At 37.7% G+C, this 232,730-nt stretch overlaps 5 protein-coding genes and 4 pseudogenes across 10 annotated transcripts; 4 read left to right on the top strand and 5 right to left on the bottom strand.

Annotated features, from left to right (window-relative positions):
- The first annotated feature begins 22,187 nt into the window (after positions 1-22,187).
- Positions 22,188-86,537, top strand: SLC35A3 (solute carrier family 35 member A3). 3 transcript variants are annotated; one of them, XM_045897112.3, is made up of 8 exons: positions 22,188-22,674; positions 49,691-49,895; positions 55,102-55,256; positions 55,333-55,455; positions 58,689-58,860; positions 64,488-64,606; positions 66,482-66,615; positions 72,824-76,611. In XM_045897112.3, exons 2-8 carry the CDS (start codon positions 49,709-49,711, stop codon positions 72,912-72,914), a joined length of 981 nt encoding a protein of 326 aa, XP_045753068.1. In that variant the 5' UTR covers positions 22,188-22,674; positions 49,691-49,708; the 3' UTR covers positions 72,915-76,611. The 3 variants fall into 3 exon arrangements, with proteins under 3 accessions (XP_045753068.1, XP_064444834.1, XP_045753066.1); XM_064588764.1 differs by lacking the exons at positions 22,188-22,674; positions 72,824-76,611 and adding exons at positions 22,854-23,148; positions 86,431-86,537; XM_045897110.3 differs by lacking the exon at positions 22,188-22,674 and adding an exon at positions 22,855-23,148.
- On the bottom strand, positions 26,716-26,844 carry LOC123860573 (U4 spliceosomal RNA; annotated as a pseudogene).
- Positions 62,332-62,409, top strand: LOC123860765 (U2 spliceosomal RNA; annotated as a pseudogene).
- On the bottom strand, positions 78,844-79,246 carry LOC123859345 (phosphatidylinositol N-acetylglucosaminyltransferase subunit P-like; annotated as a pseudogene).
- A 372-nt stretch (positions 86,538-86,909) lies between the features above and the next one.
- MFSD14A (major facilitator superfamily domain containing 14A) lies at positions 86,910-129,367 on the top strand. Its single transcript, XM_045897109.3, has 12 exons — positions 86,910-87,170; positions 100,354-100,449; positions 109,954-110,016; positions 110,802-110,929; positions 112,600-112,714; positions 116,329-116,547; positions 116,828-116,941; positions 117,660-117,731; positions 124,359-124,471; positions 125,769-125,866; positions 126,833-126,996; positions 128,049-129,367. Exons 1-12 carry the CDS (start codon positions 87,087-87,089, stop codon positions 128,253-128,255), a joined length of 1,473 nt encoding a protein of 490 aa, XP_045753065.1. The 5' UTR covers positions 86,910-87,086; the 3' UTR covers positions 128,256-129,367.
- Positions 129,368-129,613: 246 nt separating this feature from the next.
- Positions 129,614-183,467, bottom strand: SASS6 (SAS-6 centriolar assembly protein). 2 transcript variants are annotated; one of them, XM_045897107.3, is made up of 17 exons: positions 183,161-183,467; positions 177,078-177,138; positions 175,170-175,249; positions 174,676-174,780; positions 173,596-173,767; positions 172,841-172,906; positions 171,860-171,979; positions 162,246-162,437; positions 159,121-159,315; positions 158,922-159,011; positions 158,668-158,847; positions 158,219-158,300; positions 156,944-157,080; positions 154,253-154,381; positions 133,942-134,039; positions 131,328-131,422; positions 129,614-131,223 (listed from the first exon to the last, which is right to left on the bottom strand). In XM_045897107.3, the coding sequence occupies exons 1-17, from the start codon at positions 183,223-183,225 to the stop codon at positions 131,117-131,119; spliced, it is 1,974 nt and encodes a 657-aa protein (XP_045753063.1). In that variant the 5' UTR covers positions 183,226-183,467; the 3' UTR covers positions 129,614-131,116. The 2 variants fall into 2 exon arrangements, with proteins under 2 accessions (XP_045753063.1, XP_045753064.1); XM_045897108.3 differs by lacking the exon at positions 133,942-134,039.
- Positions 183,465-211,617, top strand: TRMT13 (tRNA methyltransferase 13 homolog). Of its 2 annotated transcripts, XM_045897103.3 has the most exons (11): positions 183,465-183,713; positions 186,503-186,549; positions 186,638-186,704; positions 191,684-191,746; positions 191,937-192,006; positions 192,161-192,267; positions 192,611-192,778; positions 194,691-194,763; positions 200,062-200,136; positions 203,443-203,875; positions 204,176-211,617. In XM_045897103.3, the coding sequence occupies exons 1-11, from the start codon at positions 183,567-183,569 to the stop codon at positions 204,369-204,371; spliced, it is 1,446 nt and encodes a 481-aa protein (XP_045753059.1). In that variant the 5' UTR covers positions 183,465-183,566; the 3' UTR covers positions 204,372-211,617. The 2 variants fall into 2 exon arrangements, with proteins under 2 accessions (XP_045753059.1, XP_045753060.1); XM_045897104.3 differs by lacking the exon at positions 204,176-211,617 and having other exon boundaries at positions 203,642-203,833.
- Positions 204,002-224,547, bottom strand: LRRC39 (leucine rich repeat containing 39). Of its 2 annotated transcripts, none has more exons than XM_045897106.3 (9): positions 224,418-224,547; positions 220,359-220,551; positions 214,565-214,670; positions 213,365-213,521; positions 212,691-212,827; positions 209,520-209,665; positions 208,654-208,806; positions 207,655-207,794; positions 204,002-204,652 (listed from the first exon to the last, which is right to left on the bottom strand). In XM_045897106.3, exons 2-9 carry the CDS (start codon positions 220,469-220,471, stop codon positions 204,597-204,599), a joined length of 1,008 nt encoding a protein of 335 aa, XP_045753062.1. In that variant the 5' UTR covers positions 220,472-220,551; positions 224,418-224,547; the 3' UTR covers positions 204,002-204,596. The 2 variants fall into 2 exon arrangements, with proteins under 2 accessions (XP_045753062.1, XP_045753061.1); XM_045897105.3 differs by lacking the exon at positions 204,002-204,652 and adding an exon at positions 204,761-204,869 and having other exon boundaries at positions 224,418-224,537.
- Positions 224,548-227,469: 2,922 nt separating this feature from the next.
- LOC123860303 (ragulator complex protein LAMTOR5-like) lies at positions 227,470-228,228 on the bottom strand (annotated as a pseudogene).
- Between the last annotated feature and the right edge of the window lie 4,502 nt (positions 228,229-232,730).

Genomic DNA, 232,730 nt, shown 5'->3' with positions numbered 1-232,730 from the left:
AGTAGGCTCCATGCGCAACATGGGGCTTGAACTCATGACCCTGAGATAAAGACCTGAGATCAAGAGTCGGATGCTCCACCGACTGAGCCACTCAGGTGCCCCAATAATCTCCCTGTCTTAACATCAACTGATTAGAGACCCTAAATATATCTACAAAATCTCTTTTGCTATTGTCAAAGACAAAAACTGGACAGGGAAGGACATTAATGTTATTCAGGCTATTGCAATAGAGAGAGCATTCCAGATTCAAAGATCAGAGTATTTCAGCAGGTGGTTTTGCCTTAGAGTTTTTCTTTTCTTTTTTTAAGATTTTATTTATTTATTTGACAGAGAGAAAGAGCACAAGCAGAGGGAGCAGCAGAAGAAGCAGACTCCCCGCTGAGTAGGGAGCCGGATTCGAGGCTCGATCCCAGGGCCCTAAGATTACGACCTAAGCCGAAGGCAGATGCTTAACCGACTGAGCCACCCAGGCTCCCCTGCCTTAGAGTTTAATAAAGAGGAGTAAACAAGTTGTAGATGGAGTGATTTATGGTTAAACTTGTCTTGCAATCAGGGAAAGTCTCAGTCGGATAGCTGAACGGGATATTTTATTTCCCTATGAGTAGCTAGTGTATTAGTCAGTGCTCTCCAGAGAAACAGAACCAATACCACTCACACACACACACACACACACAGAGAGAGAGAGAGAGAGAGAGAGAGAGAGAGAGAGAGAAATAAGAGAATAAGAGGCGATTCATTATAGGAATTGGCTCACACTGGGGCGCCTGGGTGGCTCAGTCAGTAAGCCTCTGCCTTCAGCTCAGGTCGTGATCCCAGAGTCCTGTGATCAAGCCCTGCAGCATCAGCATTGGGCTCCCTGCTCAGCGGGGAGCCTGCTTCTCCATCTCCCTCTGCTGCTGTCCCTGTTTGTGCTCTCTCGCTCTCTCTGTCAAATAAATAAAATCTTAAAAAAAAAAAAAAAAAGAATTGGCTCACACAGTTATGGAGGCCAAGAAGACCCATAGTCTGCCATCTGCAAATCTGAAGAACCAGGAAAGCTGGTGATATAATTCAGTCTGAGTCCAAAGATTTTAGAACCAAGGAGATGTAAAAACTGACCTGAGTCCAAAAGCCTGTGAGAATCAGGAGTTGTGGAGGTCTGAGGACAGAAGGAGATGGATCTCTCAACTCAAGCAGAGAGCTAATTCACTCTTCTTTCTCCTTTTTGTTTTATTGTGCCCTCAAAGGATTAGGTGACTCCCACTGACCCAGCCCACCCACTGTTTTACTCAGTTCACCAATTCAAACGCTGATTTTTCTGGAACCACTCTCACAGATAAACAGAAATGTTTTACAAGCTATCTGAGCATTTTAGCCCAGTCAGGGGGACACCTGAAATTCACCAGCACAGCTAGTTTCAGGGGGAAACAATTCAAATCTCAACGAATCAATCATGAGACAAGATATAGGAAGGTCTAGTTTGGCTTTCTCAGTAGGCTCATGAAAAAAAGGGAAAGGTATGAATTTGGCCTTGTCACAGATAAACAGTAGAGTTGTACTCAAGTCTTATAGGGGTCTTGAGAAAGTGTGGACAGTGAGTCTTATCTAAGTCATATGGAAAAGGGTATTTCTTTGCCATAGCCCTTTCCTGGAACACAAAAGATTGGTGTAGGGTGGGGGGCGGAGGAAGGGCAGTCTAAACTCTTGCTGTTCTCTAAGGGCACAAGGCTCAGGTGAAATTCCACACGTCAGTCTTTTGTTCAAGATGAATGAGTATCAGTTTTTGCTCAACAACTCAGAAGTGTGAAGAAATTCCTAAGTGGGGCCAAGTAGGGTCCAAGAAATGATCTCTTAAAATCTCTATTTGGTAGTGTTTCTATAAAATCAGTTGAACCATCAATGGAGAGGTCATGGAAAAGGTCAGTTGTTTTAAAGTCCTGGACATCAGATATCTTTTAAAAGAGGAATGCTTGGAATGAAAAAGGGAAACATTAATGTGAAAGCCTGTACTAAACTAAATAGCCTCAGGAGTTAGACCCGAGGGTGGAGGAGTCCAGTGGATTCTGAGAAGTTGGTGGAGCACCACTTCCTGAGTTCCTTGAAGCTAAGGTGTTGATAATCCTGATGATGTTGTGCACAGTTTTGATTACCTCTCATGTAAGGGCAGGCGTAACTCAGTATCTTGCCAAGCTTCCTTATTGGCCCAGACAGTGGCTTGTCCAGGGAAAAATCCAACCCTGCATGGTCTATTATGGTGATAAGTCCTTGAGCCCTTCACGGTTTAAAGGAAGTCACTTAGGCTTCCGCTCATAGGGCTTCTTTGGATCCTGGAGGGAAAGGCCTTTGCAGCACATAAAAGGGGTATGGGCGGTCAGGTTTTAGTTTTGAATACACTGAGTCGAGCAGGAGGCATAAAATTTTGAAAACTTTGTTTAGAGAGTCTTAGCCAGATACTGAAGGCATCTGGTAAGTGTCAATCATCTCTGCGCAAACAGGATCCGTCCAATCCAAGTTGCAGGTACGTACCCAAAATCGTTTTTCCATAAGCAGGGAGAATTCATTTAAATCTCCACCAGAGGGGCGCCTGGGTGGCTCAGTCGTTAAGCGTCTGCCTTCGGCTCAGGTCATGGTCCCAGGGTCCTGGGATCGAGCCCCGCATCGGGCTCCCTGCTCCGCGGGAAGCCTGCTTCTCCCTCTCCCACTCCCCCTACTGGTGTTCCCTCTCTCGCTGTGTCTCTTTCTGTCAAAAAATAAATAAAATCTTTAAAAAAAAATAATAATAATAAATAATAAAATAAATAAATCTCCACCAGAGAAGACAATCTGCATATCTATCAATTACATGCAGTTTACGAAGTGTGCCAACAGTGTAAAGACAATGAACAGGGCTAGAGTCTGATAACTCCAAATATCGCTAACTTGGGATTAGAGTTGGAAGAGTGTGCTATAGTTTTCCACTAACCCAAAATTTCACTCTACAATCACTCTCCTTTTAGTCAAAGATAATCACAAAGAGGGTTGCCTGGATGGCTCAGTCGGTTAAGCAGCTGCCTTCGGCTCAGGTCATGATCCCAGGGTCCTGGGATGGAGCCACGCATTGGGATCCCTGCTCAGTGGGGAGTCTGCTTCTCCCTCTCCCTCTGCCCCTCCCCCTGCTCCTGTGCTCTCTCTCCCTCCCTCTCTTTCTCTCTCTCTCTCTCAAAAACAAATAAAATTTTTAAAAAATCTTTTTTAAAAATAAATAAAAGCCTCTTGAGCCAAGCCAAGAACTCACCATCAGATTTTATCTGTGGTAACTGTAAATTCAGGTAAACTTCTCAGATTCCCTAAAATATCCTAATGTTCCTAAGCCTGCAAGGAAGTGACATTCATTACTCACCCTGTAATACCAGTCTAGTTTTCCTAAGCATGCTTTGTAAGCATTAGTGTCATAAAATTAACCATAGTTCCTTAAAAGGGGTCATATCTGATTAAATGTTCATTATTCTCAAATAGGACATTCCAGACAAGGCCTTGGTTGCATCACTGATGTTTTCCATTAAGTCCTATTAATGAAGAGGACAAACCCTTTTTGAAATTGTGCAAATACTATATTGTCATGAAAATAAGAATACACAATAAGACCCCTCAAATTCTGGAGGGGTCAGGCAGGGAAAAAAAGATGAATGTTTCTGTTTACAAAAGCAGGGTTTACTAAATTATTTTGAGTTATAGTTAGCTTAACAGCAAAAAGAAAAGGGTTCCTTATACCCAGAAAATATAACATTAATATCAACAATATTCCAAACAAAACCCACAATTACCCTTCATTAGTTTATTCAGTCCCAATTTTCTTGTACCACTCCATCTTGGGTTAACAGTCTCAGGAACCCCCTCGTTTCTAGGCTGGAGTTCTGGAAATCCTAACTCAACCCACTGGTATGGACTTATGTTTAAGCAAACCCATCAGAAGCCTGTCCCAAGAGTACCTGGGCAGAGAGCTCTGAGACTGTCCATCTTTGGTGATGCACTCTGGCCTATGGCCTGGGAAGCATCAGAGCAAAACAAAAAACTATCCCTAGATTGATGTAGGAAAGACATTAGGGTTCGAAGCTGACGGCCAAAGAAGTATTCTTGAGACATCATTAGTGCAAAAAGTGGTCTTATTTTTTAAGATTTTATTTATTTATTTATTTGACAAAGAGAGGCAGAGAGAGAGAGAAAGCACAAGCAGGGGGAGTGGGAGAGGGAGAAGCAGGCTTCCCGCTGTGCAGGGAGCCCTATGTGGGCTCGATCCCAGGACACTGGGATCACGACCTGAGTCACCCAGGCGCCCCCAACATGTATCTTGGGGGGTAGAGATAAAGGAAGTTTCCAAAGGAATTTTTATATGTTAAAGACAACTTATAGGATCCTGGGTCTGGATAATGTTAAGCTAAGATTGCCTTTTGCCCTTAGCAAAGTATCAACATCCAGGCAGCTGAGTCCCTTGAGGAATGTCACTCTGCCTGTTTCAAGGACTTGTCAGTGGGCTGAAGGTAATAAGGAAATTTAATCATTTTTCTTCTGCCTTTGTTTCCTACATCATAGATAGATAACAAAAGATTAAAAATGGCTACAGTTAACTTATTACTGACAGTTTTCAGAAGGAAAAGATCTGATGAGCTCATTATAAGAATAATCAAACTTGGGGCACCTGGGTGGCTCAGTCGTTAAGCGTCTGCCTTGGGCTCAGGTCATGATCCCAGGGTCCTGGAATCCAGCCCGGCATAGGGCTCCCTGCTCCGCGGGAAGCCTGCTTCTCCCTCTCCCTCTGCCCCCGCTTGTGTTCCCTCTCTCAATATCTCTCTCTGTCAAATAAATAAATAAAATATTTTTTAAAAAAAGAATAATCAAACTGGCAAAGAAGGTTGTTTCTGTGACACGCAAAACAACATAAAGTCAACCCAAAAAAGGTTTCGGGGTGCCGGGGGAGGGGCTCAATCAGTTTAGCGTCTGCCTTCGGCTCAGGTCATGGTTCCAGGGTCCTAGGATCGAGCCCCGCATCGGGTTCCTTGCTTAGTGGGGAGCCTGCTTCTCCTTCTCCCCGTTTGTACTCTATCACTCTCTCTGTTAAATAAATAAATAAAATCTAAAAAAATAAAAATAAAAAAACAAAAAACGTTTAGACAAAATATCTATAAACATGATGATTAATTTCATTTTCAAGAAGCGTGTGGGGCACCCAGCTGGCCTCGTTGGAAGAGCATAGGATTCTTGATCTCAGGGTCATGAGTTCAAGCCCCATATTGGATATAGAGATTACCCAAAAAATAAATAAATAACCTTAAAAAAAAAGAGCGAATATTACATTTACTTTAGGAAAATGAATGAAAATAATCTTTATGAAGAAAAAAAATTCTTCAGATTTAACATATAATAATCCTGAGACATAATATAACCAAGTATATAGTTAGACTATACATACCAAGTATATAGTTAGTATATACCAAGAATATATCAAATTTGTCAAGTAAAGAAGTTTAGTAAGAATGCAGTAAGTCCTAAAAAAATAAAGAATGCAGTAAGTCCTAAAAAAATAAAGAATGCAGTAAGTCCTAAACATTTATATAATCATAAAACTCCATAGGTAAGTGATACGAATCCCAGATTAAAACTTCTGGACCAGGGGCACCTGGGTGGCTCAGTCGTTAAGCGTCTGCCTTCGGCTCAGGTCATGATTCCAGCGTCCTGGGATCGAGTCCCACATCGGGTTCCCTGCTCAGCGGGGAATCTGCATTCTCCCTATGCCTGCCACTCCCCCTACTGTGCTCTCTCTCTCTCTCTGACAAATAAATAAACAAAAATCTTAAAAAAAAAAAAAAAGGATTTGATATTGGGAAGGCAAAAATATCAAAAGTTGTCAGGAGCTTTTAACACTTGTTTAAATAGGATCATACATTACTGGGAAATGCTTGGCTACCTATCTAACCAAAACGGCAATAAAAGATTTTAAAAAATATACACAGGAGGTAATTATGATTGTAACAAACCTTAGCACTTTCAAAAGTGGGAGGACTTTGTTCTCTTAAATAATCTTTTTTAAGATTTTATTTATTTATTCATGAGAGACAGAGAGAGAGAGAAGCAGGCTCCCTACTGGGCAGGGAGCCCGATGCGGACTCGATTCCAGGACCCTGGGATCATGACCTGAGCTGAAGGCAGACGCTTAACCATCTGAGCCACCCAGGCGCCCTGTTCTCTTAAATAATTAAGAACATGATAAAATCAACATACAGCACAGGAAAAAATTCTAGTAAGATATAGAATCTTTGTTAGATAGGCAAAGTACTCAGAAAGTAAAGAAAAATCTCTTACAATCTCTTACTAAATAAATCAGGCAAATAATACAAGAAGACTGTCATTTCAACACAGAAAACTAACTTCTAGTTTTACATCAGTGTATTTGTTACTAAAACTCTTAATCTTTTTTTTTTAAAGATTTTATTTATTTGTTTGAGAGAGACGGAGAGAGCACAAGCAGGGGTAGGGGCGGAGGGACAAGCAGACTCCCTGCAACACAGCACTCCACATGGGCTCAACTCGGGGCTCAATCCCAGGACCCTGATATCATGACCTAAGCTGAAGTCAGACACCCAATCGACTGAGCCACCCAGGTGCCCATGATAATCTTGTAAATAAAGCTGTTAAGCTTTATCCAGGTTTGACCACCACAATTAAAACTTCCTTTCAGGGGGCGCCTGGGTGGCTCAGTTGTTAAGCGTCTGCCTTCGGCTCAGGTCATGATCCCAGGGTCCTGGGATTGAGCCCCGCATCGGGCTCCCTGCTCTGCGGGAAGCCTGCTTCTCCCTCTCCCACTCCCCCTGCTTGTGTTCCCTCTCTCGCTGTCTCTCTCTCTGTCAAATAAATAAATAAATAATCTTTAAAAACGAAAAACAAAAGAACTTCCTTTCGGAGAACCTTCTACAACTTTCTATATTCATTCACATTTTTTCCTACACTTTCTTCCTTCTCATTATGGTACAGTCATATTACCTTGGCACAAAACTACTCTCTTTTTGCTTAACAAAAACCCATCCTGCAAGCCTTATATACAAAGTTGTTCTTCTCTGTCACTATTGCTGAATACAGACTCATTCACATATATTGATTATAACTTTAAACCACAGTCACTTCTATTTTACAGAGAAAACAAAGAGGTTAGATAATTTTGACTGGAATACATTAGCATTTTTAACAGGCCCAACACAGCTTATGAATATCCATCTCATAACTTTTTATAGCCATACACATCCCAAAGCTGCAAAAATGAACACATTCATTAACAGATCCAAATATATGGCCTCTCTGTATCATATAAAAATGGGAGGCAAAAAGTACATAAAAATTACATAAGCTAAAAATTATGCTTTGCAATGAATGTTTCAGTATCCTATCCTACTTAGAAATGATCTAGGCATCTAATGAATATCCATTATCTCAATTTAGCATCAGTCCAAGAGTTTAAGTTACCTAAAGATCTTGGAAATTATTTTCAAGCTGACATACTACAAACCTTAAAACTGTTGAAATAAAGTGTCCCAGAATGATGACTCTATTTGGTTAAACACAATTTGCAGTTTTTATGATCTTAAACATCTAGCAGATGTAACGCTAGCTTATTTGATCAGTAAACCTGCACAAGTCTAGGAAAAGCATACCTAATTAGATAAAAGTATATGCTTGTCTTATACTTAATGCTAAGAACTCAAAAGATATAGGTGTTTTTATTAAAGCAACAATACTAAACTAGCCTCATTTGCCAAAAATTTACCTAAGTAATATGAACTCAAATTTTTAAGCCATTTGAGTTAGTATATACTACATTGAAATTATTAAAGGATCAATTTCCTTAATTTCTGGGAATTCTAAAAATTATATAAGGCTTACTCATCTCTAAATCAATCCAAAAAGCACTCTTCTTAGAAATTTTATAATCTAATTTGGTAATACCATGAAGGAAAGAAAATGTTACAACTCACAGACACATAAATATACATACAGACCCAAATAAAGAGGTAGTAGCTTCAATTTAAAAACCGCATCCAGGGAGTGCCTGGGTGGCTCAGTCGTTAAGCGTCTGCCTTCGGCTCAGGTCATGATCCCAGGGTCCTGGGATCGAGCCCCACATCGGGCTCCCTGCTCGGCGGGAAGCCTGCTTCTCCCTCTCCCACTCCCCCTGCTTGTGTTCCCTCTCTCGATGGCTCTCTGTCAAAATAAATAAATAAAAACTCTTTAAAAAGTTAAAAAAAATTTATTTCTTTTTCTTTTTATTATTATTATTTTTTAAAGATTTTATTTATTTGACAGAGAGAGACACAGCGAGAGAAGGAACACAAGCAGGGGGAGTGGGAGAGGGAGAAGCAGGCTTCCCGCCGAGCAGGGAGCCCGATGTGGGGCTCGATCCCAGGACCCTGGGATCATGACCTGAGCCGAAGGCAGACGCTTAACGACTGAGCCACCCAGGTGCCCTTTAAAAAAAATTTTAAAATAAAAAAATAAAAACTGCATCCAGGGGCGCCTGGGTGGCTCAGTTGGTTGGGTGTCCACCTCTTGATTTGGGCTCAAGTCATGATCCCAGGGTCCTGGGGCTGGCCCCTGTCAGGCCCCCCATATTGGGCCCCATGTCCGGTTCCATGCTGGGCACAGAGTGGGCTTGAGATTCCCTCTGCCCCTCACCCTGCTCATGCACATGCTCTCTCTTTCTCTCAAATAAATAAATAAAATATTTTTTAAAAATTGCATCCAATTTTGTATTTCAGCTGAGCAGAAATACAAAACTCACTGGCTCATAAAAAAGAGGGGTTCTGTTCCCATTGGGCACAAATCCTTAACTGATCTGAGTTTAAAATAGACAAAATAGATACGGAAAAGTGTAATAAACCAGATTCTCTGCTATTTTTCACCCACAGAGGTGAGATTTCCATAAATCATTTAAATCACTTATGGAGCTCATCAAAAGATCAGACCATAAAACCAAAAGTAGCCTGCGCCAGAAATCAAGCTAGTATTCAAAAAGAATACAAATCAAATCCTTACTGTGCCACCCTGAAGGACAGGGGTCTGCAACATGGGACCAAGAGTTGGACTTGCTGTCCGATCCCTGGACTGCTGGTCAAGAGTGGAGTGATCACAAACGGCTTGAGGAGTCCTCCTTGCCTGGGTGGAGCAAAGAGGGATTGAAGGTGAGGCCCAATCCTATCTGATTCATTGCACCACCCCATCAAAATCAAACACTGGACAGGTAAGGATATTGATTTTATTCAAGGAAAATAAAATGAGGGAGAATATTAGGAAGAACCTTGAAGATCCAAAGATCAGAGTATCTGAGGAGGTGGTTTTGGCTTAAAGTTTCACAGAGAGGTGCTATGGCCTGAATGTTTCTGTACCCTCCCACCCCCAAATTCATATGTTGAAATCCTAATGTCCAAAGTGATGATATTGAGGTGGGGCCTTTGGAAGGTGCTTAGGTCATGAGAATGGAGTCCATATGCATGGGATGAGGGCTCTTACCAAAAAGACTCTTAAAAAAAGACTTGCCACGTGAGGATAGAGCTAGAAGGTGCAATCTATGAATCAAAAAGCAGGCTCTCAAAAGACACCGAATCTGCCAGCTCTTTGACCTTGTACTTCCCAGCCTCCAGAACTGTGAGTAATAAATTTCTCTTGTTTGTTTTTTTTTAAAGATTTTATTTATTTGAGAGAGAGAATGAGAGAGAGCACATGAGAGGGGGGAGGGTCAGAGGGAGAAGCAGGCTCCCTGCCGAGCAGGGAGCCCAATGCGGGACTCGATCCAGGGACTCCAGGATCATGACCTGAGCTGAAGGCAGTTGCTTAACCAACTGAGCCACTCAGGCACCCCAAATTTCTCTTGTTTATAAGCCACCCAGGCTATGGTATTTTGTCATAGCAACCTGAACTGATTAAAACAATAAGGTTAAACAAGTAGCATATGGAGTGCTTTATAGTTGGAGTTGTTTTGCAAGCAGGGGGAAGTCTCACTTGCTTAACTGAACAGGAAATGTTTTTCTCTGTGGACAGCTAGTTTCAGGCAGACAAATACTTCTAATCGCAGCTAATCAACCATGAGACAGAGAATGGAAATTAGATGCTCTGAGTCTGCCCACATCATCAGATTCATGTAAAAGGGGCTTGTTACAGATAAACAATGGAGACATCTGTGAGTCTTAAGAGAACCATGAACAAGTTGGACAGCAAATCTTATGTAAGTCGGAAAAAGTGGTTCTCTATGGCAAACTATTTCTCAGAACATAAAAGAGTAAAGGAATTTTGGAAAACAGAAGGTTGGGGGATTTCTTAAGCATCACTATTTTCCAGGTTTAAGTAAAGTTTGATGTTGTTGCTATATAACATAACCTAATCATGGGCATGACACCAAGGGTAGAGATCATGGCGGCCTTCTTAGAATTCTGCTTACCACAGGGGTAGTGCAAGAAGCTGACAAAGGTACCGAGAAAGTTCTCTAATAACTTCAGTTTTCTCTTTCAGGTGTGTGTGTGAGGGGAAGGGTTGACAGAAGAGCGGGGAGGTAGAGATTTGTGAAGGTTGGAGGTGACTATTGTGAGAAATAAAGAGACAATAAAACTCATTTCTTAAAAAAGGTGTCCTCTTCTGTTTATTTTAACAAATGTATAGATTTGTGTAATTACCATTGCAATTAGGACACAGACCAGCTCCAGCTTCCCTCAAAATTTCCGTATGCTGCTCCCTTGTAGTCAAAATTTCTCTCCACCCAAATGAAAATTGGTACAGCCACTCTGAAAAACAGTATGGAGTTTCCTCAAAAAGTTAAAAATAGAACTACCCTAGGACCAAGCAAATACACTACTAGGTATTTATCCAAAGGATACAAAAATAGTGAATCGAAGGGGCACATGCACCCTGATGTTTATAGCACCAATGTCCACCATAATCAAACTATGGAAAGGGCCCAGATATCTATCAATGGATGAATGGATAAAGAAGATGTGGTTCACATATACAATTGAATATTATTCAGCCATCAAAAAGAGTGAAATTTTACCATTTTCAAAGACATGGATGGAACTAGAGTATATTGTGTTAAGTAAAATAAGTCGGTCAGAGAAAGACAAATACCATGATTTCACTCATAATTGGAATTTAAGAAACAAAACTGATGAACATAGGTGAAGGGAAGGAAAAAATAAAATAAGAAAAAAACAGAGAGGGAGACAAACCATAAGAGACTCTTAACTATAGAAAACAAACTGAGGGTTGCTGGAGGAGACAGGGGTGGGGGGATGGGGTAACTGGATGATGGGCATTAAGGAGGGCACATAATGTAATGAGCACTGGGTGTTATATGAAACTGATGAATCTCTGAACTACCTCTGAAACTAATAATACACTATATGTTAATTAATTGAATTTAAATAAAAATAAAAGGAGGGCATTTGTGATGAACACTGAGTGTTCTATGCAACTGATTAATCACTAAATTCTACTCGGAAATTAATAATACACTATATGTTAACTATTTTGAATTTAAATAAAACCAAAGAAATCTGTCAAAAAAAAATTCTCCACACCTCTAACCTTTGACAACTACTAGTTCCTACTACTTGGTCCCTATAATTTTGCCTTTTCCTGGATGTCCTATAATAGGATCATATAGTATTCCATCATATGGATGTACCCTTTCAAAAACATTTGGATCGTTTCTAGTTTTGAGCAATTATGAATCATGTTGCTGTAAACATTCATGCACAGGATTTTGTGTGAACATAATCTTTCAATTCTCTTGAGTAAATAAATACCTAGGAGCCAGAATGCTGGGTTGTATATGTTTAACTTTATAAGAAACTGCAAAACTGTTTTCCAGAGTAGCTCTATGATACTGTATTCCCACCAACAATGTATGATAGTTTGCTGCTTTGTGTCCTTGTCAGCACTAGTTATTTTCTGTTTGTTCGTTTACCATTCTCATAGGTACATACTGGTATCTTAATTGTGATTTTATTTTTTTAAAGATTTTGTTTTTAAGTAATCTCTACACCCAACGTGAGGCTTAAACTTAACAACTTGACATCAAGAGTCACGTGCTCTACAGACTAAACCAGCCAGATGCCCTTGTATCCTGGATGTTGTAATTGCTATGTTAAATTGTTGTTAATTGCTATGACTCAGCCCTGTCAAAATCCACTGGAGAATGTTAGGTTTCTCTTTGTTTTGTTTTAACAGCTAGTTGTCCCAGTTAAGTTCAGGCAAAAAGTCTTAGCCTGCCTTCTGTGGGCCATGGGTATATATATATATATATATATATATAATTTCAGTTTTCAGACCCTGGCAGTAATGTTTGGCTCTGGTCTATGTGTGTTTTCTCAGGAGCTAAAGGGGCCTGGGTGGTGGTCTACACCATAGAGTAGTGTTCAAAACCTTTGGTCTTCTATGACAGGTTAGTTTCACACATGAGTGTCTCAGGGTGATCCTAGAACTTCAAACACAAATCTATAAAATTCCCTTCCTGAGCTCTCTCCCATCCAAAATCTCCACAACACTCTCTGGCTCCCAGTGTTCCTTTTCCTGATCCTCCTGCCAAGAATGCCTGGCTTTCGGTCTTCCTACGCTGTCAGATGTCTCCCACAACTGGATCTCCCTTCAAGGCACGTCGGGAAGCTCAGCTGCTCATGCAGCCAACTGCTCACGGAGAGTGCAGCTTTGGAACTGGAGCCCTGCAAAGCCAGTGGAAGAAAAGAAAAACAAGATGTTTCCCCTATTCTCTGTGTTCTTCGGGGGTACTTCTTCTCCTTCCTCTTATTAGACAGATTTTCTCTTGGCTGTGCCCACTGCAATGTTCCAGAATTTGGGATGCCTTGAGATGAAACCAAGGGATGATGGGAGGAAAAAAATATGAGACTCACCATTTGTTGGTCTTTGAGTATGGATTTCCTCCCATATTTGTCCACTATTATTTATTTTTCAGAGTCCTCAGTTGGTTGCTTTACATATACTCTCCAGAGTTTTTATTGAAAGAAGAAATAGTGTAGAGTATGCTCATGCCATTTAGCCAGAGCTGGACCCTAAACCTTTTGTAATAGTTCAAGAAACTTTGATATGTTGGTGTAACCTATTGAGATATACTTCCACAAGTTTTGTGCTCCACAGGCTGTATTCTTATAAACATATTTGAATCAGAATTTACCTAATTTGAAAGTAAATATCTTTTGTGTTAACGGGCAATTTCATTTTTACAAGTCTTATTAAAAACTGCTTAGCCTTGAGGCGCCTGGGTGGCTTAGTCGGTTAAATGTCTGCCTTCAGCTCAGGTCATGATCCTGGGGTCCTGGGATCAAGCCCCTCATCAGGCTCCCTGCTCAACGGGGAGGCTGTTTCTCCCTCTCCCCTCTGCCTGCCTTCCGCACCCACTTATGCTCTCTCTCTCGCTCGCTCTCTCTCTCTCTATCTCAAACAAATAAATAAAATCTTAAAAAAAAAAAAAAAGAATGGGCGAAGGACATTTCTTCCAAGAAGATATACAAATGTCCAATGAACACATGAAAGGATGCTCAATATCATTAGTCATTAGGGAAATGCAAATCCAAAGCCTAATGAGATACCACTTCCCACCTAGTAGAATGGCTATAATAAATAACAGAAAAAAAGTGAGATGAGAATGTGCAGAAATTGCAACTCTTCTACATTGCTGGTAAGAATGTAAAATGGTGCAGTTATTTTGGTAACAGTTTCTCAGTTCCTCGAGAAGTTAAACATAGTATTACCATATGATCCAGCAATTTCACTGCTAGGTATCTACTCAAAAGAATTGAGAACAGGGTGCCTGGGTGGCTCAGTTGGTTAAGCGACTGCCTTCGGCTCAGGTCATGATCCTGGAGTCCCTGGATCGAGTCCCGCATCGGGCTCCCTGCTCGGCAGGGAGTCTGCTTCTCCCTCTGACCCTCCCCCCTCTCATGTGCTCTCTCTCATTCTCTCTCTCTCAAATAAATAAATAAAATCTTTAAAAAAAAGAATTGAGAACAGAGACTCAAACAGATACTTGTACATGAATGTTCACATCAGTGTTATTCACAATAGCCAAAAGGTAGAAATAACCCAAATGTCTTTTAATAGATGAATGGATAAATAAAATAAAAAGGAATGAAGTTCTTATGCATACTACAACATGGATGACCTTTGAAAACATCATGCTAAGTGAAATAAGCCAAATAAAAAAGGGCAAATATTGTATAACATTTTTTGAAGTATCTAGAAAAGGCAAATTTATAGAGAACAGGAAGTACCTTAGGAGTGGGGGCTGGGTGGGGAGGGGTAGGGAGTTATTAGAAAAAAAAGAGTTGGGGGAGGAGGACCAGTGGAAATATAGAGCTGACACTGGTCCATAGCAAGAATGTTGTGAAGTCCTGCCACCATGGGTATAGGGAATATTTCTTGAATTGATGCTAATTCTGCTAAGAGTGGCTGTCTAATTCATTGTTTTCTATGTCCCTTGACATACGGGGGGTCCTTTCTTTTCTATTATCTTCCTTGGTTGTATATGAAGAAGTCTTTAGAGAGCATGCACTCTTTGGAGGCTGAGCAGTGTTTTGAACTCATTTCTTGTCTATAGAAGGTTGGAGGCCAAAGAGGTATTTTTTTTTCTTAAAGACTTATTTATTCCTTTTAGAGAGCAGGGGGAGGGGGAGAGGGACAGAAAGAGAGAATCTCAAGTAGATCCCCTCCTGAGTGGGGAGCTGACGCGGGATCCATCTCATGGCCCTGAGATCATGACCGGAGCCAGTATCAAGAGTCAGACGCTTAACTGACTGAGCCACCCAGGCGCGCCTCTCCCACCCAAAGAGGTATTTGGAGTCTTGTCCAGGCTCTTGGTTGCTTTGGCAGCACAGTGATTTCATCAACACAACTGGCTTCTTTTCTACTTGATTCCTGTGTGTTTTTTTGCTAATAGTCATACCCACAGTTCTTTTCTTGACACATCTCCATTTGTTTATCTATTTAATTCTCGGTTCTTTGTACCCGTCAAGTTTAGTGGGAGAGCAACACCTTTACTCCCTTCTTCCTCAGCCATGTCGCCCATTGAAAGGATGTACTGAGTGACATTCCAATCCATTCAGAAATTTTAAAGATGGGTATGACAGAGATATGCTTACTTTTATCCTTGCCTATAGGCCTAGTTTTGATGGCTTTTTTGGGTTGTTGTTTAAAAGCCTACTCAAGGAACGTAACAATAAAAAATTAAAAAAAAAGAAAGAAAGAAAAAAAGCCTACTCAGGGAACACCTGGGTGGGTCAGCTGGCTGGGCGTCTGCCTTCGGCTCAGGTCATGATCCCGGGATCAAGGTCCGCCTAGGGCCCCCCGGGGAGCCTGCTTCTTCCTCTACCTGCCACTCCCCCTACTTGTGCTCTCTCCTCTCTCTCTCTCTCTCCCTCTCTCTGACAAATAAATAAAATCTTTTTTTTTTTTTTAATATTTTATTTATTTGACAGAGAGAGACACAGCGAGAGAGGGAACACAAGCAGGGGGAGTGGGAGAGGGAGAAGCAGGCTTCCCGCTGAGCAGGGAGCCTGATGCGGGGCTCGATCCCAGGACCCTGGGATCATGACCTGAGCCGAAGGCAGACGCTTAACGACTGAGCCACCCAGGCGCCCCAAATAAATAAAATCTTTAAAAAAAAAAAAGCCTACTCAATTTTATAGTTCACCCGTTGGAGATGAAAGACATTTACCACTCCCAACACAGCAAGTTCCCAAACGTTTGTGTTCTCTTTATTCCTTTCCATTTCTGCTTATAAATTAATCAATTATTTTTTGAGTACTTCTCTTTCATGAAGTATCTTGTCAAACGCCGCCAACATTAACCAACACATGCTATTAACATTTGTTTTCTAGTTTCTTCCAGAGCTATAAGCATGCAAGGTTCATTATTTACCTATCAAGTTCTTGTAGGTGACAGTTTTATCAAATATTCCAGTGCATAGCAAAGATTGTCATTCCTCTAGCTTCTAAAATAAGCTTAATAAAGTAATGTTGCAAAAGTCTGGTTTTTGTTAACATATGCCACACTCCATCTCTGGGCAACAATATCTGTATCAATCAATGTATGCTAGGTTTTGTTGAAATCTTAATAATATAATATAATGTAATAATATAATAATAATATAATGTAATATATAATGTAATATATAATGTAATATAATGTAATATAATAATAATATAATATAATATATAATCTTAATATAATAACAAAGATTTATTTCTTGTGTTTGCTCTGGGTCTACTGCAGGTTGCTGGGGCTTTCACTTTTCATCTATTCATTCTAGGATGCAGACATGAACATTGCCAGACTCAAAAGCTGAGAGAAAGAAGGTTTTGGACGGTCACAAATTGGCAGTTCAGTGCTATGGCCCTGAATGACACACATAATATGCTTATAACTAATTGACCAGACTACTCATGTAGTCTCACACAACCACGAGAAAGCCAGGAAGTGCAACTTATCATGTGCCCTGAAGGTAGAGAGCAGGAAATATTTGGCGAACAGCATAATCCAACTGCATATGAATTATATAATCAATGTACTCAAAGACTGCTCAATAGAGGCCCGACTTAACAAGAGTTGCGACCCCTCACCCATTTCCAGACTTAAGAGGCTCCTGACCAGCTTTAATAGCACAAGTACAAGTGCATACCATGCCCCTTTCCTCCACAAAGGAATCCGGTGATTTTGTGAGGTAATTATGCCAGGTAAAGGGGAATCCCCAAAACTTCTATTTACAATTGACCCTGACTCTGAGATAAAACCAACTCTTTTTTTTTTTTTTTAATTTTATTTATTTATTTGAGACAGAGAGAATGAGAGACAGAGAGCATGAGAGGGAGGAGGGTCAGAGGGAGAAGCAGACTCCCTGCCGAGCAGGGAGCCCGATGCGGGACTCGATCCAGGGACTCCAGGATCATGACCTGAGCCGAAGGCAGTCGCTTAACCAACTGAGCCACCCAGGCGCCCTAAAACCAACTCTTTGATGGCCAGACCACCATGTTTTCCACCAAACAGGAGCTTAAGAGCGTCAGGTCATAATTGAAGCTTTGGCCTGAGTTAATAATGGGGCAGCAATCCAAGGTAATTTCTCCAGTGTTTAAATGTATAGGTAAGGCAGATGGCCGGCCCTTCTTCCATGAAACCATCCCCTGACCCACTGACTCAAAGATTAAGTCTAGTATAATAGGAAAAGCAAAGCAGAAGCCAGTGGAGAACTCCTCCTGGCTAAAGGAAGACACGGGAATTAAATTCATTTCAAACCGGTCTAACAGATGTTCTATAAAGCATTAAACTCTAGAGATCCACCTCAAAGCAAAAGGATCACATGTCCATTGAGCTATTAATGATATGGAAGTGACCTCCTTCAGCTTCTCTTTGAGGTAAATGATGGACAAGTAAATAATCTTTGGCTATCCTCTCCAGCTTTCTTTACATATAGGTTCTTCGACCTGAAGAACTAAGAACATGCCAGATTCAACTAATTTGACAACTTGAATGAACTAGTTTTTCCTGTTCGTGAGCTGTAATTTCAATTCAATAATTTTAAGAGCTATAATAGCATAAGAACAAACTGTAAGTGACACCTGGAAACCTGAGGTTTATCTCTAAGCACGGAAATGTTTTGTATTTTAACTGTTAGGACAGATATCCATTAAAAACATATATCACCATAATCTTTGTTCTTTCTTTCTTATTTGTTGTCTTTCCTTTCCTTTTTTTCCTACTGAGTCGTAGGCCATCAAGGTGCCTTGCTAGCTCAGTGGGAAGAGCACATGACTCTTGATCTTAGGGTCATGAGTTTGAGCCCCACAGTGGGTATAGAAATTACTAAAAAAAGTAAATAGGGGCACCTGGGTGGCTCAGTTGGTTAAGTGTCTGCCTTCGGCTCAGGTCATGATCCCCAGCAGGGAGCCTGCTTCTCCCTCTCCTGCTCACCCTGCTTGTGCTCTCTCTCTGTCAAATAAATAAATAAAATCTTAAAATAAATACATAAATGAATTTAAAAAGAAAAAAAGTCCCTACACTACCAGCTCTGCCTAAAGATACTGATCTGGGGAATGTCACTTTGTGTTCATAAAGCTTGCAGTGTCAACAGCACCAAATATAATTTGATTTGGTCTTAATTTTTGTGGGGCATCACTGGAAACCACTCATGTTTTCAATCAGATTCTTAGATTTAGCAAAAAAAACATAGGATACCCAGTTAAATTTGAACTTCTGATAGACCAATGATTTTTTTTTAGTATAAGTATATCCCAAATATTGCATATATTCAATAATTATTCATTGTTTATTTGAAATTCAAATTTAACTAGGTGTCCTGTATTTTATTTGGCAACTCTAATCAAGTCCTGTTGAGATACTTAGTCCTGTTTGACCCTGGCTATCCTCAGGCCCATATGTTGTTCAACTTTACCTGTCTTTAAGTAGCCAAAATATTGCCTCTCAGAGCTGTTATTATAGGGAGGCCAAAGCTAGTCCTCCGCCCCAGTGTTCCCAGATTGCTGTTTTTCTCCCTTCCTCATGGCCATCTCTGTTCTTCACTGACACTTTTTTTTTTCTAATATTTTTATTTATTTGTCAGAGAGAGGGAGAGAGAGAGGCTGAGGGGAAAGCAGGCTCCCTACTGAGCAAGGAGCCCAATGTGGGACTCCATTCCAGGATGCCGGGATCATGACCTGAGCTGAAGGCAGACACTTAACCGACTGAGCCACCCTGGTGTCCCGTCACTGACACTTCTTAACTCTATTGCCACTTTTGCTGTCTGCCACCTTTTTTCTATTCTGGCTCATTCTTTTCCTATGCCATTTTTTCTTTCTTTCTTTCTTTTCTTTCTTTCTTTCTTTCTTTCTTTCTTTCTTTCTTTCTTTCTTTCTTTCTTTTCTTTCTTTCTTTCTTTCTTTTTTTTTTTTTTTTAAGATTTTGTTTATTTAATTGCCAGAGAGAGACACAGCAAGAGAAGGAACACAAGCAGGGGGAGTGGGAGAGGGAAAAGCAGGCTTCCCGCCGAGCAGGGAGCCCGATGCGGGCCTGGAGCCCGATGCGGGGCTCGATCCCAGGACCCTGGGATCATTGACCTGAGCCGAAGGCAGACGCTTAACGACTGAGCCACCCAGGCGCCACAGCCATTTTTTCTTTCTATAACAGCTAAATGTAGTGTTTTAGAGCATGAACTTTAAAAGCAGACAAATTGGGATTTGAATCCCAGTTTATCTTTCAGTAAGTCTGGGAACTTCAGTAAATTACTGAATGTCACTTAGCCTCAGTTTCTCTTTCTGTAAAACACAGACACTAATGCCTACTTTACAGGGCTGTTCTGAAGGTTAGATGAGATGATATAGGTGAGCTACTCAAGGGACAATCCTTATTAAATTGATGTTATTAGAAGAGTTTCAGATGTTGGGTACTGACTTAACTTTTTTGAATGTGTTGGGTGCCTAGACTTGCAGTTCAGGCTCTGCTCACATTCTTCCCTGGCAAGCTTTTGTACTGTCTGGCTTGTCTTTGACATCATTACCAACAGCTCAGTTCAGGAAATACGTATTGAATTTCTACCATGTGCTAACCAGGGTGCTAAAAGCTGTAGATCCAGAGATAAATGAGATAGCACTGATCTCAAGGAAAGTGTTAGAAAGAATTGATATGAAACAGATCACAATACAATGAAGTAAAATTATCTAGGTAGGCACAGGGTGCCTCACAACACTATGAGACCACAGAGAAGGAGATCAGACCCCTGGGAGGAAGGAGGCTAGAAAAGGCTTCAAGTTTGTGATAACATCTGGGCAGAGAATTAAAAGTGGAATGGGCTAGCTATAAAAAATATGCGGGAGCAGTGGAAACATATTCTACACTTAGTGAACAGCATGAGAAATAGGAAAAGGTCCTATGGATGGTATATACAGGGAAGCTCAAAGCAGTTCAGTAGGTATTATGAGTATAAATTGTAAAGCCAGGAAGGGCTAATGAAAGTATTACTTTCGGGGCGCCTGGGTGGCTCAGTTGGTTGAACGACTGCCTTCGGCTCAGGTCATGATCCTGGAGTCCCTGGATCGAGTCCCGCATCGGGCTCCCTGCTCAGCGGGAAGCCTGCTTCTCCCTCTGCTTGTGCTCTCTCTCTCTGACAAATAAGTAAATAAAACCTTAAAAAAATTAAAAAAAAAAAGAAAGTATTACTTTCTTTTGGTCATCAGTGCTAGGGCACATAACTTTACAGCAGTTGTGAGTTTCATATATTTGGCCCTCTATTTTCTTAAAAATATATATATATATTGGCCCTCTATTTTCATCATCCCTTTTGTTTGTATAGAGTTTTGGTCATTTTTAATTTCATGCCTGTCCCAGATGTCAAAACACATGTTACTGTTTCATAATTATAACTGCTTCCACTTCTCATTTTTCTCATTTTAAAGCTTTCTGAGCTGAAAGGTCTGTCTTTAATCTAAAAAATGTATTCGTGGGGCACCTGGGTGGCTCAGTCGTTAAGGTCTGCCTTCTGCTCAGGTCATGATCCCAGGGTCCTGGGATCGAGCCCCGCATCAGGCTCCCTGCTCAGCGGGAAGCCTGCTTCCCTCTCCCACTCCCCCTGCTTGTGTTCCCTCTCTCGCTGTCTCTCGCTCTCTGTCAAATAAATAAATAAAATCTTTAAAAAATAAATAAAAAGAATAAAAATAAATTAAAAATGTATTTGTGGCTTAAGGTATATTTTTCTGCTGGTGTATTTTTATTTTTTTTAAGATTTTATGTATTTGAGAGAGAGAGAATGAGAGACAGAGAGCATGAGAGGGAGGAGGGTCAGAGGGAGAAGCAGACTCAGCAGGGAGCCCGATGAGGGACTCATCCTGGGACTCCAGGTTCATGACCTGAGCCAAAGGCAGTCGCTTAACCAACTGACCTCTGCTGGTGTATTTTCAAAACATTTATCTCTCTCTTTCCCCTTACAACCACACATATTTACTGAGTACCATTTTTTGAATTAAAAAAATATAGGTAGATAGATATGTTAGAATAGTGCCTAGCTATTACTGTTTTGTACCAGCCATGTTTTGTTTCCAAAATATTTGGATAAACATTAAGATCTAATATAAAGTTCCACATTCAGGGATTTTCTCAAGGTCATAACACAGAAAATTTTAAAGCCAGTTATTTTTCTAACACAGTTAATTTTATTTTCCTGCTCTGTCTCTACAGAGGTAGTTTTAATCATGTGCAATATAAACAGATGTAGGCTTCATTTACAGTGGCATTGTGTTAAGAGGAAAGAGATAGGGGCGCCTGGGTGGCTCAGTTTGTTAAGCAGCTGCCTTGGGCTTGGGTCATGATCCCCAGGTCCTGGAATCGAGTCCTGCATCCGGCTGCCAGCTCAGTGGAGAGCCTGCTTCTCCCTCTCCCTCTGCCTGCTGCTCTGCCTACTTGTGCCCTCTCTCTATCCCTCTGTCAAATAAATAAATAAAATCTTTAAAAAAAAAAAAAGAGGAAAGGGATAATCCTGCCCTACAATTTGATGATCAAACTGGACCTAGAATATTAATTTTAGCTTGTCCATCATCAGAATGGGCTGCGGTGGTTGGAGAGTTTCCAACAAAGATATCAGAAGGCCTCCAAAAGGTAGTGTTGTGGGGCGCCTGGGTGGCTCAGTGGTTAAGCGTCCGCTTTCGGCTCAGGTCATGATCCCCGGGTCCTGGGATCGAGCCCCATATCGGCCTCCCTGCTCCATGGGAAGCCTGCTTCTCCCTCTCCCACTCCCCCTGCTTGTGTTCCCTCTCTCGCTGTGTCTCTCTCTGTCAAATAAATAAATAAAATCTTAAAAAAAAAAAAAAAGGTAGTATTGTGTAAGGGATCCATGAAGCCAGGAAGGGGGTTAGTCTCTTAGGACTCCGGGATCCTCTGGCCCCATTTTTTTTTTTTTTTTTTCCTGTTGTTGTTTCTTCCCCTCTCCTGGTCAATAGCACTAAGAGAGCTTTGGGCTCTCCTCACACTCAAGGTCTTGGCCAGGACGGGAGAAGGGGTCCTTTCCAACTCCACAAGCCTTCTTCTGGACTCCTGGGGGGCAGCCCACGCCAGGCTAATCTCGTTGTTTTCAGGGACAGTAACAGCTATCGCTAGCAGTGGGGTTGTTTGTTTCTTGGATCAGCCTCTTCACCCCCTCTCAGGGTCCTTTGCCCAAAGGACTTTGCCTTTCCTTGCGCAGGCGGACGCCCTGGCACCCTGCACAGCCGGACAGCCCCGCAGAAGCCCGGGGCCGGAGCCACTCCTTCTAACTCCTCCACCCCGGACACATCTAGCAGGAGGCAGTGCCCGGGGCGGCGACGCGACGGGGAAGCCTACCCCCGGGGCTGCCGGCCGAGCCGCCGAGGTGCCTCGCCTTCGGGACAGAGCTGGCAAGCGCCAGGCTGGGGCCGCCACAGCCGAGCCGGGAACGGCCTTTGCCCGGGCCGAGGCGGAAGCCGGAGCGTTTGGGGGACGGGACCGCGGGAACCCGGAAACGCCTGGGCCGCACCAGGCTCGCGGCGGCGAAGGCAGCTGGAGCGGCGGCTCAGCGCGTCCGGGCTCGTGGGGGACCCAGCGGGCTGGACAGCCTGGGCGCCGGGCGGAGCTGAGTCGCCGCCCGGGGTGCAGGCAGCCTGTCGAGCTGCGCGGGAGGTGAGCGTGGAGCGCCCCTGGGGGGAGGCGGGCGTAGGGCAGCAGGCTGCTGCGGCGGCCGGCCGGAGCGCTAGAGGCTGCCGGGGGGGTGGTCCGGGGCCGCCCCGGGAGGCGGAGGCGGAGGCGGAGGAAAAGGTGTGCGGGGGCCGGATGGAAAGTCCGTCAGAGTGAAGGGGCCGGTGTCCAGCCAAGCACGGGTGGGAGCGGATCAAGTGACACGTTGTACCTCCGAGGGACGACGTGCGGAATGTGCTGGGTGGAGGAGGAAAAGGGCCCGAGGAAAGGGGTGTGTCAAGCCAAGGAAAACGGCACCGTGTGCCTCAGAGCCTGGGGCGTGCGGAGCTCGCTGCTCGGTGGGGAGCGTCCCTTGAGCTCCGGCTCCGAGTGCAGCCTGTGGTAGGCGCCGATCCACCAGACGAGGACCCTGCGCTCAAGAAGCCGCAGGGACTTCAAGCGATGGAAGGGCTGTCCCTGGTAAGGCTAGTACGTAGGCACGGGCTGTCCGAAGCTAGGTGAGATTCCTGTCAGAACAGGTGTGTGCGCGCGCGCGCGTGTATGCTGGGGGGAGGGTTCTGGGTGTTGAGGAAGGGAGGATTTTAATAGCATTTATTTACCAACTAACCACCTTTCAGGAACGCTGGTTCAAATGAACTATAAAGAGTGATACTGGGGCGCCTGGGTGGCTCAGTTGGTTAAGCGACTGCCTTCGGCTCAGGTCATGATCCCGGAGTCCCGGGATCGAGTCCCGCATCGGGCTCCCTGCTCGGCGGGGAGTCTGCTTCTCCCTCTGACCCTCCTCCCTCTCATGCTCTCTGTCTCTCTCTCAAATAAATAAAATCTTTAAAAAAAAAAAGAGTGATACTGAATGTTGAAATGGGCCTTGCTTAGCCAACCACTTACATTTCATTACTTGAGTAGAAAGACTGAATCTTTTATTATGTTTTATTACACGCAGGATTTGAAAATGGAATCAGAGTTTTTGGTTTTCAATCAACATTCAACTTTGATCGTAAAAGATGAAATTTGGTACAGTTTCTCACTTGGTGCTCTTAGGTTCATTGGTAAACTCCGGTTGTTTCCTTTAAGGGAGTGACTTAAGTTTACGTCAATGGTCCTAACATTTCCTACCTAACACTTCTCCTACGTGTAGAGTCTACTTTTTCAGCGTCTCAGTTTACTTCTCCCCTTTTTCTTTCCCTCTACCTCCGCGCTAAATGTGGTGTTTCTCTTCTCTTATTTGCAGTAGAGCAATGGCTTCCAAACTGGACCTGCTTCCCTCAATTTGTCCCCCTTCCAGTCACTCCCCTCCATACTGCTTCTTAAAGTTAGAGAGCTTATGCAGTCCCTGGTTACTCTTCCCTCAGAAATACTCAGTGACCCTCTATTGGATCCAAAATACATTTAAAATTATTTAGGATGGCATTCAAAACCTTTCAAAATTGCAGCTGTCCATAGCTCCAATCAGATCAATATGTCCCTTTCATTTTTTTAAATTAACTTTATCCCACATAATCCTGGTTTTTGTTTTTTTTTTTAGCTAAACTGCAGTAGTTACTTGGAAATGTTATTTCTGAACACACTTTATGCCTACCTGCCTTGGTCTTTGCTTGCATCCTTTCTTCTACAAGGATCTTCCTTACCATCTTTGTAGAGATTCTACTTAGTCTTTTTTTGTTTTTTTAAGATTTTATTTATTTATTTGACAGAGACAGAGATAGGGGGAGAGAGAGAGAGAGATCGAGAGAGGGCACACAAGCAGGGGGAGCAGCAGGCAGAGGGAGAGGGAGAAGCAGGCTCCCAGCTGAGCAAGGAGCCTACATGGGGTTCTATCCCAGGACCCCCGGGATCATGGCCTGAGTCGAAGGCAGACGCTTAACCCTCTGAGCCACCCAGGCGCCCCAATTCTACTTATTCTTTAATGCCTTATATGGCACCTTCTTTTTAAAAATACTTCTTAAGATATAATTGACATATGACATCATATGAGTTTCAGGTGTACAACATGTTTCGGTATTTGTATATATTGCAGAATGAGCGCCACAATAAGTCTAGTTAAAGTTCATCACCACACATAGTTAAGATATTTTTTTCTTCTGATGAGAACTTTTAAGATCTACTCTCTTAGTAACTTTCAAATATATAATATGGTATTATTAACAATAGTCACTATGCTATACAGTATCCCTAGGACTTATTTTATTTATAACTAGAAGTTGACACCTTACAAAGCTTTCTGAAGTCTACCATTAGTCCAAGATATTCTTTTTTCTCTTGTGTGCTGAGCCCTATAATTTTATAATATTTGTTAATTTGCATTTTACTATGGTTATTTGAGGAATTTTTTTTTTTTAAGATTTTATTTATTTGCGAGAGACAGAATGAGAGACAGAGAGCATGAGAGGGAGGAGGGTCAGAGGGAGAGGCAGACTCCCTGCTGAGCAGGGAGCCCGATGTGGGACTCCATCCCGGGACTCCAGGATCATGACCTGAGCAGAAGGCAGTCGCTTAACCAACTGAGCCACCCAGGCGCCCTATTTGAGGAATTTATACTACCTCAAAGATTTCTTACTAGGATCAAACATGGAACAGAAAGGCAAATTCAAATATAAGATTATTAATAAAAATCTGAAACAAGGTTACACCACCACACAAGAATTAATCCTTGTCTCCAGGATCACGTGTATCACAACTTGTATCCAATTGTCCAGCTTCAGCTTACAGGGCTTTAGCAAAAGGGCAGTTTTTGTTCTTAGTGATTCCAAGTCGGAAGGGTGGGAGAAAGTTGGACATGTTAGTTTGGACAGTCTTAGTGAGATATTGGAGAAAACTAGAGGAATTCAGGAGCCAGTCCAGTTTATAGGTAGATAACAAAACCTCAAAGACAATAAACAGGTCTAGAATCTGATATCCACAATAGTGTGCTACTGAAACATAATTTTTTTTCTCTACAGTCATCTCCATTTCTACCAAAGATAAACGAGTATGACTACCTTGTGTGTAAAATCAGTCTAGTTTCATAAAACTTGGTTTGATTACTTATGTAAGAATAGTGATTAACCATATAGGCTCTTTTAAAGTCTGCCTTGCTGGAACTTTTCAGAAGGAATCTCCGAGTGGACTTTCAAAAGCTCCTCAAGGCTAGGAAGCCAAGCCAAGGATTCACCATCAGACTTTGCCTGTACTACTTTTAATTTCTTTTTTTAAGATTTTATTTATTTATTTGACAGAGCGAGAGAGACCCTGAGAGAGGGAACACAAACAGGGGGAGTGGGAGAGGGAGAAGCAGGCGCCTCGCCAAGCAGAGAGCCTGATATGATACGGGGCTCCATCCCAGGAGCCTGGGATCATGACCCGAGCTGAAGGCAGCCGCTTAACTGACTGAGCCACCCAGGCGCCCCCCCTGCAATATCTTTAGATTTGGGTGAATTCCTCTCTTCTCTCTTCTAGAGGTCCCTAAGAGATCCTGAGTTTCTTGGGCCTGCCGGGAATTGACCTTCCTTACCCCGCTGATAAGACTGAGAACCCTGAAAGCCAGATACTAATTGGGTTTTTTTTGAAGGGGCTTTATTGGCTCTATAAAGTCAATCTTAGTTGCTTAAAGTTGTCTGGTCATATCTGATACTATACCCATCCTTCTCAAATGTGACATTCCAGTCAAAACTTAGGCAGTATAGCCAGTGTTTCCAATTGTGTCTTGTTACAGGGAGAACAGATTCATATTGAACTTATACAAATAACTACATTGCCATGAAACTAAAAATACTAAGGGTTTCTGAATTCTGGAGGAATTAGGTAAGGAGAAAAAGATAAATATTTCAATTCTGTTTACAAAGGTACCGTTTACCAAATTGTTGTAAGTTAAAGAAAGCTTAAGAGAAAAGGCTTTCTTAAATCTTTAATTAAAAACAAATTTTTAAAAAAAGATTTTAGGTATTTATTTGACACAGAGAGAGCAGGAGCAGGGGCGGGGAAGAGGAAGAAGCAGGCTCCCGGTTGAGCGGGGAGCCTGACTTGGGGCTCTATCCCAGGACCCCGAGATCACGGCCTGAGCTGAAGGCAGATGCTTAACCGACTGAGCCACCCAGGCGCCCCTTCCTTAAATCTTTTAATTAGCAATAATCACACCTCGGATAAACCTCATTGGCTATGATACTGCCACTGCGCAAAGCTTCCTTAAATCTTTTAAACAAAATGTTAAAGAACCAGCAGTGTTTCAAACAAAAACTCAGAAATTATAATCATCCTCATCAGTTTATTCAGTCCCATTTAATTCTTGTTTTGCTTGATCTTGGGTTAGTAGTTTTATGAATCCTTCAGTTTTTTCTATGGAATTCTGAAAATTCTTACCCAATTCAATGGTATGATCTTAAAGTTGTCAGAAAGCTGTTTTCTAGAGTACTGGTCAGGATTATTTCCATGAATCTTTTTGAAGACAAGCATTTTTGGATCATAGCAGCTTGGAAAAGCTTTCATGAAAGCATCAGCATAAAAAAATAACTATCTGTAAATGACAAAAGACTTAAAATGGCCATGTTTAAAGATCTGATGAGAATTCATTTCTAATGCAGTTGACAAGGATATATGGTTATTTCTGTGACACATACTTTAAGATGATCACTGGAATTATGACTGATGACATAATATGATATTATGCCAGGCTATATCAGATTTTAAGAAATTTTATACAATTTCTGGAACACATATTAATAACATCCATCCATACAGATATAACCTAAGAAGGTTAAACATCACTTCTTATTTAGAAGGCTATAATCTGACATATCAAATAAACCTCATTAGTTTGACATCTCCTTTTTTATAAGGAGAGAGAACAAATCTTTTGAGATGTTTCAGGGACCCTGTGGAACAAATCAAAGTTCCAGGTCCAAAAGACTTCGTTTAGGATTTGATTTTGGGGAATTTTGCCAAACATATTAAAAGGGTTTAAAACACATAATTAAATAGGATCATAGGTCCTGTGAAACAATCCCTTTAACTAAGGTGACAAAAACATTGAAGGCAAATACTGAAAGTTACATAGTTATATATATATATATATATATAATATATATTATATAATATATAAATACCAGCTTCCAATTAGACTAACTTGACCATAGAGTTCCTATATATATATAGTTATATATATAACATATGATATATAAATACCAGCTTCCAATTAGACTAACTTGACCATAGAGTTCCTATATATATATAGTTATATATATAACATATGATATATAAATACCAGCTTCCAATTAGACTAACTTGACGATAGAGTTCCTATATATATATACATATATATACATATATATGTATATATATATAACTTTAGCTCTTTTAATAGAGAAGACTCCATTTTTTTTTTAAGATTTTATTTATTTATTTGAGAGAGAGAATGAGATAGAGAGAGCACATGAGAGGGGGGAGGGTCAGAGGGAGAAGCAGACCCCCTGCCGAGCAAGGAGCCCGATATGGGACTCGATCCCGGGACTCCAGGATCATGACCTGAGCCGCTTAACCAACTGAGCCACCCAGGCGCCCAAGACTCCATTTTCTTAAGTAATCAAAGACCTGATAAAGAAAATGGGAAGCACAGGAAGTTATTTTGATGAAACACAGGATCTTTATTTTCTAAGCAGTTTACTTAAAAGGTAAAGGAAAACCTTTCACAATCTTATCAAGAGTGGACCCATAGTCCAAGAAAACTTTGTTCTTTTTTTTTTTAAGATTTTATTTATTCATCCGAGACACAAGAGAGAGAGAGGGCATGAGCAGGGGGAGAGGTAGAGGGAGAGGGAGAAGCAGGCTCCCTGCCGAGCCAGGAACCAGACCTGGGGCTTGATCCCAGGACCCTGGGATCATGACCTGAGCCGAAGGCAGACGCCCAATCATCTGAGCCACCCAGGCGCCCTGAAAACTTTGTTCTTTAAGGAGAAACAAGACTCAATTCTACGGTGCCTGGGTGACTCAGTCAGTTAAGCGTCTGCCTTCCGGGGAGGTCATGATCCTGGGGTCCTGGGATTGAGTCCTGTGTCAGGCTCCCTGCTCAGCGGGGAGTCTGCTTCTCCCTCTCCCTCTGCTTCTCTCTCTCTCTCTCTGTGTCAAATAAATAAATAAAATCTTTTTTTAAAAAAGACTCAATTCTGGTTTTACATCAATGTACTTTTGATATTAAGGCTTGATTTTATAGCCCTTATAATTAATGCATTCAATTTTAGCCACTTGACCACTCAAAATAAATTTCTTCTCTCTCTCCCCAGCTTTCCATGTCTATTTAGTTTTTGTCTTTTATTTTGCTCTTTTTCATTCTGGAACAACCAATTATTCTACTTTAGGACAAAATTACTCTTTTTTTTTCCCTTGACAAAAACATATCTCCATATCCCCTAGTTTTTTATACCAAAACACATTTACTTTCCTTGTATACAGAGTTCCCCCCTTATTTCTAGTATTTTTTTTTATAAAGATTTTATTTATTATTTGACAGAGAGAGAATGAGAGAGAGAGAGCATGAGAGGGAGGAGGGTCAGAGGGAGAAACAGACTCCCTGCCGAGCAGGGAGCCCGATGCGGGACTCGATCCCGGGACTCCAGGATCATGACCTGAGCCGAAGGCAGTCGCTTAACCAACTGAGCCACCCAGGCGCCCTATTTCTAGTATTTTAATTACATATATTAATTAGAATTCTTAACTCTTAGAATCCTTATTTCTAGTGAAAACTAGGAAGCAAGTAATTTTGAAATGTTTTCATACACCAACATTCTGGTTAACTCAGAACGTGCACTACAACCACCCCCCTTTTTTTTTTTTTTTTTTACATATTCACTGAGTATCCGTCATTTAACTTGACTTCGCAAAACTCTAAAGACATAAGTTACCAAAAAGATTTGGGAAACTATTTCAAGCAGACATATAAAAAATAATTATTGTTGAAAAGTTCATTTATGAATTTTTATATTTTTAAATTTTTTTACATTTAAACTTTTACATTTATTTAATTCACTTGTTTCAAACAAATATGTTTCAATTACTCATGAAAATTTCATGAGACATTAAGCAGCTTACTGTTTTTTCTTGCTGACAGATTTTGTAACATAGAGATAACGTGTGCTTATTTGACTTGTAAACCCAGGTAGAAAAGCTTTATGTCTGCATTATATTTAATGCTGACAACTTTGGAGATACATCCATTTTGTTTGTTTGTTTTTATTATTGTTGTTGTTTCAGCTAAACCAACAATATTCTTTTTTTTTTTTTAAAGATTTTATTTATTTATTTGACAGAGAGAGACACAGCGAGAGAGGGAACACAAGCAGGGGGAGTGGGAGAGGGAGAAGCAGGCTTCCCATGGAGCAGGGAGCCTGATGCGGGGCTCGATCCCAGGACCCTGGGATCGTGACCTGAGCCGAAGGCAGACGCTTAACGACTGAGCCACCCAGGCTCCCCTAAACCAACAACATTCTTATTTGCCAAAGATTACCTGAGTCATGTGAACTTAAAAACATTTGTGTTAGTTTCTGTATTCCTCTCAGAGAATTTTAAATTAATATAGTACTCCTTTTTCCATAATTTAAATTGAGCTCTTTTACAGACTACTTTTGGCAAGACCATCTAGAGGTAGAAAAATATCACACATCTAAAACATACAGACAAACAGAAATGAGATCTTACAGCTTTTCTTTTAAATTCTTAGCCATATGTCAGGTACAATAATAGAAAACTCACTAGTTTTTTTTTTGTTTGTTTGTTTTTTTAAAAGATTTTATTTATTTATTTGACAGAGAGAGACACAGTGAGAGAGGGAACACAAGCAGGGGGAGTGGGAGAGGGAGAAGCAGGCTTCCCGCCAAGCAGGGAGCCCGATGCGGGGCTCGATCCCAGGACCCTGAGATCATGACTTGAGCTGAAGGCAGACACTTAATGACTGAGCCACCCAGGCGCCCCGAAAACTCACTAGTTTATATAAAAGAACAGTTGGATCCAAATTGTGTTTCTGGCAGATGGAATAAGATAAAGTTACCTGTTCAGATGGCTAAAGTTTTTTACTAATATTTGTTGAAAAGACTTTTTTCACCCTAAGTTTATTTAAGTAATCTCTACACCCAACGTGGGCCTTGAACTCATGACCCTGAGATCAAGAGTCACACACTTCTCTGACTGAGCCAGCCAGGTGCCCTGAGAAGACTTTTTAAGCTTGTTGTTCATTTGCCCAGTATCCAAATAGCTCCCTTTCCCTTTTCAGCATCAGGGTAGTTGTCTCTAACTCTCTTAGGGCGCCTGATGGAGGATAGGGGGCTTAAAGTTCAAGTGACTGTAGGCATCTGAGGGCTAAAGTGGGAAGGAAGAAGTCTTGCAGGGGTGGACAGAGGGATGGAGGAGACGGGGCCTGAAGGATTCAAGGGAACTGAATGGAAGATTGAAGTTGGCTAAAGGAGGAAAAAGGAACAGAAGCAATGGGAAGGGAGAGAGGTCTTAGAGGAGCCAGTTTGGGAAGATCTTAGGTTTCCCAAAGAAGCCAGTGCAGGCCCAGCTTATCCTCAGCAAAATCATGCCAATAAGAAGGAGGTAGACAGAGTTGCAGAGCATATAGCTAACAGGCGTTCAAGAGGAGGATTTCGGTGGACTGAAAAGTTCTCATGGGAGGAATAGGATGAAATAGAACAGAGAGGCCTTAACAAATAACTCTCCAAATACAAGCTTCCAATTAGACTAACCTGACCATAGAGTTCCTTTAAAAATTCCTTTCAAACATCTTATTATCAGGTTTCAGCTGGGACAAACAATAAATATTCCTGGCAGTACTGAACTCCTTTTTAAAAATATTTTTTTCAAAAAATGTTTTTTTAAAACCAAAGGTAAATCTATCAAGTGATTCAAAACCAAACCAATAAGCCTTTTATGACTTAACTGTGATGCAAGAGATATCCCCAGAGAAGGTAAAAAAGATGCAGCCCTCCCAAGCCCTAGAACCACTACTAAAGATAGCCAAAAGAAAGAGACATGTCCACATTTCACCCCCCCCCGCAACTGGCAACAGTCAGTAGGATGCTAGCTTCCAATGGGGTGCAACCCACATTTCTGTCCAGCTCCTGTTCTATATTCTGTATTCTTATATTTTCTTACTCTTGTATATTCTTATGACTCCTAACCTGATGGTTGAGCCACTTGCACACCCAAGAACCGATAACCTGCATGCACCAGGCAGGCAGAAAGCCAAGCCAAATTTTTAAGGCACAAAATGAGACAAATAGGGAAGTAGTAGCTGTACTTTGGGAGGCAAGGATCGGTAACCAGCGGGTACCCCAAAACCAAATTCCCAAGAATCTTAATTCAGAGAACTAATATTTACAAATGCTTTTCTTCTGCTAATCTGATTTTGGAAAGGAAGGGACCATATGAAATTTTACCATGTTCTCTTGACTGTCTGGGCATTACAGACAGATCAAGGAGAGCTGATTTGGTAAGAATTCTTACCCATCTCTGGCTTCTGCCAGTTCTTCCAGGGTCCCATCTGTGAGCTCTGGGGTCCCATCTGTGAGCTCTATGTAGGTATCTGAGAATCCCATCCTTTGTCACCAGAAACTGTAGGGGAAGAAAATAATTTTTTTTCTGATCTTCTGAGTTCCTAGCCAAGACCCTTATAGTAAAAGACAGATTAACAAGAGAAAAACAGAGACTTATTAACATATGTTCTCCATATATACAAGGTATACACTCAGGGAAAGTGAGTAACTCAAAGGAGTAGCTTTAGAATTCAGAATTAAATACCATTCTGAGAGGGAAAAGGGAAGGGAGATGTAGGCCTCTTAGGGGAAAGTAAGCAATTTTTAGGAAAGATGAATGGACCCTTAGAAGAATAGGTAAGAGGTAAGATAGTTTGTGGCAAGGTTTGTCTGGGTATAGTACTAACTTTTAATCTTCTCTTCTGTAGTGAGTCAGTCCTTGGTTGATGAAACTCCTTTGGGGAGGGGATTTATGACAACTGAGTTCCTTATGGAGGATTTGTTTTTAGGCAGAACAGGGAGGTTTGGGAAAAGCCTCCCTGCATTTGCTGTTTTTTAAGTACCTACAGCTCGAAATAACCAATATGCTAAAGTGGCATATTTTACGGGTAGCATATTCAATTTCCTTTCACCCCTATTTTAAAGGTGAGAATATTAAAGGTCATGCAGGTCAAATAACTGGCCCTAAGTTCTGCAAACACTCTTTACGCTGCTTGTTATATTTGATATGGATATAATTTGTATCCTTAGATGTGTCTTTTTTTTTTTTTTAAGGTTTTATTTATTTATTTGAGAGAGAGAGAGCACGAATTGGGGAGGGGGGCAGCAAGATGCAGAGGGAGAGGAAGAAGCGGACTCCTCATTGAACAAGGAGCCTGATGCAGGGTTTGATCCCAGGACCTGGAGATCATGACCTGAGCTGAATGAAGGCAGACGCTTAACTGACAGCGCAGATGTGTCTTTCACATAGTAGGAACTCAATATGATGAATGAATGACTTGATACACATTAGAATCAACTGAAATAACCTCAGTTAAAGCCCAGTCTTACCATTCAGTAGCTGTGAAGTATAACTTTTGAGCCTTTTTCCTTCTCCTGAAAGTTTTAGAGAGAGAACTTTCTATTTGATATTAATCCGCTGTGGAATTTTTGTGTGTATGAAACTGCAAAAAAATTAAGAGTAAATCGTAGACCTATCGGTAACTGAAATCAAACCAGCAGTTAATAATGTCATTGAACATCATCATTTGAACATCACTAAACCAGCAGTTAATATTGTTATTCATGTGTATGAATTATTAAAGTTCAGATCAATATCAATTGGTAGCTAAACATTAGATGTTGACCCTCTAAAAAGCAAGTCAATCCTAAGTACATTCAACTTAATTGTCTGCTTTAATGAAGGAGTGTAGTGCTGTGATTATATATTTTTAATGAATTTTTAAATGTCTTCTGCTATGTAGATTTGAGAGTGTTTGGTATATAAATATGAGAGTTTTTACTTTATAAGCTTGAATGTTACTCAGCTTCTCTATCTAAATTGGCTGCCCGGAATTCTTACTAGTTTATCATTCATATGGGAGATACACTCAAAAACCAAAGAACCAGTTGCTGTCTGGAGATAAGTGTTTTGGTTGAAAAAGTATGCTAGATCAGGAAATACAGTAGAAATTAGAGTTAAGATGAAGCTGAAACTTTTAAGTCACAACAGGTAAAATGCTAAAAAAGATCATTCCAATAAGAGAGTGTCTAAATACATTATACTTGCTCTGCTTACTTTTTCTGTAAAAGTTGGATATGAAGTTTTTTCTAAATTCATATGTTCTCTAAAGCCACATTTAAACAACATTTCTAGGGGTGCCTGGGCGGCTCAGTCGTTAAGTGTCTGCCTTGGGCTCAGGTTATGATCTCAGGGTCCTGGGATCAAGTCCCGCATCGGGCTCCCTGCTTGGCGGGAAGCCTGCTTCTCCCTCTCCCACTCCCCCTGCTTGTGTTCCCTCTCTCGCTGTGTCTTTCTCTGTCAAATAAATAAATAAAATCTTTAAAAAAAACCCAAACATTTCTAGTAGCATTTTCTAACATGAGTAAGTCTTATAAAGGTATTCAGTGAATATTCAGATAAAGCACTGTAGTATTATAACCACTTCTTCTGACTGATATCTTTTAATCAACCATTGTGTGAGGTACATACTATTTCCCCCCTCCCCTCCCCTGCCATTATAGATGAGGGAAAGGAGGGACAGAGAGGTTAAATAGAATGCATTATTTATCAAGTGGTGGGGACAGAATGTGAAATTAGGTGGTCTGAGTCCAAAGGCATACTCTAATATACTATGCTGACTGGCCGTCTAAAACGTAGACATTTTTAAACACTTAGCCTTTACTGCAAAGACCATGCAAAAGACTTATTGGAAAAATTCATAAGCCATGAATTGATAGCTTTGACTGAGAGAAGTCTTGCTTTATATCTGAGCTCTGACATGTTATGCAAGGTAAATTATATACTTAATATCTCAGAACCTACAGATTTTTTAAATCTGTAAAATGAGTGATTCCTTCTTTTACAGATTAAATTAGATTTAAATGGGATAATGCCTATAAAGCACCTAGCACAATGTCTGATATGCTGTAGGTGTTCAGTAAATGTTCTTTTATTAATTTAATAAATTATAACTTCTGAAGTTACAATTATTAGGAAACATTTAATGAGAACCAGTTTTGGCAAGGGTGCCTGTATCTTTTATGTATTATACAGAGAGACTTATTTTTTGAGGATCATTTTTCCTTTCTGAGAATTTACATATTGTAGAGTTTATTTATTCTTTTATAAATTCAACATAGAGTACCTGACTGTTATGTGACATATCCTCGTAAGGAGATGCAGGAAATACAATGATGAATAAAACACAGATATGCATATATGTCAACAAATTAGATTGATAAAATTTATAAGTGGTATTATAAAATATAAGTATGAAATCATATTGGAATATAGTAGAGGGGAGGCTTTAGTCTGCTTGAAACTTAGGAAAACTTCACTGAGAGTAGATTTGTATTTTGATACAAGATGAGAAATAGCTAAAGAAGAAGAAAGAAAATTTATAATTAAAAAAAAAATTTTTTTTCAAGTAGGCTCCACACCCAGCACAGAGCTTGAACTCATCACTCTGAGATCAAGACCTGAGCTGAGATCAAGAGTTGGATGTTTAACCAACAGCCTTAAAGGTGTCCCAAGGAAAGAGTATTTTTAAAAAAGGGATATTTATTCAAAGAATGCATGAAGAAAAAGTGTTTGACACAGGTCATAGTTTATGGCAGAGAATTTAGGTGGGGGCCAGATTGTGAGGGACTGTTTTGTGTGAGTTTGTACTGTATCTTCTCTTGGTAGGGAGTTAGTTAAACTTTTACAAAAAGAGAAGGAATGTGATCAGATCAACATTTTAGTAAGGTATCAGCTATATGGAGGTTGGAGTTGTTAGAGTCTGAAGGCTGTCCCATCAGTTGGGAGGCAGAGTGACATGAGACTTGAACAGTAAATACTCAACAGGCATAATTGAAATGTACTCAAGAGTTTTTAAACCCATGGTATATATAAACTCCTAAGACTGTAGGTTTACCTGGGAGTGGTGGCAATTTCCTGTTTAGAAAGGGTGGTGGTTAAAAACAACAACCACCACCACCACCACACAGCATTTGAATTCTAATAGTGGAATTTTGTCCTTAGGGGAGGGTGGTATTCTCCCATTAATTACCTAAGCACAGTTAATAGCTAGAGTTCAAAATATGTTTTGTCCTTGACAACTTGCCAAACCATAAATCCATAAATACCAGCTAATTCCATATGTTCTATTAAGTTTCAGTTAAATTATTTTAAACATTTTTCTAAAATTTTTACCATTTGTGAGTGCTACAAAGAAAAACATCTTGGGACGCCTGGGTGGCTCAGTCAGTTGAGTGTCTGCCTTCTGCTCAGGTCATGATCCTAGGGTCCTGGGATCGAGTCCAGCATCGGGCTCCTTGCTCAGCGGGGAGTCTGCTACTCCCTCTGCCTGCCGCTCCCCCTGCTTGTGCTGGCTCGCTCGCGCTCTCTCTGACAGATAAATAAAAACCTTAAAAAAAAAAAAAAAAAGAAAGAGAAACATCTTAAAGCCCCTGATCTTTCAGATTTATCCTCAGGCTGAATTAAATAAATAGCTGAACATTATTCTTAATTATCCTGGTATATTTTAATTCTTAAGCATTTGAAAAAATGCTAGAACCTTGTTATTAATGTTAGTACTTGGGGAACAACACTGTCTTATAGAATGATTATATTATGTTTGACTTTCTGCATATAGATAGGTATATTTTAGATGGCATGTTTTGACACACATAGTATACTTCAAACTGGGCAATAAATCATGTTTAAAGGATTTAATTTGGGGCGCCTGGGTTGCTCAGCCAGTTAAATGTCTCCCTTCAGCTCAAGTCATGAACCCAGGGTCCTGCTTATCCCTCTCCTTCTGCCTGCCACTCCTCCTTCTTGTACATGCTCTCTCTCTCTCTCTGTCAAGTGAATAAATAAAATCTTATAAAAAAAATAAAGGAGTCAATTTGAGAATAGTGTGAACAGAAAATTTAAAATTGGAAATTGTTTTCTAGATTATAAACTCTGATTACTGCTATTACTTTTTTAGGTTATAAAAACAAAGACATGAATAAAAATAGTGATGATCTGTACTTTCTTTTACCTTTTATGTTCTTTAAAATGGCAAAGAAATTGATATTTTCTAAAGTAAGCATTAGTAGAATTACTTTGTAATACTGGTCAAGTTCTTACCTTCCCTCTAGAAATGTTATTATTAACCATTTAGTTTTGTGAACCAAGTGGATGGGCTTCACATTTTCCATGACAGAACATCACTAGAGTAATATCTCAGTTATTTGGTATCCTTGATTTTTTTTACTGAGTCTGGCATTTATTTTAAATAATATTTATTAAGCACAGCACAAGCTATGTGAGAGGAACTGTTGTATGCACTCTTCAGTGTAAGCCAGTTTTCCTGGTAACTGATTAATTCTTTTGAGTACTGAAAACTTAATTGTAACTGTCTTCCTCCTAGGAATGATTTCTGCCTAAGTAGACATAGAATGGAGAACAATTAAGTTTTAAAAATACAGATACTTGTATTGATTTCCTGTGGCTGCTGTAACAAATTATCCCAGATGGGTTGCTTAAATTAAGAGAAATATATTCTCCCAGAGTTCTGGAGTCCAGAAATCCAAAATCAGTATCACTAGGCTGATAATCAAGAGTGTCAGCAGGACTACCTATCCTCTCTCTGGAGGCTCTAAGGAAAAATCCATCCTTTTCTCTTGCAGCTTCTGGTGGTTGCCAGTCTTCCTTGGTTTGTGGCTGTATCACTAGTCTGCAAGGCCAGCATCTTCAAATCTCTCTCTGGATCCATCTTCACACTGTCTTCTCCTCTTGAGTATTTGTGTTCTCCTTTTCTGTCTTTTATAAGGACATTTGTGTTGGTGTTTAGGGCTCATTTAGCTAATCCAGGATAATTTTCCCATCTCAAGATCCTTAATTTCATTTGCAAAATCCTCTTTCCCAAGTAAGGTAACGTTTACAGGTTCTAGGGATTAGAACCTATATATTTGGGGGCCATTATTCAGCCTACTACAATCCTCAGGCATATTTTACTGTCTGGACATGTGCTAGGATATAGAGATTGTAAAAATGTGTAGAGCATAGGATTCTGGGACCCTGCGAAATTGTAAACTCAATTTGCTTTTTTTTTTTTTTTTTTTAAGATTTTATTCATTTATATGAGAGAGAGCATGAGCAGGAGGAGAGGCAGAGGGAGAAGCAGACTCTCCGCTGAGCGGGGAGCCCAATGCAGGGCTCAATCCCAGGACCCCGGGATCATGACTTGAGCCAAAGGCAGACACTTAACCAACTGAGCCACGTAGGCACCCTTCAGTTTGCTTTTTATTTCAAGCCCATGACAGGATCAGACTTTGGATTTGTTTTTCAGAAATACTGACTTTGTAGCTAAAAGAGATAAGTTGTTTTTAGGCTGTGACAGAAACTTTCTGATACTTTACCTGGACCATGGGCTGTGAATTTAGGGTCTCAAGTTCATTATTTTCTTTCTCCAAGTTTTCTAGTTATTTTAGAAGCAAGAAATGAACACCATTATATGCCAATTTCCAGTAAAATGTTTGTGGCAGCACTACTTGATCACCCAAAACCTAATGTTGATTATAGGTATTTACAGGTGATAGTTTAAGTAATTTTTGCCTTGGCAGATGAACAACTACAACTGTCTCCTTTACCACTGGTAATAGGGTCCTTAATGGCCTTAAATCTAGTCGGATCAGAAAACTGATTCCAAATTATTATCATTGTGGATCTGTTACCCTAGAACCACGTTTGGTACCAAACACTGTATCAGGGTTCAATAGAGAAACAGAACCCTTCACTATTATAGAATAAGGGATTTGTGATAGGAATAAGACCTTTCTCAATTATGGGAAAAGCAGGGGAAGTAAAGGTCTAAAAAAGAGAGTGTTGGGGGGAAAAATAGTGTTGGAGGATTACTGAAAAGTCAGTAAAAGCAGCCCTCCTGAAACACTAGTGTGGGTACACAAGTCAGCTTTCAAAGGAATCTAGGGAGCGAGGCATGTCCTATAAGCCAGAATAGGATCATGTAATGGAGCTGGTGGAAAGGTGTATAGAAAGCTGTCCTCTCTGTGTAGCTGTCTTTTTCCGTCCGCAGTCAAGAGTCTGGTGGAGAGCATGAGCCCACTTTTGTGCAGTAGGATCAGCAGTTGTGAGGAAGAGCTGACCTAGCGCAGGGAAGAGTGAGGATAACTAGAACCTAATTCTCTGCTTCTGTTTTACCACATTTAACCCTGAGTATTTTTTGTGAGTAATGCTCTTGTGTCACCCTGTCTCCCAAGTTTTGTGCAGACTTTATGTTTAGCCAGTTCTAACCTAGCACCATACAGAGAAAGGGACTTTGGGAAATACGTTTGAGTTTAACTAAGTGGACATAAGGTATCATCATTTTCCTATGATATTTTTCTCTTGCACCCTGTCATAGGAGTTTACATACTTAATACTATTTCTTGAGTTGTTTGAATAATGTATCTTCCAAGCTAGAGGATAAACTTCATGAAGAAAAAGACTATATTTGTCTTGTTCATCATTGTGTACCTAATGCCGAGCATTGTATGTATTAAATATTGATGGCAAGTTGAGGAGAGTTGGAGGATACCTTTATTTTTCCCTTCTGCCCCCAGTCTCCTTGAACATTTACTAATGGTCTTGAACATTTACTAATGGTTAGTGCCTGTGGACCAACCTGGCTTTTACACTAGTCTCTATTCTTTTTAGAATAGCTTTATTTTTTTTTTTTAAGAATATCTTTAACTTCTGCCTTTAGCTGTAAGTGGAGGAAATGGCCATAGCAGAAAGTGGTAGAGCAGAATAGCACAGAGATGGAGAAATGGGAGAGTGAAGCACAACACATTCAAAGGGGATCTTAGAGCTATACTTATTAGATCATTATGTTTTCCAAATTGCTGACATTATATAAAGAGTACAATAATACTGAACAATTTTTAATCTAAAAATTAGAATGCAAATAGGTTTTATTTGTATAGTTGAAGAAATATTTGAGTATTATCGATTTAACTGAATGTAAGAATGGAAATTCTACAGTAGTGAAAGAACAAGTTAAAAATTGGCAGTACTGTAATTTACATACAGGTGATATTTGCCTTATGTAAACAGACACCTGACACATTGAGGAAGAAAGGGAAGGAGAAACAATGAGAAGTTGTTTTACTTAGAATGTAATAGGAACCTTAGTAAAGAGTTGATTATTAAGTGTGACTGAGCAGGATTGTGCTTTGCACTTAAAAGTGAACTAAGTTAGTGGAAGTTATTATTTCTATCATAGAAACAGTTGATTATACAGATAGTATAAATTATCTTTGACTCATTCTTCTTTCACTTTTATAAAACATAAAATGTTTTGATTTTCCACAAGATTATTAACAAGTATGACGTATTTTTGCTACTTTTAGGAAATGCTGTGGCTACTTCTGAGGTAGTTTGAAAGGAAGATATATAAATGCCAGTGTCAGAAGTAAAGGCAGTTGTGATGAATTTTATTTGTCATTATTTAGCATACAGTTATAGGTTGCAGTTTTAAAGTTTGGCATCATGGAAGACAGTGGACAAAAAATTGCAACTGAGGTCAGTATTTTTGTATGTATTTATTTACTTTTTCTGTTCATTTACTTGGGAAAATCTTAAAAGATCTGTTTTTACCAGTAACTGTTTCTGAATAGCATATAATGTGAACTGCTATTTGCTTATTAGCACTTTATAATTTGTGTGTTTTCATATGTACTCTATTATGTCATTAACCTTTAGTAGATTATTTTATTGTACTTAGGGAGTATATTTCAGAACCAGTGTTTAGAAAATGTAAATATAGCTTACTCTAAAAACCATAAGTTAAGAAATTTAGACTTTTATTTTTACAATTGAAGGAAAATTGATATGCAGAATTTCTTAGGTACTTAGTAGTCTTCAAGAATCTATGTAAATTTTATTACAGTTTAAAACATTGACTATACATTTGGTCTTTTAGGACTTTTAGTAGCTGGAGACATATCAGCGAAGTACAGATAGTCTTGTTTCAGTAGAAATAATGGGCTTCATATTATAGTCCTGAAGATTATGCATATACTTTGATAAGCTATTGGAATAAGTCTATAGCCAGACTGATATTCAGATTTACCTACAAGGACCTATCTGTGTCTGAAAAGATGAGTAAAAATTATTAGTATATAATGTTTTGAATATTTCAAAATTTAGTTAATGCATATCTAATGCACTTAGATGTGGTATACACAACTCATTTCTCACTAATCCTGATTAATTTGGGGGTAGAGGTGGTAGCAGTAGTGTACATTAATGATACATATACTTCATGTAATGGATATTTTTTAAACATTTTAAGCCTTTAAAATATTTAAGCCTTTAAACTCAGAATTGACATTGTAAAGCAAGAATCTTTGGAAGCCAATTTTTTTTTTGAAAGATTTTATTTATTTGAGAGAGAGAGAGAGAGCACGAGCAGAGGGGAGGGGCAGAGGCAGAAGCAGACTCCCCATTAAGTAGGGAGCCCAACGTGAGGCTTGATCCCAGGACCCTGGGATCATGACCTGAGCTGAAGGCAGATGCTTAACCGACTGAGCCACCCAGGCAACCCAGGAAATTTTTAAATTTTTAAATTTAAATTTTTAAAAGGAAAATGATGCTAAATGTTTATCAGTAGGAGATTCGGTAAATAAAAGGTTCACTCATTTGATGGAACTTTAGAACTGTCAAAAGCAATGAGCTAGGTCTGTATATCAGCATAGATGGCAATACAATACTGAATAGAATAAGGAGAATGCCAAATAATGGATACAGTTTGATGCCATGTTAATGTAATTATGGCTTATGATTATATTATATATGTATGAAAAAAATTTTAATAATAGACGAGAAATATATACTTTAAACTTGTAACAGATTCCTACTGGGGAGGGGGAAAGGAATAGGACTTAGAGTGGTGGCTTAAAGGGGACTTTGACTTTAGTTGTAATATTTTATTCCTTTACAAAAGGAAAGGTAAACAAATGTGACAAAATTGAGACATCAGTTCTGGGTGATGGAATCATGGATGTTTGTTATGTTCTTGGTACTTCACTGAATTTTAAAATTCCATTTTTTTCCCGTCAAGAAAGATCTATCTATTAGGAAAAGGTGGAACTTTGTGATTACAAGACTCTGTTTTCCATGTAACTAAGAAACCCAAAAGGTTGTTGAAAACTTTTAAGTGGAAATATGAAATGGTCTAGGTACTCTATTTCACCTTTGCTACTAAAGTCCTGGGGTTTAGGGATTTCAAAAAAAACTGAAATAAGAAAAATTATTGACAAAATCTATACCAAAATATCATTAGATGTTTTTGGATAGTTGATTATGGTTCAAATTTTTACCAATTAAAATAAGTTTTCTGCATTTTTCTAAGAATATACTGCTTTTTAAAATAATTAAAGTAATAAATGCTATTTTTAAAAAACAGAATAAAACAAAGAAGAGCCATCAGAATGAAATAGTGTTCTTTACTCTAGTAATCAAGAAGAGTGCATTTTTCAGGTTTTAGCTATTAAGTAAAAGTGGAACATCTAAGCATCCTTACTCCTCTGATCCTGCTATAAATCTGAGAGCCTCACTGAACCCAAAGTGAGTTCAGGGAGCTTAGTAACCAGGGACCTTAAAAAAACATGGGCAGTAATTTGTTGACTGGGTTGTAAGGCTTTTGGTAGTAAATCGAAAAAAGCTACATTTTGGGGGCGCCTGGGTGGCTCAGTCGTTAAGGGTCTGCCTTCGGCTCAGATCATGATCCCAGGGTCCTGGGACCGAGCCCCCGCATCTGGCTCCCTGCTCGGCGGGAAGCCTGCTTCTCCTTCTCCCACTCCCCCTGCTGTGTTCCCTCTCTCGCTGTGTCTCTCTCTGTCAAATAAATAAATAAAATCTTTAAAAAAAAGAAAAAAGTTACATTTTTGAGAGAATTTAGCATAGTTTCTTGTTGATTATTGGTTTGTAAGTTTCTTAGATAGGAGATTTTAATGAAACAAAGAATAATATGGAAACTAGAGGATTAGCACTACCTGAAAGTATAAAAAAAGGGGAATTAGGTGGCAAGAGAAGAAAATGTAGGGAGGACTAAAATTAAATCTTAAACGTAAGATTGTTTAGAGTTTGTGTTCAATGGTAATGAGAAAATATTGTACACTTTAAAATGAAGAAACAATATTAATCTTATAAATTATAGAAGTGGAGTATAGTCTTTGTTTTGATAGATTTCATATTTATGGATTTGCTGTGAATTTATGGTCTGTATTAAATGAACATATTTAATTTTACCTGTATTATATTCCAAAACCAAGTTATGTATTTGTATAATCTTAGAAATACTCATATTTTTACTTTCCTTAGGCAGAATTGTGAATTAAATTGTAATTCTTTACAGTTGATCTAGTACAAATGATCATTTGTTTGTATATATTTTACTTTTCAACTTTATATTAGAAAAACAATCCAGTTCTTTCCTCCTGTGTGTCTCCTTTACTCCTCATACAGAACACTTCACTTCTAACATTGCAGGTCACCAAATGTTGGGGAAGAGGTATGGTTTCCTCACACCAAGCAATTCTCTGTGACACCAGCTGGGTATCCTACAATTTAACTCAATTAGGACACTATATACCTGCAGATAGTGTCAGATCCCACGGGTTAGGAACTCAGTCCCATAAGAATGCTCCCACCCTATTTAAGATCCAGTTGCAAGTAGTAGGTCACCAAATTACCCACAACTCTGTCCAGTTTGGCTACAAATCAGAGGTTCCCACCATCTCCTCCACAAGTTGGATTAATTCGCTAGAGTGCCTCATAGAACTCAGAAAAACACTTTCTTAAACCAGTTTATTACTGGATATGATGAAGGATACAAATGAACAATTAGATGAAGAGCTATATAAGCACAGGGCCTGGGAGGGTCCTGAGTGCAGGAGCTTCTGTCCCTGTGGAGTTGGGATGTGTTATCCTCACGGTGTGTATAGCTTGTTATCCTGAAAGCTCTCTGAACCTCATACTAGTGGAATTTTTATGGAGTTCTCATCACAGAGGCATGATCAGTTGATCACCCAGGAAATTATAAGCGTTTCAGGAGCCCTGTGTCAGGACGTAGGGCAGAGACCAATATATATTTTTTCTATTATCTCACATACTTTAAAAAAATGCATTGTAAGAGACTGTTAACTGTATTAATAATTAAGAATGGAATTATCACAGTGAATGTGTTGATGTTGTATATGCTTGGAAATGGAAAAGCAAAATAGTAAAAATAGTATATCCTGGTTTAGAATCTGACCTTTAAAATTTCATTTGAAAAGAAGGTAGAGCTTTGCTGTTATAACAGGTACATTATGGTCTTAGCTGTACAGAATAAACAAAAGACTTCCTTGAATAGATTTTCCAGGAGAATCGGGTGCCTATGCCAAATGTAGATTACTGGCAACTTGCTCTCCTTCCATACGGAGATAAAGACCACTAGCATGTCCTCTGAAATTCTACAGTAGCATGTAGTGAGAGCTAGCGAACCTGATATTTAACTATGTATTTCCAATTAGTAGTTAAATGACCTTGAACAAGTAATCTAACTTCTCTGTTTATTATTTTCTTCATTTTATTTTATTTTTTTTAAAGATTATATATTTATTTATTTGACAGAGACAGACACAGAGAGAGCACAAGCAGGGGGAGCAGCAGAGGGAGAGGGAGAAGCAGGCTCCCCACTGAGCAGGGAGCCCGATGTGAGGCTCGATCCCAGGACCCTGAGATCATGACCTGAGCCGAAGGCAGACGCTTAACGACTGAGCCACCCAGGCGCCCCTATTTTCTTCATTTAAAAATGAAGATATTTATACTAGATGATTTCTAAAGCATCTTCTACCTCTAAAATGCTGTAATTTTATTTCACATTAGGACTCTTGCTAATGCAGATTTACAAAAGTGAGATGGTTGATACATAAATTGATGTGTTCTTTCCTCTAAGCTTGATCCTTTATATGTGACAAAAAAGACATATATTATTCAGATTTTCTCTCTGAAATTCAGATGAAGTACTTAAGGTAATTTTTTTCAATCATTCTTTTTCGGCACTAAAAATTTTATCCTCATATTGATGGTGTTACATTGTTTGATTCTGGAGCATATTCAGTCAGAGAATTGCTAAATTTAATGAGCTAGACTTTGTGCCTTCAAGGATAGGCTGTCACTGTAACCATGGCACTTGGCCTAGTATAGGCACCAAATAATGACTGTTGAATGTTTGAATATATTACATGCTATTTTAATAATTATGAGGTAAGGGAAGATAGAGGATCATTTATCTAGAACTGTAAATGGTGGCTTGGTTGTGAGAGCTATAAAGAGATATACAATAAAGAGGGTCAATATTAACAAAACTTAGGATGGAAGATGGAATCATGGAAAGGATAGAGTTGGGCTGAAGAACAGACTAACAGAACACCACTGGTATTAATCCAAAGAAATTAGAGCTAGAATCAAAGCTATGAGGAAAGCCTGCTGAGGAATGCTACTACTTAGTATGTCCTCTATCTTTAATCAACTTTGTTAAGCTGTAGTTTACACACAATAAGATGTACCCATTTATATGTTTAGTTCATGAGTTACAATAAGTGAATACAATTGTATAACCACCACATAATCAAGATACAGAATATTTCCATCACCACCCAAAATTTCTTGCTATCCCTTTGCAGTCAATCCCCAACCTCAATCCCTGGCCACAGTCAACCATAAATTTGCATTACTGCAAATTACTTTTGCCCTTTTTAGAATTTCATATAAATGGATCATATAGTATATACTGTTTTGTCTGTAAACTTTTTTGCTGTTGCAAAATGTTTGCATTGATGTTTTAACTTGTATCAGTGTTTCATTTCTTTTTATTGCTGAGTAGTATTCCATCATAAGGATGTACCACTGTATGTTTAGTAATTTACCCGTTAATGGGCATTTGGGTTATTTCCAATTTCTGGCTGTTACAAATAAAACTTCCATGAATAATCATACACAAGTATTATGGATAAATGCTTTCAGATCTTTTGGGTATACACCTAAGAGTAGAATTTCTAGGTTATATGAAAAGATTATTATTTTTTTTTAGAATAAACTATCAAACTGTTACTTAAAGTGGTTGTATCACTTAATATTCTCACTAGCAATGTTAAGAGCTCTATTTGCTCAAAATCTTCTCCATCGCTTGGTAGTATCAATTTTTACAATTTTAGCCATTCTAATAGGTATATAATGGTATCTCATTGTGGTTTTAATTTGTATTTCTCTAATGACTATGATGTTGAATGTCTTTTCATGTGCCTATTAGCTAGTCGTTTGTCTTTTTTGGTGAAATGTCTATTGAGATCTTTTATTCATGGATTGTCTTGTATTTATTATGTTGTAAGAGTTCTATATATATTCTGGATACAAAGCCATTGTCAGATACACGTATTGAGAATATTTTCTCCCATGATGTGGTTTGCCTTTTATTATTTTTATAGTATCTTGAGATGAACAGTTTTAAATTTTGATGATATGCAATTTATCCATATTTTTCTTTTATGGTTTGAGCTTTTTGTAAGAAATCTTTGCATGTCCCGTCTGGATGGCTCAGTCGGTTAAGCTTTTGACTCTTGGTTTCAGCTCAGGTCATGATCTCAGGGTGCTGAGGTTGAGCCCGGAGTCTGCTTCTCTCCTTTCTATCTCCCTCTGTCCCTCTCCCTGCTTGTGCTCTTTCTCTCTCTCAAATAAGTTTTATTTGAGAGAGAGAGAGAATGGGGGAAGGGGCAGAAGGAGATGGAGAAAGAATCTCAAAAGGGAGATGGAGAGAGAGAATCTCAAGCAGACTCCCCACTGAGTGCGGAGCCCCATGTTGGGCTCATCCTCACTACCCTGAGATCATGACCTGAGCTGAAATCAAGAGTCAGAGGCTTAAATGACTGAGCCACCCAGGCACCCCAATAAATAAATCTTTAAAATACAAAAAAGAAATCTTTGCCTATCCCTACATGGCTATATTTTTCTCCTGTTTTCTTCTTGAATATTTATAGCTTTAGCTTTTATGACAGATCTGTGATCCTTTTCTAGTGTGAGGTAGATAAGGGTAGAGATTCACTTAAAAAGAATGCAGGTGTCTTGTTCTAGAATTATTTTTTTGTTACCATTGTCAAAGTCATTTGACCAAATACGAATGGATTTACTTCTGGACTGTCTTCTGTTCCATTGATCTATACTTCTGTCCTGTCCTATGTCAATACCAGTTTTAATTACTAGAGCTTTATAGTAAGTATGGAATTTCAGGAGTTTAACTTCTTTTTTTTTTTTTAAGTTTATTATTTGAGAGAGGAAGAGCATGCATGCACACGAGCGGGGCTGTAGGGGCAGAGGTAGTAGGAGAAAGAGAATCTCAAGTAGACTCCCACTGAGCTTGGAGCCCAAAGCTGGGCTCAGTCTCACGACCCTGAGATCATGACCTGAGCCGAAATCAAGAGTCAGACACTTAACCAACTGAGCCACCCAGCCACCCCTCAAGAGTTTAACTTATTTATTTATATTTTTATTTTTTTAAAGATTTTATTAATTTGACAGAGAGAGACACAGTGAGAGAGGGAACACAAGCAGGGGGAGTGGGAGAGGGAGAAGCAGGCTTCCCGCAGAGCAGGGAGCCCGATGCGGGGCTTGAAGGCAGACGCTTAATGACTGAGACACCCAGGCGCCCCGGGAGTTTAACTTATTTAACACTGTTTTTCCTTTTCAAAATTGTTTTGGTTTTCTATGTCCTTTGTATTTCCATATAAATTTTAAAGTCAGCTTATCTGTTCCTACCAAAAAAGCATGTAGGGATTCTGCTTGAGATTGAATTCAATTTTTAGATCAGTTGGAAGCAAAGGGTGTGACCTTGGGTGGAAAGGCAGTTAATTGACCACACACACTGCATTAAGTCCTTCCTTGAAAGAGGCTCTTAGTGGAACATCTCCATGTTTTTGACAGTTATAGTGGTTGATAGTGTTGTTCAGATCTTCTGTATTCATACTGGGGGGTTTGGTATATATGTGTGTGTATTCTTGTAATTACTGAGAAAAGTGGGTTAAAATCTCACATTATGACTTATGGATTTACTTGCTTTTTCCTTTTAATTCTGTTAGGTTTTGCTTCGTGTATTTTGAAGCTAGTTATTAGGCACAATATTCATCTATAATGGTTATATCTTACTGATGTATTGACTTTTATCATTATGAAGTGTCATTCTTTAATTCTAGAAATAATTCTTATATAATTTATTTTTCCTGATACTAATCTGGCCTCTCCAGCTTTCTCATAGTTATTTCTCTCATGGCATATCTTTTTCCATTCTTTTACTTTTTAACCTATTTGTATCTTCATATTTAAAGTGAGCTTCTTAGAGTCAATTCTGAATTACTTTAGGGAAACTATAGGAACTTTGCAACTCTTATCTTTGGGGAAAGCTGGGTGAAGAGTACACAAGAACTCTTGTACTATTTTTTATTCTATGTGAATCTAAAATTATTTCAAGAGTGTTTATAATTGCTTGTTGTTCATGCATTGTTACAGTAGTTTCTTTTAAATTCTTCTCTGGGGGCACCTGGGTGGCTTAGTCGGTTAAGCGTCTGCCTTCAGCTCAGCTCATGATCCCAGGGTCCTGGGATTGAGCCCCACGTTGGGCTCCCTGCTTAGTGGGGAGTCTGCTTCTGCCTCTGACCCTCCCCTCTGCTCATGCTCTCTCTCTCTTAAATAAATAAAATCTCTCTTAAATAAATAAAATCTTTAAAACAATAAATTCTTGTTTGGAGGTCAGTGGGATGCCTGGGTGGCTCAGTGGGTTAAGCATCCAACTCTTGATTTCGGTTCACATCAGGATCGCAGGGTTGTGAGATTGAGCCCCACACTGGACATGGAGACTTTAAGATTCTCTCTCTCCCTTTTCCTCTACTCCTCTCCACCTCTCCCTTTAAAAAACAAGAACAACAAAAAACAACAACAAATTAAAATTCTGGTAATTCTGACATCTGTGTCAACTCTGTATTGTTGTCTGTTGATTGTCCTTTCTCATCCTAGTTGAGATTTTTCCTGGTTTTTGTTGTTGTTTGGTATGAGGAATATACTCCTTTTGGATTGTATCAAGGACATTTTGGGTATTATGAGACCTTGGTTCCTACTTAAATCTTCTTTATTAGTAGGGAGGAAGGGTGCTGCCTCTTGGCTGACAGTCACCTTGCTTAGGGCAGGAGTGGTTCATAGGGCTCAGCCTCAACAGTCTTGGTAGCTGTAGCCCTGGGTGGTAGGGAAGAGGGCCACTGTCTCCGCCTTCATTAATGCAGGGTAGAGATGGTCAGCGAGTCTCTGTTTCACACATTACATAGCATCCAGTTAGTAGGGCTCCATCCTGCAGAGCTGCTGTCTTCCTATTCCTTTGGTTGGAGACAGTGGGTTTTTCTTAGGACTTCTGTTTGTTGTTGCTCTCCACCTGTTGTGGTTCCAGGTTGTGAATTGTTATGGCAGCCAGGCTGAGATACATAGGTGGCAGAAGTCTCCAGGGAATTCACTATTGGGTTATCACTCAGGATCTGGGGTCTCTAGCCAGTTTGTCTTATTTTCTTCACCTTCCAGAGTCTTATAGTAGTTAGCTTTTTTCTTTGGTCCAGGGTTTATAGTTGTAATTAGCAGGAAGAAAAGGGTGGAATGCACTTAACTCTATTTTATCTGGAATGAGAAGTCTCATACTGATTTTTAATATGTTTCTGTATTTTCTAATTTTGTTTATTTGCCCTGCTTATTTATTTTTCAGGCAAATGAAGATAAAACAATGTCTGCCAACCTAAAATACCTTTCCTTGGGAATTTTAGTCTTTCAGACTACCAGTTTGGTTCTAACGATGCGTTATTCTAGGACTTTAAAAGAGGAGGGACCTCGTTATCTATCTTCTACAGCAGTGGTTGTTGCTGAACTTTTGAAAATAATAGCCTGCATTTTATTAGTCTACAAAGACAGCAGTAAGTTTTTTGGTTTTCTGTTTAAGTCACTGCAATTTATTCGATTGTTTTTGTGTGATTTACATATGATACATACATAAATGTATATTGGTAACTACACATTTAAACACTATTGCTTTATTATCTAATGTATTAAAAACATTTCAATATTCTTCATTTTCTTTTTTTTAAGATTTTATTTATTTGAGAGAGAGAGTGTGAGTGCATATGCACAAGCGGGGGGTACGGAGGGGCAGAGGGAGAGGAAGCAGACTCCTCGCCGAGCAGGGAGCCCCATGTGGGTTTTGATCCCAGGACCGTGAGATCATGACCTGAGCCAAAGGCAGCTGCTTAACCGGCTGAGCCACCCAGGTGCCCCCAATAGTTTTCATTTTCTTAGGATGGTTTTAGTCTAGTAACAAACATATTTTATTCTGATCTATATCATGATTCATGTCTTCTGGTTAATGCTAGAATTGTGAAATGTAGTTTCTTGCATTTATAATTGAGATTAAGAGTAAATTCTATACTTCTATAACTTTTAGAAATTTAGAGAAGTCGTAATTAAAGTCAATGCTTTTTATTTTATTTGCTGCATTGATTAGTCCAGCAGTGACTAATTTGATATAGTTTTTTTTTTAACAGTTTTATTGAGATATATTCATGTACCATACAAGTCAGATTTTGAAGTGTACAATTCTGTGTTTTTGGGTATTTTACATTATTAATTATTTGAAGTTGTAGTAAAATACACTTTTACACATACATGTATATCATAAATTGTATAAATTTAACCATTTTTAAATATAATTCATTGGCATGAATTATATTCACAGTGTTGTGCAACCATCAGCACTATCTATTTCTAAAACTTCATCACACCAAACAAACTCTATAACCATTAAGCAATAACTCCCATTCTCCTTTACCTTCAGCACTTGGAAACCTCTAATCTACTTTCTGTCTCTATGAATTGGCCTCTTCTAAATATTCCATCTAAGTAGAATCATACAGTGTTTCTCCTTCTATGTCTGGCTTATTTAACTTAATGTTTTTAAGGTTTATCCACGTTGTAACATGTATCAGAACTTTATTCCTTTTTATGACTAAATAATATTTCATTGTATGTAAATGTATGTGTGTGTATATATAACGTTTTAGTCATTAATGTATTCATGGGCACTTTAGTTTTTTCTACCTTTTGGTTATTGTGAATAATGCTGTAATGAACACTGAATAATACTGCAATAGAGGTATAAGTCTCTGCTTAACTCCCTGCTTTGATATGTTTTGAGTATATACTTTGGAGTGGAATTGCTTGGTCACATGATAATTCTGTGTTTAACTTTTTGAAGAGCCACCAGACTTTTCCACAGCAACTGCACCATTTTATATTCCCACCAGCACTGTCCAAGGATTCAGATTTCTCTACATCCTCACCAACACTTGTTATTTTCTGTTTGTTTTTTTAAATTATAGCACATCTTCACCAACACTTGTTATTTTCCATTTAAAAAAAATCGTATAGCCATTCTAGTAGGTGTGCTATCTTATTGTGGTTTTGATTTGATTTTCCCTAATGAGTAACGATGTTGAGCATCTTTCCATGTGCTTATTGACTGTTGGTGTATCTTTAGAGAAATATCTGTTCAAGTCTGCTGCCCACTTTTTAATTAAGTTGTTTGTAAATTTGATATACTTTTGAAAGTATCATGGTGGCCAGTGTGGCTGTAGCATATTGATCTGGGAGCAAAATGGAACAAAGAGAAATTGAATTGGCATTCAGTAAAAAGACAATGTAAGATAGCTTTGTAGGCTACAAATTTCACCATAAAAATGAAAAGAAATAATTGAAATGTTTAAAATATGTCCCATTTTACACATGGAAAGACCAATGCAGTGACCATATTGACAGCAGAGGAGATGCAAGAATAGGTTCAGAAAGTCATGTTTGGAAGCTGTTGCACTAGTCCAGGCAAGAAGATGATAGTGTCTTTGATTACATTGCTAGAGAAGAAATGATGTTTATGAGATGTTGTAATGTGAATGGGAGGTATATGCAAAACAACTTCCAAAGCTGAAGGAGCTCTGAGACTAAAGAAAAAGGCCGACAAATGCAGCTTGACAAGGGTGTTGTGGGCAGCTGCAAGAGGAGTAGATCTCTGCAGTACCACCTCCCTTAAGACCTGCTTTTATAGTCCCTAGAGGCTGGAGAGTACATGTTGAGGGACCATCCAAGAGGAAAATGTTTTGTTTTGTTTTTTTAAGATTTTATTTATTTGAGGGAGAGAGAGAGTGCACAAGCAGGGGGAGCAGCAGAGGCAGAGGGCGAAGCAGACACCCTGCTGAGCAGGGAGCCCGATGTGATGCAGGGCTCGATCCCAGGACCCTGAGATCATGACCTGAGCCGAAGGCAGACACTTGACCGACAGCTACCCAGGCACCCCCAAGAGGAAAATGTTTAAGAAAAGCTGTGGGTCAGTCATATCTCCAAGACAGATCATGGATGTTATATCCCAAGGGTGTACTTAAGGATGTGGTTAAACAAAAGGAAAGTGTGTGTGTGTGTGTGTGTGTGTTTGGGTGGGGGGTGAAATCTATGTTCCAGAATGCTTCATATCACAGAATGGTCATCATAGCAGAGTTGTCCAAGATGGTGTTGTTTTGGTTCACAAATCAACATCTCTTAAAAAAGATGTCTTTTTAAGCTACAGCTCACGTGACTTGCTAGTAGATTAGGTGTGTAATGGTCAAGGAAATGGGGAATCCAGTCTGAGAAATAATTCCTAGGTTTTTAGGTTAAATTACTGGGTGAGTGGGTACTGCAGTGAATGATATATGGAAGATAAGTTAAGGGGTAATTAAGGTTTCTCTTGGGCCATGTTAAATTTGAGATGCCCATAAGGCATTCAAATGGAAATATTAAATAGTATGATATATGAATATGGAGCTCAAGGATTTGTCATCTTGTATATTGCTTTAAAGTCAAGGATTGGATGAAGTAATTTAGTATATACTGAGAAAAGAAGGCCAAAGACTAAGCTCTGTAACATTCCTAACATTTAGAGGTCAGATTGAGAAGAAGAACCAACAAAAGACTGAGTCAGGGGCGCCTAGGTGGCTCAGTTGGTTAAACATCAGTCTTTTGATTTCGGCTCGGGTCATAATCTCATGGGTTGTGAGATCAAGCCCAGCATCCGGCTCTGCTCTAAGTGTGGAGTCTGCTTGTCCCTCTCCCTCTGCTCCTTACACCGACCCCCAAAATAAATAAATAAATCTTAAAAAAAAAAAAAATTTCACCTGTAAAATGGTCTAGATCTGGTGGTTTAAAAAAAAGAAGACTGAGTCACCAGTAAGGTAGAATAAAATTCACATAAATGTGGGGCACCTGGATGGCTCAGTGGGTTAAGCATCTGCCTTCAGCTCAGGTCATGATTCTGGGGTCTTGGGATCAGCCCCAGGGAGGGCTTGCCACTCAGCGGGGAGCCTGCTTCTCCCTCTCTTCCACCCCTCCCCCTGCTTTTGCTCTCTCTCTCTCAAATAAAATCTTAAAAAAATAAAAGATTTTAAAAAGACAAATATATAAAAATATGTTTATATAAATATATAAAAATATATAAATATAGATCAACCTCACTAGGAATCAGAGAAATCAAATTAGAGCCACAGACTCAATTTCACTACCTTCAGATTGACGAAAATAAAAAGCCTAACAATAACAGGAATTGGAAGGAACATGGAACAAGACCTTCCCTAAACTGCTGGTGAGAAAAATATGTGATAGCATTAATTATTTAAAAGTTTAATTTAATTTAAAAAATTTTTAAAGATTTTATTTATTTGTCAGAGTGAGAGAGCACAAGCAGGGGGAGCGGCAAGCAGAGGGAGAGGGAGAAGCAGGCTCCCGGCCAAGCAGGGAGCCCAATGTGGGACTCAATCACAGGACCCTGGGTTCATGACCTGAGCTGAAGGCTGATGCTTCACCAACTGAGCCACCCAGGCGCCTCTAATTTTAAAAATGTTTAAATGAGCTAATATTTTAGATTTTTTTCTGCTAAATCTAAGAAAAAAATCTTTTGGTAACTTTTAGTTACATCTTATCTTACTATTATTATTTTAGCGTGAGGAAGGGATAAATTTCAGATATTAATCTTTAAACAGTATTTTCATTTTTAAAAAGTTTACATAATGAAACTTTTCAGGTTTTATGTTGGGAGAGAAAATCATCTATGAAGTATCATTGTTGGCAAAGTAGTAGGATTCCTTAGATTTCTCCTGTCTTTGGGGGTTTATGTATCTTTTATTTTTTAGTTTTTTTTATTTTAAGTAGGCTCCATGCCCAGTGTGGGGCTTGAACTCAGGACCATGAGATGGAGAGTCACATGTTGCACCAACTGAGCCAGCCAAGTGCCGTGGGTTTATGTGTTGGTAACCTTCTTTGGACGCTTTTTGTGATTAATACTGTAGGTTGGCTAGTTCAAAGTCCATTCCCAGCCCCTTTCTCCCTTTGTTGTTTCTAATGTGAAGAATATGAAAAAAAACTACATTGCCCAGCTCCCAGCTCCCTTACTGCAATGGGTAGCTGCAACAAAATCCTGGTCTATGAGAGCAATGCCTGCTAGGTCCTCCTGTTCTTTCTTGTTGCCTAAACACAAGAACCAGAAAGAAGTGCAGCAATCATTTGGTGGCTTTGTTGCAATAATCATGTAGACAATAGATGAAAAGCATGAAGGTAAAAAGCCAATATATATGGAGAGAGACCTTAGGTCCTGATATCATCACTGAGCTGCTGTAGCAGCTTTGGATCTGGACCTGGACCTGTGGGGATGAGACAGATCCCTTTGAAGTTCAGCTGATGATAAAATGGAATGCACAAAATACAAGTTTTTATAATGTTGCTACTATAGAGTAAGAATACTCAGCTGAAAAATTAATACTTGCTCTGAGCTTTTGGTTATCATAAATATATGTGTGTGTGTACATATATAATCAATTTGCTTGTGTTCCCTAATGAAAGAATATAAGGAGAATGCTCTTCTTAATGTGCTATATTATAATATTTAACTTTGAAAAATTAGTATCATTAAAGGTATACTTTAGACCTAAAGGTATCTTAACATGTAGGACTGTTTCTGTTTTTTTATAAGTGAGAAAACAGGCCTTGAGAGAGTGTATGTAACTTACTCAGAGTTACTTAATGATTTTGCCCATTTCATGTTTTTACTAGAATGTAGTCTAAGAACACTGAATCGAATACTACATGATGAAATACTTAATAAACCTATGGAAACGCTTAAACTTGCTATTCCATCAGGGATATATACTCTTCAGAATAATTTACTCTATGTGGCCCTGTCAAATCTGGATGCAGCTACTTATCAGGTACTTAAAACATATTTTAGTAGTTCTTTTAAGAAACAAACAAACAAACAATAATATTAACTGTTTTCTTTTTCAGGTCACATATCAGTTGAAAATTCTTACAACAGCGTTATTTTCCGTGTCTATGCTTAGTAAAAAATTAGGTGTGTACCAGTGGCTCTCGCTAGTAATTTTGATGACAGGAGTTGCTTTTGTACAGGTAACTATTCAAGATAAGTATACCTTTCTTTTTTTTTTTTTTTAAAGATTTTATTTATTTGCGAGAGAGAGAATGAGAGACAGAGAGCATGAGAGGGAGGAGGGTCAGAGGGAGAAGCAGACTCCCCGCCGAGCAGGGAGCCCTATGCGGGACTCGATCCAGGGACTCCAGGATCATCACCTGAGCCGAAGGCTTAACCAACTGCGCCACCCAGGCGCCCGTATACCTTTCATTTTTATCACAGTTTCAGAACTTTAGTTACTGTGTATGGAGAATATAGTTCTATTAATCGTTGAAGCAAATGAATGCTTGTTCTCACAACTGACATTTTTTGAAGGCTTCCTTTGAGCAATACTATATTGGGGCTGCAACTGATAAATAAAAATCTGACTGATTTCACTTAGCCTTATACTCTCTACATCCATCTATGTTGTTAGAAATGGCAAGATTTCATTCTTTTTTTATGCTTGAGTAATATTCTACTATATATATATATATATATATATATATATATATATATATATACACACCATATGATTTTACTCATATGTGGCATTTAAGAAACAAACGAACAAAGAAAGAAAGAGATAAACCAAGAAACAGACTCTTAACTCTACAGAACAAACTGATGGTTACCAGAGAGGAGGTGGGGGGGAGATAGGGGAAATAGGTGAAGGAAATTAAGAGTACACTTACCTTGAGCCCTGAGTAATATACGGAATTGTTAAATTACTATATTGTACACCTGAAACTAATATAGTACTGTATGTTAACTATTGGAATTTAAACAAGGAAATGAATGAAAGAAAGGAAGGAAGAAAATTTTAAAATTAAAATAAATAAAAATCAAATTATCTGACGTAAAGAAATAAACAATCTAGTTAGGAAAATAAGATACTGCATATAAAACAAATCTGATTTTTACTGGATGTCTGAGCATTTGAGATTATTAATCACTTCCTTCTTATTGTCTATCAGCTTCCCTGATACCATTCTTTCCTGGTTCTTCTCATCTTTCTAATAATTCCTTGTTGGGTTCCTTCCTGGATCCTCTTCCTTGATACTTGATATTAGGGTTGTTGGTAGGCTTGTTCTTTTCCTTAAATTATATCTTTATTTTTGGAGACATCATCCATTCTGTAGGTTTTTATTATCACTTAAATGTCCATGGTTCCTTGGTCTGTGTCATCACCTGTAATTTCAGATTTGTATATCTAAAAACCTATTGGACATCTTAACTTGGTTATTCAGTAGACCTTATAAACTGAGCATATCCAAAACTTTACCTTTTCTTCCACCAAACCTGTTCTTGTTTCTATTTTTTCCTCATTATTTACTCCACCTAGGAGTTGGCCTAGACTCTTCCTGATGACTGTGCATCTAATCAGTCACTAAGACTTTGCTGATTCTGCTTTTCTTTTTTTTTTTTAAGATTTTATTTATTTATTTGAGAGAGAAAGGGCGTGCAGGGGGGAGGGGCAGAGGGGAAAGTAGGCTCCCGACTGAGCAGGGAGCCTGACACAGGACTCGATCCCAGGACCCCAGGATCATGACCTGAGATGAAGGCAGATGTTTAACCAACTGAGCCACCCAGGCGCCCCCTGATTCTGCTTTCTAATGCTTCTTGATTCTGTCCTTATCTGTCTTTATCATCACTTCCCCAGTTCATGTGTTCTTTGTTTCTCACATGATCATTTACCTCCTGATTTTTTTTTTTTTTTACTTCAGTCTTACACATCCCTCAAAACTCAAACTCCACGTAGTCACCGTTTATCTAAGATTTTATTTATTTGTTAGAGCATGCACAAGAAGGGGGAGTGGCAGGCAGAAGGAGAAGCAGACTCCCCACTAAGCAGGGAGCCCCACACATGGCTTGATCCCAGGACTCTGGGATCATGACCGGAGCTGAAGGCAGACACCTTACTGACTGAGCCACTCAGGTGTCCCCACTATGGTTTATCTAAAAACAAATCCAATCATGTCAGTTTCCTGCCATCCAGAGTGTGGTATGTCTGTCACTTTCCGCAGAGTGTGGTATGTCTATCTTGAATAAATATTTTATTTTTAAACAATGCAAGCATTTTTTTTAAGATTTTATTTTTAAGTCATCTCTATACCCAATGTGGGGCTTGAACTTACAAAAACCCGAGAACAAGAGTTGAATGCTCTACCAACTGAGCCAGCTAGGTGCCCCTTGAATAAATATTGCTTTTTTTTTTTTTTTTTAAAGATTTTATTTATTTATTTGAGAGAGAGAGAATGAGAGAGAGCACACGAGAAGGGAGAGGGCCAGAGGGAGAAGCAGACTCCCTGCCGAGCAGGGAGCCCGATGCGGGACTCGATCCCGGGACTCCAGGATCATGACCTGAGCCGAAGGCAGTTGCCCAACCAACTGAGCCACCCAGGTGCCCCCTTGAATAAATATTTCTAATAGTTATTTTTAAATGGGTATTACAAAATTTTAACTGTCATTTCAAACCCTTATTTTCATAGATATTGCTAAGGATAAGTTAAAATAGGTATTACATTTTAAAAAGTGAGGTGTTTTAAATTAAAATATCAAGTAATAAATAGTTCAGGTGGAACACAGATTTGACAAAAACCATGAAGATGATAATTTCTGGAACACTGATCTATAGGATAAAGCCCATAATGGTTAACGTGATACCCTATGGACCTTCCATAATTACCAAAAGCTCCATTCTCATTTTTGCTGCTCCAACAGTTCACACTCTGAACTTCTACAATTTATAGAAGCGGTTTTGTGCATCTGTGCATTTACTCATTCTCTTTCTCTTTTTTAGGGAATTTTTTGAAATTGTAAGTTATAACGGTAATATCACAATGGGAAAATAATAAATAAAACGATTCTTAGTTTTTCTTTCAAAAGCACTCCTCTGCAAATCCCCAAGAATGGTATTGGTTGCATTTTTTTTTTTAAAGATTTTATTTATTTATTTGAGAGAGAGAATGAGAGAGAGCAAGCACATGAGAGGGGGGAGGGTCAGAGGGAGAAGCAGGCTCCCCGCTGAGCAGGGAGTCCGATGTGGGACTCGATCCCGGGACTCCAGGATCATGACCTGAGCCGAAGGCAGCCGCTTAACCGAATGAGCCACCCAGGCGCCCCGGTATTGGTTGCATTTTTATCTTAAGGTCTGAGAGTGGGCTCTAAATATGCACTTTGTAAAATATCATAAGGACTAAACTCCAGTTTTGTTTTTCTTTTTGTTCAGTGGCCCTCAGATTCTCAAGAGCTTGATTCTAAGGAACTTTCAGCTGGTTCTCAGTTTGTAGGCCTCATGGCGGTTCTCACAGCATGTTTTTCAAGTGGCTTTGCTGGGGTTTACTTTGAGAAAATCTTAAAAGAAACCAAACAATCAGTGTGGATAAGAAATATTCAGCTTGGTAAGATAAGTTTTAAGTGCTTTCTAATATTATTTTTTTTAATGATTATATTGTTAGTTTTAAAGATTACTATATATCTTTAAATAAATAAGCCTCCCATAGAATCTGCCATTGGGATTCAAATATCTGGCAGAGTTTTTGCCTTTCAACCATTGTATTTTAAATGAATGCCTTTTATTCAAGAAATGGAATTTTAGGTCTGTGACATAAGGGTGTATGTAGCCGGTTTCGGTCCTCACTATTTGGAGACTTAGGAACTTTATTCTTGGTTGCTACAATTCTCAGAGAAGGTGTTCCAAATGACCTATTTTCCTCCTGGAAAAGGAGATTAAAATACTTGGCAAATTTCAGTTATATAATACATTGTTATTAACTGTTATCACCATGTTGTATATCAAATACTCACAATGTACTCTTTAAATATCTTACAGTTCTGTCAGTTTTACCTCAGTAAAGCTGAAAAAAAAAAAAGATACGTAAATGGAAAAAGTTTGAAATGATGCAATTTTCATCTTTGTTTTAAAATCTTAATACCTTTTTTTATTTCAAAATGTTATGTTTTAGCTTTTAAATACTGTGTCATTTTTCTAATCGAAGATAGTTTAAAACAAAACACACCTCACATATTGAAGGATTGCCTTTGAACAAATTATTTTATTTTATTTTTTTTAAAGATTTTATTTATTTGAGAGAGAGAATGAGAGAGAAAGAGAACATGAGAGGGGGGAGGGTCAGAGGGAGAAGCAGACTCCCTGCCGAGCAGGGAGCCCGATGCGGGACTCGATCCCGGGACTCCAGGATCATGACCCGAGCTGAAGGCAGTCGCTTAACCAACTGAGCCACCCAGGCGCCCCGAACAAATTATTTTTTATTTTTTTATTTTTAAAAATTTTTTTAAAGATTTTCTTTATTTATTTGACAGAGAGAGACACAGCAAGAGAAGGAACACAAGCAGGGGGAGTGGGAGAGGGAGAAGCAGGCTTCCCACTGAGCAGGGAGCCCAATGCGGTGCTCGATCCCAGGACCCTGGGATCATGACCTGAGCCGAAGGCAGACATTTAAAGACTGAGCCACCCAGGTGCTCCTGAACAAATTTTTTTTTAAAGATTTTTTATTTATTTGAGAGAGAGAGGGCAGAGCGAGCAAGAGAGAAAATGAGCGGTCAGAGAGGGGCAGAGGGAGAGGGAGAAGCAGACTCCCCGGGGCTCGATCCCAGGACCCCGGAATCATGACCTGGCAGGTCATGAGCTGAAGGCAGACACCCAACCAACTGAGCCACCCAGGCGCCCCTGAACAAATACTTAAGCTATATATACAGTATTATAACCTTTAATTCCTCATACAAAGATTCCAGCATTTGGTATTCCTGGTATATATTCATTCTGGAAAATGCTGCATGTGAGAGACAGCTCAGTTGCAAATCAACTATTTTGTCTTAAACCTCTGTCCTTGTGATTTTGGAGCTCATCTTTGAAAACATTATTTTTTTCTGTCTACATCAACTTAACAGGTATACCATGTCTGCCTTGGTAGCAGTCAGGCCCTCCACAGTGAATGTGTATACTCCTAATGGCCTATATTTTAAGTCAAACCATCTCAAACAAACCTTCCAAATTTGATTAGTCCATTTTTCCATCTGTTTTCAAATAATGTGATAACAAACTAAACCTTCATTTTTAAATGACCACAGGATTTATTTTAGTTTCTGTGCAAAAACTGTAGAAATGTATCAAGTTGGGTTTTTTTTTTAGAGAATATTCGAAGTAAATACTTTTAAAGATTAAATTAGCTTCTTTTTGTTCGTTTGTCTGGAAGGCAAGTACAGAGGCTTGAAAAGCACCAACCAACTTAATTCACCATTTCAGAAACAGTGTATCGTTAGTATAGTGGATAAGAACACTTGATTTTGTAGTCAGACCAACTCAAATCCTGATTTCATCACTTAACCACCTTTATGGCCTTAGGGATGTTACTTAATCTTCCTCCACTTCACTTTCCTTATTGATAAAATGTACTTAATTATAGTACTAACTCCATATGTTGCTATGAGGATTAAATGAGTTAATACTTGTAGAGTGTTTAGAATAAAGTGCCTTGCATAGTAAGCACTACCGTCAGCTATTTATATAAATATGCAAATATCAGGAAAGAACGAAATATTAAAACATTGTGTGATTGCCCCAAATTTTCTTGAATTATAAGATAAAAATGAAAAGTCAGAATTCATGATTCTGTGGTACATCATGGGTTTCTTATTCTTTAATTTAACCTCATAACACAATCTAGTGAATGGTAAGCTAACTCAAAGTTTTGAAAAGGATACATAAATTAGTTGTAGATAATTTGAGATTACAAAAACAGAAATTAAAACATTATTTTTTAAAGATTTTATTTATTTGAGAGAGAGCAAGAGTGTGCACACCCACATGTATGCACTAGCAGGGGTAGGGGCAGAGGGAGAGGGAGAAGCATATTCCCCACTGAGCGTAGAGCTGATTATATCCCAGGACCTGAACCAATGTCAGACACTTAACCAACTGAGCCACCCAGGTGCCCCCAAATTAAAACATTTTAATCGCATTTATCAAGTATCAAACTGTCAAAGATTAGCAAATTGATAAGATCCAGTGTTAGCCAGAGAGTGGAGAAACAGGAACTCTTATTATCTAGGATTGCCAGGAGTATAGATTAATATAACCTTATTGGATCTCAAATTGGGAATGTTTAACAAAAGTTTATTTATTTATTTATTTTTATTTTTCTTAAAGATTTTATTTACTTATTTGTCAGAGAGAGAGAGAGAGAGATCACAAGCAGGGGGTGGACAGAGGGAGAGGGAGAAGCAGGCTCCCGGCCGAGCAAGGAGCCTGATATGGGGCTCCATCCCAGGACTCTGGGGTCATGACCTGAGCCGAAGGCACTCAGGCGCCCCAGGAATGTTTAACAAAATTTTAAATAAATGTTTTGATGAAAAAATTCTTCTGGATAAGAATTTATCCTACAGATATACTTACACAAGAGCACAAAGATAGATGTTCAAGGTTATTTATTTTAGAATTGGTTATAATTGTAAAAAATAGAAAACGTGTAGAAGATTGCTCAAATAAATTATCGATATGATTAAATAGTGCAGTGGTTAAGATCATGGAGTCCAGAGCCACACTGCCTGGATTCACATCCAGAGTCCATCACTTACCAGCAGTGTGAACTCAGACATGTTTACTTAACTTCTCTGTGTATCAGTTTCTTCATCTATGAAATTGGCATAAGAGTATCTACCTAATAGGGTTGTTGTGAGTTAACATACATAAAGCACTTAGAACAACTTGTGGCACATGATGTTATGTATGTATTTCATATTATTATCCATACAATGAGATATTATACAACTGATAGAATGAAGTAGATCTGTACATACTGACATGTATGTAACCTTCTATACTATATACCTTTTGTCATTATCAAGAGTTAATCGCTTCCCGGCCTTTTGGCTAAGATCAAGTGTATTATCAAGAGTTATTTTTATTTATTTTTTTAAAAAGATTTATTTATTTATTTATTTAGGGCACGAGTGGGGGAGGAGCAGAAGGTGAGGGAGAGAGAACCTCAAGCAGATTTCACACAGAGCACAGAGCCCACAGAGCACAGAGCCCAACATGGGGCTTGATCCCATGACTCTGAGATCATGACCTGAGCCAAAACCAAGAGTCAGCCGCTTAACCAACCACCCAGGCGCCTCTCAAGTGTTATTTTTTATAATTAAAACATAGAAAACTAATACAGTCATAAGTGTTTCTTTTTGTATTTTTTATTTTTCTAGTTTTGTAAGTTTGTATTATTCTCATGTTCAAAATTAGACATCTTTTTTTTTTTTTTAAAGATTTTATTTATTTATTTGAGAGAGAGAGAGAACACATGAGAGGGGATAGGGTCAGAGGACGACGCAGACTCCCTGCCGAGCAGGGAGCCCGATGCGGGACTCGATCCCGGGACTCCAGGATCATGACCTGAGCTGAAGGCAGTCGCTTAACCAACTGAGCCACCCAGGCGCCCCTCAAAATTAGACATCTTAAAATGATTGATGTATACCTGAAACCGATATAACACTGTATGTTAACTGTACTAGAATTAAAATAAAAAACTTAATTAAATTTTGATTGAGTTGGCATAAATAAAATTAAAAGAACATTTCATATCCCTTTTAGTTTGTTTCCCTCATGGAATCTTCAAGTAGTTATGGCTTTATAAAAAAAGTTGCTTCACCCTGCACTCTTTGAACACAAATATTATCAGAAACTACTCCTAACAGGTGACCCTTGTAGGCATTCATTTCTTTCTTTATAGCTTAGGATTGCTCCTGGAAATCTCTTAGATCCAGTAGTCATGTGATAAACTCTGTGGTACAACTAAGGAATGCAGGAGTGAATAAGACAGTTTCTCCTCTCATTGAACTGGCTTTCCTTAACAGTAAGACTTTAGTAATGACAGCTTCTGATGTTGCCTGACTATTTCTTAGCTTTGAATTTTTGCATACTACTTAATGTACTTCCAAAACTTCTTAATAAGGAAAAATGCTATGCCACATATCTGAGCTTTTATATCTGCATATATAAATATGTATATAAATATGTATATATGAAAATCTAGAGCTAGCAATAGGAAGGTATGAGACAATGAATATGCCAAAAGTGACCATTTTTCAAATATTTGAATGAGACAGCCATGTAGTCATGTAATGTAAGCATTATATATATATATTTTTAAAGATTTTATTTGAGAGAGAGAGAGAGCATGAGAGCAGGGGGAGAAGAGGGGAAGGGAGAGGGAGAGAATCTGAAGCAAACTCTGCACTGAGCGCGGAGCCCGTTGAGGGGCTCAATCTCACAACTGCAAGATCATGACCTGAGCCGAAAGCGAGAGTTGGCTGCCAAACTGACTGAGCACCCCAGTGCCCGAAGCATTGTATTTTTTAGTGTTCCAAAGCTGGTAATCTCTGCTCTTTTCTATATTTTCCTGTTTTTGTCTTACTGTCATAATATAGTACTAAGTATAATTTTGTTAGGTTTATATAAATATCCAAGTAAAAGATTTTTGTTTAAATTTTATTTATTTTTTTATAGATTTATTATTTGAGAGAGAGAAAGGGGGGAGGGGCAGGGGAAGAAGGAGAAGCAGACTCCACGCTGAGCAGGGAGCCCAATTCAGGGCTCATCTCAGGACCTCAGGACCCCAGGATTATGACTCGAGCTGAAGGCAGATGCTTAACCAACTGAGCCACCCAGGTGCCTCCCAAGTAAAAGATTAAGTAGTCAAATTTTATCAACAAGGAAAAGCTAAATATAAATTTCAAGGGGTGCATGGGTGACTCCGTCGGTTAAGCGTCTGCCTTCGGCTCAGGTCATGATCCCAGGGTCCTGGGATTGAGTCCCACATGGGGCTCCCTGCTTGGCGGAGAGTCTGCTTCTCCTCCTCCCCCTACTCATGCTCTGTCTCTGTTTCTCACTCTCTCTGTAAAATAAATAAATAAAATCTTAAAAAAATTTTTTTTTGGAATGTCAATGGAAAAATATTCCTCCAGACAGACTAAGTGACACATGACATAAACTTTACTTTTTTTTTTTTTTTAGGTTTCTTTGGGAGTATATTTGGATTAATGGGTGTATACATTTATGATGGAGAATTGGTGTCAAAGAATGGATTTTTTCAGGGATATAACCGACTGACTTGGATAGTTGTTATTCTTCAGGTAAAGCATTTAAAGTCTTATATTTAATGCTAATAAACTTTATTTTAATGTAGATAATCACAGTAGCTCCTAATGTACTATGTGAGGGAAGAAGACCCCTCCTGTTGGTGTTCTCATTATATTTAGTTTATTCAGGGACGTTAAAATAGAACTGGTCTTAATGCTATAATGAAAACTTACTTTGAAAAGATCATAAATGAACTTTATGATGTTTAAATTTGACATAATTAAAATCAAGTTTAAGAATAAAAGAGTTGAAGCTGAAAGCAAATACAACTTTTGATTTTTTTATAATTCTTATTGCATAGGAGGTCTGTGATCAGCCCATTAAGGCTCAAAAGCAGATCTAGATATTTAAATCTGTAACAGTTTATAGCCATATATTATAGTTATATATTAAAATATTCCTGTCAAATTATTTCAGTTGATAATTTGAAATTGTTCAAGGGTTGAATAATTTCGTCATCAAAAATATACTTGATTATTCTGGAGGGTATAAAAGTGAAGATACAAGTCACTGCCCTCACAAAACCTTTCTTTAGAGGTATTTGCAGTTTTAAGAAGCAAGGTCTCTTACAGAAGTTGGGTGAAGATAGCAAAGGATAGTTGTGTTGTTTTTTTTTTTTAAGATTTTATTTATTTATTTCAGAGAGAGAGAGAATGAGAGAGAGCACATGAGAGGGGGGAGGGTCAGAGGGAGAAGCAGACTCCCTGCCGAGCAGGGAGCCCGATGCGGGACTCGATCCCGGGACTCCAGGATCATGACCTGAGCCGAAGGCAGTCGCTTAACCAACTGAGCCACCCAGGCGCCTGATAGTTGTGTTTTGAAAGCAGAAAGGATACTTCTATTTTTAAGATAGGAGAAAAGGAGACAAGGATAAGTGAAAATTCAGAGGAAATTTGAAGCAGAGATAGGTAAGTCAAGAGTTTGTATGATGGCTTTTATCCTAGCAGAGGGAAGCCCTCTTTCTGTAAGACTTGAGTAAGATAAAGAAGGTTTGGTATGGTTGATATGAGGGATTCATCAGGGACTAAATAGATGAACGCGTACATTGCCAGGAGGTACTAGGACATCAATTTGTAGTGACCTCAATGGGCATAGTTTGTGACTTTCACTAATAATAAGCTTCTGTCATATGAAGAGGTACAGTGAAAGTTGGCACAATTTGGAATTTGAGAGGGATTTGGTAGAAAGTTCTTTCACAGTTTTTTCAGGAAGAGTAATCTGACAGCAATAAAAGGTAGATTGAATGGTGACAAGCTGGAGGAAGAAAGCCAAATAAATTTCAAGTTACACTTTATTTTTACTTCAAAAGTAAAAACATTTCACTGATCCAAGTGACCAGTCTTTCCACATTTGTCTGAACAAGTGATGTTTAATTACTAAATTGGTTGAGGATAGATGTTTTATTCACAGTATAGTCAAACTATATTATAACAAACTGCAGATTACACTGGTAGTTACTTCATCAGGTAACTTTTGAAATAAAAGTGCTGTTGAACAAAACCTGGAAGTGTATTGGTGATAGGATATATTTAATAAAAATCACTTATTATGGGCGCCTGGGTGGCTCAGTTGGTTTAAGCGACTGCCTTTGGCTCAGGTCATGATCCTGGAGTCCCGGGATCGAGTCCCGCATCGGGCTCCCTGCTCGGCAGGGAGTCTGCTTCTCCCTCTGACCCTCCCCCGTCTCATGTGCTCTCTCTCTCTCTCTCATTCTCTCTCAAATAAATAAATAAAATCTTTAAAAAAAAATCACTTATTATAATGGGATTAAATTTATAGAACAAAAGCTTAAAGCTTGAGTAATGAGATTGTTTTGAAAAGCAGTTTTATTTATGTTTGTTTAAAATAATCTTTTAAAATTTTTGCAGGCACTTGGAGGCCTTGTAATAGCTGCTGTTATTAAATATGCAGATAATATTTTAAAAGGATTTGCAACCTCTTTATCCATAATATTATCAACACTGATATCCTATTTTTGGCTACAAGATTTTGTGCCAACCAGGTAATATATTCTTTTCTTTTTCTTTAAGTCTCTTATTAAGAATCTTAATAAGATCTGGTATGAAAAATTTTGCTTAATACAACTTTTGAAGAATCAAGGAAATATAGTAAAAAATCCATTTAGTGGTCTTTTTTTATTTTTAAAAAATTATTTAAATTCAATTTAGTTAATATATAATGTATTATTAGTTTCAGGGGGAGAATTTTTTTTTTTTTTTAAAGATTTTACTTATTCATTTGACAGAGAGAGAGACAGCCAGAGAGGGAACACAAGCAGGGGGAGTGGGAGAGGGAGAGGGAGAAGCAGGCTTCCCACGGAGCAGGGAGCCTGATGCGGGGCTCGATTCCAGGACCCTGGGATCACAACCTGAGCCGAAGGCAGACGCTTAACGGCTGAGCCACCCAGGCGCCCCCAGGGGGAGAATTTAGTGATTCATCAGTTGCCTATAATACCCAGTGCTCATTCAATCACGTACCCTCCTTAATGCCCGAGACCCAGTTACCCCATCCCCTACCCATATCCCCTCCAGCAACCCTCAGTTTGTTTCCTAGGGTTAAGAGACTATGGTTCACCTCCCTCTGTTTTTATCTTTTTTTTTTTTAACATTTTTAAATTTAAATTCAGTTAATTAACATATAATGTATTATTGATTTCAGAGGTACAGGCCTATGATTCATCAGTTTTATATAATACCCAGTGCTCATTACATCACATGCCCTCCTTAATGTCCATTACCCCATCCCTCTACCCCCTCCCCTCCAGCAGCCCTCAGTCTGTTTCCTATCATTTAACTGTCTTCTAAAACAGATTTCAAACTAAATGCATAAAAGAAAATCTTCCACTAGAAAGTTTTTTATACAAATTTGACTAGCCAGAATTTTCCCAGTAGATTGGAAAATTTTTTCCAAACTTTTTTTCCCAAAGTAAAATGTCATATAAAAAAGTTCATAAGTCATATAAAGTCATAAAATAAGTCATATAATGGCATTTTTACCTGTGGAATTGATACAGGTAAAGCCAGGAGAGTAGATGACATTCTTAAAGAGGATAGTTTATGTAGAGAATGTGATGCATGAGAAAACTCGTTTAGGTGGTGGCAGGAAGAAGAGTGGTTGGGAAGAGAATTGCAAAAGGAATGATGGGTGAGGCAGGAGACCCTGGATATGCGGTGTCATGGATGCCAAGGGAGGAGACAGAGTCAGGAAGAATGAAGTGTGATTAATACCCATTACAGCTAGTATTGAAGGTCCTATTACTTTTTTGTAATTATTAATTTATGATCCCAGAGTAATGAGATTATACTTTAATGGATTCCGGGTTACTAGTCTTGGTTTTCCTCTAACTTCACTCCCCTCCTCATCTTCTAAACCTCTAAACTTTGGAGTCTCCGAAGGATCTGTCCTTGAACCTCTTATTTACACTCACTCCCTTGGGTGATCTGTATTCTCAAGGCTTTAAATACCATCTATATGCTGATAACCTTCCCTTCCTTTCTTTCTCTTTCTTTCTTTCTTTCTTTCTTTCTTTCTTTCTTTCTTTCTTTCTTTCTCTCTCTCTCTCTTTCTTTCTTTCTTTCTCTCTCTCTCTCTCTTTCTTTCAACTTTCACATTTTAATTTGAATTCCAGGCTTGTATATTTAATTCCTATTTGATATTTTCACTTGACTGTCTACTACATAATTCATTCCCTATCCTTATAAGAGTTTCCCGATTTAGTAAATGGCAGCACCTCCATTCTTCCAGTTGCTTAGGCCAAAATTCTCCTTGACTTAAACAGAACAGTTTATCCACAGTAACCTAAGAGAAGGTCTATAGATACGGATGTAGACAGACTTAGAAAGTTAAAATATATGGAAGTTCTTTATCTTTTGAGTGAAGTAAGAAGTAAGGTCATCAACTTCTCTTTACCCTTCTCTCACACATCATTCTAATGTAGAAATAAAGCCTGTCGCCTCTTCCTTTTTAATATTTCCAGAGTCAACCATTTGTTACAACTTCCATTGCTACCACCCTGGTACAAGGCATACTCATTTATCATTAAGGAAATAGTCTCTTGGTATATCTCCTTGCTTCTTCTCTTGCTCTGTACCCCTGTAATGTTCTCCATTCAGCAAACAGACTGACTATTTTCAGTGTAAATTAGGTATCACCACTCTGCTCAGAAACCTTTTGCTTTCCATGTCACCTAAAAGTTGTCCTTATTAATGGCCTGTTTGATAGGCCCTCAGCTACCTTTCTGTCCTCATCTGATACTACTTTCCTCTTGTTCACTCCTTCTTTCCTTCCTCTCCTTCCTTCCTTCCTTCATTTTTTTCTCTTTTTTTAAATCTACAATAACCTCTTTGCCATAGGCTTTGACTTGCCCTTCAGTCATCTTGAAATACTCATCCCTTATATATTCCACATGACAAACTCCCTCACATCCTCAGGTCTTGGCTCAAATTTACTTTATCAGGAGACCTCCCTAAATAAAAGAGCACCCCCCCCTCCATTCTAACAGTCTTTCCTCCTTTCTTCAGATTTATTACCATTTTATAAGTCAGCAAGGCCAGAGCTTGGCCTGTAATAGGTACTCTGTGTGTTTGAATGAATGTTCAAGATCTTAAAATTTTAATACAGCTAGTAAAATTCATTTGTGTTATTGAGAATGAGATAAGATTATGGATGGAATGTGGCAGCAGAAAAACATAATATGCTCTTTATATTTCTATATTGAACATTTATGGTTTCATTCTTCTAGCAACCTGGATAATAGGTCTGGGGCAGGCATGTTGAAATGTATAATTTCTCTGGGGCATGAATTTTAAAGTATTTCCTTTTCTAGTTTGGTATGGGAATGAATTACTTAGCTAGTGAGACTAGCGTAACAACTAGGATCTATATCTTAATGATGCTTTAGCCTCTGTTCATTAAATGGGGAAATTATGTGCTGATGTATTATTTGAGTATGTTTGGAACTTTAAATTATTTTAGATATTTTGGAACTGTAGATTTTTAGGGTATATTGAAAAAGGCATACCTTTAAAAAAAAAACCATCTCATATAAGGCTGACTCAGGGTGTTAACTTTAAATCTTTGAATCATGCAGGGAATAAACAATGAACAAGTAAATGAAAAAGTAAATCAGTAGAGGGACAAAAGAGAAGTAGTTTGTCAATAAGATATATACCTGCATGTAAATCCATGTTTCTGAGGGACTATGGAAGGTATGTTGGGATGAAGATAAAAAGAGAAAAGACAATGATTCTGTTATTATTGAATGAATGAATGAATGTTTTGACACTGAGTCAGATGAAGGAGATGGATTATTTTTCTTACAGTATAACTAGACCCTCTATCTTTATGTATTCTTATTTTTGTGAAGAACATCTCTTAAGCAATAAATCCAATGACCTCTCTTCCAAATGTATTAATGTGTTTTCCTTTGTTATCCCCATTTCACTTCCTAAAACTGTTTTTAGTTTTATTTTGTTTGTTGTTTTCTCAGAAGTGGTTCCCCTGTACTTGCCTTTCTGACTGCTCCTTGAGTACCCTATCAATCCTTACTCTTTCATTCATCTCATTCACTGCCATGTCTTTTTTTTTTTTTTTAAAGATTTTATTTATTCATGAGAGATAGAGAGAGAGAGAGGCAGAAGCAGAGGGAGAAGCAGGCTCCCCGTGGAGCAGGGAGCCCGATGCGGGACCACTGCCATGTCTTGTTTGTCTTTTCTGAGAAGATAAGTCCCAACTTCACTTCCACTCTAGATCCCTATTTTCAGCTGACTGCTAAACATCTCTATTGGTATCATATCACCACTATTCCCTTTCCTAACTTATTTTTCTTGTGTTGATTATTTTGCTTATTAGTATTAACCATCCTTATATTTAGGCTTGTTTATTCTTCTATCAAAAATTTACTATGTGTCTTCCTTTCACTCTACCAGATCCTGGACAAACAGGAATGTATGAATGAGATAGGATTTCCTCTCCTCAAGGAGGTCACAGTGATTAGAGAGGTAGACATGTGAATAAATGAGAATTTTATGACCAGTGCATCAGTGAAGTATATATACAATTCAGTTGGAAATCAGGTGCTCAAATCCTTGAAACAGTCATTGTATTCTGATAGTTTTTTCCCAACAAAATTTTTTCTCTCAGAACCATCTAAAAATAGCTGTCTTGACAAGTAGCGGTTTCCTGACATTATTAGGTATTCTAGTAGATCCTGTTAGAAATTTCATAGAATTGGGGTGCCTGGGTGGCTCAGTCAGTAAGTGTCTGCCTTCGGCTGAGGTCATGATCCCAGGGTCCTGGGATCAAGCCCTGCATTGGGATCCCTGCTCAGCGGGAAGCCTGCTTCTCCCTCTCCCACTCCCTCTGCTTGTGTTCCCTCTCTTGTTGTGTCTCTCTCCATCAAATAAATAAGTAAAATCTTAATAAAAAAAGAAAGAAAGAAAGAAAGAAATTTCATAGAATGGATTCCTGCAGTGGGTAGAAAATTGGATCAGACAACTTTTCATTTGAGCTCGTGATTCTATGTAATTCCAGAGGTCCGGAAAGCTAGGCAAAGGTCAGAATGCCTGACAAAGAAAGTTTTCAGTCAGAAGCTTATCCCTAAATAATTATGAAATATTCCTATGGTGGTAATTTTCTTCAAGAGGTATTGTAGGAAGTTTTATGTTATCATAAACTTACATGTGTACCTGCATCCAAGGCTTTTGAAAAGTTGCCCATTTACATCAAACCAACACTAGATATTTATCACAGCAGATAATTAATTGAGCTCCCTCTATATCCTAGGCACTTGGGGTATAATGATGAATGAGGAGCACATGGTTAAGCAGGGGTGCAGACGTGTCAATAATGCGTCATTTAATATGGTTTAATAAATGTTATCAGTTATCATGGAGTACCTCTGCCTAGGGGAATGAGTCTTGGAGACATTAGACCTGAATTATGAATAATCAGTTTTCTTGGGAGAAAGGACATTGCAAGCAGAGGGAGTAGCATCCACAAGGACACTGTCCTGAAAGGCACACTGTGTTCACTGAATGGAGTGGCTGAATTATAGATCAGGTGGGTGGAATATGGGAGATGAGGTCAGAGGGACCACATTAGGAAGGGCCCTTTATGTCATAGTAAGGGTTGTGATCTTTTTCCTTTATAGAACAAATGTTTATTGTTGTAAAGCTCATGGGAGTGACTTTGAACTGTTAATAGAAACTTTAAAACCAAGACTAACTCATGTCCCTGTAATAGTACTTTGAAGAATATACGTCTTAAAAGTTAAGATTGGTATTCACTTTATCTCCGCTTTAAGTTCCAGTACCAGTTTAAATTCGTTTCCAGTTTATAATAAGGTATATTATATCTCTGGATAGAAAAAATAAAGACTAAACCAAGTCTACCTGCATTTAATCAAATTTCATTTTGTAAAGCATCCTATGAAATTGGTCCCGAGTTTTGCTTATTACTACCTTGGATTTTAAACTGAACTTTCACTAAAAAAACAAACAAAAAACTAAACTTTACTTTGGTCTCAAAAGAATGCCATTTTCCATTTATATTTTCAAATATTTAAAGTTGAGATTTTTTTTTTTAAGATTTTATTTATTTGACAGAGAGAGACAAAGTGAGAGAGGGAACACAAGCAGGGGGAGTGCGAGAGGGAGAAGCAGGCTTCCTGCCAAGCAGGGAGCCTGACGCGGGGCTCGATCCCAGGACCCTAGAATCATGACCTGAGCCAAAGGTAGACACTTAACGACTTAGCTACCCAGGCGCCCCTTAAGTTGAGATCTTTTATTATTCAGTGTATTGCAGGCAAAAGACGTATTAAGGGGAAATACATTTAAAACATCTTTGCTTTGGGAGACAATACAGTGCAGTGGATGAAAGTACGGGCTCTAGAGTCAAACATACCTAGATTTGAATCTTGTCTTCCACTTAAAGTTGTGGGACTTTAAGCAAGTTACTTAAACTCTCTAGCCCTCAGTTTCCTCGTATATAAAAAAATGAGGATAATACTAGTATTTCTTCATATGGTGGTTATAAGAACGAAATGAGATGCATGTAAAACACTTGGCTTGAATACCTAGAATGTAGTATTTGTTAGCCATATTACTGGAACATTTTTTCCCAAGTTATAATTGTTTTTATAAGAGAAGAAATAGAAGTTGTTTTGCTTTTAATCTGATTGTCTCTTTTTCATTTTTTCTTCATCTATTTAGTGTCTTTTTCCTTGGAGCCATCCTTGTAATAACAGCTACTTTCCTATATGGTTATGATCCCAAACCTACAGGCAATCCTACTAAAGCATAGTCGTATACTATCTTTAACTTGTTTTTCACGATGGTGCACTAGGAATCTCAACATTAATCTTGCATAGAGGACTTCTACAGATTCAAAGAAGATATCATCATGCTGAATCTCATCATATTGTTCAAATGGTTTGAAAATATAAAAGTTTAAGGATAAAAAATATGTGTATATGTTAACAAAATACCAATTACATCTAGAAATCAAAGCTTGGAAGTATTTCCAGGGATTAGATTAATTATTGGAGAAAACTTGAAATCTGGGTTTAAAAAGATTTGACCTTTTGATTGCTGCAGAAATGTCCTATGCACTCTTTGCAAGAGCACACAACAAATGTCAGACACCAATTTTTGCAAATTATCTATTTAATCTTATTAAATGTTTTTTATCTTTTTCTGTACAGAAATATCAAATCACATGGAATATTCAAAGTTTGAAAATTATAATTATAATTGCCTATAAAGCTGTGAAGAAATAGAAGTATGATTTGAAAAACATTTTCATGTATCTGAGATTTTTATATTTATAAAAAAGATAACTAAAGAAAGGATTGCTAAATGTCATTTGTTCAACTACATAAAAATTGATAAAGTTATGTCCTGGGTCTAATTTGTGAGAGAATAAAATTCATATTTAAATTTAGTGTAGGGAAATACACACATCTATTTCTCCCTCTACATTTTAAGATCTTTCAGTGCTTTGAAACTGCTGAAAGCAATCCAGTTGCTCCTGGGCTAGATAGTAGCCAGAGACTGTTGCACTAATGGAGTTTTGTCCTTAATCTTCTAATTGTATTTCTTTTCTGTAAATCAGATAAATCCTTAATATTTCTTTAAATTAAACTTCTGTATGTGGGAATTTCCATTAAAATTTCAAAATGAATTTAAAAGGATTAAATACTCATTTAATAATTTAAAATAATTATTATTGTCTAATATCTCCACTTGGAGAATTTTGAACTATCAAAGCATATTCTGTATGCAACTAAAATGTTTTTAAATGAACATTTTGGTCATTGATCTGTAAAAACTTCATTTAATCTACAACTGTTAAAAACAACAACCAAAATAATAATAGTATAGATGTCAACGAATTGAGGCCAAAATGACCTTTCTTAGAGGCATTCCAGATTGCCATGATATTATATTATTTTAAATGGCACTATAGCTATAAACTCAAGGCTGCTCAGAACTTTTTGGCCTCTCATAAACCCACCATCCCAGGAATACTCTGGTCACATGTCTGGGAGAGGTAGCGAATTCTGAGCTCCCTTTCTGTGGCCCTGTAAAAGCTGCTGGGAAGGAGCCACCACTTAGATTTAAGATAGTGGTTTCTTTTCCATTTCGATTAGCACTGGAGCTGAGGTTGTAAATTACATGAGTTATTTAATAAGTTGGCTCAAGGGGGACAGAAAATATAGCAAAAATGGTAAAGTGAATTGTTGGGCAAGAATACTTTCTAAAATTGGAGTATGGATTTAATTTAATTATTGACTATAGATAGAATTACCTATTATGGATAAGAAGTATTTTACTTTATTTTTTCATTCATGCTTTATATATTTTTAAAAGTCTCCCATTCTAATAGTATAAAAACTAAAAAAAATAAATATTTTTAAAGAGTTATAATGGATTTTGTTAAATAGAATTTGGCTCAAAAATTCTGTGTTACAAACTTTTGGTTACTTTCGGCTTATTAGGACTGGCTGTGTTACTTTGCTTATGCAAACCACGTCTCTACAGGACACAGGCCTAATCTGTTCCATTCTGAGTTTAAAAGTGATTAAAATTACAAAATATCTTAAATCAGTTTGCTGGTGATTCCAAATTGGAACTAACTAAACTTTCTGGAAGCCTGACCTATGATTTTCAGTGACCATCTTTTAGAGTATTTGTTTAATAACTTTACCACATTCTGAGCATGGTGTTTTTAGATTGTAACAGCATTCAGACATCTTATTATCTACTGCTGAGTGAAATCTAAGGCCTGCAAATGCAAAGAATTCAAGATTTATGTTCAGCTCACATGGAAGTACTAGTTAGGTACTCGTATATATTAAATCAGTGTACATTTACAACTAATTGTTAATTCGGGCTGAGTGTCCCTTCAAAAAATGATGAAAGCAAATATTGGATATCAGACATGTTAGTTACCATAATATATTTTCCAGTGTCCAAAATAACACAATTTTAAGATTCTCAATAAAGTTTATAAAAATATAATCAAGAGTTGTGAGAAAGGATGAAGGAGTCTAAAGCATATTTTCAAACCAAACTTTTATTAGACAAGCTTACTTTATATTTTGCTTTTCTAGTAGGCTTAAAGATGTTATTAGAGATTGGGTTGTGTAGCTTATAATTTTTAATTCATAGAGAAAGAATCGTATTTGAGAAGGGGGGCCTGTATCCTAGATCATGTCATTTATACAGATAATGCCATTTTCATATGTCGGTGTGGTGTGTGTTTTGATGACCTCCAAAAGCCTTATTGTATCAATCTTATATAATGACTCCTTGATTATTTAAATTCTTACTTTTTAAAGTTTACTTGTTATCTCTCAACTACTTTGTTCATTATAAAAATGCGCTAATTCATGGGAGAAAAGTGCCAGTTGATAGTTATATTAAAAAATAAGAATATGGTATTTGGGAAGAAAAGTTTGAAATTCAATATGTAGATGTTTCAACACAGTAATATCACCAGTTCTTTAGTAAGTGTTTTTAGGGAAGTTGTAGGCTACTTTTATGGTGGAAACTGTAGTTTAGAGATGCAAAACTTAAATGTTTACATCAATTTATATTGAATGTCACAATTTCATAGAAGGAAAGGTAGTTTGATATTAAAACTAGATTCTAAGGAGACAGAAAAGAAACTAATTGACTTTGTGTCCAGTAGACTTAGTGTAATATTGATTATTCTTAAGAATTGATACACTTTTCCTACATATCAAATTATTGGACTTTTAAAATGTCATTGTATAGTCATTCAACTGAGTTTTGTTTTCAAAAATAGGGTTTAGCATCACTTATTTTATTTACACTTTCATTGTTATAATATTTAATTACATGTGGATGTATGCTTTACATAAGAAAAGGTTTATAAATTATTTATGCTATATTGAAAGTCATCTTACGAATCTCCCAGATATGTAGCATATTTAAAGTAATTACAGGACCAAAGAAAAAGCACCTTTATCAAAATCTGGTCCTATGTGCCTTGCTTTACCAAATACCTGACTTTTCTGGAGGATATTACTGTAATTCACTACTTTGGACACATGGGGAAATTGACGTTTTATGAATAACTATAATTCAATTTTTTGGATGTTTCAACATTTGCTCTTTAAATCCATTATCTAACAGAATATTAAAATAGGTATATTATATAAACATTAGTAAACAGTACGTATTTAAATAAATTATGCACCATTGCTCCATCATTGAGCTTTTGAAACTTTAACAAATGTGTATATAGCTGTCATTTGGTTGTTTTATTTCTTATTATGAGATATAATTTACTGTGATTTTTAAAATATTTTTTTAATGATTTGAATTCTGAATTTGTTTATATGTCTATGTATTTCATTTGTTTAGAAAGATTCCTTTGAGTTTGGGAATGTGATTTGTATATTTAAATTTTTTATGGACATAATTTAGAGGAATGTATAAATTCATCTTTTGTTAAATGGCTTTTTAATGGATCAATTTCTCTTTGTCATTTTTTGGTCTCCAGTTATTATCTATTCAGTAGATTAATGAAAAAGATTTCCATAATTAACCATATAAATTTCTTCCTATATTTCCTTGTTTCCCTTTTCACCTGTGTTTGACTTAACTGATTTAGACTCCTTACCATATATCAGAAATGACTCCTATCCTTTCCATTTCTCTCTAGTTACCTTTATCATGTGTGATCTTCCTTCCTTATTTCTAGCCTATGCTCTAGCATGGAAGACTGGGTTTTACTTAAACTAGTTAGAACCTCTCTATCTGTGTGGTAATAGCCTAATTTTTTTGTTCTTGTTTTAAATAAATTATCTCTTTGCTAGCCTCAAGGTTAAGTAATTACAGTAATTGGTATATATTTTCTTCATAAATCGTTGAATATAATTGCTTCTATTGTGACTATCAATTCAGTGCATAGAGATCAAATGATAAGCAATATAAAGGATTTCATTTCCACCTCTGTTAGTGAAATAACGTTGTACAAAGTGCTTTGTTTTAAAAGATCACTAAAGAGTATCAGCATTTAATTTATTTAAGAATATCAGCATTTTAAAAATGGATACTTAGGTTTCTTCTTGGAAAAGAATTAACTGAAAATCTTTACATCTTTTCAGAATTGGATTACTTCTTTTGTTGGAAGTATATCACAATCCTTGAATCTCAGTGCTATGCAAATATACCTCATAATTCAAATCTTATAATTACTGCCATTCAACAGAGTCAGATAGTGACCAGCATTAGTAAATGGTCTTTCTTACGGTTCTTAAAAGTTTTGAATTCCTTCAAAGCAGGATTGATTATTACATACATGTTCCAGAAAAGAAAATAGCAAAGAGGAAATAACTTGCCTTCAAACGCCAAAGATATGAAATTCTACTATAGTAGAGAGTGTCTTGGTGACTACAAGTTCATGGGTTTCCCAAATTTACCTTCAGGTTCAATAATTCACTAGAAAGACAGAACTTACTGAAAGCTATTACGCTCACAATCACATTTATTACCAAGAAAGAATGCAAATTTGAACCAGCTGAAAGAGAGGCATCTAGGGTAGAATCTAGGAGGGGTTCATATTCCAGTTGTCCTTTCCAGTTGTCTACTCCCTCTGGGGTCCTGGACAGTGTTATTTATTCCTGGCCACAGTATACACACAATATTGCCAATCAGGAAAGCTCACTCATGCTTTGGTGTCCAACTTTTTATTGAAGCTTTATTACTTGGCATAATTGATTCTTTGCCTACAGGGTTGAACTCTCCAGCCCTGCCCCTCCCTGGAAAACTGGCTGACATCAAGTTACAGGGGTTCATCCTGAGTCAGTTTGTTAGCATAAATTATCAGGTATGAGGTCCTAAAGATGTAGGCCAGAACTTTCTTTGGGTAAAGCCAAATTCCTTATTACATAGTGACCATTTGTGTCTATACACATTCTTCTGAATTGATGAGGATGACACAAGCAATGACTTTTACACTTTATGATTTTAATTTCAGAAGTGTTGTCAAATGATTCTGAACATACGACTTGAGGGTAGAAAAACGTTTATAATCAGATGCAGTGCTAAGTAGCACATATAGTATTCATTTAGTTTTCAGTTCTGATGTTAAATGACTTTATAAATGCTGAACTATTTTTTAAGAACAATAAATTATACTGTATGTTCATATACAATTTGAGCTTATTTCTTTCTTTCTTATTTTATGTTTTGCCATTTGAAAATTACAACACGAATGTCTCTCTGGAGGGACTTCTTGCTTTAACTGATACTTATTTTTTTAAAAGTCTGTTACATGGTAATATAGTATTTTATTTATTCTGCCCATTAATAACTAATATTTGAGAACATTTATATATATATATATATTTTTAAAGATTTTTTATTTATTTATTTGAGACAGAGAGAATGAGAGAGAGAGAGCACATGAGAGGGGGGAGGGTCAGAGGGAGAAGCAGGCTCCCTGCCGAGCAGGGAGCCCGATGTGGGACTCGATCCAGGGACTCCAGGATCATGACCTGAGCCGAAGGCAGTCGCTTAACCAACTGAGCCACCCAGGCGCCTGAGAACATTTATATATTAATGGAATTTAAAAGAAGTTCAACTTGCTTTTTCTGACATTTCAATACTGGGTATAAATAAGAGAGTCAAAATAGTTAATGGTCAAAATTATTAACGTCAAAAACATAGTAAATGCTTGGTTTTAGTCTATATAGAATTCAGTTTTCAGCATGAAGTTCTGTGGCTGTAAGAAAGAACATTTGGTTTACTTCACTAATAGGAGTATCTCTTAATGCTGGTATGGCCTTTTCTTAGTATGTCTTCTGCTCTTGATCTTTAGCATAGTTATCTATGATTGTATGGATGGAGTTGAATGAAGAGGTACTCATCATGTTTATTCCAAATAAGGGTACATAACCAGTTACTATAGTAATGACAAGGTAGGTGGGCAATGCAACCACCCAATATTTTTGAGACCAATGGTTAAGCCTAAGGAATTTAGTGAAGATTCAGGAATAAAAGCCCACAAGATATATACTATGAAGCCAAAATGAGAGCTTAAGTAAAGAACAAGCCATAAATCAGTCTTTCTGGCAGTGGTGATGGTGAATTTTCCACCATTTTCCCTGTGCCTTTAGACAGTCTTGGGTCCTTCAGGCACACTCAGGCCCCTCCTGGCAGTTCAGCCACTTCAGCACCAAGTCAATTTTAAGCTAATTTTAAATTACCATTAATCATCACTATTATAAGAAAAAGTTAACAGAATAAAACTGATTGATACCGGTTGTTCCTTTAGCTGACAGTAGGGCTTCACTGTTAATTGGTAGGTCCACATTTCCAGTAATCCTTTGCTAGGGTTAAGCATCAGCCCTCCATTGGATCTAACCAATTTTTCATTTATGAGTTCATTTACATTTATTCGTTTAGGATTTCTAATATATAAAAATAACTTCTTTAAAACAAATAACATATTCCTTTGGAAATAGTTTATCAGAGAAATACACTTTCATCCTTTTTTAAGTAGACCTCATTGAAGATTTAAAAGAACAATGGACATTGTTATAGTGTTTGGGAGAAATCATCTGAAAATACACTCTTGTTAAAATGTGCTTGAAATGTAAAGTATTTAAGGGGTTTAAATTTGCTAAATTAGACTTCTGTATTTTTAACAAAATCTGTGAATGTGCTTGTTTTTATGTGTTTGTTCTCTTAAAAGACACTGCATGTAAAAAAACATGATTTCTAATAATTGAGGGTTTACATTTTCTCCTTTGGGCTAAAGTTTTATTATGTACTATTCTGCATGGGTAGTAAATACAGCAATTAAAAATTGTGATACTAAGGGCTTTTTCTAATATATGCAAGCTCCTTCAATAGGTTTTCTAAATATTATAGCCAAAGTAGAGTTATATTTGTTGGGTGATAGAGAGTTACAGAAAGTCATGACAGGAGATGAGTCCATGTTTCAATTTATGACTTTGAAAATATTGCTATGATGAATTTCTGAAGTTCACTTTGATATTATGTGCATAATGCTCCAAAATTCCATTACTTAATGTTATTTGTCTCCATTTACTTTATAGGGCAGGTTTGTTTTTGTTTTGAATATTTTATTTTTATAATATTATTGTCATTTTAATGGCTTCAATCATGCTATGACAGATTTTGCCAGATTAGGTTTGAAAATTTCATGGGTTATCTCCATGCATTCACAAAGTAATCATTGCTAAAGACTCTTTTTTCAGTTTAAATTTCTTCAGCTTTTCATTTTGAAAAAATTTAAACGTACATAAAGTTGAAAGAATGGTGTACTCATTTACTCTCCACCTAAATACAACATCACATTTTGCCATACTAGCTTCATCAGGACACTTGATTCCTAAATACTTCAGCATGCATATCCTAAAAATAAGGACATTTTCCTATTTAACTCAATACCATTATCATACTTAAGGAAATTTAAATTATCTTGATTGTTATAATCTAAGTTCATATTCAGATATTTCCAGTTGTCTTAAAAATGACTTTACATTTTTTTTTTGTTTTTGAACCAGGATGCAGTTGAGGTTCATACTTTGTATTTGATTGTCTTACTAGTTTAGAAGATCCTTCCCTGCATCCCCTTGGTTTTTTTCCCCCCATGATGTGACTTTTTAAAGACTCTAAATCACTTTGCTCCTATCCTTGATCTGTCTGTATCCTTTGACTTGTTCCCTTTATTCTTTGTATTTCCATTGAACTGGAAGTGGAGTCTGTAGGTTTGATTAGCTTCAGCTTAAATGTTTTTGTAAAGAATATTTCATAGGTGATCCTGTAGATTTTTTTTTTTTTTAAAGATTTTTAATTTATTTTTTGACAGAGAGAGACACAGCGAGAGAGGGAACACAAGCAGGGTGAGTGGGAGAGGGAGAAGCAGGCTTCCTGCCCAGCAAGGAGCCCGACGTGGGACTCGATCCCAGCCCTGGGATCATGACCCGAGCCCAAGGCAGACGCTTAACGACTGAGCCACCCAGGCGCCCCAATCCTGTAGATTTTATATTTTACCACACTGAAGACACATAATTCTAGGTTATCTTACTATTGAAGACGATAATCATTTGGTCAAGGTGTTGACTATGAGATCTTCCCATTGTAAAGGTCATTTTTTTTTTTCTGCTTAGTAATTAGTAATCTCTAAGGCAATGTTTTGGTACCATGGGAATATTCTTTTCCTAACAGCCTTCAATAACTAGCATCAATTGATGATTCTTAGCTGAATCATTTATTACACTACACTGAGGTGCAAAATGGTGATTTAAAATTTTTAAATTTTCAGGGGTGCCTGGGTGGCTCAGTCGTTAAGCATCTGCCTTTGGCTCAGGTCATGATCCCAGGGTCCTGGGATTGAGCCCCGTATTGGGCTCTCTGCTCAGCAGGAAGCCTGCTTCTCCCTCTCCCACTCCCTCTGCTTGTGTTCCCTCTCTCACTGTGTCTCTCTGTCAAATAAATAAATAAAATCTTTAAAAATAAATAAAATAAAAGACATTTCCCTTTTCCCAATGCCCCCCCAAATAAATAAATAAATAAATAAATAAATAAATAAATAAATAAATAAATAAAATAATAAATAAGACCATTTCCCTTTTCCCAATGCCCCCTCTTTTTTCAAATATCACTAGGTCTTCAAATTATTCAATGTATCAACGTCAATTACAGTCACCGTTCTTTTTGATGTTGTGAGCCAACAGCCAGTGGAAATCACTGCAGGCCAACTCCTGTGTCTTTTAGACATGGCCACATTAGTCTGTGAGTTTTTCCTTGCTTCAGTCACAAGATGTCCCAGGCCTACCTGTACTTGTCCTGTCCCAAACCTGGAATATCAACTATTTCTCCAAGTAGCCCTATTCTTTTTAGGGGGAATGGAATCTGGACTTTTTTTGCTTTTAGACCATTTCAGTGGATAGAGCTAAGAAGTAAATTTTTTAAAAGTTCATGAATTTAAACTGATACTTAACATTTAGCATTACAAGGTGTTTTTTTTTTTAATTTTATATTTGCCTCTCTTTTACAGTGAAAATACTTGTTCTGAGTAGCAATATACTTGTTTATATGTTTTATTATGTAGTATATTTTTCAGTAGACAATACCAATATTACTAATGGTAAGCAAACTTAGTAAAATTTAAGTTTTCTTTGCTGTTCTTTTTGTCCTTAGAGTAATAGCCCACTAAGGGTGTATAATCAGAGTAGTGTTCAAAAGTTAATGGAAATCACTCTTTTCTCTACATGGCTATGTTAGTAATGTTACATAACTAGGTTTGTTTTTGTATTCAATTTTAAAATTTACATAAAGATTTTTATTGTTTTTGAATATGTAAAGGATTTACATGGTTCAAAGTTAAAGCTATATAAAAAGTATACTCAGAGAAGTCTTAGCTGTCATGGCTATCCTTCCACCCCATTCTTAACCACCCCCAAAGGTAGTATTTTCAATAGCTTCTAGTTTGTATTTCCTGTGTTTCTTTTTGAAAAATAAACAATCATGTATATTGCTATATTTATTGTTTCTTTTCCCTTTGGAGTGTGTCCTCTGCTTTTAAATTTTCTTATGTTTAGAAAGCTTTGTATGTTCTAGTAGTTACATATATACTGTTAACATTTTATGTAATGCCCTTAGAGCCCCCGTTTTTGCTTGTCTAGGCTTCTATTTAGCTTGTCATATTTAAATGTTGATTCTCATCTAATTGCCTTGTGACAACCAATGAACTTATTCTACTCCTTCCTCTAATCTTAATATTTTTTAGTTCCCTTACTTCTGTTTGATTAGAGCATATATAACATTTACACACTATTTTCTCACTGTAGTGCCTGATTTTGTTATAAATTAAATATATTTTAAATATACTTAATACCCTCCACTAGTACTTTAGCTGAATCCTTCCCAATCAACTAATGGCTGGATAGGGCTCTTCCAGTAAAGTATACAAGGAAAGCTTCTAAGCACACTGTTCCTCAAGTTCTGGCAATATTGAAAATTCCTTCTAGAATCTAGACACTTTTTTTTTAAAGTTTTTGGGGTTTTTTTTGACAGAGAGGGAGAAAGGGAACACAAGTTGGGGGTTGGGGCAGAGTGAGAGTGAAGCAGGGAGCCTGATCCTAGGACCCCGAGATAACAACCTGAGTCGAAGGCAGATGCTTAATGGACTGAGCCACACAGGTGCCCCTAGAATCTAGATACTTTAAGTACAGCTTGACTAGATATAAAATCCTTGACTCAAACTTTCTTGAATTTTTTGGAGAATGTTGCTCCACTGTTGTGTTGCTTGGTTTTATTGTCATTCTGGCACCACTTGATACTTTTCCCCTTGGGAAATGTTAATTTTATTGTTGGCTTTTGTCTGGAGGCCCAGATAATTTTTCCACGTCATCTTCTCTCTGATCCTTTTTCTTTCTTTTCTTGTTCTCATAACTGATTTATGCTTCTCCTCCATGTTTCTTACCTTCATTATGTCTTAGGAACCCTGTAATATAGTATACATTTTTTAGATGATTTTATTTTTTCAGTATATTGCCTGAGTTTGATCAACTCTCACATCTTCCTACTGGGTTTTAAACCTTATATATGTTGCATCCTTTCACATCTGTGGTTGTATATTTAATGATATTTAATTCATATTGGAGTGTTGTATGTAGTTCCTCTGTTTCCTGTTTTCTAGAGGGTAGTACTTTCTTTTAATTGAAAGGCTTTCTGTTTTAACAGTAGCCTTGTATGGGTTTTTGGTAGCTTTTTCTGTTCCTGATGTTCTGGGTTTTTCTGGATCAGCAAGAAAAGGTGGTTCTATGGAAGGGAGGGGTGAAAGGATATGGGTGACTCAGTTTTATAGTTAAAGAAAGCCCTCTTCTGTTAATATAGTGAAGTGCAGTTTCTTTAATAAATTTTGAGGCTTGGATTCTGTGATACAATCTTAGTTTCTTTAGGAATATTTAGCTTCAGCCACTTGCTCTTCTCTCTAAGTGATCCCTGTACTTTCCAAGGTGCCTCATGAAGTGTTCTTACGAACTTTCCACCTTGGTTCTTACTTGTTTTCAAGTCTGATTTTTGGCCTTCTCATTATTTCGGGGGACTCCCAATATCTTTCAAAATCATTACCTTTTGCTTATGCTGGCCAATGCTAGTTTCTGTTGACTGTAACCAAAGAATCCTAACTGACATACTAACCACTTAATGTAGTTTGTGAATCTTCACAACCCCAAAACATATACAAAGCCACAAATACATACACAACAGGTCTGTTAGAACAGGACTGATCTCTCTTGTTTACTATTGCAGCTCTTCTAGCACAAAGCCTGGGACATTCTGGACATTCAATGTGTTAAATTTCTCTTTATTACATTATTTCCAACAGCACTTGCCACAGTCTGCAATTATCTTCCTTTTGTGTTTGCTTCATAACTTTGTCCTCCAGTATAATTAAGCTTCATGTACATAAATATGATTTCATGTATGAATGTATCCTCAGTGTCTAGTAAACCACTGACAAACACTTACAGGTACTCAAAAATATTTTTTGAATGAATAATAATCAGTTCTTTAGGATGGTAAAATTGGTATAGCTCGATGAAGTATCATTCTGAGGGGCTATGAAAAGTCAGAGTAACCACACAATAAATGATCTTTTTTTAAAGATTTTATTTATTTTTGACAGAGAGAGAGACAGCAAGAGAGGGATCACAAGCAGGGGGAGTGGGAGAGGGAGAAGCAGGCTTCCTGCTGAGCAGAGAGCCTGATGCGGGGCTCGATCCCAGGACCCCAGGATCATGACCTGAGCCGAAGGCAGACGCTTAAAGGACCGAGCCACCCAGGCGCCTCCACAATAAATGATTTTAACCAGCCCTCTACGTCCATCCAAAACAAGCTCCTGGGAATTTAGTTATGAAATCTTGTCATGACTTTCTTAAGGAGCTTCAGGTTGGGGCTCAATTAAATGTTTCAGCAATAGAATATTTTTAAACAGATGATGAGGGGTGTCTGGCTGGCTCAGTCCGTAGAGCATGCCACACCTGATCTTGAGTTCAAGCCCCACCTTGGATGTGGAGCCTATTTAAAAAAATAATAATAATAAAATGATGAGTTTACTTGTTGATGGGAAAATGTAACTTGAACTATCCATCAAGGTAAATTGCTTTTGTTTTCCATTTCTAGTCAAATGTACTTCTATATAGAAATAGAAGGAACCGAAAATTCAAACTTATTTTTTAATATTTTATTTTGAAATAATCTCAAACTTGCATAAAAGTTGCAAAAATAGGAGCGCCTGGGTGGCTCAGCTGGTTAGGTGCCCCAACTCTTGATTTCAGTTCAGGTCTTGATCTTAGGGTCTTGAGTTTGAGCCCAGTGTGGAGCCTACTTTAAAAAAAAAAGTTGCAACAATAGTACAAAGAACACATTCCCTTTACCCTGTGTATTAGCTATCTACAGCTATATTATAAATTACCCCAAAACTTTGTGGCTTAAAATAAGTACTTTTTATCTTACAGCTTCTGAGAGTCGAGGAACTCAGAGTGGCTAATCTAGGTGATCCTAGCTCAGGATTTCCTGAAATTGGAGTCAGGATGTTGGCAGGGGTTGCAGTCAGCTAAAGGTTTAACCAGTACTGGAGGATCTGCTTCCAAGACTACTCATCTAGCTGTTGGTAGGAGGCTTCAGTTCCTGGACACCTAGACCTGGCTATAGGCTGCTTGAGTGTCATAAATGGCAGCTGGCTTCCCCAGACTTGAGCCCAGAATGAATGAAAAAGAGAGACCTAGCAGAAAGATGCCATGCCTTTTATGACCTACCCGCTGAAGTCAGTGCTGTCAGTTCTGCTATATCCTGTTAGACAGAAAAGAGTCACTCAGCCCAGTCCCACACTGAAGGGGAGAATTAGACCCCATCTCTTCCAAAGTATATCATTGAATTTGTAAACATATCTTAAAATCACCATACTCAAAAACACTATTTTTAACAACTTGCCTTTTTGTCACTCTCACCCCCTCCTCACATATACAAACATGTTATCTCCTAACTATTTGAGAGCAGGTAGCATGCATCACATCCCTTCACTCCTTAAGACTTCAGTGTATTAAGAAAAGGGATGGATAGTCTCTTATCTAACAGTACAGTTACCACAATCAGATTTAACATTGTGATACTTTGTAGCCGTATTTCACTTGTGTCAACTGTCATTTCTAGAACTTTACCCCCATTAAGTTGATTTTTAAGCAATACAGTAAAACACGTAGTTGGTTACAAAGTGTAACATAGGTTATGTACATTTTTATTGGCAGGAAATAAAAGGTCCCGGGACTAGGGAGCTGCTGGAAACGATGCTCCAGTTGAGCCGCGGAGCCGGAGGTGGGTCGGAGGAGTAGGGACTGAGCACGAAGAGAAAACAGTTTCTGAAAAATCAGTTTATCCTTACCCACTATTTCTGGAAAACGATTTCAACTGTTCCTTCGAGTCCCGTCTTGATTAGAACACCGTTGGAGATAGCGCTAATAGTTGAGGAGGCCTGGTCAGATTTCCGCGGCAACCATTTATCAGCCGTATCTCCACGAGCAGGTAACTTTTAGAAACGTACATTTCTTCATTAGTGAAGAAAGGACTATAAGGGTCCCTCCCGCCCAGGGCCGTTGTGAGGACTAAGCGAGCACGGCGTCACACCAGCCGCGAGCGTAGCGGCTTCCCCCTGGGCTTCCCTCGCGGCCGGACGAACGCAGAGCGACCGAGGGGGCGGGGCGGTGTCACGTGGGCGGGGCGGGGCGGGGCGGGTTCCTCCGCGGATCGCACGATGTGACGCGCCGCCGGAGGCAGGCCGGGCCCTCAAGATGGCGGCGGGCGCCCCGAGCGGCTCGGCCCGGCAGTAGTGGCGGGACGGCACTCGCCGCTGGGGCCGGCCGCCCCGGGAGTGGCTGCAGCAGCGCCAGGAATCGAGGATGGTAAAATGACCCAGGGGAAGAAGAAGAAACGGGCCGCGAACCGCAGTATCATGCTGGCCAAGAAGATCATCATTAAGGACGGAGGCACGGTGAGCTGGGGGACCGCGCCGGGGAGCGTCCCTCGGGGCCCCCCCATCCGATCTCTGCCCCCAACGCCGCCGCCACCCGCTGCCCTGAGTGCCCCCGCCCTCCCCCCACCCCGGCCGCGGTGCCGGTGTCTCAGCCTCCTGAGCCCTCTTGTTTCTGCTCCAGGGCTTTCCGCCCTCGTCCCGGCCCGCGGCCTCCGGGGCCCGTCCTCTTGGGGAAGCCGCTTGCCTCTCCCGCACCTGCCGCTCTCTCCTCCGGCGGCCCCTGGAGGCCCTGCGGCCTCGATCCCCACGTGCGCCTCCGCGGAGGGCTGGAAATGACGCCCGGCTCTCCGCCGGCCGGCCCCTCGCGTCGCCCGGGCGGCGCGGGTCCCGCCGCGCCCCTCGCCTCGCAGCCTCGCCTTCGCCGCCGGGCCCCGCGCCGCCGCCGCGGCCCTTTCGAAGGTGCTGGGAGCAATCCCGGGCCTCCCATATGCCGCTGACCGGGTGGCATCCGGCGCGGCGACCCCGCCGGGGCCCCTTAGTGCCTTCGCTTTCTTCCACCTCGTTCTGGGTCAGTGCTCTTTGCTCCTTCCAGTGCGGTAAACACTGTCAGGAGGTGGGCTTTCCTCTTCACTTCCCGAAGTCAGAAGCGGTGACGGAGGACTCCAGGGGCCTAGACTTAAATCCGCTGGCTTCCAGAGAACAGTAACCACCCTGTTGTTTTAAACTCACCTTGTTTATTTTAAAATAAAAGATGCTAAATAGAATTGTCATGGCCTGAGGATTAGAAGACACTTTGAAAGGAAGACAGAGGGCAAGAAAAAATTGTGCTTTTTAGAAACAGTTGTCATCACAATAAACTTTATGCAGTGTGCTGTAGTTAACCAGCAGGGGACGTAGGATTTTTAATTGAAAATTTAACTCGTCTATACTTTTTTATGCTGAAATTTCTCCGTTGCTACACTCTCCAGTCTTTGTTGCATTCTTTGATATCACGTTCTGAAATAGAATGCAAGGGTAAAATATGTGTTTCACTTTGCTGAGAAGTATGCAGAAATGATTTCTCTTATTCCATATTTATATTTATTTCAGCATATATATATATATATATATATATATATATATATATAGTTGGAGCCCGGATCAACTGCATAGTGCTAAATATGTACAGTAATTAGGCCACCACTGAGGATTTGCCGAATCCATTTGAAAAAAGTGACAGCTTTTTTTTTTTTCTTTTGACATTTCAGAGTAGGGGCCCAATCCATGTGATAAAATTTAGAAAGCTTGGGACATATGCAGCAATTTCAGAATATACTTTTAGCTAACTGTAAAATTGATGTCATAGCTTTGACATGTGAGAAAAGAAACTTCAGGTCTTTAGATCTTTTTGTTGTACTTGATTAATTAGGACATTATCTTGATTAACTCAGTTATGAATAGTCAGGCCCTTTTGATGAAGTTGGTTAGAACTATGTGGGGACAGAAATAGCATGAAAGAATACCGGTTGTCTTTGTTAACCATAGGACTTGATATTTTAAATTCTATATAAAATCTATAAAATAGAAGCAACAAAGGATTGTATTTTATAAAAGCAAGTGATTTTTAAGATCAGTATTCTTTGCAAAAGATTAAGAGTGGAGTTCTAATCAAGAAACACCTTCCTTTCTCTTGAGGTAAAGTTCAGTTTTGTTACCTCTTTGGAGTTTCGTTTGATTCACTTTACAGCTGATGCTTTCATTCCAAATCCTGTGAGATTTGGAAGAGGTTTTTTTTTTTTTAATCTTATTTGTTAAAGTTTTAGTGAATTCATAGCTTGTTTTTGGAAGCAAAATACATTTTTTACAGCCTAAGTTTTTAAGGGGGCACATAGAATAAATGAAAACTTTTCTTGAGAACTATGGGCATGTGGGTATTATTATTTATCATCTTTATACACTTATGTTGCACTTTACATTCTAAAAGCAATGGACACCTCTTTAGAAACTTCGTGTATGCATCTTTGAATCTTATAGGGCCTAATATGAATTCAAAGTGATAAAACACATTTAAAGTTCTTTAAAAAAAGTGTGTGCTAGCACATTCCTAAATTTTTTTGTTGTTATTGTGTTTATTCTTTATTGATTTTATACACACATACATGGGATATTTATATTTCTAGAAGTGTCAGCATAATTTTTTACAGTGTTTGTATTTTAACCTACTCTAGCTGTAAATGAAAAAGTATATTATAGTTGTAGAAATTTTAAAATGGCACTTGCTTTTCTGCCTCTCTACTTGTAATTGGTCAGACTACCCTTATAAACATTTTTTAAGAAAGGGAATAAAATTACCATTTGGTATTGTTGTGTATGTGTGTGTATAAGTTCCACTGATGGGTGGATTCATTCAGTCAGGTGTCTGAGGCTGTATCGTCATATTTCACATCTCTGAACAGTATTTTGGGTCCTTGGCCAATGATACTGACCCGATCCCCTTCTGTTTTCTTCATGGTGTTCAACAATGTTAGTAAAATTATTATTATTATTATTTTTTAAAGATTTTATTTATTTATTTGACGGAGAGAGACACAGCGAGAGCAGGAACACAAGTGGGGGGAGAGGGAGAAGCAGGCTTCCCGCAGAGCAGGGAGCCCGATGCGGGGCTCGATCCCAGGACCCCTGGATCATGACCTGAGCTGAAGGCAGACGCTTAACGACTGAGCCACCCAGGCGCCCTGTTAGTAAAATTATTTTGCTTCATCTTTCTGCTAATGACATCTTTGTAAGCCTCATTAGCCAATTTTCATATTTATAACCAAAACTAATAATGAGTTGTTAATGACTTGTCAAAAACTTAGAACAGATTTGTTACTGTTTTTGACAATTGAAGAAGTGAAGCCTTCTAAATGAACCAGAGTAATCACAAATTACTAAATGTTTTTCTCTTCTTGAAATTGTGTTTGAATATGCTGTGAAGCCAAGGTGAGGCTAATAAGTTACCCATTTGATTCGTACACAGTTAAGGGAAATTATATGAAGGTGTATGATTCTGTATCAGTTTTTAACTTGGGTCTGTACAACCTGAGGAATTTTCTTTGACTATCCATTTTTTGAAAGAGATTGCCGAAAGAGTCCATACCTCCCCAAAGTTTAAGAATAGTTGTTCTATTTGGGGGGAAAAAATGCATAACTAAAGAAGAGTTCCACAGATTAATTTCAGTAGGTATGTATTTAATCATTTACTGTATACCATTTTACTGATGAAAGTAATTGTAACATTATTGGTGAATTTGTTTTTTGAAGCATCCATATGTGGAAATACAGTTTTTGGTTACAAATTTTAATGAGTGTGGCATTTTGATGTGTCTCATTCAGTGCAGACCATTTAAGACGGTTGAATTAAAAGTGCATTCTAACATTTTAGAATACTTCCAGTTTTGTTGTTAAATTCTAACAACAAAAGATTGTTTATAAACATTCCTGTTAGAGGCTAAGAGCTAAAGGGTAACATAGATGAGGTATTTATTTGTATTGTCAAAAACAGAACTTTTAAATGATTTTTTGAAGTTTGCTTATTTTTTTTACATGATCTTTATTGTTTTGTTAGTACAGTTGTGGGACTGCATCTCCAACAAAGTGAAAAATGTCCAGTTTTTTCACAAATAAATTGGTAAAATGACTTTAAAGATCTGATAGAAAGCACAGCATGTGTGAATTGCTTTGTTGGAAGTACCTGAAAAAAGTAAAATTGGTATTTGCAAAATGAAATATACCCGGAGAAGCAGAGCACCAGATTTTTATTCCTTGTATCTCTGAGTTTAAGTACATAAATAGGAGTCAGCAACCATTTCAAGTCTGGACCCAAGCTCTGATCCTTTGCATCCTTCACCTACAAAGATGCCTGAGGCAGTTACAGGATAACTGCTAGTCCCCAGAGAGCTGCTAAACAGATAGTTAGCCCCTAGTTGTTAGCATATAAACCATGAGGAGGGCCACGGTGCCTTCAAAAAGCCAGTGTTCTTTGAAGTCACTAGCCCATGCCTAGAAACATCAGGATGTATATTACTATCTTTGGTAAATTTGTGTCAGACAGTACCATGAATGACTTACCTCCTTACCTCCATGGTATGGTTCAACATTTGCTTTAGTTATATGCTTGGGGATAAATTAGTAAGCAGGGTTTTTTTTGTTTTTGTTTTTTTAAAGATTTTATTTATTTATTTGACAGAGAGATAGTGAGAGCAGGAACACATGCAGGGGGAGTGTGAGAGGGAGAAGCAGGCTTCCTGCCGAGCAGGGAGCCCGATGTGGGACTCGATCCCAGGACCCTGGGATCGTGACCTGAGCCGAAGGCAGACGCTTAACGACTGAGCCACCCAGGCGCCCAGCAGTTTTTTTTTTTTTTTAAGATTTTATTTATTTATTTGACAGAGAGAGACACAGTGCAAGAGAGGGAACACAAGCAGGGGGAGTGGGAGGGAGAGAAGCAGGCCTCCCACTGAGCAGGGAGCCTGATGTGGGACTTGATCCCAGGACCCTGGGATCATGACCTGAGCTGATGGCAGACGCTTAATGGACTGAGGCACCCAGGAGCCCCAGTAAGCAGTTTTTTAGATTATATATCCAGTTCATCTTGATACAGTTTGAAGACCTGCTTCCCAATACATAGCATCTGCAGAAATTCACTAATAGTTGAACTGTAACTCATTTACAGCTACCAAAGTTTGAAGTTTAAGTAAAGAAGAATAGATTTTTCCAGGTAGTATTCTGACAGGTATTTATGAATTAAGTTTTTCTATTATTTAAAAGCTCAAGTTGTCTTTTAGCATTATTTTGACTTAGAAGTGTCAAAGTAACATTTGACAATTGCAGTCAGGGTATATCGAGATCCCTGAAATGGTTTTGTCTCTGAGGGCCAGATGTAGTAGCTTATTCTAAATAATGGGTCTACTTTATCAATAATGTATAGAAACAATTATGAATTCTACCACATGAAATACTTTCCCTTCTTAGGGAGTCTTTTTATAAAATAAGGGGTGGTAGGTAATATTTCATTTAGCTATGTAAATTGACTAATTAAAGATCATATCAAGTTTAGTCTCCATCCTAGATGTTGATGACAGTTTGATGTTTGTGTTGATGGTGGTTTTTTATTTTTGATTTTATTTTACAGTGTTAGTGAGTTCAGTTTGTAGTCATTTGAACCATGTAACCCATTAAAAATGTTCATGGGGATAAGCACTTAATGTAATGATGGCTTAACTTGATTTAATGGTTACATCTTTTCCTCCTAAGAATGGAGGGGGATGTGGTATCATGTTGCTTAATCTTTTCAAAATCTACCACAAAGTGGGGATCCTGGCCGGCTCATTTGGTGGAGCATGCAATTCTTGATCTTCAGGTTGTAAGTTTGAGCCCCACGTTGGGTGTAGAGATTACTTAAAAATAAATATTAAAAAAAAAATTTACCACAAGATAATACAATCTTAAGCTCTAGTTTTGTTTTTTAAGAGTAAAACTTGATCTCATCATATTTTTGTTGAATATGTTTAAAAAGTGTGTTTAATTTCTATTTAGGACCAATCTAACCAATATGTCTTCACTTCTGTGATTATACAGATATTAAATATGTCTTTAAAATTGATCCGTAGCATATAAGTAAAATCTGAAGTCACTGCAAATTAAGTCAAAATGGCTTAATTAGTATAATAGTGTTACAATATGTTTATGGTGAGTCATACTTCCAGGAAATTGAGGATTGGTTTTGTTTTCTTTTTGCTCTACAAAAGTAATATATCTTGCTTTGCTTGATTAAAGTCAGAGAAAATAAGGAAAGCACCACTTGACTTTGTGAGAAAGAAACATGATACCAGATACTAGCAGTAAAGTTTTACATTTCCTTTAGTTATGCCATAATGTGTCAGGATCCCATGAAAGCAGCTTTGTAGTTACACTTTTTTTTTTAATGTTCTTCTATGAAAAACTACAATTCTTAGATGCCTGTAACTAAACATCTTTGTCTTTTTTGTGTGTGTAAGACTTTTACATTATCTTATTTTAGATTAGTTGTGTATTGTTCAGAGAAAATTCAGTGTTTCTTTCTAAAGCTGTATTTTACCCTCATTTTTGATTGATAACTTGTCAGTATTAAATTCTAAGTTCAAAATTATTCTCCCTTATACCTTATTTTAGTTCTTACCATGTTTTTTTCCCCAACTTTTATTTTGAGAATGTTCAAAACTACAGACAAGTTGCAAAAGTAGCATAATGAGTATTCATTTCCCTATCCCATAGATTCACAATCACAAATTAACATTTTGCCCCATTTGTTTTTCCTTTCTCTCTATATATTCATATTTTTTTCTGAACTATTAAAGAGTTAGTTGTAGACATCAAGACACTTTACCCCTAAAACACTGAGAATGTATCACCTAAGATAAAGGATATTCTCCCACATAACCACAATATTATCACCACATTCAGAAAATTTAACATTAATACAATACTATTAGATAATATATTGGCTATAGTCAACATTTCTCTAATTGTCCCAATAACCTCCCTTAGAGTTGCCTTTTTTCGTTTGTTTGTTTTTTTAAGATTTTACTTATTTTTCAACAGAGAGAGACAGTGAGAGAGGGAACACAAGCAGGGGGAGTGGGGGAGGGAGAAGCAGGCTTCCTGCTGAGCAGGGAGCCCAATGTGGGACTTGATCGCAGGAGCCTGGGATCATGACCTGAGCTGAAGGCAGACGCTTAATGACTGAGCCACCCAGGTGCCCGAGTTGCCTTTTTTTTGGATACAGAATTTAATCATCACGTTAGTTGCCATGCCTCTTTAGTCTAGAATAACTTTTTTGTGTTTTTTATGATATGACAATTTTTCATAGTCTAGGCCAGTTGTTTTGAAGAATGAGCCTCAGTATAGCTTATTCTCATTGTTTACTCACACGATAAATTCTATTTAATAAATGGGACTGTAGGGGCGCCTGGGTGGCTCAGTTGGTTAAGCGACTGCCTTCAGCTCAGGTCATGATCCTGGAGTCCCAGGATCGAGTCCCGCATCAGGCTCCCTGCTCAGCAGGGAGTCTGCTTCCCCCTCTGATCCTCCTCCCTCTCATGCTCTCTGTCTCTCATTCTTTTTCTCTCAAATAAATAAATAAAATCTTAAAAAATAAATAAATGGGATTATAATATCCAGTTATAGGTAGAATTACTTCTGACTCCTGGCCAACAATCTACATAAGCCCCTGGTTCACACTGATAAGTATACAACATAAGTCCTGCATAATAACTGCTGGATTCATAAACCCATATTGATTAGGCAATCGTAGACTCAAAATTTGGGAGCTAGACAAGGATTTAGGTAAGAAATTAATAGTTCACCTCTTTCTGCTGAGAGAGGTAAAGTGACTAACTTAATTTCCCTAGCAGCTTAGTGACTGCATGATTAGGGCTGTCAGTCAATCCATGGTCACATCCAGGCATTGTGCTATACACTGAATACCAAATGGGAAAAACTGGATCCCTACACTTAAAAGAGTAACAGTCTGTGGCAGCGTATTCAGTGTCACCTAACCACGGCAACCAGCATAACTCCAGACTTGGACCCTGCAGTTGCCTGGATAGATTCCATTCTCTCTCTTAATTGATGCATTAGACTGTAAAATGGAGATGATAATGTCCAACTGGAAAAGTTGTTAGGAAGAGGAAATAAGATTTTGAATGTAAACCATTATAAGTTTTCAGTAATACTCTTTCATTACGATTTTAATCTAGTGTATATGTACCCTAAATCTATGTGATAGATGATATAGTAGCCAACAGTGGGATATTAAATCATAGAAGAGGGTATTAATAGGTGATGTTGCAAGTTTAATTAATAAATATACTGTCCCTTTAACAGTGTTTAAATACAGTATAAATACCTATAGGGGTAGAAGGGACTTAAAGAGTAATTCATTTACATTCTACAAGCATTCATTAAGCACTTTTGTGCTATGCATGTACCAGATGCTCCATATCAAGGAATAATAGAGTACTGGGCCTGTCCTAGAGAGCATGAGCTTGAAAAAAGTAAATTTAGGCTAAATAAAATGAAACAAGTACTTTACATAGCGAAATAAAAATTTGTGGAAGTTATCTTGTTTTATAGGCTAGAAGAATAAGTAAGTAGATTTTAAGACTTGGCCAAAAACCTGGATGATGAAACCATGTTCTGTTATCAATGGAAAATATGATTTGGAAAATGGGAATTAGATTGGAGGGTGGAGGTAGGGTTAAAGGAAATTGTCTCTGACTTCTGAGGTTGAAGTTAGAGGGACTGCCATGAAATCATATCTCTATAAGAGAGAAATTACTCAACTGAATGGAGGACTTTTGGTATAGTAATTATTATGGTTGTAGGTGGCATATCTTGGCATTTGGAGTTGGGTATGTGGTAGTTTATGTTCAGATTTATCTTCAGAATTTTCCACTTTGTACCTCTTTGAATTCTCTTGAGCATCTTCAGATATCATCTGTTGATATAATCTCATTATGATCTGAATTCTCTACTCTTGATGCTGTAAACTACTCACTGCTCAAATAGCTGCACCTACTTGTCTATGAACCTTCCCCTGGTCTTTCTGCCCAGGCCATGACCCTGGTATTCTTTCCCTAATTGTCCTGGGATTTTGCTTGTGGATAGGTATTCCATTAAAACCACTAGCCCTTGTGTCAAAAGTCCTACCTAGAAGTATTTGTAATTTTAAATCAGTAAAATATTTTTTTAATTGTCAATTTTATTAAGATCTTTTTTTTTTTTTTAAGATTTTATTTATTTATTTGAGAGAGAGAGCACATGAGAGTGCGGAGGGTCAGAGGGAGAAGCAGACTCCCCGCTGAGCAGGGAGCCCGATGCGGGACTCAATCCAGGGACTCCAGGATCATGACCTGAGCCGAAGGCAGTCGCTTAACCAGCTGAGCCACCCAGGCGCCCAAGATCTTTTTTTTTAAAGATTTTATTTATTTATTTGACAGAGAGAGGCACAGCGAGAGAGGGAACACAAGCAGGGGGAGTGGGAGAGGGAGAAGCAGGCCTCCCGCAGAGCAGGGAGCCCGATGTGGGGCTCGATCCCAGAACCCTGGGATTATGACCCGAGCCGAAGGCAGACACCCAACAACTGAGCCACCCAGGCGCCCCAATTTTATTAAGATCTTGTATTACCTTTTTCTTAACCCCCCTAAGGAATCTCCACTCCCAGCATGGAGCCCAGTGCAGGGCTTGAACTCAAGACCTGAGCTGAGATCAAGAGTCAGTCACTTAACTGACTGAGCCACCCAGGCGCCCCCAGGATCTTGTATTACTTTTGCATTTATTCAAAACAAAAGAGATGAATATAGATATAATACAGCTCTCAAAATTACTAGTACTTTAGGATAAGCAAATATCCCTATCTCTTCCCCCCCATCCCTTGCTTTAAAAATATGAATATAGGGGCACCTGGATGGCTCAGTCAGTTGAGCATCCAACTCTTGGTTTCGGGCTCAGGTTATGATCTCATGGGTTGTGGGATGGAGCCCCCAAGTCAGGCTTCCCTTGGGGCACCCTGCTCAGTGGGGAGTCTGCCTGGGGATTCTCTCTCTGCTCCTCCCTCCACGTGCGTGTGTGTGTGCTGTGTGCATGCACTTGCTCATAAATCTTAAAATACACACACACACACACACACACACACTTTTTCCTCCCAATTCTGGGAAATAATGAGAGAATAGCTCAGAAGGGACAGTATATCTACCTACCTATCTTTTTCCATTCTAGTTTTTACAGTTTTCCTCTTCAGCAAAACATGTTCCTCATATTTAAAGTATAAGCATGCTTATTAGAAAAGATTTAGAAAATTCAGAACAACATAATAATTTTATGTCCCTTAAAATTGCTACCTAATTAACATTGAGGTGAGTTTTTATTTTGTTTTTCATAGTTGAAATTATTCTACACATACAATTTTATATCCTGCTTTTATTTTTTTAAACTTAACGTTGCCATGAGCATTTTCACATATCATTAAAGATCATCCATAAACAATTTTTGGCTGCATATTCTGTCTGACTTAAAGGTTGAACACTTAGATTTCCATATTTCCTACTATAAATGATGCTGCTGTGAATATCTTAATGGTAGAGCTTTTTCTGAATGCTCGGTTATTTCTATAGGATAGAATGTTAGTAGCTTTTTTTTTTTTTTAGAGAGCAAGAGTGAGCCCAAGCAGGGGTAGCTGCAGGCAGAGAGAGAAGCAGGCTCGCCACTGAGCAGAGCCTGATGTGGGGCTCGATCCCAGGATCCTGGGATCATGACCTGAGACGAAGGCAGATGCTTAACCAACTGAGACACCCAGACACCCCTGTTATTAGCTATTTTTAAAATTATTATTTTTTTTTTTTTAAGATTTTTTATTTATTTATTTGACAGAGACAGAGACAGCGAGAGCAGGAACACAAGCAGGGGGAGTGGGAGAGGGAGAAGCAGGCTTCCCGCAGAGCAGGGAGCCCGATGTGGGACTCGATCCCAGGACCCTGAGATCATGACCTGAGCCGAAGGCAGACGCTCAATCGACTGAGCCACCCAGGTGCCCCATTTTGTATTGGTTTTTATGAATGTTTTATCTAGATATTAATCTTCATTTCTTCCATGTCTTCTTCAGTTTGTTGTCTTCAAATTCAGTTGTACATGTTTTTCTCAAACTAGTATGCCTAAAATGAATTAATCTTGGGGTGCCTAGGTGGCTCAGTCGTTAAGCGTCTGCCATCCGCTCAGGTCATGATCCCAGGGTCCTGGCATAGAGCCCCACATTGGGCTCCCTGCTCATTGGGAAGCCTGCTTCTCCCTTTCCCGCTCCCCCTGCTTGTGTGCGCTCTCTCTGTCAGATAAAATCTTGAAAAAATGAATTAATCTTTTGTTCTTTCCCCTTTCCTCACGGTCTGGCTGACTAAACCACAGAAATCTTATCTTTTCATCTTTGATCTTCCTTTATTGTCCTCTGCTACATCTAGTCAGTCACAGAGTCCTTTTGATTCAACCTCTTAAGTGTTTTTTGTATCCATTCACTTTCTCCATCCCTACTATCTTATTCCAGTTACTATTACCTCTCCCCTGTTATTTCTTCAATAGCCTGCCTTCTGGTCTTCCTCCCTCCCTTTCAAACTCTTTGCCACCCTGCTGTGAAAGTTACTGTTCCAAAAAGACAGTCCTATAATGTGATGTTAACTCTCTGGCTTGAAATGTTTCAGTTTCCCTGCTGCCTGCAAGTTAGAGGTCTGCATGTGACTTAAGAGGCCTTTTGCAAATCACCTTTTCAGTTTCACCTCTCCTCCTCACAGCCTCTTTTACTGCTCTCCTCCTTAGACATCAGGTACAAAAGAAGCTGTGATGTTTCCTTTCTTCTGGACTTTGCATATGCTGTTCCCTTTACCTCAGACACTTGTGGCCATCATTATCCTCCACTGACATCCTACCCCCCAAACACGTATAAATACCTGACAGTCCCAACATCTTTCCCACTTGACTTCCAGGTATCAGATAATACTGCCTAACTTCCTAAGAAGCCTTCCCTGACATTCTCCTCAACTGTTTGAGTGCTCTTCCCTGAAACAGCCACTTTTAACATCATTTCCTTCCAGTTTTTTTTGCTCTGTTTATGTTTATACACATTCTTACATAATTATTATCTTTTTATCAGCATTTTCCAAAGAGTTTTACAAGGAACTCAAATGGCCACGAGATACTGTTATATGAAAGAAGGATTCCATCAAGTTTGGAATACAGTGCATACTGTATCTTCTTGGAAATTCATAATGTAAATTAGCATGTTAAAGGTCCTGAGAAGTTCTAGGCATTTTTCACTGAGTGCTGAGTATATTAGTGGTAAACAAAACCAGTTGGACCTTACTAAATCCTAGGGCTGTGTTTTGTTTTGTTTTTTAAAGATTTTATTTATTTATTTGACAGAGAGACACAGCGAGAGAGGGAACACAAGCAGGGGGAGAGGGAGAAGCAGGCTTCCCGCGGAGCAGGGAGCCCGATGCGGGGCTCGATCCCATGACTCTGGGATCATGACCCGAGCCGAAGGCAGTGTCTTAACCAACTGAGCCACCCAGGTGCCCGATGTGGCATCATTTTTAGTGTAGAGAAATCCAAACCCTTAATAGTTTCTACATAAGACTGTTGAATATACTTTACAACTTACGTATGACTTTGTAATATATATTGATTAAACTTGTCTTTTTATTGTAAAACCTGTTAGTGGAGACTGAGTTAATGTTATAGGTCATTTGCTTTGCCATCAATTTAATATTGCCCTTAGAATATGAAATTCAACAACTGAAGTAATTCTTTTTTTTTTTTACTAAATGATAACATTTTATTTTATTTTATTTTAAATTTATTATGTTATGTTAGTCACCATATATTACATCATTAGTTTTTGATGTAGTGTTCCATGATTCATTGTTTGACAACTGAAGTAATTCTTAAGACACCGCTAGCAGCAGTATAAACTTCATTTTGTATTTTTCTTTCTTCTGTATGTCAAATCCCAGGTCTCTAATGTGGGGACTATTCTGCTTTCAAGCCATGTTATTCTTGCTACCTGCTTCATTTATGTTTTGGGGTTAGTGCAGTAGCCTTCTAACTGTTAACTTTCCTCAGTTTTGCTCCCTTATCATCCGTCTGCTACACCTTTGCCAGAATGATCTTTCTTAAAACTTTTATCTGATCACGTGAGTCTTCCTTAACATCCTTTGGCGGCTCCCCATTGCCTTCAGAATGAACTGTAGACTCCTGAGCACGGAAGTTAGTCCCTGCTTGCCTCTAGCTGCTCCCGCTGTGCGGCCCATGTGCCAGGTGTACTGAACTATAGGAGTCCTGTCCGGCCTCCTGCCCCCCAGCCTTGCAGCCTTTGTATGGGCTGCAGCCTTGACCTCTCTTGTCGTGTGCCGCCCCCCCGCCTCCTTTTCATCTGCCTCCAGGAAGTCTGATAGTCCCACCCCTACCTGGGACTCTGTGTGTTACCACTGCACACTGTGCTTACGTGATGTATTTACCTTGAGGACAGGGACAGCAAGTGTTCAGATGTTTCACATAGTGCCAGTGCATGTATGATCTCAATAAATAAATATCGACTGTTGCCATAATTGTTAGTAATTCTGGAATGCACTGTTAACTTTTTGCAAATCTGTTTTTACAGCCTCAAGGAATAGGTTCTCCTAGTGTCTACCATGCGGTGATCGTCATCTTTTTGGAGTTTTTTGCTTGGGGATTATTGACAGCACCCACCTTGGTGGTAAGTCATCTTTTAACTTATTATGGACTTAAATCTCTTTTTGTTCAGTTTTGAGGGGGGAAAGGTGGCCCTTTTCCCTTTCCATGGTTAAGTCTTACACCAGTATTGTCAACTCTTCAATACTACACTTAGCTGGATTAGTTGCTTTTCCGATCTTAACTTCGCCCTTACTTTGTGGGAAGGGCTTGACTGGATGGTTCTTCTGGTGAATACTGCCCATGGGAAGCAGGGGCTCAGTCCCCACTCTGGATAGGGTAGATGGGATTCTTAAACTGACAGGCTTAGGAAGGATGTTATCTATGACCTGAATCACTCAGCATTATTATTTTGAGATTCATTCATGCAGCTGCATTTTCCAAATGCAAGTTTCTCTTAGGTTAGGCTAAGGCTCTAGAGGTAACCATTTAAAAAATCACTCTTTTCACAGCCCTAAGCTGATTTTGCCCAAATATCCGCAGGTTTGGAGCCTTAGAAAAGACATCCCTGCTAGTCCAAACAATTCAGGTGATAGCTAGTTCTCTCTTTTTGTTTTTTTTATTTCAACCTTTTCTTTATCTTTCCTTTTTATTATTATTTTTTTATTATGTTGTGTTAATCAGCATACATTACATCATTAGTTTTTGATGTAGTGTTCCATGATTCACTGTTTGTGTATAACACCCAGTGCTCCATGCAGAACGTGCCCTCAATACCCATCACCAGGCTAACCCATCCCCCCACCCCCCTCCCCTCTAGAACCCTCAGTTTGTTTCTCAGAGTCCGTAGTCTCTCATGATTTGTCTCCCCCTCCGATTTCCGCCCCCTTCATTTCTCCCTTCTTACTATCGTCTTTTTTTTTTAACATATAATGTATTATTTGTTTCAGAGGTATAGGTCTGTGATTCAACAGTCTTACACAATTCACAGCGCTCACCATAGCACATACCCTCCCCATTGTCTATCACCCAGCCACCCCATTAGTTTTCTCCTTTTGATGTAGATCAGGGGAATGAAATAAAGGGAGGAGTAGTTATGGCAGAAGTCCAGTAGTACCTTGAAAAGCGTAATTAGGATAAATGTACAGCTTACCAAATCTAGTAGAATTTTAGAGCAATATGCTTCCTTATATTTTTAAGATTGCTTATTGTTATACAGAAAAGATTTTTACAAAAAAGATTGTTTATAAATAAATTGGATGATCATATAAGTAGATTTATGTTCTAAGAAAGAAAATTTACATTCCATGTATCTCCATATTATATGGCTACGTAATCATTACTGGATCTACATAAAATATGAATGTTTAATAGTTGTTTTGAATGTATAGGGTATATTCATGAGTACTGTTAAAACACAATTCAGAAGAACAGAAAATCTCAAATAAACAGTTTCTTCTATAAATAAATCATGCATTGGAAGTTAGAATAGTTCCCTGAATAGTAGCAGTTCCCTGACATGTAATTGTAAGAATGCTGATTAGAGTATGTTTTCATTGAGATCCTTTACTTTTTAAGAAGGATTTACTTGGGGGTGCCTGGGTAGCTCAGTTGGTTAGGCATCTGCCTTCAGCTCAGATCATGATCTCAGGATCCTGGGATCGAGTCCTGCATCAGGCTCCCTGCTTAGCAGGGAGCCTGCTTCTTCCTCTCCCGCTCCCCCTGCTTGTGCTCTCTCTCTGTCTGTCAAATAAATAAATAAAATCATTAAAAAAAAAAAAAAAGAAGGATTTACTTGTAATAGGTCATCAATTGTACATTAATAGATTTTCAAAATAATTGAAATGTGGACTTTTAAAATATCTGATTTTTTTAAATTTAATAATTTCTGATGGGAGTCCAAAAATTAATTACACATTTCATGCCTTCATGATCCATATTGTACTCTGATTTGGAACTTCATCAGGTGATGCAATTTCATTATGACATTTGTAACTTCATTATATTGTAATAACCTGATGTCATGTGTTACTGAGGTGCTATGATACCTGTGTGGTCTCACACTTTTATATTCGCTTCCCTGATGGTCCAATGTGCTTTTTTTTATAGTCTACTACCAGTTTAACATATAAATCTGTCAGGTGGATCATCAGTTCTGTGGTTTAAAGTACTTGAGTTTTGTGATAGTAAACAGTTCATTTATATTTATATTATGCTGGGTTCAGGCACAGTCCTAAGCACTTGAAATGCATTATCACTTTTAATCATCAGAGTCCCCTTATGGGTGAGGTATTAGCCTGATAATACAGATGAGAAAATTAAGGTTTAGAAAAATTAAGCAACTTACTTGCAACTACTGTGATAGTAAACTGCAGAGTTGGTATTTGAAACTAGGCTTGCTTTTGTTCCAATGCTCAGCCTAGGGGAATGCTGGGAGTAAGTGGTTCATACCCGTGACTCAGGTAGTTAAGGTATTGGCAGTCCAAACGGTAGCTAAGTAGAGAGATTAAAATGTTTTGGGTAAATTGTTTACAACCCATCAAAAAAGCTTTTAGTGATGTTTCCATAATTTGTCAGCAGGATTTAAACTGTGTATAGCAATTTTTAAAATTTGCTTCTGTTTTATATTCTTTAGGTATGTCAGGTTTTTGTCTAACTTTTTTTTTTTTTCCTGCTTGGGCAAAAGGAGACTGTCTTCTTTAAGAACAGGAAAGAATCCAGTTATGTAGACATAAAGGCTTGTTTTTTAGTTTATTTATTGTAGCTCACTTTGTGCTTAGTATATTTTTAATTTTTTTGTTAGTTAAAGAGTGGGTAATACTTTTGATTTGTCTTTTTTACTTTTTAAAATGCTGAGTTCTGATCAGGAAAATGAAAGGTGCTAATTTGGAAGGACTTAATGAATTTTTTTTCGCCAGCATGATTATATTTTTTGTAATAGTTACTATAACATTGCCAATTATTTGATTTATAGCAAGACTTTCTTTCCATTGGTTGTTAAAACAGTTATTCTTAATTCCCATATTTGTCCTTAATTCCCATATTTGTCCTTATATCTGAATTTTTTTTTTTAAGATTTAATTTATTTATTAGAGAGAGAGCATGCACGAGCAGGAGAGGGGCAGAGGGAGAAGCAGACTCCCCGCTGAGCAGGGAGCCAGATGTGAGGCTCGATCGCAGGACCCAGAGATCATGACTTGAGCTGAAGGCAGACGCTTAACGACTGAGCCACCCAGGCACCCCTATATCTGAATTTTTAAACGGCAAAATGAGTTGTGGTTACTAGGGACAGTTGTCTGTAATATTATCATAGTCCTTTATCTTTTCCCAATTTTACTTCGTTAATATTTTTAAAGTCAAGCATTTGACTTTAACAGAAAAAACATTTACATATTAATGAATATTAAGCTCAGAATTTTATTTTTCTAGTTCTTTTCTTATCTATAATGTATACATGTTTTTAAATAATTGCAGTTTTTGTGTTCTACATTTTTCTCTTACGTGATGGGGAGATCCTTGTGGGGATGGGGTGGGACAGACCTAGGCAAAACAAGGATTGAGCTGTAGTGATTAGATTGTATCTGAATGCTGAGATGTGTTATATTCCAGGTTCTTTCAGGTACTTTGGCCTGCAGGCATTGGAATAGCAAGAATCGTGCTCGCTTCGGCAGCACATATACTAAAATTGGATTAGCAAGAATCTTTGAAATACCACTAAAGAAAATTATGTGTGGAAGCACATGTATATATAATTCTTCTCTCTCTATGTAATATATATTGCTTTTTAAAAAATTAGAGATGCAGTGTATGCTTGTTGTAAAACATAAAGCGGTATAGAAATGTGTTAGGACACCAGGGTTCCCCTGCAATCCCATCTACCCCTCCAGTCAAGTGTCAGCAATTTGATAAGAGATCTTGGCTTCAGGGTAAACGTTACCTTCCCCATTAGGACAAATTACCAACTAGAGATGAACATTTTCAGCAGTTAAAATGTGCTATTCGTCAGTGATTTTTTTTCTTACTAGAAGTGAATATTAGCTATACTTGGGGAGTTTTTTTTCAAAATATCTGGGCCTTATAACCTATCCTGTTGAAGTCAGAATTTTCAAGGGTGAGGCTCAGACATGTGTATTTTTTAGAAGTGATTCTCATCTAGTATATATCACTAATAAGAACCAATATATTAATTCAGTGTGGGTTTAAAAAGGTTTTGCTCACTTTGAGGCTTTTTGCTTGCAAATTTTTATTGTTGACTTTGCGGTATTCTTCTTTGCTTTGGACTCCTATACGCCCTTACCCCCCACCCCCATGTTGGTGTTGGGGGAGTGGGGGAGGGGACTTTCGAGGTACAAGATGGCACCAAGTCATAGCACTTTACCCTCTTTCTAAAAGTTAGTTAACTTTAAACATTTTATTTTTGTTTTACGTGCTTTGAAATGGATTATAACCTAGAGAGTCACAGCTCTTTTTTTTTTTTTTTGAGATTTTATTTATTCTTTAGTTGTGGTTAGTTTTTGCAACCCAGTGTATATTACATCTTTGAAATCCTTACAGCACATTTCAGTTTGGACTAGTCACATCTTTTTTTTTTTTTTTTTAAGATTTTGTTTATTTATTTGACGTAGGGGGAGTGGCAGGCAAAGGGAGAGGAAGAAGCAGGCTCCCCTCTGAGCAAGGAGCCCCATGCAGGGCCGATCCCAGGACCCTGGGATTATGACCTGAGCCGAAGGCAGACGCTTAACTGACTGAGCCACCCAGACGCCTGAGAGTCACAGCTCTTAACATTTATTTAAAAGGGGAGAATGAAGATGAAATTATAATTCAGTTTATTTGTATTAAGTCAGTATCTCTCTTTCCATACATAGCTCTTAAAAATTATAAAGTTTCGGGGCGCCTGGGTGTCTCAGTCGTTAAGTGTCTGCCTTCGGCTCAGGTCATGATCCCAGGGTCCTGGGATCGAGCCCCATATCGGGCTCCCTGCTCAGCAGGAAGCCTGCTTCTCCCTCTCCCACTCCCCCTGCTTGTGTTCCTGCTCTCGCTCTCTCTCTCTCTGTCAAATAAATAAAATCTTTAAAAAAAAAATTATAAAGTTTCAGCATTTTAAATTTCAAAGATTTTCTTTAATTCGTTTAACAGATAACCAATGTTAAGATATACTAATTATAATAAATGGGATTATGGTGTTTGGGATTTATTAATTAGCCTTAGTTTTCTTCTTTCTTTCTTTCTTTTTTTTTTTTAAGATTTTATTTATTTATTAGAGAGCGTGCATGAGCAGGAGAGGGGCAGAGGGAGAAGCTGACTCCCTGCTGAGCAGGGAGCCACATGTGGGGCTCTATCCCCAGGACCTCAGGATCATGACCTGAGCTGAAGGCAGACACCCAACCGACTGAGCCACCCAGGCACCCCTAGCCTTAGTTTTCAAAACCAATGTGAAGCTAAAGAATTTTTTTTTTTTTAATTTCACGTGATTTCAAAACTCAAAGAACTTCTAGAACCCTGTGTTCTCCTAGAACACAGTGAAAGAACAAAAACTGTTTTATGTGGAGGACCTGCTCAGGGGAGGATGGTGAAGTCTCCACCAGCAAGGGGGTTTACATTAACTACAAAGAATTTTAGACTGCCAAATATATTTTAAGTACTGAAGTCTAACACTTTTGAGAGGCTATATGTTTGGTTCATAGTGGGTATTCAGTCAGTGATGATTGATCGACTAACATATTAGATAAAGAGAATAACAGTAGTTTTAAGGATCTGTAATGCTAAGAAGTGGCTTAACTTTTTTGACCTATGGTTCTGGAAAAACTAGGCCCCGTGTTTGATGGTCCTGACTGCTTAGAAGCAGTCTGTGTTAAGGAGCAAGAAGACCCTATACTCAAATTCTCCACCATCTCTTCTATGTAAATGGCTTAGCAGCCTTTGCTACAGAGATAGTCCTGAGGCATTTAATTTTTTTTTTTTTTTAAGATTTTATTTATTTATTTGACAGAGAAAGACACAGCGAGAGAGGGAACACAAGTAGGGGGGAGTGGGAGAGGGAGAAGCAGGCTTTCCCGCTGAGCAGGGAGCCCGATGCGGGGCTCGATCCCAGGACCCTGGGATCATGACCTGAGCTGAAGGCAGATGCTTAACGACTGAGCCACCCAGGCGCCCCAGGCATTTAATATTTTAAGGACTGTTTCCTCTAAAAGTTTTTGAAGTTCCATAAATTTTAAGACCTGTAAAATTTCTTGGAAAATGTAACATTTTTTCTTACTTGGCTCTAAAGTCCAGTGCTAAAAGGATCCTCACAGATCAAAAATCTTTACATTTGTATTGTTGTATTTGTCTCTATGTTAAAATTTTGTTAAAAAATCAGGGGCGCCTGCGTGGCTCAGTTGGTTAAGCGACTGCCTTCGGCTCAGGTCATGATCCCAGGGTCCTGGGATTGAGCCCCGCATCGGGCTCCCTGCTTGGCGGGAAGCCTGCTTCTCCCTTTCCCACTCCCCCTGCTTGTGATCCCTCTCTCGACTGAGCCACCCAGGCGCCCCAATAAATAAAATCTTAAAAAAAAAAAAATCAAATAGGAATGTTTGTTTATCTTAATTTAACTGTACTCCTTTTGGGGGTCTTAAAGGTTTTTATTTTGTAATATTAGCTAAATTGCATAATTGCTTTGTTATATTAAGTCACTTTGGAAGCAGTATTATCAGGTAATTATGAACATTTAGTGAATAGTTACTAAATGAAGGCATTCTATGAGGCACTAATCAAGATAAAGATATATTAAATGCAAGGTATAGTGTATATGAGCCTGTCCTTAAGAACTCTGAAATAGGGGCGCCGGGGTGGCTCCGTCGGGTAAGCGTCTGCCTTCAGCTTAGGGCATGATCCCAGGGTCCTGGGATCGAGTCCCTCATCAGGCTCCCTACTCAGTGGGGAGCCTGCTTCTTCCCTCTGCCTGCCCCTCCCCCTGCTTGTGCTCTCTCTCTCTCTCTCTCTCTCTGACAAATGAATAAAATCTTTAAAAAAAAAAGTACTCTGAAATATATTGAAAGGGAATATATATTAAATACATGAAAAACTGAAAAATACTAGAGCCAAGTAGCTCAGTATGTGATAAAAGAAATTTCACAAACTCTATGTGACTTGTCGAGTGCTTTGATCACTTCCTATTTGCCCTAAAAGAGGAATTGATTGCTTTTGATGGGAAAGTTTGGTGACAGAGGAGCAATTTGGAAGGTTTGGGTGTTGGTTAGAGAGAGAAGATAAGGGGCACAAACATTCAAAATGGGGAGGATGTCCTGTATATTGGAAAGCATGGGAATATTTAAAACAGTGGAGAGACCAGATTGTTGGAATGTAAGGTAGCTTGGCAGAATGAACCATTAGCATATTATAAAGCTTTCTGTAGGCATTCGTTATGGTCCTCATTCTTAGTAACACACATTTTGTGTCCCTACAAAAGATTTGGCTCTTAGTCTTTTTTTTTTTTTTTTTTTTGGCCCTTAGTAATTATTGAAAGAAAACTGGATTTGATTTGCTGCAAAATGGTTTAAGTCTTTTCCTTCAGCGAAAGAGCCGGCACAGTGTGGCCAGAGCAAGTCCTAAGCCTCCTGTTTGTAGCCTGTTTTTCATAAATAATGTTTCATTTGGGACACAGCCACGACCGTTCATTTACATATAGTCTATAGCTATCTTTGTTGAGTTGAATACTTGTGACAGAGACTCTTTAGCCTACAAGGCTATAAAAAGATAACTGCTGGGGCGCGTGGGTGGCTCAGTCGGTTAAGCGGCTGCCTTCGGCTCAGGTCATGATCCTGGAGTCCCGGGATCGAGTCCAGCATCGGGCTCCCTGCTCGGCGGGGAGCCTGCTTCTCCCTCTCCCTCTGCCTGCCGCTCTGCCTACTTGTGCTCTCTATCTGTCAAATAAATAAATAAAAATCTTTAAAAAAAAAAAAAAGATAACTGCTATCTCATTCTTTACTAAAAGTTTGCAGATCCCTTCCGTAGATCCGTGGGTCTTTATTCTAAGTAATATCAGCGTTTCTCAGCCTCAGCACTCTGTTGATAGCTTGTGCCAGATGATTATTTGTTGTGAGGAGCTGACCTGTGCCTTATAGGGTGTTTTGCAGCATCTCTTATCTCTGCCTCTTAGATGTAGCTCCCCCATCCAAGTTTTGACAATCAAAAATGTATTCAGACATTGTCAAATGACCCCTGGAGGTCAAAATCACCTTCAGTTGAGAAAATATGTAATATATATCATATAAAATATAGAGACAAAATAAATGTATATCATAAATATGTGGTTTTTTCCCCATGTTAATGATTTTCTTTGACTAAATGTTTCATTTCTAATTTTATTTTTACATGTGAGTTAATTTTTGTTAAATTTCTAGTTTGGGGCAGAAGAGTAACTGAAGAAAAGGGAGGATTGTAATCCCTCTAAAGGTTTTTCTTACAAGATGTCAGAACATACACTCAGCATAGTTTTTCTTCCTAAAGAGATTTCCCAACTTTCTTATTCTCCATATTGCCATTCTCTCTTGTTTTTATTGAGAAATAGCATGGTATAATGGAAGAAGCGCAGTGGCTTTTAAGTCAAGCAAGAACTTGGTTGCCTCATCTTGGAGTGGTATTTTATCTAACCCATAATGTTAGAATGAAATAAAAGTATATATAAAGCCTCTGACACATAGGCTGTAAAAATGGTAGCTGTTCCTTCTTATTTTTTCGGTAACTTTTCCCTTCATTTGCTTTTACAACCAGTGGCTACCCAGTGGTTCACTTGCTGCCCATTGAACAAATTGATGCCATGTGGTTTGAGACCAGGTCTTAGAAAGAATAGAGTAACTTGTTATACATTTTCATAGGTGGGGATTTCTTTTTCTCACTTTATGGTCTTTCTAGATTCACTTTTTGGCAATCAAAATTTCCCTATTCTCCCAGTCTCCTATCTTAGATAATACCTACAACTGTCTGTAAAGGAGTTATAAGTTATATGTGGCATAACAGTGAAGACATCACATAGTAATTAAAAGCATGGACTTTCAAGCCCAACTTCCTGTGTTCAGTTTCAGTTTTCCTACATACTAACTATGTAATCATGTATAAGACACTTAACCTCTGCATGTATCAGTGTTATTATAGGATCATTAAGAGGAATAGAAGGAGGGGTGCCTGGGTGGCTCAGTCGTTAAGCATCTGTCTTCGGCTTAGGTCATGGTCCCAGGGTCCTGGGATCGAGCCCCACATCATCAGGCTCCCTGCTCCGCGGGAGGCCTGCTTCTCCCTTTCCCACTCCCCCTGCTTGTGTTCCTGCTCTCGCTGTCTCTCTGTCAAATAAATAAATAAAATCTTAAAAAAAAAAAAAAGAGGAATAGAAGGAAATAATATATGTAAAGGGCCCAATTTAGTGCCTTGTGACATCATAAATGCCAAATAAATGTTTGGTATTATTAGTATTTATTCATATGCATAGCATCAGACAAATCTGAAAATTTATGGGAGATATAATTATATGAAGGGATGTTTTAAAATGTAAATGTGGAAGTTTTACTGAGACTAAAATGTGGTATGAGATTTTTATTTTGTATTTTTTCTTTAGGTATTACATGAAACCTTTCCTAAACATACATTTCTGATGAATGGCTTAATTCAAGGAGTAAAGGTAGGATCGGTGATATATTTGCCCATGTACACACAGGCACATACACTTCGTATGTATACGTCTGCCAGTATATCAGTTATGTAGTGGACGAATTCACTGTTAATTTTTACAATTAGAGTATATCTTGGGGGATTACTTAACACTTTAAAAATGAATTGGGTTTTAAATATGATCCTTTTTATTAAAGAAAAATATATTTACTTTCATTGATCATCTAAAGATGATCTGACTCAAGTAATAGCCAACTCTACGTATAATGATAAACCACATCATAACAGATTTCCGTTCTGTTTTACATGTTGGCATTTTTATTTCGGAGATCTAAATGCTTTTATAAGCTAACAACAAGAATATAGATTGAAGAGAAAAGAACTACTAAAACATACATAAATATAAAACTATATGGTAAAGTCTTGACTATTGTACATACTCTTTACTCTTGATTTCATTTGACCAACAAGGTTTATAAGTAGGTAGTTAGCCTATGAATATAAAAACAGATAACTAACATGATATTCTTTCTAGAATTGCTAATGTGGAATTATTGTGATTGAGAATTCATTAGAGCATTTCATATGAACATGCAGCCAGAGCCCTGCAGGTGATTCTAGACAATCTTGGGAAAGTTTTAAATTCTATATAGACAAGAAATAAGTTATGTGAAGTTTGGTGATATTATACGTATGTTAGAAATAAAAAAAAAATATTCTTCTGTGATAGTAGAATGATTTCTTCTTGGCTCATTGATGTAGATTGTATACATTTTTTCATTTACTTTTTTTTAGGGTTTGTTGTCATTCCTCAGTGCCCCACTTATTGGTGCTCTTTCTGATGTTTGGGGTCGGAAATCCTTCTTGCTGCTAACAGTATTTTTCACATGTGCCCCAATTCCTTTAATGAAGATCAGCCCATGGTATGTGCATAATCAGATCACAACAATTAAATATCGTTCTCTTCATTGTTTTCTGAATAGTCCTTTATTTCATTCACCTTTTTTGCCACCTTACCTATGTAGATTTTAATTTTATCCTTCCAATATTCTTTGACGCAGATAAGAGGACCCTTAAAAATATAGTGGCTAAGTAATAGTTCATAATGATTTTAGAACTGGATGTGACTATAGGAAGTGTGCAGACTATTGGCTATAACCTGCTTTTGTATTTCACAGCCCAAAGTAATAGTTGCTTAACATGAGGGAAACTTATTTCTTTCTCCATATAAAAGAAGTCAGGAGTTGAGCAATCCAGAGCTGGTTTGGCAGTTCTGGGGAACCAGACCTTTTCTATCTCTGTGCTCTGCCATCCTCCACGAGCTCCCCCGCAGTCCAACATGGCTGCCTGAGCTCCAGCTTGTGTCACACTTCAGGCAGCAGGATGGAAGGAGTGGCTAAGAAGAACGCACCGTCTTCTATAAAGAAACCACACAGTTTTCACCCAACCTCTGCTAATATCTGTCAGGTCAGATTTCAGGGACATGCTCCTCTTTGTTACAAGGTGCTGGGCTCGTGGCCACCCTAATTGAAATCAGGATTCTTTCACTGAGGAGGAAGGGAGGGAAAGCTCACAATGAAAATGATTTTCTCAAGGTAATAGAGCCCGGTTTAGTTGTAGCTTTATTAATTCTCCTACTGTTCTACTTCATTGCATATAATTCTGCATCATAGATGGGCTATATTTCCATGGCTATCTAGAAAGGCTAAGGGAATAGAAAAGGCAGGATCTTCCTCTTGTAGGTTAGATAGATACAATTCTCAAGGCCAAACCTTTGATAAATGCTAATCACCCAAATGAAATCTTAACAGAGGAGTCTAGGCGATGAACAAAAAATTTGATGTGAAAAACAGTGTGTTAGAAAAAATTTAGTAAGCAATAAAGCCCTGGTGGAATATTTTGAAAGTTCATTATGATTACACATGATTTTTAAAACTAAACATTCAATAGTACAATAGAAGTTTCTTATTCCTGGCCAGTTATTTTGAAATCATGTATACAGAAATGTAGTTTGCTTTTTAAAAATAGCTTTTGTTCACTCTTCGTAGTAATTGTCTATTCTCCATTTCATTTATGAGTACTGCCACACAGGTTTCTTCTATGTGAAGACGGAGTTGCTTTGCCAACATTTGAAAAGCTAAATATAGCTTATGGAAAAGCTCAATCTAGTTTCTATATAGAGGCATAAAATAGAGTAACTTGTTTCTCAATTTCACCCACTGAATTTTGTGTTTGTGTAGTGCTGTGGTGGGAAATAATAATGGATCAATTATAGTAGACTTTAGTTTGTTGCTGTTTTTAGTAAAACCAACAACAAAGCCATTTCACAACAGTTGGGTAAAATATTGACCTGGCTATATTATTTAATTTTAAGTATTCCTGCATAGTAGCTGAATTGCTTTTGAAGGGTCACTTCTAACACTGTATTTTCATTATATCTATGGCATATGATTTATAGAAGAATCCGTGAACTGTCTTAGTAAGCCATTGACTGAAATTAGCTATTCGTACTCTAATTCACTTACAGAAGTAAAGGAAGGTTAAGGTGTAATGGTAATTGTTCTGTTTCTTGTCGATTGTCTTTCCATCCTAGGTGGTACTTTGCTGTTATCTCTGTTTCTGGGGTTTTTGCAGTGACTTTCTCCGTGGTATTTGCATATGTGGCAGATATAACCCAAGAACATGAAAGAAGTATGGCTTATGGACTGGTATGCGTGTTTATTCTATTCTTTGTATCAGAATACTTTGTTTTTTAATTATTTCATATAACAAGTGCAAGCCTTTGCATTACAAAATTTATTTTTTTGCATAAAATACATTTCATAATAAAGTCATCCATTGCTTTAATGGATGACTTATATCAAAAGTTTTTTGAGTACAGAGCCATGTAAGTTTTGTTACTTTCTTTCAGTACTAGTCATATATGTCAGATTTGAAATTATAGAATATTTTTACCTTACAGAAGTTCTTTTTAAAGAATACTAAAAATCGGGATGCCTGGGTGGCTCAGTCAGCTAAGGGTCTGCCTTCGGCTCAGGTCATAATCTCGGGGTTCTGGAATCGAGTCCCACATTGGGCTCCCTGCTCAGTGGGGAGCGTGCTTCTCCCTCTCCCTCTGCTGCTCCCCCCTGTTTGTGCTTTCTTGCTCTGTCTCTGACAAATAAATAAATAAAATCTTAAAAAAAAAAAAAAGAATACTAAAAATAAGGAATTATTTAATGTCATGAGTTTAAACATTACTAATATTTAACTGGCCACTCTAAAATGCAATAAGCTAATATCTCGGTTAGGGATCAGCAAAACATTTCTGTGACTTTGTGGGCCACATAGAGTCTCATATTCTGTTTGTGTATCTCTTTAAAAATGTAAGAACGATTCTTAGCTGGATTTGACCCAGAGGTGGCAGTTTGCCAACCTCTGAATACTGTTTTGAGAAATTAAGTATTTGATGGCAGTGTAATCTCTTGTCTATCAAATCTAGGAATAAAATAGCTAATACAGACATGGTAGTATACAGATCATTATGAGATAGTCAGAAGTAGGACAGTGATGAGTGTCAGCAAATACGGGATAAGCATCTTTTAATAAATAAGAACTGAATATGATGTCAGGCTGAATCTTAGTTTTACAAGAGACTGTCTTCATTGATTCAGTGGACACAAAGAATCATGGAATTAGGAAGCTTTTTGGTTTTTTTTTGGAATGAGGAAGTTTTGAGGGGAAATACCTACTGTTAGAAATTTAAAAAAAGAACTAATGATTTCAGTTGTAAACTCAGAACATTAAATATGAAGTTGATGATGGCCAGGAATTTTTTTAACAGCTTTATTGGGATACAATTTAAATGCCGTAAAAATCATCCATTTTATGTGTATAGTTTAGTGAATTTTAGTAAATTTATACAGTTGTGCAACCATAACCACAATCCAGGTGGTTTTGGTTAAAGTACTTTATTTTGTCATAGCCAAATTCTTGAAATTAATAATTTTCAACTTTGAGGCTTTATATATTAAAGGCATATTCTAGCAAATGACAAGTAATTCTTCTAGAAATAATACGGATGCAGCTAATGGGGGAAAGTGTTCTTTGTGGTCCTCTTTCTGCTGTGGTCCTCTTTCTGTCTAACCATAAAAAAAGGGCACTGGATGGGGAGAATGGAGAAGGGAAAGGACACAAGACACCTACACTTGAATTGGGCCTTTGCTCACTGCCTTGAATGCATGATCTCAGCGAATACCCTCAGATACCTCAGTGCCCCTCGCAGTGAGAACCATGGCTCCTTTGTCCACTCAGGTTCCAGAGCCCTGCTCATACCCAGGTTCCTCTGAGACCACATCCCACTGCGTTTAATTTGCTAAAGCTGCCCAGGGCACCTGGGTGGCTCGGTTAAGCATCCAACTCGGTTTCGGCTCAAGTCATGATCTCATGGTTGTGAGATTGAGTCCTGAGCCTGATTGGGCTCCACACTCAGTGTGGAGTCTGCTTGAGATTCTCTTTCTCTCCCTCCCCACTTGCGTGCGTGAGTGCTCCCTCTCTCTTTAAAATAAATAAATAAAAATCTTTAATTTGCTAAAGCTGCCCTAACAAAATGCCACCACAATCCAGTTTTAGAACATTTCCGTCAGCCCAAAGGCCATCTATCCCCACCCACTTCACCCCTCATCTCAGGCAACCAACCACCAATGTACTTTCTGTCTTTGTAGTTTTGCCTTTTTTTAAAAAAGATTTTGTTTGTTTACTAAGCATGTGAGCGGGGGAGGGGCAAAGGGCAAGCGGACTCCGCAGTGAGCCCGAGCCCAGTGCGGGGCTCGATCTCATGACCCTGAGATCTTGACCTGACCTGGAATCAAGAGTCAGAGGATTTAACCAACTGAGCCACCCAGGTGCCCCTGTAGTTTTGCTTTTTTTTTTTTTTAAATTTTATTTATTCATTTATTTGGGAGAGTGAGAGAGAGAGAGCACATGAGAGGGGGGAAGGTCAGAGGGAGAAGCAGACTCCCTGCCGAGCAGGGAGCCCGATGCGGGACTCGATTCCGGGACTCCAGGATCATGACCTGAGCCGAAGGCAGTCGCTTAACCAACTGAGCCACCCAGGCGCCCTAGTTTTGCTTTTAATAGAAATTTAACGTAAGTAATACAACATGTAGTCTTTTGTGTCTGTACTTAGCATAATCTTTCATTCATGTTGATACATTTATCAGTAGTACTTTTACTTCGGTGTAGTATTTCAATGTATGGGATGTATATTTTTTGTTCATCCACCCACCAGCTGATGGACATTTGGGTCAATAGTGAGATGCTTAAAGTTACTACAGTGTGGGGCGCCTGGGTGGCTCGGTCGTTAAGCGTCTGCCTTCAGCTCAGGTCATGATCCCAGGGTCCTGGGATCGGGCCCCGCATTGGGCTTCCTGCTCCATGGGAAGCCTGCTTCTCCCTCTCCCACTCCCCCTGCTTGTGTTCCCTCTCTCACTGTGTCTCTCTCTGTCAAATAAATAAAATCTTTAAAAAAAAAAAATTACTACAATGTTATGTACTTGTCAAATAATTGACCTTTGAAATTGAATTGCTTCTTTTGAGCATTTATTAATAAGCAGCTAAAAATAAGCACTCCTGGGAAGTTAAATCCTTTATCCAAAAGTCAAAAATGGCATAGAGTGAGGAACAGCTCAACATTAATTTCTAATTAATCCTCCACAGAGCATGGTCTCCGTCAGGTGATACTTGCTGTCACGTGTGCTAATTTGCAGGCCATTTTGTCTTAATAGGCCAGACACATCTGGGATTAAGTTATTCTTCCCCTGTGTCCTCTTTAATCTGCATCTTCACCAGAGGTGTGTGGACTTCTTCTGAGTTTTAGACATGGTTAGCGATGTACTCAGTGCCAAGGACCTGTGATCCCATCCTTCCTAACTCTGCCACCTAAAGAGATCACCTAGTTCACTTTTGTACTAGCACTTAACACTTTTACTGATGAGAAAGAAGATAAACCTCAAAGTCTTTAAGCTTTATTTTAGCCAGCCTTAAATATGCAACAAGGTAAACATTCATCTCATTTTAATTTTAATATTGGGGGAAAGAAAATCACAGTGGATTTCCCCAGAGCATTGTTCTTCAGACTTCTTTCAGGCCATTACATATTTTTTTTAGTGAAGAATCTATTCTCTTCCTGCAAAAGAAGAGCATAGAAGAAAAATGGCAGAGGTAGGATCCTGAAAAGGGAGAGCGGCAGGAGGACCGACATAAATCTGAGTTCTGCGGTGCTGAAGGAAAGAGTCGGGGGTGTCCGGACTAATCTCTTCCTGTCCACTTGGATTTGTTGCAGGTTTCAGCAACATTTGCTGCGAGTCTGGTAACCAGCCCCGCAATTGGAGCTTACCTCGGCCGAGTGTACGGGGACAGCTTGGTGGTGGTCCTGGCTACAGCCATAGCGTTGCTGGATATTTGTTTTATCCTCGTTGCTGTGCCAGAGTCCTTGCCCGAGAAGATGCGGCCAGCATCATGGGGGGCACCCATTTCCTGGGAACAGGCTGACCCCTTTGCGGTAAAAAGTTTGTTTTCTCCTTCTCTTCGGCAAAAAAGTGAATGTATGATTCAGCGCAATATTCATATTTTGTTGTGGATGTTTCTTCGGGGAAAACATCTTGACAGATTTTTAAAAATATTGTGAAATACTATTCCGAATAGTTTGGGGAGGATGAAAGACATTTAGGAAAGACCGCTAAGTGCCTGTATGGACAGTGCCAGAAGACAGCACTGCATATTTTTAAGAGCAGTTCAGTGTTTGGATATAAAACCTTATATCGGTCTTTTTCTTATTCTAGTCCTTAAAAAAAGTGGGCCAAGATTCCATAGTGCTGCTAATCTGCATTACGGTGTTTCTCTCCTACCTACCGGAGGCCGGCCAATACTCCAGCTTCTTTTTATACCTCAGACAGGTAAAATCCTATTGTGCCAAGGGGGACTTTCCTTCCATTGTTTGGTGCCTTAATAACAAAAATACTTAATCTTGAGAGCCGTGATAGAGACTTTTAAAATGCCTCCTCTTTTATAAATAACAGCTCACTGGCGTTAACTTCCTGTGGGGCGTGGTTGATGCTCCTTACGCTTATCTGTTAAGACTGTGGCTTCTGCAGTAAGATACAGTTCTCCTGTCAGTGTGTGTGGCTTGAGCTTCTGTGTTGCTTGCAGAAGTGAAGGGATGCTTGTAATCCGTCCGTCGGATTACAGATATCGGTGAAGCAGCTGGCTGTCCCGAGAGCTTTCATTGCTCCTCCTTGGCACTGGTCTTGCCAAGCAGCATCGGGCCTTTATCAGTACTTGTACAAAGCACAAACGGCGCAGTATTTATTTGTAAGGTGGATTCTGAGCATTTGACAGCTGTCTCTAATTTATGAAATCTAGGTCTAAATTAAGGAACTTAGATTTACCAAATCTAAATTAAGTAGCTGTTATTTTTCGTATGTAAACCGTTGTTATAATTGTGGTTCTCAGTGAAAGCCAGATTCTTCCTCTGTAGAGTTCTTTGGTTATAAATGAGTTCTGTTTTGTTTTTTTTTCTGGCCCATTTAATGTTAAGATACATGTAGTTGCATCAGTATGGTATTTGTTGTACTTTTGTCTTTATTATTGTTTCTTTTTCTGGAAACCTTCTAGATAATGAAGTTCTCACCAGAAAGTGTTGCAGCATTTATAGCAGTCCTTGGCATTCTTTCCATTATTGCACAGGTGAGGCGCTTTTTATTTTTTTATTTACTCTTTTTATCTTACTTTATTTTTAAGGTGAGTCTCTTTTTAGTTAGAGAGAGTGAGGAGGTAGATCATTGCTCCTGGTTGACCATCCAAAAGGGGCCTCAAGTGATACTCAAGTGACATTTTCTTGGTAGAGTCACCAGTGTCAGGAATCTGAGGTTTGTAGGTTCAGAAATTCAGTTTTGTTAAATGTAGTTAGTCTTGATCAGATTTTGGGGACTGACACATATTAATCATTATATAATGTATAAACCAGAAAGATAGTTTATTGATTTAGTAAACTAGAGTGTGCACCTGCATAAAGTTACCATTTTATATTAGTCCTTACGTATTTATTGAATACTGCCGTGTGTCAGGCCCCGGGGATGTAGCAGTGAACTTAACTAAATCCCTGCTGTTGTAGAGTTTGCACTCTTGCGGGGTAAGACAGAAACTCCATAAATACGTCCGTGTAAACACATCCAGTGTAACGAAAATTATAAAGAAAACTGGTGCTGGGGATATGGAGGGACTGGGGACTGGGTGTTACTTTACCTGGAAGGGTTGGGAAGGCCTGGCTGATACATGGTGACCTTTGAGCAGAACCCCGAAGGAATGAAGAACAAGATGTGGGAGTATCTGGAAGAAGAGGATTCTGAGCAGCAGGAACAGAAGTAAAACTCTAAGGAAGGACTGTAGCTGGCATGCGTGAGAAATAGCCAGGGGCCAGCACAGCTCTGGCAGAGCGAGCGAGCGAGGCAGAGACCTTCACGAAATGAAGTCGGGGGGTGGGGGGCACCACCAGGTCATCTGGGGCCTCGAAGGTTATCCTGAGACTTGACAGGAAGATAGGAAGCCATTAGAGGGTTTTCAGCAGAGGAATGACATGAAATATTTACCCTGGAAACCCAGTTGGTAGCCAGTGGTTGTTTGATGAATAAGATATTATTAACCCAGGAATTTGGATTTTCTTAGGATATGTTTCATCTCGGCCTCAAATCTCTGTTCCATGAGCAAGTAGTATATTCCAGTGACCAGAATTTTCTCGTCAGTCTTTCTCCTTTTAGTGAATAAAGCCCCACCCATTTCTTCCTGTTTGGCTTTGCTTTTTCTAGACTGTAGATGATCTAATCTAACACTTAGATCTAGTCTTCTAGAGTGCAGCTTTCTTTGTTTTAGTCTGTTCTTCAGAAAACGAAAGCAGGGTTCATTTAATATTTAATAGGACTCTTCGATGTTTGACCATCTCTTAGGTGTAGGATTCTTTCTGCAGATCTCATCATTTATGAATTTTTGGTAGGTTTAGTGATAAATTGCAAATTTAAATTTAAATTCTATAAATACACCCATGGCCCCACACATGCATACATATGGCATTGAGTATTAGTACTATTTCTAGCTTCCATTTAATTTTTATTTTTTATTTCTATTTTTTTATTTAAATTCAATTAATTAACATATATTATTGGTTTCAGAGATAGAGGTCAGTGAGTCATCAGTCTTATATAATACCCAGTGTTCATTATCTCATGTGTCCTCCTCAGTGTCCATCACCCAGTTACCCTATTCTAACTTCCATTTTATCTTGAAGTTCCTTAATCAGGAATAACATTGCATTTAGATATGCATTCCTGGCTGTCAGAAAAGTGCACTTCAGGTTTGGGGGAAAATATATTGTTGCCTATATGTAAAAATAGCTTTTTAAAAAACACCTTTCTGAAGCATAATACCAAGGAAAATGTATAAATAGTAAGAGTAGAGCGTGAGGGTTATCGAATGTTAAACCAACCTTGAATCCTGGGATAAATCCAACCTAGTCATGATGTCTTATCTTTTTCATACATTGCTGAGATTATATTTGCTAATATTTTGTTTAAGATTTAGACAAAGAGACCAGCTAACATTTACTATAATGGCACTTAAGAGATGAATAGCTCTAAAATGTTAATAACTTCTGTTTCGTATTTCACTGATCGTGGAAGCTGCAGGTGCCTTATAAATTCGGGCAGTAACACTGCTTGAGTGATGTGAAGGTGCTTTAGAGGAAATTTTCCCTCTGCTCAGCAGAGGGCACCTGGCACAAAGGATGCAAGATGGAAAACAGCCTTGAGGAGCTGAGAAGCCAGAAGGGAAGCTGTGGATACAGGAAGGGGGGGTGGTTGGGTTTGTATCGGGAGCGCTTGCAGTGCCTGGAGTCTGGGAGGAAATGAGCCACCAGCCATCCAGCATTGGTGGTACAGCAGACGTTATGTACACAGCCTGCAAGGAATATGGTCCTTAAACGACCATTTGGCTTTTGAGGCCTACGTAGAAAAATCATTTTTGAGATGAATTTTCACATTTTAAAAAGTGAGAAAATTAGCTGGACTTCAAAAACAGGTGAATGGAAGTATGCAGTATATATAGAAATTTGATCATTACATTGCTGTCATTATATGAACTAAAATATTAAGTATAATATATAACCCCAAAGGTAAAAGAATTGTTTTGTATTCTCATTTAAGTCAAGCATACAGTTGAGAATACCTTGTTGCCCGCCCGTGTTACTGCTTGCCCTTGTGCCTTTGTTCCTGCTGGCCTTTCTGCCACCCTCCCCTCTGCCCGAAGTATCCTCTCTCTGAGCCCCCATACTAACTGAGGCTTTTATCTGTCATTGTGCAGAATACACAGTACTGTCGCCTTTACCACTGTTGGTTTTTTATTGTTTTTGCCTCGGTCGATTGTGGGTCCTAGTAGAGCTCTGAGTAGACTGTGTGGTCAGGATTATATCACATTTGTTTTGGTCACTGGGGCACCCTGTATTGTGCCCGCAACTGAGTTAAGTGCTAAACTAGAGGCCATTGGTTTTTTGCCATGGTGTTTTTTGTTTTTTTTTTATGTTATGTTAATCACCGTACAATACATCGTTAGTTTTAGATGAAGTGTTCCATGATTCATTGTTTGCGTATAACACCCAGTGCTCCATGCAGTACGTGCCCTCTTTAATACCCATCACCAGGCTAACCCATCCCCCCAACCCCCGCCATGGTGTTTTTAAAACTTTAAAAAGGGTGCCTGGCTGGCTCAGTCGGTAGAGCATGCAACTCTTGATCCTGGGGTTGGGAGTTTGAGCCCCATGTTGGGTATAGAGATTACTTAAAAAAACAGAATCTTAAAATAAATCATACATACATACTTACTTTAAAAATTAGTAGGAAGCATTTAAAAATTGGGAGGTTATATGAAAATATGTGTATGTAGCTTCTCCCCCCAAATGATAAGATCTGGAAACATGGACATACCCACTTTCCAGTGGGAGCCAAATGGTTGCTGTCCCCTCTGCGGCTTTTAGGCCCCATCTCTTCTTTGGTGTCAGGAGGCATGAGTTCCTAACTCTTGCACTAAATAAATGTTTATGTGAGTGCAGGGATATTGTTGGAAACATTTCCTTCCTCAGTGCTCTGATCTAGTCCTCCATATGCTGTTGCCTCCCAAATTTCTACCTCCAGGCCAGCCCCGAGCTCCTGTTCGATACACATGTTGGGCATCTCAAACTCAACCAAAACTAAAATCTGGATTCCCTCCCTTTCGCACCACTCATCTCCTTGATGGGCGTCACCACGCTCCTGGTTGTCGGGGCCACAACAAACCTCGGTGTTGTTTTTGTTGATTCTTGCCATTCTTTATCCTTACCACACATTCAGTCCCTCAGATGGTATCTCCTGTCACCAAAATCCATTCTGAACTGAAGCATCTCTCCCCATTTCTGTTACTAGTGGCCAGTCTGAGCCATGGCTGACGCCTCCTTCCAAATTTGTCTCCCTACAGTTTATTCGACACTTGTCAAGTAATTTTTGTAAAGTGAATTTTTGTTAAAGATTTATTTTAGAGAGAAAGCGTGAGCATGAGCAGGGGGAGGAGCAAAGGGAGAGAGGGAGAATCTCAAGCGGACTCCCAAGCTGAGTGTGGAGCCCTACACGGGGCTTGATCCCACGACCCCGAGATCATGACCTGAGCCGAAATCAAGAGTCAGACGCTTAACCAACTAAGCCATCCAGGCGCCCCTGTAGAGTGAAATTTTAATCCTCGTGTTTAAAATTTACTTTCCATTGCAACCAGAATAAAACCTAGACTCAACGTGACTTCATTTTGCCCCATTCTCCATGTTGTTGAATACACTCCAGTTTAGGGCCTTTGCACTTGCTGTCACCCCTTGCTTGGAGCAGTGGAAATTCACATAGTCACCTCCCTCCCCATTCAGCTGTTGCCTCTGAAGGGCCTTCTCTGCCCATCCTGGTTTAAGCAATACCTCTACCCCACTACCCCATTTCTTTTTTTTTTTTTTTTTCATAGCAGCTACAACCTGCAGTTATCTTGCTAAATCAGGACACTTAGGTCCATCTTCCCTCCAAGATGAGGTATTGTTTGCTGACCAGTACTTTGACCTGTTCTCTGACCCTTGGGTCAGTGCCCTTAAACCTAAAATAGCAGTGGGATATAGTAGGAACTTGGCAAATATTTGGTTAACTGACCAAAACTGATGTCAGTTAACTGTTAACTAGCTATGTACATCTTGGTTAAATTAGTCAGTTAACCTCTGGGACAAAAGGAGTTACACTAAATTAAGGGACACCAAATAATTTTTCTTGTCTAGCACACTGTATATACTAAGTAATTTATCCCATTATCATTGAGAATATTGTGACATATTTAAAAATCACATGCTTTCCATAAATACTAAGAAGGTACAGTAGCTGCTAGGCATACAAAGATACAGATATTTAAGGAAAGCTCCTGCCCTCAGGGAGAAAATCAGTGTTCCCAGTTAGGGTGTCCTGTATACAGGAAGTTTTCTTTGCTAACTGCTTACTCTGGGTGAGTTCCCTTTTGTGGTTGTGGTTGAGAAGAATGTGATCCAGCAAGGTTCCATGTCTTGTGGAACTCAAGTTTATACTAATGATTTAAGGGGGAATCTGAGAGAAGAAAGCTGAGTCCTAATTGTTCAAGAACCCTCACGGGGCTTTTCATATGCTTTCCACTGGCTTGTGATTATATCTGATTAAGCTCTTAAATGGTTGTTTCAATATCAAGAATTTTATTTATTTTAAAGATTTTATTTATTTTTGCGAGGAAGAGTGTGAGCATGGGGCGGGGGGGGGGGGGCGCGCAGAGAGAGAAGCAGACTCCCTGCTGAGCAGGGAGCCCGGATGTGAGCCTTGATCCCAGGACCCTGGGATCATGACCTGAGCTGAAGGCAGATGCTTAACTAGTTGACTGAGCCACCCAGGCGCCCTCAATTTAAAGAATTTTAAGCTGATATTTGATAATTGTACATTTACAGTTACAGTCATCAGCTAGTGATTTCCTGAATTATTTTCACCTTTTCCTCTGGATTTACTAGCTGTCTTAAGTAGTATATTCAGTACTTTCATTAGAATAGCAAGAAATAGGGGCGCCTGGGTGGCTCAGTCGTTAAGTGTCCGCCTTCAGCTCAGGTCATGATCCCAGGGTCCTGGGATGGAGCACTGCATTGGGCTCCCTGCTCAGCGGGAAGCTCCCCCTGCTTGTGTTCCCTCTCTTGCTGGGTCTCTCTCTGTCAAATAAATAAAGTCTTAAAAAAAAATGGCAAGAAATATTTTCTGACATCCCCAACCATTGCTGAATTTCTTTTAGCTTTGAAAGAAAAGGAAAAGAAAACCCATGCAACCCATAATATTGTTTACTAAACACTTACTGTGTGCCAAGGACAATGCTAAGCATTTTATAAATAGCTCCTCTAACCGACATGACACAATTTTGAAGTAGGTACTATTGCCATTTCGTAAGAGACAGAACTGTTTCAGTGTGAAGTAACTTGCCCAGGGTCACATAGTTAGAGCCAAGATTATGATCCAGACTATTTCTCCAAAGGCTGTGTTCTTATACTGTACTTTTCCCAAATCTACTTAGTTACACTTGTTTACTGTTTGTAAAAGCATCATGCTATCAGCAGTAATTTAGATGAAGGATATAGAGTAATTTTTTAAGATTTTATTTATTTATTTGACAGAGTGAGGCAGCGTGAGAGGGAACACAAGCAGGGGGAGCGGGAGGAGGAGAAGCAGTCTTCCCGCGGAGCAGGGAGCCCGACGCGGGGCTCAATCCCAGGACCCTGGGATCATGACCTGAGCCGAAGGCAGACGCTTAACGACTGAGCCACCCAGGCGCCCCTAGAGTAATTCTTGTACTGTTTGAGTTTAGCTTAGTTGGAAGGATAAGCATTTTGGATTAACTTAGACCCGTAAAAACTTTTAAAGCTGTTATGTAACAGGGATCCCCCAAATCATCGGTTCAAACCTTTTGATGCTACTTACAATTTCTGATTTAAGTGGTCAGTAGAAATGTACTGAATAGAAAGTTCACTTTTCTGTTTTGTTTTCTTTTTCCCTGAATCTGGATCTCTGTCAGCAAAGGGACTGTTCATTTGCTCTGTACGATCTGGAGTAATGGTTTCAAGATATATTCAGGGCAATTGTTAAAAAGCCAAAATGTAAAGTGGTGGTAGTCCTTTTATATTACAGACTGAAGGAAGTCACCAAGTATTTTTTATTTTTAAAAAGTTCTTTTCTGATAAACCATTCTGTTCTGGTTTTTCTTCTTTTCTAGACCATAGTCTTGAGTCTACTTATGCGGTCAATTGGAAATAAGAACACCATTTTATTGGGTCTAGGATTTCAAATATTACAGCTGGCATGGTATGGCTTTGGTTCAGAACCTTGGTAGGTATATTTTAATTTTTAAATTTTTGATGTTTGCCTTTTTCTTTTTTTCAGCTTTATTGAGGTGTAATTGACATTTTCTTTTTAAAGATTTAGAGAGGAGAGCGAGCATGAACATACACGTGAGTGGGGGAGGGGCAGAGCAGGAGAATCCCCAGCAGATTCCCTGCTGAGCATAGAGCCTGATGTGGGGGTCGATCCCAGGACCCTGAGCCAAAATCAAGAGTTGGACACCCAACTGACTGAGCCACCCACGCACCCCTAATTGGCAGACATTTTTGTATTTGCTTCTCATCTAAGGCTTATTATTAGATTTTAATCTGTCTCCTACTATGCTTTATTTCTCTCAAAATGTATATAATACAGATTTCTCATTTGTGTATTTGTGTATTCTAGAATGGCTTGAGGATAGAGAGGTGTGACATTTTCTGTGTGACAGATTAGATTTTTAAATAAGATTAGTTTTTAAATCTCTACTGAGCATTTAATCTGTATCAGTCTGTCATTAGGATAAAACATGTAATCTCAAAGCAGCAAAACCCTGAAAGCTAGCACTATTTACCTTTTTTGTTTTTCTGTTAGAAAAAAAATGTGTAGCATCAGTGATCATTACTGATGGCAGACCAGAAGTTAATTGAGCAAGCCCGATTGTTTTGGTCCCAGCTTCATGCCAGAGAAAAGGCTCTTTGCTTTTCTCGCCAGTCTGGTGGCCTGCAGGGTGATGGTAGTGGTGAGGTTGAGGTCGGGCGGCGCAGGCGCGCCTTTATGCTCCGGGTGACGGGACTGAACTTGCTTCCCTCAGGTTTTCATTCCCCCGAACATACTACCTCTGTTCGGATTTGGATAGGAGTAAGCAGCAAGAGTGTGTTTTGATGGTGGTTTTGTTTTCCAGGCTAGTTTTTACAAAGAGGTGCTCACAATTTAAATGATCGAAAGCATTTATTTTGAGTATCAAGCCCAGAACATCCAAGGCTTAGGTCAGCTCAGTATCTTCACGCTGAAGCACAGGTCTGCGGGAACAGTGCCTGCAGAGGGACTAACTGGCTGGGGAAACACGAAATGATGTTTTTTATGTGTATCGTACATTATTCTCAGTGGCCTCCCTGTCCCCACCCACCGCTCAGGCTTAGGGTGACTTGCCCAGAGTCACACAGGAAGGAAGGAATAGACCAAGTACGATTCTCCTTTTCCCTGTACCACAGCCGCTTTGCAGTAACAGTTACTTGAATTCAAGTGTGTGTTCTGAGTGAGAGGCGCAGTGGAGAACGTGTTTTTGTTTTGCTGCTTTGGGTCACAGGATGATGTGGGCTGCCGGGGCCGTAGCGGCCATGTCCAGCATTACCTTTCCAGCGGTCAGTGCCCTTGTTTCACGAACTGCTGATGCTGATCAACAAGGTGAGTTGACGAGAACCCATGATTACTATTTCAAAGCACGAATACTCGAATCCTATGTCCTATCTCCTTCCTCAGTACAGATCGTAAATATATCAAGGTAAAGAATTTAAAATTGCTTTCATTGCTAAGAGGAAACGCAGATTCCAGGGTACTGTCCTTAGGTGGGTATCTGTAACCATGTCTCTCACTGTGAGTGCGTGGCGCTAGCTGTCCTTTCGCTGGAAAATCTAATGATAGGCTGGCCACCTTATGTCCACTTTTAAGTGCTAGACACCTTGGGTTTAAGTAACCCTTTTATTTAAATCTTAGGTTTCAGTTATCTAAAGACCTTCTTAGAAAACATGATCCTACACTTTTGTGATAGGAACGTTTAATTCTCAAGACGCTAACAGATAAATAATTCTATGAAAAAGATGTTTTCTCTAGTCATAAGGGGAAAAAAGGGGTATTACAAAAGAGTGGCAGCGATCACTTGGTTGATAAATGAGGAAGGAAAGGCGTGTGGCCAAAGCAAATTGCATTTTAAATTTGAGAAAAGATATAAATAAAATCTTAAAAAAAATAAATAAATTTGAGAAAAGATCCCAGAGAAAAGCAAAACTCAAACTCTGTATTTGACTCAGTGGGGTCTTAAGTAGCTCCTTGGGGGCAGTTTTTTCTTTTTTAACAATTATGCTTGTGAACTCATGTCGAATTTTTAGCCAGAGGTGTTTTAAAGGGAAGTAAGGTGCTTTTGCCCACTTGTTTAAACTAGGTCTGTGTCTGGGTTGGGTTTACCTGATCTCACATTTGTATCAGATAGCTTACTTTGTAGAGCTGAGGGCTTCTAAGTACTTTTTAATGCCATCTTGGTAAATTGCTAGTGTCTGATGAGAGCTTTTGTTTTAGATTGACTTCCTGTTTGTACTGGTTCTAGGGCAGGAAAAAAATAAGCGGTGCATTACATAATTTGTGTAAACAATTTAGGTGTTGTTCAAGGAATGATAACAGGAATTCGAGGATTGTGCAATGGTCTGGGACCAGCTCTTTATGGATTCATTTTCTACATATTCCATGTGGAACTTAAAGAACTGCCAATGACAGGAACAGACTTGGGAACAAACACAAGCCCACAGCACCACTTTGAACAGGTAATTCTTCGTTCACCTGATAGACATACAGTTCACTTGGCTGCATTGAAAGACAAATGGTTTTTGATCACCCAAGCTTTTACGTGAGATTATCACAGCACTTAAAAACCAAAGCCAAAGAGGCTGTGCTCCCCTGTATACCTCTTTTTGAAATCGGCTGTCCATACCTTTTCCCTCGAGAATTTAAGAATTACTGAAATATTCCAGTGTGTGGTATTACACCTCGTGGTGTGGGTAACAGCCCCCGTGTGTACCGCTGTCTGTCTCATCGGGGTCTTGCGCGATGCACGAGGCCCCCAGGCGAGGCCTGCCTTCTCTAGCAACCGGCAGCTAGGTGCGGATTCACATCTTTGTTCACTTGTTTGCTGTACTTTCCCTCCTTACAACTGAAAATACTAACGGCAGACATCATCCCTTTAGCCAATGCAGATAGCTCATCAGTTCCGTGCCTGTATAGCAGAGCGCCAAGACTACTGTTAAATAAAAATGTTTGTTTGTGGGCTGTACACAGGTTAAACTGGCTGTGCAAGTTTTTGCATAGGATGAACGTAACTTCGGGCTAAAACAAAGGCCTTTTTGATTCCTACGGTAACAGCCTTAGCTGTGTTTCCCTCACTGGTCGTTACTAGAGAATGTATTTAGCTTTTTAAACAGAGAAAACGGTCATGATGATTCCGCTACGGTAGTTAATGGCATATGCTACTTAATTTTACTTTTGAGAGCTTCCTGCTGAACTACTGAGGCGACGGCTCCTAGGATGTGTTCAGATTCTGTGCTGCAAGTGACCATCTATTTCTGCATAGGCTGTTTTTTAAAAAATCTTTGGCTCGGTTTCTTGGATCAGTTATTATCCTCAGAATTTTAAAGTGAGAGTACGATCGTGTCCCTTTTCTCCTGAAAAGCAAATGCATTTTCTAACTGTAGCTCTGATGAAGAGAGAGAGAAAAACCTTGATTTATAATTCATAGCAATCTGGGATTACTAAAAGATAAGCAGTGTCTTTAGAGCCGAGATGTCGGCGCAAAAACCCTAATTACCTTTTTCTTTCTCAGAATTCGATCATCCCTGGCCCCCCCTTCCTATTTGGAGCCTGTTCGGTACTGCTGGCTCTGCTTGTTGCCTTGTTTATTCCAGAACATACCAATTTGAGTTTACGGTCCAGCAGCTGGAGAAAGCACTGCGGCAGTCACAGCCATCCTCACAGTACACAAGCGCCAGGAGAGGCCAAAGAACCTTTGCTCCAGGACACAAATGTGTGATGACCGAAATCAGGAAGACTTTTCTCTCACACCCAGGTCTTAGTTTTCACCTGTAGTTCTGGATGTACATTCCATTTCCATCTACAATGTACTTTAAGATTGTCTTAAGAAGTGTATCTGCATGAACTCCGTGGGAACTAAAGAAAGAACCAGAACCGGACAGTTTTCCAAAGATGTTACAATTTCTTTTGAAAAGAAACCTTTTGTTTATTAGCACCAGTTTCTTGCCACTAAGCTTTTTGTTTTATTATACATCCTTTAATTAAAAACTATATACGTACCTTCTTAGATACTAGCAACGTCTCTGCTACCATTTCCTTCAGGTGTTGAGCTTTAACTCTATTTATGCTGACTCACAGCGAGACAGATTAGGTAGTACGGTTATGGACCTGTTCGTTTTTAACATTGTAAAATCTTGGGTCAAATAATTCAAAGCCTTAATGCAGATGCACTAAAGTAAAGAAATGGTAAATGAATTGTTTGCATTAAAAAAAAAACTTAAGAAAATTGTACTAAATCTGAATCATGTTTCAAGCTTGTTTGTAGTTATTTTATTTTAAACATTCACCACTGTTTTTGAAATGAGAAAATATCAGCCATTTAGAATTTAAATTGGGGTAGAGTCTAAATCTAAACACTGGCTCAGATTTGTTCCCCAGCTACTTAACACCACTATTCTTTTAATGTTTGCATAATCATAAGAACCTCAACACTTGAATACATAATCTAAAAATTATATAGTAAAGCTGGTAGCCTTGAAAATGTCAATGTGATATCTATATGTAGATAAATATATATAGTGGCCTTTCAGGACTGTCACAGTAACACTTTATTTACAGAGCTAATGTTTGTCCTAAATTTTCAGGACCCTAGAAGAGAGCTTTATACAATTACTGATGTGAATTTCTCTAAAGTGTATATTTTTGTGTCCAGTTATATTATTTAAAAAAGTGTTACTTTGTAAAAATTGTACATAAAGTATTGTATAGTTTACACTGTTTTCATCTTGTGTGGTTATTGCTCAATGCTTTTTAAACTTGGAACATTCACTATGGTTAAATAAGGTCTTAAAAGAAATGTAAATATTCTGTTAATAAAATTAAATATTTTAATGATTTTTTTTTTTTAAAAAGAAAGTCTTGATCTGTGATTCCCTGTAAGGTCTGTTTTGGCTTTGTTACCATAATCATTTTTACAGTAACAAATCAAAGCTTTACGTCATTTTCCCTTCAACCCCTTTTTTTTCTCCCTCACTACAACATACTCCTGTAGGAAGACAAAAGAAATGAAAACTTAGTCCATAAATTAAACGAAGTACTTAAATTCTAAGCATAGTAAACAGTTGCAGATCAGTGCTGTTTGTTTTTACATACACGTCATATACCATACTTTATTAACGAAGCTCACAGTTCACAGAAATTAAGTGCAACCTTGTGATTATTAACACATGTACAGCTGTACACTGCAAAACAATTTCAAATAAAAAAGAACTACCTGTATGTCCTAAGTCCCATCCAAACCCTGTCACAATGTTTTATATATATGTTACATTCTATTTACAGGAAAGATTCTAGTATCACCAAGAGGCCACTTTCCAGATTATTATTAGTAAGTGATTTCAAGTTGCTGTAACCAAGTATTCTTACTAATACTCATAATAGTATATTGAAATGACAAGTCACATATAAAAGTAACTACCCAATAATGGTCACTAAATTTTTTTGAATAAATCCCCTAGTTAAGACTCTTTGCAACTACCAGCACAGTTTCAAAGTACAAGACTCAATATTGTGGCTTCAGAAAAATATGAGTAAATACTAGATTGTCTTATAACATGAACCCAATAATACTGATATTAATATACTGAATTCTCTTTCCTTATCTGTGTAGTAAGGTCCTTGAAAATAGTTTATAAATATTACATGAGCATTAGCAATCCTTGCAAACAAAAACTGATTTATACGTTTCATAAGAGAATGCTACTCTGTACTGGGTGTACCCACTCTGATATTATAAAAAAAAATGAATATTCATGATGCTCTTAAAAGTATTTTGTATAGTACTAATTTTTAAAACATTCCACTAATTTAATTGTATAACAAACTAATAAAACTCCAAACAAAGAAAAACTGGGTAAATGTAGTTTTCCAGGAAGCATTAAAATCCTATAAACTTTGCAGCTCAAATGATTAAAAGCACCCAATCCGGTTATATAAATACATTGTCCAAATTATTTTTATAATTTATCAAAATTACTTAGACTTGTTCAATAGCTAATTTAAAGATGTTGCAAGGAAAATACTTGCTATGAAGGATTAATTTCATTCATTGAAGGTAATTCTAAGACTTTTCCCTTTATGGTAATTATAATATAGATATCTTTGGAGATAATAATTTTCCCTCATAATTTTCAGGTGTCAAATTTAAAACTTCTACCAATGAAAATGATAAAATGAATTATTAACATTCTTTGGTTTCATATTATGTCTGAGCAGGTTTTCATTTACCCAGATACTCAATGACTAGAATGTCCCGTAAAAGCATCAACTCTTTCCTTAGAACTACTTTTCAAAGGATTCATTTAATAAAATTCATACTGTTATTCTATAAAACACCATGTACACAAACTAAAAGGTGTCATTTCCTGAGAATCTTCACTCAGAATCCCCCAAGTACAAACCAGCTCCTCTAGCTTGTCATGAAATGACAGCAGTACTTAAAAAGGATCCAAACAATCTAATACAGTAAGCTCAAGTAAACTTTGAAACTCGCTGGCTGAGGATTTGATCTATGCTGTTCATATATTTTTAAACCATGGGAATTTCTAAAATTTCAATAAAATGTAAAAGGTAACACCAGCACTAACTGTTTGTTAACTGCCCAGGGAAATACGCTGAAGATGCAGAAGGGAGCACTGCGGGTTTGGAAGATGTCTGTAATGCTCCTAAAGTGCCATCTTTTTGATGGTCTGCAAATGAGGACAAAAAAAAATTATTTGTATTCACTTACGTCTTTGTAAAATATAGTCAATTAAACCACAGTGTAAAATCCATTTCAGAACTGTCCTCTCACCTGGATTATTGAACAGGTTTTGGCTGAGCCCACGTAAAGGAATGCTATCTTCCCTTTTCTTCAGGTATTTGGATTCCAGCCCTAAATTTGCACCACTTGAAATGAAAATAGTAATTATTTACTTATCTTAACAAAGCCGTATTTTCACTTTAAAAGTTAATTTTGAAGGTTCATCTAATCTACAGACATATATAAAATAATCTGTTGATAGCTTTGTTCAAAACAAATCATATTCTTCAGTGGTTTCTTAAGTAATTTATCCATAAGCCAAAGTACCCTTCCCAGTAAACAGTAGACTATAATAAATAACACCAGTAAGTCGAAGAGCTAAGATAAAAAATATAGGGGAAATGAAAACTCTAGTACTATGAAACTATAAAACAATAGTGCCTAAGTGATACACAAATGAAAACAAATGTCCGTGCTTCAAGAGTATCATTACTTAATCATTTCTATCTCATTTTGTATGTAAAACGAGTAAGGGAAAAAAATTAAAAATAAAAATAAAATAAAATGAGTAAGGGGCGCGTGGGTGGCTCAGTTGGTTAAGCCTCCGAATCGATCTCAGCTCAGGTCTTGATCTCAGGGTTGTGAGTTCAAGCCCTGTGTTGGGTTTCACGCTAGGCGTGGAGCCTACTTTAAAAAAATAATAATAATAAATAAAAATAAAATGAGTAAGATTTTTCCTTTGCCAAAAGCTCTTCAAAATTTTATAGTACTTCAAAGTTCATTAATATTTAGCACTATTAAAATTAATAATGAATTCTAGTCAGATGAACACAAATATAAAATTTTGGAAAAACATGGGGGGCATTTATGTAGATGTATTTTTCCCCTTTCTACCACCATATTCGTTTTTCCTATATCTGTCCAGTGTCAAGTTTCTCAGTAGTTCCATGTAACAAGAATTTAAAGGCACTGGTAAAACAATGTACATTCTTGAAATTAAATGGTCTTTTTCCAATTTTCAGAAAAGAAGTGGGTGAACAGATATTTCCTTCAGTTTAGCTTTTTTTTAACTTTTGATACCCATTGCCATACTTTTCCTACCTGACAACAAATAAAGTAAAAAACCAATCACAAACAGAAAGCACTCAAAATAGCTGAACAGTCCTAATTTTATGGACACATGGTTATGTTTGGTTTTGTACCACAAATACGATATTTTCTGCAAGTAAAATTGCTCTTGGTGTGTATGACAGAGTTAAATATATAAACATGGTGTTCTACCATTAACATGAATTCCAGATGCACTGCCTCTTGAACAAGTGTGAGATTAAATATGACAAATATATACATTTCAAGACTTCAAAGAATTCTGCTTTTTTAAAAAGGCTCACAAACTATTGTAATATTCATGTTGGTGCCAACTTTAGAGAAGCCAATGAATAAGAGCCAGAGAACTGGGATAAGAAGCCTCTTGGAAGTGTTAGTAATTTATTCTGCAATACATTGGAATGATGCTAGCTAATGTAATGAGTGCCAGCAGACAGGTCTTAAAGTGATGAAATTTTAAGTAAGAAGCATAATAATAAGAAAAAAATAGTACAAACATGTATAGACTACCAGAGAGACTACAGAGAGACAAGTTTTCATGAGCTGTTTAATTTAGTCACAACTCACTGACAGAACAAACCCCACTATGTAAAACTTGTGTAAGAGGTAAAAAGTAGGAAGGAATTTCTGAGTAGGCAAAACAAGTCATAAAATTAAAGCTTATTTCGATGGGTATGGGACAATCTCACAAGCCTCCTTATTCTTAGCAAAGAATTCTAGCATTTAAAGATTTTTTTTTTTCATTTATTTGAGAGAGAGAGAATGAGATAGAGCATGAGAGGGGGGAGGGTCAGAGGGAGAAGCAGACTCCCTGCTGAGCAGGGAGCCCGATGCGGGACTCGATCCTGGGACTCCAGGATCATGACCTGAGCTGAAGGCAGTCACCCAACCAACTGAGCCACCCAGGTGCCCGAATTCTAGCTGTTTAAAATAGCTGACTTCTGGGGCGCCTGGGTGGCTCAGTTGGTTAAGGGTCCGACTCTCGGTTTTGGCTCAGGTCATGATGTCAGGGTCCTGAGATGGAGCCGTGGGACTCCATGCTCAGCAGGAAGTCAGCTTCTCTCCCTCTCCTGTCCCTCCCCTTGCTCATGCTCGGTCTCTCTCTAAAATAAATAAATCTTTAAAATATAAATAAAATAAATAAAATAAAATAAAATAGCTGGCTTCTCAGAGTTCTTTACACTGGAAGCATTAATTCAGAAAAATGGAGTGCTTCCAGAGGCAGACACAGACAAAACAAAAACAAAAACCACACTAAAGGGAGTCAGAAAGATTTCTATCTAGTTGCCCAAAAGCAGATGAAAGGTAGTTCAGTTATGTAGGAAAGTCTCTCCTAAAAAATAAAATTTTACTGTATGTTTAACTGTCTACTACAGTTTAAAAAAATATGGGAAATCTTTCTTATAGATAAAAGGAACTCCACTTCAATCCCACTGATCAGCAACTTCAAATGTCACAGATAAATAAGTGGGCATCAAAGCTTTCAAGAACGGATAAAAATTATTTAAGATGACTTTCAAAATTGCAAACATTAAATTTTATGCCAACAAGTACTTACTTTTCCTTATCAATTGAGCAAGGCATACTAATAGTTGTTCCTGACTGAACATCTCCTAGTGATGTATTTGGTTTTGTAAACTGCAAGTTAAACTGAACCTGTAAACACGGAAAACACCGCATGTAACTGAATTAGTGAGAACTGAGACAGCTGCATATGGAGACAGGTGATTAAAATTCTTTTCTGCTAAATCTAGACCATAGAAGAACAGGTTCAACATGAATTTTATAACACAAGCACATTTTCTTGACAAGATTTAACCAACAACAACAAAAAATCCTATTTCTCTTTGTCAAAAACATTCCTGTGATAGAAGCAAGATGAACAGCATAAAATAATTCTCTTAACAATTATTTTGAAACAAAAACAAACATACAGCTGCACAACCTGGGTCTGAGTTGCGGGGGTCTACTTAAACACAGATTTTGGTCAACAAATACAGTACAATAGAATGAGGTACCATACGTCTCCTCACCCCCACCTAAAGTTAGCAAAACTGGATCCTGGAGTAACACCCCTTATCCACTACCCAGAAATGTAGAAAACGTCCTTCTATGCAACATCTAGGGGAAGGCAGAGCACCTTTACCATCTCTCTAGGTTGGCATGACCCACTGACTCCCTACCTGGTTCTATGGCAGCTTCTGCTTACAGGACATGCTGGCAAGCTGTGAGCCGCTAGATCCCTGGGGTATTAGCTCGTCTGCTTGGAGGACATTCAGTATGGCAGACAGCACCCCTCCCTGCTGCCGGCTCTGCATTGCGGGCTTCTTCCTGTCATTGTGGGGTTCCCCCAGACCCTTTGGTGATGTGGTATCATTCTGTGATCCCTGGCCAAGTAGGACCAGTAACTGGCCCTGCCACTTCAGCAAGAATCCCTCTCCAGAGCTGTTCAAGGCTTCAGTGAACTTAACCCTCATGCCCACGTAGTGGGATGAGGACGGCCAAAAGCAGGTGAAAGTCCTGCTGTTCCAGCCTACCCTGTATCTTTCCTCTACCTTCCCTTTGCTTGTTGTCATTTGGCAACTTCTTACTTTTCAGTCACAATATAAAATACATTTTTGGGGTGGGGGGGTGAGGTGAAAAATAAATATATATATTAAAAATACAGTAGTTCAATCTGGGGAAAGTCAGAAGTTACGTGCAGTTTTTCAACAATGCGGAGGTCAATGCCCCCAAACCCCAGCACAATTCAAGGGTCAACTGTATATTTAAATAAGTGTCATAGTTCTAAAAGTTGTCTCCCTACTTAACCACAATGATGCATATGCCTCATGCACTCTGAGAATTCTTTCCTTTTTATAAATTTTTCAAAGTCTATTATATTTAAAGATTCTAAATGAAAGCTAGGAATTTGAATTTTAGAACAATCAAAAGTAGTGGTGCCTGGGTGGCTCAGTCGGTTAAGCGGCCAATTCTTGGTTTTGGCTCAGGTCATGATCTCAGGCTCAGGCTTTGCACTCTGCAGGGAGTCTGCTTCTCTCCCTCTCTGGCTCCCTCTGCCCCTTCTCTCTCGCTCGCTATCCCTCCCTCCCTATATCGAATAAATAAAAAATAAATCTTTAAAACAATCAAAAGTAATCCAAGAATCTATACAAAAATCCAAACTAAAATATACAACTGAGGTTTCATACCAGAAATTTATAAATGGGTTGTATATTAGAAAAAGGTATACATATAAGTCACCACACTAATAGATAAAAAAAAAAAACTATGACTACTTGCATACAAAGGGAAAAGGCATGAGAAAACAATAAATATTTTTAGTAAAAATTCACAATAAAATAGCAATAGATACTCTTGGTTAAAATTACAAAGGTATATGCTACTGTACTTGACTATCGAGGTTCAATATTCCAAAGATATTAGTTCTCCCTACATTAATCTATGCATTTCACATAACCTTAAACACATTTTTAAAAGTAAAACAAGCTAATTCTAATATTCCTTATAGAAAAATAAATATGAAAGAGTAAGAAATATTAAGAAAGTACCGATATCAATTCATAAGATACAGACAAAAATCATGTACTAGAAAACTGGACAAAATAAAAAGAATGGTCTCAAATACTGAACAACAGGTAGTACACAACTGTGATCTTTGAGAGAAGTGTGATCCCTACAAATGACCCAGGTTTCCAAGTAGAGGCACTTTACCTAAATTCAGTGACAGAGGGAAAACATAATTGCTAAATGGAAGAGATAAGATCAGAATTTAGGGAGGCTGGGGTGAGTGGAAGTTGCAGGGCAGAATTCTGATGAGAAAGAAGGGGTGCCTAGGTAGCTCAGTCAGTTAAGCGTCTGACTCTTGATTCTGGCTTAGGATATGATAGAGTTGTGAGATCAAGCCCCATATCAGGCTCCACGCTCAGTGTGGAGTCTGCTTGGGATTCTCTCTCCTCTCCCTCTGCCCCTCCTCCTGCTTATGTTCACTTCCTCACTCTCTCTCAAATAAATGAAAAAATTAAAAAAAGAACATATAAAGAGAAAAATCTCTGGAAATCTGCACATGGGTCCCTTTAAGTTTTTCCTCAGCACTAGACACATGCATAGGGAAAAATCTCCACAAGACTAAAAAAAGAAATGGGAGTTTTAACTTAAACAATTCCCAAGGCTCATAATCATGGAGTCAAAGTTGAAAGTCCTTGGTAATCATTTAGGGCATTCAGTGAAGAGCCAGGAAGGATCATAGCTTTATAGAAGGGATGAACTGTCCCTTGAGTAAAAGCTACCCTAGATGCACTGAAGTCAAGCTAAAGAAAAAAACAAAAAACCCCAGAATGCTCCAAAGGGATGAAAGGAACCCCAAACTAACTTAAATAGCAGCCACTCTTTAAAAAAGGAAGATAACAAAATCCATACAGTCAACAATGTAACCACTGAAAATGTTCCACATTCTATCAAAAATTACTAGAGATGACAATAAGGAAGAAAATGTGAAAACACCAAGAAAAAAACAATCAATAAAACAGATCCAGAAATGACAGAAATGATAATAGAACAAGGACAGAGATGTTAGAACAATGATAATTATGAACAAGTATTTAATGGAAATCAAAAGTATGGGAAAAATGAAAGGTATAAAAAAGAGTAAAACTGAAATTGCAGAGATGACATATTCATTATCTAAAATACAGATTTCTCACTGGACAGAAATAACAGCATATTAAACACTACAGAAATAAAGACTGGTAAACTTTAAGACAGAACATTAGAATATAAAATGAAGCATAAAAAAATAAAATAAATGAACAGTCTCAATGGAAAAATATGTGATCAACTGTGTGTAACTAGAATACTGAAAGGAAATAACAGAAAAAAAAGAGAGTGAAATAATGACTAAAATTTTCCAAGCTGTCAACCATTAACCCCTGATAACAAGTCCTCAATAAAAAGCCCTAATTGATGATATACATGTACCACACCAAGGCATATCATAAATAAGTTGCTGGAAAAAAAAAATCAACGAAAAAAAAGAAAATCTTAAAAGCACCCAGAGAAAAAGTCACTTTCTAAAGAGACTCCTTTAAGTGGAAAAGAAAAGGCCATAATTAGAAGAAAATTAGGAGGGGTTCCTGGGTGGCTCAGTCATTAAGCATCTGACTCCTGGTTTCAGCTCAGGTCATGATCTCAGGGTCGAGAGACTGAGCCCCATGGTGGGCTCCACACTCAGCACAGAGTCCGCTGGAGATTCTTTCCCCCTCCCTCTCCCTCTGCTCCTCCACTGCTCACATGCATGTTCTCTAAGATAAATAAAATCTTTAAACTTTAGTTAAGGGGACTCGTGAAATAAAAAGCTGTAAACCATGAAAACACAAAAACGGTGAAGAGGGGGAGAGTAAAATAAAGTTCTTTTACAATGTCTTGGAAATTAAGTGACCATCAAGTTAATACAGACTGTTAAATACTTAAGATGTTATATATGAACTTCACGGTAACCATCAACCAAAAACTTATACTAGATACACAAAAAAGAAAGAAATCCAAGCCTAATATTAAGAAAGTCATCAATCACAAGAGAGCAACAGAAGAAAGGAACAGAGAAAAACTACAAAAACAAACAGAAAACAATAAAGTGGCATTAAGTACATACCTATCAATAATTACTTTAAATATAAATGATCTAAATGGTCCAGTCAATACACAGGGTGACAGAATGGATAACAAAACAAGCCCCATCTATATGCTTCCTGCAAGAGACTCACTTCAGACCTAAAGACACATGAAGACTAAAAGTGAAGTGATGAAAAAGATATTCCATGCAAATGGAAGCGAAATAAAGCCTAGGTAGTAATACTTATATCAGACAACACAGACATTAAAGTGTAACAAGAAACAAAGAAGGGCATTACATAATAATAAAGGGATCAATCCAACAAGGGGATACAACAATTGTAAATATCTATGTACTCACCATTGGAGCACTTAATAAGCAAATATTAACAGATGTGAAGGGAGAAAATGACAGTAATACAATGATAGTAGGGGACTTTTTAACACCCCACTTACATTAATGGATACTTCATTCAGGCAAAAAATTAAAAAGGAAAGTGTCTTTGCATAACATATTAGACCAGATAGACTTAACAGATATATATAGAACATTCCATCCCAAAACAACAGAATACACATTGCTTTAAAATCACATGAAACATTTTCCAGGACAGATCACGTTATTAGGTCACAAAACAATCTCAATAAATATAAGACTGAAATCATATCAACCATCACTTCCAACCACAACTGTTATGAAACAAGAAATTTACAAGAAAAAAAAACGGAAAAAGCATAAACACATGGGGCCTAAACAACATGCTACTAAATACCCACTGGTCAATGAAGAAATCAAGGAGGAAATCAAAAGTGACATGAAGACAAAAGAAAATGAAAACACATTGGTCCAAAGTCTGTAGGATGCAACTAAAGCAATTCTCAAAGGAAAATTTATAGTGATAAAGGCCTCCCTCAAAAAACAAGAAAAATCTCAAACTATCTAATTTTACATCTAAAGGAACTAGAAAAGAAAGCCCAAAGCAGTGAGAGGGGAAAAATAAAGATTAGAGCAGAAATAAATGAAACAGAGACTAAAAAAACACTTGAAGAGATCAATGAAATCAGGTGGTTCTTTGAAAATATCAATAAAACTGACAAACTTTTAGCTAGACTCATGAAGAAAAAAGAAACACAAAGGATTGCAAGAAACTAAAATGAAAAATTTTATGCTAAAATTGGGCAACCAAGAAGAAATGGACAAATTCCTAAAAACATACAATCTTCCAAAACTGAATTAAGAAACAGAAAATCTGAACAGTTCAGACCAACTTCCAGTCAATAAATTAAATCAGTAATCAAAAAATTCCTGGGAGACCTGAGTGACTCAGTCGGTAAGCATCTAACTCTTGATTTCGGCTCAGGTCATGATCTCAGGGTTGTGTGATTGAGCCCCACGTTGGGCTCTGCACTCAGCACGGAGTCTGCTTCAGATTCTCTCTCCCTCTCTCTCTGCCCCTTTCCCCACTTGCACTCTCTAAAATAAATAAATAAAATCTCCCCCCCCAAAAAATTCCCAACAAATCAAAGTCCAGAACCAGATGGATTCACAGGTGAATTCTACCTAATATTTAAAGAATAATTAATATCTATTTTCACTTCAATCTATTCCAAAAAATAGGACAGGAAGGAAAGCTTCAGGATACATTCTCCAAGACCAGCATTACCCTCATATCAAAATCAAAGACACTTCAAAAAAGGAAAACTACAGACCATATCCCTGAAGAACACAGATGTAAAAATCCTCAGCAAAAGTAGCAAACGACATACAACAGTATAATAAAAACATCATTCACGCCCCACATCAGGCTCTGAGCTCATTGAGGGAGTCTGCTTGGGGATTCTCTCCCTCTCTCTGTGCCCCTCCCCACTGCTCGCACTCTATCTCTAAAATCAATCAATCAATCAATCAATCAATCAATCTTGGGGGAGAAAAAAAAGCATCATTCACCACAATCAAGCGGGATTTATTCTGGGGATGCAAGGATGGTTCAGTATCTGCGAATCAATCAATATGTGAAACACCACATTAACAAAATAAAAAAAAACACATGATCTCAATAGGTAAAGAAAAAGCATTTAACGAATTCAACATTCATTCATGATAAAAATTCTCAACAAAGTGCATTTAGAGAAAACATACCTCAACATAGTAAAAGCCATATATGACAAACCCTCAGCCAACATCATACTGAATGGTGAGAAACTGAAATTTTTTCCCCTAAGATCAGGAACAGCACAAGGATGTCCACTCTAGCTACTTTTAGTCAACATGGTACTGGAAGTCCTAGCCACAGCAATAAGACAAAAGGCATACAAATTGGTAAGGAATAAGTTAAACAGTCACTATTTACAGATACCATACATAGAAAACCCTAAAGGCTCTACAAAAAAACTACTAGAATAAGTGAACTCAGTAAAATTGCAGGATACAAAATTAATATACAGTAATTGGTTGTGTTTCTGTAATACTATAACACTAATAATGAAGTAGCAGAAAGGGAAATTAAGAAAACAATTCCATGCACCCCTATGTTTACAGCAGTATAGCTAAGTTATGGAAGTGGCCTGGGTGTCCATCAACTGAGGAATGGATAAATGTATCCATATATACACATACATACACATACACACACACACAAAATGGAGTATTATTGAGCTATAAAGAATGAAATCTTGCCATTTGCAATGACATGGTAGAGCTATAATGCTAAGCAAAATAGGTCATAGAAAGACAAATACCATAAGATTTCATTCATATGTGGAATTTAAGAAACTAAAACAAGCAAAGGGGAAAAAAATATGAGAGAGAGAAAGACAAATAAGAAACAGACTCTTAATTATAGAGAACAAAGATGGTTACCGAAAGGGTGGTGGGTGGGCTAAATAAATAGCTGATGGGGATTAAGGAGTGCACTTGTGATGAGCACTAGGTGATGCATGGATTTGTTGACTTACTATACTGTACACCTGAAACTAATACAACACTATGTTAACTAACTGGAATTAAAATTAAAACTTAAAAAAAAAAGGTGGGCAAATAATCTGAATAAGCACCTCTCCAAAGAAAATATACAGATAGCCAAGAGCATATAAAAAGATGCTCAACATCACTGATCATTAGGGCAATGTAAATCAAAACTACAATGAGATACCTCCTCATACCCATTAGGATGGCTTATTATTTATTTTTTTTTTTTTAAAGATTTATTTATTTATTTGAGAGAGTGAGAGAGAACAAGTGGTGGGGGGGTGGGCAGAGGGATAAGCAGGCTCTCCGCTGAGGAGGGAGCCCAACGCGGGGCTCAATCCCAGGCCCCTGGGATCATGACCTGAGCCGAAGGCAGATGCTTAACCGACTGAGCCACCCAGGCACCCCAGAATGGCTACTATTTAAAAAAATAAATAAGACAAGTGTTGGCAAGGATATGGAAAAACTAGAACTCTTGTACCTTAATAGTGGGAATGTAAAATGGTACAACCACTAGGGAAAACATTATGGCAGTTTCTCAAAAAATTAAAAATAAAATTGCTACCAGCAATTCTACTTCTGGGTATATACTCAAAAGAAATGAAAACAGGGCTTGAAGACATATTTGTACACCCATGTTCATAGAAGCATTATTCTCAATAGCTAAACATGGAAGCAACTCAATTGTCCATCAACAGATAAACAGAGGGGTGCCTGGGTGGCTCAGTCGTTAAGCGGCTGCCTTCAGCTCAGGTCATGATTCCAGGGTCCTAGGATAGAGCCCCGCATTGGGCTCCCTGCTCGCTGGGAAGCCTGCTTCTCCCTCTTTCACTCCCCCTGCTTGTGTTCCCTCTCTTGCTGTGTCTCTCTCTGTCAAATAAATAAATAAAATCTTAAAAAAAAAAAAAAGATAAACAGATAAGCCATATGTGTTATATACATACAATGGAAGATTATTCAGCACCTGGAACGAATCCTGACATATGATACAATCGGGATGAACCCCAACGACACATGCTAAGTGAAGTAAGCCAGTCACAAAAAGACAAATTCTATGTGATGATTCCACTTTATATGAGGTATTTAGAATAGTCAAAATCATAGAGACAGAAAGTAGGACTGTGGTTACCAGGAGCTGGGAGGCATGGGGGGAAACTGGGAAATGAATGGTTAATGGGTATGGAGTTTCAGTTTTACAAGATGAAAAGAATTCTGGAGATGGTTGGTGGTGATGGATGCACAACATTATGAATGTATTTAACATCACTGCCACTGTATACACAATTTTTAATTCTAAATTTTAAAAAGGTTAAAGGGCGCCTGGGTGGCTTAGTCGGTTAAGCATCTGACTTCAGCCTGCTTCTCCCTCTCTCTCTGTCCCCCTGCTCATGCTTACTCTATCTCAAATAAATAAATAAATCCTTAAAAAGGTTAAGGCAGTGAATTGTATGTTATATGTATTTTACCACAGAATTTTTTTTAAGTGGAATACACTACAAAAGTTGAATTCTACTGTGTGTAAATGATACCTCAATAATCTCACTTAAAATGTAACTGGAAAGTTCTAAAGCTCATCAATAAAATTTTAGGGGCACCTGGGTGGCTCTGTCAGTTAAGCATCTGACTCTGGCTCAGGTCATGAGCTCAGTGTCCTGGAATCAAAAACCCCACATCGGGCTCCACACTCAGCAGGGAGTCTGCTTCTCCTTCTCCCTTTGCCCCTCCCCCCGACTCATGTGCACACATGCGCGTGCGCGCTCTCCCTCTCTCAAATAAATAAAATAAAAAATTTTAGATACACTGAATAAAACCCATGGATGAAAATTAAGCATCTTAAAAAACAAAAAACAAACCCATTTATAATTGCACTAGAAAGAATAAAATACCTAAGAATAAACTTAACCGACAAAGTGAAAGACATACACTCTGAAAACTATAAAACACTGATGAAACACAAATGGAAAGATATATCATGTTCATGGACTGGAAGAATTAATTTTGTAAAAATGTCCATACTATCCAAAGTAATCTACAGATTCAATGCAATCCCTATCAAAATACCAACAGCATTCTTCACAGAACTACAACAAATAAAAGAAGAAGATAGCAGGAGGGGAAGAATGAAGGGGGGGAAATTGGAGTGGGAGACGAACCATGAGAGACTATGGACTCTGAAAAACAAACTGAGGGTTCTAGAGGGAAGGGGGGTGGGAGGATGGGTTAGCCTGGTGATGGGTATTAAAGAGGGCACGTACTGCACGGAGCACTGGGTGTTATGCACAAACAATGAATCATGGAACACTTCATCTAAAACTAACGATGTAATGTATGGTGATTAACGTAACAATAAAAAATTAAAAAAAAAAGAAGAACTACAACAAATAATACTAAATTTTCTACAGAGGGGCACCAGGGTGGCTCAGTTGGTTAAGCGTCTAACTTCAGCTCAGGTCATAATCCCCTGGTCCTGGGATGGAGCCCCTAGTCGGAATCCCTGCTCAGTGGAGAACCTGCTTCTCCCTCTCCCTCTCCCCTGGCTCGTGCTTGTGCACACTCGCGCGCGCTCTCTCTCTCCATCTATCTCAAATAAAATCTTTAAAAAAATAAAATAACTGGTGGTTACCAGAGGGGAGAGGAGTGGGTGAGTAGGCAAAATGGGTGAAGGGAAGTATGATATGTAGACTTCCATTTATGGAATGAATAAGTTATAGAGATGAAAGGCACAGCATAGGGAATACAGTCAATGCTCTTGTAACAGTGTCATCTAGTGACGTATGACAGCTATACTTGTAGTCAGGATAGCATAATATAGTGTTGTCAATCTCTAGGCTGTATACCTGAAACTCATGTAACATTGTGTGTCAACTATATTTCAATTAAAAAAACCATGTAAACCTAGAATTCTATATGCAGAGAAAATGAAGTAAAAATAAAAGTGTTGTAAGACAAAAGCAGGAAGTATTAATTGCCCACAGAAGCCATCTTAAATATCTGCACTGTAAGAGATCTTAGTTACCCAGAAGAAAGGAAAATGTTATCAGATGAAACTTCAGATCTACACAAAGAAATAGAGCATGTAAAATGGTAAATATATGAGTAAACCAAAAGAACCTTTTTCTTATTGTTTGATTTCTTTAAAAGACACTTGTTTATTTTTTTAAAGATTTTTATTTGTCAGAAAGAGAGCACAAGCAGGGGGAGTGGCAGGCAGAGGGAGAAGTAGGTTCCCTGCTGAGTAGGGAGCCCGATGTGGGACTCGATCCTATGACACTGGGATCATGACCAACTGAGCCACCCAGGCATCCCAAAAGACACTTGATTGTTTAAAGCAAAATAAAAAAGTGTGTTAACAAGTGTAGAAAATCTTAATAGTTAACAGAGGGACATGAAAAAACAATTATAATTGCAAGGTTCATATATTAGATAGGAAGTAGCATATTATACAAAGATAGAATGAAAAGATAAGGACATATATTACAAACTCTACAGCAAACAAAAAGAAAATTAAACAAAGCGGGCGCCTGGGTGGCTCAGTTGGTTAAGCGACTGCCTTCGGCTCAGGTCATGATCCTGGAGTCCCAGGATCAAGTCCCGCATCGGGCTCCCTGCTCAGCAGGGAGTCTGCTTCTCACTCTGACCCTCCCCCCTCTCATGCTCTCGCTCTCAAATAAATAAATAAAATCTTAAAAAAAAAAAAAAAAGAAAATTAAACAAAGCCCAATGTAGAGATAAAATGGAATGCAAACTGAAATGAGCAATTAATTGGAAAGACAAGAAAAGAGACAACGGACGGTATAGGTAGAAAACAAACATCAAGATGATAAGCCTTAGCAGTATATACATTAAATTTTAAATTGTCAAAGGCAATGTCAGAATGGATAAAAATGTAAGTCAATTATAACTAAAGAAATCCACTTTAAATATAAAGATGCAGTATGTAAAAGTATAGAAAATGGTATGTCAGGTAAATACTGAGGAAGCCATAGTAAAATATTATTATCAAGGTAGATTCTTTCTACTCTGAAAAATAAAGAAAGAAGCTCCTTAAAGGTCAAAAAAAGAGTCCCCCCACCCCCAGCCCTTTAATGATTCTCTTCTGCCCTAATCCTAAGGCAATTCTGTGAAAGTAGAATCCAAAGGGATGATGGTGACACTAAAAGTGGTCAGACAGGCACCTAAAACTCTAAAGAAAAGGAATCACACCCTCTGACTAGGGGCAGTATAAGCTCAAAACTATAGGGCAAATCCTCATTATTTTTTTCTTTCTGTCCTCCCAATACTTGGTACCAAATGCAGAACAAGGACATAAACTGCATGACACAGTAGGAAAACTCAGTTCAATGCTTTCTAGCCAGAAACCAGGAAGGATCCTGGAAATTCAGGACAAATCATAGAAAGGAACTCAAGAAAGAGATCCCATAAAGATGTGCATGAATTCCTGGGTTCATTTCCAGTCTGGACATGCAAGATATAACCCTAATTAACATACCAAAGAGAAGCGAACTATGGGGTAAACCACTGTCCAGATCACAGAACACCCACCAGATGATGCACACACAGATCCAAATAACATGGCAAAGTCTTTATAGACTAAACTGCCATAAAAACTGAGGCCTACACAAGGCAATTCAGAACCTGCAACTTGACCCTAAGAAAACTGCTTAAAAAAAAAAAAAAAATCACATTCTCCTTAGGATTTAAGATCTAAAGCCTCATAGTGTTATTTGATCCACACACAATCCAAAATAATAAAAAAACAGGGGGCGCCTGGTTGGCTCAGTCAATAAGTGTCTGCCTTCGGCTCAGGTCATGATCCCAGGGTCCTGGGATCGAGCCCCGCATGAGGCTCCCTGCTTGGCGGGGAGCTTGCTTCTCCCTCTCCCACTCCCCCTGCTTGTGTTCCCTCTCTTGCTGTGTCTCTCTCTGTCAAATAAATAAATAAAATCTTAAAAAAAAAAAAAAAAAAAAAACAGGAAAATCTAAGCAATTCACAATGTAAAAGACAAGCCAACAGATGTAGTCAATTCCAAGATGACAAAAATACTGAAATTATCAGAAAAATATTGGGGTGCTTGGGTGACTCAATCAGTTAAGCATCTGACTCTTAGTTTCATCTCAGGTCATGATCTCGGGGTTGTGGTATCAAACCCCCAGTCAGGTTCCACACTCAGCCAGGAGTCTACTTGTCCTTCCCCTGCCCCCCCTTTGTCCCTCCCCCTGCTTGCGTGTGAGCACAAATGCATGCGCTCTCAAATAAAATCTTTTTAAAAAAAATACTTAAAACATCTATTATAGTCAGGCTCTAAGAAGTAGAGGTGAACACAATTGAAATAAATGTAAAAAAAACCAAGTCTTCATAAAAAAATGGTAATATAAAAAAGAAACAAATGAAAATTTAAGACTGGAGGGTCATTTGGGTGGGTGGCTCAGTTGGTTAAGCATCTGCCTTTGGCTCGGGTCATGATCCCAGGGTCCTGGGATCCAGTACGGCATCAGGCTCCTTGCTCAGCGGGGAGCCTGCTTCTCCCTCTGCCTGCCACTCCCCCTGCTGTACATGTGTCTCTCTCTGACAAATAAATAAAATCTTTAAAAAAAAAAAAAAAAAAGAAAATTTAAGAATGGAAAAAATTCGCTGGATGGGTTTTGTAACAGGATGGACATTACAGAAAAAGAGTAAACTTGAAGATCAATAGAAATAATCAAATCTGAAAAACAGAAAAAAAAATTTAAGAAAGGAAGAAAAGACAGAGCCTGTGGACCTATGGTAAAGTAGACAAAGATCTAACATTCATGTCATTTGAATCCCTGAAAGAGAGAAGGAAGTGTATAGTGCAGAAAAAATATTTCAAGAAATATATAATGGTTGAACACTTCCAAAATTTGGCAGAAGATATCAATTCATAGATTCAAGAAGCTTAGCAAATCCCTAAAAGGATAGTCAAAGAAATCTATGACCAGACACACCACTGATAAATGCTGAAAACCAAAGAAAAACAATCATGAAAGCAACCAGAGAAAAAAGGATGCATTATATATACTTGAAAAACAATTTGAATTTACTGCAGATTTCTCATCAGAAATCATGGAGGTCTGAAGGAAGTAGAAAAAAATCTTTTTTTTTTTTTTAAAGATTTTATTTATTCATTTGACAGAGAGAGAGCACAAGCAGTTAGAGTAGCAGGCAGAAGGAGAGGGAGAAGCAGACTCCCTGCTGAGCAAGGAGCCCGACGTGGAGCTCGATCCCAGGACCCTGAGATCACAAGCCGAGCCGAAGGCAGTTGCCTAACCAACTGAGTCACCCAGGTGCCCCAGTAGAAAAAATCTTTAAAGTGCTTAAGTAAAATAAAATAGATGAAATAAGGAAAATGAAATAAATACAGAATTGTATATCCAGAGAAAATATCATTCAGAGATGAAGGTAAAAGAAAGGTGTTCCCAGATGAAGAGAAAGAGACTTCATTTCCCAAAGACTTCCTCTAAAACAAATGTTAAAGTATGTTCTATTATTCAGGAAATTATATCAGAGGGAAGTATGGACATGAGCAATGAAGAGCAACAGAAATGGTAAATAGTGGATAAATATATAATGGACTATGCCTCTCTGTTCAAGTATTTTAAATATGTATAATGGTTGAAAGCAAAAATTACAGCATTGTCTGATGAAGTTTCTGATGTCTACAGATGTAATACACATGGAATACCAAAACATAAAGGGTAACGGGACTATATGGTATTTAGGTATTTAGATTCTACTTGAAGTGGCAAAATATTAATTCTATACACACTTGAAAGTATGTGTAATATGATGCCTGGAGCAACCACTAAATATATATACAAATATAATAAAAAATGAAATACTAAAAAATATTCAAATAATCAAAAGAAGTCAAGAAAGGCACAACAGAAGAATGAAAAACAAAGGCAACAAACAAGATACACTCTTTAGATGAAACCATTTTAAGTATGATACACATAGGTTTAAAGTAAAAGGGTGGAAAAAGATATTCCAGGGGAACATCACTTAAAAGGAAGGCTGAGAAGCTACATTCATATGAAACAAAATAGACCCCAGAGCATGGAAAATTACCAAAAATTAAGAAGGAAATTACATAATGATGAAAGGGTTAAGTAACCAGGAGGACATAATTCAAGAGAGATATGTACCCAATCAAAGAGCTTCTAGGGGCGCCTGGATGGCTCAGTCGTTAAGCATCTGCCTTCAGCTCAGGTCATGATCCCAGGGTCCTGGGATCAAGCCCTGCATCGGGCTCACTGTTCAGCGGGAAGCCTGCTTCTCCCTCTCCCATTCCCCCTGCCTGTGTTCCCTCTCTTGCTGTGTCTCTCTGTCAAATAAATAAAATCTTAAAAAAAAAAAAAGAGCTTCTGAAGGTGTGAAGCTAAAACTGATAGAAGTAACAGGAAAAAATGATAGAAACACTTATAATAGTTGGATACCAACATTCCTCTCAGTAATTGATAGTACAAGTAGAAAGTCAACAGGACACAGAGGACCTAAACAAAATCAACCAACTGGATTTAACATTTAATTCAGTGAACTTTATCCTAAGAATGCAAAGCTGATATAATATTTCAAAGTTAACATACCTAACTGATGAAAGAAAAACAATACATAATCATATCAATGCACAAAGAGCCATTAATAATGAGTTCAATGAGTTTAGCAAGTTTTCAGGATAAAAGATCAACATACAAAAATCAGTTACATTTCTATACAGCATCAATAAATATTCCAAGAAAGTAACTAATAAAACAATTACATTCACATTAAAAAAGAAAATACTTGAGGTAGTTGAGCATCTTTTCATGTGCTTATTTGACATCAGTGTATTTATTTTGATGAAATATCTGAATCTTATTCCCATATTTTTTATTTTTAAATTCATTTTTGTATAGATTTTATTTATTTATTTGAAAGAGAGAGAGTGTGCACAAGCAGGGGGAGCAGGAGAGGAAGAAGCAGGTTCCCTGCTGAGCAGGAAGCGCTACATGGGGCCTGATCCCAAGACCCGGAGATCATGACCTGAGCTGAAGGCAGATACTTAACCCACTGAGCCACTCAGGCACCCCTAAAATCTTTTAATATATTTATTGGCTACTCAGGTTTTTCTTCTATAAATTACCTATTTATATATCTCTTGTTCACTTTTCTGTTGAGCTGCTTAGCTTTTTCTTATAGAATTGTGTAAGTTAACATTCTGGATATTTATTATTGGTGGTTATATGTGATATAAATATCTTCTCTCAATCTCTGGCTTATCGTCTGACTTGGTTTGATATACAGGTATTTTTTCATTTAAATGTACCCCAAATTATCCATTTTTTAACAGTTCATTTGTATTTTTTTGTATCTTATTTGAAATAATTGTAAGGTCATAAAGTTTTGCTTTTTAAATGTCAATCTTTAACCTACCTGGGATTTTTTTTTTTTTTTTTTTTTTTTTTTTATGTAATCTCTACGCCCAATATAGGGCTCAAACTCACTACCCCGAGATCAAGAGCTGCACACTCTACTGACTGAGCCAGGCAGGTGCCCCTGGAATTTATTTTTGTGTATATGTCTATTCGTACTTCATTTTACCAAGAGTTGGTTTTATCACCTCTTCCACAATGCCAACTTGTCAAAGATAACTTTGGCTCCACAATGCTAAATGAGTGGATACTTCCATTCTTCTAGACCTTAGAAGCAAAAACACTACTTTCTCATCTTTCCTATTACATTTACATGGATTTAAAAAAAAAAAAAAACTTTATTTACTTATTTATTTGACACAAAGAGAGAGAGAAAGATAGAGAGAGAGAGAGGGGAAGCACAAGCAGGGTGAGTGGCAGAGGGAGAGGGAGAAGCAGACTCTCCGCCCAGCAGGGAGCCCTATGCAGGGTTCAATCCCAGGACCCTGAGATCATGACCTGAGCCAAAAGCAGATGCTTAACTGACTGAACCACCCAGGCACCCCTCTTTTTCCCATTTTTAAATTAGGTTCTTTGTCTTACTGAGTTATGAATCCATTATATAATTGCCAAAGCACTGTATGAATACCTAGATGGAAAACAACCTGATCATCCATTAACACAGCAGTAATTATAGCGCATCCATATACAAAGAAATCATTAAATAACAAAAACATTCTGGGCGCCTGAGTGGCTCAGTTGGTTAAGCGACTGCCTTCGGCTCAGGTCATGATCCTGGAGTCCCGGGATTGAGTCCCGCATCGGGCTCCCTGCTCAGCAGGGAGTCTGCTTCTCCCTCTGACCCTCCTCCCTCTCATGCTCTCTGTCTCTCATTCTCTCTGTCTCAAATAAATAAATAAAATCTTTAAAAAAAAAAAAACAAAACCAAAAAACCCAAAAACATTCTGATACATGGAGATGGACCTATTCCATAATACTGTTGAATGAAATAAGGCACAGAACACTAGGCATGTACTATTTTTGCTTAAATACACAAACTCTTATTATACAAACATACATACAGAGGTACACACATATATACATCCCTGTATACACTTCAAATATTTTTGGATTTTGGATTTCTTTTTTGTTTGTATTTCAGTGGCTGGCCCAATTCCCCTTGATAAAGGCAGCATTTAAACTCCAACATCAGTTTCCACCTTCTTAACCGCTAAACTATACTGTACATAATACAGTAGTGAATAGTATATGCATACAATTCACAAATAAATATTCATAAGAGATTCAAGCTCAACGTGTTTTGTTTTATGTTTTCTTTTGTTTTGTTTTTTTTTATTTTTGGGGATACATAATCAAAAGGATATGGAGATCAGTGATATAGGAAACCCTGAAAGTCTTGCTATGTTTAGGAATATCCTTGCTATAACGATTCCTCCAATTCTTGAAGAACTATAAAGGTAATCTTTTAAGTCATATTTAGACCTATAAACGAGGTAACTATCTGGAAAGTATGTGTAGTATTTCTTGTGCTCACTTTGGACATTATATATATTCCTGGAAAGCTGTTTGAAATAAAAAAAACAATTTGAAAAACAGTGTGGAGGTTCCTCAAAAAGTTAAAAAAAACTACCTTATGGGGGCGCCTGGGTGGCTCAGTCAGTTAAGCGGCTGCCTTCGGCTCAGGTCATGATCCCAGGGTCCTGGGATCGAGCCCCGCGTCAGGCTCCCTGCTCAGTGGAGAATCTGCTTCTCCCTCTCTCTCTGCCTACTTGTGCTCTCTATCTCTCTATCAAATAAATAAATAAAATCTTAAAAACAAACAAACAAACAAAAAACTACCTTATGATCCAGCAATTGTACTACTGGATATTTACCCAACGAATACAAAAACACTTATTCAAAGGAATACATGCATCCCTATGTTTACAGCAGCATTATTTATAATAGTCAAGATAGGGAAACAGTCCAAGTATCCATGAGTTGACGAATGGAAAAAGATGTGGTATATATCACAATGGAATAGTATTCAGCCATAAAAAGAATGAAATCTTGCCATTTGCGACGACATGGATGGAGCTAGAAAATATAATGCTAAGTGAAATATATGTCAGGCAGAGAAAGACAAATACCATATGATTTCACTCATATGTGGAATTTAAGAAACAGAACAAGCAAAGAAAAAAGTGAGTGTGTGTGTGTCAAAGTAAGAAACAGACTTTTAATTATAGAGAACAATCTGATGGTTACCAGAAGGGAGAGAGGTGGGGAGATGGGTTAAATAGTTGATGGGGATTGGGCGCCTGGGTGGCTCAGTTGGTTAAGCGACCGCCTTCAGCTCAGGTCATGATCCCGGAGTCCTGGGATCGAGTCCCACATCGGGCTCCCCCTTCTCTGTGGGGAGCCTGCTTCTCCCTCTGCCTCTGCCTGCCACTCCCCCTGCTTGTGCTCACTCTGTCTCTCTCTCTATGTCAAATAATAAAATCTTTAAAAAAAAAAAAAATCCTATAGTTGATGGGGATTAAGGAGTGCACTTGTGATGAGCACCAGGTGATGTACAGAACTGCTAAATTATTATATTTTATACCTAAAACTAATAATACTGCACATTAACTAACTGGAATTAAAAACTTAAAAATAAAATGAAAAAGCAATTCAATCAAAATTCTCAAGAAAAAAATTGATCCCAAGATGCAATCACATTTGAGTATATTGATATTGATATTAAGGAACATAGTATTCAAGAAAGAAGTGTTGGCAAGGATGTGGAGAAAAAGGACCCCTCACACACAGTTGGTGCGAATGCAAACTGATGCAACCACTGTGTAAAAGAGTATGGAGGTTGCTCAAAAAATTAAAAATAGAATACCATATGATCCAGTAATTTCACTACTGGGTATTTACCCAAAGAATATGAAAACACTAATTTGAAAAGATATATATACCCCCGTTTATAGCAGCATTATTTATCATAGCCAAATTCTGGAAGCAGCCCAAGTGTCCACTGATAGATGAATGGATCAAGAAGACGTGATATATATATACAATGTAATACTGCCCAGACATAAAAAAAAAGAAAGAAATCTTGCCATTTGCAACAATATGGATGAAGGTAAGGGTATAACAGTATGTGAAATAAGTCAGTCAAAGAAAAACAAATACCACATGATTTCACTCACATGTGGAATTTAAGAAACAAAACAAAACAAAACAAAGGGAAAAAAAAGAGACAAACCAAAAAACAAACTATAGAAGACAAAATGACGGTTACCAGAGGGGAGGTGGGTGAGGGAATGGGTGAAATCAGTGAAGGGTATTAAGTGTACACTTATCTTGATGAATATTGAATAATATATATAACTGTTGAATCACTACATTGTATACCTGAAATTAATATAATACTGTATGTTAATTATACTGGAATTTAAATTTTAAAATAAAATATGGACAAATAAAGTTAACAGTATAAGAGTTAGGTAACACTGTAAAAAAAAAAATAGTACTCCTGTGAATATACATATCTAATGCTCTTTAACAAACAATTCAAGAAAAGCCTGCTAAATGTACCTAAATACTCTTTACATAATGATAGTCTAAGCATAAAAACTCATTTCACTGAGAATAATCAATAGCTTCAGATGATAGTTAAAGTCTTAAAGAGTTAAGAAGAAGCACAGGCCTAAGCAACACAGCCAGCTTATTTTTCAGGAAGCCCAAAACTAATTTGATAAAGGGTTTATAATAGCAATTTCAAAGTCCTCAGTTCAAAATATTCTTTTCAGGGACGCCTGGATGGCTGAGTCAGTTAAGCATCTGATTCTTGATTTCAGCTCAGGTCATGTTCTCAGGGTCGTCAGATTGAGCCCGACATCAGGCTCCATGCTCAGGGGGCAGTCAGATTCTCTCCCTCTCCCTCTGCCCCTCCCCTCCTGTGTGCATGTTCTCGCTCTAAAATAATCTTAAAAAAAAATTCTTTTCAAAAACATTTGTCTCTATGATTTACAAAAAAAATCAATTTTCTTTTTTTTTTTTAAAGATTTTATTTATTTATTTGAGAGAGAGAGAGATAGTGAGAGAAAGCACAAGCAGGGGATGGGCGGGGGAGAGGGAGAAGCAGACTCCCCAATGAGCAGGGAGCCCAATGCGGGGCTCAATCCCAGGACCCTGGAACCATGACCTGAACTGAAGGCAGATGCTTAACTGACTGAGCCACCCAGGCACCCCAAAAAAATCAATTTTCACCTAAAGTTAGGACTGAAAATAGAATCAGTGGCAGTCTGGGTGGATGAAATTATTGTGAAAGTAAAATTATAATACATGTGAAAACAATATATACCCCTAAGACATTAGTAATAAGAATGATGATGAACTCCTCAAGGGGGTAAAAAAAAAAGCCTTAGTAAATAAATCACATTGGATGAAATGCTAGGCCTATGCTATTTAAGATAATATCACCAAAACTACATTTTAGAATATGCTATAAGTCTGCCTTATCAGATCTTTAAATCCTGGCAACAGAATCCAAAAATATCACCAGAGCTAATACATCAGCAGTATGAAGTCAGTAATGCTAGTCAGGTTTGAGAGTTGTAATAGAGAATGAATAAAAATGGAATAAGAGGTTGAATGGGAATAAATAAAATTTAAGCAGACTGATGTCCAGCTTTTTATAAATTATACTCACTCAAGAAATACCATATAGTACAGAAAGAATTTCCTGTAAGCATAAACTAGATATTTGGTAATATATTTATCTATTACCTAATAGCAACTGACTAAAGACTAAAATTTAAAATAAAAAAATATTTGTTTGTTAATAAGTTGCTACATTTTCCCCCAAAAAAGTATTAGTTAATTTGTCTACCTTTGGTCCTGAAATTGGGTGGATGGTATTTTTGGTAGATATAGGATGAGGAAAGGTATTCTGGAATGCAAATGCAGAGGAGACAGGATAACCAATCCCACAAGTTGGGTAAGTCAGTCTACCATCAACCTAAAAATGAAAACATAAAAAGGTTAAGGATGAGATATTAATTCTAAATAGTATTTACTGATCCACGAGGCACTAGCATCTGTTATAATACTTAAAAGCACTATCTTAGAGGCCAATTTTATCATGACACCACAAAACTCTGCTTTATTATAATAGCATGAGGCTAGGATAACTTTAAGCTTTCTAAAGAGTGGCTGTGCAAGCTTAACAAAATAAGCCACTGGACTTGTCTTTGAACTGAGTTTAAACAATGACCTCTTTGAACCATCTTGGTTCCCTATACGTATGTATGTCTTCCATTCCTGAAAAGGGGGCTGGGGGAAGGATGGAGTCATAGATCAGTAAGCCAATCAGATATAAAAATAATTTTCTGCCAGAATGAGAACAAGACATGTGTTTTGTTTTGTTTTTTAAGATTTTATTTATTTAGGGGCACCTGGGTGGCTGAGTCGTTAAGCATCTGCTTCAGCTCCAGTCATGATCCCAGGGTCCTGGGATCGAGCCCCACGTCGGGCTCCCTGCTCAGTGGGAAGCCTGCTTTTCCCTCTCCTACTCCCCCTGCTTGTGTTCCCTCTCTCACTGTGTCTGTCAAATAAATAAATCTAAAAAAAAAAAAAAAGATTTTATTTATTTATTTGACAGAGAGAGAGACAGTGAGAGCAGGAACACAAGCAGGCGGAGTGCGAGAAGGAGAAGCAGGCTTCCCGCTGAGCAGGGATCCCGACGGGGGGCTTGATCCTAGGACCCTGGGATTATGACCCAAGCCGAAGGCAGATGCATAACGACTGAGCCCAGGCGCCCCAAGATATGTGTTCTTAAATGGACTAATTCATACAATAATTTGCTTTGCCACTAATTTTCAATATGGTGGCACCACCATTAACAAATACCATGAAAAGAGTTTATAAGAGAACAACTGAAACACAAACCTTAAGAAGCAATTGTATACATCACTGGCTGCATAACAAAAAACACCTTCTACATAGCTATTTATCATAAGTCATTAAGGTTAAGCTTGTCAAATTTTTCAAGTTTGTAATTCAGTACTGGGCATTTCTTTCCACACCTTTTTGCAATTTAGCAAAAATCTATTCCTTTTTTTAAACATCAAGTACAATCTGAATTAGTAGGATAGATTTAAAATTCAATTAGGTATTTGCATTTTAAATCCTCTGCCAATGCTCTTCAATCAAAAACTACCAGAAACATACCTATAGGTGTACACTGTGGATTTACTGCTCCTTGCAAACAATGGAGACTGCATACTGTGGGAAACCTAGTAAGAGGGGTGTGGCAGTATGCAGGTGTTAAAAGGGACTTATTTACTGGACATATATGTATTAGGTGGTTTAAGAGACAGTTTAATAAAGTGTGGCTTTGTTGTGGGTCAGATGCTATCTGGAAATGGGGATAATTGTATGACTGAATATCTGAAATAAATCTTAGATTATTTCATAATTAGGTAAGTCGGGAGGAATGTATTTTTTTTTAAATTTATTTATTTATTTATTTATTTGAGAGAGAGAGCATGAGAGAGGGGAGGTCAGAGGGAGAAGCAGACTCCCCGCCGAGCAGGGAGCCCGATGCGGGACTCGATCCTGGGACTCCAGTATCATGACCTGAGTCGAAGGCAGTCGCCCAACCAACTGAGCCACCCAGGTGCCCCGGGAGGAATGTATTAAGGCCAAAACTGTAATTGGTAAAGAAGGAGCAGTCAGTCATGTTAGCCAGGATAGGAGGATGCCTGCCCGTTTTGTGGTTTGGCAATGTTCATTTTTTCAAAATTGTGTTCAGAAATGATTATGAGGTGGTCTTATTTTTTTCTTGATCTGTCACAGTCACAGAGTGGCCTTGCCTGATGTTGATATTCTGTGAAATTAGTTATGTTCAACAGGAGAGCCCCAAAGCCTAGCTGTGAGTACCAGGCTAGCTCTCCTAGCAATACCAGGGCCTTGCTGATAGTACCAAGCCAGCTCCCATATGTAAGGAGCTGCTCTTCATTTTCTCCTAATTTCTTGCAAGGAGAAAGCAAAAGCCCTGGTCATAGGAGCTAGAGAGCTTAGATATCATAACTAATTCCTTCTAGAATCTAGAGCTGACTGATAAAAGGACATTTCTCTTTTTTTTTTTTTTTTCTTTCTCAAATAGAATTCAGTTTAGGCTCCTATCATAGTTCCAAACTTGAGCCCAAACTTTATTCTCCCTTCTTAAGGCTCCCAGAATACTTCCTTCTTCAGCACATTTGGCATTACTTTAGTTATTACTGAATGATTTCTATATCCAATTAAATTTTTTCATATTTTTATTTCAAATTTTTATTTAAAATCTAGTTAGTTAACATATACATCCAATAAAATTTTAAGCAGTGTGCTTTTGAAATACAGCCTCTTTGTTAGGAGCAAGTATATCTGTATGTCTCACTTCTAAGTGGGACTTAACCTTTACCTCACTCAAGTCATATTAGTACCAGCACCTGAAGTCATGGAGACTTCCTCATAGTCTGGGAATATTTTGGTTTTAGGTAATTTACTCAGACCACTCACATCTTAATTTAAAACTTACCACATTAGAGTTAGGAGAAATCCCACTTCTGATTATGTTGCTGCTAGAATGTACAGGTGGAGTGGTAGAAGGTCCCAATACATCTTGCTTTCTCACTAGCTGATTTTCATTTAGTTCTTTATTTAGCCATGTGATTACTTAAATAAAACAAAACAAGGTAAAGAATTTTGACTATTTTTATTTTTCTAATAACTTTAAACATTTAAAAATTATATTGAGATTTAAAAATTTTTGTCTTTATTTTTTTAAAGATTTTACTTATTTATTTGACAGAGAGAGAGAGAGAGAGATAGCAAGGGCAGGAACACAAGCAGGGGGAGTGGGAGAGGGAGAAGCAGGCTTCCCGCAGAGCAGGGAGCCCGATGCGGGGCTCGATCCCAGGACCCCAGGATCATGACCTGAGCCAAAGGCAGACGCTTAACGACTGAGCCACCCAGGTGCCCCAAAATTTTAAGTCTTTAAAACTACCTTATATCACAGGAGAATATAGGTTCACCTAAATTTTTGCCATTAAAGATTCTTATTTTAACAACCGCCACATAGAACTCCTTATGCTATTACTATCAGAAGCATATATTTCTGGGGCACCGGGGTGGCTCAGTCGGTTAAGTGTCTGCCTTTGGCTCAGGTCATGAACCTGGGATCCTGGGATCGAGCCCCACATTGGGCTCCCTGCCCGGCGGGAAGCCTGCTTCTCCCTCTCCCACTCCCACTGCTTGTGTTCCCTCTAGCAGTCTTTCTCTCTCTGTCAAATAAATAAATAAAATCTTTCAAAAAACAAAACAAAACAAAACGTATTTCTGCTAGTCAAGGATCTCTTTGAAGGCTTTCATTTCTAGAATGATATCTTACAGTTTATTTGAAGTTCACACTCTTATCTGATAACCAATACAAAAACTGAGAAAATGTTAAAGGTTTAATCTTATATTTTAGTTTCAAATAATTCATGTTATTACTATTAGATAAACACAGCAATTAAAATAAGTAGTGAAGAACTTTAATTAGCAAAGAATTTAAACTACTGTCAATATTTTCAACACTTAATTTTGGGTTACTGACACATGTAATATGGTTTTCTTTATAATGGTAACTGTTTTACAGGGCAGTTGATATACAAGTTACTATAGCAAAGACATGAAGACCATATATTTAAAACCGAAATTATTTGGATGTAGCAATATCTTGATTTACCCAAACTTTCATGAATTCAAATAAAATTTTCAGATTAAGAACACAATTGCAAACCTCATTTACATAAAAAGGTAAAATACTTACACTTTTCATTATTTTTTAGAAGTTGTTTGCTTTCTTCAAGCTTTTGAACAGTAGCTTCTAACTGTTCTTGTAATTTGCACACCTGCAATGTCAATCCTCATCATAAGTATAATAAAGGCTAAATACTTAAATGTATTTCTATTAATTAAATAATTACTATTAACTACTATTAAATAAATGAATTATAGCTCATCTATGTAACACTGTATATGTATACATGTATATACACATATACTGTACATATATATGAACACTCAAGGTATCTGAGTCATGATAACTAACTTTTCAAATTGAAATAGGTTAACTTCTGTTGAAGCTAGTCATGTTCTTTTTGGGGGGAAAAAGTGAAAGCTCTTCTCTAATAAAGTAGAAATTTTAAAAATACATCTGAGAAAATTTGTTATACTTTGCAAATAGTCACACACGCAAAAATATAAAATATTCACTACCTCTTGCTCTTTAATTCGGAGAGACTGTCCAACATCTTGTAATTCCTTTTGTTCCTTTTGTAATTTGTCTTCCTTCTCAGCCAAGAGTTTCTCTTGCTGAATAGTTACTGTATTCTTCAGTTTCAATTTACCCATTAAAGTTTTCAGATCCCCCTGTAACTTCTTGATAATTTCATTTGCCTGTAAAAGAGCTTTATTTGTATCTCTTTCTTACCCTAATGAAATTTAATATTCTATTATTTTTAAAAACAAACCTTAAGAAGTTCCGCTGATAATGATTTGATCGTAGCTTCAAGTTTTCCTAGTTGTACCTGATTTTTCTCACCATTCTCTTCTAAGGCAACCTGATACATATTTTTTTAAATATGAATAGTTAATAGGATGTTTGTGTTTAAGAAAAGCATCACTTGTAAATGTGATCACCAATTTTTTAAAAAAAATGTTTAAATAGACCTTTTGTTCCTGGATTGTATCAAATGCTTCTTTTGTTCTTAAAACAAGCTGGTCCTTATCCTTGATTTCCTGTTCTAAAACAGCCACTTTTGTTTGTAGCTGATTAATATGCTTTTCTTTTTCGTGGCATTCGGCATCTAGTGTAGAATTCTCTCTCCGCAAAGAGAGGACTTCTTGCTTAGCCCGCTGGAGCTCCTAGAGGAAGAAAAAAAATGATGCAGTATGAAAAAGAGAAGTTGGCTGCTCTGGTTATTTATAATTAAGATGTTTAAAATTTAAAAAAAGGCTTCAATAATTTTAAAGTTCTAGTACTGATTTTTTTTTAAAAGATATAGATATACACTCTAAAGGTGTATGTAACTCGTAGACTTGAAATATAATTGTAAAATACACTAATATCTAATTCAATGACAACAGGGAAAATAATCCTGATTTATGAATAAATTACTACAACTTTTAAAAACTAGTAACAAGGATTTTCTGGTATCTTGAAATTTACACTTCAAAAAAAAATCACTTGGGTAGTAAATGTCCATTATACTAGAATTTCAAAAACATAAAATAAACAAATAAAAAGGCCTATCTTTCTACCACATAAGCAGTGGTTCTCAAGCTAGTATGCATACTGAAATCACCAAGGGAGCTTTAAAAAACCTATTGATGCCTGGTACCATCCCCAAGAGAGTCTTATTTATAGTTAGTATGAGGTATGGCCTGGGCACTAGGACGTTTAAGAGCTCTGCAATGGAGGGGCGCCTAGGTGGCTCAGTCCTTAAGTGTCTGCCTTTGGCTCAGGTCATGATCCCAGGGTCCTGGGATCGAGCTCCACAACGGGCTCCCTGCTCCGCGGGAAGCCTGCTTCTCCCTCTCCCCCTGCTTGTGTTCCCTCTCTCGCTGTGTCTCTGTCACATAAATAAATAAATAAAATCTTTAAAAAAAAAACAAAACAAAAAGAGCTTTGCAGTGGATTCTAAGGGTAGCCAAGGGTGACAACCATGATCCACAATTAACATTTTGCTCTATCTATATATACCGATTTTTTAAAAACTGCTCATACTGTGCAGTTTTATAATCAACCTTCTTTATATATTATAAATATCTTTCCATGTCAACAAATATGTTAACACTTCTGGATTTCCTCTTGGTTCACTCTTTAAAACAAAACCAAGCAAATATAATTGTTAATTAAAAACAGATTTTTAAAAATCTAGGACAGATTACTTCCCAATCAGCTAATACCAACCAAATACTGCCAGTATACACAAGTCCAGGATATAGTATTCCTAGATAATTTTCATTTTTAACAAAACTTTACAAGGTAATTTTATAGTATTATGCCATACTGGTTTTAGAAACAGACCCTGTTATCAGACAGACTTGAATACAAATCTAGGTTCTTTGGTGTAATCTTGGGAATTATTTAACCTCCCTAAATCTCCATTCCCCCATTTGTAAAACAGAAATAACAAACACTTCATAAATTACTTCACTTAATCTTCATAAAAACCATAATGCAAACTGCTTAGCATAATGCCTGGCACACAGTAAATAATAAATGGCAGCAATTATTTTTGGGGCACTAATGCCTAAAAGGTAAATTTAACATGATTAGGTAACAATACTCAGAGGTTTAAAAAAAAGTTCCCAGTGCAACAACATGGATGGAGCTAGACAGTATAACACTAAGTGAAATAAGTCAGAGAAAGACAAATACCATATGATTTCACTCATACATGGAATTTAAGAAACAAAACAAATGAGCAAAGGGAAAAAAAAGAGAGCCAAGAAACAGACTCTTAACTATTAAGAACAAACTGATGGTTACCAAAGGGGATGGGTGAAATAGGTGATGGGGATTAAGGAGTGCACTTGTCACGAGCAGCAGGTGTTGTATGGAAGTGTTAAAACACTATATTGGACACCTGAAGCTAATATAACACTGTATGTTGACTATACTACAATTAAAATTTTTTTAAAAAGTTTCCAGGACTCATAATTTTAAAGTCTTAGCAAATCTTGGAAGAAATAGTTTGATTAGATTATATAAAACCCATATAACAGAGCACACTGTTTTTAAAGTGGCCAATTTCAGGGCTAAGATAGAAGAAGTCATATGGCATTATAATGACTATCCAATGTACTAGGAAGGCTACAGTACTTTACAAATTGGTATGAAAGGTAAAGGGAGCAGGGAGGATGCACTAAAAACACCTACTGAGGCAGAATACTGAGGATCGGAACATAAAAATCAGTCAAGCGTTAGAGTTTCCTAAGCACAAGAGACTGGTGAAATGGAGTGGGAAGTCTCATAAGCTTGAGTAACACTGGTGATCTTTGTATTTAAATATGACAGACTTAACAAAATCTATGTTTTCTGATTAATTCATGACAATAATGTATAATGCTAGGAAGGAGTCTATCATCAGGGCCAAAAAATCAACAATGTGTCACTACAGCAAGATTTTCAAAATGGCTCTGTTGCCTGAAAAAGGGAGTACTAAAGACAAGCAAATAAGAGGATTCCAATCCTTGTTCTTCCACTTACTGGCCATGTGACCTTGGGCAAGTTACTTAACCTCTCTGTGCCTTAGTTCATCATCTGCAAAATGGGGATAATAGTACCTTCTTTAAAATAATTGTTATAAGAATTAAATGGGTTAATATATGTAAAGCAGTTAAACAGCACCTGTCACACAGCATATGTTCAGTATGCCTTAGCTATTATCATTACTAATATCATTATTATTATTAGACACAACTTCATGTAGTTGTCTTGACATGTTAAGTAGGTTGAAAGAACCAGTCCTGTCAAGACTGAATATGCTGAGCTATACAGACACTGTGTGGATATTAAAAGTACACTGAAAAATCTAAAGGCTGTGTCAATGAGCTGCTCCTCAAGACCCTAACTAAAAATATCCAAGTTTACCTCAGTTCTATTTTGAATTACCAGATTCATCAGATTTTAGATTCTCAATTTTTTTTTTTTGCAATGTCTGATTACCCTAAGATCACCAAGACATCCTTGCAAAGCAGAGAAACAGCCTGCCCACAAGTAATAAAGTCACCAAATTAAAATGTTATTTTAAATTGGGGGTGGGGGGAACAAACCCAAAGTTCAATACCTCTTCAACACTAGACAGTTTTGTTTTAAGTTCTCTGATGGTAGAGTCTCCTTTATATTTCCTTTCGGTTAGGTCTTTATTAGCTGCTTCCAACTCAGATAATTTGTTTTGTAGTTGCTGGATGTTTCGTTGATGGAGGATTTCTAAATCTTTTTTCTGTTGTTCATGCTGCTGTTGGTACTGTACCTGTGCCTATAATAAAAATATAGTACCAAAATTCAAAACAAACAAACAAAAAACCCAAATACAAATACAGGAAGATTTGAAGAAAAATAAATTTTATTTTTCTGTAAGATTATAAAATTTCCCTGTTTTAAAGAGAATCTATTTTCAATTATGGATTTCATGAAGAAGAAAGGTCAACAAAGGCAAATTTACCATTATGATCTTGTCCTTAGTTTCTGCTTCTCTTAAACCCTCAAATATTTAGTATAGTCTTCAAGTTAAGGGAAGAATCATATATGATTAGGTTAAAAAACTACAAAATAGTGTGAACCTATTTGTGTTAAAAAAAAAAAAAAAGAGCAGGTACAGAGGGAATTTCCAGTATTCATTTTAAATACCATTATATTGTTTCAGTTTTTTACAACAGTGTATATTTTTTATAATAAAAAAACCCTAAAATTATAAAATTGACAAGGAATTGTTCATTAGTTCAGTCTTACACTAGTAGCAACATTTTACCTATGATAAAATTTGAACACAGTTATAATTGTGTAATCTCTGGTGCCTGTCTGAATCATACCACAAGTCTATGTTTATCATTTCTATTGATGAACACTATCAAATCCTAAATACCTTTCAAAAATAAAGTACATTTTTCTGATTATGAAAGTTATACATACTCTTAAAGGCACAAAGAAAGAAATTACAAATAACCAATAATTTCATCCAGGGAATCACTCTAAATATTTAGGAATATTTGTAATATACTTATTTGGTGAATATATATTCCTAATATATTCATACTGACATCACCCGTACACACAGAATATACATATTTAAGTTTAATTAAGATCAAGCCACATTTATACAACTTAATCATGCTTTTTATTCCTTAGCATTTGTACCTTCTCAAGATTTTATTTATTTTAGAGATAGAGCGGGAGGAGGAGGAGCAGAGGTAGAGGGATGCCCAGACTCTGTGCTGAGTGCAGAGCCCAACGCAGGGGTCAATCCCATGACCCTGCGATCACGACCTGAGCCAAAATCAAGAGTCAGACGCTTAACCAACTGAGTCACCCAGGCACCCTGCATTTGTACCTTTTCATACCATAAAAAAACTCTGTAAACACTTTAATAGCTGCACATTATTCCATTCCATGGATATACCATAATTCATTTAAACCCTGTATTACTATGGACATGGACTTTCCAATTTTTCACAATTAGAAATAAAACTATGATTGCTTTTGTATACAGACATACATCCAAAATTCAGATTATTTCCTTATGATCAAATTATAGGTCAAAAAATGTAAACAGGGGCACCTGGGTGACTCAGTTTAGCTCCATGTTGGGTGTGGAGCCTAGTTAAAAAGAAAGAAACCAAAAAAATAAACAGATAACAAAACTTAATATAAGTTCCAAAACTGCATTCCAAAAAAGTTGTACCCATTTAAAAATTCTTACAAGAACAGGGGAATGTCTCCCTCATAAAATACTTGAGGAATTTTATATAACTACTTTAAAATTCTCTCATTTTTTGAAAAATGGAAAGGAGGGGAGAAGGGAACAAAAGAGAAAAACAGAAAAAGTCCACAAAAGACTGAAAATGTAACGTGGGAAGAAAACACTGAAGGAGCAATCAAGAAGAATAAAGAGTAAACTGGAAAAGATGCTAACGTAACTGTTGAAGAAGGTAATCAAACACACTGAAGGCAATAAAAAAGGACTGGTTTTATCCCAGTGATCATTAGTATTTTGGAGTTTTTGTTTAAAAAAAAGAAAGAAGTATGAGGGATAGGACTACCTTTACATTTTCTACTCTGTTCACTGCAGGTGATTCTGATACACACTAAAATTTTAAAATCACTGCCTATAGGGCACCTGGGTGGCTCAGTCAGTTAAGTGTCTGACTCTTTTTTTTTTTTTTAAAGATTTTATTTATTTATTTGACAGAGACAGAGATAGCGAGAGCAGGAACACAAGCAGCGGGAGTGGGAGAGGGAGAGCAGGCTTCCCACCGAGGAGGGAACCCGATGTGGGACTCGATCCCAGGACCCTGGGATCATGACCTGAGCCGAAGGCAGACACTTAATGACTGAGCCACCCAGGCGCCCAGTGTCTGACTCTTGATTTCGGCTCAGGTCGTGATCTCAGGGTCATGAGATCGAGCCCTGCATCAGGCTCTGCACTGGGCATGGAGCCTGCTTGAGATTCTCTCTCCCTCTCCCTCTGCCCCTTCCACTACTACCCCCCTCCCCACACGCACAAGCTCTCTAAAAATAAATAAAATAAAATCCATTATCAGTTATTACATTAGATAAAAGTGGAAAAAATGACATGATTATTTGATTAAATCCCCCAAAATCACTATATCTGACTTAGCACTCTTTAACTCTCAGGACACAGAACAAAAGAAAACTTTCTCTGATGCAGAGCAAACATGATTCTTAAAGATGAGATATTTTAAGTTATTTACCAAAAAAAGAATAGAATGAGGAAAGGATTTCACTATTTAGCACTTTTCTGTACAAGAAAAAGAAGACACTAATCTTAAAAAAAAAAAAAATTACCATTTTTATACATTATATATTTACCTGAAAAACCTAAGACAATCAGTTCTAAAACTATCAGAATCTGTAAATATAATGTACAATTAATGAGTACGACATTAATGCACAACAATCAAAATTATCACAATGGTGGGACATAGATGGTCCAATTTATACAGCAAAAAACTATAAAATCTCTAGGCATATTTAGTAAGAACTGTAAAAAAAAAAAAAAAAGAAAGAAAGAATTCAGAGGGAAATAAAAAGCAAACTATAAGCCTGTTTTAAATAAGACCTGAATAAATGAAAAGATATTCTCTCTATTGGGTTAGAAGATGTGAAAGATATTAGTTCTCCCCAACACTCCAGAAACAAGCTTAAATATACAAAGGAATTTAGAATATATTAAAAGTTGCATTTTAAATCAGTGGAATATATAGTATTAGAACAAATGACTGACTTTATGTCAAAAAATACCTATCTTATACTGTACTCCACAAAAATATATCTCAAACAGATTAAAAAGTTAAATACAACAAAAAAAAGTAAAAGTATTAAAAGAAAATATTGAAGGAACAGATTTTATAACCTTGGGTGGCAGAGGCTTTCCAAACATGAAGCTTTAGACCATAAAAGCAGAGATTGACAGATTTGATGACATCCAAATAAAAAGAACCATATAGGGCAAAAGGCAACAATAAACAGTAAAAGACAAAGGCTGGGAGAAAATGTTTATAATATACATAATAAAGATATACTATGCCTACTTTATACCACAGAGAAATGAAAAGGCAAGCCACACACAGAAAATATTCATAATGCATGCGTCTGACAAAGGACTCAAGTCCAGATCATACAAAAAAATCCCTACAAATCCATAGGTAAAATAGTAACAGTCTAATTTAAAAATGGGCTAGGAGTGCCTGGGTGGCTCAGTCGGTTAAGCGTCTGCCTTTGGCTCAGGTCATGATCCCAGGGTCTTGGGATCAAGCGCCATGTCGGGCTCCTGCTCAGTGCAGAGTCTGCTTTTCCCTCTGCCTCTGCCACTCCCCCTGCTTGTGCTCTCTCACTCGCTCTCTCCTTCCCTGTCTTAAATAATCTTTAGGGGCGCCTGGGTGGCTCAGATGGTTAAGCGTCTGCCTTCAGCTCAGGTCATGATTCCCGGGTCCTGGGATCGAGTCCCACACTGGGCTCCCTGCTCCTTGGGATCCTGCTTCTCCCTCTGCCTCTGTCTCTCTATCTCTCATGAATAAATAAATAAAATCTTTAAAAATAAATAAATAAAAATGGGCTAAAGATGAAAACAGGCAAGAGTATTCTTGAACTTCACATGAGAATATCCAAGTGGTCAATACACATATGAAAATGTGTTATTATAAGGTATTATCATACACCCTCAGAATGGCAGTGTAAACTGGTATTCCACTTTAAAACAAAAACTTATCAACAATAACCATACTATGTAAAGAGAGCAAACATCCACCAACTGATGAATGTATAAAGAAGATGTGGCGTATATACACAATGGAATATTACTCAGCCATCAAAAAGAATGAAACCTTGCCATTTGCAATGATGTGGATGGAGCTAGAGTGTATTATCCTAAGCGAAATAGGTCAGAGAAAGACAAATACCATATGATTTCGTTCATATATGCAATTTACCAACAAAACAGATAAACATAGGGGAAGGGAAATAAAAAAGAGAAAGGGAAGCAAACCATGAGACTCTTAGTGATAGAGAACAAACTGAGGGTTGATGGAGGGAGGTGGGTGGGGGACAGGCTAAGTGGGTGATGGGTATTAAGGAGGGCACTTGTTATGATGAGTATTAAGTGTTATATGTAAGTGATGAATCACTAAATTCTACTCCTGAAACCAATATTGTACTATATGTTAACTTGAATGTAAATAAAAATTTGAAGAAAAAAAAAAAGACTATAACAAGAGACAAGGACACTGTGTAATTAAGGAGACAATCCAACAAGAAGATATAAAAATTGTAGATATTTATGCGCCCAACATATATTTTTAATGCACCCAACATATCTGAGGAGCCCCAAATACATAAAGCAGCTAATAACAAACATAAAGGAGTGAATTGACAGTAATACAATAATAGTAAAGGACTTTAAAATCCCACTTACATCAATGGACAGATCATCAAAACAGAATATCAACAAGGAAACAGTGCTTTTGAATGACATATTGACAAGACAGATTTAATAGATATATACAAAGCATTCCATCAGAAAACAGCAGACTACACATTCTTTAGACCATAAAACAAGCCTCAACAAATTCAAAAAGATCAAAGTCATTCCATTCATCTTTTCTGACCACAACGCTATGAAATTAGAAATCAATCACCAAAAAAAAAAAAAAAAAAATCTGGAAAGAGTACAGATACATGGAGGTTAAATAATATGTTGCTAAACAACGAATAGGACAATCAAGAAATCAAAAAGGATATCAAAAAATACATGCAAAAAAATGAAAATGAAAAAATTGTTCAAAATCTTTAGGAGGCAGCAAAAGCTGTTCTAAGAGGGAAGTTTATAGCAATATTGGCCTACCTCAAGAAGCAAGAAAAATCTCAAATAAACAACCTAACCTTACACCTAAAGGAGCCAAAGAATAAACAAAACCCAAAACCAGCAGAAGGAAATAAAAATTATAGCAAAAATAAATGACACAGAAACGAAAAAACAACAACAACAAAAAAGGACAGATCAATGAAACCAGGAGCTGGTTCTTTAAAAAGATCAACAAAATTGATAAACCTTTAGCTAGACTCATCAAAAAAAAAAAAAAAAAAAATACAAAGGGTCACAAGAGAATTATGAAAAATTATATGCTAACAAATTGGACAACCTAGAAGAAATGAATAAATTCCTAGAAGCATATAACCTCCCAAAAAAACTCAGGAAGAAAGAGAAAGTTCAGACCGATTACCAGCAATGAAATTGAATCAGTAATGAAAAATCTCCCCACAAACAAAAGCCCGGGACCAGATGGCTTCATAGGTAAATTCAACCAAATATTTAAAGAGGAGTGAACACCTATTCTTTTCAAACTATTCCAAAAAATAAAAGAGAAAGGAAAACTTCCAAATTCATTCTAGGAGGCCTGCAGTACCGTGACACCAAGATCAGATAAAGACACAACAAAAAAAGAGAACTTCAAGCCAATATCCCTAGTGAACATAGATGCAAAAATCCCCAACAAAATAGTAGCAAACCAAATTCAAATACACTAAAAAAAAATCATTCACCATGATCAAGAGGGATTTATTCCTGGGTTGCCAGGATGGATCAATATTCACAAATCAATCAATGTTAACACATACCAATAACAAAGGATAAAAACCACATGATCATCTCAATAGATGCAGAAAAAGCATTTGACAAAGTACATCAATTCATGATAAAAACCCTCAACAAGGTACATTTAGAGGGAACATACCTCAACATAATAAAGGCCATTTATGAAAAACCCACAGCTAACATCATCCTGAATGGTTTTCCCTCTAAGATCAGGAACAACACAAGGATGTCCACTCTCACCACTTTTATTCAACATAGTACTGGAAGTCTTAGCCACAGAAATCAGACAAGAAAAAGAAATAAAAGGCATCCAGATTGGTAAGGAAGAAATAAAATTTTCACTATTTGCAGATGACATGATACTATATATAGAAAACTCTAAAACCTCCACCAAAAGTTACTAGAATAAATGAATTCAGTAAGATCATAGTATACAAAATCTATGTATAGAAATCCATTGCATTTCTATACACTAATAATAAAGCAACAGAAAGAGAAATTAAGAAAGTAATCCCATTTATAACTGTACAAAAATAAGATACCTAGGAATAAATCTAACCAAGGAGGTAAAAGACCTATACTCTGAAAACTATAAAACATTGATGAAAGAAACTAAAACTGACAGAAACAAACGGAAAGATATTCCATGCTCATGGATTAGAAGAACAAATACTGTTAAAATGTCATTACTCAAAGCAATCTACACATTTAATGTAATCCCTATCAAAATATCAACAGCATTTTTCACAGAACTAGAACAAATAATCCTAAAATTTGTATGAAGGCACAAAAGACCCCAAATAGCCAAAACAATCTAGAAGACAAAAAAAACAACAAAGCTGGATGTATCAAAATCCCAGACTTGAAGTTATATTACAAAGCTGTAGTAATCAAACAGTATGGTATTGGCACAAAACCAGACACAGAGAACAAGAGAACAGGACAGAAAGCCCAAAACAAACCCACGATTATATGGTCAATTAATCTTTGAGAAAAGAGGCAGTAATAGGCAATGGGAAAAAGATAGTCTCTTCAATAAATGGTACTGGGAAAACTGGACGGGTACATGCAAAAGAAGGAAACTGAACCACTTTCTTACACCATACACAAAGATAAACTCTAAATGGATTAAAGTCCTAAATGTGAGACCTGAGACCATAAAAATCCTAGAAGAGAGCACAGGCAGTAATTTCTCTGACGCTGGCCATAGCAACATTCTTCTAGATATATTTCCTGAGGCAAGGGAAAGAAAAGCAAAAATAAACTATTGGGAATACATCAAAATAAAAAGCTTCTGCACAGTGAAGGGAACAATTAACAAAACTAAAAGGCAACCTATTGAATAGAAGATATTTGCAAAGGACGTATCTGATAAAGGGCTAGCATCCAAAATATACAAAGAACTGATATAACTCAATGCCAATAAAACAAACAATCCAGTGAAAAAAATGGACAGAACACATGAACAGACATTTCTCCAAAGAAGACACACATGGCCTACAGACAAATGAAAAGATGCTCAATATCATCATCAGGGAAATGTAAATCTAAAGTACAATGAGCTATCATCTCACACCTGTCAGAATGGTTACAATCAAAAACACAAGAAACAAGTGTTGGTGAGGATGTGGAGAAAAAGGAACCCTCATGCACCTCATGTAAACTGGTGCAGCTGCTGTGGAACAGTATGGAGGTTCTTCAAAAAATTAAAAATAGAAGGGCACCTGGGTGGACAGCACGTTACACATCTGCCTTCAGCTCAGGTCATGATCCCAGCGTCCTGGGATAGAGACCTGCATCGGGCTCCTAGCAGGGAGTCTGCTTCTCCTCTCTCTCTGCCACTTTCCCTGCTCATTCTCTCACTCTCATTCTCTCTCTCTAAAATAAATAAATAAATAATCTTTTTAAAAAATTAAAAATAGAACTACCCATGGGCGCCTGGGTGGCTCAGTTGGTTAAGTGTCTGCCTTCGGCTCAGGTCATGATCCCAGGGTCCTGGGATCAAGCCCCGCATCGGGCTCCCGGCTCAGCAGGAAGCCTGCTTTTCCCTCTCCCACTCCCCCTGCTTGTGTTCCTTCTCTCGCTGTGTCTCTCTCTGTCAAATAAATAAATAAAATTTTTTTTAAAAAAGGAACTACCCATAAGGGCTCCGGGCTTGCTCAGTCAGAAGAACGTATGACTCTTGATCTCAGGGTCGTGGGTTTGAGCCCCAGATTGGGTGTAGAGATTACTAAAGAAAATAAAGTTAAAAAAAAAAAAAATTGAACTACCCTACTATCCAGTAATCACACTACAGGGTATTTACCCAAAGAATACAAAAACACTAATTCAAAAGGATATATGCACCCCTATGTTTATTGCAACATTATTTATAATAGCCAAATTATGGAAGCAGCCCAAGAGTCTACCAATAGATGAATGGATAAAGATGTGGGGTGTTTGTGTGTGTGTGTGTGTGTGTGTGTGTATACATATATTCCATTATATGTATATATTTATATTATATCCCATTATATATATATATATAGAATACTATTCAGCCATAAAAAGAATGAAATCTTGCCATTTGCAACAACATGGATGGAGCTAGAGTATAAGGCTAAGCAAAGTAAGTAAACCAGAGAAAGACAAATACCATATGATTTCACTCATATGTGGAATTTCAGGAAAAAAAGCAAATGGACAAAGGAAAAAAAGACAAACCAAGAAAGAGACTCTTAATTATAGAGAATAAACTGATGGTTATCTGCGCAGGGGCATGGGGTGGGGGAATAGGTAAAACAGGTGATGGAGATTAAAGAGTACACTTATGATGAACACTCAGTAATGTATATTATTGTTGAATTACTATATCATACACCTGAAACTAATACAACACTGTATGTTAACTATACTGGAATTAAAATTAAAAACTTAATAAAAATGAAAAAAAGAATATGGGGAAATAAGTAATGTCATACACTATCTTTTAGACTTGGTACAACCCTTCTGGCTACCAAATTTGCAATATCCATTAGTATCTTAATAGGTCTATTGCAATCTCACTTCTAGGAACAAAGAATGTTCACTGTAGTTTATTTGCATCAGCCAAAATACTGAAGCATTTAAATGTCCACCAGTTGGGTAAGTAGTTAATTTATGTTGTACCCAAATAATGAATACTATGCAGCCACTAAAAAGGAATATCTGAACTGATAAAGAATGACCTATGATGTCATGTTAGGTGAAAAAAGTTACAATCAATATATACTGTGGGACCTCATTAGCATAGAATACAACCAAAATCCACTATGTGTGTACAAATATATAATTTACATATTTCTAAATTTATAAATATGAACAAATATTTATAAAGGACACATTATTTACATATAAAGAGAAAAGACTGGAAAAACACATATCAAAATGTATATAAATTACCTCTAGGTAATAAGACTTTTAATGAGCAACATTTTTTTTTAATACTTCTGTAATGTTTGAACATATTAAAGCAAGCATATATTACTTTTATAACTAACAAAATGACTAACAGCAGCAACAAAATAATTTTCTATTTTCTTTAACATTCATACCTGCAAGGCCTTTTCTTTCTCATTTGTCAATTCCTGGGAATGTTTATTTGACAATGCAGCTGTGTGTGATGCCCATTCATTCTGCAACTTATCTAATTCTTGGATTTTTTCTGATAATGTCTGTATTAGAGTTCAACACAAAATATTAAGACAGTCTTGTGAATGTTATTAGCTTAGAACATGGCAATATTTGCAAAGGATATTAAAGAAAAGGAATCCCAGCTTTCCAAAACATACTCAAAGCCTTTTCCTACACAGATTTCTTTTTTAATTTGAGGAAATCAAGATTAGAATAAAAGAATTTTAGAGCTAACATGATCCAGAAGTCAAGCTTAACTATCTTTAACCTTTTAGTTAAATCTGGCTCTTCACTACCTAATCCTCTCCTCTGACATTAAGAAATAAAGTAAACCAGGGTAGAGCAAGTCAGTTATATGGAGTGGTTCACTTATACATATCAAACCTAGTAACATAGATTTCCTAGATGGGCTACATTGTACAGGACAATTTCTGCCTGAAGCCATGCCACTTATCAGATACAGTCTTCGGTTTCAAGGACTAAGGGCAAAAAGGTAGTAGCTATAACTGAAATGATAATAAGCCTATCAAAATAAGTCATAACACAAGTATGGAAGGGAAAGGTTTAGAAAATATGAACCAAAACATCATTTTAGACAGGAGGAGTGAGGTGAATAAAAGAGCAAAGAACTAACATATGACAGGTACTATATATTATTTAATGAAGACCTGAAAGGAATGTGTTATATATTGAAGGTAACAGAAATGTTTGGATGGAATCAACTATCAGAGAAAGCAATCAGATTAAGATAATTTGCTGATAGGGGAAAGGTGGCAAAAAGGAGAGGGAATTCAAAGGAACATGCTTTAAAAAATAATACACAAAAGCCTGGACAGGATTCGAGAAGCAATTCAGAGCCAGTGTTTGGAGGACTCACAAAAACAAAATGAAATCTGAATTACCTTTTGTGTGAAATTCAGTTGCCTAGTAACATCATCTAGTGATTGCATCAATGATAATTTTTCTTCCTATTTATAAAAACAATAAAATTACGCAGCTTACAATTTAATCATCTGTAGCTGTGCTACTCAAAGTATAGCATCAGCATCACCCTGAGAGTTTGCTAAAAATGCAGAATTTTGGGTTCCACTTCAGACCTTCTGATTCACAATCAGAATGAGCAAGATCTCTAGAGGATTTGCATACCATTAAAATCTGAGATGCACTAATCTATAGCATTTGACTAAAAAGTCTTTATGAAAACTATGAAGAGGCATCCTAATGTTGTATTCTTGCTCCATATACCTTATAAAATTATAAAGCACTTTGTAATTCTCAAGATACTTTCATATCTTTTTCCTCATTTGAGACAGATGTAATAGGGTAGTAGATATTTCCCTACTTATCTACCAGCTGATGAAACCATGATAAAACAGTTTAAGTGACCTACCCAGATCACAGAAAATTAATAAAAACCATGGGACCTAGTTTTTCAATTTTTGGCCCAGTTCTACCCTCACTGTATCTTGATTAAATGGAAAAAAAAAAAAGAACAATAAAGTAAAAATAAATTCCTTACATATTATAAAAACTTACTAGACATCTTTAACAATACTTTATTCTGAAAACAAAAACTAATTGCACTATAACTCCTCAGTGACTTATCAGAGTCTTTTGGTACTCATTTTTAAAAGAATAACTTAAATTTAAATCTTACCTTGCTACATTTCAAACAGCCAGCTAAAAACTTCTTTATTTCCACATCATTTCCAGGTAGAAGTTTTAGTGAGAGGTGTGTGAGATGCTTAAAAGGATTTGTCTCTACCACATTTAAAAAGGCAGGTAAGTTATCCAAAATAGGTGCTGGAGAAACTAACTGTAGCAAAAACCTTTGAAAAGAAAGTGTCACAATATAACAACACTTATGAGATAGTGAAATTCTCCCACTGAATCATAAGCTCCAGTGAATCCTTGATGCTGAGAAGCACTGGGAAAGGAGGCATATTGGAATCACAGGGGCCAATATAAAAGGACTCCCAATGGTAAAACTGAATAAACTAAGAGTAAAATGGAAAAATTGAGCAAGAAATAGAAAAAGGATTCACTGAAATACAGTGAATATACAAATGTCTGTGGGAGTTCACAATGAAAGACAAAGTAGAAAAATAAAAACAAACCAAAAACCGATTGAAAACACAAAAGTAACTAGAGTAACAACTCTTCATTCTAAAAATTGACAATTTAAAAGAATTAAGCATTTATCCTTTCCTTTCCATAGTAATCAAATAGCCCAAACTGATGAGGAAAAGTTCTTCTTTATAAAAGAATTATACCTAATAAATATAAAAAGAATGACAGAATTAGAAATGCATAACTTTGTAGTTCCTAACAAAATAATTGATTCAAACAACAATCATCAATTGATGAAACCAACAGATAAAAGGTTAGTGAACTTTACAAAGAAAGGATCAGGCTTTAGCATCAGACAAACATGAATATACACATATAAACACAAAATCTTATTCCTCTTATCCAAGTTCATTATAAAATCATATACTTGATGCTGTTAAATATTTCAGATAGCTTTAATGACTCTGTCAAGACATGAAAATTAAGGGGTAAATATTCTGATTTTAACCATGATTCCTTAAAATTTGACATTTAATAGCCCTAAACCCAGTCAAAAATAGACAGGAGTACTAATACCACATAGAAAATATTTTGCCATCAATTTGTCTTACAAAGAAGAGTTTCTCTTGAGAGAATTTTAATGATGTAGTGCTCTTACGAGACTTACCTTGGAATTTCTTTGGCATGTTCTTGAGTACATTGCTGAAGGAGATCTATAAATTTTTGTGGGAAAGCCAAGAAGTCTACCAAAAGGCCTTGCTGGAATTTTAAGCTATACAGAAGAAAAGAGATTTTTAAAAAATTTAATTACTATCTTTAATTAAAACCCTAAAACATTCTTTTTTTATTTACCGAATATCCATTATAATCAAGAACTAGAGAACTCTGTTTTTAAGAATTTATTCAATGGGAGGGAAAAGGTCAATATATTTATCTAAAGCTCCAAATTTGAGCTGTTGTAAGCAGAATTCTGATAAGCTATGAAATATTTACTTTCAAAAACATCCTGAATAATTATGGTATAAGCAGTATAAGCAGTCCAGTATTCTCAAAATACCTAAATGTTCCTAATAGGCTGCATTTCAAAGAGAATACTACCAATACATCAATAAAACTTACTTCCTAGATTAAATATAAAAACAGAAACATAAATTTAGTTACCTCTGAAAATCTTCCTCAGATATAACAAGGTTATACAGAAAAAATGGATCAGTATCATCAGTCAGACGGATAACTAAATCCTAAAAGAAAGATTGTTATTTTTTAATGTTTTCAATAGAGCAGGCTTTTAGAGTAATTTCTTCCTTCTTAGAAGTGAAATTATCCAGTAACAACAATGTATCACCAATATACTTCAGATGACTTTGTTTTCTGGTGCAGCTGGGTTTTCATTAGTCTTTAAGAGACTTAAGAATCTTAAACAGGGGTAGATATTCTGCTCCTTGAGAGCCATGTGGGGGTCTATAAAAACTAGTTAAATGCTAGGAGTTGAAAATTGAGGAATACCATCCTGTTAGAGGCTTAGGAAAATTTAGAACTGGTCCTTGCTGCACTATAGCATGATAAAAACATTCTACCACTGACCACACCATATTCAATTTTATTTTCAGTTTCCCATAAGTTAATTATCTGATATTTCAAAAGTGGCAATATATCAGCTGAAATGACAAGCAATCATGTATCCTAGAAAAGGAGCATTTGTGTCTCAGGCAGAAGACAGGGGTATCAAGTAACATGTTGCCAGGGCTTCTTCCTAAGGGCTATTCTCTCCTACTCCAGGTGGCCGCTGACATGGAACTCCCATCTGTTTTCAGTTTCACATTAAGCGAATATCTTTCATAAAGACCACTTTCTACATAAATTTACAGTATCACAGAACATGACAGCAGCTAATGCTGACAGAGAAGTACACAGAAATTACGTATTTTAGAGAACACTGATATAAAGAAAACAGGCATAGTAACAAGATGATGGAGGCCTAATGAAGAATGAATCAGCATTCAGGTTAAGAATAAGCTTCCACTTTGAAATAAAATCTACTCGTGGCTACTGAGGAACTGCTAGGGTCCTAGAAAAATCTAAACCACTTATGGGTAGAGCTAGAAAATGAAGAGGTGCAACAGGCCTAAGGAATAACATGTAAAAAATATAACATATAATCTCTACTCCAGAAAATTAGCAATCTAGGTATTTGCTCTGCCTCAGAATGTCCTGCCTGAAGGCAGCTTCTACAGAAGTACTTCTTGAAATTCACCCGAAGATGCTATAAAAAAAACTGAAGCTACTACTAATAGTACAAGGTCCTTGAATATCATGTTTAGGGAAAGCTATGACACAGAGAAAACAGATGCTGTATTTCTTAGTCATCTTGTCTGTATCCATATCACTAATGACTCATACTTCTGAAGATCATATAGGACTGATGCTCTAAATGACTCCCTTCAAAAGGCAAAGATTCAAAAATATCTCCCTGCAGTACTTCCAACTTATTCTATCCTCACATGTACAACGTGAAATGCCAATTCTACAGGGTAGCAATTTATATTCCAGCAACGTTTAAGTGCATTGGGCAAATCTAACCCCCAATTCTCCCAATCCCCAATCCTTCCTGTATGCTTTAGAAACAGATGATATAGGGGCACCTGGGTGGCTCAGTCAGTGGGGCATCTGACTCTTGATTTCAGCTCAGGTCATAATTTCAGGGTCATGAGATCAAGCCCTGAGTTGGGCTCGCTCAGTGAGGAGTCTGCTTGAGACTCTCTCTCTCTCTCCCCCTCTGTCCCCTCCCCCGCACACGCACTCCACCCCCCTCAAATAAATAAATAAATAAATAAGTAAAATCTTAAAAAAGAAAGAAGAAGAAAGAAACATATGGTATAATAATCTCTCAGTTGTTGTCTTAGGAGATTCTACCACCCCAGATTTGCAAGTTACAAACTGGCCCAAAACTAAAAAGCAAGCTGGTGTAACAAAAGATCTCATGTTCTTAAAGAACAAAAATAATTATAACGCATAGAAATTCCATTTCAAAAAAAAAAAGAAAATATTTCAAAAGAAATTAATACCAACCTTTCTGTGAACTGGATTGGAAACTGATTGTAGTTCAATGCTCACTCTAACATTTACTCTCCTATATGAAAAGATATATCCAATTGTCAGAAACAATCATATGAAATGAGTTAGCACTGTCATTTGTATTAGCTGAAGTTTTCAGTCTTAAGCTGCAAGATCGTCCACAGGTTTTCCCTAAGTTATGAAAGGATATTTGGGAAGCATACCGTTGTTTTGGAGTTTAAGTTCCTGTTCTTCCACTAGTAAGTAATCAGGTTTTTAACCAGAGATTATATTTTTCTCTCCTGTAAAATGGGACTGTTGTGAGAATTAAATGAGATAAACAATGTGGAATTCCCATTACTAGTCTGGAATATAACCTATTGCCCGGATTCTAAAATAGCATCTACTGAAAGCCAAACAAACCATCAATTTAATAACAACTTCCCACATTAAAAATAATTACCAATTCAAATGATCAAATTGATTTATGAGATTCCACTTGAAAAACTTAAAATGTGAAGCAGTATTGGAATACATGGAATGTTTACAATCCAGAAAGTAAGATAACACATTCCCCTCCCTTATACATACACAAAATCCACCAACTACATCTGTTCAATATAGTCCCTGTGCAATACCTCCATGGAAGTAGGTCAACAGTTTATTATCCACCTTAACCTAGAGTAACTCTGAACTCCAAAAGAAACCATAGCTTTCCACATTCTCTACTGCATCTGAGAGAATTCAGTATCAGACAGAGGCATATAAATCAAGGTGCTCATAACCATTAATCAAACTGAGCAAAGATGTTTAAATGATCAAGGAAATAAAGGGAAAAATTGGTGAAAAAACATCTCTGCACAAAAGTTCTATATTCTGCTAGAATTAAAAAACAATGGTCTTTCCCTGATGTGTAGGAAACAAAAGTAAACAAATAGAATTTGTTCAATTTTAAGCTATTCTTAAACATCTTAAGATGTGTTTTAAATTTTTCCCACATTCTGCTACTTATCTACTGCAGAAGTAAAAAGTATAGACCTAGCAGCCAAGCGTTGGAAAAACTAGTTAATAGTTGAGCAAGGCCAGATTCAATTGTCCAGATTTTTTTATGCTACAACTTGAAATTTTTATTTTGGCTTTTTATGTCATTTTAGTTAAATTTCCTATTGAACATATGATTGGATGCTAAATCTTAGCATGATGAGGTTACCAGATGATAAGGTTACCATAACTTTTTTTTTTTAAAGATTTTATTTATTTATTTGACAGAGAGAGAGAGAGAGAGAGAGAGAGAGACAGGAGAGAGGGAACACAAGCAGGCGGAGTGGGAAAGGGAGACGCAGGCTCCCCGCTGAGCAGGGAGCCCAATGTAGGGCTCGATCCCAAAATCCTGGGATCATGACCTGAGCTGAAGGCAGACGCTTAACGACTGAGCCACCCAGGCGCCCCAAGGTTACCATAACTTGTTATATGTGAAAAGGAACAAGCAGCACTGGCAAATACCACAGATAGGAAGAATTTTTTTTTTTTTAAGATTTTATTTATTTATTTATTTGACAGAGAGAGACAGCGAGAGAGGGAACACAAGCAGGGGGAGCGGGAGAGGGAGAAGCAGGCTTCCCACTGAGCGGGGAGCCCGATGCAGGGCTCAATCCCAAAAGCCTGGGATCATGACTCGAGCCAAAGGCAGACGCCCAGGAAGAATCAATTTTATTTTATTTTTTTAAAGATTTTATTTATTTATTAGACAGAGAGAGACAGCGAGAGAGGGAACACAAGGGGGAGTGGGAAAGGGAGAAGCAGGCTTCCCGCTGAGCAGGGAGCCCGATGTGGGGCTCAATCTCAGGACCCTGAGATCATGACCTGAGCCGAAGGCAGTCACTTAACCAACTGAGCCACCCAGGCACCCCCAGGAAGAATTATTTTTAGAACAAGAAAATGCTTTTCTATTTTTCTATTATCTAGCGCAAATTTCTACTCTAACTCTACTTAAATGACATATTCTTGGGACGCCTGGGTAGCTCAGTTGCTTAAGCCTTACGCTCGGATCCAGTCCCTCTCCCACTCCCCCTGCTTGTGCACACATGCTTTTACTCTCCTCTGGCAAATAAGTAAAATCTTTAAAAAAAAAATTAAGTATTCTTGGGGGGAAAAACCTTTTAATTTCCTAATTTGTACGATAAGTGAATTGAGTTAGGTTTGTGAGGACATTTTCAGATCTACATTGTCATTATGTTTGGTTTTTGTCTTGAAGTTTTTTCTAAAACATACTGCCACAGGGCATGTAACACTGCAGTAGATAACTTTTTATGGTAACATACACTTTCAAAAGTCCTGTCATACTTGATAAATTTGTTTAAAAAAAATCAAGAAGTCATTTAGTAAAGTATTCTTTAGATAGTACCAGAAGAATCACATTAAAGCATATTAATGATATTGTTGCATATATTCCAAATGTCTATAATGCATTCGTTTTGGGAGAAAAAGAGAGGAGGAAAGGCCCATAGATTAAACCTCTCCCTCCTGCCTCCAAAGTATATTGTAGAAAAACCTGAGCTTTCAGAAAATATAGTATCTGAAATCACAATCTTATTTTCTCCATTACAATGGTTGTCATAGGAACAATATAAAACAAATCAATAAAAACTCATAAAAAATGCTATTTCTCAAAATAAATGTCATACTCTGAACAACGCATAAATTCACATAACATCCTCCCTATCAGTTAGATTTGGCATTAGCAGAATTGGATTCTAGCCCACCTCCGCCACCTAGAAGCTGTGACCTGAACCTTTCAATTCAAACAAATAAAAGCTACTCTAAGCCACGTAGTATGCTGGATACTAGGGATACAAACAGAAATAAACATGGTCCATGTCCTCAAATCAGATTAAATGACTCTATCCAGACTTGCTTCTGATTGAATTTTAGTGCTTCAAGAGAAGGAAGGGAAGGGTTACTAACACTGAGCACCTACACTACTGAGTATCTACCCGGTGCTTTACATATACCTTATTTAACAACAATCTTACTAAGTAAATAGTTACGTCTGTCTTACAAAGGAACAACCTGAGGTGCACAGTTACAAACTTGGTTAAAGTCACCTTACAGAGCCCAAATTAGAACTCAGACTTTTCACCTACACTATGCTATCTAATAAATGAATAGGGCAATTAATTTCAACTTGGGCAACTTTGAAAAGGTCCTTACAGTGAAGGGATTTAAGATAGACCTTGAAGGTTATGACAGAAGAAGCAACTGAGGCAGGGAGAAGAGCAGGAATAGAAGTATGGTATTGAGAGAGTATCAGGTACATTCAAGGGATAAGTAGTCTTGTATGACTAGCATATGGGAAAAAGAACTTCTAAAACAAAAATGAAAAAAGAGGTTGGTGTCAAACCATGGGCTTCAAAATTCTGCATTCTTCCCTCCAGAGCTCTCTGAGTTATCTTCCACTGACGTTCCTTCTTTATGACTTTAGTATATTGATGTCACTTCATGCATTCATCACACTTTAATAATGTTCAGTGAATGCTTATTGTGCTTCAGGCACTGTTCTAAGCACTTTGTATGTATTAACTGATTTCATGCTCCTAATTATCCCGTGAGGCAGGTACTTTTATAAGCATTAATTTAAAGATGAGACACAAGGAAAAAATGTACAAAATCAGTCAGTAAGTGACAGAAATGGGATTTAAACCCAGATAACCTGGCTCCAGACCCTGAACTCTTAACCTGTGCTATGCTGCCTCTCCAAAGAAGATGTTTTTGTTTCCCCTATTAAAGTGTGAGTTCCTTAAGTCCCAGAATGAAAATTGGTTTTGTTGTTGTTGTCAGGAGGCAGGGGAATAAAGAGAGAGGAAGCCAGACAATCTCAGCATGTAGGACAATTCCTGGTACAAAGTATGTGTTCATAAATACTTGCTGAGCTGAACTGGCCTTGGATTTTTTTTTTTTTTTTTAAGATTTTATTTATTTATTTGACAGAGAGAGAGAGATAGCGAGAGCAGGAACACAAGCAGGGGGAGTGGGAGAGGGAGAAGCAGGCTTCCCGCCGAGCAGGGAGCCCCATGTGGGATTCGATCCCAGGACCCTGGGATCATGACCTGAGCCGAAGGCAGACGCTTAATGACTGAGCCACCCAGGCGCCCTGGCCTTGAATATTTAACTAAAGTCCAGATTGCTTTCCCTATGGGTCAGGGCCAGCATATTTTCTGCAAAGGGCCAGATAGTAAATACTTTAGGCTTTGCAGGCCATAAGGTCTCTGTCACAATTATTCATGTCTGTCTTTACGGCACAAAAGCAGCCAGACAATTCTCAAATGAGAATGGCTATGTTCCAATAAAACTTTACTTAAATAGGCAGAAGGCCACCTGGCCCATGGGCCCGTTTGCCGATCCCTGCTACAGGTGATAGAAATATATCAAAGGTTTCTAAACAAGAGGAGTAAAAAGGTTGACAATGTGTTTTAAGAAGATAACTGTGATGGCAATATAATGAAATGGAGAACTAGGAGTTCCAATATTGGAGTTAAGAAATGATGCTCCCCCCTTTATATTTCTATAATTATTCTAGAACACTGCTGTCCAACAGAGATACAATGGAGGCCACAAATATGAACCAAATATGTAATTTCAAATTTTCTAGAAGCCACATTAAAAAAAATTAAAAGGAACAGGTAAATTAATTGTAATATTTTCCTGAATATATCCAATATGTCAAATATAAATTTCCCAAGTTTATGATATTCAGAATATATTTATTAACATTTGTTATGTTAGTAATTTATACCCAACATTATACATATTCAATATATGCAAAATAGCGTCATCTTTACAATCAACATAAAAATTGAGATATTTTACATTCTTTTTCCTAGTAAGTCTTCAAAACTCAATGCGCATTTTAACTCTTACCACACCATCAATTCGAATTAGCTCCATTTCAGAAGTCCGATCACCATATGTGACTCTCGTACTGGACAGCACAAAAGAATGACCAACTCAAATACCCTACAGCATCTCCACATGCAGCTGCTAGCTTTGGTATCATCTCCTTGCCTGGCTTGCGGATTGATGTTAGACCTAATTCTGAACTATATACTAGCTACACATTACTCAATAAAGCAATGCCTTCATTTTTAACGTCACATTTCCACACCTTTTAGTTTTCACAGACATTTTCAGATTTGATCCTCATATTATGTATGTAGTACCTTATGTCAGTTTTACAAATGAGGAAACAAGAGTCAGCTACTGAGCGGCGGAACGGAGACAAAATCAAAACCTCCTGGCTTCTAATCCAATCTGTTAAGCCCCAACAGCACCACCACCTTTGTCAAAGTCGTAATTCTGTGTTTTTATGTGAGACTGGCCTTTATTTCCTCCTCCACTGGACTGTAAACCCCACGAAAACAAGGACTGTTCTTCCTGATCACTATATTCCCAGTACCCAGCAAGGTGTTTTGCCATAAGCAGTATTTGTTAAATGAACGAATGAATGAAATTTATCATTTCCTCTACTGTTTCTAGTCGATGATAATAATAATAAACGTAATTTATTTTTAGTGACTAATGTAAAGGCACTACACCATAAAACCTTTTTTAAGCTGAAGCTTAAATTTACTTCCAATATAATTCAAAGATGAGCGAAAAAAGGGCTGGGAGCCAAGGCCAGAGTTCTTGCGTCGGCCCTGCAGTGAACTTGTTCGGAGTTCTCGTGTAAATTACTTCACTTCTCCGGACAAAATTAACTTTCTCTGTCAAAAACAAAGAGTAGAACTATAATCTCCACGATTCCGTTCAGAACTAAAAAATAAAAAAATTTTTATTTTTTTAATTTTTTTTTTTAAATTAACTTGACGCGGGTCAGCTTTCCATTTGCTCATACTCTCCCTCCTGTGCCCTCCGCAACCGCCAACTCGGTGAGAGAGGTAACATCAGGTTCCAGGTGGGACTCTCTCCGCGTCCCGGGACGCCGGCCGCACACCCAGCCGCAAGCCGGCGTCCACTGGCCAGAGCCGCCATCTTCCCCCCTCCCCCCGCCTTGGCCGGACCCCAACCGCCACCCGCGGGCACGGGGAAACCGGGAACCTCACCTCTCCTCACAGTCTTTGCATTTCACCTGCAGCGGGACGAGCTCCTGGAACAGAACCTGGCTCATGTTGGTCCGCTGCCCCTGCCAGTAAGCGGAAAAGTCCAGCAGGCCCAGCCCACGGAACTAGCCTAAAGGAGTCCCGGTCCTGCTAAAATTTGAGTTTGGCGCTCGGCTTCCGCTGAGGAGGCGGGGAAACAGAAACAGAGGGAAGGCGGGGGAGATTTGAACCTCGTCAGCCACCATCAGTTTCTTCCGGTTTTGCGGAGGATGGGGCGGCAGTTCCGGGCATTAACCTGCGTGGCGGGACGCGCGGCAGCCATATTTGTTAAGGGAAAGGGGACCCGAGGGGAGCAGAGAACTTTTCTTCTCTTCACCAGGTGCTTGCCACCTCAAACGAAGCCTGAATTATGGCGGCTTCTGCGCCGGCCCCGCACACGACTGACTTTCCGGCTGAGGGTCGGTGCAGTTACTACGTGGAAAAGAAGAAGCGGTTCTGCAGGATGGTGGTGGCGGCAGGGAAAAGATTCTGTGGGGAACACGCTGGAGCCGCGGAGGTCTGGTATTGCCCTACCCTGTGGAGAGTTGGAAATAAGTTTCTTGGTCCGGCAACTCCCCTCTGACAGATTTCTGCTTCTGTTCCCTGGATTTTCCAGCTTTTCCTGTACTAAGCGCAGCCCTGCCCTCCCTAGGGAGCGATGATGAGCCGTAGCGAAGTGCAGTGTTTCTCGCACTAAATAGAGCGCCAGCAGTGACCCGTTTATTTTGATTCTAACTCGTGGTAATGGTAGACCTAAGTTTTACTCCAAACTACCGCCTCATACTCCGCCCAGCCTCCCCCTTCCCGATGAGAAAAGGTAGTTTAGAAAGAATAGTGATCAAAGATCCCAAGGTTTCACTAATTGTGTTCTGATTGTTTTGTGAATAATAAGAAACTTTTAAAAATTTTTATTTAGACGTGCAACTCTTTAACTATAGAGAACAACGTGGTTACCAGAGTGGGGAGGGAGGGACTGGGTGAAATAGGTGTTGCGGATTAAGGAGTGCTCGTGTGATGAGCACGGAGTGATTAAAAACTTAAAAAAAAAAAATTTAGAGTACAGTCTTGAAAGCAACTTGTAACTGCTGAAAGGAGGAAGGAAAGATTTAAAATCATGTGAGAATTGACTTTCCTTTTAAAATTGAAAACAGGAGGCGTACAATTTTGTTTGAGAATACGTATAATTGTACTGTCGATATAGAGTTGACCCTTGGGACGCCTGGGTGGCACAGTCGGTTAAGCGTCTGCCTTGGGCGGGGGTCATGGTCCCAGGGTCCTGGGATTGAGCCCCCCATTGGGCTCTCTGCTCCTTGGGGAGCCTGCTTCTCTCTCTCCCTCTGCCTCTCTCCCAGCTTGTGCGCGCGCTCTCTCTCGCTCTCAAGTAAATCTTTAATAATAAAAATACATACAGTTGACCCTTGACCACATGTTTACATGGATTTCATAAACACAGCACAGTACTATGAATGTATTTTCCTTAAGACTTTCTTAACACTTTAGCTTTATTGTAAAAATATAGTGTGTAATACATACAACAAAAAATATACATTAATCAGCTGTTTATGTTAGCAATAAGTCTTCATTCAGGTCAACAGTAGACTATTAGTTAAGTCAAAAAGTTTTTATTTATTATTTATTTAAAAAAATTTTTTTTTATTAGAGCAGGAGCAGGGGGGAGAGGGAGAAGCAGGCTCCCCGCTGAGCAGGGAGCCTGACTGGGGGCTCATCCCAGGACCCTGGGGTCATGACCTGAGCCGAAGGCAGACGCTTAACCAGCTGAGCCACCCAGGTGCCCCGTCAAAAAGTTTTTAAATCTCTGGGCGCCTGGGTGGCTCAGTCGTTAAGCGTCTGCCTTCGGCTCAGGTCATGGTCCCAGGGTCCTGGGATCAGCCCCGCGTAGGGCTCCCTGGTCAGTGGGAAGCCTGCTTCTCCCTCTCCCACTCCCCCTGCTTGTGTTCCCTTTTTTCGCTGTGTCTCTCTGTCAAATAAATAAATAAAAATTTTTTTTTAAAGTTTTTAAATCTCATTTTTTGTGAAGTCAAAAGTTATTTGCCGAGGAGAGTGTGGCTGCCCCTACCCCCCCTTCAAGAGTCAACTGTATATTTTTGTGTATGTGTATTTCTTTGGGATATATATGATAGAAAAATAAAACTAAAAATGAGGAGCAGAATGCTTGTAGAAGAGGAACCTGTTTAGTCAGTTTTAGAAACCAAATAGGCAAGCACCTGGTTTCATGCCTTCTCCATGTCCAGTATTATTCACATTATTTCCTTAGATGTTTTATCCTGGGCAGTATCCAGTACAGATCAGCCCCGAGACCTCCTTCATCTGCTACTGCCCATCATAGCCATAACTCTACTTCATATTTTGATAAACTGATAACTTGCCTAGAGTGAAGTATACGGAAACAAATATATACTTGTTTTGGAATGTGGGAGACCTGTGTCTTATGGTGAGAACTCTCTGAAGTATACCTACAGTTGTATTGAGTGGTTTTGAGGGGACCAGCAAACATTTCTTGATCAAAAAATGAGATTTATAAAATAACTAAATAAATAAAATTTTTAAAAGTGAGATTTATGGTAGGAGAAAGTTTTGTTCTCACTCTAAGACCTTATACTTGACCTTAGCGAAACATCTCAGAGATGAATGCAGTTGGTGACAGTGGTAGAATATGTCTAGTTCCTTACAAGCTGATCAGTATTCCTGGAGAGGAAGAAATGTTATTATTGGTCCCTTGAAGAAAGATTGCAGAACATCAAGGGAAACACTTTATATGGCACGATTTGGTTTTCAACTGTGGGTGTCCTACTGAATCTGTGATTTATGATCTAATTGGGTGTTATGCTTCCATCTTTTTGTCTTAAGTATCATATATAGCTGAGACCACTTGTACACATTTTTACCTGCTGGTTCTTAACTGAGGGTGATTTTGCCCCCCAAGAGACACTGTAAAATATTATTTTAAAATAATATTATTATAAAATAATAGTGCAAATTATAGTCGATGCTATCTTAGATTCGAAATTCCATATGTAGGCCTTCTCTACAACCTATTTGAAGCTATAAACCCTTGTTGTCCAAAGCATTTTTGCTCGTATATACAAAAACTAGCTACTTTGGAGATTTTTGTTGTTAAACTCTATGACCTTATTGTACCAATGTTTTACTAATGTCCTTTTAAGGTTTCCTTACCTCGTTTTGGGAATGCATAAACTTATGATTACACTGACGTTATATCTAGTATCTGTAAGCAATGAACTTGATATTTTTCATCCAAGTCAATATATCATCTTTCTTTATTAGGAAGAAAATGCTCGGAAAAGAATTCTCTGTCCTTTAGATCCAAAACAGTAAGTATGGGTCAGTTAAGGGTTTTTCTATGCTAGAAAGAATAATTATCACAGGTCTTATTTTAAATAATTTTCTCTTTAAATTTAGCACAGTATATGAAGATCAACTAGCAAAGCATTTGAAAAAATGTAACTCAAGAGAGAAGCCAAAACCTGTAAGTGTTTGATCAGTAAAACTGAAAGGTGAAATGTGTGGTATGTAATGCTTATATATACTTAGTTGATTACAAATGTGAATACTTAACAAGACCCTAGCCTCAGAAGGCTTGAATGTGGTAAATGCATTTGAGTATATATATAGGACGTCAGACCGTGAATCCACTTATAACCCTAATTCAGAGAATAGAATTTTATGCAACAAGTGTATTGTTTAGAGAGTAATTTCACAATTTATTCAAAATATTTACTGAGTGCTTACTAAATTTATTTCAATAAAATATGGTCCCAGCCTTCAAGGAGTTTATTTGAAACTGATAAGTTAACTTGTAAATAATGGATCTTAATAAGTTCAATGAAAGAAGTAACTACACATGTCATAAGAGCATGTACTTGTATAAAAATTAAAATTATATCCAAGTGGTCAAGAAAAGCTTTCCAGAGGGAATAGCACTTGAACTCAGTCTTGATTTGGCAAAGAAAAGGAAGAAGAGTCCTTGTAGGTGAGAAGAACTATATTCACAAAGGCAGAAACTGGGAAACCACATTGAGTCTTTCAAAGAACTCGGACTTTATTCTGAAAGATATGGGGAACCCCTGAAAGATTTTAAGCTAAAGAACGGTGTGGTCAGATTTACCTCTTAAAAAACTTTCTCTCAGAGCAGTGTGGGAAGATGGCGTGGAATTAGAAGGACTAGTTAGGGGCTGTTGCTGAAATCCAGGTGGGACATGATAAGAGACTAAATGAAAGAGAATGGAAAGGTTAGGGAATAAATACAAGAATTATTTAGGTAGCAGAATCAAAACGTGATGACTAAAAGCTGAGAGTTGGATATGTGAGTCTGCAAGTCAGTAGAGTGGTTAGTTTGGAAGTCAAATACATACAAGTCATAGGTAAAGCCTTGGATTTTTAAGTTACCCAGGGTAAGAGATTGGAAGGGTGGGGGAGGAACTTGTTTATTCAATAAATACTGAGCACTTATGCCAGACATCGTACCAAGCACCCTGCCTATAAGAACATTACAGTCTTGGGAGAGATAAAAAATACAGTATTATGTGTTTAAAATTGATTAAATACAGAGTGCTATGAAAGAAGAAAGGAGAACCTAACCCTTTTTTGGAGAAATAGGGGATGAGAGAGATGGGGAAGGAGTCAGGGAGGCTTCTCTGAAGGAGTGTCATACAATGAGACCTACGGGTCAGAGGAGAATCAGCTAAGGGCGCCTAGGTGGCTCAGTTGGTTAAGTGTCCGACTCAATTTCAGCTCAGATCATGATCTCGTGGTTATGAGATCAAGCCACGAGTCGGTCTCCACACTGGGCATGGAGCCTGCTTAAAATTCTCTCACTCCCCTTCGGCCCCCCCCCCTTTTAAAAAGGGGGAGGGGCGGTGGGAGGAGAACCAGCCAGACAAGTGGGAAAAAAACACATATGTAAGTACCTAGAAGTGAGAGAGTTGATAGCTTTATCTGGGACTGGGCATTGCACATGATTGGTGTATAGAATATAAGGGGAGAGCTGAGTGAAGATGAGATAAGAGATAGCCACAGAATAGAGTATGAGACTCTAGGTGACACTGACATCAAAGGCTGAGCTGCTCTTATCCTCAGTGGGCTTTTGGCATTTCAAGTGGGATAGTCATGTCCTGTGTATTTCTTTTTTTTTTTTTTTAACATTAAATGAACATTTTAATATCAGCAAGAACATCTAGATTACAAAAGCGGGTAGCATTGGCCACTAGGTAGCCACTTATTCTTTCATGTAGCAATTGATGTGACATTAATTTATATATATGCATAGTAGCTTCATTTAGTGTTCCTTACTCATGTAACATTAAACATTAAATACCTATATATTTTAGGTATTGAGGATCAACTGAAAACAAAAGAATTTTGTGGAGTTTACGTCCATGGAGAGAGAACCAAAAAGTCAAATAAATATATGTATAATGTCAGGTGATTAAAAAGAAAAGACATTAAAAAGAATACTTTGCCATATATCTCTAGATTTCATAAGATTTTGTTGGATAGCAACCAGCCCTAATGAAAACAAAATTTTTTAAAGTGAGTTTCTTTCTTACATTATATGTTATCTGTGGGCCATTATGGGTCAGCTTCAGCTCTGGGTTTGTGTCTTCATTCTGGGATTCAGGCCAGATTATGTGGGTTTTATGACCAATTTTGGAGATTTGGGCTTTTATTTCAAGAGAGGAAGCATGTCCTGTGTATTTCAAAGGATCCCTGGATTTAGTATTCCTGGCCTCTGAGCAGCAAATGGCAAAGGCACTTGTGAGGAATATGAAGGATCTGAAGTGTAATCTTATTTTCAAGCTAACAAATTAGCCTGCCACAGGTTTGTGGCTGCTGGCAGAAGAGACTCCTAGGTCAGAGACAAAGGACTTCATTACTCACTGCTTAGCAAGTAACATGGGCTTCTTGCCTGCATCGATTCCCCTTGTTCCTTAAGGTCCATGGAGTCAACAGGGCCTAGGTGAATGCTGCACAATTTTGTGCATAGCTTATGTCACAGCTGAAGAACCCCAAGTTTAGGAAATACATTTCTTTTAAAATGAGCAGTAAAGGGGCAGCTGGGTGGCTCAGTTGGGTGAGCATCTGGCTCTTGGTTTCAGCTCAGGGCATGATCTCATGGGTCATGAGATCCGAGCCCCACATTGGGCTCTGTGCTCAGAGGGGAGTCTGTTTGAGGATTCTCTCCCTCTATCCCAGCCCCCACTCACATGCATGCTCTTTCTCTATCTCTCAAATAAATGAATCTTTAAATAAATAATAGGGGCTCCTGGGTGGCTCCGTCAGTTAAGGGTCCGACTCTTGATTTCGGCTCAGGTCATCATGATCTCAGGATCATGAGATCGAGCCCCACGTCAGGCTCCGTGGTCAGTGCAGAGTCTGCTTAAGATTCTTTCCCCTCCTCCCTCCCCCCTCCCTCCCTCTCAACTCCTCCCCCCTTGTGCATGCATGCTCTTTCTCGCTATCTCTAAAATAAATAAATAAATAAATAAAATCTTTTAAAAAATAATAAAATGGGTAGTAAGGAAACCTGCCTGACCTCTGTTCCATAAGTAGACATTTCTTTATTATTATGCTGTACAGGCCTGATCTGCTCTGGGAGACACTATTTCTGTCTTCCAAGACTGCTTCGTATACAAATGTCCTTGATAAGAGAGTCTGGAACAAAGGTTGTCAGTGTGTCTTGCTTCTAACACTTGCAGAAAATTGAGAGACCCATGGAGAATTGTCTCCCAATAGCACCTCTCAGTCATTTTGACAATAAAGTAGCCGCATACATTTCCAAATGCCTTCCAGTTGAGAACCAGCTTAGGTCAAATGACATAAGCTTAACAGGAAGTATTTTTACATTAAGATCTGTAGAAGAAAAAAGATGACCACCCCAGATAGCCCCTTAGTAAAAAGAAAGAATGTTGCCTTTACTTTCAAGTATGCATGGAGATTAGCTAATTTACCTAAGTGCCAGGTTTTAGTTAAGGCAAACAGGTGGAATACATGTTCTGGGAAAAGTTTGAGAGAAGAGGTGAATTTATTAAAAATGGAATACCCCCCAGGGGCACCTGGGTGGCTCAGTCGGTTAAGCATGTGACTCTTGGTTTTGGCTCAGGTCATGATCTCATGGGTCGTGAGATCAAGCCACGAGTCTGGCTCCATGTTCAGTGGGGAGTCTCTCTGAAGATTCTCCCCCTCTGCCCCTCCCCCACTCACTCTCACTCTCTTTCTAAAATAAATAAATCTTTTAAAAATTCTGCATACCAAATGAAAGTAAATTGGTGATAAGTTTCTCCAGTATAAATAGTTTTCACACACACAAAAAAATAATAATAAATAAATAAATAGTTTTCACATTTAAAAATTTAGTCTACAATACAACTTACCTGGAGCACTCTTGGCAACCATTTTAAACTAAGAGTACATCAAATTATAATAGTTGTAGCTAATTTTCTATCATAGTTTTGCCAGTCACCCAACAGAACATTATAATACCTGCTGTCTTCACCTGTTCCGCTTAATCATCAGTTTCCTTATTCATATAAGTAAAGGCAGCAACACGCAGTCCGCATGTTACCCTTCTGCATAACAAAAGTCCATTAGTATGCATAAAGTCCCAGGAGTAGTTTTTACTTTTAGAACAGGGTTTGTAGAAATAGTATTATTTTATTCTTCTATATCTACATGGTCCAATGTGGTAACCACTAGCCATGTGTAACTATTTAAATTTGAACTAATTAAAATGAAATTGAAAATCCAATTCCTCAGTCACACTAGCAGAATTTCAAAACTAGTGGTTACCATGTTCTCCAGGGAAGATATGGAATATTTCCATCATTGCAGAAGGTTCTGTTGGACAGTGCTGATCTAGATACTTACGTTGAATCTTTCTCTCTGAAGATACACTAGAAAGATCTTACTATGTTAATATAAACAACATAGTGTCATAGTACATTTCTATTTTTTATTTTAATCAGAATTTTAAAATAGAAGAAATCAGACCTAAACCGTTATAATATCATATCTTATCTCTATTTTTGGTCATGCTGCCTGTCTGATAAACAGCCATGTGTAGTTGGTACTTTGTGGTTTTTACTGTAACACCGTAAGCAAAACTGACAGAGTCCTAAGTCTATGCTATAGGCAGGTAAAAACGTTAATAAAAATTACAAACAAATTTCTTTAGACTATAAATGTTTATTCAAATAACAACTCACTAGAATATATGATTCATAAACATAGAGATTTTTGTCTTTTCTGTTCTCTACTCTGGTGAGTCCTCAGCACTAAAACAAATTAAGGACCACAGTAGGTGCTCAGTAATTATTTAATTCATAAATGGGAGAAAGGGAGGATGGTGGGTACAGAGTATGGGAAGAAGGGAAGAACCAGTTTTTCACCTTGATTTTTGTGAGCTCTTCACATTAATAACAGTATTGTTGTGGTTTTGTTTTTATTAAGGACTTCTTTATTCAAGATATTAACGCAGGCTTAAAAGATGGAACAGAAATACCTGAACAGTTAGTAAGTACTTGACTTAATATTTAATTTTTATTTAAAAGGTGTCTGTGAACTATTTCTGTGAATAAGCTGTGTTCCAATTTTTGTTAGAATAAATTAATTGTTTTAAATTTAGAATACATTTTCCTATAGAACCCTTATTATTAGTGATGGTTAGTTCCCAGACAAGCTGATGCCCCACTTTTGTATATAGGTTCCAATTTCTTCTCTCTCTGAAGAGCAGTTGGAAAACTTAATTAAGAAATTGAGGAAAGCAAGTGAAGGTAAGTGTGCCTACAGTTGTAAGTTAAAATTTTTAGAATAATTAGGTGCCACATGAGTGATACAAGTGTGGTTAACAAGATGTTACTACCATTGTTCAGAGCCCCACGGTTTCATGTTTGGTTGCTTAAGCTATTGTGCTTATATTTGGCACAGGTTTGAACTCTACACTTAAAGATCAAATTATGTCCCATCCAGCATTGCATGATGCCCTTAATGACCCTAAAAATGGTGATTCTGCAACCAAACACCTGAAACAGCAGGTATGTTTAGGCCATAGTAACTATACTAAAATTGCCCTTTTTTCATTTGTCAAAAGCTAACATTCTTTCTAAATACAGTTCTTAGATTTTGTTTAGTTTATCTTACGGGGAACAGAATCTTTCCATTTCAAAAAGTATGTGTAAACATATATTAAAAACTTTTGGCATGGATATGGTTCTGAGTATTGTGTGTTAGAAATTTCAAAGCAAGGGAAAAAATTTAAAGCCAAACAAAAATTATCAATGTGCACATGCTGCCTTTTGTAGAAATTACCTTGCTATTTTCCCATTCAAGCCAAATGTGTTCGCTCTAGTTTATAAAATAATCTTGTGAAGTTTGCAGGCTTCTATTTTAGGTAACATTGAAAAATTAAAGTTACTTGGTCCAAGAAGATGCTTTGTCGAGTTTGGAGCAGGAAAGGGAAAATTGTCTCATTGGGTTGATATTGCATTAAAAGATGCTGAGAAAGTTCACTTCATCCTAGTAGAAAAGGTGACCACGAGATTCAAGGTAAGTGAAATCATGGCAGTGTATTAGTAACCAAACTTTGTTTGCACTTTTCTTGTTAAAAATAGAATGATACTCAGAAACATGTCTCTTAAAGAAAATTATTTTTTGGTGTTGATTTGATATGGCTTTTTATTCTTTTTATTCTAATTATATTGATAAACTGAAGATAAATTTTTTAATCTAAATTTTAATAGCCCATTGAGCTGAGTTCTTAAAATTATTTGCAGAGACAAGAAAATATGTGGAAAGGGCCAAGCTCAAGCTAGGAGTTAAAAGTCTTGGGTTCTAACCTGCCTGTGCCACCTACTAACTATTCATTCAGTAAATATTTATTGAGCATACCATTAGGTACCATGACAGACAGTGGGTAGATAAAGTCAAGACAAGGTCCCTATGCTCTATTACTGATATTTAGAAAGGAGAGACAGGCAAATTAATGATTATAGAAAAGTATCAAAGTATGAAAAAAATCTGCACAGAGTACAGTATGGTTTCAAAAGAGGGAGTGACATATTTTATTGCAGGGAAAGGATGCAAATGGCTACATCGAAAAGGTGATGCCTGAATTCTATTTTGAAAGGAGAACTGGTGTTTTCTAGATAGAGGATTTGAGGAACAGTGTAACCAAATACCTGAAACAACAGGGAAACATGGAAACACTTCTGTGTGATGGGAATGCATGGTCCCAAGTAGAGTTCACTGGTGAGGAGATGGGAGAGCGTGGCTAGACTGGAAGGTGTCCTGTTTCATGCCAAGGGAAGGAGTTTGACTTTATCCTGCTACATGCTGGGGATTCTATGGACCAAGATTTAGTTCTTGTCTTTGAGAAGCTTATATCTAGTGGGGCAGACTTAGGAGTATTCTGGTTCCATATGCTAAGTCTCTTATGATAATGGTAAGTACCAGAAGCCATAGGAGCATGAAGATAGAACACCAACCTCAGTGTAGTGTGGGCCAGGGAAAGTTTCCTGGTGGAAGTGACAGCTGAGAGGAGATTGAAAGAATATGTAAGAGTTGCTGAAGAAAATCAAAAGGCTTTTGAAAAGTTCACCCTAGCAGTACCATTAAAGCTCTATCAGAGGAGTCTGAAACTTGAAGTGGGGAAATTAATAACAAGATAATTATTATCCAGTAATCCACGTAAGAAATGGGCCAGAGCTAAGGCTGTTGCATTGGGGATGGAGAGGAGGGAAAGAGTATGAGAAACGCTAAGATTTTGGAAGCAAGGAGGCTCAGTGATTTATTAGTCATTAAGAATGAGAGAGGAGTTATTTCAGGTGACACTTTATGGCTTTAAGTGACTGGTGGTACGTTTTATCTGAGATAGGGAATATAGAAGGAGGAAGAGGAAGAATAGTTTTGGGGGGAGCAATGATGCGTTCAGTTTTGAAAGAGTTTGCAGTTGAAGTAGAGCTTTCTAGTTCACGGCTAGTTATGTGTCTGGTGCTCATCAAAAATATCTGGGCCACAGTGTCGATTTGTAAGTCAAAGGCACATGGACATAGATCAGAATGGTGGTTGTGATCTTTCAGAGAGAGTAAGAAGAATGATAGAATATACCAAAAATAGTATATTAGGGGCTAACAAAGGCAAAGGAGCTGGCAAATAATCTTAGGTTAGTGACTTAACATCTGTTAAGTTTCCTGTTGTTAGTCACTTAACAACAGGAAATAATTATACATAATTTATAAAATTTTCAAGCCTTTTAAAAATGTATGATACTGTTATTTTGGAGTTTTCATCAAAGACTATACAATCTTAAATTTTTTAACTAGTGATTCTGTTTTTTAAGTATTAAAAAATAAGGTGGGAAATTATTTCCTCTGAATTTTGAAAACAAATAGAAATCTTTTTTTAATTTCATAAAGTAAACATAAAAAACTATTGTTATGACAGTGTTCTGTTTGTGCAGGTAGATGGCAAACACAGAAAGAAAAATTCAGTATTCGAGAGACTTCAAATTGATATTCAACATTTGTGTTTGAGTAAGTTGTATAACTTTCGGTTGCCCTATCATAAATCATAGAAGTTTCAAATTCTGAGGGTTGCTTAGAAACCCAGTCATGCAGAACAGTGTTTCAGGGAAAACAAATTAAAATTAATGCACTGCTACTATAGAATGTTATATCTAACATCTGATTAAGTGTAAATTGAGTTAGGGTTGGAACTTTTTAAAAATGAGGTTTCAGTATCAATTAGAAATGGAAGTGTCATATTAGGAAAGAGTTTAAAAGTTTTGATAATATGTCCCTACATTATTTCTTTGTCCTTTTTAATTATGAGTCTGTGCAGGGGTGCCTGGGTGACTCAGTCAGTTGAGTGTCCAACTCTTGATTTTGACTTTTATCATGATTTCAGGGTTGTGAAATCGAGCCCTGGCTTCAGGCTCCATGTTAAAGATGGAACCTGCTTAAGATTCTCTCTCTCCCTCTTCTTCTCCCCCCACCCCAAAAAGGCTAGTGCCTTCTGCCTATAATTAACATGACTTTACCTAAACTGTTAAAGAAATGAGATAGTTCTTTGTCCAGCTGATGGTAAAACATACTTCCTAGAATTTTAAATTGTACCAATATAATTCATCTCTGTGGAAGTCACATTTCATACACACACACTCCCTTCAGTCATACTCTTTGTGCCTTTTCTGTACCTTTTTATAGTTTTTCATAATTAATACAAACATATCCTAGTAACTTCCATCCACTAATTAATACAGCTTTGTGAAGCAACCCAGCATTTATATTATATATATATTGCTGTATTTAAAACTATTTAACTGAGGGGGTGCCTGGGTGGCTCAGTCAGTTAAGTGTCTGCCTTCGGCTCAGGTCATGGTCTCAGGGTCCTGGGATCGAGCACCGCATTGGGCTCCCTGCTCAGCAGGGAGCCTGCTTCTCCCTCTCCCTCTGCCTGCCTGCCTGCCCTTCTGCTTGCTTGTGATCTCTCTCTGTCAAATAAATAAATAAAATCTTAAAAAAAAAAAAAACTATTTAACTGAATATATTACTTCTCTGACATTGAAAATTCTAGACACGTTTTTACGGTATGTGTTGAATTCTTATTAAGCATACTGAAAAGTTGCCTACCATATTTATTAAATAGTTTCTAGATCACTCTTCTGGGCCCACCATGTGCCCCCATTCCCTATTTTTAAACTAAAATAAGAAAGATAAGAGAGAAAGGAGCAAATACCTACAATCTAGTTCAATACTGCCCTTTTAGAATTTACATTAATTGGAAAATCTTTTCCTGCTAAGCAGTGACTAACTAAAAATATAGCCACTAGTGAAAATGTGAATTTTAATCTCCTGACCTCCATACTTCAGTTTTTTATTAATATTTAAAATAAAAGACTTACTTAATGACATACTGAGAGTGTGTAAAGGTAGTTTTGAAATGAGGAGAAGGTGACATTTATTTAAAGGACTTCTCTTCCTTTCTGGGTGGCAGGGTTAGAATTGACTACTCATCATTTTAGGGGAAGAAAAAGAATAGGAAGTATCTATTGAATGAGTTTACTGCAGACATCCCCATCCCCTTTCTTTTTTCCTTGTTTTTTGTTTTTCTTTTTTGGGCTTTTTTTAAAGTTAGATTTGTGTGTTTAAGAGTCAAATAATTCTACAAGTTCTCAAGTTGTTTTAAAAACAGCACCAGCCACTTCCTCCCTGCCATGTTTCTCTCTTCGGAGCCAACCACATTTACCTCTTATAGGTGAATTTTGTTTTTGCTGCCCGTCCCCCTTTTTTTTCCCCAAGCATTATCTACCGGTTTTTCCCAATGGAAGATGAAGATTTTCTACCCCTGCCCTGCCTCAAGTGCAGACACTTCCCATTCCTCATCTTTCTAATATGTATTAAATGATTAAATCCTCATTTTTGATCACTGGACCATGTAGTAAATTACTTTTTCCTGTATAATTTTTTGTTTGCTAAATTAATAATTTATAATTTTATTTACTTGGTCTTTTAAAAATCTATTTGTCGTAATACATTCATCAAGTATTCTGTTAGTTTCTGTCTTCCTGAAAAATTCTCCCCTTTATGCTTCAGACATGTTCCAATCAAGACTGGACTTCTCCCCTGTATGCTTCAGACATGTTCCTGGGGCACAGTGATCAATATAAAACTCTCTTCAGTCTCATCCTGGGGATTTCCTTCACTCTCCTGAGTGGGAATTTCTTTTTCCACATCTTTTCCCGTATCTTCCTCTGTTGATACACTCTTTTTGGGCAGACCACCTAGTCCTATAGCTTCCTAAGAAACAACGCATTACAGATAAATTTGAGACCTTGCATCATCCAAAAACATCTTTTATTTTACACTTGACTTGGCTGGGTATTTGTATTTCTAGGTTGAAAATCATTTTCCTTTAGAATTCTGAAAGTTCTATTCCACTAGTATTGTTTAAAAGTTCAGTGCTATTCTGAATCTTGATCCCTTGTACTGGATATGCTTTTTTCTTGAAATGTATACGGGCTTCTCTGTCCTTAGTGTTTTAAATTTTCAGTGATATGCCTTCATATGGTTATATTTTTACCCATTTTGCCTGACTCATTTATAGCAGTGGTTTCAGTGGAGGCCACTTTGTCCCCCAGGGCACATTGGCAATGTCTGAGACATTTTTGGTTGTCATAGCAGGGGGCATGCTGCTGGCATCTAATGGATACAGGCCAGAGAGCCTGCTAGACCAGAGGCCTGCTAAAGATCCTATACGGTATAGTAGAGCTCCCCACAACAAAATTATTGGGGCCAAAAAGTCAATAATACCAAGGGTGAGAAATCCTGATTTAGAGATTCTAGTGTTCTTAGCTTTCTGGGAAATTGCCTTGCATTCTTCTTTCATAATTTTCTCTGTTCCACTTTCTCTTTTCTCCTTTTCTGGAAGAATTCTTATGATTTAATTATTAGACCTACTGGGATGGTTTTCTACTTCTCTTGACTTCTCTGTGTTACATCTTTTGGTCTTTTTTCTATACTTTCTAAAATTTCCCCAACTTAATTTCTTCTCTCATAGTTTTAATTTCTTTTTTTTTTTTAAGATTTTATTTATTTATTCATGAGAAACAGAGAGAGAGAGAGGCAGAGGCAGAGGGAGAAGCAGGGTCCCTGCAAAGCAGGGAGCCCGATGCGGGACTCGATCCCAGGACGCTGGGATCATGACCTGAGCCGAAGGCAGACGCTTAACCGACTGAGCCACCCAGGCGTCCCACTCATAGTTTTCATTTCTAAGATGTTTTTCTCTGAATTTACCTTTATTGTTATATCTTGTTCTTTTTTTTTCTTTAAGTTTTTATTTATTTATTTGACAGAGAGAGACACAGCTAGAGAGGGAACACAAGCAGGGGGAGTGGGATAGGGAGAAACAGGGAGCCCGATGTGGGGCTCGATCCCAGGACCCTGGGATCATGACCTGAGCCAAAGACAGACGCTTAACAACTGAGCCATCCAGGCGCCCTGTATCTTGTTCTTTTTTATAATTATAATATCTTTCTGGGGATATTAATAATAGTTTTTTTAGAATTATTCTCCCTTCGTAATCTGTTTTCACCAATTTGTTCTTTTCCATTTGTTTTGGTCTCTTGACTTAGAGGCTGTCCTCAAACATCTGGTGCTCCTTGATGGTGTGTTCTTAGGATTGAGGGACTCAGAGCTCTGAGTCCTTAGGTGGAGTTGTTGACTCTGAGCTCCACTTTGTGGTGATCTGCCTAAGATGTGATCTTTCCTCTTGGGCAGATCAGATTCCACAGAGAAGACTCTTCTGATCGCCTACCTAGAGAGTAAAGGTCTGATTACGAACATCTTGGGACCTGGACCCAATGGGGAACAAAAGCTAGGGAAATTAGTATGCACACTCACTGACTTCTGCTATTTTACCATACTTCAACTTTGAACTTCCTCTTGTCCCTCAATCCACTGTCCTCCTGTTCTACTTGCTCCAGAGAATTAGTCTAGTCTTCTACCACGTGGGAAACAGGTAGTCACCAAGGTGGGGATCTGACTATTTAAACAGACTTTCCACCAGTACTCTCTATTGTAGCTACTCAGTTCTACTACCTGATCCCCCCAATTCTTGAGCCTTTTGAAGATTTGTGGAATAAATTTGGTTGAGTCACAGCCTTTCCCACTTTTGTCTCCTTTTGTCCTCTCTCAGATCTTATGAGTTTATACCTTTTTAAAAATCCTTCTATCCTCATGTTGGTGGAAGTTTTAGGAGGGAGTAAACTAGATATTTGCATTTAATCTACCATCATTTCCCAGAAGTTCCTCTGCTCTATTTTCTAAGCCCAAAGAAAAAGGAGAGAGAAAATGAGGTAATTTTCAAGCATAAAGCAGAAGGGCTTTCTTAGACATCCTTTCCCTTCACCCTAATTGATGGTGAGTTTCTTGAACTACCTTAATTTAAACTTCTATATTCCCTGACAGAGGCAAACTGTTCCACTTGGTTCCATTTTCTCCTGGCATGGAATATACTAACATTTGAAAGCAAGCAACAGAAAAGTTGAAATACTTACTAAGTACTTCCATTGGACTGTTCACTGTGCTAGATGCTGTAGCTGGATTTGTAGGAGGAAGCATACTTTTCATTTCAGAATCTTACAAAAAAGAAAATAAATAAGGGTGGGATGGAGGCCATAACTGTGATACAATGCATTACCTTGTGGACCTTTTTTTTTTTTTTTTTTTTTTACCTTTTAAGGACTGTTATGAATGTTTTCTTTTTTTCAAAACAATGTGAAAAGCTAAGATAATATCTTTTTTTTGAATATCAAGATACAGTAAAAACTATAGTTAATTGTAATACTGAATATAGTATTTTATAATATATATTGGTTATGTTATTAATATATGTTTATCATATGTATTATTTGTTCAAAATAAATCTTCTAGCAGGGAAAGCTTTGAGTTCTTTTATCAATGAGTTAATAATATTTAGCAGAATAGGCTTATACAGGGGAAAGTCCTGAGTCAGAATAGAAGAAATAACATTGGCCTAAGAGTCAAGAAACTTTAACTCAGAAAGAGAGTCCCCCCTAGGGGCGAGAGGGAAAGAAAAGGGAAAAAAAGAAGAAAGAAACTTGAATTTTAATTCTGGCTGGTCAGCAGCCCTCTATGTTGCTTATCAGGTCATTACATCTGTGAGTCTCTTATTCCGCAGCTATAAAGTGAGAAATTTTTGTTTTAGTCTCTCTCGGTCCTTAAATTCAAAGATTTAAATTAGTTCTGTCTTTTTGTTAATGTCTTATCCCACAGGAGAGCTAACTTGGTTCTCATTTCCTTTTATTTCAGATAAGATTCCTTTGCTAAGCAAAGAAAAACTACCTGTGGTAGGAATTGGAAAGCATCTGTGTGGTGTGGCAACAGGTATGTAAACATACTAATAATGTCTAGATGAACACATTAAATTTTAGCTTAACATGGTCCCAATCTTTGAAATAGTCTCTTGAGTAGTTTATATCATCTATGCTTACAACTGATTAATCTTTATCATAGCACTGGCCCTGTGTTAGATCAGATATATAGTTTTTTTATTTATCTGCTTATTTTGGCCATTTTGCAGGATGAATTAAGAGTGTTATGTGGAGGGGCACCTGGGTGGCTCAGTTGGTTAAGTGACTGTCTTCAGCTCAGGTCATGATCCTGGAGTCCCCGGATCGAGTCCCACATCGGGCTCCCTGCTCAGCAGGGAGTCTGCTGCTCCCTCTGACCCTCCCCCCTCTCGTGCTCCTTCTCTCATTCTCTCTCTCTCTCTCAAGTAAATAGATAAAATCTTCAAAAAAAAAAAAAAGTGTTATGTGTAAATACTGAGTCATATGAGACTAAAAGCTTTTTGGGTTATATTTCAACCAAAAAGGAAACAAATCCTTTATGGAAACTGTATGATTTTACCCCAAAAGCTACTGATTTTTTCAAGAAGTTGCGTGGGAAGGACTCTGAAACCTCTCCCACTAGAAGATGATTATGTACCAGGATTCTGAGGAAAATGAAAAAAGAAATGTCAGATAAAAAAACCTAAGATGGGGGCACCTGGGTGGCTCAGTCGTTAAGCGTCTGCCTTCGGCTCAGGTCATGATCTCAGGGTCCTGGGATCGAGCCCCACATCGGGCTCCCTGCTCCGCGGGAAGCCTGCTTCTCCCTCTCCCACTCCCCCTGCTTGTGTTCCCTCTCTCGCTGTGTCTCTCTCTGTCAAATAAAAAATAAATACTCTTTAAAAAAAAAAAATACCTAAGATGTCTTATCTTAGCATGTCCATCTGTCAGGTGTAGCATGGTAAGGTAGAAAGAGCACGGACTTTGAAATTGGATAGTCCGGAATTCAGCTGTGCTGTGTAACCTTGGCAAATTACTTAACCTTTCTGAGCTTTGGTTATCTCATCTGTAAAACAGGGATAACATAATTTACCAGGTTACATGTAAGTGTCTAGCACACATTAGTGCACAGTGAATGTTAACTATTGTTACATCTTCCTGGCTCCTATTGGTTTCATCATCTCCCATACAGGGAACTCGGAGCCTCCATAGACATTATTCAGTTTGGCTGGGAAATGGCTTTGAGTATTGTATATTTATGTTGTCCTTCATAGTTTTTAAGATGACATTCATGTACCTTATCTCATTTGACCCTCATAAGAGCCTTCTGGCATAAGCCAGTTCTGTCCTGGGGAGGGGAAAAAAGCACACTCATTTACTCTTACCTCTCTGACCCAAGTTTCTCAGAAGTGTAATCTATATTGGCTATTTTTCATTGTTCCACACACTTTCCCCTCTTGATTCACTGTGTGAATTCTCCCTTCATCACTCTATTGTTATCTTACTGAAAAATCTCTGCTGCAGTTGCTTGCCCCTTTTTTTTAAATTAAGTAACCTCTACACCCAAAGTGGGGCTTGAACTCAGGACTCCGAGGTCAAGAGTTGCACGCTCTTCAGCTTGAGCCAGCCAGGCATTCCAGTTGCTTGCCCTTCTTGAAATTCAGTTTCTTTCTCTATTGTGACATTCTTCTTTCCTGGTTCTTCTACATCTATGCCCTTCTTTCTCTCATGGTCTCCTTCCACTACCTGTTCTTTAATTACTAATATTTAGACCCCTTGGCTACACAGCTAATATGTCTTTCCCTTTAAAACTTTGCAGTAGTTCCTAATACTTACAGCGTAAAGTCCAAGCTCTTTACCAGGAGGACTGGCTGTCAGTCTGGCCTGTGCTTTCCAGCCTTTGCCGCTTCCTGCCTGCAGCTCTGCTGGTCAGCAAACTGAAACCCTGTGTACTTTTCCCATGTACTATACTCTGTCAGTTTCTAATTTTCTTAGTGTTTATCATAATTGCATCCACATAGCTACCTTATGGTATTTTAATTATTTTTTTATTATATAATTCTAATTCTCCCACTTTGCTGTGAATTTGTTGAGCACAGGGGAGTGTGCTAACACTTTGGTTGGCATATAATAGAAACAGTAAGCATTTGAGTGAGTGAATGAATGATCTTGACCACCAATTTGCTGTGTTTCCTGGTCCCTTTCTTTGGTATGTCACGTTGTCCTTTAAGTTCTTTGTAAAAGGAGGGGTTAAAATAGATTGTTAAAGCTCCTTCTGATTCTAAAATTACTTCATTCTTTTAATAATTTTTCTGGTTATTCATGTTTCTGAAAATCATTTACTAAAGTCAAATATAAATAAAACTGACTGAATATATTTTGTCAGAAAACAATAGCTTTTGAAATAGTAGATTAGCTATTCCTTTCTCCCAGTGTTTATTGACTTCAACTCATATATTGAATTAAATTTACTAGTGAAATATTAAGTCATTTAATAGTCACTGGTGACATCTTAGGGTAATAAAATTTTAAAATATATATGTTTTTGATTGACTAGGCACAGCATGCTGGTCTAATCAGACAAGAAATACCATTTTTACAGTATATATTTGGGGTCTTCCAAATATTGTCAACCATAGAGCAGTCTTCACTGGGAAATAGTCGTAGTCATCAAAAAATCTACTTGTTTAGCTTTTAAGTTTAAATTTTTCTTTTTAATGTGGAGTACATCCACCTCGAAGTTTATGTGTATAATCATCGTTACATTTGCAAAGCTTGCACGTGAAAGGCATTCAGTAACTAATTGCTGAATGAATGCATAAATACTGTAAGGCTGCTCAGTGAGGCCTACTTCCCACAGAATGACTCCCTCTTATCAACTCTTCAGCTCATCCGGATTTGCTGTGAACATCATATGTTTCAGGACTGACACCTAACATCAGTCTAAGCAGATGCCTTTCCCTTCTATTCTTTCTTTTCTTTGGGTTTCTTAAACTCAAAACTTCCCTGGCATGTAAGTGTAGATCAGTGATTTTTTTCTATGCAAGTCCTTTCCTCAGCTAGAGGAGGAGAAATGAGAGCCAAGTTGAGTAGTTGGACTAAAGTTTTTACAGACTGTAGACCTTAAGCTTCAGCCAGTTGTTTGGGGAAGTAGAATAAATCATTAGAGAAAATGAGATGCTAATGAGAAAACAGCAAATATGAACAAAATTGATAATTCATGGAAGAGTTGTTACAAGTATAAAGCCAAGCAGGTTTTTGTTGTTGGGATTTTAGAAACCATACTGCTGAATAAATGTAAAAAAATACTTATTTTTAAAGATGATGTGGTTTGGGGGGGGCCACATAATTGTGTTTGCAGATCTTGCATTACGATGTTTGGTTGAAACCTATGCTGCCAGTTGTGAGGAAAGGAATGAAGAACCTTTAGCCAAACGCATAAAGAATGATAAAACAGAGAAAGAAATTAACACTTTGGCCAAGGAAGGAAATGAGAAAAATGTCCCAGAGAAGTGGAGCCCTGTGGCTGGCATTGTTATTGCACTCTGTTGTCACCACAGGTGTGATTGGAGACATTATGTGGGCAAAGAGTATTTCAGGGCTCTAGGCCTTGGAGCAGTGGAATTCCACTACTTTCAGCGAATGAGTAGTTGGGCGACTTGTGGGATGCGAAAAACATCTTTGGAAGCCTCCAATCTTACCACAAAGAGAAAAGATAAGCAGAATGGTGACAGTGAAGAGCATGATGACGGGGGATGCAGAATCACGGATGAAAGCACCGAGAGTGTCCCTGGGTAAGTGACTACTTGGAAATGCACGACACCGGGGCAGAAATGTTTTGTTATTGCTGGACTTTCTTTTTAGATAAATGTCCCCCAAAATCTATCCATGAACATGCATTTTACCATCCAATTTTAGAATACATTGAAATACACTTTTATTGTGGCAAAAATAAAACATATCTTGGAAGCATGGGACATAGCACCTAGTATATTGCAGGTTAGTTAGGAACTTATCAATAAATAGAAGTGACTAAAATAATTTTTTGTAAACTTTTACAAATTTTAACGACGTTTTGTGATTATTCGGTTTAGGTTCCTTACTGTTGAAGAAAAGAAGAAAATAGGGCATCTTTGTAAATTGCTGATTGACCAAGGCCGAGTCGAGTATTTACAGCAGAAAGGATTCAGTCCTGCTTTACAGTATTATACAGATCCTCTGGTATCTTTGGAAAATGTATTGTTAACTGCTTTACCAAATCATTCTTCATCACCAGAAACAACTGCTTAATGGAAAAGAAATTGTGAACATCTGTCTTCCACCAAAAAAAATTTTTTTTAATTGTATTTTTATATTCATAAAATATACTTTATGTAGCAGAGATATGAACTTTAAAAAATGTTGTGGCCTCATTGAACTTCGGTTATAGCTTTGTTTTTTACTTAGAAGTCCAAATGTTAGCAAATTCACCAAATTCTCAAAGTAATTCTCTTCAGCAGGGCATCTTGAGTTATATTATCCATCAGTATTTATAGAGATTGGTAAAGTAGTTGAACAGTTGACTTGGTTATCTGAAACACACGTAACACATCAATACACAACTAGCACATTAGCTTTCTTATTTGTATTAATTTTGGAAATTTATTTAGTACTTTTTACTTCTCAAGTTCAAGATGTATGATCAGTTGTCCATTTGTAACAAAGGCAAGTCTGAGAACTTGGCTTATATATGGATTTTTTTTGGTCCATTCCAATCTGGAAAGGATAATCTATTGTGATTTGTTTCTCCTAATGCAAAGAAATTCAGAGATGTTCATAATCAATTAATGAATTCACCTTCAGATTTCCAGAGCCATACATGTATTTATGTATTTCTGAATTTATCCATGACAAACAGCAAAAGTGAAGAGATAGTTTTCAAGGGAAATGAACTGTTTCACTTCATTTTTTTAATTGAATAATTATCTAGTTCGAACTTCCAAAAAGATAACTTATAAGCCTCATTCACAAATTAAATTGAAATTTGCAAATAACTTCTGAAGTTAATTAGGTATCATATCTTTTAAAAGGACATTTTTGTACATATAAGCACAACTATATATTCTCCCCTGTTTGAGAAAATAATTTGGAATAAAATGGAAATTAGATAATGAAACCAAAACCACCTCACACTTAGGCCTTATTTAACTCATAAGCAGTTTCTATGCACAAGCAAATATTAATCCAAACATATGGTAAGGACTGTTACTGTCTTCACGTTATCCTTCATTTATTTCTGTCTTTATTTGTGAAAATTGTCTTAATCATTGGTACCTTTGCCAAGACAAAGATCAGAATTAATAATTTTAGGTACTATAATGATATTCTTAGGTAACTTTTTTATCCTATAAATAGATCTATGAGTACATGAATTATAAAATAGAAGCCTAGCGCATTTTTAGTTCCTGCTTTTCTGCTTTAATCTCCTGTGTTTTATGAGACTGCGTGGGTTCAGATCCTGCCCTACCACCTTAGTGTATGACCTTGGGCCACTACTTAATCTCCTTGTGCCTCGATTCCCCTTCTTAAAATGAGGATGATGAAGATAATAATAATACTACCTACCTCACAAGGTTTTGTAACAAATGAGATAACACATGTAAAATGCTTAAAACAGCTCCAAGCACAGTGTAAGTACTCAATAAATACGTTAATAATTCTAATTCACAAATCTATTTTTAATGACAATAGGCAAACTTGGTTTAATTATCTCTGCTTAAGTTGTAACCTTTTTTCTCTTTTTATAAGTTCCATGTCAAATATTATTAAAGTAAGGTAGTTTGATTATTTCTAAAGTTAATTACTCATGCTGCCCAATCAAGAGAACATAAATAAAGGGTAATATACATCATTCAATAATTTCCGTGATTTTACTGGGTCAGGCAATGCTAATTGGTGTCATACAGTCTGTTTTGCATCATTCAACAATTTATGCCCAGGAATAAAAAATATTCTACAACAGGCATAATCTCAACTATGTTTCACAAAACATACACATACACGCAATAGTTATACTGATAATAGTCCTGTGCCCATTTAGCTTCATGATGTTTCTGACAATGGTACTAAGTATTTTATGGGCGGATAAGCTTACCCTTCAACAAGCTATAGGTCAAGATTCTTGTTTTCCCCAACCTTGTTTACTTCCCTTAAGATATCATAAAAAAGTAACTATGTGGGATATGTATATTGCTATTCCTTGACCTGCCAAATTTTATAGGGACAGCAAACCCCTTCTTGAACTTTCAAATTCACCTACACAACTACCTCTTCCCACATGTCCCACAACTATGTCAAATTTCCTTATCTTCCACTTCTACCACCTCATCTCAGCATCACCATCCATCCGGTTGCTCTAACCAAAAACAGATTAATCTTAGAGTCCTCTCATTTCCCATCATTCAATCACCAATTCTATCTACTACCTGTTTTTTATGTATTTATACCCTGAACTAGGCCCCAAACTAACTTTACTTGTCGTCCTCCAATCTATTTTCCATGCTATTGTTTCTGTGACTTGCTACCACAGATTAGATGACCATTTCCTAATATCTGCCACTGGATGTTGGTAAAAATGATTCCTTCTAGCTAAAACACTGCCATTTGTTTGCTTGGATTATACTCATTCTCCAAAGCAGCTATCTTAGAAGATAAATTAAATCTGACCTTTTGATTCAAAAACTCTTCATGTTTTAGTGCATTATAAAATGATTTCTATTACTATACTATTGTTTCATTGTTTTTCTTAATAGAATTGTCTCTTTGGCCTCTTATAATCTTGGTTTAAGTTAAAGGCTTTCCTTTACTGAAAAAGTGGTTTAATTCTTAATTGAGACTGAGTGATTGAAATCTATATATCAAAACCTCACATTTTAACTATTGGTTAAAAATCTGTTCTCTTAATATTTTTCATTCCTAGGCAAAATATTATGTTGCTATTTGTGGATTATAGAAAAAGAGGAAATGACAGGGAAGGTAGTGTTCATGAGTACACTGAAATATATGACAAACTGATAGAATGAGGTAGTGAAGCTTTAAGAATCACATCTTCAGGGGCACCTGGGTGGCTCAGATGGTTAAGTGTCTGCCTTCGGCTCAGGTCATGATCTCAAGCTCTTGGGATTAAGCCCCGCGTCAGGCTCCCTGCTCAGTGGGAACTCTGCTTCTCCCTCTCCCTCTCCCCCGCCCCCCCACCCAGCCCCCAGCTTGTGCTCGCTCGCTCTCAAATGAATAAATAAAATCTTTTTAAAAAATCACATCTTCCTTCCCTTGGTTGTGCTTCAGGTCCTTGGCCAAAGAAATTTATTTCCTGTCACCACTTGAAAAACTTTCAGTATCTTCACAATTTCTCTCTAAGCCTTTATCAAAATTGTGAACAGATTGGAATTTCACTTTTTTTCCTCCAACAATATTGACCAAAAGACAAAATTTGACAGAAAAGGTAAGATGGAATGAGAAATCTATAAAGGAATCTATATATATACACACATTCCTCTACCAAATATTTGACATGTGTTATATAAAAATGCCATACCTGCTCTTCTCTGGGACTCCTGTATATATGCATGCATAAACTGAAGGCCAAATAATTCCCGTTCCTCTTCTTCATCTATGCTTTCACTGGGAGGAAGTGTTACTTCCAGTTTCAATGGATTGTCTCTGAAGTTGACAAACCTAGCAGTTCACCAAAAAACAATATTTTTATAGATGCCATAGAAGTGTACATTTATTTTTCTGAGGAAAGATCAAATGATAATACACTAAATTACTTTTTTTTTTTAACTGGTTTCAATAACATTTTGGTGAAATGTAGTAAATCCTAAGAATCCTTTAAGTTTCTCTTCCAGAAGGAAAAAAACACTAGTTTTAGACAACTCATTTTCAAAGCTTATAGAAGCAACTATTAGTCCCTAGCATGTATTTAATATGGTGAAGTTTCTGCATATTTTATAGACTTGTGTCTTATACATCACTGTACCTTCATCGAGTACAGGACTCAGCAGTTGCTGAATAGGTGAATGAATGATTTTGTTATGGAAGTTGTGGGATTTGATGTGAATTCTCTTACATTCTCTGTCAGGAAATTAAATTTTGGAAGGAACACTTGAGGGAGTTCTGAGAGTAATTAACTTAGTAAAAAGTTGTATTTATTCTTTCTGTAACATAATTGCCTGTGTCCACTGTAGTCATTTAGAAGGAAAATAAGCACTATTTTTATGCCTTTGGTTTTTATTTGTAGATGAGGTTTGTTAGCAGTTCCAAAGACGATTTTCATAAAAATGTCACCAACTGAGGGCATTCCTGAAAGCCCATAATCCCAGTATGGCTTTTGTTTCAAGAATTCTTTCTTGAATAATTTTGGCCAGTATTATATGAATCCTACTTATAAATTATAGAATTGCAAAGTTGGAAAAATTTTTAAATGTATTCATTCATATGAATGAGAACTCAAATCCATTAATAACAATTTCTCTATATTACCTTGTTCTGCAGCCAGAAAGGAACATGTCAGTTTTGTGTCTACAACTTTTACCTCAGATTGGTCATCTCTTCCATGCACACTGGAATATCTTGCAGTTTATTGTTGCTGAGTACAAGAGTACCCAGATTTTTCATATTGCTGATTATTTTTGGCAAGCATGTTATTTTATTCCGTTGCAGCCATAATGTATGTAGACTCTGCATTCTGATGAATTAAAAGAGATTTCTGTGATTAATCATACATAATATGAAAACCCTGGTTCTTATTAACCTAAAATGAAACAAATGTCATCTTTCATAACATCTCCTTTAACCAGTGTACCAGTTGAGTTAACCGACTTCACGTTACCTGATTATTAGGGAAACTACATTGGAGGGTTAATCCCTACAATACACTTCTCAGCATGTGGTAGTAGAAAGGAAACCATATTTTAGAATTCTTCACTATTCTCATAGGAGTTCTTAAAGAACAGCTATAAATGTTATCTAGTCTGAACTAGAGTGTTAGGAGAAAAATAAGAAACTATGAATATGCCTATTTGGGTAAGACAAGTATGCATAAGGGTTAACAGCATGGACTGTGGGCCAGGCTGCCTAGGTTCACACTTTTAACACTGTGATCTTGAGCAATTTACATCTCTACATTAGTTTTCATCCATTTGTAAAGCCCACAGAGGGCCTGGCATGCACAAAGTAATGTTGTTACTGTGTGGCATATTCGTGTCAGCATGTTGAAGTCAGAGAGCCAGTTTTTCTCTCCCAAAGCCCTTATACTTAAGTAAATGAAAATATTGTTAAAAAGTAGCATATTTAGTACCTCATGGGTCTCTTGTGATTGATTATGCTTGGGGTCTCCTTTGTTATTTATGATGGATGACTTCAACACATCTGTTAATGCACAGAAAATTACATATTTACCTTTCTATGGTATCAGGAAGTTGTGCAAGTCTGTTGCTCCCCATGTCGAGCCATTCAAGAGCAGGCATGTTCAACACAGCCAGAGGGATTGTAGTAAAGTTGTTCATACTCAAATCAAGGTGCGTAAGCTTTAACAAATTGCTGAGCTGAAAAGGCAAGCAAGCTTTTTCAAAATGGATGTCCACAATGTAAACTCTTAGAACACTCACATTAGTAGCGCTTTTTCACATCAAGGAATGTTCACATTATGCTTGGGCTTTTTTTTAGTCATCGTCCACAATAACTTTGAAATAAAAATAAAGCTAAATAACCTCCAGAGAAATGAAAAACTTATAGAAAGCTCATCTATTCAAAGAAAATTTATCTTCCAAATACCCAAGTTCCAGCACTTACAGAACCTGCTTGTGTTTGCTTGTATTTTCCTTTCATCCTGCATTTGAGATTTATATGGGAAAACCCAAACTTCAAAATAATACTTCTCTTTATTGAACCTTCTTTTTTGTGCCTGATATTTTACATATGCTATCTCAGTCATAGCATTTACTGTTTGGTACTTCTATTTTCTCAATGAAAACATCAATAAAAGTTTATTAAGAATGATATCCCAACACCAGTGTGCTCAGCTTAAGAAAGAAAATGTATTCAGGGGCACCTGGGTGGCTTAGTCGGCTAAGTGATTTGGTTTTGGCTCAGGTCCTGATCTCATGGGTGGTGAGATGTCCACCCCACCCCACCCCTGCCGTCGGGCTCCGCACTCAGCAGGGAGTCTGCTTGGGATTCTCTCCCTCTGCCCCTTCCTCCACTCACTCTGTCTCTCAAATAAATAAATCTTTAAAAAAAAAAAAAAAAAAAAAAATATATATATATATATATATATATATATATATATGTTGCTATGACTGCCTCCTATGTGTTCCTCCCTTCTTCCTTTCCAGAGGGAACCCCTCTCCTGAATTTGGTATTTATTATTCCTGTGCATGTTTTCTTGTTTTCATTACTATACATAAATACATGTTTTTAAATATTTCTCTGTAATTACTATTATATGTTTTCATAAACAAAATTTAGTACTTTTATTTGAAGATTATGATACTGTACTTCCCTTAACTTGCTTTTTTCTCTTAATATCAGTGACTCAATGTATTCACGTTGATGCTTACAACTCTAGTTTATTCATCAACTTTACAAGATGAGTATCTTATTTCTATTTTATAGACAAAATGGTTGAGAAATACCATGTAACTAGAAATGATGGGTGATGTGCACTCAAAGTTTTCATGGACCTAAAGCCACAAAATTTCTAAACTCTTTCCATATAACACTGTAGTGAAAGTTTCAAAATGTGAGAATTTAGTTAACTTTTCCAAAAAGCTTTCTATTTTATCTAGGCAAGTTCTGTTTTATTATCTCAGGGAATGTTAAGATTCGTTCCATATCTTTAACACCACAAAAAAAAAAAAAAACAAAAACCCACAAATGCAGTGTTTTGTGGGTAATGCAAAAAAGCAGGTTTCCATTTAGTAGGTAATCTTTGTCCAAGCTTTAGAATTCAAGCCATGAATAAAGTACTTTTTCAAAATCAGACTTCAAAATTTTTCATATGGTTTAGAATGGAGTATAGAAAGATCGTTTTCAATTGGCATAAATATGTTTGTGTACAGTGTGCAGCGTAGTGTGCCTGAGACATAAGTCTCTTCCTGTTACTGATTTCTGAGTCGCACTAGAACCCTTTGATTTTATATTGAAAGATATTCACATTATTATAACAACAGTCTTTATTTTGCATATGTGAAAACTGAGACCTCTTTATGTAAAGTGGTGAGTTCAGGGCTTCACAGCTAATTTAGAAGCCATTCTTGGAGGGGCGCCTGGGTGGCTCAGTCGGTTAAGTGACGGCCTTCTGCTCAGGTCATGATCCTGGAGTCCCGGGATCGAGTCCCGCATCGGGCTCCCTGCTCGGCAGGGAGTCTGCTTCTCCCTCTGACCCTCCTCCCTCTCATGCTCTCTGTCTCTCATTCTCTCTCTCTCAAATAAATAAATAAAATCTTAAAAAAAAAAAAAAAGAAGCCATTCTTGGAAATAATCCCAGGGTCAAGATTTCAGTTCAATATTTGTTTCAGCAAAACCTGTTTCTTATGTGAAAAAGTTAAGGAAAACACAGGCTAATAGACCTGCCCGAATTCATACAGCGTTTTTAGTGATGGAACCAATCCCAGAAAGAAAATCACAAGAATTAGAAAGTTCAAAATAAAATATTTATTGGACCTCTTGTAGATATAAAGAAATTGTCCCTATGATCATCATTTTCATCATAAATAAGTACATACATTTCATTAAGTTGAACTATTCAAAGATGAGATAGATATAAATGTAGAAACTATGTTTTACTTGCAAGAGCAACAATTGGTGACATATTTACTGGTGTGGGAAAAAAAGTGATATTCTCACCAAAAATAGTGGAGAATGGGAGAAAGGAATAGTCTATTTTGTTTTGAGTTTTAATTATGTTTCTTAACTTTCATCTTGCAAAGTCAATACCTTGGAAATTTTCTTTGCTCATTGTAAGATCATTAAATACGTTTGAAGGATGTTTGAAAGTGTCTCTATCACTATGATCAGCTTGGTTTTACTAATAACAAGTCATCATACCAAATCAAAATTTGAAGACTTTGCAAACCCATTGCTTTCTTTTACTCAGCAGAGCCTAAGAAACTAGCAAAGAAACACTTTTCTGAAACTGAAGAATTCATTTCTTACCACTTCACCTCTATTTCAAAAACTGATCACTCTATAAACACCAACTAGTAAAAAAAAAGAATTTTTCCATCACCACATTGTCTGTGCTTTGTGATAATCATTTATTCACTAAGCATTTATTAAGTTACAACTACAACTTAGGCTGTGCCTTCAATTCTGGAGATAGAAATAAATAAGACTCTTACTCTGGCCTTCAAGGAGATCACAAATGATGTCAGTACTGCATCTTTTATGCTAAATAGATATTTCTCTAATTAAAAATATGTGTTATAATAGGAAATGATAATCACTAAATATTTTCTGAAATAAAATCTATAGCATTTCTTCATTAGTGTTATTTTTGGCAATCACACAGTTGAGAAGTAAACCAGTATTAGGTGGACAATAAGTCATAGACATTTATGTCTTTCTGACCTCTTGTGGAAGATCACAGATGTCTCTGTTTACAGCAAGTTCTAGTTTCTCCAAGCTGGCACAATGACTTATTTCCCTGGGGACAGTCTTGATTTTGTTGTAACTAAGAATCAGCTCTTTAAGTTTAGTGAGAAGTCCTACAAAAAAATAATACACGATAGAGAGCAGATGGATATAAAATAATGTTTTCAGTTATTTATTACAGCATAACTTACTTGCCAGTTTCGTACTGGCAAATCAAACTTCCCAGGTTCTTCCCTTTTCCCAGTGTATGTCCTATCCCTTCTAAAGATAGGAGGTTTATCAGTGCTATAAGCAAAAAATGTGGTTTTTTTTTTTTCATCTTGTTTTATCTCCTATATCATGGCCAATTTTCCATTTAGGGATTTTTTTTCTCATCCAAGGAATCTTTCTTTCTTGCCTTCAACCTGTTCTCTTCTAGGAGGATTAACTGAACAAGACACATTGTTTCCAGAATCTATACAATGTTTCCCAAGGGACTTTCCTTGCCTTGAAATCTTATCTTGAATCACTTCTGTAAATTCCAGAAACTTGGGTCCTCTGGAAGCTTCAATTTAGATGTCTACAATTTTCTCAAGACTCGGGGCTACATTATTCCATGTATCAAAAAAATTCTCAGTAAAAAACCCGGGAATAAAAGCAATCTTCCTTACCAATTCCTCGAGGTATCTCTGAAATTGTGTTTCGAGATAAATCTAATACAATGAGGTTCTGGAATCTTCCAATGAATTCAGGAATTTTCAATAAACCAGTTCTATGAAGTTGCCATTCCTGTAGCTGATTCAATTTCAGTAGAGAAGAAGGGAGGGTCTAAACTCAAGTAAAAGAAATGACAGAATTACTATATTACTTAAATTATTTTAGTATCATGTCATACTGAAGTATAATTGTAGCAATATTACTTGATTTGTAAAAGAACTTTGGAATATTTTTTCCTTAATGGGTTATATTTCCAAGTGCTTTGTGTTACTTCTGAGTTTTAAGAACTTTACTTTGGGGGTACAGGTACTAAACCTTCAAACCCCAATCAGAATAAACAAAGATAATGTATTTTGGTCAATAGTGCACACCCATATAACAATGTCCTAAATATATTGTTGTATTAGGCTTTTTTAGAGAACATATATAGTTGAAAATGAGAATGTGGTGGTTAGAGAAACAAAAAATCATTTTAGTGAATAATTCAAATTTCTCTTTGAAATATTTTGTAAGTTTTTTACAGATTTTTTTTATAAAGATTTTAAGAGTTTCAACCTTTCTGAACTTTACACCTTTTCCCTTTCAACCTAAAATAGCCCAAAGAGAAAATAACCTGCTAGCTAACTATACCTACATGTATGAAAACAAACACTGACCCAAGGTATAGATACCTTTATAAAAATTAGAGCATGCCTAATGTAATTAAGCAAACTCTGTGTGTGTGTGTGTGTGTGTGTATATTTATGAGAGGGAGTATGAATCAGGTAGTAGCCCTCGAAAAAAATGAATATCCTATTCCATTTTGTGGACTTTTAGCTGGGCATTTGTTTTGGAAAAGCTATATGATTTTTGTTAGGCAGATGGTCATCTTTTTTATGGAAATGAGAAGTTGCTTACTAGTCGGATTAGTAGGAGAAAAAATGCAAATGACTTATGTTTAGGCAGAGTTGAAGAAAACTGACTGAGTTTTTACCAAAAAAATGTAAGTTATATTTCTTTTCAGTTGTTCATGTTGCCCAAATTCATTTGGTGTATTATTAACATTAGAATTTCTAACTATTCTGGACTTAATCACACAGTCTCAGAATCATTTTCTCAACTCTCCCACAAAACGTAAAATACAGAAAATCAAATATTACTTCTATGAAGCTTACCTTCCATTCCTCTTTCTCTATCTTCAAAATGACTCTTCCATTTTCCCTGATGACCTTTTCTTTTAGCTTGCTTAAGCGTACTCGTTCTTCCCAGATCTGCACTAGCCTAAGAGAGCAGACATTTTAGGTCGCCAGTAACAACATACATAGGTAGCATTCACTTTTATATAAAAAGTGATCCGTCAAAAACAACCATTTGATCGGGGCACCCGGGTGGCTCAGTCGTTAAGCGTCTGCCTTCGGCTCAGGGGATCGAACCCCACATCGGGCTCCCTGCTTGGTGGGAAGCCTGTTTCTCCCTCTCCCACTCCCCCTGCTTGTGTTCCCTCTCTCGCATTCTCTCTTTCTGTCAAATAAATAAAATAAAAATCTTAAAAAAAAAAAACCATTTGATCGATAGTATCTAGAAATCAGAAAAGAAGTTGTTTTGTAAGAATTATAAATATGATTTGAATCATAAAGCCCTATATTTAAGTTTTGAAAAGTGTCATAACTCCATAGATTTAACTAATAGCTTTATTGAGTTATACATAATTCACATAGCATAAAATTAATCCTTTTAGAGTATACAATTCAATGGTTTTGGATATTTTCACAGAGTTGGCTCAACTATCACCACTATCAGATCCAAAACATTTTCATCATTCAAAAAAACTCCCAACCCAGTGCAAACTGGTGCAGCCACTCTAGAAAACAGTATGGAGTTTCCTCAAAAAGTTAAAAATAGAGCTACCCTACAATCCAGCAATTGCTCTACTAAGTATTTACCCAAGAAATACAAAATACCAGTTCAAAGGGCAGCATTATCTACAACAGCCAAATTTTGGAAACAGCCCAAGTGTCCATCAACTGATGAATGGATAAAGAGGATGTGGTAATACATATACATACACACATATACATGTATGTATATATACAGATGCATATATATGTATATGCATAAACATATGTGTGTATATATACATATACACACACATATGGGATATTAGCCATAAAAAAGAATGAAATCATGCCATTTGCAGCAATGTGGATGGAGCTAGAGAATATTATGCTAAGCGAAATAAGTCAGAGAAAGACAAACAGCATATGATTTCACTCATATGTGGAATTTAAGAAACAAATGTGCAAAGGGATGGGGAGAGAGAGAAAGAGGCAAACCAAGAAACAGACTCTTAACCACAGAGAACAAACCGATGGTTACCAGAGGGGAGATGGGTGGGAGATGGGTTAAATAGATGATGGGGATTAAGGAGTGCGCTTGTGATGAGCACTGCGTGTTGTAAGGAATTGATGAATCACTATATTGTACACCGTAAACTAATACAACACTGTATGTTAACTGGAATTAAATTAAAAACTTTAAAAAATAAAATAAAAGCCACACCCATTCCTCCCTTTCCCAGCCCCTGGTAACCACTGATCTTTCTATCTCTATGAATTTGCCTATTCTGGACATTTCATATTTCATTTCATATTTATACAGTATGTGGTCTTTCCATGTAGTGTAAGTTTATTCAGAGTTCACCCACGCTGTAACATGTTTCAGTATTATATTCCTTTTTATAGAAGAATCATCTTCCATTGCATGAATATACCACATTTTGTTTATCTGTTCATCAGCTGATGGACATTTGGGTTAATCCCACTTATTGGCTATTATGAATAATGCTACTATGAACATTTGTAAACAAGTTTTTATGCAGACATATGTTTTCCTTTATTTTGGGTATAGTCCTAGGAGAAGAATTGCTGCATCCTATTATAACTCTATTTTTAACTTTTTTTTTTTTTAGGAACTACTAAACTGTGTCCAAATTGCTTGTACCATTTTACCTTCCCTCCAGCAGCACATGAGGCTTCTGATTTCTCCATATCCTTGTCTACTTTTGTTATTGTCCATGGTTCGAATCATAGCCATCCTAGTGAGCGTGAAGTGGTATCTCACTGTCCTTTCAACTTGCATTTATTAGACATCTAATCCATAGATAGTTAATAACTTTATAATGACTTGCAAATAATACAGTTCAACTTCAGAGTTAAGTTATATGATTATATTCCAATTTTATTCAGATATAAAAATGCATAAAACCTTTGTCATTCTGAAACACATTCCTATTGATTTTTGGTTCATTGAAAACATACATAAGAATAATATCAAGCTATGAAAATGACTAGTATAAGGTTGCAAAAGTTTTTTTTATTTCTACACTAGAAAATTTTTAATGTATGAGAAATGAGAAAGAATAAGTTTAGAATTGAAATCTTAGCCTCTTAGAATGATACATAATAAAGAAATATAAGCAGTTATCAAAGAACATAGGTTTAATTAATTTGAATAGTCACTTGCCAAAAAGATCTATGTATTTCAGAACAAGATTTTATGACAAGTGCAATTAGATGTCTTATTCCCTAAACTTTTACTTAAAGAATTCATCAAGCAACCATTATATGCCAAATGCTATGCTGCACATTGTGCATGCAAAAAGCTCTGTCCTTAATGAGTTTACAGTGAGGCTAACTATTACTCAACTAGTATCTTTCCATCTCCTATAATGATTCTTAAATTCTTTCTGGATCTAAATTTCTATGATCTAAGTCCGAATGCATCACTTAACTTGGTGACCATGGGCAATTCATACCACCTCTGTGGGCCTTGCCATTACAATGGGGTTTGGATTAAATAATGTCTAAGGTCTCTTCCAGCTCTAGTGTTCTGTAATTCATCCATTATTTAGTCTAAGCTTGATGTTCTTTCAATTTTAAATAGAAATTTTCTACCTCCTATGAAACCCTCTTATTATAGTCTAAAGGCTTTCCCAGATTTTGCCACACCAACTCTTACCCAAGTGTTTGATTTCTTCAAGACAGCTTGGCATCAAAAGACAATGGGGTCAATTTCTGTTTAAACTTCAGGCTTTTTGAAATAAATCTTTAGCCACATTTAGCCAAGAAAAGCAGCATTAGTTTACATCCTTAACCTTTTCTATCCCTTGCCTATTTTGTAGAGAGAGAACGTGAAGCTGCTGAAATTATTCTTTTCTTTTTAAAGATTTTATTAATTAATTAATTAATTTATTTATTTATTTATTTATTTGAGAGAGAGAGCGCATGCATGAGGGGCAGGGGAGGGCAGAGGGAGAGGGAGAATCTCAAGCAGAGTCGATGAGGCACTAGATCCCATAACTCTAAGATCATGACCTGCGCCAAAATCAAGAGTCGGATGCCCAACTGACTGAGCCACCCAGGTGCCCCAATTAAATGGTTCTTAACTAAACATGTGTAATAGGTGAAGTTCAGGAGTTTAGAAGCAAGTCAGGATTCCTGCCCTGCCCACTGTTTAAAAAGGGATAGGATTTATTAAGAGTACTCTGAAGTCAAGTTTATCATAACTATAGAATACAAACATAAGAGATTTCATAAGAGTAGCTTTATATATAAAGGACCAATCTAGGGAAAGACCTAAGGTGAATATTATGCCTCCTGAATCAGACTGCGTAGGTATGAATGCCAGTTCCATATTTATTAGCAGTGTGATCTTTGACAAGTTACTTAGGCCTATCCCTCAGGTTTTCCATCTTTAAAAGGGAGAAAATGAACACTCATGTGTGGCAGAGACTGATACTCCTCTTCTTCCTCAATAATAGAGCCTCTAAATTTAACTGGGCTGAAGACTTCATTTAGTCATCCTCCCTTGGAGTTAGATATGATTCATATAACTGGGATGTTAGCAGAAGTAGGAGTGGGTGCAACTTCCTACTAGCTGGGATCAAATATGTTGGCTGCAGTTGGTGTATCATTTGGGGCCATTAAGTGACTTTAGGAATGGAAGCCATGCACAGTTGAGCAACAAGATAAAAGCCTGAGTATTTGACTCGGTGGAGTGCTATTCCAGCCCCAGATCAAATATCCAAAAAAGTTAACATATCTTGTTTAGAAAATATTATTTTGGGGACACTGGGGTTGCTCAGTCAGTTATGCATCTGACTCTTAATTTCAGCTCAGGCCATGACCTTAGAGTTGTGAGATCAACCCCTGCATCCGGCTCCCTGCTCAGCGAGGAGTCTGCTTGGGATTCTCTTCCTCCCTCTTCCTCTGTCCCTCACCCCCCTCCCCACTCTCTCTCAAATAAATAAATCTTTTTAAAAATTTTTAAAAAAGAAAACATTATTTTGGTTTTCCTTCTCTCATAATGCAAAATAATCCTCATCAAGACACCGTTTCAGTGTGTTGAGAGGATTAAATGAGATAGTACAAATAAAGCACTTAGCAGAGTGCCTAGTAAACAGTAAGTGCACAATAAATGGCTGCTACCCTCTTCACTGTCAGCATCATTATCCTTTTTATTGGCTTTGGTTGGAAAGAATGGTCCCTCCCCATCCAGATTTTTGTTTTTACAGAGAGCAGACACAAAATAATTGCTGATTAAGAACCTTTCCCCCTCTTCTTTACTGGGAGAATAGCTGTTATTCTCAAGCATTTGTACTTCCCCCAAGTAACGCAGGTGTAAATCTTAATTTGTTTAAACGAATCATGCAGTCTCATTCCCCTAGAAGGGGACTGGATTAAGGGAGTCCAAATGACCCAGTTCTGGCCAATGAGAGCTGAGGGAGAGGTTTCCTAAAGCGCCCAGAAAGGCTTCCTCATTCCTGAAGAAACAGAAATCATTTCCACTCTTCTGATAACATAATGATGCCTAGCTGTGATGCCTGGAAGTGGACCAGCCATCCTGTGACACTCACAGAGGGAACCTGAGGACCAAACTGACACACTGAGATTAGCAGTAGAAGGTGATAAAAAGAAACCGAGTCTTTAAAGCTGTTCAGGCTTTGGGATTGCCTTGCTTCAGGACTTCCCTGGTCCTTAAGCCATTCTTAGTTGAATTTTATGGTACTTGTTAACTGACACAGGAGCATTTTTTCCATTGAGATATAATTGACATATAACATTATTAATGGTCCGATATTTAGGGCGCCTGGGTGGCTCAGTTGGTTGGGCGACTGCCTTCGGCTCAGGTCATGATCCTGGAGTCCCGGGATCGAGTCCCGCATCGGGCTCCCTGCTCTGCAGGGAGCCTGCTTCTCCCTCTGACCCTCTCCCCTCTCATGCTGTTTCTCTCTCTCTCTCTCTCAAATAAATAAATAAATAAAATCTGTAAAAAAAAAAATGGTCCGATATTTATATATGTTGCAAGACAAAAAGACAATTTAATATTTAGAAAGAGACCTGGTGAATGAGAATCACAGGGATCCATAAGGAAAGTGGCTCTTCTTGCAAGATTAATAGAATGCTTTGGAGACATCCAATCAGGAAAATAGGGAGATATCAAGAAGGCAGAGGAAATGAGAGCCAAACTATTTAAGTATTATAGCCCAAATCAAGGAATCAGGCGACCCACAGGGACCCTGGCTGAAACTCACAGCTGTTCAAGTAGGTGAGAATCTCTAGTACCTTCTATTGCCAGATGTCGCTTTAGTATCTACAGGATATAATACTGAACGAGCAATCACTGAAAAGTGGACTAAAAGACGCTAATCAAACTTTGAGGAATGTTGAACAGACTCCTATGAGGGCCTGAAGGTAACTACTATTTTCACAGACAGACACTTGTACTTTTTGCAGCCATCCCCACACAGCCACACGTAATTAAATCGCGTGTGTCCTTTAGTTAGAGTTTGAGTTCTCAGTAAATAAAAATATCAAGTTCAACAATAAGGCATTTAACAAGTGCTCTTTTCTATAATGATGATATGGTGAATGTTCACTAACTCAAAATAACAAACATGTTAAAGCATACTTCTGTTGAAATTCCTTCTCTCGCTTCAGGTCTTCATTGTGTTTCTTTATTCTTTCTTCCCAAACTTCCTTCACAGCACTGACAGCCCCAGGACAAACTGCGTTTTCTGACATGATCTCTCCACATTGTCACAGGGTCACCAACTTCATTAGATTCTGAATCGCTGAGTCACAGATGCCATCTCAAAAAGGACCTAATTGTAGCGGAGAAAAAAACCTGTTTCAGAATGGTCACTGAATCCAGAAATGATCATAATAGCTTATATTTATTGAACACTTTCCATGTTGCCAAGACTATTTTTATACACTTCACATATCATCTCTCACTTAATAATCCTCATAAAAATACTATGCCATGGATGCGTTTTTTTTCTTTAAAGATTTTATTTATTTATTTGAGAGAGAGAGAGAGTAGAGTGAGAGAGAGAGCATGAGTGGGGGAGAACAGAGGGCAGAGGGAGGAGTAGCAGGCTCCCCGCTGAGCAGGGAGCCCGATGTGGGGCTCGATCCCAGGACCCCAGGATCATGACCTGAGCCGAAGGCAGACGCTTAACCCACTGAGCCACCCAGGCGCCCTACCATGGGTGCTTTTATTGTGTGTAATGTACACATGAAAAATTGAGCCTTAAAAAAGATGGACAATTTGTTCAAGGTCTCATGTCTAGTATGTGACAGAGGTGGAAAGTGAAGCCAAGTCTACTTCCTTTGCTACTATGTAATTAACAATAATGAAAAACTGCAACTAGTTTACATGCCCAGTTTAGGAAAATGATTAAATAATGGATATATACATTTAAGACCAGCATTTGGGGCTATCTACTTAATCTAGATGCTATATGCATAGGCTGGAATTTGGTTAACTGGCAGTATACTGGGATTATTTGCTCTTGTAAAATAAATCGTAAATGGGCAGGTGTAATACTGAGGATTGTGACCTGAATCTCAAAAAGGAAAGGACAGTACAAATAGGGGAATGGTTATGTAAATTATGGTAGATCCATTTGATGGAATGTTATTTGCCTTACAAATAATTGTACTGATTTCTCATCAAATTGTATTGGTAATAGTGAAAGAATTTGACTCACAATTAATTGAATTATTTCTTCCCAAATTCAGGAAGTCAAAGATGTCCACAATCACAACTATTCAACATTATACTGGAATGGCTACAAGGCAAAGGAAGTAAATAGAAAGGTATAAAGTTTGGAAAAGAAGAAGTGAAATTTGCAACAGTGTAGGGAAACAGGTGCTCTCATACACTAAAGGTGGTAGTATTTGTTCTTCTCAATGGAGAGAAATTTGGTAATGTCCATCAGTCTTATAAATGTACATTCATACTCATAGGAATTTATGTTGCAAATATTTTCAATCTTAAAATTACATATTATAAAGTTATTCACTGCAATGTTTCTCATAGAAGCAAAAGACTGGAAAAAATATAACTTTTTTTTTTAAAGATTTTATTTGTCAGAGAGAGAGAGCACAAGCAGGGGGAGCAGCAGGCAGAGGGAGAGGGAGAAGCAGGCTCCCGGCCAAGCAGGAAGCCCAATGTGGGACTCGATCTCAGGACCCTGGAATCATGACCTGAGCCGAAGGCAGACACTTAAATGACTGAGCCACTCAGGCATCCCACAATATAACTTTTGATCAGTAAATTATAGTACATCCATATCGTGGGAAATTATATAGCTCCATAAAGTAAAACATTTCATATACTGACATGCCATGATCTCCAAAATGTATGACTATGGCATAATTTAATTTTTCTGTCCCAATGAATATGGGTATTTGGGTACCAGAGTTTTGCTATTATGAGCAATATTATTTCCAAAATTCTTCTCCTCATCTTCATGGTGCTCAAGTGGTATTGCCTCTATTGGGTCTATACCTAGAACTAGATTTATACCCAAGAGAAATAAAAACATATGTTCACACAAAAATTTCTACCTGAATGTTGAAGTAGCATTATTCGCAATAGCCAAAAAGTGGAAACAACTGGCTGTCAACTGACAAATGGATAAACAAAATGTGGTATGTCCATACAATGGACTATTATTCAGCCATAAAAAGGAGTAAGTACTGATACATGCTATATCATGGATAAACTTTGAATGAAGTGTGCTAAGTGAATGAAGCCAGACACAAAAGACCACGTATGATCCCATTTATATGAAATGTCCCAAATAGGTAGATCCATAGAGAAAAAACGGTAGATAAGTGATATCCAGGGGCTTTCCAGAGGGGGAAAGAGGGAGTGACTGCTAAAGTGCAGAGTTTCTTTTTGAGTGATGGAAATCAACTTTTTAAATAAATCAACCTATAAAAAAGCAAGAACAACTTATTTATGGCTAAAGAACAGAATGTAATAAGTATAATACATCTTGAAAATATAAATTATTTTTTTAAAGATTTTATTTATTTGACAGAGAGAGACACACAGCGAGAGAGGGAACACAAGCAGTGGGAGTGGGAGAGGGAGAAGCAGGCTTCCCGCCGAGCAGGGAGCCCGATGCGGGGCTCGATCCCAGGACCCCGGGATCATGAGCTGAGCCGAAGGCAGACACTTAATGACTGAGCCACCCAGGCGCCCCGAAAATATAAATACTTTAATAGAATGTGGAAGAAGGACATGGGGAAGTAGAAGGAAAGAACACTAGTAGCCACATCTTCAAAGTGGGGAGTCATAGACACTGTATTTTATGGAATGAGAACTAGATATTGAAGCATTTGTTTCAAGTTATAAAGGAAATCAAGGGAGAAACTAAAAATAAGGATATAACTCTATGGAGGTGTAAGTGAACTTAAGCATCATCTTTCACAATGAAGTTCCATAGATAATGCCTAAAGTTGATAAGAATAATAACCACCTTTGAAAAAATACAAAACAAAACAGGAACTATAGAGATAACTACCGAAGACTAAATCCTGAAATGGTTAAAATGCTTACTTCTAGAGTGATAGAGAGAAATGGGGTAGAGAATATTGCTTTTCATTATTTTTTTTTTAAGATTTATTTATTTATTCATGAGAGACAGAGAGAGAGAGAGAGAAGCAGAGGGAGAAGCAGGCTCCCAAGGAGCAGGGAGCCCAATGCGGGACTCGATCCCAGGACCCTGGGATCATGACCTGAGCCGAAGGCAGACGCTTAACCGTCTGAGCCACCCAGGCGCCCTTGCTTTTCATTATTAATCTTCTCTAAAGTATTGATTTCCTTAAAAGTATGCAGTGTGGGAGAGAGACAGAGACAGAGAGGGGGCGGCAGAATAACTCTATTACAGAGGACAAAAATGTTTAAAATGTTAGGATGGATATATAATTAATTGCCAATGCAGAAAATTAGTAGGAAATGGTCTCTATTTTTAAGCAAAGCATGCACAGTTTCCACAGAAATGGACTGCAAGGTCTTTTTGCCATCAAGAAAACTTGGGATACATATGCTGATAATCCAAACCCCTGGGAACATCACAGTCAACCTACAATTTATTGTCTCAGATTCTAGCAAGTTTGAAGTGTTTATCACATAATAAAACATTTTTTAAAATCCCAAGTATGTACATGTAAATGTGTATTTTTTAAAACATACATAACCATTCATATGCTCATTGGGTTCCTCAGTTTGCCACTGAACTTCATTCAGCCATCAGCTTTCCTATAACAGTGACCAATTTCCCTTCGAGGAAAACAAGTCAATAATGATATATATATATTTCTACCTCCAACACAGAATTGTGTTCTCTACCTTGATTAGATAACAGAAAAGCACACAGTTTGGCAAGGACATACCCCGGAGAGTCTGCTTTCCGAAGGCAAAAGAAAGAAAGGAAAAAAGAAACCCAAACAAACCCAAAAACAAACAAACAAAAAAATACTTAACTTTGAGGGAAATCAGTATTTCAGAGGAAAACAATTACACGCATGACTATGAAACCCCACAAGAGACTTTTAAATTCAATTCCAAATTCAGTTATACATTCCAGCAAATTCAGACACAGTGAAGTCATCATCAGCAACCTCTTTCTATGTGAAGAATGGGGAAAAAATGTTTTTGAAAAACACTTACCACTGTCAGTGGATGCAGAAGCTAACATGCCCAAAGTTAGTGACTACCAGCTGAGAGAGGATTTCAGGGAGAATTGTTTTCAGTGTGGCTCCGGGATGATTAAAATCCTCGGTCAGACTTGTAATCAAGTGAAATGTAATGTTAGCCTAGCTCTAATTTTAGATCTTGGACAAAGCTGAGAATAGCAAGTATCACATGGAGCTCCTGTGCAAAGGATCAAGTGATAGATAACGTATGTGCATGCATTCTGCCCACTGCAAATGCTGCGTACAGGCATTATAAAACTCTCAGGCATAACTAGTTCTAGACTCCTGAAAAAAAAAAACCTCCTATTGAAAGTCCTTCTACTTTTCATGACTTACACATTTTGCATATTTAATAGAATATAATACATCTATTCCAAGCAGAGAAACTTGAAAATATGAGAATTTTTTTATGGCATAACAAAAACCCTACTTGTAAACCATAGATCTGTAAATATTTAAACTAAAGGTAAAATGCTTCACAAAATAAGAAAAGTGAAGATGTAGATAAGTATGGGTAACAGAGAAGCTCCAAGCTCCCGCTGCACCCAGGCCTCAAATTTAATTCTCTCTCATTCTTTATCTCTTCAGCCTTCATAGATAGGAGTTAATTCCAGGTTCTTTAAAAAATTTTGCATTTATTTTTTGGTTTTTTGTCTTTTGTTTTTTAATGCTATACATTTTATTTATTTATTTATTTTAGGTAGGCCTCACACCCTGCATGGAGCCCAACATGGGGCTTGAACTGACAATCCTGAGATCAAGACCTGAGCTGAGATGAAGAGTCAGATGCTCAACCAACTGAGCCATGTAGGTGCCCCTGTATTTAGTCTTTGAATTGGTAATATAAGTACAAAGAACAAAATTCAAAAGATACTGAATCCCCACCTAACCCCGCCTCCAGCCATTTAGTTCTCCTATCTGAAGGCAATCACTATTGCCACTTTTTGTGCGCCCTTCCAAAGATGGTCTGTGAATTTACAAACATAAATATGCCTATATCCATTAAAAGCACACACACAGTGACATGCAGACATACACAATGCTAGCATACTACATGTATTTTTCTATACTGTGTTTTCTCCACTCAGATTATATTGGAAATTGTTTCATATTAGTATATTTAGAGTTACATCATTCTTTTTAATGACTACATAGCATTTTGGTGTGTAGGTGGATCATAATTTATTTAGTCACTTGGACACTTTGGCAATTTTAGTGTTTTTCAATGGCTGATCATTCCATAGAAATTCTTTAATGCTTCTATAACAAATTAGCTCAGAGAGCTATGGGGCTGCTCAAGACCATAGAAAGAGTAAAGAAGGTCACAGAACCTGAACTCTAACCTCCCTGTCCAGAGAGTTTGCACCACCCCACACCACATGGCTTTCCTGAATAGGTTCATAAGGCAACCTGAAGGTGCAGGGGGGAGTTTTGTTCTGGTTAAGAAAAGTACTAAATTGTCTCTTTGGAAACAATGTAGACGTATTTCTGCCTTTGGCACTGTCTACAATTAAATTTTAATTTGGTAGTATTTCTAGAAAACCCACAAATCCCAAGGCTCTCTCTTTCCCTCTTCTAGCTTCTTATTTCCCATGCTCTGAGGCAATACCATACAAAGTGAGACCAACTGAGAAACTGTTGAAGTGACTTACTCTAGAGAAATGGCAGGGAAAGTAGAAAAAAGTGAACAGATTTACGAACCATTTATGAAGGATTTTAGACAGAATTTCAGTGATTTGGGGACATAGCATGTGAGAGAAGGAAGAGACAAAACACTATATAGTGCCCTCTCCATAGTTTGACAACCCCCCATTAGTGAACCCCACTTTACCAAAGTAGAATTAGGGGGAAAATCCCAGCCTCCCTTGCTACAGAATTGGGGAATATGAGTAAGGTTCATGTACTTTGATTTAGAAGCAAAGAATGTGAGGAAATCAGCTGGGTGGCTAGAGTCTATTTTTGCTGGTGTAAGTACAGCAGAGGCAATATATTCTGGGGTTAGTTTTAGCAGATTGAGTTTCCTGACCTCAGTGGATGCAGCTGGTTCTAGGGGCAGCCATAGCAGCCCCCTTCCCAGGCCAGTTCTGTGGTATAGTTCCAGGACTTGTTCTATGAACTAAGATCCCCTCTTACTTAAACATGCCTGGCAGAATCCTGTCACCTGGATCTAAGAAACTGACACAACTATTTTAACTCTTTCTCCTTGTTTTATTTCCAGAAATATGCTTATATTGCTATTTCTTCATATACCAATTTCAGAGCCATCTATTGACTTCATACATAGAAGATGAAAATTCTGGGGCGCCTGGGTAGCTCAGTTGTTAAGCATCTGCCTTCGGCTCAGGTCATGATCCCGGGGTCCTGGGATGGAGCCCCGCATCGGGCTCCCTGCTCCGCGGGAAGCCTGCTTCTCCCTCTCCCACTCCCCCTGCTTGTGTTCCCTCTCTCGCTGTCTCTCTCTCTGTCAAATGAATAAATAAAATCTTAAAAAAAAAAAAAAAAGATGAAAGTCCTGTGGTCTTAAACCACCTACTCACTACCGTATACCTTCCCTCCTCTCATCCTCCCAATATAGTTGTCATAATTTTTGTTAAATCAGTAGTGTTTATTATGTAAGTATTATTCATAGTTGATCCAAATAATAGAAATAATTACATTCCTTTCCTTTTGTACTTTTTGGTTTTTTCTGTAGTTAAGTGTACTTTTTTATTTGCTTAATTTTCTGTGTACCTACCACTGTATTTTTATACACTTGTCTCTTCCTCCAACCAGATTTATTGAACATAACAAAATTCTATAAACCAAGTGACCTGAACCATGTTTCAAAACATGGTCCTTTCTTACTAATATTTTGATAAGTCAATCCGTTGAGTGTCCCAAAGAAGCTTACTCTAAAATTAATAGAAAATTGCCCAATGCACATAAACAAATGGCCTAACTGCTGGAACTTTCATAGTTCTATAAGATAATTAACATAGGTAGGATTGAACCCCTATGACAGGCTGCTGGAGAACTGATGTGAGATGTCAACAGGCCATTTTGTGCACTGCGGCTATGATGCCGTCATGTTCCTGGATCAAAATGTTACACTATCTGATTCTTGACAACCACAGGAATGTCAGTGGGGTCTGAGGTTAACTTAGCTGCTTGCTGGGCTAGAACAGATATCACTCCAGCATGCTCATCTGACAGGGCCCATGGCAGCCCAGATCAACTCCTTGTAAATCTGTGCACAGGACCCCAACAATGGATAGATTCTTCATTGTGTCTTCCAAGTGCTGCCCTAAGGTCACCTCCATCCTGTCTGCCATAAGCCCTGGCCTATATCTTTATATACCTGAATATCCTTGGAAAAGTCACTTAATCTCTCAGTGCCTCAGTTTCTTATTGGCAAAATGTAGATAAAAATAGGAGGTCTTCATGGGCTTTTGTGAGGATTAAATGAGTTAACATACAAAAGAACTTGGACCAGTGCCTGATAGTAAGTACCCAATAAAGGTTAGTTCTTATTACTACCCTCCAACAGTAAAGCCAAGAAAGGGGAAGATGGGAATGGAGATGATTGCCATATGATCATAGGAAGAAGGTTAGCTAACTCTGAAAGGGTTTTCTTCTGACATGAAGACAAAAATCAAGGAGAAGCCAATTTTACAGTGGAGGCAAGGTAAATGAGCTCATCTTAAATGGTTTCATTCTTCACACAAAGTTAGGTATCTCATTTTATAATGTTACACAAATTGGTTTATCTTTTCCTTCTAACATTGTGTGTTTGTCAGGTGCTTGGTGCCGAGGCTTGCATTCTGAGGTCCCACAGGGATATAGTTCATCAGAATCCATGGCCCTGACTGAGTACAATTGCAGCACTTGTGTTCAGGAAAAGCAAACAAATGTAGAAGAGCACCTATGGGATGGCCAGGTAAGAGTGGGTATATAAAAGCACATTACAAATACAATGTCATTCAAAAGAACTCAAAGCAGGATCTCAGAGATATTTGCACACCCATGTTCACTGCTTCATTATTTACAATAGCCAAGAGATAGAAGCAACCAAAACATCCATTGACAGATGAATGGATAAAGGAAATGTGGTATATACATACAGTGGAATATTACGCAGCCTTTAAAAAGGGAAATTCTGTCACACACTACAACGTGGATGAAACTCGAGAACATTATCCTATGTGAAATAAAACAATTGCAGGGGCGCCTGCGTGGCTCAGTCGGTTAAGCGACTGCCTTCAGCTCAGGTCATGATCCTGGAGTCTCGGGATCGAGTCCCGCATCGGGCTCCCTGCTCAGCAGGGAGTCTGTTTCTCCCTCTGATCCTCCCCCCTCTCATACTGTCTCTCATTCTCTCTCTCTCAAATAAATAAATAAAACCTTTAAAAAAAATTGCAAAAGGACAGTCAATACTGTATATTCTACTCATATGAAATAGCTAGTCAAAGTCATAGAAACTGAAAGCAGAAAGGTAGTTCATGATATGACGAAATGTGCATGATACCACGTTACAAGAAAGAAAAGGGTATCGCCTTGTGATTCTAGTCAGGCCTTCAGTTGATTGGATAATGCCACCTGTGCTGGGGAGGGCAATCTGCTTTCCTCGGTCTATGGATTCAAATGTTAATCTCATCAGAAACACCGTGGCAGACACACCCAGAATAATGTTTGGCAAATGTCTAGGTATCCCAGTCAAGTTCACACATAAAATTAACCATCACAGTAGGCATCCCTATTTAATGCACAAAAGAAACCAAAGTTTAAAGAGAGTAAGGGACGTATCAAAGCTATCCAGCTGGAAAATAGCTGAGCTAAATTCCAACTCAGAGGAATCTGGCTCCCAGACCTTGACCACTAGGTTATTCTGCTTCCTTCTAAAAATAAGCTTATGGCGGGGCGCCTGGGTGTCTCAGTCATTAAGCGTCTACCTTCGGCTCAGGTCGTGATCCCAGGGTCCTGGGATCGAGCCCCACATCGGGCTCCCTGCTCAGCGGGAAGCCTGTTCTCCCTCTCCCACTCCCCCTGCTTGTGTTCCCTCTCTCGCTGTGTCTCTCTCTGTCAAATAAATAAAAATAAAATCTTTTTAAAAATAATAAGTCTATGGCAGTTACAGAAAATTTTATTTGTAGGTAGACACCAAAAACATCAAAGCAATTTTTATTATTGCTTAATGCATCTTTAGAGAGGCAGTGAATGGAGGCAGGGAGGAAGAGAGGTAAAAGTAGCAGGGGACTGAGATTCAGGCTACATAGATAGTTCCATTTCCTTTTCACTCTATTCCATCATAACCTGTGTTAATACATAGGCATATATTTAGAGAAAGATAATGGTTTTAAACACAAAACACTAAGATAGTTATTACTGTTTTTTAAAAGCATGATTTTTAAAATGTTTTTTAAAGTTTATTCGTTTATTTATTTTACATAATCTCTACACTAACATGGGGCTCAAACTCACAACCCGGAGATCAAGAGTCACATGCTCTTCTGACTAAGCCAGCCAGGCACCCTGAGCATTACTTTTTACAAAGTGTAATAGAACAATAGAACTAATGATCATTTAGTCAAGCTTCTTCCCATAAATTCTGACAAGACTACATTACTATAAGTAATCCTATCAAGCATACAAGCATCTACTTTGTGTGACCCATTTATTCAAATAAGAACAAGAGAAAAAAAAGGAACATAGGGAAAAACAGTGGAAAATAAGAGTATATTACCTCGGGTTTGATCTGTAATGCTCTTTTTATGACTCCCTAGAGTCTTTTAATAAAACAAACTGTTACTTTTCAGAATGGAAGGCTTTGAAGCAGAAACACTATGTAACTAGAGTTCCAAGAAACATAAATAGGAGACTTGCCCTCATCAGATCAATAATTTTTCAGTGTTAAGAATTCTCTTTCAAAGGTAGAATTTGAAGCCTCTGGGGGCGCCTGGGTGGCCCAGTCGTTAAGCGTCCGCCTTTGGCTCAGGTCACGATCCCAGGGTCCTGGGATGGAGCCCCGCATCGGGCTCCCTGCTCAGCAGGGAGCCTGCTTCTCCCTTTCCCACTCCCCCTGTTTGTGTTCCCTCTCTTGCTGTGTCTCTCTCTGTCAAATAAATAAATAAAATCTTAAAAAAAAAAAAGAATTTGAAGCCTCTGTAATTGCACTTTGATTAGTTTAAAGACTTAAGAATATTTTAAAACTGATTTGTTTAGCTGTAGAATTTTCTGGAACACTGATATTCTTTTATGTGAAAATGTTCCATTAAGGTTGTGTGTGTGTGTGTGTACACAAGGAAAGAGAAACTCCTAAATAATAGACAACATACTTGCCAAATATTAGGGAGTCACTGTTTTCCACATTTTGATACTTATATTAGGAAGTTGCAGCTACATACTAACTTGCATCACTTGGTCTGACAAAACACGGACATTTGTTCAGGAGATGATAGGAAACACTGTTAGACACCAAATACCTTTACCTTGGAGCTCAAGTTCTCAGGTGCTAGCTGGTCTCACATGACCCCACAGAGTTTCAGTCTCTAATAACTTAAATAGCTAAGTTACTAAATTGGCTGAGAAAGGATTTAATTTTAGCTAATTATTTCTTTTTTCTATTATTAAATGTGTTTTATAACCAAAAGTTAATATATTTAACGAGGAATGAAAACAGTGCAAAATATTTTTTGCACTGGTTTCATTTCTGATACACACACATCATTTCCCTAAACCAAATAACAGTGGAGACACAAGAACTAGTGTATGAAAATCATTTATTCCATAGTCTACTAGGAATTGGCCAGAAATTAGAAGGTCATTGGAAATAATTTCAAAATCTTCATTTGAGAAAAGCATGCCACGAGTCTAAGTAACCAATATGTTATTTAGCAAGCAAAATACAAGTGACCAAAACATAATCCCTCTTAGGAATAAATTGGTGCCATATTCTTACATGAAATATAAAACCTAAGCCGCGGTAATCAGAATATTATGCAACATTCTAGGGCAATTTAAATCTCAAATGAGAGGACTACAGAATAGAAGTCATTACAGTCTTGTTTCAAAAGAAAAAACAAAACAGGGTACCTGGCTGGCTCAGTTGGTACACCATGCAACTCTTGATCTTGGGGTCATGAGTTCGAGCCTCAGGCTGGGTGTAGAGATTATTTAAAAAAAAAGAAAAGGAAAGAAATTAAAGGAAAAAAGAAAACAAAGAATAATACCAAATAATGACACAAATTTGCATGGGCTTTCTATATGTCGAATGAGGTATTTTGGGCCACATAACAAAAAGATATGTTGCTCTGCTTTTATTTTTATGCACTACTTTTTAGTTCTACAGAAATAAAAGCTACACTGAATTTTAAACTCTGTAACTGGATAAGTCTACACGAATTACACAAAATTTTGTGTCTAGGATACTGACCCAACTTTTGAGGATATATTGTAGACATTTTTTTTTTTAAAGATTTATTTATTTGAGAGAATGAGAGAGAGAGCACATGAGAGGGGGGAGGGTCAGAGGGAGAAGCAGACTCCCTGCCAAGCAGGGAGCCCGATGCGGGACTCGATCCAGGGACTCCAGGATCATGACCTGAGCCGAAGGCAGTCGCTGAACCAACTGAGCCACCCAGGCGCCCTATACTGTAGACATTTTAAGAGGCAACTACAAACATTGTTTTTTCACATTTCCGCCAACACTATGCAATTACTAAACCCGTAATAGCTAGTAAAGATAGAAGCTGTGAGACATTTTAATGTATTTATAAAGAATTACAAACAAAAACAAAAAAAAAATCTTTCGGAATTCGAATGCATTACATTTATATATCAATATTTTTAATTTTCACAAGCTTATTAGAGAAACGAGTGCAGTAAATGACCATGGTGGTTTTAAAAAATTATGCCATCCCTGTGACAGTTTGTCCTGCTCTGCCCAAGCAACATATGAACCAACGGGGCCCTTCTAATCTCGTGCCAGAAACACAATGGGACCAAAGCCAGGTTCTTTTTTTTTTTTTTTTTTTTTAAGATTTTATTTATTTGAGGGAGAGAGAATGAGAGACAGAGAGCATGAGAGGGAGGAGGGCCAGAGGGAGAAGCAGACTCCCTGCCGAGCAGGGAGCCCGATGCGGAACTCGATCCCGGGACTCCAGGATCATGACCTGAGCGGAAGGCAGACGCTTAACCGTCTGAGCCACCCAGGCGCCCCAAAGCCAGGTTCTTGTGCAATGTGTGAAGCCCTTGGTTTAAAGAGTTATTAGTGTGGCGACTTAGCTTATGGACTCCTCTGTGTTGCATTTGC

This window comes from Mirounga angustirostris, unplaced genomic scaffold (assembly GCF_029215605.1).
Source record: "Mirounga angustirostris isolate CCGP_5_RB_7025 unplaced genomic scaffold, mMirAng1.0.hap1 SCAF_4, whole genome shotgun sequence".
NCBI classification, from domain to species: Eukaryota; Metazoa; Chordata; class Mammalia; order Carnivora; family Phocidae; genus Mirounga; species Mirounga angustirostris.
This window is presented reverse-complemented; position numbering and strand designations above follow the sequence as displayed.

Coding starts and splice junctions, on each gene's coding strand:
- SLC35A3 (XM_045897110.3), top strand. Junction 55,257..55,332: donor TGGATGCAGCTACTTATCAG/GTACTTAAAACA, acceptor TTTCTTTTTCAG/GTCACATATCAGTTGAAAAT. Junction 66,616..72,823: donor CAAGATTTTGTGCCAACCAG/GTAATATATTCT, acceptor TCATCTATTTAG/TGTCTTTTTCCTTGGAGCCA.
- MFSD14A (XM_045897109.3), top strand. CDS start 87,087: ATGACCCAGGGGAAGAAGAAGAAACGGGCCGCGAACCGCAGTATCATG. Junction 100,450..109,953: donor TGACAGCACCCACCTTGGTG/GTAAGTCATCTT, acceptor TTTTTTCTTTAG/GTATTACATGAAACCTTTCC. Junction 116,942..117,659: donor TCTTTTTATACCTCAGACAG/GTAAAATCCTAT, acceptor GAAACCTTCTAG/ATAATGAAGTTCTCACCAGA.
- SASS6 (XM_045897107.3), bottom strand. CDS start 183,225: ATGAGCCAGGTTCTGTTCCAGGAGCTCGTCCCGCTGCAGGTGAAATGC. Junction 177,139..183,160: donor TGCAAAGACTGTGAGGAGAG/GTGAGGTTCCCG, acceptor CTTTTCATATAG/GAGAGTAAATGTTAGAGTGA. Junction 131,224..131,327: donor AAACCTGTTCAATAATCCAG/GTGAGAGGACAG, acceptor CCTCATTTGCAG/ACCATCAAAAAGATGGCACT.
- TRMT13 (XM_045897103.3), top strand. CDS start 183,567: ATGGCGGCTTCTGCGCCGGCCCCGCACACGACTGACTTTCCGGCTGAG. Junction 192,268..192,610: donor CCAAACACCTGAAACAGCAG/GTATGTTTAGGC, acceptor TGAAGTTTGCAG/GCTTCTATTTTAGGTAACAT. Junction 200,137..203,442: donor TCTGTGTGGTGTGGCAACAG/GTATGTAAACAT, acceptor TTGTGTTTGCAG/ATCTTGCATTACGATGTTTG.
- LRRC39 (XM_045897105.3), bottom strand. CDS start 220,471: ATGTCAGAAAACGCAGTTTGTCCTGGGGCTGTCAGTGCTGTGAAGGAA. Junction 214,671..220,358: donor GAGAAGGAATTTCAACAGAA/GTATGCTTTAAC, acceptor CTGCTCTCTTAG/GCTAGTGCAGATCTGGGAAG. Junction 207,795..208,653: donor GAAGAGATGACCAATCTGAG/GTAAAAGTTGTA, acceptor GTGAACTGCTAG/GTTTGTCAACTTCAGAGACA.